Here is a 283912-nt window from a genome sequence, read left to right on the forward strand (position 1 = left end):
TTCTTGTTTTTCTTCTTCTTTTTTAGGATTAAAAAAAAAACCAAAGTGTTTTTTCTCCCCCTTCTGGCTTAATTCCTCAAGAATGCGGAGGAACGCATTGAACATGGCTGTCCTCAGGCACCTAACTTTAATCACATTGTAAATCTTTTGTGAAGGTACTGTAGAAAGGATAGGCCATATAGGGTGCTAATTAGCTCTGAGTTAAGCTTCTGAGAAATCCAATTGAAATTAATACTGAGGGGGAGAGGGGGACACATCCAGGAATGCAGGTAGCAGAATGAGAATGGAGGTGAATGAATAGCCTTTGCTGCTTGTATATCCTCACCACTGTGCTAGCCAGACAGGTACCGGGATAAGGAAAATTTAATCTGAGACCATAGAAAATTGCATTGTGGCCTGTCTTTAGGGCCCCAGCCTGGGTTTTAGCTGCTGCTGTCAGCAGGACTATCTTTCCTTTCGGGAACAGAAGGAGAGACAGAGAAACACCATGCTGGGATATAGAGTCCATCCTGGTAGGGGACTGGATTAGGATCATTCTCCTGGCTTTGCTACTCTCTACACGCCAGAGCAAAAAAACAAAAAACAAAAAACCTGGGGACGGGGAAAAAAAGGTTAAAGCCAGACAGGAAGAACATGCCAGCCTCATCTATTTGATTTCTTATGATTTCCAGTTTGTTATTTCCAGGGAGTTCTCTTTGTAGCTGTTTTGGTTGCAGAGATTTTTGATACAATGTTTATTTTACACCCCTCCCAGCTCTGTTCTGACCTGGGAAATATGCCATCTGTTATATTTTTTTTTAAATAATGGCTGCTTTGGGGATCTGACAATTAACACGATGTTTTACAATTCACCAGAGCTGTTTCCGGCCACTTAGCAAGAGGGTTTCTTTTTAGCTGTGTCACAGAGTTGGCTAGTAGCAATAAGCAGATAACACCCAGCAAATATCTAGATTTTTATCAGAAAAACATAACAGCAAAAAAAGAAAACAAAAGGAATTTTCAAACACGAGGTTCTAGCTCTGAAAACCTCACACTGACTTCTCCACAGGCCCTAGGTCCAGATCCTCAAAGGCATATAGGCATCAGAACTTAGGGGTCTAAATATCATTGAGGATCTGGCCCTAGGCCCTCAAACTGCTTGGAAGTCAACCTCTTCTCTAGAAGAGACTTCTTCCTGATGACCATTTGAACTTTCTATTGTGGTTTTATAACACAATGAATCCTCCTGCCTCTAACCGAAATATTAGGCCAAAATCTGAGCTGCCTCTGGCCCAGTCTGTGACTGTCAGATAGCCTGGTAATGTTTTTATTATTGATATGTTATGTCTTGGGTTTTTTCCTTAATGATGCTTTAAGTTTTCCCAAATAAAACAGATTTTCAATCATGGAAATTGCTAGTAGTTGACTAGGATAGACATTACCCTGCTCCCAAGTCTCTGTCTCTTATTATAAATTAGAATAGATTTGCTTGCTTGGAAAAGGGTGCACCTCATAAAGTATGAGACAGGGACTTTTTGTTCTGTGTTTGTCCAGCACCTAGCACTTCTTGGTCCCACGTGCTACAAAAATACAATAATAAACAATTGTACTGATTCCTGTGACACCTCCTTCAGTGCATCTGAACACAAAAAATTCTGGGCAACATCTGAAGCAAACAAGTTGCTAGTGTTTGAATGGAATATAGAGCCATGGAAGGAATAAAGGTTGAGAACCCCTGAAACTGAAAATGACATAGATACCAATTTATTATGAAAAGCAGTTTTCTGTTGACTAGCAACATAAAGGACCGCAATCTCAGGCCTGGTCTTCACTGGGGGGTAAGGGCGGGGGAGATCGATCTAAGATCCGCAACTTCAGCTACGAGAATAGATCGAATTAAAATTACTTACTTTGCGTCCTCGCAGCGCTGGATCGATGGCTGCCTCCCGTCGACTTTGCTTCCACCTCTCGCACTGCTGGAGTTCAGCAGTCGACAGGAGAGTGATCGGGGATCGATTTATCGCGTCTACACTACACGTGATAAATCGATCCCCGATAGATCAATCGCTACCCGCCGATCCGGCGGGTAGTGTAGACGTACCCTCAGAGATGCTACAGTCCTGGTTTGGTATGGTGCCGGTATGTTCTCTCTCCTTTTTATTTTGTTCAGAAACATGCTAGGACATTTTTTTTATCCTCCCACTACTGTAGTGGCTGCATATTTATAGAGACTGCTGAACTGGAGAATTGTCCATAAAGTGCTTAAGAATCTTCCCTTGCTGTCAGTAGCATGTAAACAGGTGCTAACCATAATCTTTATGCTTCCTTAAAGAAATAGGTAACTCCACCAGAGAGGTCCTTTGGGGCCATCTGCCTGTCCCAAGTCAGGGGTAGGGGGGGGGGGGGCGGCGGGGGGCAACTCCCCCCCAAAAAAAATCTCTTGCTACAGAAACGCACAAATAGAGTTAACAGAGACTTTTTTTGGGAAAGAAAAGAAGGGTCTTCAAAGACGCATGACGCTGGGGTGGTGGGTGAAAAGAGCGCCACTACCCGATCCCCCTTCTACCAACCAGGAGGATTACCATATACCACATGGAGGGTGAGCGGAAAAGAAAAGGCCAAGAAAAGACTGGCGACCGCGACCTTCAGGTTGATAAAAAAAAAACTATACCTGGAACCTGGAACCAGCTAGAACCCAGAGAAGAGGATGGAGATCTCTGGTGGTTGGCCCATACCCCGGTTGGGGTGACGGGCATGAATGAATGAATGATGAAAGAAATAGGTCAAAATACAGTTAACATAATGACTCAAGCCAAGAAAACAAACAGCTTGTCAGGAGAGATCATCCTTTGATTGTTACCCTTGAGGACTGATGTCTGAGTCAGCATCCTACATTCTTGGATCAATTGGTTAGCATGCAACACATTATTGGAGTGATGTAGAATGCAGGCATTTATTTCCCCAAGTCTAGGCACGCACAGTTTGGCTAAGAATTGGACCTGCTGTCAGTACAAAGGTTATCTGCCCATTGATCGCAGATGGGTGCTAAGTTCCAGCTGCCTCACTGATTTGTATCTGAATAGAGGTGTTTCTTTAAAAAATAGGAGGATGGTAGGTTAAGCCTGGCGTACACTAAAAATTAGATCAGTTTAATTACATTGGTCAGGGGTGTGAAAAATCTACACCCTTCAGCGGCATAGATGACCTAAATCCCTGTGTAGACAACAGTAAGTCGATAGAAGAATGCTACCACCTCTCGGGGAGGTAGATTACCTATGCAGTTGGGAGAATCCCTCTCTTTGGTGTAAATAGTGTCTCTACACTGAAAAAGCAGCAAAGAATCCTGTGGCACCTTATAGACTAAGCACTACAGTGGTGTAGCTCTGCTATTGTAGCTTTTTAAATATAGACAAGCCCTCAACTCATGTTATTTCCATTTGTATTTTATGTGTTACAACCCAAGCTCTCAAAGTTTAGCTTGTTTCATTAAGGGTTGGGCTACTTAAAATGCTACAGTGGCACAGCTGCTCTGCTGCAGTGCTTCAGTGAAGATGCTACTAATGCCAATGGGAGGGGTTCTCCTGTTGGCATAGGTAACCCGCCTCCTGGACAGGCAGTAGCTGGTTGACGGGAGACTTCTTCCACTGACCTAGCACTGTCTAAGCAGGGACTTCGGTTGGCTTACCTACGCCACTCAAGGGTTTTCACACCCCTGAGCACCACAGTTATGCTAACCTAATTTTCTGCTGTAGGTCAACATAACTATGTTGCCTAAGAGTGTGAAAAATCCTGAGCAACAAAGTTAAACGGACCAAACCCCTGGTGCAGACACAGCTCGGTCAACAGGAGAATTCTCCTGTTGACCTAGCTACTGCCTCTCAGGGAGGTGGATTACCCATGCTAACAGGAGAACCTCTCCCATTGATGTAGGTACTGTCTTCACTGAAGTGCCACAGCAGTACAGCTGCAGCATTTTAAAACCCTTAGACTTTCGCTTGTGGGTCTTTGTAAATCATGATGATAGGACATCATTCTGGACAGCCCTGGAGACTCAAGTCTTCTGTTTATCCATGGGAATAGAGGAAGAAGCCCACCCTATCCTCAGCCAATTCACCCTGACCTGGAGGGATCACCTCCAGCAAGAAGAGAGGACCCCAGCCTCCAAGTTCTATTCAATCTTTGGCTCCTCTGCTGACTCTAACAAGGGTGGCAATTGTGGTGATGTGTTTATGATCTGGCCATCTGCTACTGGAAGCTTGTTTCACATAAGGCACCAAACCTGCTGTAGCCCAATCTACAGATTGTATATTAATTATATTGATTACTTAAGAATTCCCAGTTATCACTTGAAGGGTTGACAGGTTCTTGTCTCAAGATCAGGCCCAATATTATTAAAATTACTGTTCAGTGGGAAACCCTGTTGTGCACAGTTGCAACACTCACACTTCAGGAATCCTTCTACATTTGTAATAGTTTATTAGTATGTTGGCAAAGTCACAAACACTCTAACCCATCAAGGTAGAAAGAGAGAATACAGAATGTCCATCTTCACATCTATATGCTCACACCATCCCTTGCAGACCTGAAATGTTAGTTATCTTCCTCATCACCATCACCTTCCTCGTTATCACCACTGGCCATCATCCTGGCATTTCCCAAGGGCTACATCTCTCTCTCCTCCTGCACACCGGCTGGGATACAATTTTGTAATATGTTATGCTGATGCCACTATGCCTATTCAGTAGGGGTTTCTCCCCTCTTCATTTGTATTTTCTCCCTCTACTAATGTTGTGGTGCCCTTCTCCTATAGGTTAGTATATTAATTATCTCAATTTATCAATTCGTTGCCATGGCACTCTTATGGTGAGACACCTGCAGATATTCCTACTCTAAAATATCCAAAAGCTGGTGTTAGCTCATGTTCCTGTGGCTGGCTGGTGTCTTCATGGACAAACTTCCTCCTAAAGCCCTCTATTCCCAGTTCCCCAAAATTTAGGGGTGACCATTAGGCCACTTATCTGTGCTAGAATTCATAGGCCTCAAGCCTTATGCTAACTGCTGAAGCCAATGTTGTACAGGATTCAGGCCTGTAGGTTCTTTGGGTTACTGCTAAATAAACTAAATGGTAAAGCTAGCTCAATGGGGTACACTGCACTGGAGTCAAATTGGTGATTTGGAATGAAGGACACTGTAAATCATTGATGATCCCATGACCCATCCAGTCCCACTCTCTTTTCGTTTAGGCCAGGCCTTAATTGAAGTGCACTGTGGTGCTATAACATCTGAGGAACTATGAGAGTAATATGAATATAAACAACTCTTCTGTTGAAAATGTGACTGGGTAAAACTTCGGTGGGATGGGTTTCCATTTTCACTGGAAATCCTCAGTGAGGTCCCTTCCAACCCTGGTATTCTATGATCATGCTAAGTCTATTCTCAAGGAAACCTCTTCCATCCTGGTTACCAGACAATTTGTGCAATGTTTGTGTGTCAAAGGAGACATCTGAAATAATCAATAAAGAAACTTGTAGACTGAGTGTGCTCCCCTACAATCTGCTTAGCTCCTGTGGCCCAGAGACAGTAGTTTAGGCAGTGGATTAGGACTCTGACCTGGGTTCTATTCCAGCAGTGTCGTGGAGCTGCTATATAACCTTGGGCAAGTCTTTTTAGCTCTCTGTGTCTCTGATTTCACTCCCACTCTTTGTCTTGTCTGTTTAGTAGGGTCTGACTCTTATCCTGTGTGTGTACAGTGTCCTGTCCGATAAAGCCCTGATCTTGGTCAGAGCCTCTAGGTGCGACTTTAATACAAATAATAAAGGTAGCCTGTTACAATAACATTAGATTGCCAAACTATCTGGTACTGTGGAACCTCAGTTACTTGAAGGTCTCAGGGAACACTAAACCTCCAGAGGTTTAGATACCTGGGGAAGTCACCTTTATGTACGTAAATCTATGCATCTAAGAAGACATTTGCAGCTTCAGATGACAGTTTGAGCTGGGTGGTGATTAGACTAGCAAGATTCTGCTGTATATGCTGCTTTATTAAAGTCAAACTTCCTTGTTTAGATGAAAAAAAGTATCCCAAAAGCACAGCCTTCATTCTGATCTCACACCAGTGAGATGCAACCCAGTTGACATCAGTGGAGTTACTCCTGATTTACACTGGTGTGAGATCTGAATAAGGCTCACTGTATTCATTTCAAGGCTTTGGGACTCCCTGGGGGCAGGAAGGCTAGTTATATAACTCCTCTTTATTTACAAGAGTACAGTTTTTACATTGAAATTTATCATGTACTCCATCACCATGGCCTCTGGGAACATCACACTTGAAACCAAGCTGCAGACGACATACCACATAGTTGTTGGTACCTATATTAACTACAATTGTATTATTAACGTATTTCTATTACAAGTTTACTTCTTCCAGTCATACTTGATTAACCTGCCTTAATAAAAAAAAAGACTTTAGAATCTGCACCTTTAAAGTTGACAACCTTTATAAGATATTTTTGCCTTTCTTTCCCTGAAGTATCTTCCTTTTCTTTTCCCACTAGTTAGTGAAACTAACTAACTTTATATTTGTGCTGTTTTGCCAGAGCACAAAAGCCATCTTCTTACTAATCACAAGATTGGTCTCCTCTTCCCATGAAGCCGTATCACATTTTCCATCATGCAAATGAAATGTGTAAAATAGTTTTCTTTTAATCTGTTCTACTGGTAAATTAATCCAGCATTACAAACTCAGCAATAGAGTTAGATGATCTGTATATAATAGGTTTAGTCAATTGAATCAGTAAAGCCTAGCCTGTTCACCATATAAAAGGCTATAGAAATCTATGAAATCCACTCGCATATGTTTCCATAAAGTAGACCATACTGCAACTTCTTGTTGTTCCTTTTTGAAAACCAAAAATTATTATACGAGGCAAATGACATTTAATTTCATTACCTTGATGATTTTGCTGCATGATTGTCAAGGCTATGAAGAATAATAAGAGTTTGGGGACAAAGCAGGAGATAGTTAAGTGTTGTAATGCAATCATTCAACGTGTAATTCCAAAGATTATGTCTAATGCTCTGCAATTTAACAAGTTGTCGATATTGAATGTCATTGCATATGATCAGAATTTCACAAATATTTAGTGTGATCTTTTGTGGTTAAATCTGGACACAATCCAAGTTCCACCCAACCCATTTTTGTTGTTTAGTACCGTCTTTCCAACTTTGGTTTGTTTTAAATGGTATCTGGTAAATTTCCATAAAATGGTCAAAGGGCATGTATAAAGCAGAACTCATCTTCTCAGCATGGGGGTTGTGACCAGGTGTAAGAGGGTTGTGACCACCCTGCTTTTGCCACATTGCTACATGGAGGGGGGTGCCAGCGAGGCGGAAGGGGAATTTGGGGGATGGGTTGAGACCCACAGAGGCAAAATATGAGACACACCATTGCAATTGGCCTAGTCCACTCATGGTTGGGGTTAGATCAACTACTCCAGATGCCAAGCTGGAAGCCCCCCCACAACCCTGTGAAACACCTTGGGAGCCATAAAACTCCCTCCCTTCCTGGCATCAGTGCCTTGACTGGCTCCACCCTTCTATGGCCCTTGATGCTGCCTCCCTCCAGACTACTCTGGGGTGTGGCCAGGGTGTCCTGTGAGTCCAGGTTATTGCCTGCACTGCCACTGAGCCAGGGGAGCCCTGTGGAGGGGGAAATGGGCCTGCAAGCTAAGGGCCTCCAAACACCTCCTGGTCACAGGCCCCCCCAGGCAAAGGGGCATCCCCTGTGGAGAGTCATGTGAGGTGGGGGGCACAGGGACTATGTCAGGCAGGGCTCTAGCAGTGGCAGTGGCACTGGAACAATTTTTATAGTGGGGATGCTGAAAACCATCGAACAAAACTGTAAACCACTTCAAGCCAGGAGGTGCTGCCAAACCTCCAGCACCTTTGGGAGACCAGAAGGGTGCCCTGTGGAGAGCCCTGTGCAGGCATGGGCTGTGCCAGGCAGGACTCTGGGAGGGCAGGGGGGCCTGTGCAGGGGCTGCAGGGCCCTGTGCAAGGGGGCGGGCTGTGCCAGGCAGGCTCTGGGAGGGCAGGGAGCCCTGTGTGTGTGTGTGGGGGTTGTGTGCCAGGCAAGGTCTGGGAAGGCAGGGGCCCCGTGTGTGTGGGGTGGTGCCAGGCAGGCTCTGGGAGGGGGAGGCTGTGCCAGGCAAGCTCAGGGGCTGTGCGGGGGCTGTGCCAGGCAGGCTCTGGGTGGGCGGGGCTGTGCGGGGGCACTGTGCCAGGCAGGCTCTGGGAGGCGGGGAGGGGCTGTGCGGGGGCTGTGCCAGGCAGGCTCTGGGTGGGGCGGCTGTGCGCGGGGGCTGTGCCAGGCAGGCTCTGGGCACGGGGGCCGTGCGGGGCTGTGCCAGGCAGGCTCTGGGTGGGCGGGGCTGTGCTGGGGGCTGTGCCAGGCAGGCTCTGGGCGGGTGGGACTGTGCGGGGGCTGTGCCAGGCAGGCTCTGGGCGGGCGGGGCTGTGCGGGGGCTGTGCCAGGCAGGCTCTGGGCGAGGGGCTGTGCAGGGGGCTGTGCCAGGCAGGCTCTGGGCGGGCGGGGCTGTGTGGGGGCTGTGCCAGGCAGGCTCTGTGCGGGGGCTGTGCGGGCGGGCTGTGCCAGGCAGGCTCTGTGCGCGGGGCTGTGCCAGGCAGGCTCTGTGCGGGGCTGTGCCGGGCAGGCTCTGTGCGGGGCGGGCTGTGCGGGGCGGGGCTGTGCCAGGCAGGCTCTGGGCGGGCGGGGCTGTGCGGCGGGGCTGTGCCAGGCAGGCTCTGGGCGGGGCTGTGCGGGGCTGTGCCAGGCAGGCTCTGGGCGGGCAGGGCTGTGCGGGGGCTGTGCCAGGCAGGCTCTGGGCGGGCGGGGCTGTGCGGGGGCTGTGCCAGGCAGGCTCTGGGCGGGGCTGTGCGGGGCTGTGCCAGGCAGGCTCTGGGCGGGGGCTGTGCCAGGCAGGCTCTGGGCGAGCGGCGCTGTGCGGGGGCTGTGCCAGGCAGGCTCTGGGCGGGGGCTGTGCGGGGGCTGTGCCAGGCAGGCTCTGGGCGGGGCTGTGCCAGGCAGGCTCTGGGCGGGGCGGGGCTGTGCGGGGGCTGTGCCAGGCAGGCTCTGGGCGGGGGCTGTGCCAGGCAGGCTCTGGGCGGGGCGGGGCTGTGCGGGGGCTGTGCCAGGCAGGCTCTGGGCGGGGCTGTGCCAGGCAGGCTCTGGGCGGGGCGGGGCTGTGCGGGGGGGGGGCTGTGCCAGGCAGGCTCTGGGCGGGCGGCGCTGTGCGGGGGGGGCTGTGCCAGGCAGGCTCTGGGCGGGCGGCGCTGTGCGGGGGCTGTGCGGGGGCTGTGCCAGGCAGACCCTGGGAGCGCGGGGGGGCGATGCCGATCTGGGTAGCCCGTGCGGGGCGGGGTGACGGTGCCGCAGCCGCCCATAGGCGGCGAGGGACGGGAGCCCCCGGGCAGGCCGGGGTGGAGGCACCGCTCGCAGGGCAGGGCCCTGGGGCCGCACCTGTGGGCACCGCGCACGTGCGCCGCGAACCAGCCGCTTCTCCGGCCCGCCGGCCCTTTAAAGGGCCAGTAGCCCCGCGTCCCGTCCGGCGGGTTCTCCCACGCGCGCCGGCCCAGCCCCCGAGCGGGGCGCTCCCCACCCCCATCTGCAGCGTTGGTACGTTCCGAGCGGAGCGGGAGGGGACGAGCGGCAGTTGGCTGAGAGCGGGCGGAGGGAGGGGGCTCGGGGGCGTGGCCTGCGCGCGCCCTCCGGCGCTGGGCGGCGGGGGCGGGGTCCGGGCGCGCGCGGGGGAGGGGCCGCCCGGGGCCCCGCCGCCGAGTGCGGTCAGTGTGCGCGAGGCAGCGGTCGGGGCGGGCGGTGTTGGATGGAGGGTCCGGTCCGGATCGGCCGCGCGCTCTGGAATGTCCTGGGGGCGGCTGCCGAGCGGGAGCGGGGTCTCTCTGGGCACGGCCAGCCCGGCTGCTGAGAGGTACCGGGGCGGGGCTGCGGGGCGCCGGCGGGCCGGGCCGGGACAGGACAGGACAGGACAGGATAGGGGGGCAGGTTACCTGGAGGGGGCGCTGGGTGCCAGGCGGCGGCATTGGGGTTGCGGGGTGCTGGGTGCCAGGCAGATCAGTGTTGGGGTGCTGGGTGCCAGGCGGGGGGTGCTGGGTGCCAGGCGGGGGGTGCTGGGTGCCAGACGGAAGGGATCGATTTTGGGAGGTGCTGGGTGCCAGGCGCGGGTCTGGGGGGTGCCGGGAGTGGGGTCGGGGATGCTGGTTGCTAGGCGGGGCGTGCTGGGTGCTAGGCGGGGGGATTGGCGTGGCTGGGTGCTAGGCGAGGGGGTGGGGGGTGTTGGGTGCCACGTGGATCAGTGTTGGGGGTGTTGGGTGCCAGGTGGGGGGATTGAGGGGTGTTGGGTGCTAGGCAGATCAGTGTTGGGGGTGCTGGGTGCCAGGCGGGGGGGTTGGGGTGCTGGGTGCCAGGCGGGGGGGTTGGGGGTGCTGTGGGCTAGGCAGATCAGTGTTGGGGGTGTTGGGTGCCAGGTGGGGGGATTGATGCCAGGCAGATCAGTGTCGGGGGTGCTGGGTACCAAGTGGTGGATCAGGGTTGGAGAGTGGATGGCAAGCGAAGCTCTCACCTTCCCCAGTGCTCCCAACTAATGAGTGAGTGGCAGCAGGGGGTAAGCCCTGGGTGCTGCGGGGCCAGGGCTCCAGGGCAGTCTCCCTCAGGGACCGTGCATAGGGTTGTGATAGATAGGACCAGCCAGTGTGATGCCCCCTGTGTAGGCTCCAGGAAAGGTGCTACGCTATCCCTGGATGGTGTTAGCATTGAAGGGTGTTATACTGGGCTATTTACCTTCCTGTGATGCTTAAAAAGATCTTGGTGTGACTTCCCACCCTGTAGGTACTATAGAATTTCCTGGGAGTATAGGCAGGTGTGTGTGTGTGGGTGGGGGTGCGAGGAAGGGTCATTTCTGGAGACAGCGATCTCCAGATACCAGCTGCTCCACCTTGGGACTATTGTGGGCTTCTTTTTGATAAACAACGCCTCACATCCTCCAGTTGAAGGCTAGGAAGAGACATAGGAGTGATTGCCTTCCTGAGTTGCCTGGATTAGGTATGAGAGGAGAGGGCTACTCTGGAAGCTACTCTGACACTGCCTCTTTAAGCTCTGATGTTGATAACTTAATCCCGCAAATGTTCCCAGAGCAAAACCAAGGGCAGCAGAACCCAGGCTACCTGGTCTTCGGTCATTCTGCTGCTAAATACAATAATAATACTCTGGTACCTCATAGACAGAAACACAATGCCTGGCATATGGTTGGTAAATGTGATTGAGAGAGACAGCTGTCAACTTCCGATTGTCAAATTAACGTTCAGTACAGCTCCTTTTTAACATTAAATTGTAAGTTGTATCTTGTTTTTCTTAAGACTATTTATAGCAGCAGCTGTTGGGAAGTTCTCTTCATTTGGGACAGGATGAAAGATCAGATTTTGTTTGGAAATCTTAAATTAGTTGTTTGTTTTTCTAGCTGAGCAGCAGTTAGTCATTCTTACTGTCAAGGAGCAGCGCAGACTGCCACTATATGTTAAGCACGTGTTGAAATTGTACAGTGCACAAATGAGCAGCTTGGAAAAGTAGACAAACACTGGCAAATGGGGAAACCTTTGCACTTCCTTGAAGTTGAGTTCAACCAGTGTTTTGACTATTTAACATCCAAAATGTGCTTCGTTGTTCTTAATGTTGTTTAACTGCATTCAAAATCTTGGTTAATTGATAATCTTGAGAGGATGATATAATTTCATGAGCAAAGATTCCCAAGATCATTATTTATATGAGGTAACGATTCATGTGCAACTCATTTTTGTCTAATAAAACCCTTCTTGGGTTGTTCAAACTCTTTATCTTTGGTATGAAATGCTTTTGAGCACATCTCAAGCTTCAAGATCAAAAAGTACATTGGACCTCACTGATCCAGCCAGTGTAGGTTTGCATCAGTCCTTGCCTGCTGTTGCAGGTGGTTTGACTTTGAAGTGAGCTAATTAAATTGAAGTTGTTTAGATGGACAGCTTTATGCAGGTCAGCAAGGCAGAGTTGAATGAGATTTGTATACTGGAGTGGGGATTCTTGTCACTAAAAGTGAAAGGTAAACCTAATTTAATTGTTCTTGTTCTCTTGTTTCATCAGACAGGGTTTGTTTGCAGTTTGACAAAACATTTTCATGACTTTCTCTTTGCTCATATTAAATTAGGTAGTCTGGGCTCTTTAAGATAAAGTATAAATGGGGGAAAATCTTATTCACTAGAAATGTTTTCCCTCAAACTGTATATATAAACTGAAAAATAAATATATATGTTTGGGTTCCATTTGTTTGTTTTTAGACAAACTTTGAGAGGAAAACCCCAGAGTTATTTACTATATTGACTATAATAGGAATATACTGGGATATATTTATTTTCTCTGAATTCCCCAGTGCATCCTATCATCAGTCTCTTTATTGGAATCTCTTTGAGGTAGGGATGTTTTGGTATCTTTCTGTCTTGTAACAGACATTGTACTTTGGAACGTAAACAAAAATGACTGAAATTAAAGGAGAAAGTATAGTTTGTAATTGTGGTACTGTAAAATATCTGGAGGATGTAGAAGACTCATAAAATTATAATAAATAATGGCTCTTTTTGTGGCACTTATTCTAAAATAAGGAGATGAGTTGGTACCAGTTTCAATATAAATGCTAATTTGTATTAAAGCGCACTTAGTAAAGGAGATAACTTTGTTTTTTGGTTAAAAGTAAGGAATCCTGCCATATGGAATGTCACTTTCAAAATCTTAGCTTACAGGAAAATAAACCGCTTTTCCATGATTTTTTTTTCCATTTCCTACAGTATCACTGGTGTGATCTGAATAATAGTACTGAGGTGATATTATTAATGTGGCTTTTTAAAATCAAACTAATTATATTTGCCTGAAAGAGCCACATTAGTGTGATTCTAGCTCCCTGGTGCCTTTTTGGAGCTCTGGAGACAGTCTAGTGAATAGGGCTGAAAATTCATTCTGTATTTGATTAAATGGAACAGACTCGTTGCTCCTTACCCCAGCAGGGGCTATGAGATCTCTTGATCCTCGAAGCGGCTCAGAGACCCTGGGAATTCCATTAGCGAGCACCTGAGGAATTTCTGCCCTGCAGTGCCTTTTTTTTGGTGGTAGTGGGGGGAGAGAGTGAGTAGTATAGCAGTGTTGATGGTGGGCGGAGGAGGCTGCATTAGAAGAATTCATATGTTGGCAGATCTAAAATCAAGGCATGACTTAACAGCTTATCTTGTAAGAGAAAAGCCCAACCCAAAGGCACACTATTAGCCAAGACTTCTTATATTTAAAGTGGAACTGTGGTGTGTATTGGGCACTGAGATGAACTGGTCCACACAATTTATTGAACCCGTCTGACTCGTTAATTCTCAAACTGTAGAGACAAATTGGAGGAAAACAAATATAAAAACATATACCTGCAAGCCTGGTGAGTTTCTAAAAACAATTTACAGGATGTCAGCTGTTTTGACTTGACTAATTGTTCATGATTTGGGGTTTTATTGCAGTCTTCCAAAGAAAGTAAATCTATATGATTGTTTTCTTTTAACTTGTCACTGCAAAAGTCAATTTAAAATAATTATATATTTTGCTTCTTTTTTGTCCCAGGTCATTGTAGATATAAAATTATAATGCTAGACGAACCTGAACTCATTTTTCATATCCTCTGTATTGTCTTAAAACTTTAAAATTGATACCTCAATATTATTTTTGCCTAATATATTGCTTTCTCTGAAGTTAGTCTAGAGCAAAAAAGTGTAATTCTTAAAGAATCTTCTGTACATTTTAAAACGTCTTGAGATTTCAAATAACTTGTATTTTTTATTTTTAAGATTTCCTTGATTCAATTATGTGTATTTTTATTAAAATAAAATCTTAGTAACTGGTCTTGAATTTGAAATTAATGTTGGTTAGTTGGTTGTTTTAGTTTTCTCATGAGTGAGTGGGATTATATGGCTGGTGACTTAATGGAAGAACTTTCAGCCAGCCTTGAGCTAATACAGGCTGTTGTGGTACATTTGAGAGTTTATTTTTTATCATTTTGACTAAAAGTAGAAATCTGAATTTAAGTGCAAACTTACAGCACTTCCTGTAATTATCTCAGTAAGTAAATCTACATTATCACTAAAGAAATTTGTAAAGTGTTGTTTTAACTTAACAAAAAATGTATTAACATAAATTAAAATAAATACTTTTTTCCATATTCTGTCACATTGTCTTAACTTGAAAGGATTGGGAAGCTAATAAATCTGACCACATGTAGGACACCTTGTATTTCAGTTACCTACTTGAATTGTTCTGTGCCAGCAATAATATAGCTACTTTATTACATTTTACATAATGAAGTTCCTAGAAACTAGTTGTACAAGAGTAACATATTGAATGCATAGTCTTAAGATGTCAGTTTGGTTAGAATTTTGACTAGGTGTCTAATTTTGTAAATGCACAATTCTGATATGTATACAGGTTAAAGACTGCAAAACTCACTATTATATGTAAAGATTTTATTCACTTTACAGCCATCTGTAATTAGGATTACACTTTTTTTTCTCATTTGGTGGTTTATTGACAGATGTTTTCATTTCATGATCTTGAACAAAATAGGTCATTCTGTGACATCTATACCTCTTAAAATAAAGTTGCACTTTGGAGAGCTTAGCTGACAGTTTGACAGAGTCATTTTGTGTGAAGTAAACTGAACAACAAAGTGGTGCCATGCTGTCTATTAAAAAAAAATAGAAGTCTTTAGGAAGAGGGTGTGCTTTTGTATTAGACAACTTAGTTGCTGATGGCAACAATCCTTTTCTTAACATTGCTGTAGTATTCTAAAGATGTTCAGATCTTGAATATCATTATTTAAACATTCCATGGCACGAATTTTACTTCAGGTAACTAAACTTCATAGTACACGTCATAACTGTAAAAAGAGTGTTTTTGTTGTGCCAAGCTAAAACTGTGCTACTATTTGACTGCCTATGTACTCTTCAGTAATCTAATTACTTAAAATCCAGTGGGAGGATGTTAGTGGGTTTTTTGTTATAAGAATTAGCTGTAGTTACCACCTGGACAGGTTCACAACAGGACACACCCACAAACTTCCACATCACTGAAGTCTGCTTTTCCACCTTAGAGGGGCAATAAAAAAGGAGACTGCCACCTGGTTGAGTCCGTAGCATTTCAGTAAAAACCCTTCCTTAACATTGTGAAGTAACATAACTGACGGAAGTTTGTCTCATTGTTAATGTTTAAAATTGTTTGTTTAATGATTTAAAGCTGGTGTTGGAAGTGGCGATACCAAGATAGGGCTCATTAGCTTAAATAGCAGAAGAATAAAAATAAGAAATGATAGAGTAAAATTTAAGAAAAGGGGAACAGTCTCAGAAAATGAAGAACTGTAGGTCTTTCTAAGGTAAATGCTGTTTTTTGATACTTGGATTACCATATGAGCTGAATTTTTATAAGCACATATTTAACCACTTATTCACTATTAAATGTGCCTGCATTAGAGGCAAAGTACACGTTGTGCATTGTCGCTGAACCAGGTACATCATATTGAAATGCTGATGCTGGAATGTCCCATGTTAGTGAGGGGGGACAACAGCAGAACTCAGTTGTTTAACATCTTACGGATGGTGAAAAGTAACTAATAGTTTGCAGTTCTTACTTTTACTCGTGCATCTGACGAAGCGGGTATTCACCCATGAAAGCTTATGCTCCAATACATTTGTTAGTCTATAAAGTGCCACAGGACTCGCTGTCACTTTTTACAGATCCAGACTAACACGGCTACCCCTCTGTTACTTTTGTTTGGTGTTCCCCCTGAAAAGCAGGAAAATGAAACTTTTCTCATATTTTTGTTCTCATTTTGCAGACATTGGCTTTTCTGTGTCTTGTAGAAGCGAAGATGCCTCTGTTTTGTTTACTACTTTGTTTGTGTGCCAGCATTTTTGATGCTTACCATGCAGTTCTGGGAACAGTGTAATAGCTGCTGTGCACTCCCTCTGCTGGCCGGCTGTCAAGCTCTGCACAGTGCTGAGTGAAATCTGATGTAGGACACTATAGAAACAGTGGCAGCTGATTGATATTTCTTTATACATTTTTGTCTAAGTTTGGATATAAAAAAACCCACCTGATTTTCTGGAATGAAAATATGATTCTAAAAGATGATTCTCATCTTCGGCCTAAATTGTTTGTCATTATCTCAAGATTTGTTTTAAATGCATAAAATCAGTTTAACTCCTACTTTGATTCACCTTGTTGCACCAGGGTACAACAAGACATAATTGTAATACAAGTTCAAGTAATGTCATCATCCAAAGATTTTAGCTGTTAAGCCTCAAAACACCTCTACATGTTATGATCTCCATTTCACAGACAAGGAAAAAGGCAGGGCACAAAGATTCTGATTCACCTGCATTAATGCAGCAACGGTAGCCGGACTGGGAATAGAACTCGCATAGCCTGGCTCTTAAATCCTGTTCTGTCTAGATATCTCTAACTATTAGACTAGAGCTCCCTTGTCTAATAAGATCATTTGTTATACTGAGACCCATGAAATGACTCTAACAGCCACTTGAGAGTTTCTGAATTTTCTTCTGTATTTTTTCTGACCTTTAATATTGTTTCAGCAGTCCGCTTTTTAATGGTAGCATCTGAAAACAAAGGAAGAAAGTGTAGAGAATTAGTGTAATCAGTGAACAGACCTGTCCTCTCCTAAGATAACACCTGATGCAAGTAAGGTCTATGAGCACAGGAAAAGTCATGTGATCCTGGTTAAAGTAATTGAAAATCAATTGTTAAAATGTCTTCTCTCTCATTGCTCAGTTATATTTTTAGAGCCTCTAAACAAGAGCTAGTTAATCTGTAGATATATTCAGTCATATCAGCCCTAGTTGCTTTTATGCTTTCCAATGTTCCATTCATTTGACTGGAAAACTACTGTAAATGGCCAGTATGGAGAGCAATGAATCAAAACGGGCACTGAATGATGAGCTTCTGAATACGATTTATAAGTGTGTGTGTGTGTGTATATGTGTGTGTGTGTGTATATGTATATGTAAAATTTTCTTTCAGGCAAGTCCACTGGTTCTGACAGTGGTTTTCTGGCCTGCACTGCTGCAAGACACATTTATTGGTTCCAGTTGCAAGCTCAGCATTTCCCACTGAAGAGCCCATCAGTTCTGTCTGCCTCCAAGTCAGCAAGGAGCTACAGAGACTGGTTCTGAGGCGCACAGGACTTAATTTAAAAATAAAAATTGGGAAAAGGTCTTTCAATTGATCAGTTTACATGATTGGAGGATGCACTCCAAAAAAAATCCTATTTGGGACAAGGCAGGTTTTCTGAGGTGGGCTCCCTATCATGCATGGTTAGACCCCACTTTGTTGTTATGGACCTAATGCCCAAGAAGCCCAGGAGAAAAAATGTTCCTATGCTATAACCAGCAGAGGGGGAACTATGCCTGTCCCGTTACTAACAGCTGGGTTCCATAGTGGAGAATAAAACATCTTTTCAAGTGCGCACCCTTCCCCTGGTCCATCAGTCAACAAAGGACAGGTGAGCAGCAGCCTCTCTCTCTTGAAAAGTGAAAACGTGCAGCCAGCTGTCTGTGGGCAAGCTGAATGTAGTCCTTCTGAATTAGCCCAGACAAGTAGAGCCTTGTCTGCAAGATCTCCTATGGAGAGAGCCAGCAAAGTCCCAGATAGCCTCCAGCCTCCTCAGTCCCAGTTTAAGAAGGAGTAAGTCCCAAATTAAGGACCCATTCCTGTAATTGTAATGTGCTTCACAGAGTAACCGGGAGCCATCTAGATGTTGGTGGATGGGTTTATTCATCCTATGTCACAAATTTATGCGCATAGTCTTTAATTGGGGGGAGGGATAGCTCAGTGGTTTGAGCATTGGCCTGCTAAACCCAGGGTTGTGAGTTCAATCCTTAAGGGGGCCATTTAGGGATCTGGGGCAAAAATCTGTCTGGGGATTGGTCCTGCTTTGAGCAGGGGATTGGACTAGATGACCTCCTGAGATCCCTTCCAACACTGATATTGTGTGATTCTAACCAGATCGTTGTCTGTTCCACCATATGCATATCTGGGCTGAAAGGATGTTACCAGGGGCTCTCCTTGCAAGATTTCACCCAGTAAAACAAGAGAGGGACAATGAGGTACAGGCAGCCCAAGCTTAGGGAATCCATTACACTGTTTAATTGTGGCGTAGACGCGTGGGCTGGAGCATGGGCTGTAGGACCCAGTGAGGTAGGAGGGTCCCCAAGCATGAAAGTCTACACCATAGTTAAACAGCCCCTTAGGAGGAACCCAGGTCAACTGGCATGAGCCAGCCATGGGTGTCTAATTGCTGTGTCGAAATACTCCAACTTTGTTGTGATATGCTAGCTGGCAAGAGCACGTACAAGAGTTCTGACATCTCAATCCCCCTTGAAGAGCAGGGAGTTTTTCACAGTTTGAATTTCTCCAGGCTTTTAAGAATCTGCATTTTTAATTGAGCCACTCAGGTGGGCAGCTAGAATGTTAAGTGTTAATTACAAGTTTTGTTTTGGATGCTATTACCCTCTTTCCCTCAAGTGACAAATCGGAGACCTTCTGAACACACACTGCTCATTTCTGGGTGAGGTGGTCATATTTTGGTCCTATAGAGACAAAGTAGGTGAGGCAATATCTTTGATTGGACCATCTTCTGTTGGTGAGAGAGAGAAGCTTTTGAGCTTTCTTCAGACCTGAGACACAGCTCTGTGTACAATCAAAAGCTTGTGTCTCTCACCAACAGAAGTTGGTCCAATCAAAGATATTAACTCACTCACCTTGTCTCTTTAATGTCCTGGGACCAACATGGCTACAGCAACACTGTGTACAGCAGGGGTCCCCAACATGATGCCCGTGGGCGCCATGGCGCCCGCAGGGGCATCTAAATGTGCCCACGTCCTGGCCCCCGGTGGAGCACCCACCAAAATGCCGCCGAGCAAGCGGCGTCATCGAGAGGTGTTGCCGCTGAAATGCCGCAGAAATTCGGGGGCAACGCCTCTCGATGATGTCACTTGGCGACGGCAAGCAGCATCATTGAGAGACGTCGCCACCGAAATGCCACATTCGGGGGCGACGCCTGTTGATGATGTCACTTGGCGGCAAGCGGTGTCAAGAGGTGTTGCCGCAGAAATTCGGCGGCATTTCGGCAGCTGCTCCACCGCCGCCACGGTCCTTCGTCTGGCGGGTGCCAGATGAAAAGGTTGGGGACCACTGGTGTACAGTATTTTGGTTCTTTCAAATGTGTATAATCCCTCAGTTGTCAAAAAAGTTCCATAAGTAGTACACAGCACTGCAGATTAAGTTTAGTTACCTAATCGCACTATTATAGACAAACTAAGATGAATTTTTTTTCCCCCTCTCCTGGAGAAGATGCACCTTTCAAAGGCTTCCTATACTCTTTCATTTTGCGTAGGATAATACTGCTTTATATTTACAAGGTAAAATATGAGCCCAACTTCTCATAAGGTTTGTTAGAGGCTATTACAGCTATATGACTATTTTTACTATTGCTGTAGCTTCAGGGAACCTATTGTTTCTCAATAACCTCTTCAAAATATGCATATATTATAGCACTTTAGATATTTGCTGCCTAAAAGTTCTAAAATGATAATGTATCACAGCTTGCCTGAGGTCTGAGTTGCTTCTAATAAAATGCAAGCTAAGAGGGGGGAAAAAAAACTTGGAACAAAAGATGTTTTCTGCTCTTGCCACTAATCTGTGTTGCAAAATAAAATAGGAATATATACTTTAAATCTTTGTAATGATGTATAAGGAGCCTGGTAATGAATGGAGTGAAACTCTAAAACTCCCTAAAAATATATTCAATTTTTATGCTTAATTAAATCTTTCTAAATTTGGATTTACAAAGTGATGCAGTCTGAGGCTAACACTGTGTTGCACTTTCTATTTGTGGTGCATTCAAAATTAACAAGAGAGAAGATTTTTGGGACCATCTGATGGTAGAGTTTAGTTGACTCAGCTGTGTCTAATGCCCAGTTAAGTGTCTTGAACTTCTTTAGCATTATAAACCAGTGAGATTTGGATCTCAGTGGTTCAGGAGCAAATTAGGGAGCAGGATTACCCAAAAGAGCCACAGCAGTGTGAATTCATTCTCTCTCTCACTCTGTCTTGTCACAGCAAAATGATTGACCAAGTATTCTGCAATTGGTTAATAACGTAGTAAAAGCATCCTGATTGGTTAATAACTTAGATTGGTTAATAATTAAATCACACTGTTTTAATATCATGCTTCAAAGAGCTGCAGGAGATGCATTAAAGAGCCACTTTTGGCTCCCAAGCCACAGTCTGAGTATCACTGTTATAAAGACAGACTAGGGTTAAAGGAGCTGAATTTTGCAAGTACTAGAAGGTTTTGATATTTACTTTGTAAATTCGGGACATCTGATTTGTGTTTTTAAAAAAAAAAAAAAGTGAGCAAGTTTTGGATTTAATTTCTGTTCTTTGGAGTTACCTTGTATCCTATCTCATACATTTATCATTACAATTTAAGCTGGATGTGTCAGGAGGAAATAGTGTGAAATACATTGTTTATGTTTATAAAATGTGTGCATAATGTATCTGCATTTGAAATTCCAAACTAAAACGAATTTGTTATTGTTTATATTCGAAGCCTACACTACAGTACAAAATCCTCAAATTGCTATGGAAACTAATCTAATAAGCGAAATAAATTCAGTTGAAGTTTGAAAGTTTTCAGGTTTATAACCTGTTTACTTCCAAAGTCTGAGATGGGGAACTATTGTGTAAATGTACAATTTAAGGCCCCTCCTACTCAACAAGATGGGTTGCAGAAAACTAGAACGGGCAGTGTTCTTCTCCCAGCCAGAGGTGTTTTTTACTTATTTGTTTTTACTCTAGAGATGTGTACGTTGCAGGAGGCAAATGTTGCTTATCTGGGTTTGGGGAAGTGTTCAATTAGGGTGGATGACGTTAATATCAGGTCAGGCACCTCTGTGTGACAGTCTTGTCTATAAGCTTTCTTTAAAAGTGAAAATAAACGCTAAGAAAAGTGAACGTTCACTGTCTTTGATTGGCACGTTTAAACACAGACCAGAATAGTGATGCTACTTAATCTTGTTATTCAGAGTAGCTGATTAATATGCATGTAGGATGGAATTCACCCCAGTAGAGGGCCGGTGTAAGGCTCTATGTGCCACTTGAGCCCTGTATTAAATGATTAAGAGGAGCTTAAATAATGTGAAGGTTTTTGAACCCTTTACCCTATTTTGTGATCATGTTCTGACAATATTTAAATAGCTCTGTGGCAACAAAATGTAACATTCAACTGAGGACTCTTTTAGCAAATGTCAGTGATTTCTGTAAGCATTTCTAAAGCACATAGCATTGTAGGGTAAGACCTGTGCATAAATCATAGAACCGGTGAGAAGTGTGTGGAGGGACAATTAATATACCTTGCTCTTGATTTCATTCTGTCTTTAGTATGTTACTACATTTTCTTCTGCTCTGGTGCTTCAGGCAATGCAGTGGCAAATAAATAAGTTTGTTGTGCAACTTTGAAGATGGCGCAGATGAGATTTATCCCCGTCTGCTTTGGGAAAGGGTCTTCCAGCCCCAGGGGCCTGCTGTTCTTGTTTTGGTTCCCTCAAGTTCTATATTGTCCATGTCTGTATGGATAAAAGAGGTGCACTTTTCAATCAGGTAGCTTGGTCATGTTGTGATTGTGTTTTGAACTTGTGTTCATGACAAGTTTCATGGCTCATGTGAGTCATGCAAGGGAATTTAGTCTGTGCGCTAGTGGATCTGTTCTATCGAGGGATTTACGGATCAGTTCTGCACTCTTGGCTGGGTGGCTATGTTATGAATTACCTTTAATTTCCTTATGACTCTAATCTAGGCCCTAGTAGAGTGAGTTTAATATTATTTCTGTCACAGTCAGGATTGGGGCCCATTGAATTAGGTGTTGTATAAGGAAATAGTCCCTTCCCCAAAATGCTTAGAATCTGATTTTGAAACCAGGCAAAGCATTTGAGTATAGGAGGGAAGGGGAAGAATGAGAGTAACGAGAGCAAAATCACAGTTAGCTGTTGTACAACTTGATGATAATCGTGGGAACAGCAGATTTTCTTTACTGACTTTGATAGCGTTCCAAACTGCCACCCCTCCTTGCCATCATTGGTTAGCTGAGTTCTTGTAAATATCATAGCAAAAGTAGGTCTTGCAGAAGGACAGTATATTGGCCTTACAGATTACAATAGTTGAGCAAGGAGACCAGCGTATGGACTGCTGTGACCAGGTGATTGTCTGAGAGGGCAGACACTGGAAGATGGCACTTTTGGTGACTAGTGCTATTAAGTTGTCTAGGGCCAGAAAGAGCCCAGCAAAATCTCTGACTACATGCTATCTTAACTGCTTTTGGGATTTAATCTTAGTTTTCTAAGTCTTCGTATTTAATAATTTTCTAGTTAATGCATTACAAAGAGAACATGCGCTTTTGTACAAAGGTATGGCTCCATCTGGAACACCGTGTTCAGTTGCCTCATCTAGAATTGGTGTGCCTTTAACATTTTCAACCTAAGACTCAGTGCATGTGCCAAGAAATTGAAAAAAGGAAGATTGTTTAGCTCAGTAAGGAGAGTTGATGGAGGTATTCAGAATTATGAAGGGAGTAGTCAAAACTGATCAGATGTTCCCTTTTCTGATGTAGCCTTTAGTCAACTTGTGGAATCCACTGCCATTATATGTAAACCGAAATCCTATAGAGACTACAGCGCACAAGCTTTGCTCTCTGGTTCAAGGGAGCCTCCCATTCCCTGCAGCCATGAGTTTATATGTTCCTAATTGCCTAAGATGTAAGACAGCAATAGATTGGGTTGCTGTAAATTCTGGCTGCAGGTATGGATTTAATAGACTAGTTGTACTTCCCTTTAAGGGATCACAGGTAGAATGGATCACTACAAGTTGCAACAGAATGAATCAGACTTGATAGTAAACTGGTTTAAAACACCTTTTGCCTACATTTGACAGAACTGCAGGGGTTGTTGGAGGATGCCAGTGGAAGTGTGGGATTACTTTCTAAAGTTTTTGCAAATTAACTAAGTTTCTTTCTTTAATAGCTCTTTTGTAGCAGGGTTCAGCCACAGAGGGGTGTATTTTTTTTTTCATTAAATTCAAACTTGAGGTAGATGGCTTCCAAGTGCAGGAAGTAAAACTGGTGGAGCCAGATCCTCAGCTAATATAAATTAGCATAGTTCCATTGTCTGAGGGTCTGTTCTTAATATTTTTTCTGGTGCTTTCAGCAAACTGACCATTGCAGTCTTATTCCCATTTTTTTCTTACTTCATTAGTCCAGGTAAGTGATCTGCCAAGGTATAAACAACCGTGAACCATCTTGGTGCGTTACATATGTACTCTGCATTAAAAACACTATACTTGTAGGTAGGTTTGAAAAGTTTGCCATACAGTGTGTGTATTTAGTCTGCATAGTTAAGTTTGTGGGTGTTAGCTACTTTGGAGTATCCAGCTGAGCTGTGAAAATATGTAGTATTGCTCTTGTCTGGATCTTCTTGTGTCAATTGAGAACTTTGTGTGTTACTAGCATGAAATTAAAGTAAGTCCACCTCGAAATTGCAATAGTTTGGGGAGCTTGGGAGACTATGTATTATTAAATACACCATCATAAATGTACATGATGCTTTACAGGCTAAGATCTGACCCCAGCTCCAAAGAGGTGCCAATGTAAGGACCTGATCAGTAGTTCAAGAATGGGAAGGAGCGAGGATTACTGATGAGGAAACGGAAGCATTCCTAGAAATAATATTTTAAGGGGTGATTAAGAGAAGGGATGGCAGGCAAGAAGTATATCCCATTATAGGCACAAAAGCAAGAATGGAGAACCATTAAGATTTTATTAATAGACAGGTATGTGAGATCAATATTATGTAAAGCTCTGAAGAGGGGAAAGCAAAGAGCTAGAACCTTGAATTTACTCACTCTACAATTATTCTGATGGAGCCATTAGTCTGTAGTCTGCTTAGTCTGACGGCTTCATCAGAACCATTGTGGTCTGAATAAGTCTTTTTTTTTTTTTTGCACATTTCTGTTTTATAAACCACATTTAAATAAATAGGCTTAGTTCAGGGATTTAAAAAATACTTGCAACCCAGAAATACTGTATGTTAATACTAGTGGTTAATCCCTAACTTTCTCTTGAGGCTGGAAAGTTGGGAAATCTGAGATCAGTTCATGATGCTGTGAACCACATATGCTGCTTTAGCAAGGCACAAGGGGACTTGGTGTCACAGTTGCAAACAAAACTAGCCTAAATTGTGCATATTGTATGTTACTTATGAAAAATCCTGTGGTGCTCCTGTAATTTCCTGGATTTTATACTTTCCATCTATAATGCTGATGTTCTAGAGTAGCTACTTGAATGTAGAAATCTAGTGTGACTACTTCTAGGCAGGAGGGCATATGCACGGGCCAGTAGAGGAATATATTCTTTCAGTTACAGGCTCAGAGATATCTTATCTAACTTTGGATAATGTAGAATTCCTCAAAGCACTAAGATTAATATGTTAGTAAGAGTCCAGAGGAAATTTCAGTGGCGTAGGTCTCACAAATTAATTCTGCCCATGTGCATGAGTGGCAGTTGGGTCTTTGATTACCCAACATGTAATGCTGCACAGATGCATCTGAAGTACAAAAATCTGTGGACTCCTTAATGTGTTACATGACAGTGTTCTGCTCTGTGGTGTTTACTGTGTGATAGAAAGGCCTCTTTGGGTGTAAACTCAGACCTTGCCCCATTGTAACGTCATTCCGTTGGACTGAACTATGAGCTCGTATTGGTGTGTGTTCACATCAGGAAGAAAGAAAGCAATATACTGCACTTGCACAGTACACAAACTGTTAAATGCTCATAACTCTGTTTCAGAACCAGTTTCTTCAGACAAGGCCCAGCATGCATTTTTCAATCAAGACCATATGTGTGCCAAATTTGAAGTTTTGAAACAAAGATGTTTTTGAGTTATCAGAGTGCAAACTAAGCATCTGAATAACTTTAACAGCCGAAAATATCCTGCTGCCCACTTACTGTATCTCTCAGACAGATGAATGGATTTGATTCAGACTTTATAACAGAACTCACCTATGAGCTGACACTAAGCGTGAGAAACTTCAGGCCTAAATGTAAAATTTAAGGGATGTCTGATAAGCAATTGAAAATAAGTGTCCTGGGGAAAGATACAGTCTCAGGGAACCAGGCCCCAAAATATTAATTTCATTTCTTCAAACAAAAGAGCACCTATTTGTAACTCTGTTTCTTGACATTGATTAAATGCTCATACAACATTGTACAGTATAAGAAAAGGTTTAGGTTGGATATTAGGAAAAACTTTTTCATTAGGAGGGTGGTGAAGCACTGGAATGGGTTACCTAGGGAGGTGGTGGAATCTCCTTCCTTAGAGGTTTTTAAGGTCAGGCTTGACAAAGCCCTGGCTGGGATGATTTAGTTGGGGATTGGTCCTGCTTTGAGCAGGGGGTTGGACTAAATGACCTCCTGAGGTCCCTTCCAACCCTGAGATTCTATGATTGTATGATTCTATTCTATGAAAATAGCCCAGTCAGTTTTAGCCTCATAACAAATTCTGTCCATAATCATTAATACAATAAACAGATGAATCTTGCAGTTTGCTCTGAAGGCCGAGTGATTCGGCTCTATTAGACTAAGTTGAGGAGCGAATTCTGAAGTTGAGCAGCCCTTTGGAAGCTCCCTCCAGTTTAAACCAAGTAAGCTCAAGTACGGCCATAGTCAGCAATAGTATGGGGTGTCTCATGTTATGTAGCACTTCTTTGGTCAAAAACACCACCTTAAGTTCTACTCAAGCCAACTGGTAGCCAATGCTGTCAGTATACAGCTTCACTTAATAAGTGCACAGCCACATTTTGTGCTAACTTCAGTTTCTAGTGGTTTCACATCGAGCCCCATGTAGAGTTTAAGTAATCCGAGGCTAATGTGACAAGTGGTGAGTCAGTGTGGCACAGTCTGAATTGGATAAAAAGGTAATAAGGCGGTAATTGGAGATATACCAATCTCCTAGAACTGGAAGGGACCTCGAAAGGTCATTGAGTCCAGCCCCCTGCCTTCACTAGCAGGACCAATTTTTGCCCCAGATCACTAAGCCCTGGTCTACACACAGCCCCTAATTCGAACTAGGGTACGCGAATTCAGCTACGTGAATAACGTAGCTGAATTCGAACTACCCTAGTTCGAATAAGTTACCGATCAGACGCGGAAGCGAACTCCGCGGCTCCAAGGTCGACTCCGGCAACTCCTCCTGCCGCGGTGGAGTACCGGAGTTCGAACTAGCGCTTCCGGGGTTCGAACTATCGCGTCTAGATCAGACGCGATAGTTCGAATTCCGAGAAGTCGAACTCGCCGCGTCGACCCGGACGGTAAGTATAGACGTGGCCTAAGTGGCCTCCTCAAGGATTGAACTCACAACCCTGGGTTTAGCAGGCCAGTGCTCAAACCACTGAGCTATCCCTCCCCCGCTTCACTTTCTAGGAAATGCATTAATTTGGTTTCTCATTTGTTCCCACAAAAATTATCAGAGTCTCATAGATTCAACATTATAATTTCAGTGCAGGACCAAATGGGAGTAGTTGTTTTTTCAAAAGAAATGTTCTAGTTCAAAAGGAGTTATTTAGGGGAAATTCTCTGGCCTGTTTTACACAGGAAGTTAGACTAAATGATCGCTATGGTCTCTTCTGGTCTTGGAATCTGAGTCTGGGAGTTGCATAATTAGGGTTACAGCTTTAGTAATAAATATGATAAGCTTTATTGACAAATACGACAAGCAAAAGATGATCTATTTCAGTGGTTCCCAAACTTTAACAGCCTGTGAACCCCTTTCACTAGCACGTCAAGACTCGTGAACCCCCTCCTAAAAATGAATATTTCCAGGGATTTTCTCCTGTACCTGAGTATAAATTATAAAAGCAGTGATCTTGGAAATGTCAAATTTGTTTTTGACATGCTTATTGCACACTATTTATTATTAATTATTTATCATTACAGTATTTTTATTACACTATGAAAACGGCAACACTCTTCCAAGATCTCCCTTTTCCAAGATCTCACTCAAAAGAGTTCCTCCTACACAAGCATTCTGGTCTTGAGCGGTCCAGGCAAACAGCACATGTTACAAAAAAAGCGTAAACTTGTTCTTCATAATCATTTAAAAAACTATACTAGCTGCCTATTTAATTTTAAAAACAGCAAAAAATATTCACCTCCCTTTCCGTTTCTTATAAGGAGTCTTGAAGTTTAAATCTCCGCAGTGTGATAGATGTGCTTGCTTTGATCTGCTTAGCTCTTGGAAGTCGAGGGGCTCTAGGCTACTGGGCCCCATGCTGCCCGGGATTGCTAGGGACAGCTCTGTCTGTCATTAGGAACCCCCAGGGGTTCACAAACCCCAGTTTGGGAACCACTGATCTATTTGAAGGTGTGTCCAAAGAAGAGCCACAACAGAGATCAGGGCACCATTGAGCTAGTGACTGTACAAGCATAGTGGGAGGTAGTCCTGTCTCAAAGGTGAGGGGAAAGTAACATGCAAATATAGCAAACAATTTGCTGGTTTGCAAATATCCTGTTCCATAATGTTTTTTTTTTGGGGGGGTGGATATTTAAGGGAAGAAGGTAAAGGTTATAGGGGAGGGGGAAGAGATGTAGGGAAGAAGCCCAAAATCGTGACCTGAAGTGTTCTTGAAGAAATAAAAATTGTTCTCAAAGTTCATTGCAGACACTTTACTGTTTAATCTGAAATAGAGTGTAAACATCAGCCCATAGCATGCATGTGGATTCAGTGGAAGAGGGGAGAGAGAACTGAATTGGCATTTATGCTATGACTTTTTTGAAGCTGCCATCAGTAGACATTCTAGCTTAATGTTCACAGTTTAAATTCCGAAACGCAGTCCTTAATACTGATGTTCTGATTACAGGATGGAAATGATAGCATTATCAATGATACAAAAAAGGCAGAAGTGTTCAATAAATATTTCTGTTATATGTTTGGGGGGAAGAAACAGATGATGTAGTAATATATAACACTCATTCCATTCCACGAACATCTCTAGAGGATGTTCAACAGCAGCTATTAAAGTAAGTTAATTTTAAATCAGCAGGCCCCGGTAACTTGCATCCAAGAGTTTTAAAAGAGCTGGCGGAGGAGGTTGCTGGACCAATAATGTTGATTTTTCAGTAAGAATTAGAACATTGGGAAGCTCTAGAAAAGTGGAAGAAAGCTGATGATGTGACAATATTTAAAAAGGGTAAATGCGGTGTGTGACCAGGGCCCCAAGGGAGTCAACTGAGGTCACTCAATTAGGGTGAGCTGCATAGAATGAGACAGACAATCCCCAGAGCTGTAGATATTCCGATACTTAGATTTACCAAAACAGCTTCTATAATACCTTACTGGTTACCCAGAAGCCAACAACACAGTTCCCTTAAAGCAACCCAGCTGTGGATTACTGAAAATCTTATTCATCATCTAAAAAAGTTCTACCAATCCAAAAGGATTGGACACATTACCTCCCAGGTTAATGAATACTCCAGATCTTACCCAAGTACACGCTTAGAACCAATCTTTATTAACTAAACTAAAATTTATTAAAAAAGAAAAGAGTATTGGTTAAGTTCAATATACATACAGACATGAGTACGGTTCTTGAGATTCAGATTCATAGCAGAGATGGTGAGCTTTGTAGTTGCAAAGAGTTATTTCAGAATTAGTTTATAGGTTCTAGTCCAATGTTTATATTCAGGGTGATTCCAGGTTAGGACTGGAGATCTCAACCTTTTGGCTTAAGCTTCCCCTGCATGAAGCATCAAGCAGATCTGAGATAAAAAGGATCAGAACCCAAGGGTCTTTTATACAGCACCAGGCCTTCTTTGACAGGTCGGAGTCCTTAGACGAACAATAGGCTATCTGGATGACTTTGAAGTAGGTCTGTTTCCTAAGCATCGCCGGCAATTAGCTACACAAATTAACATAAGGCAATTTATCCATTAGGCAGTATATCACAAACTTTAAAGAGACATATAGGCAATGACATTATTTCACCCAAGATTCATCTAAATGTTAATATTCCCTTTTGATCTTTGAATTAACAGCTATAGTGACAGACAGGAACTGTCTGTTTACATGGTTAACATTTAACAAGATATGAGTGTACACATACAATTAGTATCACCTCTAATTTCTAACAATATAGGTTTGCATTTCCAAGTTCTAGCCTATCTACCATGGAATGGTCCTAATTACCTTTTATATACTTTTCTATGTCTCTAATGGTTGACTCTGGTCATTTATCCTGCAGGATGCTTAATCCCTTTTGGCCATGCTTCACATTTTGTATAAGATTTGTTAGAATTATATAACAGTGGTAGCAACAATGATTTTGCATGGTCATACTCTAATCAGATAACATCACAAGGTGACCTGGGTAATTATTAGGCCTCTCACTCTGACATCAATTTCAGGTAAGATAATGGAGCAGTTGATATGGGATTGCTCAATAAAGAATTAAAGGAGGGTAATATAATTAATGCAAATAAAATGTGGTTTTGGAAAACAGATGTCAAACTAACCTGATATTTTTTTTTTTTAAATGAGGTTAAACTTGGTTGATAAAGGTAATAGTGTTGATGTAATATACTTAAATTTCTGTAAGGCATTTGACTTGGTACTCGCATGACATTTTGATTAGAAAGCTAAAGCAATATAAACTTAACATGGCACACATTAAATGCAGTCATTAAAAGCTGCCTCACAGATAGGTTTCAAAATGTAACTGTACACGAGGAATTGCCATCAAGCAGGTGTGTTGCCAATGGGGTTCCTCAGGGATCAGTTCTTGGCCATAAGCTATTTAAAATTTCTAGTAATGACCCGGAAGAAAACCTAAAATCCTCACTGATAAAGTTTGCAGATGACACTCAAATTGCAAGAAAATTAATGTTGTATATTCTTTAACAGACAAACTAATGTCCTCTGTAGAGAGAGTGGCCACAGAATAGAGGCTGTTTGATTCCTTTTCTGATTATTTTTTTTTGAAAGCTTTATTTCATTTATTTGCGTTTGCAGCTGAGTTCGTTACAGCTTTTTTTCCTTTGGTTCCTGTAAGCTCTTTTGATTTAACACATGGTCCTATTCCTGAAACTTTGTAGGGTTGGGCCACCTGTTGTCTCCCCCTTTTCCCCCATCCCATGTGATCTGTTTCTGAGTTATTCATTATGTTTCAAATGAAATGTCAGGGTCAATAAACCAATATAAACACTTGCAGAGTTTTGTTCTACACAAAAATTGCTACCAAATTTGGAACAGTCATGCGCAGCATGTTAGCCATTCACAAGAATCTTCCTAAACTTTCCGGAAAAATGTATCTGGCTGCCACCATTTGCAAACTGACCTTATCCCTCGCTTATACACACCAATACGAAACCATGTGCAGACCTGCATACCATGTTTTATGAAAGTCAGATCAGCCCTTTATTAATAATTAAAACACAAACCTAATAAAAAACATGGTTTGAGTTATGGCTCAGTATTTTCTTGGATAAGGGAATAGTTGGGGGGGGGGGGAAGGGAATTAGTTAAGGTCAGGAAGGAGAACTTGGGATGTCATAGGATATTTAATGCCTTAACTGCTTGCTTCATTTATTCCCTCCTCTCCTCCCCACTTTATTTTGTTTAGAAAAGTGTTTTTGTTAGGAATATCTATTAGTTTCAGATATGAACTCATTCTGAAAGAATGTCATGACTTCTAAATTGAAATAATTTTCCACTCGATCTGTTTTATAGTTAGTTTTTTCAGTAATCTTGCCTGGTAGACAACCTATTTTCATTTGATTCTCAGGTCTGTTTACGGCTTTCATTCTTGGTTTGGAGTTACATGTGATCTTTCATAAAGCCACCCTTGAAAATCTAACTAGAACAAGTGTTGGATCTGCAAGACTGTTGGGCTGAGTTTGAAAACACACACACACGTACACACATTTGACTTCCAAAACACACACTCTCACACCCCAGACCCCTGATGTGGTTTTATTAGGCATAATCTCAAAAGCCTGCCTTTCATAATTGCATAATTCTAATACAAATATTTAATTGTTTTTTTAAAAACACATACACAGAGCCCTCCGTCCACATTTATATAGATGCATGATTTCTTACCTACTTTGTTTGGTTTCTTGTGGTGCCTGCTTCGAAGGGAGTAGAATAGGCGCCCTTTAATTTTTTTATGCAAGTTGTGACTACAGCAAAACTTTTCCTTTGCGCTCAAGCCCTCTTCTGAGTGTAATTAGGAACACATTGATTCTTATTGCAGCTGGCAGCCACACTATTGCCTTTTTCTGCTTGTGACCCCCATGGTCCTGATGACCTTTCCTGGGGTTAGTCGTGGGCCCTTTTCATTGTGATGGCCTAGAAGTGGCTCATGTGGAGTTGATTATTTCCTTGCTCGTCTGGCCTTTTTGGTGCCATAACTCCAAGTCACTTCCATTTTCTTCCTCTGCTTTTGGCTGACCACAGTGAAAGGAAATGCTTTTGCTGGCGACAGGATCAGTTTGCATGCATGGCTGACTCGATTGAGACCCTGAAGGACGAAGGCGGCGGCGGGGGGGGGGGGGGTTATGAACACTGTAGGTGCTGCATTTTCTTGTTCAAAGTTGGTGTGAATTTTTGAGTGATTAAGCATTCATAAATATGATGCTTAAATAAGTACATTTCCCTTTAAACAATCAGAGACCTCCCTATCAGCACTATACCTATCAACTGTGTTCTTAATGCACAGCAGCGCTGTTTTTACAGACGTATACTATATGTTTCTGTAGTGAACGTATGAGTTATGTGGTATGTGTGAGACTGCATCGGTGTCAATTGCACATGACTGCTTCAAGAGATTTCATAACTACCATAAGAACGAAGAATAAACACCAGGGGCCAGTAGTTAAAACTGATGGGCAGTATGCCAGTTGCTACTGGGCTTTTCACTGCCCCCTCCCAACAAACAAATGAAAACTAGCAAAGTATGTGTGCCAGCTGTGATGTGCATTTTTGCCGGATCCCAGGAGGACAGCATGAAGACAGTCAGTGATCAAAGGCTTTGGTGATCACTGAGGAGTCGAAAGTTAAGGGAATGTTTCATTACTTTCTCTTGGAAAACTATAGGCTTCAGTACCTTTTTTTTTTTTTAAAGGTGTCTTGGTGTGAACTTTAATGATCCAACTCTGCTTGTGTGCACTATAACCATAGTATGTTAGTTAATTCTGGAGATATTATTTGCCTTATTTGAAGATCTTAAATTCAGTTTCTCTTTGAAATCGTCAGTCTGCTGCATTGCTGCAGTGAAGACTGTAGAGAACAAATTAAAATTAAAAAGACTTTTAAAAAAATACTGAAACTTGTGTGGTCTAGGAAAAACAGTACTTGATATGCTTTGGTGTCAGAGCATATAAAATGTTTATGATACGGTAACATACTGAACTAAACATTTTTCAGAATGTGAAATGCCTTTGTTGGCAAAGATCTGAAATCCCTGGAATCTCAAAGCCAATGTATTCACAGGGAAAGTCGTTTCTGCTGTCATTTTTGCTACCTTTAGCACAGCTGAGTAATGTCGCCAAAGATGGAGGCTTTCCTTTGGCCAGAAGACAACACAGGGCACTGTTGTCTTTACAGAGAAGGCTATTTGTCAATTTTTAGAGCTCGGGTGGGTAACCAGAGAGCTTTAACTTCTTAACTCTCAGAAGGGGAGGTGAAGTAATGTAACCCTATACTGCGGGTGTCCCTAAATGTCTGACCATGAGAAGATGGGTCTGGATGACAAGGGATGGATCTCTTGATAAACTGCCCTATTCTGTTCACTCTCTCTGAAGCATCTGGCACCGGCCACTGTCGGAAGAGAGTATACTGGACAAGATGGACCCTTGATAACTTTAGAGAAGCAAATAGGAACTTCTTCATAGTGAATATACTTTCTGTTTTCCTGCTCTCTCAGCACAGCTGAAAGGGCAGGTACAAAGCAGCACTTAAATGAGGAAGTACTTGTGTATACAATGGCTAAGCAGCGGAAGCTTTCTATTATTTAATGTTTATATTCATTTAGAGCTTCAATTTGTTTGGGACTTTGTTGTGCTAGTTACAGTACAAATGACAGTCCCTGCCCCAAAGAGCTTTCCAGTCCGAAAGAGAAGACGTAAGAGGTGGATGAGGCCAGGGAGGAGGGGATTAAAAAAAAAAGATGTTTTAGAATAGTAGGCAGTTACCATCGGGTACATTGTTATGCTGTTTAAAAGTTAGGCCTGCTACCTTATGGTGGAAAAGATGTTTAATCTTATCTAAAAGAATGTTTGTTACCCTCGGAAAGCTTGAAAGCTTCCCAAGGGACGCATGAAATACCTCATACCTACTTTTATTCATTTAAAAGAGCCTAAATCCTGTTTTGTGAGGCCACGCACCAGTGTTGAGAAGTCATCACTGTTGGTGGGTTAAACTTTGCTCGCTGGGCAAGACTGGAAAATTACTTCTGCTTCCGTTTCCAAGTTAAATTACAATCTGAAATAATTCATGTCTGTCTGTCTTGTTCCTCTACAGCAGGCCAGTCAGCAGAATTTAGAACAAAAGTTTGCCCCAAATTACTTGGCATGTCATCTGGGCAGCAAAAGTGACTATTTTATCATCTTGGCAGAAAGAAATTCCCTATTAGCCCCATACCCATTCAAATCCTATTATGAGATACTTCTTTGCGCTGAAGAGGAATATTTACTCTCTCTTAGTTCACTTCTGGTGTTCCTTAGATACTCTTTAAATTCAGGCGAAATAGTAAAATACTCGTAAGCTTGACGTTTGTGGCAAAGTAGGTGAATTACAGCAGCTGCCGGCACTACCTTGGTGTTATGCAGCTAATATCAATGGTGGTGCTTCATTTAGTGTGTGTTCTTTGGATACCATGAATAGCAGTATTGTACCATGAGAAGTGGTACAGCAGCTGTTAGGGCAGTCCAAATAAGCTACTCAGGCGTTTCACCCTTGTATTCGAATCTGCATTTGTTCCGATTCTCGTCTCAATCCCACTTCTTGAGCCTGTGGCAGTCGTTCTGCATTGCACTCTACCCGTCTCAGGAATTCCATTCCTTTGCCAGCAGATGGCATCACATAGATAACGCTTCCAAAACTCTGATCTGATTGGCATTGAGTCTCCTGGAAGTCTCCTTGGCATGGAGTCTCTTTAGAACTGAGGGAGCTCATCAGGATGTTCAGACCTTCATCTCATGGCAAGTGAGGCTCTGTAACTGGAATGATCTTTGTTCAATATTTGATTAAATATCAGAGTGATTTTCATTAGTATATCTCAAAGCTTTATGCTGTATCTTACTCAGATGCAAGACTTTAAGCACAGTTCAGTAAACTCCTGTTTGTTCAGAACAATACTAGTGTTTCAACACTGAACAGAATTAACAATTCTTTCTGACACTACTTCACTACAAAGAAACTCTCTTCTTTTTCCTGGTTTTCATAGCAATTGATGTACCAGTAGTACAGCTACTTTAGAGCTGGCAAGGTCAGGTGCTGGACTAAAATCATTGGAAAATAAACTTCCCTCCAGAGAAGAGGTGCTTCATTGACACTAGAAATCTAGGCCTCCCACACACCACCTCTTTCTAGGACTGTACACCTCACCCCTGACCTGGAGGGAGCACCGCTAAGGGTGAAAAAGTTCATTCTCTCTGTTCATTAAATCCTTGACCACCTCTTCTTAGACTCTCAACAGACCTGCCGGTTGTAAAGTGGACACCTGTCTGCCAGGAACTTAGCTGGTGGTCTGTCTGTGACAGACTGACAATATCCACTAATTAGAGAGACACGGTTGGGGGAGGTAATACCTTTTATAGGACCAACTTCTGTTGGTGAAAGACAAGCTTTTGAGCTACACAGAGTTCATCTTCAGGGCTGGGAAATGTACTCAGAATGTTACAGCTAAATACAGAGTGGAAGAGATCGTTCAGCATAAGCAGTTAACACACATTCTAAGGGACCATTCAAGGTGCAGTGGCCTGTTAACGCCCCTGCAGTCGTAAGACATAAAAGGGCAGTTAGGGGGTTACAGATTGTTGTAGTCAGCCATAAATCCGGCGTCTTTAATAAGACCCTGGTTTTCAGTGTCTTGCACAGTTATGAATCTAAGCTCCGGGCTCGTCTTTGGAAGCTGTTGTGCAGGTGTCCTTTGAGGGCGAGGACTGGGAGGTCAGATGTGGCACGATCGTTTTGTGAAAAGTCTTTGCTCACGGGCGATATAGTATTTTTGTGTATTATCATTTTTCTGGGTGAGTTTGTTTGTGACCGTCTGGGACCAACACGGGCTACACCAACACTGCAGATATCCTGAGCAGACCTCATGGAATTAAGATCAACTTTACTGAATTAAGTTATACCTTATAATTATGGTTAATACCTTTGGGGTGCATTGCATTAAAAATGCAGCTGTGTACCTGTTGTGGCATTGTTTGTACCTTCTGAAGTAGTACTTCGTCTGTTATCAGACCCCTAGAAAGGTCCGCGTACTGGATTCTCCAGGAGCCCACATACAAAGGGAGGATTTGGGGGTAAATAGCCTGGTTTTCAACTGGCTCAGGGCCACCTTCTTGATCCAGCATGCAGACAGGATCCCTGGTCCACAGAGAGCCCCAGTCTTTAGAGCAGGGTTGGAAGGACTGGACTTTTTCTGAGGCTTCATGGTGCTTGTTCAGGGCTGAAGCTGTGGTGAGCTTAATCCCTTTGGGTGGGGGGTTGAAGGACTGCTTCTGCCACAGCCCATGTTAGGATTGGGGTGAACCCTGATAAGCTTATTAGCATATCCTCTCCATTGATCACCATCTTGTAGTGGCAGAGAGGCTTGCATATCTCAGTGACCCCAAGAGTGATGCTGCCTGGAGTCGTGTACTCCCTATGGTCACCCATGGCAGAATGGTCAAGGGCGAGGTTCCAGACCAAATGTGGTCCAAAAAGTCCCTAACGGCAGAGCAGACAGAGGATAACTGCACAATGGAGGTGAAACTGTTGTGTAATGTTACAACGGCTGTGAAGGCGGATGAAGGCTGCAGTCGTCATGGTGTCTTGTCAAGGATAGTGTGGTGACTGTTATGCACCAGTCTCCCCACTTTAAAAGAAGTCCTGCACAGGCATATTCGAGTTTTGGAGGAAAATAACATTTGCGCAAGTCAGAAGTCTGGTGGTGAGTGGCGATGGGAGCAGGACAGTGAAATCCGGAAGTTCCTAGTCACAGACCAACACACAGGCAGTGGGTGTGTGATACAGTCGCCTTGCTCGAGGATTGAGGTGGGTCAAGCATCTCTGCAGCTGCACCCACGACTGAGCAGTCCTTTTTAGGATCCACTCTGCTCGCCCTACATGGGGAAGGGGTTAGAAAAGGTACCCTAAAAATAGTTTTGCCTCTGTTTTCCTGGCTGGATAGCCACATCCAGCAGGATCACCACCTCAACGGTCAAAAATGTAAGAAACTTTTCAACTTTGGAACTTGGAACATACCTACCCTGATGGACAACTCAAATAGTGACCGACCAGAGCGTTGTACAGCCGTTATTGCTCTTGAATTGAGTCGATTTAACATCAGTATTGCTGCTTTGTCCGAAACTAGAAGAGCTGATGAAGGACAGGTGAGGGAGGAGAAAGGAGGATACACCTACATCTGGAAGGGAAAATCTATAGATGAACCCCAAGTGCATGGAGTGGACTTTGCTATAAAGAACAAGCTTGTAAGGTGCTTCTCTTAAGTACCAGTTGGCATCAGTGAGTGGTTTATGACACTCCGATTGAGGCTCACCAAAAATCAACAGGCAACTATTGTGAGCGCCTAGGCACCAACACTGTATGCCGATGAGAATATAAAGGAAGAGTTTTATTCTCAGTTGGAAGTCATTTTATCAGCGACCCCTACAGAAGATAAGATCATCCTTCTGGGGGATTTCAATGCACATGTTGGACGAGACTCAGACCTGTGGAAAGGAACAATCGGGAAAGAAGGAGTTGGCAAAAGCAATTCAAATGGAATTCTGCTCCTGACCAAGTGTGCTGAACATGAACTTATTACGAACACTCTTCTTCCAACAAAAGGAAAAGTTCAAAACATTTTGGAGACACGCACGGTCAAAGCACTGGCATCTCCTCAACTACGTCATAGTTAGTGCCCGAGATGGTAGTGACGTACTTCTCACAAGAGCAGTGACAAGTGCTGATGACTGTTGGACTGATCATCACCTTATTTGATCCACAATGAAAATTAAGATCACTCCCAAATGGAGGCTGCAAAAGAAGCAGGTCAGGCACAAGTTGAAGGTTCAAGATTTGAAGGACCCTATTAAGCGTGACCACTTCCAAGCAGTCTTAGAAGAACAGCTCCCATCAGAGTTTCCGGAGAAACTGAGAAACATTGGAGCCAGTTGAAAGCAGTAATCATCAATGCCTGTGAGGAAACCATAGGCTACCAAACCAGATGAAGAACAACAAGGCAGCAGGTCTAGATGGGATCCCCATGGAAATCTTTAAAAACGGTGGACCAGAACTAATTTGGCAGCTTTACTTGCTTATCCTTGATATCTGGATAAAGGAGGAGATACCCAGTGAAATGAGGGATGCCCTGAGTGTCACCCTCTTCAAGAAAGGGGCTAAAATGGATTGTGGAAACTATCGTGGTATCTCCCTCCTAGCCATTGCAGGCAAATTTCTGGTGTGGATCTTTGCAACCTGCCTTCTGCCCCTGTCAGAAGAAATTTTACCGAAGTCTCTCAGTGGTTTCCAACCATGTTGCAGAGCTGTGGATATGATCTTCACAACAGAGCAGTTGCAAGAAAAGTGTCGGGCACAAAACCGATCACTCTACGTGGCTTTTATTGATCTAACTAAAGCCTTTGATTCAGTGAATCACTGTGCCCTCTGGACTGTACTTTCTAAGATTGATGTATTTATCAGGACATCCAATGTCCTAAAATTGCTTCATGATAACAGGAAAGCAACTGTTTTGAGCAGCACTGGCTCCCAGAGTGAACCTTTCAAAGTACAAACAGGAGTCAAACAGGGCTGTATCATTGCTCCAACGATGTTTGCGGTTTTATTGCCATCATTCTTCACCTAATTGCTCGGACGTTTACAGCTGGTGTAGAAATAATTTACAGAATGGATGGAAAGCTGTTCAGGCTTAGCAGGCTGAAAGCAAAAAGTAAGATTTCCATAACGTCTATTGTGGAACTTCAGTATGCTGAGGACAATGCAATCTTTGCCTACTCTGAGAGAGATCTTCAAACTATCCTGAACATGTTTGCTGATGCTTATATATGTCCTGGTTTCACTCTTAATATCAAGAAGACTAAAGTGCTCTATCAGCCCTCTCCAAATGAGGTATTACATGCTCCATCTATCAAAATCAATGGAGTGGCACTGGAGAATGTCGATCATTTCCTCTACCTTGGAAGTCATCTTTCATCCAAGGCAGATATTGATGCAGAAATTCAGCATTGCCTGAGCTGTGCCAGTGTAGCCTTCTCATTTATGGCACAGGATTTTTGAAGATCATGACATTTGAACAGACACCAAGCTTCTTGTTTATCAAGCCGTTATTCTCCCAACACTGTTGTATGGGTCCGAAACTTGGACAGCCTATAGACACCATTTGAAAGTCCTTGAGAAGCACCATCAATGTTGCCTTCATAAGATTCTGAAGATCAAATGGGAAGGCAGGTGCACCAATATTAGTGTTCTGGAAGAGGCAAAGACCACCAGTATCGAGGCAATGATCATCTGTCAGTAATTCCACTGGACTGATCACGTTGTCCGGATGCCAGACCATCACCTCCCAAAACAGGTCCTGTTCTCTCAGCTGAAAAAAGGGTACCGTAATGTGGGTGGACCACAGAAGTGTTATAAGGACTTTGCTGAAGAACAACCTAAAAAAGTGTAATATTGACATTGACACTTGGGAGACACTTGCCCAGGATCGCTTAAAATTGAGTGAAGTCCTATGTGATGGTCCCCTGCAGTTTGTACTTGCTCACTGACAAGCCGAAGAGGACAAGAGGCATGGGAGGAAGGAGAGACTGGCTCCCAGTCATGGTCATCAGCGACTGGCTGAGCCTGAAAACATCTTCCCTCATTGCAATAGAACTTGTGGTTCAAGGATTGGCCTTATTAGCCACCTGAGGACCCATAACTCCCATGAAAGATGGTCATACTCCGTAATGAGTGATCGCCCATCATCATTAGCATGTGTGTACGTTCCTTTCTTGTTTTTAATGTTTCTAGTGCTATTCCTTAAGGATAAGAGGCTTGCCTAGAAAGAGCTTTGTGGTATCTATAACTGGGGGCAATCACACGGTAACCACCCCTGTTGAGAAAGCAAGCAGGTGTGTTTGGGCACTCTGACTCTGGGCATAACATAGAAGGCAGGGAACTGTACAACCTGGGAACAGCCTGGTCAGAAGGCAGTGGAGCGTGGGTCTCCACCTAAGAGAGGTAACAGTCTGGGGAGTGGGAAGTCGGAAAGTGGGTGTGCTTGCGTGGCCACTGTGGGCAAATACATGTGCCGTTGCCCTGAATTATGACACTGACCATTTCATGTAGGCCAGGGGTTCTCAACCTTTTTCTTTCTGAACTCTCCCCCCCGCTATGAAAACTCTATGGCCCACTTGTGCCACAACAACTAGTTTTCTGCCTATAAAAGCCAGGGCCGGTGTTAGAGGGTAGCAAGCAGGGAAAATATGTGGGGCCGCATGCCACAGGGGGCCCTGGGAAACTAAGCTGCTCAGGCTCCGCCTTTAGCCCCAGGTGGAAAGGCTCAGGGCCCTGGGCTTCAGCCCCATGCAATGGGGCTTTGGCTTTCTACCCTGGGCTCCAGCAAGTCTAACACTGGCCCTGCTTGGTGGCCCCCCTGAAACCTGCTCGCAGACCCCCAGGAGGCCCCAGAGCCCTGGTTGAGAACCACTGATGTAGGCCATCGATCAGTCATCAGCTAGAAAGTAATTAACTGAATACGTTATAAAATCATTTTTCTTTGTTGATATTTACGAGACATAAGTACAGTAAAAGGAAAGCTTTAATACATGGCACTGCGGCCTTTATTCTCTAGACTTTATTCTCTTTTTTTTCTGTTCAGCTTAAATGTTCCGCTTACTTAGGTGCTGTTTGGGTAACCAAGTATAAAAATGACAAAAGAGCTGAGCGGCTGCCAATATTTAGATACCAATTTTTGCAACATCAATGTCTTTGCTTAAAAATTGAATTTGAAACAAGTGCCTAAACACTAATATTGCTTTTACAACTGATTACTTTCGATTCATTAAAGCTTTTTCTATCACACTTGTGGTGGTTTTCCAGTCAGAGGCTACTTAGGCACATGCATGAATTCTTGTGCCGTTTTTTCTGTGTACATAATACACTGTAATTGGCCGCACTGTCATTCAAGCCTACTAAGAGATCAAAAGAGCAGAATAGCTGTTGACACTGGCAATAAGGAACATGTAAAAAAGATAAACAGAAGGAAATCAGAGACTGGATAAAAGAGAGATTTCATAAGATAAGGTTTAGTTGAAGATAATGAGCTTTTGCCTTGGTTAAAGACAGCTGCAGTGTAACCCAGTAGCGTCATGCACTGGGGTTAAAGTTGACCTAGAATTTACGTTTCATTGCTTTTTATAAATAAATAGTTGAGGAAAGATTTGGCAAAAAGAAACACCACCCCCCACCCTTTTCGGAAAAGTGGTTCATGTTAACAAGTTCTCTGAATGTTTACTTTGTCCTGTGTGCTCGCTAGTGGGGTAGCTCTCCTGCCCTTGAACCAAGTGACTATTCAAATAAACCAAGCACTTTCTACACAGCTAGTTTTTTCTGCCATCTGTGTTACCAAAAATATCCTTGAGTGCTCGCTAAAGGAATTAGCAATTGTTGGACTCTTTAAGAGTGAGGCACGTAGAACTACTGAATGGTCTTGCAGGCCTATCAAACCTTAATTTGGTGCATTGTCTAACCTAATTCAGTAGGATCCCCTTGAACCAATTTTTTAAATTTAAATGTGATATGCATGGAAAAACAGCAATAAGTAAGTAGCCTCTAGGGGTAGGTCTATACTTACCCGCCGGGTCGACACGTAGAGTTCGACTTCTCGGAGTTCGAACTATCGCGTCTAATCTAGACGTGATAGTTCGAACTCCGAACGTGCTCCCGTCGACTCCGGAACTCCTCCACCGCGAACGGCGGTGGCGGAGTCGACGGGGGAGCCACGGACTTTGATCCCACGGCGTCTGGACGGGTGAGTAGCTCGAACTAAGGTACTTCGACTTCAGCTACGCTGTTCGCGTAGCTGAAGTTGCGTACCTTAGTTCGACCCCCCCACCCCTTAGTGTAGACCGAGCCTAGGAAACATGAAGTGTTTCTACTCCTATTAAGATCGAATACCTTTTTTGTCTTTTCATCATGCTACATTGACCTTCAAGCTTTGAGAATGTGAAAGTTACCGTACTGCTTTCCATTTTTCAAACTGAAACATTTGTATCCTGTACCACATTTTGGCCCTCATCGTTTTGCCACTAGTTCTTAGAGGTTTGAATTCTGAGCAGTGTACGTTAGACTAGCAGAGCCCAGGATCCAACCTGTACATCAGATGTACATTTTCATAGAAATTGCTGACACATGAAGCACTTAAAGAATGCAGTGAATGTTGTTATCAACAGCTACTTGTATAGCCTACATTAATAAATGAGGTAACTGTGCAGTAGTGTATTTAAATATCACGGGAGGCATTTAGATGAATGTCTACAGATGTATTTCTGCTTTTTTTGAATTTATGTAAATGCCATATGCAGATATTAAGGATTTTGGAGAGGAACATGATCTTATCTCCACTAATTTGGAGGGACACAAATGTCGGAAATTTAAGAGCTGGGATTTCGGTGTATGTAACAGCTGACAGCAGGATAGGTTGATTGTTTCATGGTGTGGTGGATATTATGAAATGCAAAATTGAGATCTGGTATGGACTGTTTTATGGATAAATCATTTGGCTTTCTGTACAACTTTTCTGGTTATGGTTCTGTTGTGAGCTTCTTCAATATTTAGTGACAGTATTTAAAGTCCTTCTGTGGAATTAAATTGCATTTGTGTGTGTGTGTGTATTTTAAAATTATTGGAAAAGAGGTGCTGAGGTTTTTTAATCTGGTTCCGCATGCATAGTGTAACTGAATGCACAATTATCGGTCTGGAGAAATACAGAAGATGTAGCTTGTAAGCCTGTAATCTATGATTTGAGGGATGAGAGGATAGAAGAGGACCATGTCTGATGAAGAAAATAATTTGAGGTAGAGATTGGTCATTTTTGACAATTAAATATTTAAATTGACTTTTATAAAAGCCAGCCTATGCATACTCTGCATGATGATCCAGTGCAGCAATAAAAAAAGAATGAAAACCGCTTGTGTATTTCAGTAGGTTGGCTAAGTTTATTTCTCTGTTATGAACAATGGCTGAGTTACATAATAAGACCTACTATGCCAAACATAGCCAACTTTGGGTCACATTCCCGGCGATTCTTGATCAGGTTTTTTACAAACAATATTTTGCTGACCAGATTTCAGTCTTTTGGGGCATGCACTCTGAAGATCATTGCCAAGTAACCTGATTAGCAAGCTTACGTTGGGAAATGTAAAGTATTTTAGCTAACTTGTCAAGACACTCTGTAAATGGTACATGTCATATACTTCCTTGTCATGGAAAGTTTTATATTGAAAATAGTCAAAACCAGCAATCCCCAAACTTTTGAGGGTCTTTGCCTCTCCCGCCCCCCCCTCCAAGGCCAAGAGCGGGACTGCAGCTTGTGGGTGGGGGAGGACATGGACAGCGGTGAGTGGGGCCGCAGGCAGCCAGGATCACGGCCATGCACGGCTCCACTCCTGGCCTTGCCAGTGGCCAAGGCTGGGGACAGAAGCCAGGGATGCGGCTGGGGTGGGAGCAGAGCAGAGCTGGGTGCTCCCTCCCCGTCCCCAAGTGTGGGATGGACTGGGCCCTGCTGCGTTCCCCAGATGGTCCTCCATGCCACGCCCCACACTTTGGGGACCTCTGGCCTAAACTCTAGTCAAAAATATATAGGGAGACACAGGAGTGGAATCTTAAATTTATTTTGGAATGAGGGATTTCTGGAGAAGGTTTCTGCTTTGTGAAGGATATTGGTTGCTTTGAGAGTACCTCTTCTTTCCAAGGTGAAGGCTTCAATAATGAGCTTTGGTTTTGACATTCTGGGTTGGAAGGAAAAATTTAAGATGGTCAATTCTGATTTTTAATAAAATTCTGCTAAAAGCACTTTGAGGTAAGAGCTAACCATTAGTTTTTTTAAATCCCTTCAGTGTCAGTCTGAAATATTAAACAACCCCCCCCCCCCACTGTTTATTTGAAATGGAGTTTTACAGAGCACAAAGGGACACACAATATTTGGTAAATTAGGACTCTCCTTGATAAATTTTGGAAAATCTGAAATTCCAGAATCTGAGTACTTTGAAGTTTAAATCAGTGAATGTAAAATTGAGGTTAGTGGGTAAATAATGACTGGTGCTAGATAAACAGGCCCATAATCTGCAAGTTGCTCCACCCAGGGGAGACCTTTTTATGCCTGTGCAGAATCCCATTAAAGTCAAATCCAGATTGTATTTCTAGCATAATACATATTTTGTATCTGTATCGAGTATCCTAGTATGTCAGAATTCATATGTTCTCTCACAGATCTGTGATAAAATAACAATGCTGGCTGATGGATATATCAATACAAGGACCATGATTTTTTTCCCCCTCTGTATCTATAATTTCTCAATCCTTGACAGATACAATTTTTAAAACCTCTACAAACTTCTGATTTGTCTCTGCTTCATCTGGAAGTATGTCATATGCTTATGTAACCCACAGACCACAGCTACATAGCCTTGGCCAATTAGCAACTCATGTTTTTAGCTCTGAAGGTCTATGGTTCAGTCTCTGGTGTGTTGGCCAAGAGAGCAGTGTCACTTTTAGATATGGAGAATCTCTAGTTCTTAAAGGTTTGAATTTCCTTGAATCAAATGTCAGACTGTGTTTCTGTCAACAGTATGCAAAGCAGGAAAGAGTATCTGAAATTTACTGTAGATTTTTTTTTTTCTTGTTTATAGTTTTCTCAGTACCTTATCTTAGCGTGGAACTCTGCTTTCAATTTCTGTAATCTGGCGCTATGCATCCGGATCCCAGACCCTTACAGGCACTGCTCTTCATCACTGCTACAGTTCTCTTCTCTGCTACAAGTTCAGGTAAGGCTTCATCTTGACCTAGGTAATTTGCTTGGGTATTAGAAGCCTGTATTTTCAAAATGACTAAGGATTGCAGGTGCCCAAAAATTGAACTAAACTGTCATGGCACTGTGTGTACAGTTCAGGTCTTACCTCTTGCTCGTGGAAAGTGCTGTTTTAGGGATGGTTTAAAGTATGCAAAAAGACATAGGTAGAAGTTGAATCTCTAGCAAATTGAAGCCTGGCTGTAGTCTGAAAAGCTCTTATGTAAAAATGGCATGGTTTTAATAACCGAACTGCTCCTTCTGTGCTGTCAGCTTGTCTTAATTTAGCCACAAGCTTTTGCTAGTGTTAGCCCTCCGTAGGCAATGCAGGAGAGTGAGATGAATCTTGTTCTTCAACCATTTTAAAACTCGTTAAGTAAATTCCAGGTTAAGGGTCACTTTCTGCCCCAGGAATACCCTGTGCATCCACACTGAAAACATGCATCCGACGAAGTGGGTATTCGCCCACGAAAGCTCATGCTCCAAAACGTCTATTAGTCTATAAGGTGCCACAAGACTCTTTGCTGCTTTTACAGATCCAGACTAACACGGCTACCCGTCTGATACTTGACTGAAAACAATGTAGTTTCACAATTATAGCCGAGGGCATAATTTGAAGACAGTGGAGTGACAAAGATGTAACGAATGCCACTAGTTTTACTGATGCTGATCTACAAACTAGGCAGACCACTGCTTTTCTCTGAGGTCTCAGTTCATGTTTGTAGTGCCAGCATCCAGAAAAAGTATCAAAGCTGAAAAAAATAGTTCTGGCATCTTTATGTAACCCCAGGATTCCATATTTATGGAGTTGATTTTTCTGAGTAGAACCACACTTGAATTTCCAGGGTTTTTTTTCTGTTTGTGCATGGTTTTTTTATGGCTCAGTTAAAAATCATTAAACAATCTTTCATCTGAAATTGATCTGTGGAACGAGTGGAAGAGTGAATTGATTTTTAGAAGAAAGTATTAATTGAGCAGAACCATTCACAGGAAACTTCACAGGTCACTGTGAAACACACACTATCTAGTTGTGTTTTTTATATTTCGGTGTTTACAACATATTCACAAACTAGAAACTGCTTTTCCACTACTGTTTTTTTCTGTTTGGGAAACTGATTTTTTTCCCCCTCCCTTCTGTTTCTAACATAACAGAAGTCGCCAGGATTGCCTTTTGTTTGCTGCCTCTGTGCACCAGTTTCTGTTGTTAGCAGGAACGGGCACAAATTTGGAAATTGTTTCCAACTGCTTTCCGCAATGTTTCAGTGGGTAGGGCTGGAAAAACCCTGATGTCTGAGGAGCATGAAATTTGCCCTGGCGGAGGACTTGCGTAACCCAAGTTGTGCAGAACTCAAGTTGTCATTTACCAAATAAAGTTTTTAGCCCTTACAACAGTGAAGATATTTTTTCAAATGTGAATGATGAGCTGATGCAGACAGCTTCACGATGCAGTTCCATCCTCACAGCCTTACAAATGTGGTGATGCAGTTCCATCTTCATCAGGCTCTACCTGGTGAAGTCCAACTATATGACGCACATGAAAATCTCAGGTAAACTTTAGAAAGACAAGGTGACCTGAAGGAGAGTTCTCTGTGGCTCGAAAGCGTGTCTTTCACCAGCAGAAGTTGGTCTAATACCTCACCCACCATGTCTCTCTTATATCTTGGGACTGACACTGCATATAACTTAGGTAGACGTTAACATTTTATTTCATCCTAATGTAATAAATTCTGCAGTCTCGTAGATAAACATGCCTAAATTGCAGGCTGATTGAAGCTACTTTGACAGCATAGTAGGTCTAGAAGTTTGAAACTCATGTCAAAGTACATTTTACATAGGGCAAGTTAGCTACATCTTCAAATTACCATTCTGTGTCCCGTCAGAAGATTTGCAAAGAAGCCATGTGGTCTTCTGTGCATATGCTTACCAGGTGAGGGTGTCCTCATAAGACCACTAAGTTTAGATTTAGTCTCATTGTGACAAAATCTTCCTGGTCTTTGGACACCCAAACTCTTCTGTGCCTGGTAATCTTATTTTGGAGAAGACTCTTTTCTCACTTACATAATTTTGGATAAAAGCAGCAAAGAATCCTGTGGCACCTTATAGACTAACAGACGTTTTGCAGCATGAGCTTTCGTGGGTGAATACCCACTTCTTCGGATGCAAGTAGTGGAAATTTTCAGGGGCAGGTATATATAAGCAAGCAAGAAGCAAGCTAGAGATAACGAGGTTAGATCAATCAGGGAGGATGAGGCCCTGTTCTAGCAGCTGAGGTGTGAAAACCAAGGGAGGAGAAACTGGTTCTGTAATTGGCAAGCCATTCAGTCTTTGTTTGTTTAATCCTGAGCTGATGGTGTCAAATTTGCAGATGAACTGGAGCTCAGCAGTTTCTCTTTGAAGTCTGGTCCTAAAGTTTTTTTGCTGCAGGATGGCTGCCTTAAGATCTGCTATTGTGTGGCCAGGGAGGTTGAAGTGTTCTCCTACAGGTTTTTGTATATTGCCATTCCTAATGTCTGATTTGTGTCCATTTATCCTTTTCCTTAGAGACTGTCCAGTTTGGCCGATGTACATAGCAGAGGGGCATTGCTGGCATATGATGGCATATATTGCATATAATTTTGGATGTATCTTATTCCTTCATGAATATTAAGATGGGTTCAATTAGTTCATTGTTGCAGGCTATTTGCTTTTGTCATAATGACCTCCCAGTGGTATGTTAGTCTCTAGTGTTGGGAATCTGTCAAGATGAATATATTTTGAAAAGAGACAATTGCCTGTTCTCCAAAGATCTCCGTTTTGACAGATTACCACTGACACACTGTCTCCTCAAAGAATTGGGAGGTTCTGTAAATGGTTTAATGTTGCATTGTCCTGCCTTTTATTATTTTGCCAGTACTTGTACTCCTGTGAAAGAAACTGTCCACCCTCTGCTAGGACCTATCACCCAGGACTTTGATGTAGGAGAATTTTTGCCACATCTGTGTACAGTGGCCCAAGACTCTAGAGGTGATAATTTGCCAAGCTACGTTTTTGGAGAACAATTGCAGGGAAATACTTTTTATATTTGCACAGTAATAAATAAATCTGGTCCATTCTTCCATACAAGTCAAAATATAACTGATCTAGACAGAAAGATTTCAGAGAGTATTCAAATGTCGTACTGCTAAGTGTTGTTCAGCCATTTAATGTTTTTCTTTCCTTTTAGATTTGATTCCTCGTTTTATTTCTGAGCCCCTGTCTACTATCCAGAAGCCTGGTGTGCCTGTAAAGCTTCATTGCTCTGCTGAACCCGCCACAGCTCGCATTTCTTGGATGTTTAACAGACAGCGGTTGGACAGCAGGGTGGAGCAAGTGGAGGTGCAGCCAGGATCTTTGACAATCTTCTCTCTCAGCCCCTTAAATTCTGGTCACTATCAGTGCATTGCCAATTACAGTGCTGGTGCAATTGTGAGCAGGCCTGCTGTAGTATCCATAGGCTGTAAGTTATTTTCTACTTTTATTCCTAACTCCATGGCAAAACTTAGTAGCCATCAACTAGTTGCATGAAATGTTGTTTCTTCCATTGTAGAGATGGAAAAAAACCTGACACATGTAGACTTTCAGAAAATTTATAGTACAACTTTTTTGAAAATATTTTACATTTTTAAAGAAAAGCACGCTAGAACTTTATTGAGAAAATAGTGCTTTTTAAAACCACTCCATATATATTTAACATAACACCCATTCGTGCTTAAGAGATGTAGAAAGATGGCCTCTGCCCCAAAGATCTTGTGTATAATTTAAAATTGATGATGTAATAAGATTACAGGGATGTCACTCTTTGTGTCACTCTAAAACCTAAAATGTCTGAGTCGGTCTGAAGCCGTGGATGCAGCTACAAGCGTGGTTGAGGGCTCTTTTTGTTCAGAGTATCACAAGATTGAAGCATCGCTGGGTTTTCTCATCTGTTGTCCAATTTTAAGTTCTCAGCCATTTTGACTTTACAAATTGCATCTGTGCGGTGTACAGCTACAGTACGGCATGTATGTATGCCAGGAGACGAATCTTAGACTACTATGATATTCATTGCCACCCTTGCTCTACAGCTAATTGGCATGCAACAGTTTCATTGGTTGTATGTGGGTGACTGCATAGATGGGGGAATAACTTGTGCCAACTGCCGGCCACTCCAATCCACACAGCAACGCTACTGGCATAAACAATACCCCCTCCCCACACACACACACACACAACCCCTCATGGCAGCACACAGCCCTCATTCGTTACCTGCAGAAATCTCCCAGCCCACCCAGACACAAATCAACACAACCACCTACACAACACCACAGTCAGCATACACAATAACTTTTAAATGTCACTCTGAAGTCTAGAATTTTGAGAGCTCTTTTTGTTTAGAAAATCACCAGCCTCAGTCATCACTGGGATACATGATCTGTTACCATCTGATTTGTAAGTTGGCAGCCATTTTCAGTTTTTTTTTTTACACACATGACTTTACGCATTACACCTATACGCCAGCACGAGCTTTCAGCTGCTAGTTCAAATTGTAATAAGTGAGGATAGCAAACAAAGTGGGGTGAGACAGGTTTTAGCGATAAAATCATGTGATTTCTCAGGTTGGGTATGAGCACGTTTTGGTGATCCAATGTGGTTTTTATTCCTATAAAAATAGGGGTGGTAGTGAATATGAATTACTCTTGTTTAAGGTATCACTGAGTTTTCAGAAGGAAATGAAATACTTTTTACTGTGGTGAAATACGTTACAAAAATTAGATTGAAACGAGGAGAGTGTAGTAGTTTGAAGACCATTCCGTGCATAGAAGGCTGCATATCCCAATGGCCTATGACTCTTCACATGGAATGAAAAAGGGACACACATGCTTGTGGGATGCAATTAATGGGTGGGCTAATAGTAGTATTACATATTTATATTATGGTCGTCCCAAAGGGATTGGGCCCCTGGGCACTGTACAGACAGTGTCTGCCTTTGAAGATCTTACGGGTTAAACACACATCAGCAGAGGATACAACTTAGAAGCAAAAAATATAGTGAAGAATTGACACTACTTTGTTGGTTTATGTGCAGTGTAGTTTGTGGATGTTTTTAATTGGGAGGGGATGAGACAGGGAGGCAAAGGAAAGAAGGGGAAGAGGACTAGTAGCATGTAACCATGATCAGCAGGCTGGGTTCTGTAGGCATCATGTCAGAGGGGAGTCTTAAGTGGGATCTGAAGGAAGATAAGGTTCATGGCTGTTCAGATTTTATCCAAGTGCTTTCCCTATGTGTGAGGAGCATCATGGGAGGACGCATGGAGTTGTTTATTGGAGAAGCTGACTGGTGTGGGTGGTAAAGGCTGGGAATGGTGGAGGTCAATGTGTTGGGTTACTAATCAGCCCCATGCTCGGTGGCTAACTTATGAATGGCCTTGTAAGCAAAGATGAAGCTTGTATTTGCTCCAGAGGTGAAGTGGAAATTAGCTGAGAGACTCCAAGGTGGGCTTGATGTGGTCAGAGTGATGTGCCAAGAAGATGATGTGCAAGTAAAGGGTTGCACAAAAGATAAAACTCCTTAACGATCCCATTTTTAAATTGGATTATTAAATACTGTTTCCTCTAGTGGCTCCCTCTCCTTTCTATCAAAGCCCTGAGGGTCTGTGTTTTACCAAATTTAGCAGCAGCATTCTGAAGAGGTAGAAATTAAAGATGGCGTTGTTAACAGAGCATTGAGGGTGTTGGGAATAATGCTATGGCTACATCAGATAGAGAGGGATCGAGTTATCTAAGGCCTTACTTTCTGGCCAAGAGACCATACCTTGCTTTGCAGGCTTTTCTAATGGGAAGCAGCAAAGGATACCATCTTTCCAGGAAGAGTGTGCTCTCCCTGTCTCCTCTTTGCCAGTAAAGCTTCCAGTGAGCAAACACAAACTCCCTGTGCCACAAGTCAGTGCCCACAGACACAGTAGTGTTGAAGAGAGAAAAGGCAAAAGAAGGTAATAGAGATGCCAACATGATATCAGTTAGGCTAATAACTTATGAAGTGCCTCTCACAACAATGAGGGTACTGTTTGTAACACTTTAAGAACAAAAATGACAGATAGTTAGCGGTAACAGAACTGTAGCTGCTAGCCAGATCCAGGGCCGGCTCCAGGCACCAGCTCAGCAAGCAGGTGCTTCGGGCGGCACGTCGGGCTCTTCTGCGACAAGTCCCTCGGTCCCTCTCGGAGGGAAGGACCTGCTGCTGAAGAAGAAAGCAGCATGGTGTAGCTGCCGCCAAAGTGCTGCCGATCATGATCGCGGCTTCTTTTTTTTTCGCTGCTTGGGGTGGCAAAAACCCTGGAGCCCGCTCTGGCCAGATCAGAACTAGATTGATAGCCAGAATGTTGGAGAAAAATACCCAAAATCCACATGCCCTGAGTGATTTCCTGAAAACAGTCACACTCTTGGCAGGGACATCAGTAACTCTCTGGCTCCCTCTTTTCCCTACTCTCAAAAAAGCCCCCATACCCTTCCTAATGTGACTAATGCCCCATATGTCCCTGGAACCATACAAGGGCTTTTGTCCACATGCTGACCATTTCCTTCCTCCCAAACTCTTTGATTTTATTAAATGCAAACCTTCCAGAGTTACGTTCTGAGGATGAATTTAAAACCACAGCGTTAATGGGAAATAAGTGTTCCATTTCTGAAAGTATTTGAAAACACACATACAAAATTTGACTGTGGGCTTAGAGGGAAAAGGAAACATTCTCATAGATTGCTTTCTGCAACTATAGTCTTAATTTCCAGAAGCAAAAATCCTTTTGCCTATTTTTCCTGTCACCCTCAGTAAAGCAGAGAGTCAATATCTTGTGAATCTTCTTTCCGTAAGCTGTGCACTGGATAAGGAATGAACAGATACTCTAACTCTCACTAATAGTGGTTCCTACTATATGTAGCCACACTGAGACCTAGAAATAATGTTTCTAGTTACAGCTTTTAAAATACAAGGATCCCACAAACTTCTCCTCCAGGCAAAAGAATTTTCTAGTGTAAACTCTCTTGTTGATCTGCTGTGTCGTTACAAAACCATACGCTCCTGGCTGCATTTCTTGCTTTCGAATTTTCTGCATTGAGGCCTGTGTTACATAAAGCGCTAACAAAAAGCCCTTTGCCATCTCTTTATTTTTAACAATTCACAGTAATATCTGCCTTACACACAGCAACTGCTAGTAGTAAATGCAAGTGAAGTTCCCAAATGTGGTTTGTGTCAGTTCTGGGAATTCCTTTTGCTGTATTAAATGGGATTTCTTTTCTCAAGTACTTGGACACTAGAACTGATTGGGAAACTAGGAGGGAGGGGAAGACAAAAGAATAATTCATGATTTTTTTTTTCCCCCAAAAAATGTCCTTTCCATTTTTATCAATTTAATTTGGTCAAAATCATCTGTCTTTAAATTCCTTTTTTCTTGGCTGTTTTCCCTCTCTTCTCTTATGTTCCGTCATCTAATCAATCTTTGCCTTGGTGGTTGATCTGTAAATTGCTTGATAATTAAAAAAAGAAACATGAAGCAGCAAAGGGCTCATGGGCCAAGTTCATAAGAAAAAGATTATGTACCATTGAAGACAGTTTCCTCGGAGTATGGTTATGTCTGAATTGGGCCTTTGTCAGCCAAGATTTGAGTAACTTCTTCTTAAGGATGCCCCATCTATGGAGCATGTCCAGAATCCCTGTGAGAGGAGAGTTTCTCATAATTGAGAAGACGAAGTGTTTTGGTAAAGTGCTGACCCATAGCAGAACCCCCTCAAGAGACCTCTAAGGGTAATCAGCGTAGACAAACTTTCCAGGCTATAAGCTTTGAACATGGAAGGCAGCAGGAAAAGAGCAACTTGCATACCGGACTGGACTACATGAGGGACTTAGGGTATGGCTACATTACAAGCCATACAGCTGCCACTGTGGTGTAGACACTTGCTACAGCAACAGAAGGGATTTTCCCATTGCTATAGTAAATCCACACCCTCAAGAGGTGGTAGGGAGGTCAAGAGAAGAATTCTTCTGTCAACCTAGAGGTGCCTACACAGGTACTTAAGAGACTTAGTTAAGACTACTTAGGGATGTGAATTTTTCACGCCCCATAAGCAATAGCTAGTTTGACCTACTCTTTAGGTGTAGGTCAGGCCTAAGACAAGCTGTTTCTGGGTTTTTAGCAGCATTAAAAACAAAGTTGGGAGATGCTATAACTTGTAGGTTGAGGTTTTATATTTGACTCATATTGTACAGGCAGTGAATGGCAGATGCTACATTCCTCAGTGATGTATTCATTGTCTGGTTATGTTTCTCCCAGAGTAATTAACTCCTTTTTGCATGCATAGAGCTTAAAGTACCTGTGGTCCATGTACTATAAATTTCCTCCTGCATTAAGTTCAGAACTAGTAATTGACACACTTAGTTCCTGGGTTGAGAGCCTCTTTGTTCCCTTATTTTTCATGAAGTAGGTCTGTGGAACTTACAAGAGGGCTACATTTTCAGTTTTTTTCATCCTTGAAGTGAAAACCCTTGTCTCTTCATGCAACAGAAGTTCAGATATCTATATCCTAGGTCTGGCATCGAGAACGACATTGTTAGGGCTGTCGATTAATCGCAATTAATTCACATGATTAACTCAAAAAAAATTAATCACGATTAATTGCACTGTTAAACAATGGAATACCAACTGAAATTAAATATATTTCAATGCTTTTCTACATTTTCAAAGATATTGATTTCAATTACAAGTGTACAGTGCTCACTTTATACTATTATTATTATTGATTACAAATATTTGCATTGTAAAAATGATAAAGAAAAGAAATAGTATTTTTCAATTCAACTCATGCAAGTATTGAAGTGCAATCTCTTTATTGTGAAGGTGTAATTTACAAATGTAGATTATTTTGTTTTGTTGCATAACTGCACTCAAAAAACAAAACATTTCGAGCCTATAAGTCTCCTCAGTCCTACTTCTTGTTCAGCCAATCGCTAAGACAAGCAAGTTTGTTTACATTTATAGGACATAATGCTGCCCGCTTCTTATTTACAGTGTCATCTGACAGTGAGAACAGGCGTTCACATGGCACTTTTGTAGCTGGCATTGCAAGGTATTTATGTGCCAGATATGCTAAACATTCGTATGCCCCTTCGTGCTTCGGCCACGATTCCAGAGGACATGCTTCCATGCTGATGACACTCGTTTTAAAAAAAAAAAAATGTTAATTAAATTTGTGATTGAACTCCTTGGGAGAGAATTGTATGTCTCCTGCTCTGTGTTTTACCTGCATTCTGCCATATATTTCACGTTAGAACAATCTTGGAGGATGACCCAGCACATGTTAGTTTTAAGAACACTTTCTCTGCAGATTTGACAAAATGCAAAGAATATACAAATGTGAGATTTCTAAAGATAGCTACAGCACTCAACCCAAGGTTTAAGAATCTGAAGTGCCTTCCAAAATCTGAGAGGGATGAAATGTGGAGCTTGCTTTCAGAAGTCTTAAAAGAGCAACACTCTGATGTGGAAACTACAGAACCGAACCACCAAAAAAGAAAATCAACCTTCTGCTGGTGGCATCTGACTCAGATGATGAAAATGAATATGCATTGGTCTGCACTGCTTTGGATTGTTATCGAGCAGAACCTGTCATCAGCATGGGTGCATGTCCTCTGGAATGGGGCTTGAAGCATGAAGGGACATATTTATGTGCCAGATGCACTAAAGAGTCATATCTTGTGACACCGGCTACGACAGTGCCTGTTCTCACTTTCAGGTGACATTGTAAATGAGATGCAGGCAGCATTATCTCCTGCAAATGTAAACAAACTTGTTTGTGTGAGCGATTGGCTGAACAAGCAGTAGGACTGAGTGGCCTTGTAGGCGCTAAAGTTTTACATTGTTTTATTTTTGAGTGCAGTAATTTTTTTGTACATAATTCTACATTGGTAAGTTTGACTTTCAGGATAAAGAGAGTGTGCTACATCAGCGGTTCTCAAACTTCATTGCACTGTAACTCCCTTCTGACAACAAAAATAACTACATGACACCGGGGAGGGGGACCGAAGACTGAGCCCGCCCGAGTTCTGTCACCCTGGGTGAGGGGGCCAAACCCAAAGCCTTTGTGTAATGGCCCATCCACTATTTCCCCATGCTTATCCCCCCACCTCCCCTACAGTTCCTTACATCTCCTTGTCGGTTGCTGGAAATGGGCCATTCTCGTTACCACTACAAACAGTTCTTTTTCTCTCCTGCTGATAATAGCTCACCTTAACTGATCACTCTCCTTATAGTGTGTATGGTAACACACATTGTTTCATGTTCTGTGTGTGTGTGTGTGTGTATATATATGTATAAATAAAATCTTCCTACTGTATTTTGCACTGCATGCATCGGATGAAGTGGGCTGTAGCCCACGAAAGCTTATGCTCAAATACATTTGTTAGTCTCTAAGGTGCCACAAGTACTCCTGTTCTTTTTACTCTTTCTTTTGTTTTTTACTGTGCAAATATTTGCAATAAAAATAATATAGAGTGAGCATTATACATGTATTCTGTGTGGTAATTGAAATCAATATATTTGAAAATGTAGAAAACATCCAAAAACATTTAAATAAATGGTATTCTGTTATTCTTTTACAGTGTGATTAATCGTGATTAATTTTTTTAATCGCTTGACAGCCCTACGTGAAATGTCACACTTCTTTACAGAGGAGTTCAGAGAAGCTGTCAAAAACAATATTCATTTGGCTCAAAACCTGCTGTATTTGTAATCAGTAATTACTCTTTAACCCCACCTCCTCCGAAATCTACAATCCCACTTGCCTTTGTAAACTATCTTCCAGATCTTGATGATTTTGATACTTCAGTGAAACACATAGTTACAGCAGAAGAAGGACGTGCTGCCTTCATTGGCTGTAAGGTACCAGAAAGTCACCCTAAAGCACAAGTTCGCTTTCGAGTACGGGGAAAATGGCTGGAACAATCAACAGGTGAGAGATTTAGTGACACTAATAACTAATATAAAGAACCTGCCGCAAAAATACTGGTTGGAATCAGAACTGAGTGATATCCTAAAAAGTTGAAAACTCATTATGCAATTCATTTTAGATACATCTATCTTAGTAAAGACATCCATTACAGGAATGAATTTTTGTCGGCAGAGTTATTAGTTCACAGCAATGTATTTAATAAAACAGGGTGCTAAAGAAATTGACTAAAGAAATTTTTTAAACGGTTTCTTTGAAACTCATTTTAAACGAGCCTTTTTCCCTTCCTCAGATAACTACCTAATTCTTCCATCTGGAAATCTGCAGATTTTGAATGTCTCTTTGGAGGATAAAGGCTCCTATAAATGTGCAGCATACAACCCAGTCACTCATGATCTCAAATTAGAACCCACTGGACATAAGCTCATAATCAGCCGTGAGTATTTAGTATATCTACGAGGGTGGCTTTAAAGGATAAAAGCTTCAAACTAAATTTGATCCACCTTAAATTAGTATTTTTAATAAACTCTGCTAGATCTTAATGTCTTGCTATTCTGATGGGTGAAACTCTGATCCTCTACTATATGTAATCTAGCTAGCAAACGTCTGCAGCATATTTTTCATCTGATGTAACTGACTACGATTTTGTGACTTTAGGAAAAAATCAACCTAAAAAGATTCCTAGCATGAATATTTAGTAGTCTAAAAATCTCTGGGTCTGCAAAGTCTTTCCTGTCTGCATGTGTTTAATGTATTTCATCAGTACGGTATATGATAACTCCATTGTATAGAAATAGTCACCTATATTATCAATTTCATGCTCCCTTCTAACATGAGTTATCAAGTACATGATCTGTGGTAAAATGCTCCCTTTCTGTCCTTTTTGCAAAAGGAGTAATTTATTGCTACTTATGGTTCGTTCTCTTATTAGCATAAACGGGAGTGATGAGAACGAGGGGGGAGGGATAGCTCAGTGGTTTGAGCATTGGCCTGCTAAACCCAGGGTTGTGAGTTCAATCCTTGAGGAGGCCACTTAGGGATCTGGGGCAAAAAATTGGTCCTGCTAGTGAAGGCAGGGGGCTGGACTCAATGACCTTTCAGGGTCCCTTCCAGTTCTATGAGAGAGGTATATCTCCAGATATTATATTATATTTTATTTAGATGTAGGCTCAAATGCCAAAAAGACTCTGCACTTAGCTGCTGGAAGGGGAATGCCCCATGTCCAATAACCACCACTCCAATTGATTTTGAGGGGGTGCCAGTGCAAGAGAGCCCCATCACGCTGTACTCAGCCATAAGGAAAATTTGTCCGCAATGTGAGTGAGTAAATTTGGTAAAACACAGAACCTCAGGGCTTTGATAGAAAGGAGAGGGAGCCACTAGAGGAAACAGTATTTAATAATCCAATTTAAAAATTGGATCGTTAAGGAGTTTTATCTTTTGTGCAACCCTTTACTCTACTTCCAGGCACTTCTGCAGAAGGCTTTCGCATTCTTCACCCCACCGTTTCTCAGGCTTTGGCAGTACCTCAGCACAGTCCCCTAACTCTAGAGTGCGTTGTTAGTGGGTTGCCTGCATCTCATGTCCACTGGTTTAAGGATGGTCAGGATGCGCTGACTGGAAGCAGGTGGAGACTACTGCACTCGCATCTTGTGACTGACAGACTTGATACATTGGATGCTGGAAACTACTCCTGTGTGGTGGCAAATGAGTCTGGAGTAGTGAAATATATCAATTACACAGTAACTATACTTGGTAAGAAATAGAGGAAGGAACTGAATTGTTTTTTATTTGCAAGTTTTATGTTGAAGACCATTTCTGTTTTTGTTGTATAGTAGCTCTTGACCCTAGGTTCCCTCATGCTCTTTCAACCTAAACCAGGGCTGATGTATTTTAAAATTAATTTTACATCATCAAAGAATTAAGAGATGCACTTAATAATTACATCACGATCTCTCCCTGCCTGTATCCCTTATGACTCATTATCCTCTCGCCAAATCCTTTGTCCTCCTTTATTGTGTTAATCTATTTTGGATTGTAAACTCCTCGCGACAAAACTAGTAATCTTGTTTGTCTGCAAAAATGCCATGCACACCCTAGTACTGGATGAATCGCGTGCCGCGGTAGGATGCATCTCCTTTCCTCGTTCATGGTAGTAACTAAACAAAAAGTTAGCTGGAAGGGGTGAGCATACTAAAATGTCCTCCCTCACCCTCCCATCAATATGTAGCTGGCTACTGCTGTGCCTCTGTATTTCATCGCATTCCACTTTTTCTTTTGTAGCAATTCTTTCTGGGCACTGCATAACTTAAGATAGAATCAGTCTTGCAGCATCCTTAAATCATATTGAAGGAATCACCCTTTCATCTTTCTCACCCCCCAACGTTCTTCTTATTACCTAAAATAGGAAGTAGCTAAGGATGATCCTAGCGCTCATCTCCTGGAGATTAGCACGCTTTTCTATACCTCTTGAGAGTGAAATAGAATTCTAGCAAAAGGCTACAGTCTGGGCTTGCTTGTGTGTGGTTAATGAACAGTGTACCTCTGGCTGCAAGTCTTCTGGATGTTTGTCATAGCCATTAATTTGTAAATAAAAAATATGAACGTTTCTGTTTCTTCATGCTAGTTCTGTGTGGGATTTTCAAAACCACGCAGTGATTGATCGGGGTAAATATGTTAGGGCTTAGATATGTGCATATTCTGGCCAAACAGTCTGAATGGTTTTTAAAAAAAAAGTTTGTTTCATAAAGTTTGTACTGAGCCAGAAAATAGTTTTGTCAAAACAAAAAAAAAAAAGTTTTCCATTAAAGGAATCCTTTACTTTTGTAGTGTAAGCGTGACTTTTCTGCACTGAAGGAAGAAACCAGTAAAATAAGGAGTGTTGAGCAAATGCCTTAGAAGCAAGTATTCATGTTTCACTGAGCTTAAGACATGACTAAGATTGGTCTCCATATGTGTGATAAGTTTGCGTGATTTCATATGGTTGATAAATGTGTGGTCTAGTAATTAGTTTCTGCGTGATTCCTGAAAGAGCAGCCTGCAGCGTTTCATATTCTGTTTGTTTTATAGAATCTGCCTCCATTTCTAAAGGACTGCAGGATCAAACAGTGGCTGTGGGTGCAACTATACATTTCTCATGTGACATTCATGGAAACCCTGCTCCTAATCTTACCTGGTTCCATAATGCAGCTCCCATCCATCTCTCTCCCCGACATCTGGTCACAGGAAACAGGTTGAAAATCAGTGGCATCACCAAGGAGGATTCTGGGTTGTACCAGTGTGTGGCAAACAATGGGATTGGTTTTATGCAATCCACTGGGAGACTTCAAATCCAGACAGGTATAGGAACACTTTTAACTATCCAAGAACTTAAACTAAAACCTTTGCTTTTTCTGTTACATATTTAGTTTTCTTGCCAAAAGATTTGGTTTATGTATTGACTGCGTCCATTTCTGACCACAGTAATCAGCAAATTATACGATTTATCCATCACTTGTTGAAGTATTTCATGGAGGAGTGGGAGCTATAACCCAGCTTCTTTCTTCCAAGATCCAGAATTTAAAAGAAGGCCAAAAAAAACCCAAAAAACCTTGCCTCAGAGATAGTTTTACATGTTTCTCTTCTAGACAGTATTGGCTTTTATGAAATTTTAGCCACGTTTTGACAGGAGGAATATTTGGAGAGCTGGAGGTATTTGGTGACTCAGTTGTATTGATTCTCAGACTTTTAAACCTAAATTTCAGGGTTAAATCCAAGTGTAACAAAACCTATTTTGAGACTGATCATTGACTCCATTGTCCTAAATCATCTGAGGTGAATGGTTTCAGATTCTATTGGAATTTGTCTGACAAATTCCAGACTTAAGGTTTGAGATTTTTGTTCTTGTACACCCCAAGTGCAGATTGAAGGTTAATATTGCATCTGCCTTCTCCAAACAAGAGTTTCAATACTGTTAACGGTTTTCAGTCCCTTCTTCAGTAAGGCAGTGAATTGGGGAATTACTAGCAACCAGAAAACTAAAGAACTGTATAAATGACAAATATTTGAATGTGTTCATTTTTGTACCATATTAACAGCTCATCTGTGCATTAGACAATAGATTCCATAGTAGAGTGAATTAATTTTATGTATGAATTGTGTTTTTTTTGTTTTGTTTTTGTTTTGTTTTTTTTAAACAGGCAAAGGTTCCAAGCCGGTTATAGTTTCTTCACCAGCTAGTGCCAATGTGGTAGATGGTGGTGATGTTACATTGTCATGCAATGCCACTGGACTACCTATTCCTGTAATCCGTTGGTACAACAGCCATGGACTTATTACCAGCCACCCCTCTCAGGTCCTACATTCAAAACCACGAAAATCTCCACAAACAAGAAGAGGCAGCACGATTTTAGAACCTGTCTACTTCACCATGTCTCGAGCTGGATCAAGCTCCCTGTACATTCAGGCAGTTACTCCAGAGCATGCTGGGAAATACTCTTGTGAAGCAACAAATAAACACGGCTCAGCGCTGTCCGAAGCATTTCTTACCGTTGGTAAGCTAACATCAGTGTTGCCATGAGCCTTGTTGATGTTTAGCCTTTTCAATAATCTGGCATGTGCCTTATGTGGTGAAACATCTTTTTAGTGTCAAACGGGTCAGTTTATCAAAATCTGAATTGGAAATTAAGTGGCTATTTCATGACGTAGTGAAATGAGTTGGCCAGGTTCATAGTTTTCACCCATCTCACCTAAGGCTTGTACCAGTGTGTCTCAGTATTGTGGCACGTCTTTGGGAAGGGAGCTGGCCATGTGGGGAAGCCCCATTTTGGAATTAGAGGATTTAGTTCTCCAGTCTGATCCAATAAGGGACTTTTGGGCAAGCACTAAATTCACTTTACAATCTCTACAGGCTTTTTTTTTAAAAAAAAAGTATATTTAGAATCACCTGCTAAAGTGTTGTGTAGTTGCAGCCCAGCATTCAGCCATAAAGACTATGGTTCAGGAGTGCTTCCAAAGTCACTAAGAAATTGGTGCACAGCAAAAACAGTGTTTGAAGAGTCAAGTAAATCTTCAGCTGTTCTCAGTAGCGCGCGCGCGCACACACCCTACCACCACCACCATGACCTTAACTGTGGGTAGATGAGAAATCTAAAAATAGATCATATAAAAGGCTTGATCTTGCAAAGGAAATACTGAGTGTTCATTATTCTTAGAGGTTGCTACTAGAAAGAGATTTGTTTTTAAACTGAAGGCACAATATAAAAAGAAATCTTTCTTTTTGTTATAATCCCCAAACTCTGCAGCATTCCTAAATAAACCAATGCTTGCTGAGAACATGGGCTTCAGTTTAAAAAAAAAAAAAAAAAAAACCTTTCCCTTCCCTTTCAGCTTCCAAGAAGTGGCCAAAAATAGCAGCCACACTTGTTGTTGGTATTTTAATGGAGGTTTGACGGAAGCTGAGGTGGCCAGGCCAACACAGCTTACGCTTTACATTACCGAGGAATTTCTGTTTATTTTGTAAACTAAGTTCCCCTTATTCCCCTCCGCTTTCTGGACCCCCAACACATAACAGAAACCTACACAGATCTATGAAAGAATGGGCAGAACTAAGAACATCTGGCAGTCTAGCATTTCAGTGTGCAACCTCAGGAGCTGTGTCATTTCCCTCAGTGTTCTCACTTCAATATTTAAAGTTTTGATGCTTGTCTTGATGCTAACCTCAGATGTCCAACCTGCCAGCCCATTGCTGCCTGGAATGTTGACAAGCTGTGTATCAATTCCAGGATTCCCTAAGAGTATTTTTGTCTGTTATGCTTTCCAGTACTACTGACCTCATTTCAGTTAAAGCTGCGGGATGGCAGGAGAAGGCACGTAGAGGGCTTTCAGAAATACATTAATATCACAAATAGCATTTTAGATCTGACTTGAAGCTTATCTTATTCTTAACAATATATTTTCGAATGAGTTGGCTGGGTTTCAGCTCTGTAACGTTCAGTGTTAGTAGAAATTACTCTCAACTAAAACGTCACAAAGTGAGCTAAGAAAATGCCCTTAATGTAATTTTGTACATACTGTACAGTAAACTGTAATTGTACAGATCTGGTTTAATGCCTTTGAGTCGCTTCAAATTACTCTGTTTATGCTGGTAGAAGTGTAGTTATTTACTCTTCCATGTAAGTACATTGCTGCTACCTAATGTACCTGGTACATCAACTATAATACATCCACTGCTGCCGATCTGCCAGGTAGTACACCTTTAGAATGCTTATGTTCAATGAAATGTTGCCCTGCTCTGTTACTGCATAGAAGATGCAGTAGAATCTAGGAGTTAAGGGCAGTAGTTCATTATTTTTTTTCCAGTGCATGGAGCAAATAGGCTTTGTCTTGTAGATATAACCAGAATTTTTCTTCTGCAGTTCCTTTTGAATCTAGTACAAAAGCTGAAGAAGTCACTCCTATGGAGGTTGCCCAAAGTGATGAAGGTGATGGAGATTATGATACAGAAGTGGGGTTCTCAAATTTGTCTCCGACAAAGTTGCATCTTGATGCAGTTGCTACAGAAAAGACACCCAATGGGGCTTTGCCTCCCGAAGCCCCAATCATCCTCAGCCCTCCACAGACACTCAAGCCAGACATGTACAACCTGGTGTGGCGCTCTGGAAAGGATGGCGGCTTGCCCATCAATGCTTACTTCGTGAAATATCGCAAGGTACCGCTTCTTTGCAGGAGATAGGCATAACTCCCAAGCAGATAAGTTCTTTGAGAAGCCTAGAACTATCATTGTTGCAGCAACATGGGTTGTTAACAAGAGCTATGGTATCAGTCCAGATTGAAAATAAAATACAGCTGAACCACAGTTTTGCTGTGGAGACACAGGCAGTCTGTTTAGGGATGATTTGAAATTAGGTGCTGCTTTTTCTGGGTTTAACTGGGCCTTGTTCAACAGAACTCGAGTTTTTATTTTCATTGTAGTACCATTATTGTATGTGTGGACTTGGACTCTGGTTGAGCATTATTCATACAACGTTAGTAATTTAAAAAAATGCATTTCAAGTCAGTATGTCTGGTTCTGATCTCACTTGCACTGTGTAGTTTGAATAGAACTTTGGCAAGCAGTGAACTTCTTTGATTAGAATTAGAACCAAGCATCACATAGGACTAAATCTTAAATCAGACATTTTTTTCTGAAGGGCTAAGTTACTCAGTTCATAGTTTTATAAGTGTAAATCCTTGTTCTGAAGCAGAAATACCGCAAGATATTTTTGACCAGCCAAATCCAGGAAATCTCATGACAGAGCCGATTTAATTTATGAACCAAAGATAGTTGGTTCTGATAAGTATTCAAAACTTTTGGTGCTTATGTGACCCTTTCAAATTTGTCCATCACTAGCAATTATATTTTCTATATTAAATGCTTTTATTTATGTATTTTTAGTAGACAGGTGATCGTGGTTTTAAAAGCATCTGTCTCTTCTATCATAAAAATTATTTAATGGATCTCCTCCTCTTCCGAGATTTCTTTTTATAAAGCATTAGAAAGAAATGTCTCTTTTGAAGAAAGAATTTGAATCAAGGCCGTCCGTATAAACTTTAGTAATCCGTAGCATTTAGAGCTCCCTTCCATGTTTTTATTAAAGTCTTATGCTGTTTAGCAGTTTATTTTTGATAGAATCTCTGCCTTTTTTTGGGGGATTTGGGGTAATGCTTTTCTCAGAAGGTCAAACATTAAGAAAAATCTTTCCTTTGCCTAATGGAACTGGTGAATTCACTGTAAAACAGAAAAGAAAAAAAAAGGGGGGGGAGGAGGAGTATGTACACTAATAAAAACAAATCTCCAATCTTTCTGCTGATGTTTTCCAGCCTCTGGAGGTAACCAAGCAGATAAAACACCCCCCTCCCCTCTTTTGTGTTACTCATAACCAATAAACATGGAAAGATGCTTAAATTAATGGAAGGCTGGGATAGGATAGGGTAGTTGACTGTCACCTTTCTCATCTTGGGCTCTGCTTTAATCCAGAGAGGCACACCACCATCTAATGGCTGCTAGGTATTCTGCTTGAAATCATTTGTCCTCATTCTGTTTCCTCAGGCACAGACACTCGCAGTAAATATCTATTGCAATATGTACTAATTAGCATTGTTAGCTGTCTCAGCTGAGTGGCAATGGGCCAAATTGATGTGGAGACTGAATTCTCTCAAACCTTGATATGGGGGATCCTGTAGGTCAGGGTTTAGATTTGTTGCAGGAACATGGTTTAGAAGCTCGCAGAGCTGCCGCTTGTGCTTTACCTGCTGTGTGGGTAAAAGACTTGGATTTCCAGGGCTGTCACTGACAACTAAGTAAAGCCCATTGAACATAAATAGACATTTTTGGCATTTTTATATAATAAAATGTCCCGAAAACCAGCTCAGCTGGAGAAGTATTGATATTTTCCCACATCTAAATTTGAAGTCATGGTTTGTCTTGCTCTTAGCATCTTGTGATTCCCTCTTGTACAGCTGGAGGATGGTGTCAGTGTCATGGGAAGCTGGCATACAGTTCGTGTTCCTGGAAGTGAGAATGAGCTGCTTCTCTCAGAACTGGAGCCCTCCAGCCTCTATGAAGTTCTGATGGTCGCGAGGAGTGCTGCTGGTGAGGGCCAGCCTGCCATGCTTACATTTCGCACCAGCAAAGGTAGGTGCAGTGTTTCCTATTTGCCAAGTTATCGCCAAAACATTCCTGTAATTTAAGCTGGATGTGGCTTGTCTATAACACTATTTGTGGAAACAGTGTTTTAATATAATATCAAAGGAAGCGCCTATCACAACTACGGCGGTTGGTAAATGGAGTCTAGCTGTAAGGCAAATTCTGATGGTGTAGTACCATAGCGGCATGCTGAGAGGATTCTTGTTAGTAAAAGACAGCAGACTCTCAATTGTCATGCTGTTTGTGGTGATTATTTGCATCTCAATTCATGAAACAAACTACAAAGGCAACTGCGCTATATATGGACTCTTAGGACTAATCTACACTAGAAGCGCTACAGCGGTGCCGCTGTGCCAGTGTAGTTGCGTCGCTGTAGCGCATCTGGTGAAGACACTCTGTGCCGCTGGGAAGGAGCTCTAAATAAAGCCACCTCTGTGAGCGGCAGTAGCTATGTTGGCAAGAGACGCTCTCCTGGCGACATAACGCTGTCCACACGGGTGTTTAGGTCAGTGTAATTTATGTTGCTCTGGGGGTGGCTTATTCACACCCCTGAGCAACATAACTTATACCGACATAAGTGGTAGTGTGTACAAGCCCTTACTGAAAGTAGCCTCGCTGAAGTCAGAAGGCAGCCAGGCCCTGGTCAGCCTTTTCCACATAACGCTTAGAGAAGTCGAATCCTGACTGGTCCTTCCATTCTGAGTGTCCTCACCCAAATGAATAAAGCTGCTTCAGTCCTGACCTGCTAAACCCCTGTGTAAAAAAGCCTTGGCCTTTCCTGTGCAGAAACTTCCAGTGCACATTGGTGTGCTAGTTTTTGTAGTGCACTCTGTATTGAGAACACTAACCCAGTTCTCATTTCCAACCTCAGTGGGTTTTGAATTCAGGTTTAAACTGACCATTAAATGTTTGAATGACCATGTATTATCCACTCTGCTTAATATGTTACTAATGCAAAGAATTAAACAATTGGTCATATATAATACAAGAACTGGCTGTATTAAAAATTATTAGACATTCTAGTGGTTTATTTCCAGGAGCAGGCAGCCATATGCTATGAACACTAGTATTAGTTTTTAATTGCCAGTTTTGGGGCTTCATTAGGCCTATTGCCACGTTGTTGCTAGAGTACTTTCAACATGACTCCTTTACCAATGTTGGTGGTTCCAGTGTGCTGAGGGGCATGATTTGCGGGAAGCCAATGTAACAGGTGTTGAACTCTCAGCAGAAATCTAGGGTGGGGCTAGTGCATATCATGCTTTATAGATGTGCAGTTATTATGGAGGTTACTCCAGCCTGAGACTTGTGCAGTGATTCTGCAGATTGACATGGAGAATTCTCTTCTCCTTCAGCCCCTGAGGAACTCCCTAGTGCGCAGCTAGCCTGACTGGGAATTGGAGCTAGGTTTAGTGCCAGCTGCACCACAGTTCAAGTTGCTGTCTTGTGTAAAAGCAATGGGAGGGGGCATAGTGTAAGGATGCAGTGAACAGATCTTTTTTCCGGCAACGTCTTCTGCAGTCGCTGAGTTATTTGTCATATCTCAAACTTGTTTTAGAAAGAACATCCTCCTCAAAAAACACTCAGGCCCCATCTCCCCCACTTGGCGTTCCTAAACATCCTGTCATTCAGGAAGGGACAAATAACTTTGGAGTGGTCCTTCCAGACCTGTCTCGACACAGTGGAGGTAGGTGAATGGACCGTCTCCAATTCACATGTTAGATGTTACAATATAAAACGAGATGCATTGAAGCTAATTTCTCAAGTGCTTATAATTGTTTGTACTTCTGTGTTGTGTGTCCATTTTTATTCCCTGTTTATTCCTTAGGTCGGTCTGTCTGTTGCAGGTCTTCCTCTTGTGAATGATCCGTTAGCAAGGCTCAGATATAAGTGACTTCAAACTACCAGATTTTCTATGCTTGCATGCATTTTTAGGGGAAAGGATCAGATTGTTCATGCTTTTAAGAGTGTTAACTAAAAGGTTCATCCCAGTCAGTGAAGCAGTGTATTAAGTAGCTACCTTGATTCATCCAGTCATTTGTTGTGACTTGCAATAATTATTTATGAATCCTCAAAATGCAGTGCCTGTCTTACATAAGAGTGTAATTTATACACTGAGATGTCCTCAAATGGATTTCCCATCCAGTGAATTTGATATTTAAAGGGACGCGTCCCTTGAAATTTAGTCAATTTCTAAAAATGAGTTGAGTAGTTTGCCCTGCTTGACCTCTAATCTCGCTGCCAATTTTGATAATTTACAGGGACTTTTTTCTTATGTTTGTGGTCTTCTCTCCTCTCTGACTTTTTGTGAAAGGCCAGCAAGAACAGGAGAAACAAATTATACAGAGGAAACTGAAGGTGACAATACACAAAGTGCTATCAGATGCACAAAGTCAGTGTCTTTTCTGTAGTTTATCAGTGATACACAAACTGGATATTGTAAGAATAAGTCATTCATTTTCAAACAGGTGTGATTTTTAAGTTGAAAATGTCCCTTTAAATATCTTACTGCTAAATATGTGTCAGTCTTCCTGCAGTACACTAAGGCTTGTTTGCAGAGATCATTGTCAAAGCGAGGGTAAATAACATGAGCACAAAAGGTAAAATTTTCAAAGGCACCCACGTCCAATTTTCAAAAGTCACTAAGGCTCCTAAATGCATATGTCAATTTTGTAAATGAGATTTAGCCTCCTAACTCCCTTCAGCACTTTTGAAAATGTTACCCAAATAGACTGAAAACGAGTTTAAGAATTTAAAATCCAGTTAGTGCCAGATAACCTATTGCCTTTCTGTTCCTTATTAAATACCTTCCTCCCTCTGTGGCACTTGTGGTTTAACAATGTGTATAAACCAGTGCAGTGAAGACTTAACTATTCTGACTGAGACATCTTATAACCAGATTGCTAACACCACCTCTTTCCATTTTCTCTGTTCCCACTGCTGTCTGTAACTTCAAGTGAGTTCAGTAAGTATTGATATCCTTTGTTACATGCTTGGTTTGCTCTTGTTTGTTCTAAATTATGCTTAAGTAATTCAGTGCTTAGTAGTATTTATGGATCAAGTGTTTTTTTGTTTTGTTTTTTCATGGTTCTGGGAATTTCAGTTCAAATTTTTTATTCTCACCAAACCAACCTGCTGCTGTTGTATATGCTCCTTTTGTTGTAGTACCAAGGAAGAGGTAGGGTTTAGTGTATTAGCATGTCTTTCAATTCTGTTGAGTAAAGAATATAGCTCCCCTATTTTCTGGTTATTTAAGAACACTTTTTTGCGCACCCACAGTTTAGTTGCATTGGTCTGATGCAGCGTAATCACTGATGTTAGAAATGGCAGTGTTCACATCCGTAACTAAGTTTTCATACACAGTTTAAGGCTTTTTAGTACTAGGGCTCTTCCCAACTCTGAAGGATAAAAGGAAAACTTATAAAAGTACCTCTCATTTTATATACTGGAGGGCCTGTGGGAGGAGGGTTTAAAAATCTCCATGTTTGAAACATTTGGTCTAACTTAATTGATTAAACTAATCATAAACGTGCTCTGTAGAGAATAGAGTTCCATGTTTCTCATCTAACTCCTATGTACATCTTCCTTGATTTTCCATTTCAGTTCCAGAAGCTCCAGATCGCCCTGCTATCTCAACAGCTTCAGAGACCTCTGTCTATGTCACATGGATCCCACGTGCAAATGGTGGCTCCCCCATCACTGCCTTTAAAGTCGAGTACAAGCGCATGAGCCGTAACAGTGATTGGCTAATTGCAGCCGATAGCATCTCTCCTTCTAAACTGTCAGTGGAAGTTCGCAACTTAGAGCCAGGTATTAAAACTCCTTTCACTGCCTTTAGGATTTTTAGTTCCAAATCCTTTTTCTTGTAGATGACCATTTTCTCATGAGAAGTATTTCTTATTTCTGGTCATGCACTTCAGCAGCTAAAATAACAACAGACTCATTAAGGATACTAAACACAATTAAAAACACAGATTTTATCTGTAGTTTGTCTCAGGTTAGGAATTTTGTTTCTTTAATTGAAGTTGGCTTTTAGCTCTCTAAGAAGGAAACAGTCCTCCCACCCCCCGTTCAATTTTTATTGGTGTTTGTTAGTTGTTTGTGTACATTTTCTTTCAACCTCTCCCTGCTTAATTGTCATTTCTGGTAAATACTAAATCTAGGTTATGATTGCCATGTGCTTCTCTGCAGCCATTCCATTTGTTTTTCATTGGTTAGTATTATTGGGCTGGGAAACGAGAGAACAAATATACTAACATCAGCCAACTATTTTGATGAGACAGAAGTTCAGGGGCACTTCAGAAATAGACAAAGAAGGACCGTTGTCCATGCGTGCATTTCTGGATGTCAATTAGTCTTGTGGGATATACTCCCATAATCTTAATTGGACATCCCTGCTTTAGGAGGGGGAAAATAGCATTTCCTTGCCTTTCTCATGGGTGAAAATTTCTTTCCAGCCCAATTATCTGACTAGCTTTTCACCACTGCATGAGAGCAGATTCTGTCCCAGTTGAGCATCTAAAACCACTAGAGAGACATCATTGATGGCGAGTAATTTTCTTTTTGAATCCCAAGAAATCAATTTGGAACTAATGACAGGGGCTTATCTCAGATTTATTTTAAATCATTTGAGCCCTTTTTCTAGTGCTTGGGTATTTTTATCTTGCCTCCTAATTTTATCTTTTGCCTTTGAAAGGAGCGACATACAAATTCCGTGTGATTGCCATTAACAATTACGGGGATAGTCCGCGAAGCTCGCCATCTCGGCCATATCAAGTTGCTGGCTTTACCAACCGTTTTTCCAACCGCCCAATCACAGGGCCTCACATTGCCTACACCGAGGCAGTCAGCGACACTCAGATCATGTTAAAATGGACTGTGAGTACACTTTATTTCTGTTCTTTTCTCCTTCTATAGACTAATTCTTACTGATTTGGCCGTTAGAAATCTTTTAAAAGTGAAGGATCAAGAACAACACACTCAAGCTAGCAATGTAGTTGTTTTCCTCAGTACTGAGTGGTATTCTTAAGAGATTCATGGTTGGCTCCATCCCATGAACCATATCAATCTACTCATTTTTTCCTATATTGTAAGATTTAAAATCTAGAAACCTGAGTTGTTGCTGTACTTCTGATACTGTCTTGTAGTGGATGTTGATTAACAGCAGCTTTGACTCCTCCAGCAGCTCAGAAGTGTTATTTGATAATAGATCCTGTTTTAGTTTGAGTCCTTGAAAAGAATCCACCATTGTATTATGCACACTCTAAAACGTCTTAACCAAGCCTCAAAATCATATTCTCTGAGAATTTTCAGTAGGCTACATCTGAAGAGGAAGTGTATCCAATAAACATTCCATATTGCAGAAACATTCCCCTCCTTTCCTCTGTAACTTCGTCTTTCATAAACAAATATTTTGAAGTCCTTAATGAAATCCACCATACCATTAGTTTTCTGCTTTCTAGTACACTAAATTAACCAGTGAGAAAGCGATGCATGCTGCATATTAGTCTCAAAACCCAACGTTCTGTTCGTCTGAGTTTTTTCTGCTTTTGTACACTGATGTTTGCAACCATGAGGGTAATTTTCTAAACGCCACAGAATTCCCAGTTCTACAGTTTGCCTGAACAATTCAACCTTGAAAGAGGAAAATAATCATCAGTAATAAACTGAAGAACCTTGAGTCTAAAATGTCTGAGGACTACATAAGAGTGTTTTTACAGAATTCTCTATTAGCAGAATGTTAAGTTTGAACTCAAAGGTTAGGAAATACCGACTGTGTCTGCACTACAGGGTCAGCGCCAGCATACGCACGTCAGCATAGCCAAGCTGGCATAGCCTCCTAGTGTAGATGCGACCTACACGACAGAAGGAGTTTTTTTCTTCTGGTATAGGAATAACATTAGCTATGTTGACAGAAGCATTCTTTTTGTTGCCATAGCTGCATCTGCACTGGGGATTTTGTCACCACAGCCATGCTGGTTGGACGTGGGGTTTTTTTCACACCTCTGATTGACATAGCTATGCTGATACCAGTTTTAAGTGTAGCCTAAGCCAGTCAATTTAACCCAAGTTAAAGTTGCATGGACAACCTTAACTCTGCTCCCTGTGCCTCACAGCAGTCTTCAGCTGCATGACTACATACTATGTCTGAAATTATATAGTTCTTGTAATTGCTTTTCTTTTCTTTTTTTTTTTTTGGTCATAATGGTCCAGTATATCTTTGACTTAAAATAAAATCTTCAAATGAGAGTAAGTCCCATTTTAAAAAAGGGATATAGGAAGGTGTCCTGAGTTCCCTTCTGTGGACCCCTTCTGGGCTCTTAAGAACTGCAGGAGTCCATCCTCAGCCCTTCAGCAGGGCTTTCCCCAGTCACATGTCTGCATTCACCGCAGTATGTTTGACTAGATTTTTCACAGTGCAGTTAATTTAGCTCCATGTACATGCAAAGTAGATCCTTCAGTTCACACCATGAAACCTGATAAAAAGAAATCTGTGCACACTCAGTTTGATTTTTTTGAAAGGCTTATTGCTCTGTCAAATCAAATACAATCTTCTTAAGCATAGATGCCGACTCCATGGGTGTTCTGGGGCTGGAGCACCCACAGGAAAAAAAATAAAGGGTGCTCAGCACCCACTGGTGGGCCCCACTGATCACCTACCCCTCCCCCAGTGCCTCCTGCCCTCCGGCGGTCTCTGCCGATCAGCTCCTGCCCCCCAGCACCTCCCACCTGCCGAGGATCAGCTGTTCAGTAGCGAGCAGGAGGCACTGTCGTCTTAAGCACTGAAAGGCGCTAACTTACACTGAGGCCTGTTTTCAACTTTCAAACCACAGTTGTTTCAGCTGTTCAGAAAAAGATTGCAAGATTTTTTTCTTCAGTGGGAAGGATGTGTATTTTTCATTCTCCTTGTGAACTGCTAGGTCAAAGACACTAAGAAATTGACCTTTGTGCAGAAATTCTCAGCCAAAATGGAAGTTTCAGACAGCAACTGGTGACTGACAGGGGGTTAGAATGGAAACTGTTACATCATCTGAACTACAGTGGTTTCTTCTACTACTTCTATCTAACTTAAGATCTCTCTTTCTTGAAAATATTTCTGGTCTCTTCCTGAATGAAGTACATTTATTTCTGTCATGATGTTGTTGAAACATAATCAGATTTTAATTTTAAATAGATTTATCCTTTAATGTACTATTTTATTCTCTTTTCCAGTATATTACTTCAAGCAACAACAATACCCCCATCCAAGGATTTTATATCTATTACCGGCCAACTGACAGTGACAATGATAGTGATTACAAGAGAGATATTGTAGAAGGTATGATGTGGCGTATGCATTATCAGAGGCAGTATGCCAGATATTTGTTGGGGAAGACAGTCATGTAACCATAATGGCTGAGTTTACATAAAATCTGAACTACTTTACCCAAACAAATTCAGTCTAAATAATATATTCACTAGCAGTAGAGATCTTAACTTTTTAGCACCAAATTCTGCCCCACATGAATTTTTCTTCCATCCATAGTTCAAACTTAATAGATTTTAAATTCCACTTTTAAATTGTTCCAGTTGCATCATTGCAAGACCTAAATGAAGATGCGCTTAAACCAGTTTAGCCTAATCCACTAATTTACTAAAATAAAACTGGCATAAATGAGATTTAAACCAGTTTACCTACATCTAACAATTAGGGGTTTCCACTGGTGTAATTAAATGGCTTTTAGATTTAGTTTCACTGGTGTGAGTTTTCTAAGATAGATAAACCCGTAGTTCTTCTTCAAGTGATGGTTCCGATGTGTATTCCACATGTGGGTACATATGCACACCATGCACCCAAGTCTGGAATTTCTTCCAAGCAGCGTCCGTTGACCCACACATGCACAGTAACTCTTGTGCTCCTGACCGAGGGTATAAGAGGCAAAGCAGGTCAGTTCCTCTCCAGTTCCTTCTTACCACTGCATAGCCTGAGTCAGAATCGCATCCTCCTTTACTGTTGCAGAACCTGTAAAAATTTATACATTTATAAATAGTTTATCTCTCAGCCTAGAAACTCTAGTTAGTGTATAGTTTAGTTTAGTATAGAATAGAATACTCCCCCGCCACCCCTCCCTGGTTACGGGACTAGGTCCAGGGTCCATGGATTCAAGAACTGCGTCTCCTGCCCTCGCTCCTTCTCCATCAGCGACGAGTATCACTGGTGCCTGCACTGTCTGGGTGATGCACGTTTCTGCAAAGTGCAGTATCTGTAAATCCTTCCTACTCGGAACTAGAGACCCATGAGCTCTGACTGAATGTTCTTGATGGAAGAGGTTATGAGGCCCCACTCCAAACTGGGCCCGGGAGCCCCCGCTATACATCAGCCTCCACCAACCAGCAAAGCCCCTCCAAACATGACCCTTGGAGCAGAGCCCTTAACATCGAAGCCCAAGGACTCATCACACAAGGCTCCCCATGTGAGTAAGAGACACTTGCATGGGCATAAGAACGGATCCCTGCAGCAGACTGTCCAGAAAAAATGTGTTTCCTCCCCAAACTGGTCCAGGTAGGGTAAGGTGTTGCATATGGAACCCACGGAACCAGCTCAACCCGCAAGTTGGAGAGTAAGGTGCAGAAAAAGAGCAATCTGGCAGTGACAGCGATATTGGGGGTGGAAAGATAGTCACTTGCCAGTCCCATCAATGAATGCAAGTCCAGATTCATCGTTGCTACCACCTTGTCTATCCAAAGGCCACCTGGCTGCATCAGATGTAATGGGTCCTTCAGGTGTCAGCACTGGAACTTCTCGGACTCTGGGCTGTACGGAGACTTTTTTTTAACACTAGAGGATATCTTCTCCCCTGCTCACAATCTCCACTCCTTTCGGGCCCTGCCCACCTGACAGATATCCTTACTCCAGAGGAGGAGCTGTTACCATTGTCTCAAGAGAGGTCCCATCTCCATCCATCAGGCAGGAGCACTTCGGTACTGATAGTACCACTGCTACCAACAGAACCATCCTTGGAATCAGAGGATATAGCTGCACCGGTATCTCTGAGGTTACAGGAGCCCTGATGCATTATTATCCCTCCAGTTATGACCCACCCCCACCCCCCAGGGACCCTTGATATTGATTCCCATAGGGGCCTATGCATTTGGGGCCCTTGGGACCGCTATGGCAGGCGCCCTGGACACCTCTCAGGAGTCATTCCACTTCTCCTCCTCCCATCAGCTGCTGCCCTCAGTGTATGAGAAGGAAGAACCAGAACCGGTTCCAATGAGGGCCTCCTCATTTTCCCTGGAAGAGGCCATCACCCCTTCGTTGCCCTCTCCGCCGGATGACCATCAGCAACATCAGGAGTTGTGGCAAAGGATCACTAATGATCTCCAAATCCTGCTAGATGAGGTCCAGGGACCCTTAACATCGGCTCCTCGACATTTTTGCAACCACAGGAACCAACCAGGGTGGCCCTTCCAATCAATGAGGCCATATTAGAACTGGCCAGAGCAGTCTGGCACACACCAGCAATTTGTGCCCCTACGCTAAAAAGAGCCAAAAGATGTTTTTTGCTGACCAAAGGGGGCTGATTTCATGTTTTCCTATACCTGCTCCTAATTCATTGGTGGTACAGGTGGCTACAGAGAGAGAGAGCTCAGCCACACTAACAAAAAATCTATTCCGTCAGATAAAGGGTCAAAGACATTGGACCTCCTGGGTAGGAAGGTTTTCTCCTCTGCAGGCCTCCAATTTTGTTGAGATAATTACCAAGCTTTGTTAGCAAAATATGATTTTAACACCCGGACCAGGCTCATAGAATTTAAAGATAAAGTCCGCATGGAACACCAAACCCAGTCCCAGTCTTCTCTGGGTAAGGGGAGGTTGGTAGCAAAGGTGGCTTCCCAGGCTGCGGTAAATGCTGCAGGTATAGCATCCAGATCTTTGGCTACAAGACTGGTCATGTGAAAGGTTTCGTGGCTCCATTCTTCGGGCTTCCCAAGGGAGGGCCAACATACTATCCAAGACTTCCCTGTTCAGGAAATCCTGACCCAAAGCAGGAAGGATTCTACTAGGATTCTGCTACCTGGCTAAATGGCAGCGATTTTTGGCCTGGACACATCACCACCAGCATCCACTTGATACTGTAGGCATTCCAGTTATCCTAGACTGTCTTCTCTTCTTAAAGCCCTCAGTTCACTGCGAGTACACCTACCAGCAGTTAATGCCTTCCTCCTCCTGGTGCAAGGATGGTCTGTCTTCACACACTTGACCACAGTTGAATTTTTGAAGGTCTTGATCAGGACCTTCTCACCAGACATTAAACCTACGCCTCAATGGTACCGTAACCCTATCTTTTCAATACTCACAGGTCCACTCTTCAAACCTCTGGTGACATGTGCCATGACTTATCTGTCCACGAAGCCATCTTAGTAGCCATTACTTTGACAAGAAGGGTCAGTAAGCTGGGAGCCATGATGGCAGGCCCCTCCTTATACAGTATTGCACAAGGAGGTTTCCCTTTGGTTACATTCCAAATTCTTCCCAAGGTTGTCTCTGAGCTGCACATCAGTCAAGCAATACTTATCTGTTTCCTGCCCAAAACCCCACGCTTCTTCCAAGGAGAAGAGACTTCACTCCCTTGACATCAGGTACACCCTGGCATTCCACATGCTGAAAACCGAACCTGTTAGAAAATCTGAGACTCTCTGTTGCCTTGGCAGAAAGATCACGGGGACAAGTCATATCCTCACAGGTTTTGGGATGCATCTTAGAATGCTACAAAATAGCAAAGCTTCCCTCTCCTGGGCCTATCCCAGCTCGCTCCATACAGCACAACCTGCCTGCACAGCATCCTTATCGGGCAGTCCGCTGCAGCGCATCTGTGGAGTGGCAGCTTGGAGTTCCAGCCGTACTTTCACATCACACTATGCTCTAACTCAAGCAGCAATTGGCAGATGCAACCGCAGGAACAGCAGTACTACAAACATCTCTCCTACCAGTTTCCTTGCACCTTCCTCCAGTCAACATTGTCTGACAGTCACCCGTGTGTGGAATACATGTTGGGGCTATCACTCGAAGAAGAAATGGAGGTTACTTACTGTAACTGGAGGCTCTTTGAGATGTGTGGTCCCTATCTGTATTCCACTACTTGCCTTCATCCCCTCTGCTTTGGATCCAGTTGGATTGCAATAAGAGGAGGAACTGGAGAGGTGTTAACTCACACTGCCTTTTACCAGCTTGGTTAGGAGCACGAGGAGAGTTACTGTGCATGTTTGGGTCAACGGACACTGCTTCAAAGAAATTCTGGACTCTGGTGCATACCCATGTGTGCAATACAGATAGTGACCATGCATCTCGAAGAACCTCCAGTTACAGTAAGTAACATCCATTTGCTGTTGCAAATTGGAAAGCCCTCTCCAGTTACTTGTTAGTAGGTGCATAATTTTTTACTCTGTCTTATAAGGGAGCTTCTCTGAGTCCAAGATACTGCAACATTCAGTAAATGTTAGCTAATTTGACAGTTTAGCGTAATTCACGCTTTGCTGTTCGAACACATTGATAACAGATACTGTAAGCCAGTGGGTTATTTTGCTGGGAACTTTAGATCATCATTTTCATGGAAGAAGTAGTCACATTTTACATTTTTTAACACCCTCTTAATCATCTGGCCTAAATAAATGTAGCAGCCTCGTTCTGCCCCATTGAAGCTAATGGGTTTTTTGCCATTGACTTCAGTTGAGGCAGGACCAGGCCCTTATTTTTCAAATTCTTCCTCCTTTGGCTGTAGCCTGCACAATACTCGAAGGTGTGACATAAGCTTTTTCAGATTGTAGGACTGTTAGGGCTGGTCTACACTGGGGTGGGGGTGGGGGGGAATCGAGCTAAGATACGCAACTTCAGCTACGTGAATAGCATAGCTGAAGTCGAAGTATCTTAGATCGATTTACCTCTCATCCTCATGGCGCAGGATTGATGGCCATGGCTCCCCGTGTTGACTCCGCTACCGCCGTTTGCGCTGGTGGAGTTCCAGAGTCGACAGGAGCGCTTTCGGGGATCGATATATCGCGTCTAGATGAGACGCGATTTATCGATCTCGGAGAAATCGATCGCTACCCGCCAATACAGCGGGTAGTCTAGACTTACCCTTAAATATCTACTGTTGGTGCTCAGAGGGTCGCTTCAAAGCTTATGCAGTCAGTATCTTTTTCTGTAAACATATTTTTAGCCTTCTGTGACACAGAACTTGTGTGTATATGAATGTTGCGCACAGGGCAATTGTTTAAATGTGCCTCCACTGTGCTGTGAAATTTGCTTATTCCTGATTTTCAGGTTTATGCAAACTGAAATCTTTGTGGCAGTCTGCTCAGCTCAGCTGTCCCAGAGCCTGCAATTGAAATTCACATGGTAGCAACTTGAAACATTAAAGTTTTTTTTTTACCATGTTTCTGTAACATAGTGAAAGCTATTTTCAATTCAAATGTAACTCGATTCTTTTTTACATTAAAAAGTATAAAGAAGCATGTGATCCTTAACTTAAGTGCCAGGCCTTTTGGTTAACCCTTACACATGGCTACCGTTGGCCTTCACAGTCTTCCCTCTGTTGCTCTTGAATCAGTGTTTTGACAGAAGATTTTATCTTGCAAAGACTCTTTTACTGGTGGAAAAGCTGTTGTGATGGTTGTGTTAGTTAATGAGTTGCCTTAAGCTTTCATTAACATTTCCTGCTAAGTCTTGTCTTCTGAGACAGAGTCAAAGGCTTACAGAAGGTTTTTCCTCTGTAAAAGTTGCCGCAAGCTATTTTATAAAAATGTTTGTGTGTTTGCATCATATGGTTCTCCGGTATTTGTACCTTTCAGCAAAAGCAAAATTAAACCTGCCCTTTCCTGCTTAGATGGGCTGAATTTTTCCCTGTTGCCTCGATCTTGGAGATTGAATTTTAACCCTAAATGTAGTCTGATGTCAGTTGTTTAAATGTTTTCCCTTCCTAATGGTGCAGGGAGAGCACAGTTAAAGCGCCTGTACTGATTCCAGTTCCTCTAATGGTTTGAAGCAGAAACCTAAAACCTGGTATAGTAATTACTGAAAGGAATGTTTGGGGGTGGAGGAAGAGAGGAGACAGAAGTGAAAAGCCTTGGAAAAATGTGCTTTAGGAATAAGCCAATTCCAGCATCAACCAATATTTAAATACAAGTTGTTATTTGGGGCATCTATTCATTTTAGTGTGTGTGAACTGAGATCTGTGTTTCATAGGAGTTCACCACTTGGAGCACTGAAAGAAAGCAGTTTAAAAGAGCCTTCTTCATGTCATAGAGTGAAAAACACCCTCCCTTTTAGGGTATTTTTAGTGACACTGCAGTGGGAATTGTACTGCAGCTTTAATTCTGTTGCGTTAGAATGGAATCTTGATGGCACAGCCCTTCCAGCCAAGTGGGCTTTATTTTTTTAATTAATACTTAAATCAGTAGGTGGTATGACAGTTTCTTAGAAACAGTGGAAACAGTTCAAGGTGGTATTTTCCAAGAGGGATTAGAAGTGCTCAAACAGTTAATTAAACTCTCAAAAAAAGGGTCCCTGTTTATTAAAATTTGTCACAAGTCTGTGAAAGTAAAAACTGAGTGTGATTTATACTGAAGTGCTCTGGACTTCAGGAGGGTGTCTAAATGAAAGATTGGCTAGCAGCCAGAGTTAACAAAATCATTCTATTCGAAAAGCTTGCTTGGATTGGAGTCCATGCCACAAGAGACTGGGAGAGTGAGAAAGACAGGCCTGTTATCTCAGAGTGTTCCTTAGTATGTTTCACAAAGTATAAGTTAAATTATTTGTGGCTTCTATTAACTGAGATAGGAGAGGTCAGAACATCGACTTTAGCTGAATCCTTCCTGTGAAAATATTGGGTGACTTGAATTTTAACTGAGATCTCGCATTTATAGTCACTGAAGATCTCCCCGTACTCATGAAAGAGTCAAGGTATATCACAGCACTCTGGCCAAATTCTAATGTGAGAATAATTAAATTCTGTCTCCCTAAACTTCTCCTGTTTCAGTTTGATACAGTAGTCTGCCTCGCTACTGGCCATGAACATTGTATGTTGTTAATCAGCTGGCACATTCCGCCCTAGAGGCGTGCATGTGAATGATGGATGAAGAGATTCCTGCGTGTATATGTATGGTAGCTTGTAAAGTGCTTAAGAATCTTTCAGGATGGAAAGTGTCATTCCAAATGTAAGAAATCAAGATTAGTTTCTTTTAAATTAGAATTGTGTGTGTCAACCAGAATTTCCGTTTCATAGGAAATTCCATGATTTTTAAATTGATTTCATTCAGAACAGAACCAAAGAATTCTGATATTTCTGACAGAAAAACATTGCCTGAAGAGTTTCCATCAGCTCTGTTTAAAAGTACAAGATGTAATATTTTAAAGATACCGCTTTCTGTGCTCAGCAAGCAAAGCTGTGACAACCCAGCATCATACTTTTGCCCAATGAAAAGGGCATGACCCTATATTTTCTTCCATGACTTAGACATGTTCTCTCCCCCACACTCTCTCACCTGTCTCATATCAAACAAGAAAACAAATCTTATTTCATTTTTCTTTCTAGGAACAAAGCAGTGGCACTTGATAAGCCACCTGCAGCCAGAAACATCTTACGATATTAAAATGCAGTGCTATAATGAGGGAGGAGAAAGTGAGTACAGCAACGTAATGATGTGCGAGACGAAAGGTGAGTGGGGGCACTTTTGTTTATCCGAGGGCTGGTCTACACTGAGGGGAGGGGGGATTGATCTAAGATACGCAACTTCAGCTACGTGAATAGCATAGCTGAAGTCAAAGTATCTTAGCTCGATTTACCTCGGGTCCTCACGGCGCGGGATCGCCTCCCTGTGTTGACTCTGCTACCGCCGCTCACTCTGGTAGAGTTCTGGAGTCAACAGGAGCGAGTACGGGGATCGATATATTGCATCTAGATGAGATGTGATATATCGATCGATCGCTACCCGCCGATACGGCAGGTAGTCTGGACATACCCTGTGAGGTAATGTCAAATGTAAACCCTGATGAGAAAATTACCCCTTGATCCTCTAATCGCTGACCCTCTCATTTATTTTAAAAAGTTGATGGAGGATTGTTTTTATTTACTGTTGCTGAGGTTTTCTGACTGTATAGAGACCGATGCGTTTGTCTCCAGGAAAGACGGTTTGCAAAGATGTTTAGACCTATCGGATCTATTGACAGTCCCAGTTCATCCGATGTTGGTGGTCTTTCCTTAGGCAGACACCATCTTGCTGTGGCTTAGTTGGTTACTGGAGATAATATACTTCTGCCTACACTGTCTCTTTGGGACTTGTTCAAATTCTTAATTCATGAGTAAGTTGGCTGTCACTCACATCAGTTCTACCTGCCTCTGGCAAGAAGATAGGAATACTGTTCTCTGAAAATGTCAGCGTAATTATTTGCAAAAGAAATTAACGATCACAGTCACTTTGGTTTCTTAAGCAAATTAATCTTTAAAATCAAGTGGTGTTGCAGGGGGAATATGCTGACACTAAAAGCACAATATGTCTTCAAATGACTACATCTGAGAGGAGTCTACAAACGTGCACGTCACACTTACAGTGCAGTACCTATTACCTGACAGAGCACGGCTGAGAGCTGCAGTCTCTCAGACCACCTACATCTGGTGGAATATATCTACCCAGAGTCTGGCTTAGTTACTAACAGCTCAGTAATTCTTCAAGATTTTAAGACTATACCAGGGGGACAACCTGCTGTCAAACATTCATACTGACGTTTCCTTTAAGCGCTTGCAAAACCGTGCTCTGAAGTATCCCGAGCCTCTTTTTGCTAGAAGCTGGGAATGGGTGACAGAGGATGGATCACTTGATGATTACCTGTTCTGTTTGTTCCCTCTGGGGCACCTGGCATTGGCCGCTGTTGGAAGACAGGATGCTGGGCGAGAGGGACCATTGGTCTAACCTAGTATGGTCGTTCTTATGACCTCTTTCAGGACCAAATCAAGGCAATCTGTTGACACTGCACCAGCAGAGCTGTGATGAGATGGCAGGAGTGATCACCCTGTACACACAGGGTCTGTCCAGACTAGGAGGAAAAAAATATTTAAAAATCCTGTTAGCTATACACATTATAAAATCCTAATGTAGACCAGGCAGTCTGTATTGAAAATGTTTTAGCAGATCAAGGTGAATGTTGATGAGACTCTAGATGCTGAATGGGGCTTGTTTGGTCACAGAGGTAATTGGCATTCAAAAGCTAACTTGGTCTTACAGTTCTCTGTTAGATTCCCTAAGCATGAGCTAACCTTTAGCAAAACAAATTCCAATGCTATAAATACAATATTAAAAATGTTCAGTACAAACCCTCATTTAAAATCTTGGTTGTAATATTCACTGATGGAAAAATTTAGTCCTGCAAAATTAATTACCAGTAACTAATTCTTTACATTGTTTTTGGGGAACACAGAGTGGCTACAATTCAGTATGTATTTACTTAGTAGCCAGCAAATATATAGCTGGTGAAATGGTGCCTTTCACTTTAGTGCAGGTGTCATATTGATGTCGTCTTGAATTTTGTAAAATTTCTACCTGGTTGTTAATTCCTTGAAGAATGCAGTTTTGAAAACAGTAAAGGTTAGCAGGATTCACGTCAGATAGAAGCAGGGCATCTGGCGATGGTTAGTTGACAGAAATGCATATTGTGGTTTTTCCTGACCTCAGAAGTGGAAAGATTTGTATTCTTTCGGGTTGGAAGCTAGTGCAATTTCTAGCAATGCTTACGGTCAATTACTTGTTGAAGTATAACTTGACTTGGGCTAGGTCTACATGGAGGGGGTGTCGACCTAAGACGCACCTTCATCTACGCAACTAGCGTAGCTGAAGTCGGCATATCTTAGGGTCGATTTACCTGGCCGTGAGGACAGCGGCGAGTCGACCGCTGCCGCTCCCCTGTCGACGCCGCCTCCGCATCTCACCACGGTGGAGTTCTGGAGTCAACGGCAGAGCGATCGGGGATCAATTTTATCACGTCTACGCTAGACATGATAAATCAATCCCTGATAGATCGATCACTACCTGCCAATCCAGCGGGTAGTGTAGACATACCCCTAGATACATGGGATTATAGGTAGGTAGATAATAGGCATTTTCTAAGACAAATAGTTACCATCCAATGTTAGTTGACCTCATCAGCTAATGTAAAAATCTTGAGCTTAAAATTTTCTATCTACAAATCATTGGGATACTAAATTTAATGGTAGATATTTCCACTTCATAACTGTATAGTTGAATAACAGATAAACAAACGTGTAGAATAACATTTCTGCAGACTTCTCTTTCCAAGTTGGGTTCACAAGGCCATGTTTGTCTTCTGTATTTTAACCAGTGAAACGCACACCTGGAGCGTCAGAATATCCAGTGAAGGATCTGAGTACACCACCTAATTCTCCTGATCGTGCCGGTGGAGGCAATGCTGGCCCATCAAATGGCCCTGTTCGGAGCAGCGACATGCTATATCTGATAGTGGGCTGTGTCCTTGGAGTGATGGTCCTTATTCTGATAGTTTTCATTGCCATGTGTCTGTGGAAGAATCGCCAGCAAAACGCCATGCAGAGTAAGTTGTTATTGGTTTCCTCTCCTCCCAGCCCTAGTTTAATATGAAAAAATATGAGGGTAATGAAAATTAGATAATAAATATATAGCTTTTATATTGAATGCTCCGTACGGGAACAGTGTTATGATCAAACTGGTATTTGGTTAGTGATAGAAACTCTTCACGTATGTGGTGTTACTAAGGCACATGGAGTGAGGAAGGAATCTGTGAAAGTAGGAATATGTCTGTTTCTCTGCACTGAGTCCCATTCGAGGATTGAGGCATGTGTAGATTGCTGCAATGTGCTGCTGCACTGGTAAAGATGCCATTCTTTGGATAAGTTACTGAGGCCCTGATCTGGCAACATGCTTAGACATGTGCTTAACTTTAAGCATATTACTAGTCCCTTTGACTTCAATAGCAGTACTCCCATGCTTAGACTTAAGCATGTGCGTAAGTGTTTTTCTAGAAAGCGGTATAAAGCCTCTCTCTCTAATTTTTCCAGATCAAGTGAAAGATCCTGTGGCACTTTCTTTGAGGCTCATTGTAGTGCTGGCAAAAGGCTGTGGAGCAGCTGTTAATAAGCAGAAACCTGCCAGTTCCTGACTAGAAACACACAGTGAAGTACTATGGAATACTTAGCTTTTGTACGCTGCTCTAAACGATCCGCTTCTATTCCCAGCAAATACTCTGAGCGATCGGAGTCTTACATGACATTTTAAATAGCTCCCTCTGTTTCTGGTGCTTTAATTAGCTTTATTTGCACAGTCTGTGGTTGTTTAAATATGATCCATACTCCCCACCAGCAAACCCAAATTATGCAAAACTTCCTTTGAAACTGAGCAGGACCAGAATAAGCTAAATTGTCTCTGCCAGAGTTTTAAAGCCTGTTGATCATGCAAATGGGCCTGTTTTTACTGAGCAACATCTTTTGCTAAATTCTTTCCAGACCAAGAGGATTAGTATGTGGACATAGCTATTGTAGAGATGGAAAACATTTGCATATTAAGCACTTAGATGTTACAATTTATGGCTACTATAAAAACCCTGAAAAGGGGTAGATGAGTCACTTCTGTATCTCTGAAACACTCATCTGCCTTTGGTTTTAGGAGTATGATGAGAAATAAAATATTCTTTAATCATGCATTGAATACTTAGCAAAATTATGCTAACAAAGTGTTCTAACTTCCCCCCGTGGGTCTCCCTTTGCAGAGTATGACCCTCCTGGTTACCTCTACCAAGGTGCAGATATCAATGGGCAAATGGTCGAATACGCTGCTTTACCAGGCACAAGCCGCATCAATGGCAGCATACATGGGAACTTCATCAGCAATGGTACTCTCAGTAATGGCTGTCCACACCTCCATCACAAGGTTCCCAATGGAGTTAATGGGATCATGAATGGTGGCTTGAATGGAGGGACTGGCCTTTACTCGGGGCACACCAACTCTCTATCCAGGACACACGTGGATTACGAACATCCCCACCATTTAGTGAACGTAAGAGTGCTTTGATGCGTGTATGATGTAAGGGTCCTGATCTTGACCTTGGAATTTTATTCAAGGTGTAAAAGGAAGCTCCAGCTAGTCAAGTCAGTTGTGGAAATACTCAAGTTGTGCTGGAGCTAATAACTACTGGTTACCCTATCTTTGTGCCAGTGGAAGTAGCTGGGCTTGGTGTTTCTCATATTTTCATCTTCAGGGCTTTCCTGCGGCGATTAGGATTAGAGGCACCAATAACTCTATTTATTCTGGGGAGTCTCCTCTTACCCCTGTTTTTAGTCTGAGAGTTTTGAGACTCATGCAATGCTGGATTGAGATACTGTACTGTGTGTATATATAACGCTTCTCGGCCTTATGGCTAGGATCATGGGTATTTCTCTCTCTTTCTATCAAATAGATTTAATGATGGTTGCTGATTTTGCAGCTTCACGAATTGACTGTTCGCCCCCCCACACACACACCTACCTGTTTCAGATCTGTGATTTGTAAGCTGCGCTATTAATTTTACCACAGCGTGCACATAGCTGGGGTCTCATAAAAGAAAAGCCGCCCCTCCCCCCCAGTCTTGAAATACAACAACATAATAAGTCTGCCTTACTGAGTCCCTTATTTGCGACTTTTGAGACTAATTTCTTGAAGTAACAAAAACTGGTCTCAATCTGTGATCCAGCCTTCGTGTGCTGTGGAAAAATATTTAATTTTCTGAAACGTGTCCCATTTCCAAGAGCGAATAATGATTTCATTATTGTCTATGGAAACAGATGGGTTACATTCAAACCTACTCCACTTTTGTCGCTGGTCCTACTCAAAACTGTAAATGTTGCCCAGGAAAACTAAAGGAAACGTTCAAAAAGTCTATGTAATGAATGGGGAAAAAATGGAACAATTGTTTGCTTTAGTAATTGAACACAAGCACTTCATTTTATTCAACAGCAAATTGCCACTTACACAGTAGTTGCTACTTCAGATAACTCCAGGTTGAATGTAGACCATTCATCTCATCGCATGGTTTCCTTTTTGCGCCGCGGTTAAGTACCAAAGGTGCAGTTTTTCCTTTGCCTAAAACCAACCGTGGCCTAAAGATTTCTTATGTTGTAAAGCTATCTAACCACCATTAGCGATGAGGAGCCTCAAAAGCGTTGGTATTTTGGCTTAGATAAGCACACAGATGTTTCTCCAGATATCTGGGGGCTGCACGGACTGTAGATACTCTACGGACAGGCTTTCTTATGAACTCTGTGGCTGGGATTCCTCCTTCCAGGATAAGAAATGGAAATCACAGAGCAAGGCTTGCCCTAAGCTTATGTACGTGGTGTACAACCACGTAGGACCCTGTGTTCCAGGTGCACATAGGTGGGGCTGATCTTTAGATCCCTGCGCTGTTCTGTGTGGAGCAGGCCCATGAGATCTCCACGGGACGTACTGTTTCTAGAGGACTGCCCCTTGTAAATACCTGCCTTTCTTTTCATCTCCCCATTTGGAATGCCGTGGAAGATTGTTGAGCAAGGATGTCAGCAGCTGACTCCATTCCTGCACAGAACAAGTGAGACTTGCATGATCGCAATACAGATCCCCACTCTTACTGGCATCCCTCTTAATGCTCCAGTGTTTGGGAAGATGAAGAAAAGAGGCCTGGGGGAGAGACATGGTGTGAGAGGCCCCACAGGTCCCACACGTATGAGTGCACAGGTCTGCAAAATGTAGGACCTGACCTGGCGCAGAGGCATACGAAAATAAGAAATACTGGAGAAGAAGCAGTTATCCAACCTAACTCAAACTCAGAGTTTGAATTAGTTTTCCCACACTCGCTCCCCTTAAGAAAATGCAGAATTGTAACCCAACAGTACAGTACCATTTTCAAATGACTCACATCAGTGTCCGCCTAGTATTTAACAATGAGGTATGTGTTAATCTGGCCATTTTACTTGCTTGCAATGGGCCTGTTCGGCCAAAACCAACAACACAAAATCCCTCGCACCCCAGAGTCATTGCTGGCGAAGGAATGACCCCATCTGTAAAAATACAAAATGTTTCAAAAGTCTGTTTGGTGAAGTAAACTGATCTAATCGGAGTAATTACAGGAAAGTGGGATGGGTTTATGTTGTGACATCAGCCCTGAATATTTAACACCCTGTCACTCCAAACGGGGCACAGTTCTCTAATGAATAGGAATTTGCTTTCATGTCTGTCATCAGCGTTAAAAATAAACATATTTACAGTGTGCTTATTAAATTAAACCTGGACATATTGGACTGAAAATAAGCCAGGGAAATTACTACATACTTGTCTAAGCTACAGTTATTTACTTTTCTCTGACACAAATGCTGGCAGAAAACTCAACTAGACTTTGTATAATAGAAGCTCAGTATTCCCATGCCACATTACAAAACACAGATCTGAAGATTGATAAGGTGATTAAGATTCCTAATTAAATGAGAGGTCCTGGGGGTTAACGTACATTGTGCCCATTTATCATAGACTACATCTTGTATGCCTGTGTTGCAATTGATTTTTTGGGTTGCTTTTTTCCCCTTCTTCCTCCAGGGTGGTGGAGTGTACACAGCAGTGCCTCAGACCGACCCATCGGAGTGTATCAATTGCCGGAACTGTCGGAACAATAACAGGTAAGTTGGTTACACCTCTAATTCTTGGCATCCTCTTCAATGAGCTTTACAAACCACAATCTCTGCAGCACTGTTATGAGTGTAAATGCAGATGATCCCGTTTTACATATGGGAAGCAGAAGCTAAGAGGTGGTGCCGATAGCTGGCGAAAATTTTCCAACACAACTTAGATTCGTCAGTAAATGTCGCTTTGGTGAGTGAAATGTTTCACCATACCCGCTACATATTTAGCTAAACTTCCATTGAAACAGCAGTGTGCCCTGACACTCAGCCTCCTCCTCGCCTTCCCTTAGCTCCAGGGTGTGGAAAAGCAGATCAGCAAGCACACTGCCTCTACCTATTTCTTGTGCACAGAGAGACAAAGTCCCAGGGCACCCTTAGCTCTGGGGGACTAGCAGTGCCTTTCTGGCTCCCAGAGCTGCGGACTTGGTGAGGAGGCAGAGCTGCTGGGCTCAGCCCACTGGAAGGTTATTGTCAGTAAATGGCTGGAGCCAGGTCTCTGTGGCTGGCAGGCTCCCTGCAGTGGAACAACTTATTGAAATTCATGTTCTTGTCAGTTTCACAGCTGCCAGTTTCACATTTTGTTTCAGGAGCAGGGTATTTCAGTGTTTCTGAAAGGAACGTTTTGGGCATCTCTGGTTTGTCAGGAAAATTTTAGTAAATTTGTTTTTGTTCTGAATTTGGATGAAAACAATCGAAAACCCCAAACTTTCCAATTTCAGCCAACTCTGGTTGTGATTTAGCCAAGGACCTAGAGGAAGTCTGTGTGAATATATGTTTGACAGATGAGTCTCAAAGGTCATCAGCTGATGAACGAAGTATCAGAACCTAGATAGGATTGAATAAAGCCAGTATTAGACCCCTGGAGTTGCTGTTGCTCAAATCATTAACTAACCCTTGCTGGGTTTTATTGGGTTTGGGGTTAATGGGGAGGGTTGACCTTTGGTCTCAGATGTACATCTCTTTCGTTCAGTTTCATGCGACAGACCATTCTAAATTGAGCATAAAAAGGTTAGTTTGTCAGCTACCATTCACATTCTTACTGTCTGTTCTGTATTATGAATTTTCTGCCATCTTCTGAAATCCCCTGAGACCATTTATAAAACCAAAGCAAGTGCGTTGGGGTCACAGCATTCGGTCTTTATGGAATGCAGATTTGAAGCTCTTGAGGCATTTGGTAGAGGTTTGGCCAGCCTCACACTCTGGGCACGTCACAGCAGGAGAAAGGAGATTCCTTTAGAATTTGAGGTCCAGTTAGTGCCTCCTGTATTAAGGTTAGGTTGCGTTTTTCGCTTAAAGCAGAGATTTTATCCTTTTTTTCTGTGAAGAATGTGTCTTCCCCAAACTAACCTCACATCAGTGAGTAAAGAGTATTTGTTTTCAGGATTTTCAACTAAATCTTGATTTAGTTCGCTAAAATTAATTGAAAAAATGGGACCTTAGAATTCAGTATCTCACTTTTTTTTGGACCCTGTTCTGCTAGGAAATGGCTGACTTGTCGTTCAAACTCCCCATATTCTTAAAACTCATTGCCATCTACCTTCAAACATAGATTTGAAGAATTCAGGTGGTAATTATGCAAAGTTGATTTGTTTTTCCTAGAATTCCCGGTATAGTCGCTATTTTCCTTACTCAAAATGACAGTTTCCCATTACTTACCATGGGATTGAAGTTGTTCATACCCTCAGTAAAGAGAGCTACTAATTTACTCTCAGTGGGGAAGGGTTCCCCTAGTAAAGATGGCCACTGTTGGCCATTGTTAACTGGACTGAAGCCATAAATCCTCCTCTGGGAGGATGCGACCATCTCACTAAGGCTATATCTGCACTGCAGTTGTGAGGTGTAATTCCCGGTTAGGGTAGACAGACACACATTAGCTCTGCCTGAGCTACAATGCTAAAAACATAAGCATATCTGTGGTGGCCCAGGTGGCAGCTCAGACTAGCCACCTGAATACAGCCCCATTCAAGATCCTAGCTTCACCTCACATGTTATCAGCAACATTGGGCCTTCAGATGTCCAGCCGATACATGACTGTGTGAGATACATGAGTAACTGTTATCCTCTGTGTGGACCTTCTGCTAGAGAGGACAGTGACCTACATTTGGCCAGCAGGTGACACAACTATTTGCTAGACAGCAGTAAAATGCTGGGAATTGGGATTGCTTCATTTCTAATGATTAGAAGTTAGGAGTTGTATTCCTGGCTCTGGGATGGAAGAATGGCCTAGTAGTTACAGACAGCATCGTCAAGTACATCAGACTGGGCAGGTGCACTTGTATTCCCTCTCCATGGTCCCAGAAGGGCACCCCCTCTAGTGTCCCAGCCCCTCAGCAGTCACCTCTCTTGGGTAGAGACACGTCTCTCTCCCTCCTGACTGAAGTTTTTTCCAGTCTGCACAGATCTCTGCCTACACTGTGATACCCACAGCAAGCCAGACTGCCTAAACAGGCCAGAGTCTGTGCTTTGCTTTAAATGCAAAAGCTTACAAACAGCATGATTGCCATAACACTTCCTGGGTTCACATCATTTTCCCGCCCCCGAGAGGTGTTACATAAAATCCTGGCCCACAATACTGTGTAGATTCATAGACTTTAAGGCCAGAAGGGACCCTCATGATCACCTAATCTGACCTCCTGCTCATCGCAGGCCACATAACCTCACCTACCCACTCCTGTAATAGACCCATCACTTCTGGCTGAGATACTGACATTCACCTCCTGGCCTGTGGGCTGGCAAGAGAGCTGGGCAGCAAGGGGCACGTGACCGGAACTAGTCAAAGTCCCACAACACACCAAGGAAGACCAGATCAGGTGATGAGGGAGACTGGTGTCGCCATGACATCTCCTGGTCACAAGATAGGTTCTCCCTGCTGCTATAACCCTCCCGGATCACATGATGGTCTCTTCCCTCTCTCCGCTCCCCATCTCCTGTTGCCATGACAATGCGCAGGAGAGGGTGCTGATGGGGCTAGGGATGTAAAATATTAAACGGTTACCTGATATTTTAATAGTTTAAATGGGTATTTTTAAAACGATATTTGCATCCCTGTATCTTATGAGTTTAAATTCTGCATTTAAATTCAAACCAAATATAAATGACTGTTTTTTCATTATTTAGCACAGTGGTTTTCCACCTTTTTTCATTTGCGGGCCCCTAAAAAATTTCAAATGGAGGTGTGGACCCCTTTGGAAATCTTAGACCATCTATGGTCCCCCACAGGTCCATGAACCACAGGTCGAAAGCCATTAATTTAGCATATTTAATGGCAAGCACATAATATGGAACGGTTCTTAACCACACTAAAAGCGAGATTTGAAATTTGTGTCTTGGATCAGATTTGACCTCTGTTCTGCACTGTTCACCTGTAGATAAGCATAATTCTTCATGCTATAGTAAGGATTATAGTCAATTTGCTTTTCTCCTGCACTAAAGAACCTGGTGCACGCTTCTTTATTGAGTACGCCTATCTGGTGGGTTTCTGTGTACTTAACCAAATGGCTGTTCAGTCTCTGCTTGCTTTTTTGACCAGTGCCAAAGTGTGCTGCTTGTGGTACATCTATATTAGCTAAACAGGTACCAGTATTTTCAGTAATTGCCATCTCCAAGCAGGCTTTCATGATACAGTGGTGAAAACACCTGCATTTCTGTCTACACTAATGCAGTCACACCATTGCTGATAGTTTCTGAACTATGAATACTCATTTTTCTAGTGTTGACAAGGCCAGTGAGACTGCAATTTGTGTCAGTTTTGCCAGCGAAAGGTTCTCAGGTACTTTTTAAATGGGCACCCAATTTTTTTTAATGTTCTATACTTGGTACTTGGTCCTGCTAGTGAAGGCAGGGGGCTAGACTCGATCTTTCAAGGTCCCTTCCAGTTCTAGGAGATGGGTATATCTCCAATTATATATATATTGTATACAGCAAGCGCATGTAGGCAAGATATTTTGTCTGCAGGTTCAACCCAGGTAGGGCTGTTTCTGTCTAATGCTTCTTTGTGTCCCAGACCAGGGCAATATTTGTATTTTGTGGTCAGATTCAATAGCAGCACATAAACTTTAAATGGACCAGCAAAGCAGTATTCAGCCAATTTGTAATGTAAGTTACTCAGAAGTAAGGTATATAAATCAGGTCATGGGTTGATTTTGGCTTTTTAGCATTGAGATTTGATTTGAAATGCATTTTCCACTGGACAGATTTTATACTAACATTCATACATGCGCTGTGTTGGAGATGTAATTAGTTTTAATCAGAGTTTTAGTATGCGCCATTGGATTTAAATTTAATGAGCCAAATTAATTTACTGAAACTCCACTCCAACCAGTGCAGTTGTACCTGGAATGATATTGAACTCATGTCTTTCAAAAGAAGAGCCCCCAAATAAGCAAAAACAAAGCATTTAAAATGGGTTTCACTAAAGGAATTGTCTATTTTTAAAAAAAGGGATTCTAGTCAAAACCTCTGTGGAAAGAAATGTCAGCTAATGAATGGCTTTGTTTGAAGACCAGATGTGTTGCATGTGGGTTCTGCAGTGGCTTTTGTGGTATTTCAGTTCTTGGAATAAGAAGTACTTGGAGACTGTTTTAATGTGAGGTGATGGACAGAAAATGGAAGCTGCTGTGCACTGGCACTTTGTGTTGCTATTGTCTTAGGAATGTTTGGGGAGGGGAGTTCCATCCCATGGGGGCTGCTTCACCCCACTTCCAGGGATACCTACAAGGACAGACACATTCTTACTACAAAGTCCATATTTTGACCTTGTCCATTTCATCTCCCTGTCAGGGATGGTCTAGATGATGATTAGTCCTGCCACGAGCGCAGGGCACTTGACTTGATGACCTCTTGGGGTCCCTTCCAGTCCTACGAGTCTATGATTCTAAGGTTTTGTACATAAGATGACCAGGTTTAAAACCAGAATTACAGTCCCCTGGAACCTCAGGCTCAATCTCTAAATTATTTTAGATCAAATCCCCTTTGTACTAATCAGAATGACCTGATGGGAAATACTTTGGGGGGAATCTAAATAGGAGCAACTTTTTATTATTAAATTTAGCAGTTACCTTGCATAGAAACTCTTCACATAGAAACTATGAATTTGAATATATTTACTTCCCTTTAAATAGAGGGTGAATTCTGTAAATACTTTTGTGCTAAAGGATTAGTTACCTTTCAGCGGGGGGCTTCTGAATGCAGATATGCTGTCATTGTCCGTGTCTCCCAAAATAGCTTATGTAATAGTCTTCCATCTTCCCTTGCAGTCTAATGATCAAATGCCGGAGTGACCGACCCATTTAACTCTTCTGAATTGCATGCTCTTGAAAAACTAGAACAGCATGGGTTCTGTTAACTAGATGCAGATGTCTCAAAATAGACATTGAACTTCCTAATGCACACGATCAGCTCTGAATACTGAAAGTTCAGCAGTTTATGGAATGCCAAACAACACACAAACCTGTAGCCAGTTCTCACAGGCAAGCTGTCCAGGCTGACAGGGGCATTTAAGAAAAAAGGGTGAGAACATCTTGCATTTCCCAGTGCCAAAAGAAACTTGGTAATAAGACAGTTCTGACTTCAAATAACATACTGGCTTCTCACAAGGTCACTATCCTATACAATGCAATACAAGATAGTGACTCTGCATAGCCAGAAAGGCTTGTCCTCCTAGAGGCACATGAAGAAGACTTCATAAAATCATAGACTATCAGGGTTGGAAGGGACCACCAGAGGTCATCTAGTGCAATGCCCTGCTCAAAGCAGGACCAATCCCCAGACAGGTTTTTACCCAGTTCCCTAAGTGGCCCCCTCAAGGTTTGAACTGACAACCCTGAGTTTAGCAGGCCAATGCTCAAACCACTGAGCCATCCCTCCCCCCAACTTCATTACTTAGAATGCGGCCTGAATAAACCTTGAGTAACTTTCCTCCTTTGCAGGTGGTAAAATGGGCCTCTTCTGTTTACTGCATGTTATTTTGAGCATAGTGACGTATGCGGGAAGTTCTCACACAAACAGTTGAGATTTGTGTGTGGCAGAATACACTAAGCCCTTAGTTTATTTATATTTTTTATTTAAAACAAATGGAAATAAATGATTTGGCCCTGAGCCACTCAAACTAAGCTTTTTTCTTTTTCTTTTCTTTTTTTTTTTCACTACCAAACAAGTAACACGGCAACTGAATGAGCACGGTTTCATGCAGCGCAGCCTAGTGGTTCTGCAAGTGGTATTTCGTACGCTCATTTGTAAAACGTTGCAAAACTCACTCTTCCAATTGCCTATGTGCTTGGTCTTTCAAGTGTGTATGAGTGGTTTATTTTGGTGGCATAAATATGCTCTCGTGTTTAGAACTAAGTCCTCATTTAACTTGTTTCTGGGTTGATTTCTTTCCATCAGCAAAAGGATATTTTATCGTGTTAGATACATTGTGCTATAAATCTGTTAAACATGTTTCAGATCCTCATGGAATTGTGTTTAGCGACTGGTGCCAGCTCAGAATGGCGCTGTGTGATGCTATATAAGTATCAGGGGGTAGCCATGTTAGTCTGTATCAACAAAAACAACAAGGAGTCCGGTGGCACCTTAAAGACTATCAGATTTATTTGGGCATAAGCTTTCGTGGGGTAAAAAAAAAACACCTCACTTCTTCAGATGCATGGAGTGAAAGTTACAGATATAATGAGATGGGATAGTTCTGTGCCTGGTGCATATAGCAGGAAGGGTTGCACGTTTAGATTTGGCAGTAGAAATTGTTCTGAGCTGTATCCATTTGGCATATCACTGGATAATCTACGTGTAATATTTGAGAACCCTGTCTGACTCTCATGAGCACTTCCAAACGTTGCTATGGCCAAGGTAATTGTGTGTAAACAGATACGCTTTTCTTTGTAAGCAGCCAGCTCCTGCTGCTATCACTCTTGTTTCCATGTTGATGAGTTGTGGTGTCGCAATCCAGGGTTTGTGTCCTTAATAACTGAATCCTGCAGAATAAGTCAGTTTCTGTTGACTTCCAGAGCGTGTGTTTAAATTGAATGTCGGGTAGTGAGGTGTTGGTGAAATAATCGTAATTTTTCTGCAATGTGATAAAGATTTCCTGTATATTTTCTGCTTTATCACTCTCCACGCTAGATTTCGGAACAAAGGATGCACTCTTCTTACAGCTCAGACGGTTTGTTTCAGAGTGCTCCAGTTCATGTGACGGTTCTAAATATGAAAGTTTGAGCTGTGTAACAATTACTGGTACATGTGCAGTCATACTGGAGTGGTCTGTCCCGGGCTTTCACGTTTAACGTGGCTGTTACAAATGAAGCTGCTAGCACTGCTGTGCCCAGAACTTGAGAAACTAAAACATTCTTGGCATTTTCCCTACTTAGGATGAGATAATGCTAGGCATATATCTACAGCAAAGGCCCTTCATAAACGTCTTTCTGTTTAAAAATTAAGTAGCTCGGCTGTAGAGATTGACTTCCCAGCTTGCCTTCAGTTTCAGAGTCCAGAATGAGTGTCTTCAAGATTATTTTTTGTATAAATTGAAAAGTTACTATTAAGTTTTTTACACTGAAAATGCTGCAGTTGGTTGTATGTAGTTCCTCTGTTTGCACTAACTAGCTTAGCAATGCCTATTTTTAACATAAGCTGCTCTGTTTGCTCGCTGGATTCGTAACTTAAGCCCTGTGTCATGGCATTTAAAATCTGTATTACAGAGCTGACCCAATGAAGGAATGTGTTTGCAATTGACAATAGATGGTGGGGGGAAAATGCTAAACAAATGATTCTCTGAATGTTTTTCAGCCATCTGGCGAGCAGGACAAACAATATTGAATTGTGGATATATTTTCCCCCAAAAAGTCTGAATTTATTGGACAGAATAATTGTAATTTTTTCCACCAGCTCTACTGTATTTACTGGGTTAAATAATTGAGATTTACATGATGAAGTTTTCAAAAGCTTCTTAAATCACTTTTAGTTCCTAGAACAGGGGCAGGCAAACATTTTGGCCTGAGGGCCACATCAGGTTTCTGAAATAGTATGGAGGGCCGGTTAGGGGAGGCTGTGCCTGGCCTGGTCCCCACCCCCTATCTGCCCCACTCTGCTTCTCGCCCCCTGATGTGCCCCCCCCCCCAGGACTCCTGCCCCATCCAACCTCCCCGTTCCCTCATGGCCCCCCACGGACCTCTGCCCCATCCACCCCTCCCTGTCCCCTGACCACCCCCAGATCCCCCGACCCCTGACTGCCCTCCACCAACCCCTCCTCTCCTTCCTGGCTGCTCCCCCGGACCCCTGCCCTAGCCAACCACCGCTTCTCCCTGACCGCCCCCGGAACCCTTGCCCCTGACTGCCCCCGACCCCTGCCCCATTCAACCCCATTCCCGCCCTCTGACTGCCCCAACGCCCCTATCCACACCCCCCCCCCCGATCACCACCCCAAACTTCCCTGCCCTCTATCTAACCCCCCCTGCTCCCTGACCCCTTACCACACTGCCTGGAGCACCGGTGGCTGGCGGCGCTACAGCCGCACCACCCAGAGCACCGGGTCAGGCCGGCTCTGCAGCTGCGCTGCTGGGCAAGAGCTCGCAGCCCCACCGCCCAGAGCATTGCGCCGGCAGCACAGTGAGCTGAAGCTGCTGGGGAGGGGCTGGGGGCCAGCCTCCCGGGACAGGAGCTCAGGGGCCAGGCAGGAGGGTCCTGCGCGCCGGACGTGGCCTGCGGGCTGTAGTTTGCCCACCTCTGTGCTAGAACAAAGAATCTGGCGAGATCAGGACTCTGAGTGATTCTTTATTTTGGTTTAAATTCACAGGTGTTTCACCAAAACCAATGGCACTTTTAGCAGCAACACGCTACCTGTGGTGCCCATAGTAGCACCTTATCAGCAGGACAGTTTAGAGATGAAACCGATGAATCATGTGATGGTAGCCATGTGTTTAGCCTCCACGGTCCCAGAACGCAGCGTCGAGCTGGAGGAAGACAGCAAGGAGAAAGTGGAGCAGCCATCTACTCAGCATTCTTGCTGTCAGGAAAATATGAATCAGATTAACATAGATTACCCAGAAGGTATGCCAAATTGAAGGAGAATAAATCTTGGCTTCCAAGCTGCATGCTTATTGTACAACAGCTGTAGGGTGCTTAATCTGACTACGCCGAAACTAGCAATTAGTCTCGGAAAAGGAAGGCCAGAGTCTGCAAGGTGTTGATCAGCTTGCAGCTCCCCCTGAAGACCATGGAAGTGAAGATATTAAAATGCCTTCCAGGTGCATGCCCTAAATGATGAGTGTTCTAAATGGAACCCGTCCAGTACACTTACTCCAGATAATGTGATGACTGATTTATTTTGAATGCTGTTTTTTTAATGATCTTTGCCAGTACCCCCTTAGGCATTGCTCTTATCAGATGATCTATTCTAAGAAGAATCAGGCTGGGTAATTATGTATATGAGACCTCTAGGGAAAGCCTAGGTACCTGCAGGAAGTGGAGTATTAAATCAGAGCTAGCTAGGGGAAGCACCAAACGGGGAAACTGGTATTCAGGAATAAACGGTATTGTTCTTTGGGGCGGCAAGAGCCGAAAGCATCACGCATTCCTTTATAGCTCCTGGCTGGCCCCAAAAAGAGAGATTTTGAGCTTTCCAGCTGAAAAGACAGGTTGGACCGACATGGTGTTCCCCATGGGAACAGTGTATGCTCCAGCTTGTATGATTCAAGTCACAGCACTGAGATCTATTTATAGTGAAAACAATCATAAATTTATTATCAAAGATTAAGATGTAAGAGACAGTGCATAAGGCTAATGCTAATAGAAGAGTTATATATAAAACAAAAGCATAACATGCATAGACGCAGGAACTAGAGAGGGTGGGGGTGCTGCAGCACCCCCAGGCTCGGGCGGGGGGCGGACAGCGGTATGGGGGCTGGCTTTCAGCACCCCACTATTCAAAGTGTTCCTGTGCCACTGATAACATGCTTTCTAGAGATTAAATTTAACAGTCTAACCTTCTGTCTAAGGACGTTTCTCACCCCAGATGTCTTTCGCAGCGTTTCGGCCAAGCCTGGTTGAGATCCTACTTGCATGAATGTAACCATACTGTCCCTTTACTTCCTCAGGTGCAGGGTAAAGGGATGTCTCCTTGCCTTCTGCTTACATCCCTATAGATCATTGACCTTGGAAACAGCAGAATCTCCCCCTCCCCACCCCCATTTGCTTGTTTTTTCCCTCTGTTCTTTTCCTGTTGATCCTGTATGTAAATAGGTCTTCCATTGTGTTGGCTTACAATACTTAATTTACATTTGACAGAGAGATACTCATCTCACTCCCTGTCTGGAAGAAATTTTTTTCTCTTCGGTTGGTGACAGACTTTAAAACCTATATTTTCAGTACATATACACAGCTCCTTAAATATCTATGCATACGTCAGGCAATGATTATGAGGATCCGTATGACATAATCGTTTTCTTAGAAACCTCACAACCTCATAAATATCATAAAAATGGTGTGCTAGGAGTGATGAGTTTGTCAGGCCTGTTACGAGTTCCTGGTTCACAACAGTGAACCACTTGGCACTGAGAGGTTCTTAGGGTCATAATGTATTTGTATGTTTTATTTAGATCAGAGAGGCAGCTTGCCATTTGAAATGAGGGCTTTGCCCATAATCTCTCAAGGTAACACAGGCACTATCCACAATCTGATCACTAAATCTAGTGATAACTGGAAGTACATTATTAAAAGGCCTAGAGAACAGGGGAACGTATCGTGAGAAATGCCTTAGGAAATTAGCAATTCCTGCCAGGGTTTAACACTTTACAGTGTCCAAACTAATTTTCACTTTTAGTGGAAAGCAAAGGTTTTACCCAGTTCACTAATCTGCGTTTGGAGACTAGTGGGGCAAGTATGCTGAAATAGCGAAGGGGCAAGGAGCGATTTTCGTGCTAATATAAACTGCTCGTGATTTGCAGGTGACATCTGTGCGCATTCGGAGACATCAAATCATATTTTGAGCTGGAGCCCTCTTATTCTGCAGCCTGTTTCAAAGGACTGTAATGAAAAATCAGGATGGAATTCACCTGGTGTCACTTTAAACAGCTCCGGGGACCTTCGACAGCTCCACACGCAGGAAACCTGAAGAAGCAGCAACCCGTTTTTCCCACTGAAAGCCAGTAACTGCACAGCAGAGTCACTGACAAGGACTGATGGGCGGGGTGTTAATTATAACAGAGAGAGTCACTATTTATTTTTTGTAGTAGTGTCATGAATGTATCTTGTTTCAAATGTTTGCCTTTTTATATTATTTATGCCTGGAGAAATTCCTTTGTTTTTTCCACCCCCTGTGGAATTAGCCTGGTTTTGTATAAAGTTTTGTAATAATATAAAGAACAACAATGGGGAATATGTGGTGTGTTTTCCATGGCTATTACCAGCATGAGAAGCACTTCTGCAAAGGAGCATTGATGTTGAGCGTGCAGATTTTAGAGTGGATCCAACCCGAGTGGTTCTGAAGTTCATAGCAGATTATAGCCACCCTATAGAGCTGCCGTGTCACTGGCATTTGTTGCAATATTTTTACGGCTGATTTGCCTGACTACATTCGAATGCTGTTGTTTCAGGCTCTCCTGATGGAAAGAGATTTGATAATGGAACCTCAACATAATGAACCCCAGCCGATCAGTTTATACGAATGGTACAGCTGGTCGAGTAGTAATACTACTAATCATATTTTTAGTTATCTCCAAGTATTGGAAGACCTCTAATGTTCAGAGAAAATTTCATCATTCCCCAAACTTTCATGCCTTTTAACAGGAATGATTTATCTGAACATTCTTACTGGAAGGTCACTATTTGTTGATTTTAAAAGTATTCGTCATCTAATCGGGGAACAGAAAGTATTCCATATGACTTGTGGGACCAGCTATATAATATACATAACGAATAATCTACATGAATAATTTGTGAACAGCCTGGAGTCTGAGCATTGTTTATTCCCGCTCGTCAGCACATCGTGATTTATCTGAACGTATTCGTTTTTCTTGTTAAAGGCTCTCAACCAAAAAAGGCTGCTAAATTCAGAAGAGTTATTGGCAGCGAGTATATAACTGTCTCTTATTAGCCAGTTGTTTTGCATTCTTGTGCATGTTTTAAATTTCGCTGCAGGTAAATCGGGCTGAATTTTCTAAATTTACATCTTAAACCTGCTCATGCATGCGCACCTTGGGAGTGATAAACCAAGAATAAATGCCAGCAGGGCAAAGTGAACTCACTCTGAAATAAGCGACAGAGTCCTTTGACACCTTTGTAGACCAACAGACGTATTGGAGCATAAGCTTTCGTGGGTGACATGCATCTGACGAAGTGGGTATTCACCCACGAAAGCTTTTGCTCCAATACGTCTGTTAGTCTATAAGATGCCACAGGCCTCTTAGTCTGGATCTGTAAAAAGCGACAAACATGGCTACCCCTCCCATACTTGTCACTCTGAAATGTCCAACTGCTTCAGTTTCTATGGCATATTAGTACTTAGTTGCCACTAATTCCACTAGCTTAATTTCCGGTTGCCTCAGAATGGACCTGTTCAATTTACAGTAGAATCTCCAGTGGTTGGTACTTTTCTAATCCCCTCACGAGATACACCGCTTACCTCAATATAATGCCACCCGATATAACACAAATTTGGCTATAACGAGGTAAAGCAGCGCTCCGGGGGGGGCGGGTCTGCGCACTCTGATGGATCAAAGCAAGTTCAATATAACACGGTTTCACCTATAACGCAGTAAGATTTTTTTTTGGCTCCCAGGGACAGCGTTATATCGAGGTAGAGGTATAATATTCAGTAGTGCTGGTAGTTGCATATCTCTAAACATAACCCTGGTTAGCAGAGGCAGATCTGTGGTAAGGCTCACATTCCTAAAATATGATGCACTGTTAGCACAAATGATTTAAACTAAAGTATAATTAACGTTTTGTGATGCGTTCGCCTTGCCTGTTTGTTCGCTTACAAAGGTAACGTTCAATCCTTTGCAACGGATCTCCCAGGGACTGAATGGTATTTTAACTCCATGGTTTGAGAAAAAGGGAAAAACGTATTGTTTGTGTAATAACACTCTCCTCGCCTATTAAATAAGAGCCTGGAGGTGTTGCTTTAGAAAATTGAGCCCGGTGCTGTCGCAAACGGTGTCCGACAAACCACAGCTCAGACAATGGCTGTGTATGAAGAAATCTGCCTGTATCTCAGACATAGCAGCTGGAGCGTGATGTAGGTGTTGCAATGTTAACTGCACATTTTTTTTTTCAAATTTAATCAGAGTAAATAAAACAAACTTTCACTTGTAAAACACTCTATCCAAAAATCAGAGCCTATAACCCAAGGAATGAGGCACATAAATCACAATTACTGCCGCCCTGAGGCGACACATGTGCAGTCTCCTTTTAATGGAATGAATATTTTCCTAGCGAGAAACGCCCCGAGGGGAGGGTGGGACGCAAAGCTGCCCTATTTGAATCACAAACCACTTACAGAAGAAATGAGGTGGTGGCTACAGGTGCACTGAACAGTAGAACCTCAGTTACAAACACCAGAGTTACGAACTGACCCGTCAACCACACACCTCGTTTGTGTACTTCTGGTTCCAATCAGGCAGCAGCAGAGACCCCCAAAAAAGCAAATACCGCACTGTACTGCATTAAACATAATCTATTAAAGGGAAAGCAGTGTTTTTCTTCTGCATACTAAAACTCCAAAGTCAATGTTCAGTTGTAAACTTTTGAAAGAACAATCATAACATTTTGTTCAGAGTTACGAACATTTCACAGTTACGAACAACTTCCATTCCCAAGGTGTTTGTAACTCTGAGGTCCTATTGTACCACACGGAGTAAGATGTGTATATCATAAAGACTGGCTCTGTACTTTTCTAACTATTGCAACAAATGTCAAATGCGGCATGCGTATATCCCGTATGTGAAAATATTATATATAATATAGGATATATATTATATATTTTATAAATACAGCCCTTAAATGAGAACTTACTGGGTTTGATCTGGGTCACTATGCAAGAGTTTGTTGCAGTAGGAAACTAGTTGATGCTGTATTTGCTTGATGGCTGGGAGAGGGCTGCACCAGATGTGTACACGAGTTCTCTATTCCTGCTGTCCAGGTGTATAGTATGTGATAATGGATTAGTCTGCATGTTTGTGAGACCTAATTAGCATCCGAGGAAGGCAGACTCCCGTCGTCTAGTGTGATCTATTGAGTGCAATGGCCGATCTCGTTAGGTTACGAAAGTTGCCTGTTAAGAGAACTAGGATATTAAATGCTTTGACAGAGAGATTCAGGAAACTCTGCTGTAAGAGTTTGGTAGTTTGGAGCAGGAAACCAAGGCAGGTTCGTATGAGCCCTTGGGACATAAACTGCTTTGAAAGAGTCAGATTTTGGGGGTGGGGCTTCTACTCAAGGAAGAGTGTTGTAATCTGCCATGTTAGCAGGGTCTCATCGTGGACTGCTTTATTTATAATGAATAACACTGTTTTAAGTGTTTTTCTTTTATTGTATTTTATTTATAAATATATATATATATGTGTGTGTGTGTGTTTGCCTTTCTTTTTAGGGGACATGTGTTCTCCCAACTACAAGTGCGTAATTACAAAACTCTACACAAATCCTGCCTAGATGCTGTGATTCCCAGGTCATGCAAATCAGTCCAATCCCACCCTTAGCCTTCAGCTAGCAGCAAATGCTGAAAGACCTTGCCCCTCTGAAAACCCGCCCTGTTCTTTAAAGCTGGCTTGGTTTTGTGCTTTGAATGCTAGTTTCCTTGGAAATCTAGAGGGCACAAACTCTAGAATCCTGGGTTCATTGGCAAGGGTTTTGGCACCAGGAGGATGAGGTGCATTGCTAGAGCTGTGAGGAGGAAACTTATATTAACTGCCTATGTTATGCTTGACTCTAACCAGTGTTACGTTCTTTGCTTCTATGGGCACTACATACATAACCCAGAGTTTGTTGGTTTTTGTTTTTAAAAGATTCACTGACATCAGACCTATGTGCATTTCCTTTTTTATCCTGTTTTTTTTTTTTTTTTTTTTTTTTTTTTAAACAGAGGCCCTCTGAAGCTTCCTGGTTGTTACTGGCCAAATCTTGATCTCTCAGAAACAATCAACTTAAAAATCCCGTTTCAAACCTTTCCTCTTGGTACGTGCTCTAGTTATGTGATGGTCTGTCTTGATATGGGTCTTGGTATAAAACAGACCGAGCGACCCTCTCTGATCCGCCCAGTATCTGAGACAGTCATTCAGCTGTCGTACTGCCCAAGGAAAATGTTTCTTTCTGTATTTCACCTGTGTGGTCTTTGAAAGCAATGACTTAAAGATGCATGGTTTTTGTATCATATAGAAAAATATGCTATATTTTCCTAAAAAAAAAAAGTTGTAATATTCTTTTGAAATTGTATATATATTTGTAATGTAGTTTTTGACAGAATTTGTTGGTGGTTTGATTAATATTAAAGAGAATGCTGCTGCTTTACGAGTGATGCTTATTGGATTGTCTGCTCTTGAATCTAGAAGTGGTGTGAATTCTCATTAGCTGAAAGCTGCTATATCACTACTTCATACAGGTGAAATTATTTACTAGTTTCATATTTAATTACTCTTCACCAAATTTACCCTACCCTAAAGAACAGTGAATTGCCAACAATATTTTAAGTCGTAGGCAAAGACTAGAAGAAGCCAATGGACTTATAAATAGAGAGAGAGAGTGGATAGTTTATATGGCTTAGACATAAATGATCTGGGAAAAGGGGTAAACAGGTGGCAAAATTTGCAGATGATACAAAACTACTCAAGATGGTTAAGTCCCAGGCAGACTGTGAAGAGCTACAAAAGGATCTCACAAAACTTGGGTGACTGGGCAACAACATGGCAGATGAAATTCAGTGTTGATAAATGCAAAGTAATGCACATTGGAAAACATAATCCCAACTATACGTATAAAATGATAGGGTCTAAATTAGCTGTTACCACTCAAGAAAGAGATCTTGGAGTCATGGATAGTTCTCTGAAAACATCCACCCAATGTGCAGCGGCAGTCAAAAAAGCTAGCAATGTTGGGCATCATTAAGAAAGGGATAGATAATTAGACAGAAAATATATTGCCTCTATATAAATCCATGGCACGCCCGCACCTTGAATACTGGTGCAGATGTGGTCACCTCATCTCAAAAAGATATATTGGAAAACGTTCAGAAAACGGCAACAAAAATGATTAGGGGTATGGAACAGCTTCCATATGAGAAGAGGTTAATAAGACTGGGACTTTCAGCTTGGAAAAGAGACGATGGGGGATATGATCGAGGTCTATAAAATCATGCCTGGCGTGGAGAAAGTAAATAAGTGTTATTTAGCCCTTCTCATAACACAAGAACTAGTGGTCGCTCAATGAAATTAATAGGCAGCAGGTTTAAAACAAAAAAAAAGGAAGTATTTCTTCACACAACACATTGGCAAAGAGTTCCACAGGTTGACTGAGGATGTTATAGACTCAAAGACTTTAAGGTCAGAAGGGACCATTATGATCATCTAGTCTGACCTGCACAATGCAGGCCACAGAATCTCACCCACCCACTCCTGTAACAAACCCCGAACCTATGTCTGAGTTATTGAAGTCCTCAAATTGTGGTTTGAAGACCTCAAGCTGCAGAGAATCCTCCAGCAAGTGACCCATGCCCCATGCTGCAGAGGAAGGCGAAAAACCTCCAGGGCCTCTGCCAATCTGCCCTGGAGGAAAATTCCTTCCCGACCCCAAATATGACGATCAGTTAAACCCTGAGCATGTGGGCAAGGCTCACCAGCCAGCACCCAGGAAAGGCCAAGACTATAATAGGGTTAAAAGAAGAACTAGATAAATTCATTCCTGTTCTGTTCATTCCCTCTGGGGCACCTGGCATTGGCCAGTGCACCAGGCTAGATGGACCTTCCAGTATGGCCGTTCTTATGTTCTTTCATGCAGCATAAGAAAGCCGCAGAGCTTTGACTGCATATGGTTGTGGTGTTCCACAGCGGGGGAAGATTTCAACCCTTTCTTGTCAGTAATCTGGGAGTGGGACCTTTGTTTAATTCATAGACAGAGTTCTTTAAACTGAAGTTAATGTTACTAATGTCTCTGTCTGAAGGGTAAGAAAACTAGGTGAACACAGAAGCTTTAAAAACCAGACTTTCAAATATTAGACATTGGGGTTTTTTTATTCAGTACAATAACACCAAAAGTGAACCTTAAAGTGCGTCTCTCTTCCTCCAGGTTTGGATAGAGTCTTTAAGGTGCTGCTTCTGGCCTACACAGTTGCAGTTTTGGTGAATTTTGCATAAAAGATGTTTATTTACCAGTACTCAAGATTTGCTGGTGCTTTATAAACATACAAAGCACAATCTCTAAACTGAATAATATGCAGCTTAGTTGTGCCATATCTACAGCTTTAATGTGGCATTAGCTCCTTAAAGGCGATTGGCAAAGGGGGCTCAGAATGTGGGTTTCTGTCTGTCTGATGGGTAAAGAGGGCATAAAGGGCAGGGGTTAATCTGGGTGGGTGGTTTTTGTCTCTAGAAATAACAAGAACCTGGCTTTGCTTGGAGAAGCTTTGTGCAAAAGTCCCAGCTCGGATTGCCAACTTTCTAATCGCACAAAACCGAACACCCTTGCCCTTTCCCCTGCCCTGCCCTTCCCCCGAGGCCCTGAGCCTTCTCTGAGGCTCCGTCCTCGCTCTCTCTCACCCTCACTCACTTTCACTGGGCTGGGTCATGGGGTGGAGGTGTGGGCTCTGGGGCAGGGCCGGAAATGAGGGGTTCAAGGTGTGGGAGGGGGCTCCGGGCTGGAGAAGGGGGTGGTTGGGGCATGGGAGGTGGTGATGGCTCCAGCTGGGGGTGCAGGCTCTGGAATGGGGCAGGGGATGAGGAGCTTGGGGTGCACGAGGGGGCTCCAGGTGGGGGCAGGGGTTGGAGTGAGGGAGTGGACTGAGGGCAGGGGCAGGGGGTTGGGGTGTGGGAGGGGATGTGGGTTCAGGGTAAATAATCCTCATCTTTTATGCAAAGTCCACCAAAACTGCAACTCTGGGAGGGGGGGTCAGGGCTGCGGCAGGGGGTTGGGGTGCAGCTGTCAGCAGCGCAGTGGGGCTAAGGCAGGCTCCTGGAAGCAGCCAGCACGTCCGGTTCCTATGTGGAGGTGTGACCGGGTGGCTCTACACGCTGCCCATGCCCGCAGGCACTGCCACTGCAGCTCCCATTGGCTGCGGAGCTTCCCTGATCACACCTGCGCCTAGGGGCTGCAGAGCTGCTTGGAGTCAGGCCAGGCAGGGAGCCTGTCTTAGCCTCACTGCGCTGCTGACCAGACTTTTAATGGCCCAGTCAGCAGTGCATTCCGGTCAGAAACCGGACGCCTGGCAACCCTAGTCCCAGCAGCTGCGTATTGTGAGCTAGCATGCCTGTCTTCACTGACGGGGTGGACTTGCTGAATTTGTAGCAGAGGTCCTTTCTCCCAAGTGTTCTTTAGGTATTGACCTTAAATAGGTTTTAACAAAACCAGAGTTCTAAAGTGTTTGACTGCACATTCCTTCCCTCCCAGTTACTCAAAATTCACTTTCTTGTACCGTCGTATCATCATTTCACTAGTCCAGCAGCCACCATAGTCTTCCAGTGTGCACTAGACCTGAATTTCTGTTGTAGATCAAGTAGAAAGCCCTCCCCCGCCCACCCCATTTTTACATAAATCTTTCAAACCATCTTTATCAGTCATAAAGACGCAAAACCAGGCACAAACCCGCTTGGTTGTAAATGTTCAAGTCATGTTTAAGCATATTAACGCAGCCCAAGGAATGTCCTCCTTGGCTACTTGCCAACAATCCGCTCCCCTTACAACTAATCTGTCAACTGTGGCCAGAGTTGGCATTATGACAAGCCAGGATATTTGTGATGAGGCAACATGTATATCCTTTAAGGCATCATAAAATACTTACATGAACCAAAGTCATGCCTCATTCAGACACTTACAAATAAGGAATGGGAGGCAAAGAGCTCAAAATTGTAACGACTCTGCGTTCAGTCCCCTAGAATATCAACTTTTCCTTATGAATTAAAGAGTGTCCAGGTTATATCACGTCATTCTTAAGCATATCTCCAGGGGGGAAGGATGAGCTAAGATCAAGTGGGAAATGGACTGGACCAGAGACTCTCATGAGTGGATCATAGAATGTCAGGGTTGGAAGGGACCTCAGGAGGTCATCTAGTCCAACCCCCTGCTCAAAGCAGGACCAATTCCCAACTAAATCATCCCAGCCAGGGCTTTGTCAAGCTGGGCCTTAAAAACCTCTAAGGAAGGAGATTCCACCACTTCCCTAGGTAACCCATTCCAGTGCTTCACCACCCTCCTAGTGAAATAGTGTTTCCTAATATCCAACCTACACCTCCCCCACTGCAACTTGAGACCATTGCTCCTTGTTCTGTCATCTGCCACCACTGAGAACAGCCGAGCTCCATCCTCTTTGGAACCCCACATCAGGTAGTTGAAAGCAGCTATCAAATCCCCCCTCACTCTTCTCGACTGCAAACTAAAAAACCCCAGTTCCCTCAGCCTCTCCTCGTAAGTCAGGCTCATGGATCATCAAGTTATAAAATGGAGGAACGGATATAGATTGGGAAACAAATGCCGGATAATCTTCATCCTAGAATATTAAGGGAATTGGCGAGGGATATTGCTAGCCCGTTATAATAATCTTAAAATAAAAAAAATTTTTTGGGGTACTGACTGACTGAGATTAGCTGTAATGTAGTCTATATTCAAAGAAAAAAAAAAAAGGTGGAATTAATTATAGGTTAGTCTAACATCTGTAGTATATGCAAAAAGTCATGGAAAATGGGGATCGAAATGAAAATCCAGAGTGGGATAAGAGCTTAGGCGAGGTATTTCTAGTAGGGTGCTAGGTGAGACCTCATTTGGAGTATTGTGTGCAGTTTTGGTCTCCCATTTTTTAAGGAGGATGAATTCAAAACTAGAGTAAAAAGAAGGGCCACTAGAATGATGATCCGAGAGAATGGAGAAGGCCTGAAAGGAAGACTTGAGAGAGGAGTTTGTTTTTTTTTAACCAAAAGAAGGAGAAGAGGAGATATGATTACACTCTCTTTAAATATATCAGAGGATAAATACCAGGAAGGAGAAGAATTATCAGCTCAGTGCTAATGTGGGACAGAGACAGACGGATATAAACTGTCATCAATTCAGGATCAGCAGGAAATTAGAGAGGAAGGTACCATCAGGGGTGCCCCATGACTTTAAGATTAAGCTAGATAAGTATATGAGAGGATGGTATATAGGAACACTGGTAAACAGTACAATGGGTCAATGGTATGATATAACCTTTTCCAGAGGTTTGGCTGGAGATGGCCTGCATCTTGCAGGAGGTCAGACTAGATGATCATAATGGTCCCTTCTGATCTTGGATTCTATGATTCTATGATTCTATGATTCTATGTCAGTTTCCATTGATGTAAGATACTAAATGTGCACATCTATTTTTTTTCCTAGGACATTTGGCTCTGGAACGTATGAACAAAATAAAAAGGGTGATAATGACAACAAATGTAAAATCTAACGGGGCACCTCCCACCGGCTTGCCAGAAGTAAATGATTCTGGGCCAGGCCTGCAGAATTTCTGAAGATAGTTTAGGAACTTATCATTCCTCGGGATTCTCTACTTGGTAACTTTATAATGCATTCTAGCTCCATGCACCCCTGCCTCATATATCACAAGTCATTTCTCTTTCAGGTTTATACCCTGTAGGTATTTGTAGGATCATCACATGCCTCCTTGGCCATTAGATGGCCCAGCTAGGCCCATCTCACGCTTCTGAGCTCTCCTCATGAATTAACCCAGCGGAGACTGATTCTTTTTTCCCCCTTCCGCCAAGTTCCTCTATGTCAATATCTTCCTGGTTGTTGACTGGAACTGTGCAATACCCCATGTGTGGTCACACTAGCATTGCACAGAGGGGCTGCAGCCTCCCTGCTCACTGATGTGGTGCCTGAAATTGCATTCCCTTTTTTTCTCCAAAGGCATCTGATCTTATGAACTTGCTGCATCACTGTCTGCCCATGATAACCCCCGGGTCTCTTCAGCCTCTGCCGAAGCTCTGCCCTGCCACACTGAGCAGCTCTTTGCCCTTTTCTCATGCCTCCGCGTGCCAGCCCCTCCCAAATTAGTAGCTTCAAACTTCAGTCAAGTGTTTCCTCCCTCATCCAAACCGTGAAGGAAGGTATGAAAGAGGCTGATCCTGATGCCAGACTAGTGGGGGACTTCAGAGCCATCTCTCCTCCGCTCATGTCATTCAGCCAGTTTCCAACCCCTATGGCTACTCCAGAGCCTGAGTCTGGTTAAGAGTTTGTGCGAGGAAGACTGTAGGTGCGATTCAGGCTGGGGCGGGGAGAGATGGAGAGTCGAAGGGACCGATTAGCTGAAGGACTCAGCTCCAAACCTCTCTGCCAAACGTGGGACCCAAATGTACTCATGCAGGAAATTTCAAATGCCATTGGATTGGTTTCCTTCAGGGGCTGTCTTCACTGCAGAGTTAACCCAGACTCACACCCCAATCACGCACCACTGGCCACCCAGAGCCCAGTGCCTTTGGGGTGAGGCATGAATAAATGGCAACAAAAGTGAGACACCAAGTCGGAGTGACGCTGCAGGTAACGCTGCGACCGAAACCAGGGGCACTGGGCCGGCGTTTCAACCTGCTCAACTGTCAGCAACTCCTTTTTGCCCCTCAGCTTCTTTACACACTTTGTGGTTCTGCCTTATTTGGGCTCTCGACCGACGGCTGCTGCCAGTATGGGACGTTGGTGACTGGCACGCCCCAGGCGCTCGGCCGACAGTTCTGCCAACTAGGAGGGTGTCTCATTAGCCGAAAGCTGCTATATCACTACTTAATACAGGCGAAATTATTTACTAGTTTCATATTTAATTACTCTTCAGGGCGTAAAGTCTCCATGAGGGTTGGTCTCCTCCCGGCAGGGCTGGTGACTCCCCAAGGCCAGTGCCATGAACGTTGGCAGCTCACTGGCTTCTTGTGGAGCCCTGGAGTGGGACGCCAGGAAAGAGCATCCCTGAGAGCCAGGCTCCCCAGTAGAAGCCGGTGGGCTACCAATGCATGGAAGCCTTGATGTCTGACTCTTTAGTGTGGCCCAATTGCCTGGTTCCTCCAGAGGCGAGGAGCAGCCCTCTCCCCGCAGCAGACAGCCTCGTGGCAGGCCAACCCCTTGCCGCAGCTTCCAAGCCTGGGAAAGGGAGGTTACAGCTTGGTTCTGGACTGGATTGGAAGCACCGTCACTGAGCTGCCAAGTGTCCTGGCTGTGCCCTCTGTTAGGGATCCAGCCCTCAGCCTAGGAGCTAGACCAGTGCTTTTTAATGGGTTCGATTTTCACTGAGAGAGCACCCAGACCCCTCTGCCGGGGCCGCCAGCCAAACCGGGGAGCCCAGCGTCACCAGTCCTGATTCCAAACGTGCAAACTAAGCGTGTGTGTGTCTGACCCAGGGCTCGGCCGAATGTGTCCATCACAAAGGAGCGAAGGGGAAAAGGCACAGCCCCCTTTGCCGCCTCTCTGGGGTTCCCCTCGCTTTTGTGTAAGTATCCCCGAGGCCGCCCGTCTCCCTGCAGGGGGATGTAGCAAGGCTCCCAGCTGAAAGCCCTGGGAAACGCATCACTGCTGAGCTGGGCTGGCAAACAGAGGCCTCGCTCCTGGGGGAGGACTCTGCCTCCCCCATCCAATCCCCCCAGCTGGTGGACAATAGCGATCCAGGCTTTGGCAAGGGTCTTGTTTGCTAAGGGGGCTCTTTGTTCCACTTCCTTATTGCCAGTGTTTTATCAGGTTGGCCTGTGTGGTGTTAACAAGGGCTGCAGAGGCCTGAGATTCCAGGCACATGAGACAGGACCAGGATGAGTGCGGCTGGGGCAGTCGGTTCCCACAGCGCAGCTGTTTGTGTGCACCAGAGACAATGGCAGGAATGTCTCCTAGGGCAAGGTAGCTGCTGAAATCCTGTGTTCAGCGGCCAGTGGATTAGCAACGCTGGAGTCGACACTTCTGTTTGCATCTCTCTCCCCCCCCCACCACCTGTTCAAACAATGGGCTGAGCAAACAACTCTTCAACCAGCCTCCTCTTGTCACTCACTCCAGCCCCGGCCTGCCCCCCGGCTTTCATTAACCTGGGAACTGCTGCACCCCTTCTAAGTGCTGGGTTTGCGTGGCTCCTGCAGAAGACGTGCAATCAGGAGGGTGCTTAACACGGGGCAGGGCTGGAACCCCCCCTGGGTTGCGGGGTGTGATGGCCAGCGGTGCAGCATTGTGGGAGTGGCGCGCTGCCTCTGGCTGCCTCACGCACAGTGCCGGGGCCCGGGGGTGGCGTGTCTGGTCGAGCGTCAGTGGCCGTCGTGGGCTGAGTTGGCTTCTCCTAGTGGGCGAACAGGCTTGACTCCTCGCTTGGAATGGAAACGCGCCCAGCCGCTGCCCGAGCCCTTTTTCCGGTACCAACAACCCTCCTTTGCCCTGGGCTAGTTCCTGTTTACACCTGGGCTTGCAGACATGAGTGACAAGTCCCGGCTGCAAACCCTAGTGCAGACCTGACTCACCCCCTGCCCCCATCCCGGCCCAGGAACCAGAATAAACTGCCCCCGTGCGAACCACAGCGTCGTCCGTCTGTGCTAGGGCCTTAGCCGGGTTTTACTGGTAGAACTATGTGGGGCAGGGATGTGACTATTTAACTGCTTCAGTGATGCCAGTAGAAATGTGCGTTAAGCGGCTATAGGTTATGCCCCCTCCTGTAGAGGAATCGCCATCCCGCCGTTAACACTGTTAGCCCAATAGACCTGCCTCCCCAGGAGGGAGTTTGAACACTGGAACCAGCCCAGGCTAGCGAAAGCAGCAAAGCTTCCTCACCTAGCCAGGCCGCTGGACGGGTGTGGCCGAATGCACAGGGCGGTTGCCAGGGCACCGTGCTGTGGGCTCCAGCGTGGCCGGGGGCAGGCCGGGGGTGTGTTACGGTGCCCTGGGCTCCAGCGTGGCGAGGGTGGGGGGCGGGGCTTCTGTCTGGAAAGGGAGCTGTTGATTAGCCGGGCTGCTTTTAGGATTGGGGGAAATTGCTGAGGAATTCACAGAAAACCATCTCGCCCCATATATTTTCCTTATGGCCCGGTGAATTATTTAGCCCCGAGGGGTCGTGGGACAAACGGCTTCTTTCTCTGCAGGCAGTACAGCCCAGAGCCGAACCCTGTTACACCTCGGGATTTGCTGGGTAAACGTATTGGACCTTTTTGCATGTTTTTAAAAAAACCTCTCTGCTTTGCTCTTGGTGTGTATTGGCGATTCACGCTGCCGATGAGCCGTGACTGGGCACGGAGGCTGGGGCCTGATTGGTGGCGCACACAAGCGTCTCCGGCACAAATGCTCATTGGATAACATGTAAGCTTCATTGTCTGAGACTAGTCGTACAATTTGACTGGAAGTCGCTGTCCTGGCTCGGATGCAGCATCAGCGTGTGAGCCTGGCCCAGTCGCTGCTTCGCTGGGCCTCAGTTTCCCCACCTGTTCGATGGGCTAATGATCCCCACTTTGGTAAAGTGCTTGGAGCCCCTTGACTGGGCCAGGTCGCCAGCACCACAAGGCTCTTGGGAGAAGTGGAGGTGGGAGCGTCCCTGGGGACAGCAGGGAAAGGCTGGTGCGCCTCCTACTGGAATGGCATTGCAAAGCCGTTGTAGCGCCATCTTGGGCCGCTGCGACCAACGGCTTTCTGAGGGCTGGGGGCTAGTTTGCAGCTGTAAGGTGTGGGCAGACCCACCTCGCAGGGACACGTCTGTAGGTCATGTCTGGTGCAGGCGATGCCCACCAAGGGGCCTGCAGCTGGCAGCCACCACCAGAGGGCAGCATCCTGCCCCCCACGTTCCCCCCAGCGAGGGGAGCTCCCTGATCCGCTCCCTGCAGACCAGGGCCGAGCATGAGCGGGTGGGGCTGTTGGCTCCCCCTAGTCTGGGCCAGGGCCTCAGCGAGCCCAGGTGTCTCCACGCTTGCTTTTACACACATTTCCTTGACCAAACAGAGCAGCCGCTCCCCCGAGAGCTCCCACCTGCAGCCCTGGGGCCCTTTGGTTTTCTCCTCAGGCTGGGTCATCCTTGAACCCTGGCCACAGCACTCATGCAGGAGGGGCCAGGAGCCCTGTGTGTGGCATGCCAGCCTCCAGCTGGCGAATGGGCAGGGTTTTACCTGCCAGGGCATCCCCCAGGGCCAGTGGACAGACTCCTTCCACTGGGCCCAGTGATACCAGCATGAAGGGACCTGGGGAGGCCGCACTGGAGGCAGCCCAGCTGGTCTATGTGTTAATAAGCATCTGGAGCAGCTGCTGCTGGGCCTCTTGGGCTACCTTCTGGGCCTGTGCCATCAGCCATTCCAGCCCAGCTTCCATGCCACGGTCCCTCCCCCCAACTTTGTGCCTCTTTGGCAGAGATGGTTAAATCGCACTGCACGCACCACATGGGAGCAGGTGTCAGAGCCGCCCAATCTGCTCTCAGATGCTGGCCTCACACGGCAGAGTCCAGACTCACCCCTCTGGGGGTTTGGCTTTATTAACACAAACAAATTAACAATACAATCCCAAAGCTCAGCTCAACCCTTCTCCCTAGGCTGGGCTTCTCATTGGGCTCCTCCCACAGGCCTGCTCAGCCCACACCCCAGATCCTCTCCCCCCAGCAAGCAACTCCCACCTCCCTGATACCCTGGGTAGGTAACTAGTCACTGATGGGGGTGAGGCAGTAGAACTCACTTATCCCTCTCCCAGCAGGGTCAGCACCTGTTAACAGCATGGGATTTCAAGCTAACAGGTTAGCGGGTGTGGAGGAAAGAAGGCAGCATGGCCTACCAAAAATGGGGGGGGGGGGTGATCAAGGACTTGTGGTTTCAAGTCATAGAATATCAGGGTTGGAAGGGTCATCTAGTCCCAACCCCCTATTCAAGGCAGGCCCAATCCCCAGACAGATTTTTTTGCCCCTCAAGGATTGAATTTGCAATGCTGTTTAGCAGGCCAATACTCAAATCACTGAGCTAGCACCCCGAGTTCCACCTCTCATACTGATGCCTGGTGTGGCCTTGGGGAAGTCAATATGCCACTCTGTGACTCAGTTTCCCCATATGTCAACAGGGCTAATGCTCCTGTCCTTCCTCTGAGAAACCCTCTGAGGGTCTGGCTGGAAGGTGCTGACTAACCAGCGAGTCTAAGGCTTGGACTGAGGATGCGGAAACGTGCGATTGATGAGCTACCACTTTATTACTGAACGCATGGCCTGACTGCAGCGGGTGAATGGGAAAGACACGGGGGTGGGGGGCTTTTCTGCAGCTTTCTGCTGGCCAAAGGAGGCTGGGAGGGTGGGCTGTTAAAAGACTGGGAAAGCCAAGAAATACCCGAGGGCTTGCTACCTAAGGGCTGGCTCCACTAGACGGTTTGGCCACGTTAGCTACACCAGGAGAGTTAAGGTGTAGAAGCCAGTGCTTATACTGGGCCAGCGTATGCCAGTGGGCAAGCGAGATAAGCTACCCCAGGCTCAGCCCCCTCCCTGCTGCCCATCGAGCCCAAGCTGTGGGCCGAGCCGGGGAGGAGTTGCTCGCAGGGGACTGTGCCTTGCTGCAGGGGCCCGAATCCAGCCTGGTGCCCCCACATCCCCTTGTTCGCAGCGTGTGTCCCCCGCCTTGCTCTAGACAAGGCTGCTGCTCTTGTTCACTCCAGCCGAACCCGCTCCCTTGTGTCAGAGAGGGGAGCAGCAACTGCAAGTCACCGGCCGGCTCCCTGAGCTCTGGCCCGCCTGCAGAGCTCAGCGCTGGGCACAGAGGAGCGAGTTAAGCCGCACAGGAAAGTGCCACCCTGCTAATCGCTATGGGGTGGGGGATGGGGAGAAAGGGCCCAAATCCCAGCGGATTCCAAGCCCCACGGCAAAGCCTCCTTCCAGGCTCCTGGAGCGTTGGTACGTTGGCTCCTGCCCTCTGGGGCATCGTACCCAGGGGCCGTTTTCTTCTCAGCCGCACCCTGACAGTCTGGCAATGCCAGTCCCTGAAGGGGCCCTGTAAATGCCAGATCCACTTCCCCTCCCCTGACTGCAGCCCTTCTTGCAGGGCAGGGGTGCTGAATGGATCTGATGGGAGCCGGCTGGGATTCACGGTGTCGCAGTCACTGTGATTGTGACATTGACCGGAGGGTCGTCAGCGGCGAGATCTGGAGCTGGGGGAACCTCCTGGGTGGATGCAGATGGCTCTGGGTGCCACTCTGCAAAAGGGAGAGACACACAGCAAATCACTGAGAGCTGGGAGCTCCAGACAGCAAATGGCCCTGGGTGAGCACTGTAAGCCCACCAGGGTCCTCCAGGAACACCCCTAGCCCGCCCTAACTGCCCCCACCCCGCCCTGCCCCGCCCAGTAGGCCTGCACACTACTGCCATAAACAGGGAGATAAACCCTCATGCTCCAGGGCACAAGCCAGTCAGTCGTTTGCAGGGTCAGGAAGAAAGGTCAGGGCCCCTCACTGTCGTATCAGCTGCACTTGTGCCCCAGTTACCTGCTGATGCCTCCCCGACCGGAGGGGATGTGCCCCCAAGCTCCATGCCCGTCTCAGCCTCTGCCACACCAGCGGCCGTCTCAGCGTCTTCTGGAGTGCTGATGTGCTCGTGAGCCTCAGGGCCAGCCCTGGGGACAAGGGGGGGAACGTGCCTAAAACCGTTCCTCACAGACCGCCCAGTAGGCGCCAGGGGTCATGGCGGGCACTGCGCACAGAGCTAGGGAGCCATGGAAACAAGCCCCCGGATGTGCATGAAGGGAGCGTCTGGTCAGCAGGGGGAGGAAAGGCAAATTGAGCCGTGGGGAAGGAGGTGGCGGGGGGGTGCCAAGGGAACACTGGGGCTGCCTTCATGACACGCTGTTTGTCTGGCCTGGCTTTTGGCTCTTGGGAGCAGGTCCATTGATTTCAGTGCAAGTCTGAAGCCTAAGCACCTTTGAGGATCTGGCCTGGAGCGCCCCGTCTCGAGCCCCTGGGGGGACAGCATCGGGCACCACAGGGCCCTGAGCTCTCAGAGCTCCCCCTGAGGCAGCTCGGGGATAAGAGCGTGATCAGCGGGGTAGTCCCGGGAGGGGAGGTTGGCCAGGGGTGGAGCGGCTGTGGGGGGCGAGGGTGTCTGCTCACAGCTGAGGGAGGGGATGGCTGTGCCAGGACACTTACATGCCGAAGAGCAGGTCGTGCAGCCCTGGGGAACAACACAAGGAGATAACAGGGTAAGAGCCGCTCCTAGCGCTAGATCGCAAAGCACCATCCCCCTGCCCAGCCTGACCTGGGGCTCCAACATGAATGTGCTTAACCCAGGCCAGGCCCGGGGCAGTGGCAGGCCCTCTCTGCTGAGCAGCACCAGAGGAAATGTTCACGCACAGCCCTGTGCTAACAACCCAGCCGTCCCTGCCAGCAGCAGCAAAACCTTTGCGCTGGGCACTCTGGCCACAGGATAAGGAGGTTAATTCACTTTCATACTCATTGACATCGGCTCCTGCACCCGACACCAAACTGCAGAGAGGGTTGAGCCATTGGCTCAGGACTGCCAGCTCGCTGCCCTTCTGAGCAGCTCTCCGCCTGACACACTGTCCTTCCTAACTCACCTCCGCCTGGCACGCTGTCCTTCCTAACCCACCTCTGCCTGGCACACTGTCCGTCCTAACCCTCCTCCTCCGCCTGGCACACTGTCCTTCCTAACCCACCTCCGCCTGGCACACTGTCCGTCCTAACCCACCTCCGCCTGACACGCTGTCTGTCCTAACTCACCTCTGCCTGACACGCTGTCCTTCCTAACCGACCTCTGCCTGGCACGCTGTCCGTCCTATCCCACCTCTGCCTGGCACGCTGTCCTTCCTAACCCACCTCCGCCTGGCACGCTGTCCGTCCTAACCCACCTCCGCCTGACACGCTGTCCTTCCTAACCCACCTCCGCCTGGCACGCTGTCCTTCCTAACCCACCTCCGCCTGGCACGCTGTCTGTCCTATCCCACCTCCGCCTGACACGCTGTCCGTCCTAACCCACCTCTGCCTGACACGCTGTCCTTCCTAACCCACCTCCGCCTGACACGCTGTCCTTCCTAACCCACCTCCGCCTGGCATGCTGTCTGTCCTAACCCACCTCCGCCTGGCACGCTGTCCTTCCTAACCCACCTCCGCCTGACACGCTGTCCTTCCTAACCCACCTCCGCCTGGCACGCTGTCCTTCCTATCCCACCTCCGCCTGGCACGCTGTCCTTCCTAACCCACCTCCGCCTGACACTCTGTCCATCCTATCCCACCTCCGCCTGGCACGCTGTCCTTCCTAACCCACCTCCGCCTGACACTCTGTCCTTCCTAACCCACCTCCGCCTGGCACGCTGTCCGTCCTAACCCACCTCCGCCTGGCACGCTGTCCTTCCTAACCCACCTCCGCCTGGCACGCTGTCCTTCCTAACCCACCTCCGCCTGGCACGCTGTCTGTCCTATCCCACCTCCGCCTGACACTCTGTCCGTCCTATCCCACCTCCGCCTGGCACACTGTCCTTCCTAACCCACCTCCGCCTGACACTCTGTCCTTCCTAACCCACCTCCGCCTGACACGCTGTCTGTCCTAACTCACCTCTGCCTGACACGCTGTCCTTCCTAACCCACCTCTGCCTGGCACGCTGTCCGTCCTATCCCACCTCTGCCTGGCACGCTGTCCTTCCTAACCCACCTCCGCCTGGCACGCTGTCTGTCCTAACTCACCTCTGCCTGACACGCTGTCCTTCCTAACCCACCTCCGCCTGACATGCTGTCTGTCCTAACTCAGCTCTGCCTGACACGCTGTCCTTCCTAACCCACCTCTGCCTGGCACGCTGTCCGTCCTATCCCACCTCTGCCTGGCACGCTGTCCGTCCTATCCCACCTCCGCCTGGCACGCTGTCCTTCTTAACCCGCCTCCGCCTGGCACGCTATCCTTCCTAACCCACCTCCGCCTGGCACGCTGTCCTTCTTAACCCGCCTCCGCCTGGCACGCTGTCCTTCCTAACCCACCTCCGCCTGGCACGCTGTCCAACGTCCACCTGACACGCTGTCTGTCCTATCCCACCTCCGCCTGACACTCTGTCCTTCTTAACCCACCTCCGCCTGGCACTCTGTCCTTCCTAACCCACCTCTGCCTGGCACGCTGTCCATCCTAACCCACCTCCACCTGACATGCTGTCCTTCCTAACCCACCTCCACCTGGCACACTGTCCGTCCTATCCCACCTCCGCCTGACACTCTGTCCTTCCTAACCCACCTCCGCCTGACATGCTGTCCTTCCTAACCCACCTCCACCTGACACGCTGTCCTTCCTAACCCACCTCCGCCTGGCACGCTGTCCATCCTAACCCACCTCCGCCTGGCACGCTGTCCTTCCTAACCCACCTCTGCCTGACACGCTGTCCATCCTAATCCACCTCTGCCTCCCAGTCTAAAGCGTTCAGGGTGTATCCGTCACTGCAGCACCAGGCACCATCGGCTGGGTCCCAGTCTAGCTGTGCTGTGTGGGCACTCCCCATGTTCTAGCCCTGTGCTCTCTGCTGTGCCTTCTTCCCCTGATTGGAACGGCCCCAGGGGCAGCGAGAAGGGGCCCCGGCCTCCCCCGCACTCACGTGGGTTGTTGTCCCGGTTCCGGACAATGTACTGAAACGCCAGCAGAGAGGCAACCGCCGCCACGACCATCCCTGCCACTGCAGCACCTATCACGGCAGGGTAGGCGTTGAAAGGGGGGTCGGCTGGAAGAGAGAGCAGGCCAGGGTTCAGTACCACGCAGCTCGAGCTGGGGATCCCTGCACGAGGAGCCTGCTAGAGACAGGGACCTGCTCTCCAGGCGAGGGCCACACAGCCCCCTGTGCAGACCCCCTGGCTCCCCAGATCACACTCCTCGTGTATCTCAGAGCAGCTCACAAGGGGTTGTTAACACAGACGTCCTCCGGCTCGGCCAGCAGCAGTGCCCAGAGCTTGCTGTGTGACACAAAGCCAAAGGGGGGCGATTACTGCCCCTGCCCCGGTCGCACTGTGCGCGGGAGATGCTGTTCCCCTCATTGGACAGGGGGAGACTAAACACACAGTGGCAAAGGGAGCTGACCAAGGCCATGTAGTGAGTCAGCTGCAGAGCAGGGACTAGAACCCAGGCGTCCTGGACCCCAGGCCTGTGCTGTAACCACTGGAGCAAGTTCTAATGGCCCTCCTGGAGTCAGGGCAGCCCCACTCCAAATTGGGGCATCTAAACCCAAAGATTTCCTCCTCTTGGAGCTCTGATCCACCCCCGCCTCACTCGTGGCCTTTGGCTCCGACAGTTGGGGCTGGGGGGCACTGCAAGCTGCTGCCCAGTTTCGGCAACAATTTTCACCACCGAGAACAGCTCCGATCCGGGGCAGGCCCAGGGACAGCGTTGACGTGGCTAAGTGGCCACAAGCCCAGCCCAGGTGGCCACCTCTCTCCTAGCTGGTTGAGGAGCTCAGCCCTGGTTGGGAGGACGCTCCACCGTGGAGCAGGGAGGGGAAGGGCTGCAGTGCTGAAGATGGGTCTCTCCATGGGTCAGATTCCACCTGGCGTAAGGTCAGGCCAGTGGCAGATTCCCGGGGTGAACCAGGCCCACCAGCCGTCGGTAGGGGCCGAAGCCACATGCTGAGGAAGGGGCTGCCCTGGCTTGGGGCCACGGCAGGCACAGCCACGGAAAGGCCTCGGCCAGTGGTGCCCAGCACAGCCCGATCTGCAGCAGGGGGAACGTGAGCGCAGCAAAGGGAGCCGTCAGCAGAACAGCCACCGGCCCTGGCGCCTGCCACAGGAGGAAGATTTTGATTTTGGCTGCAGTTTGGAAGCTCTGCCGACATGGGCGGTGCGTGAAACCCCCTCCCACCCTTTGGGGAAGCTAGGCACCCCCCGGGACCCACCCCTTCTGCTAGAAGCCCGGCTGCTACCCCACCCCATCCGCCCCCCTCACCCGCCAGAGCCCCGAGTCCCCCTCCCTCCCGTGGCTGGAAGAGTCCCAGCCAAATTGCCCTGAGCCCCGGGCCACTGGCCCAAACTGAGCCCTCGCTGGCTTTGGGGGAGAGAGGGAGCGAGGGCGGGGTCTTGGGGGGAAGTGTGGGTGGGGCCACAGCCAGGGTTAGGGGAGGCTTCGCCTCCCCTGGCGTATGATACCCGCCACCCACGTCCTCTGGGCGGGGCCGATCTTTCTGCGCGTGGCAAGGCCAGCGCTGAGCATTAAACAACCGCAACAGAAAACTTTCCACCGCTTGTACACTCCCTTCTGAGCAGAGAGATTGGCCCCGATTTAACTGACCCACTGGATCAAATCTGAACACACACAGATGGGCAAGAAAATCCACCCATTTCTTCCTCGGTTTTTGTAGAGGAGTCACGTCCAGCGCTGGGAAGAAAGGAGGACGTGTGGTTCAGGCACGGTCCGGAGCCTCATGGGAACCTGAGTTCAGCTCTCAACTCAGATGCCCCCTGGTTAACCTGGGGCAAATTTCTTTTTCATTCTACGTCTTACCATCAACGCCATCTAAGCCGGGCAGGGCTTGTTTTAACAGCAGCCATGGCTGTGCAGCGATCCCCCAGGGATTTGAGAATGGGCTAGCCAGTGTTCACAGTGCTGAGCTGGTCAGGACCCCTGGGTTTTATCCCCAGCTCTGCTACTGAATAGTTTGTGCCTCAGTTTCCCCATCTAGACAATGACACTTACCTGCCTGGCAGGGGTGTTGGGTGCTTTAATGTTCAGAAAGTGTTTTGAGTCCCTCCCGTGAAAGGCAGTGGAGAAGGCCCAAACACCCTGGATTTTCCATGTCCATGGATCACTGCCGCCAGTGATTTCGGTGAAGATCGGTGCTCACCTAGTGTCCACTAGCGGCACCCCTTGGGCAGCTGTTCAGAGAAACGCCCTTGAAGCAGGTTTTAAAATGCGTCTCTGTCTGAAAAGGGCATCACGGGGCTCCCTAAAGGTGCTCAGTGCCCGGGGGAAAAGGGGGTTTGCTGACATCCCTGCCGACTCAGCCTGGGATCTGAGGATCACACTGAGTTCGCCCCTTCTCATGCGTCAGTCTCTGTATTGGAGATTCTGCAGGCCACCTTGTGACCTCAGCAAGGCCCAGGCCCACTGACTGGCTCCACAACTCAATCAATCGGGACATAACGAAGGGTCCTGTCCAGACCTCTCCCGGTGCTGGGCTGGTGCTGCATGGCAGGGCCTTCAGGCCAAGCCAGCTCAGCAGAGCTATACTCAAGGAGACAGGGGCTGTCTTTTTGCTCTATGGGTTGTACAGCACCTAGGACAATGGGGTGCGGTCCATGCCTGGGGCGCCTAGGTGCTATGGCACTACAAGTAATCAGCTGTTTTGGTCCCTAAAGTCAGCAGATCCAACTCTTGTGCACACAGGGGGCAGACCTGGTTGAAAAGTTTTCGCTGAGACTTTTTAATTGACGAAAAATGGCTTCTCAGTGAAGATGGAAATCGTTTGGTGGACATCCCCGTTTCCATCAGAAATTGTAGGGCTTTAACTGAAAATGTCAATGCCAAAAACGGAGACTTTTTTGGTTTTTTGATGACCCCACCCCACCCCCCAAAAAACCAACCAAATGTTAAGGAAAAGTTCAGTGAAAACAAACACTTTTTTTGTTGAAAATTTTTGCAGGGGAAAACGAATCTTTTCCCAGCCAGCAAAGAGAAGGGACCATTTTAGTCATTTTTCAGGAGTGAATCGCACTTTAAAGAGAAGTCATTTTCCAGGAATTTCAAGCCAGTCGTATAAATAATGAAGCCAAATTGGAGTAGCTTCCTCTGTGAAAATGTGACTCAGAGCATCCTCCCGTTGTATTAGAGTGACCAGATGTTCCGATATTATAGGGACAGTCCCGATTTTGGGTCTTTTTCTTATATAGGCTCCTATTACCCCCCACCCCCTGTCCCGATTTTTCAGATTTGTTTTCTGGTCACCCTACGTTGTATCCCCTATCGGAACGAATGCAGCGTGGATTCTGGTGTGTCGCAGAGACAGCAGCAGTGAGTGAAACCAACCCGAATCGCAGCCAGGGCTAACAGTGACAAGTAAACAAGTGAGCAGAGTGACTGCTTGGGGCTGTGCAGTGACATCTGGAGCGAGAGGGTGGGGAGTGCTTCCCCGGGAAGGATAATCCTCTGCAGGAAACGGTGCAATTAGGATAATGAGATGATGGGGAACAGAAGTGACAATCACACTGAAGTCATCAGAAACGGGGTCCCCTCCAGATCACATGGCACAGCACCGCTAGGAATCGACACCCACTCCTGGCGACTCATGCATCAGGGTCAGCTGGGGGGATACAGCAGACAGGGCCATGCAGGAGGCAAACGGAGAGGCAGGGACAGCAAAAGGAGGCACAGAGGGACCCCGGAAGAGGCATGGGAAGAGGAAGGAGCAGCGGGGGTTCGTTCTGGTCATGCTGACACCATTTCAGACCTAGCACCCTCTTGCCCTGGGCCTCTTGTTATCCTAGAAAGGAGCTAGGCAGACAGCCACTGAGTTTCACAAGAGCTGAACCATGCCGAGATTTTCCCGCACCAGCACTCCAGCAGGTCATCAGCACTTGGTCAATGAAATCCCACGCCAGCAGCATTGCATCATCAGGCCTAACTCTCGCTGGGCGATCACGCGCACAGGGCAGATCCTGTTGCTAGAGCTGCTCCTTTCCATGGTAACCTTTTCATGGAGGTCACTGTCAGGCCCCGGACAGCCCTTTCTAACTGAGCCCATCCAAGCAGCAGGGCAGTTCGGTGACTCCCGGCAGCTGTTGCTCCTGCCCCGCAGAGCAGAGCCATGCTCAAGAGACACCCCCTCAGTCTCCATCCAGGACCAGCCAGGGACGTTCACGCTTCCAATCCCTCTTGATGCTGTCCTGAGGACGCGGGGTGTCCGGGAGGGACGGGCACTGGATTGCAGCAAAATGTGCCAGATAAGAGGCGGGGTGGGCTGATAATGTCCCACTGGTCCCACCTGCCACTCCAGGGAAATCTTTTGCTGCCACAGAAGTGCCCCATACGCCAAATGGCACCAACAGACCCAGGGGGTGTTCCTTGGGCCTCTGCTCATGAGCCAGCCAGATGACAGCAGTTATCGGAGTCCCTCTCTGGTGGCTGGACTTGGGGTATCTGCACCCCGTACGTTTCCCAGTGGATAAGTCCTGTGGACCTAATAGGGAGGAAATCTCTATTTTCCCATAGAAATTCCCCTCCAGAATGCACGAGAAGGTGAAGCCTAGAGCAGTGATAGTCTTCCTCAAACCCCACAGGGAGGCTCAATAAACCTATGGACAGGGTGGCATTTACCACTAAATTCCATATGACTTTTCCATAAGTGGAGACCCGAACCAGGCCCCTCTCGCTCCATAACAGCAATTCCAGCAGGAGCCAGGAGAGTCATTTTGGTGGAAGCTGCTCAGCTCTTTGGCTGTTGGCAGCCAGCTGGCGGTCTCTCGTGAGCACAGAGGTGGGTGATCTCCTCTATCTCTCAGAAGGGGCCATGGTGGATTCAGACCTGGTTGGTGATCAGTCTATGCCTGACTGAAACTGCCGAGGCCAGAGCTCCCCACTAACGCACAGGAAGTGAGGGTGGGAAAGGACCATGGCCCAGTGCAAGCACCCTGCCTGCAGTCACAGGAAATGGGCCATGGGGGTACCCAGCTGACTCCCTGCTCCACAGGAAGCAGCAGGGGAGAGATCCACAAAGCTATTTAGACTCCTAACTTCCACTGACAATTTAGGAGCCTAAATACCTTTGCTGATCTGGGCCAAGGTGCCCAAGCTCCCAGGCAGCCTGCCCTGAAAGGGGAATGTCTTCCCTACCATCTCTTCGACACCGCATATGAGCACAAATCCCCACAGTTAAGCATCTAATCCATTCTATAATCCAAGATCCCTTTGGTACCCAAGGAACGGTCCATAGGTTGCCCTTGACTCTGGTATTGTGCCTCCTGCCTGCCTCTCTCAGGGCAGAGAATTCCTGTTCTGTAAATTCGGGGTGGGCACTTAGCAGGACTGGCACAAGCCAGGTCTGGCCACTGCACCTCACCAGCGTCTCACCAATGGCTCTAACAGTGCTGCAGAATTTAACCTTCAATTTGGGGACAAATCTGGTTCTGGCTCCCCCTGTCTGCAAAGAAAACTTCAAAGTGTGAACGTGCTGTAGCATGGTCTGAATGAGTCTGCAGACAGAAAACCCTCGGGTCCCACTCTGATCTCACACACTGCAGGAAGTTAGGTGGAATACTTCTGATCAACCGTGAGTGGGAATAGAGTCAGGCCCATAGCTGTAAAGGAGGTGTGACCTGCTCCTATTGCCTCAGCGTGTTAACTCTGAAACCTAATGCTTACAGGCCACTGCTCATCAGTTGATGAAAATGCACTCAGCTTCTCAGATTCTGGGATTGTGATGCTGGGTGGAATTTGAGTACAATGCTGCACTTCTCTCCAAGCTCATAGCTGAATAAACAGACAAAGTGACTGCCAATGCTCCTCAATCCTGAACTACAGCACCCACAGCCCTTCCACTCCTGGAATCCTCCGCACTGCACTGCCAATACCCTGCACTCCCAACTCACAACACCCTTGTCCCAGCCGTCTTCCACTGCACCAGCAGGGCCCAGTGTTCAGGTTCTGTGAGCAGTTTTGTTCAGCTCCACTACGAACACTTGAAAACATTCCCTGCATGATGTGGCAATGCTAGTTGGTCTTCCAGCACACCATCCCCTGCACCCCGATACAATGACACCATCCCCTACAGCCCAATACAACGCTATCCCCTACACCAGTACAATGACTCCATTCCCTACATCATAATACATTATCCCCTACCCCCCAATACAACACTCCAATGCAATCACACCATCCCCTACACCCTGATACAACACTGTCCCCTACACCCCAGTGCAATCACAACATCTCCTATACCCCAACACAATGACACCATCCCCTACACCCTGATACAATGACACCATCCTCTGCACCCCAATACCACGCTATCCCCTACATCCCAGTACGATGACACCATTCCCTACATCATAATGCATCATCCCCTACACCCCAGTACAACACCCCAATGCAATCACACCACATCCCCTACACCCTGATACAACACCGTCCCCTACACTCCAGTGCAATCACAACATTCCCTACACCCCAACACAATGACACCATCCCCTACACCCCGATACAATGACACCACCCACTACACCCCAATGCAGTCACACCAATCTATACCCCCACAATCCAACTGTGCTAAAGACCTACTCACCTCTGGACCAGTCTTGCTTGTGGGGCTCTGTCCAGCCTTGCCAGGTCCTGTTTGCTGTGATTCACACCCAGGGAGGGACATGGCCCTGGGAGCCGGCTGCTTTCCAGGCCCTTCATTCTAATGTGACAAGAATCCTAAAGGGACTGGGTGAATAAATGGGGCTTGGTCCTACCTGTCTAGCTGGAACAGGACAGAGATACACCTGCCATTCGCTACAGCCCAGCATCCTCGCTCCACCTCACTCACACCCCAACAGACACCCCCGCCTCCTCCGTCGCCCCACACAGGCCCAGTCCTGGGAGAGGGAGTGGGGTTCTGGACACGTGGACGGTGGACAGCCGCTGCAGTAGGGGATCCCCCACTCCTGCCCCCAGAGTGGAGCCCAGCCGGAGTCTGGGGCCTAGTCACTTCACCTGGGGTCTTCCCCTCGGACGGGTGCCCGGTGGTGCGGTGGTTGACAGCCAGGATGCGGAAGGCGTACACCACCGCCGGGTCCAGGCCGCCCACCCTGTGGTCCCGGATGTCAGGTTCTATGTCACTGGCCACCGTCTCCCAGGCCCGGGCTGCCGACCGGGACGGGCCCAGGGAGGATTTCTTTGCTTCTTGCCTTTGGACGACGAAGCCGGTCAGGTTCCCCGAGCCCTGCGTCACCCACTCCAGCTGCACCTCGGTGCGCTGCCGGGTGTACATCAGCTTGCTGATCGTCACGTTGGGGGGCGTCGGGTACTCTGCAGGGGGTAGGGAGCGTGTCAGTGGTGCACCCAGAGAGACAACCTCACCCCTCTGATCCCATGCTGCTCACACACACACACACACACACGCACGCGCACCCAGAGAGACAACCTCACCCCTCTGACCCCATGCTGCTCACACACACACACGCACGCACCCAGAGAGACAACCTCACCCCTCTGATCCCATGCTGCTCACACACACACACACACACGCACGCACGCACGCGCACCGAGAGAGACAACCTCACCCCTCTGATCCTATGCTGCTCACACACACACACACACACACACACGCACGCACCCAGAGAGACAACCTCACCCCTCTGACCCCATGCTGCTCACACACACACACGCACCTAGAGAGAAAACCTCATCTCCCTGACCCCATGCTCCTCACACACACACACACACGCACCTAGAGAGAAAACCTCACCTCCCTGACCCCATGCTCCTCTCACACACACACACACGCACGCACACGCACCCAGAGAGACAACCTCACTGACCCCATGCTGCTCTCTCTCACACACACATACACACGCATCCAGAGAGACAACCTCACACACACCTGACCCCATGCTGCTCACACACACACACACATACACGCACCAAGAGAGACAACCTCACCCCCCGACCCTATGCTGCTCACACACACACACACAGGCACCCAGAGAGACAATCTCACCCCCAACCCCATTCTGCTCACACACACACGCACCCAAAGAAACAACCTCACACACACACACACACGACCCCATGCTGCTCACACACACACACATCCCCTGTACACCTCAAACAGATACCGGACATCTGCACATCACCACACACATACATAAAGACCCCTCATCTTTCACACCTGTTCTCAGGCACATGCTCCTTCCCTTCCTCTCTCACTGTATTCAGGGTACAACTGGCCAGTCAGGTAATAAAGGGCTGCACCTGCCTCCCCCACCTGGAGTGAAAGCAGCCTCAGCCCAGTCCCCAGAGCCTGGGGTTTGCCAGAGTCCCACATGACCTCACTCAGTGTCATAGAAACCAAGGGGGTGAATGAAACAGGAACCCCTAGGAGTTCACCCCATGGTCTCTGCAGAGCCCAGGGCTGCATAACATGTTTGTCCAACCTTCTGAAGTAAATAGGATGACATTCAATAAGGACAAATGCAAAGTACTCCACTCAGGAAGGAACAATCAGTTGCACACATACAAAATGGGAAATGACTGCCTAGGAAAGGGATCTGGGGGTCAGAGTGGACCACAACCTACATATGAGTCAACAGTGTAATGCAGTTGCAAAAAAAGCACTCATCATTCTGGGATGTATTAGCCGGAGTGTTGTAAGCAAGGCATGAGAAGTCATTCTTCCGCTGTACTCCACGCTGATTAGGCCTCAGCTGGAGTATTGTGTCCAGTTCTGGGCACCACATTTCAGGAAAGATGTGGCCACATTGGAGAAAGTCCAGAGAAGAGCAACAAAAATGATGAAAGGTCTAGACAACATGACGTGTGAGGAAAGATTGAAAGAAGTGGGTTTGTTTAGTCTGGAGAAGAGTTTTCGAGTATGTAAAAGGTTGTTACAAGGAAGAGGGAGAAAAATTGTTCTCCTTAACCTCTGAGGACAGGACAGGAAGCAATGGGCTTAAATTGCAGCAAGGGCGGTTTGAGACATTAGGAAAAATTTCCTGTCAGGGTAGCTAAGCACCGGAATAAATTGCCCAGGGAGGTTGTGGAATCTCCATCGTCGGGGGTTTTTAAGAGCAGGTTGGAAAAACTCCTGTCAGGGATGGTCTAAATAATACTTAGTCCTGCCTCAGTGCAGGGGCTGTTCTGGACGATCTCTCGAGCTCCCTCCCATCCCCCCATTGATAGGCTTCTACCAATCCGCATTCAGAACATGCCCATGACTAAACCTCCTGCCCACACGTTCCCCAGCACACCCTTAACCCTCATCTCCACCCCTGACCATTCCACCACTTCCCTTCCCTCCACACCCCATGTGGGCCCCACCAAACTCCCTACCCACCTCCCCTCCTCCCCACTCCCGGTGGACCCCATCAGACCCCCTCCATCCATTTCCTCTGCCCCCAGCCCTTGCTATGGGGCCCCCAGACCTCCTCATTCACTTCTCCTTCCACCTTCCTACCCCATGGCCCCCCAGACCCTCCCAGCCACTTCTCCTTCCCAGCACACCCCTACCTGCTTCCTTCTAAACTCTGCCAAGCCCCCGTTTGTCCCCCCCGCCCCGGGTGGTTCCCATGAGCACCCGCCCTGCCCCGCCGTACTCTTCACGCGGAGCCTGATGGGGACGGTGGCGTTTCCCACGGCGTTCACGGCCGCGCAGTGGTAGGTGCCGCTGTCCCTCATCCACTCGGTGTCCCGGATGGTCAGGTTGAACCAGGCGTCGCCCTGCTGCAGCCTGTACCTCGCAGCGTCCGGCCGGATCACCTGGTGCTTGTTGTTGAACCAGAACACTTCGGAGCCCAGGTGGGGGCCCTGCAGCACGCAGGCCAGCTGGACCTCGCCGCCCTCGAACAGCGACACCTCGGTGCGCTCGGCCGCCAGCTTGGGAACATCTGTCCAGAGAGAGAGAGAGACGGGGGGGCATTGCAGTGAGAGCAGTGCTCAGTCAGGGCACCTCACCCTCAACAGAGCCGGGGTCTGTCCCATGAACCCCGCAGGGCGCCCGGGGAGGGGAGCCGGGGTCTGTCCCGCGAGCCCCACAGGGCGCCCGGGGAGGGGGGCCGGGGTCTGTCCCGTGAGCCCCGCAGGGCGCCCGGATTGGGGAGCCGGGGTCTGTCCCGTGAGCCCTGCAGGGAGCCCGGGGAGGGGAGCCGGGGTCTGTCCCGTGAGCCCTGCCGGGCGGCCCAGCTCAGGGAGGGGAGCCAGGGTCTATTCCAGCTCATGCATCATCACCAGGTTTGGTAACTAATTTGCAGTTCCAGTGCAAGGCCAAATTCTGCCTGCCACAACCCCTGGGCACCCCTGGTGATGACAGGGGGACTGTACAAGGGTTACCAAATTTCTGATTGCAGAAAACCAAACACCCTTGCCCGGCCCCTTCCCCCAGGCCCTGCCCCTTTCCCCGAGGCCCTGCCCCCACTCACTCCATTCCCCCTTGCTCTCCCCCGCCCTCGCTCACTTGCTCATTTTCACTGGGCTGGGGCAGGGGTGTGGGATGCAGGAGGGGGCTCTGGGCTTGGGGGGGTGGGGGCAAGGGGTTCAGAGTGTGAGAGGCTGGGGGCTTTGAACTGTGGCAGGGGGTTGGGGTGCAGGAGGGGGTGAGGGCTCCGGCTGGCGGTGTGAGCTCGGGGGTGGGGCCAGAAATGAGGGGTTCAGAGTGTGGAAGGGGGCTCTGGACTGGGGCAAAGGGTTGGGGTGCAGGGGGGTGATGGCTCCGGCTGGGGGTACAGCATGTCCCTGCGGACCCTCGGCGAAGGCATGGCCAGGTGGCTCTGTGCACTGCCCCCACCTGCAGGCCCTGCCCCCGCAGCTCCCATTGGCCATGGTTCCTGGCCAATGGGATCTGCAGAGCCAGCACTCGGGATGGAGGCAGTGCGCAGATCCCCCATGACCACGCCCTTGCCTAGGAGCTGGAGCGAAATGCCAGCCGCTTCTGGGAGCTGCGCAGAGCTACAGCAGACAGGGAGCCTGCCTTAGCCCCGCTGTGCCACCGGCCACACTTTTACTGACCCGGTCAGCCGTGCTGACAGGAGCCACCCGGGTCCCGTTGAACACCGGATGCCTGGCAACCCTAATGGGCACAGGTGTCACTGAAGGCAGAGTGAGGACTACTGGCCCCTTGTGAGGACCGCTGTGGGCTGCAAACCAAGTGCTCTGAGTCAGGAATCACCAAGACGACGGCCATGGGAGCCCACGAGGCCATTCCTACATGCACACAGACCACCTGCCAGGGCCGCCTCCCCTAGCATTTGCGCTGAGTGCGCCTGGCATCGGGGCACGGTTCCCCCATCTGCCAGCTCAAGAAGCCTTGTCCCGGAACCCGCCTCAGCCCCCTGCCCTGCCTCTTGGGGTGGAGCAGTTGTAGGGGGCAGCCAGAGCTTTGCCCCCTCCCTCAGGAGCAGACCCCATTTTCCCAGGAGGGGTGAGGGGGAGCAGAGAGGGCCCAGCAGCTCAGGGCAGCTCTGTTCCTTCATCCCCCTTCCCTCCCTGTGAGCAGTGGGAGAACTTCTCCGCCCTCCCGCCTTCCCCTCCAGCATCTGGGAGGGGGCACAGGGGACGCTGCAGCTTCCTCCAGGCCTGGGGAGGGGGGTAAAGAGCCCCCGGAACTGCAGGAGGAGCCGAGCTGTGGCTGGGGCGGAAGGTGGGGCGAGAGGGAGGCAGATGTAATGTCACTTTCAGAGCCCCCCCCCACTTTTTTCTGGCCACTTTGAGCACTGAGGCTCGGGAGCCGGTGAGGTTTGTCGCTCACACAACATTCGCCATGAGTCAGTGAAGGGCGGACGTGGCGCCTGGTCCCTGCCTGGGGCTCCGACACATGCCTGGGTACGCTCTTCAGCCAGCTGTTCTCAAGAGCGTTCGTGAGCCAGACCCTGCCTGGATTTTCCCTGTTGCTGGCCTGCACGGGGGTCATTCCAGATAAGCCGTGAAGCTGTGGAATCTGCCTCTCGGTCAGGGCCCCAGGAACTGCAGAACTAGTGCCACGTCCCACCCGCACTCCCCACACTTGCTTTGCCAGCAGTTACATGGCCCACGAGTCCCTGCAGCCCTAGCGGGTGGCAGCCGGCCTGCTTACCCAGCCGGACAAGGCACTCCGTGGCTCTGGCCTGCAGAGGGTGGGCTGCCATGCACGTGAACTCCTTGCCCCCGAGGGTGCTGTTGGACTGCATGACGTAGATGTTGCTGGATGGTTTCAAGCCGCCCAGCACGCGGTTCCGCCAGTCTCTCCACCAGAGTGTGACACGGGGCAGGCCTCCCGCCCAGTCGCAGGACAGCATGAGGAACTCGTTCTGCTTCGTAGCCATGGCAGAACAGGTGGGGTTCCCCACGGGGACCCCTGGGGGACAGAGACAGCAGCATCTTAGAGACAAGCATCCCTGCCCACATCTCACCTGGTGGAGACGCTGCACGTCCCATCATGCGTGTCCCCAGGTCTCTGCTCTCCCCACATAAACTGGGAAGAGTTGGGTGTTTCCAAATGCCCCAAAGGGCACTTTCTGCCCCAGAACCTCTGACATACAAACTTGGGGCCTCATGTGGTAAATACCCCCAGAGAACCAGCACTCGCTGGCCCTGGGGGGAGCTCCATGGACTTACATCCGTGTGAGTGAGAGGAGAATCAGGCCTAAAGCTGGGACAGTTGCCAAGACACCAAAGTCTCAGCCACACGCATGTGGGAAAGGGTTCTTAAAAACCCATGCCCAAGTGGGCACGCTAAGGTACAGTCCCACAGGCTCTCCAGCCCGATAGAGAGACCAGGCCATGAAGGAACCAGGAGAAAACATGCCAACATCCCTAACTTTCCTCCACACCCCTGGAGACCTCCCTGCACCTCCCATGGGAGTCCTGAGCCCCCGGGTGCTGGGCTAGCCTGCTGACCACAGCACTCTCTGGGGTTTGCACCGCCTGTGTCTGCTTCCACGGGACCAGCACGGCCTGCCAGGCCCGTCTTCTTAGTCAGGCACAAGCGCCCCTTGGACATTTATGTCATGATGCTGGGTTGGTTCATCGTGACGGGATGGGATGGGCGACATCATCCCATTGAGCAAAGCCGTCACCGGGACATGATGTGACTTGGCACCACGATGGGGTTTTGCAGGCCCTGGAAGTGATTTCATGGCCTACAGGCACCTCACAAACAAAACCCCTCCAGAGCGAGGTGGTTCTTGAATACAGGTGAGCCTGGAGAGATAGTCTCATGGCTGCACGGGTTCCTGACGCTGTAGCCGTCTCGCCTGTAGGACCAGTGTTTGCACTGGGGGCATCAGCACCTTATTCCTCTTTCCGCTCTGGGAATGAGAGCCAGAGCAAGGCGAGCTCCTACACAAATCACCTTCACTAGCCATGTCACAGCGCTGCAGCCATGCAGTACCCATGTAGTTCCCTGTTGCCAGACGAATGGTGCCATCTACCCAGGCCCCTGGAGCCCTGAATGTCCACTTGAGACCTTACAGTAAGCAGGGAGGAACTGCGCCCTTGTTAGGAGAGGTGCTTTCCACAGCGTCGGCCTTGTTTCTACCCGCCAGCTGGAGACTCCATCTCCACAAGCTGGCGTGGGTTCTCAGGGGGCAGAGCACAGGACCTGGTGTTTCGCTTCCTGGGCGGCTCTGAGGGGGCAGTGTGAGGGTACTTACACACAGTGGTGGTGCAGACAGCATCCTCTCTGAGCGCTGGGTGGGAGGCCAGGCAGGTGTACGAGCTGCCGTTCCGGACGTCCACCCCTCGCTGGATTCTGGTAGCATTGGAGTAGGACGCCGCAGCGTCTGCTTCCCGGCCAGCTCTCACCCACCGCAGCCGCGCTGGGGGGAACCCGCCAGGCCACGAACACTGCAGAGCAATGTCCCGGAAATTGGCAGCAGGGACTGGTGTGCAGCTGGGCTTCCCCTCGGGCAGATCTGTGCGTGGGGCAAAGATTGTATCAACAGCAAGAGGAGTTAGCAACACCGGGAAGAACACCCGGCCTGCTGCCTGGGGCTGCCATGCGCAGGAGATGCACTGGGGCCAGGGAGCCAGGGACCATGGGGCAGCTCTGCCCGTGTGGCTCTGTGTGCTGTTCCCAATGGGGTCAGCTCCCCGGCGAAGCGCGTAGGAGCAATGGAGAGGAGCAGGGAGAACACAGGGTACTCGGCGGCCTGCGACGTGGGTTTGGATCGCTGAGCCCAAGACGTGCTGGGCGGGCCCTGGCCGCCGTCAATGCTAAGGTGGGAATGTGAGGAGCAAGAGCAGCCAATGGACAGCAGAGGTCGAGCTCCCTTGTGCACGTTGCTGTCCCTCTGGTACTACAAGACTGCTCCCCAGCAAGGCGCCTGAGCCAGCGCCAGTGTGAGGGAGGGGCAGGGCAGGCGTGTGGCCCCTCTTCTGTAAAGGCTGCCCCCTCACTGGAATGGTGGTTTGTACCCTTGGCGGGGTAGCTGTGGCCTCAACCCAGTGACACCCAGGATCTTTGGAGCTTGCAGAGGGCAGAAAGCAGCAAGCTGGGGATGGGCAGCGACCCAGCGGCTCTGAGACGCTCTGGTGTGCCGGGGACGGGACAGCGACCCAGTGGCTCTGAGACACTCTGGTGTGCCGGGGACGGGATACCGACCCAGTGGCTCTGAGACGCTCTGGTGTGCCGGGGACGGGACAGCAACCCAGTGGCTCTGAGACGCTCTGGCGCGCCAGGACAATCTGCAAGATGTCTCCCCCACTGTACGGAGCCAGAGACATTTGGACACAGAGTGACCTGACACCGATTTTTCAGGCAGGTGCCAGCTTTGCAAGTGTCCCAGTTTCAGTGCCAGTTGTTGACTAGAGTCAACCCCTCCCCCAGCTGCCACAACCCTCCAGCACCCTCGCCCCCTCGAATGACACTTTCCAGCTGCTGGAATCCACCCAGTCCCCCTGACCAGTCCTTCCAGCTCGCTGATCTGCCCAAATCCCCCTGATCACCTTGTGACAACCCCCCAACCCACCTGCCAAGATCCCCTCCAGCCCCCCATGACAGTTCCTCCATCCCAACCTCCCCAGCTGCCAGCGATCCACCTCATCAATATCTTGGAACGTGTCCAGTGGCCTCTCCCAGAAATCTGGCCCCTCGAATGGCTGGCTCTGCTTGGAAAGGGTTTGGAGGGCTTGACACCTGGTCTAAATGAAGGGGGAGCAGGCGGATGTTGCGAGGAACAAAGCTACCGGCTCAGGGGCCTCGGGATTTAGCAGGGAATTCAGCTCTCGTATGCATTTCCGCTCCCCGGTCGCCGTCATCACTAGGCCCAGTGTCTCTCCCAGCAGCTCACTCTCCAGGCCCTCGTGCACCACCGCACAGCAGCCTAAGCTGGAGATCCAATCCAAGTGGAACCATGCGCACAGGTGTTTACTGCTGTGCTCGCCACGGCTGTGAGCAAACACTCTCTCTTCGTGATCATCTGCTAGACGACCTGCCTCTGGATCACTTACACACCCCGTCTCTGCTCCCCCACAGCCCCGCCGGCCCAGCTGGAGGAGCCCAACCAGAAAGAACACAACAGCTGCCTTAGGCCACACACACCATCGATCTCACAACACTGCCCCGCTTCCATCCCGAGGTGCTAAGCCCTGAGTGATACTGGTCCTGTGGAAGAGGCTATTCTGCTCTCACAAAGGCTGGGTCCCTGCTTGGTCTGGATCACTCGGGACCAACAGAGGTGGAAACCTCTCCGTTCTTCTCATGAGCCTTAAACTGCCTACTCTCAAGCTTGAAGAGCTCTTCCGTAGCTTCCTGGTACCTCTTTAGCTAACGGGTGACCATGAGAATCAAAGAAGGGAAGTAAGGGAGGGAAATGCAGAGGACAGAGAAGATGGTACCAGACGGGGGATGCTGCTGCACATGCCAGAGAAAGCGCATACCCAGATGGCCGCGTGCCCAGCCATGGGGAGGGACGCACTTACAGTAGACGGTGAGGATGATGGTGGTCTGCGTGCGCGTATTGAGGAGTGCGTTTTGGGCCAGGCAGGTGTAGGTGCCCGTCTGAGTCCGGGAGATCTTGGCTATCACATACTTCTGGCCGGAGTAGATCTGGGAGCTGTTGTAAAACCAGATGTAGTGGCTGGGCGGGTTGGAAGGGGCCAGGCAGGTCAGGATCACCTCCTCCTGCTCGTTAGCTGAGAAGCCGTTCTGGTTAATAGCAAACGGCTCAACGTTGATCACGGGTTCATCAGGGCCATCTGCAGAATGAAGTAGGAGGTGGTTAGCACCTGGCTGATGGCAGGAAGGGGAGGGGCTCTGTTCAGATGACCGTCTGGCAGCTGGATCGTTTATCTGAATCTTTTTGGTCCAGGAATAGGACGTGGGGCTCTGTAGCCCAGGAATGGCAGGGGGGTCCGCTCTGACCCCCTAATGCTGGGGGCAGGGATGGGGTTATGACCCCCAAAGTGGTTGCCAGCAGTTGTTTTCTGGGGGGATCATAATCTTATTTCCATTCGAAATCCTCGGTCCTTGTCAGACACTGGGGCAGTTGGGCTGCTGCTTGGGCCATGTGCCCAGGGGTGCCTGGGAAGGCAGCACAAAGGATTCTGGGCCGGGAGGAAAAGAGTCCGGAAGCCCTGGTTATGTTCTCTGGAGATGCTTTTTAGGAGCCTAGCGCTGGGAGGTGCTGAGAACCCCAGTTCCCACTGGCCTTGGTAGGGGTTACAGGCACTCGGCAGCTGGCAGGATCGGGCCTGGAGGGGGGGCGTGTGACAGCAAAGCAGAGGGGCAGGACGTTTGCTCCTGCCTGCAGGTCACCTACAAATGACGTCGAGATACATCCTGTCGCTGGTCTGGCTGTTGACCTCGTTGTGGGCAGTGCAGGCGTACCAGCCCATGTGAGTCCGGTTAGCCGCCGTCAGGTTCAGCAGCCCGCCGGCGGCTTCCGCGACAGCCACCGCACCCTCCCTGTTGGTGTGGCGGTGCCAGGAGTACTCGATGGGGGGCGTCCCCTCCTTCACCGCACACATCATCGTCACCACCGTGCCTTCCACCGGCGTAGAGTCGGTCATCTGCAGGAAGGGCTTCGGAACGGGAACTAGGGGAGACCAAACACACAGCTCGCATGTGAGCTCACCCGCTGCAGCCTCTTCGGATGCACTCTGCCCCGTTCCCCGTCCAATCCGCTCCAAACCGCCCCATTCCAGCCCTCGTCACCATGCCCCCACCCCCATGCTCTCCATCCAGCTGGCTCCAGTCCCATCTCAGCCAAGCCATTCCTTTCATACTAATCCCTTCCATTACGACCTGCTCCGTTCTTTTCCAAGCCAGCCCTTGCTATTAGAAGCTCGCCCATTACACTCCCAAGGGTGTGATTTTTCTGCCGTGCCCTTCAGACCCACTAACGAATTGCTAGAGACAGAGGGAAGGTTCTAGGGATCCGTAAAGCGGCGGGGTCGGTCAGCCCCCCACGATGGAAGCTGCTCCCAATGCAGCGTTGTCTGGGATGATCATTCAGCATAGACGGCAGATCAGAGGGAGGTGGGGCAGCAGGATGGGACAGGACAGTCCTGCAGAGAAAGGCTCTGTGGGGGTACAGAGACAGCTGAGGCAGGACGGGGTGGGGAGGAGGTCAGAGGGGCCAGGGAGCCATGAGTTGCTGGGGGAAGGAGGCAGTGGGAGGTTGGACAGGTGATGGGGAGAGGGAAGAAGATTAAGGCTTCCCAGCCGCCCACTGTTTTCGAAGGATTGAACTGGATGGCAGCGAGTGTCCAGGCCCTGGTGCTGATGAGCTGGGGTGCAGGGCCAGGCAGGCCAGCTGCAGCACTCGCCCTCCGAAGCCTGCTGGAGCCCAGAGTCTACGGGGGAGCTGCCCAGATGGTTTCATCACGGAGCCAGGAGAGGGGCAGGCCAGCTCCCAGCCCCAAAGCCAGCTGGCTGCCCTCCACAGAGATGGAGCTAGCAGGGCACTGGGACCTGACCAGGCATGCTGGGGATGGGGGAGTACACGGGGAAGGCATTTCCAGGATCAGACCACGGCTTCCTTCCCTGGCCTGAGGGGGCAGCAGGGGCAGGAGGGCAGCTCTCCCCTGGCCCGTCTCTGGGAAATGGGGAGAGCAATCCCTCTCATCCTGCCCTGCCAAGACGTGTGCTGGGCACTGGAGCACTGTACCACCGATGGTGCCCTCTCGGGATCTCGCTCTGACCCCTTGACTCAGGGGGAGAACTGTACAGGGTCCGGCAAACCCCCGTGACCTGGCTGCCGGGCTCTGCGCGGTGCCAGGTACCAGAGCCCTCCGCTGACTGACTGGTGCATCACGGGGGAGAGCCAATGCCCACTGACGTCAATGAGAGCTCTGGGTCAGGGGAGCGGCGAGCTGGGTTTGGCGATAAATGCCCTGAGTTCTTCTAACAAGCACCCGGTGCCCGCCAGTAGTGGCCCTGGGACCAGCAGTAACTCTCCTGTCAATAGGGATGTCTGGATCCGGGTGTTAGTCTAGGCCTCTCCAGGGCCCGGATTCTCCACTGCTTTGCACTTGGTGGAGCCATTTACAGTGGTGCCGAGCAAGAGCGAAGTGGGTACAAAAGGCTCCCTGATCAGAATTCTCCACTTACTCCAGGGGCAGCGGCCTGTCCCCACAGTGCACACGTGTATCTGTGCTGGGGACATGCCTGCCCTAGGTGGGTCTGTTGGTGACTAACTCTGGTGGCCCTGCCAGGTACCACAGGAATCCAGTGGCTGGATGCTGTGATACCATTTCTCATGATTTTATTATAAGCCTGATGATATTTGGTGTTTTTTCTTAAAGCCCCAGCTCCTGGAGTCAGGTGATGACACGAGCTGCTCAGCTGGCATGAAAAAAAGTAAGTGGCTGTGAAGAAAAGTGCATAAACGTGACCCAAGGCAGCCAAAAAGTTCCCCCAAAAGCATCAAAATGGCATATTTTGTATAAATCTCATGATTTTAAAGCCACTCTCATGAATTTGGGGGGCACCTGCCTCGTGACTTTTGACCTCATAGAGTTGGTGATGCCAAGGCTGATTTGTGCCTGGCCAGTGGACTCTCAGCCCCTTGGTTTTACAGAGCAGCCCAGAGGACCAGTGTCCACCCCAGAGCCGTCGGTGCTGCAGGCTGGGAACCATTCGAGCGAGAGCACTTGCTGTGTCACTACGAGTGACTGTCTTGCTGGAGCCAGCCTCTGTCACTTGGCACGGCTGCCTCAGCGACAGCTGCACATGTGCTTCTGTTCTTGGCTGCTGGAGGCACTCTGTGATGCTGCACTCGATTGATTCTGTGCCCAGGGCAGATTGAAAACCTCTGCACGGTTCGGATCAGAGGGGACCCGGGGCGAGGGAGCACCCCGCCCCCACCATTAAAATGTGCTGCTTCAGCCGACAGAGCCGTGTGTGGCCTCTGCTTTTGGGTGCCCAACTCGACACACCCATGGCCTGGTTCTCAGAGCTGCTCGGCCTCCACAATCCCAAATGGAGTGGTAGGAGCTGCGGGGCTCTCCTCTGCTGTAATGCCTGTAAGAACTTGGCAACCAGCTGAGCCCACGGTCGGTTGTGCTAGCCAATATTGCCTCCTTTCTCTCCCCATCCATCTGTCTGTGGCCCCCCAATTCTTGTCTTAGACTTAGACAGGGTGGGGACTGTCTTCCTGTTCTGTGTTTGTACAGCACCTAGCACCATGGGGCCCTGGGCCATGAGGGGGGCTCCTTGGTGCCACCACAGCAATAAATAACTGAAGCACCCCAAATCAAAGGCTAATATTAAAAATGTTGGCGCTAACCTCCCCCCTGCCTCAGTTTCCCCATCTGTAAATGAGAATAGTTATCCTCACCCTCCTTACCAGGGCAAGCTCAGTTCACTGACACTTAAAGTGCTCTAGGGTACTCCCAGGGCAGGCATCAGACAAATGCCAGGTGTTAGAATTCCTAGAAGAGGTTGCTATTCCCAGGAAGTTTATTCAGAGACTTTTCCCACCAACCGATGAGTAAATAATCCCCCTCTACGGAGCAGGCAATGAATCGTTCGCAAACGTGTCCCATCCATCAGTCAATGAATGATTAGTGAGTCATTTTCCCAGCTCTGCCTTGTTGCCATGTTTGTTTTCGCTCTGGAATTACAGACTCAGAAGCCCCAAATCTCTCCCTTTTTATATCTCCAGTGATTGTGGTAAGGATGCCTAACAGCACCTGGCTCACATGGCTTTGATGTGAGCTGGAATAAACACCTGATGGGACTGAAATTCTTTGGCTTTTGATATACAGGAGGTCCAACTAGGGGATCTAATCAGTCCCTTCTGGCCTCAAACTCTGAATGAATCTATGAAATGTTCTGCCTTTATGAGAGTATGCAGCTAATACAGAAGAGAAAGCCAAGGGGCTTTGATCCCTGGACAGATGACAGCTCTTCCATCGGCAGCGAGCCCCTGAGCTCTGGAGTTCATGGACATACCAGCGGGAAGTGGCTGCCCGGCCCTGAGCGACATTCTTCAGGAAGATAATCTCCCAGCAACCAAGAAGTATTTACCAGTGGAGTTTATCCATCCCCAGCCAGCAGAGTGCCTGTGAACAGACACACTGCACGGGGAGGAGCTGAGAACTGCTGGGTGTCCCAGGAAAGGTGGGATATACACCCCCTCGCGGGACTGGCAGAAAATCCCCAACAGTAACCCCGCTGGCAGGAATACTGGGATTCGGCCAGAATGCTGCAGCTCCACCCACAACTCCAGCTGGATTTCAAGAGGTCTAAGTGCGCCTGCTTAGATTGCTGAGCAGAACATCTGCTTTGCTTTGCACCAGCTGGCGTGATGATGCAGAATGTGACTGCGGCGTGGCCGCGTAGGACAGCACTCTGCTCAGCAGGGTGCCTGGGGATGTCCCTCTCTCCCTGGCAGTCTCTAGCCAGGTGAGATCCAGGCACAGAGGGCACGCAGAAGGCCAGGGCCCAGAGCCGAGAATGCCATTGTGCCCGCAGATTTGTGCTGTTGTGGTTAAGGTCAGTAAGGCTGAGCAGGCAGCCCTGCCATCTCACTCACTCCCATCACACAACCCTGTGCCAAAGGGCTCTCTTCAGGTTGCTCCTGACTGAGGGGAATGTTGGCCATGCTACACAAGGCCTTGTAGCATAGGGTCCCCAGGAGAGGAGCCTCCAGAAGGAAGCAGAGGAAGTCCTATTTTTGGAGGCATTGAGAACTTTGGGGCAAGGACTGCCTGTTTGTTCGGTGTTTGTACAGCACCTAGCACAGAAGTGCCTGGCCCTAGGCACTACCGCAATATAATAAGGAAAGGCTGGGTTAGGCGGTGGGGAACATATTGCAGGGGACATCTTGGGAGGGTGGAACAGCTGGGACCAAATGGGTCTCTTCCATCTCCCATCATCTTTGCAGGCAGCACCATTTCAAGGGCAGCTTCACCTGCAGGGATACGAGGCACAGACGCGTGGGGGTGCGTGTGCAGTGATTGGAGGTGATTGTTGGGCATCGGGGCCCCTGGATTCTAGTCCCACCCTGGGTGCGCCCCACTTCCCCTCCCTCTGCCTCAGTTTGCCTGCTGCGGTTGCACCCCACCTCGGTGGGGTGGGTCTGCGAGGGTTGTAACAGGGCACTGCAGAAGGGAGCACAGTAGGACTGTGGCTTAGGGTTGGGGGACCCTGACTGGCGCCTCTGTATACTTGTTCAGAGAGTCCCAGAGGTGACGCGGCCTCCACGCTACCTACCCAGCACGACCAGCTCTATGTAGAAGTAGCCAACTTTGATCTCGCCGTCCTCCTCGAACATCGCCTGGCACATGAAGCGCCCTTGGGCAGCCGTCTGCAGGTCGCTCACTTCCAGGGTGCCGTTCCTCAGGCTCACCTGCCCCAGGGCCGCAGAAGCCTTCTCCACCTTGGACTCTATCCCGTTGCTGATGGCAACGGCCCTGGGCACCAGCGAGCCCAGCTTGGTGAAGCTCCAGAAAACCACCATGGGCGCGACCACGTCGCCGCACGCCAGCTGCACGGACCGGTGCCGCACCCCCCGCACGGCCTGCTCCTCGTACTTCGCATCGCCCGGGTGGAGGAGCTGAGCTGGGGTGAACGAGAGAGGAAGGGTGGGCCCGGGGTTAGAGCGGCAGCCTGCGACTCGGGCGACCGGCGATCAGTTCCCTACTCCGGCACAGGCTCTTGGTGCATCACTTCCCCTCTGCTCAATGGGGATACAGCACTGTCTGTGTTGTGGGGACGGCTGGGAGGTGCTGGTAATAGGCGCTGAAGACAGCATAAGAGCAGTGTTCTCTGGAGCTCTAGGGAGCTGCCCCCAGAGTCACCCCCTTTTCCCAAGGGATAGAAGTTAAAACTTTGCCCTTAACACTCGTTTTGTGTTCTCCTAGCCGGCGAGAGCCTGGAAACACACAGCTAGGGAAGAGGAAGGACTAAGGGCCAGATCCACAAAGGGAATTGGGGCCACTGGTGTCCCAGAAAGAGCCTATTTGACACAGGGCGGTCACAGAGCGGCAGTCCGTGCTCCAGGCCCAACCCTTCCATGTTTACACTTGGAGGCATTCAGGGCTGGCCCTGTAGGGTGTCATCCCCACCCACAAGCTGCATCCTGCCAGGGTGAGAGGGGAGCTCATGCTGCACGGCCCGTTCGGCTCGTGAGGCGGCCAAGCGGGGGGCTGGTTCTGCGCTGTGGGGTCCTGTCCCCTAGGAACTCCCCCGAGCTCAGCCTTTCAAAGGGAATCTGTTCCAGGGAGTTGGCAGCCCCTCCAGCCAAGGACAGAGAGGAATCGATTTAACCGAGAGTGACGCGTCCCCCGAGAGGAGGGATGGGCGGCAGCAGAGAAATGGAGCCTGCTGAAATCTGTGCTGCGTATGCCTTTGCTCCCGGGAGAGGCGGATAATGGGGAGGCGCTACTGAGCCAGGAGGAGTTTTCCAGCACAGTGCCCCAAGTCTGGTACACCTAACTACCTCTAACTACTGGGCGCACTGGTTATTTGGAATTAACCCTTTGCTTCCTCCCATGGATCCGTCAGACCAGGCCTTGTGTCATTATGTACGCCAGCTTGAAGTGCCGCCGGCTCAGCACGGGGCCGCTCATGTTGGCTTCACACAAGTGCAGGGCACCGGGCCACTGTGCCCATAGCAATGTACCTAGCCCATTCTCTCTGCAAGGGAGCCGTCGCCCAGGGATCTGGCTGAGCCAGAGCACGGTACTCACCGTAAGCCACTGTTGGGAGAAGGCAAAATATTTTCAGCAGGTTTCGGAATGGTGAGTTCCTTGCTGATCCATAATCCATGTCTCCATGTCACTCTGAGAGACAATCAGCCCTTAGCTGCCTCCACGCTGGCGCATCTCACTCTGCCCCCAGCCCTGCTGCCACTTTTTCCACCTCCTGGTGAGTCCGAAGCCCCGGATAATCTCTGTGGTGCGGGAGCAGGACGTGTCTGTCTCCTCTTTCAATCTCCCATCTGCCTAAATGCAGCCCAGTTCGGTCTCAGGTTACTCTGGATAGTCCCTGATTAGTCCTCAATTATTCATATCCCTTCTCTTCCTTAATCACTTTTCCTTGATCTATTATGCAGGCACCTCTTTACGGAGTCACCTGTCGCATTCCCTTGGCCTGGTGTCTCACGTTCGTGGAAATCTGACTTGAAACTACTGAAGAGTCCCCAAGGGCGGATCTGGGGTCTGATGGTCAGGGACTGGGGTGCTGCCCAGAGCTGTGCGGGTCAGGGCCCTCTCCCTGCACCAAAGCCTTAGCTGTGCTTGAAGCTTCAGGTTACCACAGACTCCAGAGCAAACTGCCTCACCAACAGAGCCAGGGCCCCATTACTGGGGGTAGCTTGGGTGGAGGGCAGCATCCCTCTCCTCCCAGCACCTCCAGGCGACAGCCTAGAAATCCCTGCCGGGGCTGCCAAGCACCGGGCGGGGCTTGATGCAGAGTACGAGGGAGGGCATCATCTTCCCCCTTTGAAGACATGGGCCCCCAAGAAGGCCCAGCCAGCGTCTCTGGTCATTTCATGGACTGAGCTAAGGAGGGTGCAAATCTGAGACCTGCCTGGGACCTTCCCGAGAGAGGCTATATAATGTAAGCTGGGCAGTGGGGCTGCGTCTGGCTGCATCTGAGGATGCTCCCATCCTAGCCTTGGCATCTCTGCCCAGCTGGCCTTGCAGAAACGACCCTGTATTGTGGGGCCCGTTCAGAGCAGACACCCAGGGGAGAAAGGCAGCGTTTGCCATATCAGAAAAGTCCACCAGTCCATCTGGACCTGCCCCAGTGCTTCCTGGGAAACCAGTGCCTCCAACCCATAATGGTCCTGGCTATTTGTGCAGAGCTAAGCATAAGAGGCACATTTCCTTCCTGACTCTTGCTGAGGGGTCGGCTGAAGCACGAAACCCAATCACCTTTATCCCAGAGCGTAAAACTAGCAATGGTCCTACCCAGCCCCTTCACAAAGCCAGCTACCATGTGGCCTCTTCCAGCCAGGAGCCCATTTCCCTGGCACCTTCCCACGGGCAGGGGGGAGCTTGCAGAGCTGAGACTGTGGGGGAGCCTGCTCTCATTTACAACGGTTTCCAGAGACGGAAGGAAGCAGCACCCTGAGTCTCAGCAGGTGAAACAAGATTTCGATGGGCTGCTGCTTCGTATTTGCAGTCCACCTCCCGGAGGAGCCAGGTTAGGTATCCGCCGTGTCATTTATTGATGACTGGGGTCGACGGTGGGTTTAACTTTCATCCAGGCTTTAAAAGCAAACCCATCAGCTGAGCAGCACCCATCAAGCTCAGGGAGCCACTGGGACTGCCCAGGGGCCAGGTCTCAACAGGACTGTGTTTTCCTCTACAGCGCAGACACTGGCAGTTAGGGGAACATCTGCTTTCCAGGCCTACCCGCCATGTAAACCCCACTGGGCCAGATTCGTTACCATCACGTCCTGGAAACTTGATCCCTTCGCTCTGCCTGGCCCTGCCCCGTCAGCCTCAGCCGGTCTCAGCCACCCCCCACTCAGCCTCGCAGGCCTGCTCTTCTGTAGCCCACAACATCACTCACTCTCTGCAGCTTGCCACAGCTTGTGGGCATGGTAGCCAGATGCCAGATGTGCTGTATGCATCCTCTCGGTCAGCTAGTTTGGACCAGGCCTGGGTGATGATGGACTCAGTTGAGGAATGTGCAGCCCCTGACACAACTGGAACCTCCAAACATTTTCCTTAGTGATGTTCTGCTGCCTCCTGGCTGGCAGGAGAAGTCTTGATGCATGAAGACTCTGGCCACCCCTGCTCACTGCCTTTGCCTTTCACCTGGGCTTTGCTTAGGACGGAAAATGCTGCAGATGGACAGTCTGCTCATTGACTGTGATAATTCTCCAGAGGAGGACGATTGCTGAGGCTTGGACTTGTCCATTCTGGATGTACACAGGACAGCAAACCTAGTGCTGCTGGCCGGTGCTAGCTTGACATCTCCGGAGACTGAAATCTGCCTGTCCACATCTGTCCGTCCCTCGCCCTGGATCTGGGTAACCTGTGTCTAGGGTCAGAGATGGGGAGAGGGCAAGAGGCCCATATAACCCTTAGTGTCAGTCAAGGTAAGGATTAGTGCTAAGTATCAGCAAGGAAGGATGGTCGTGTGGTTAAGCTGGGGAACATCTGGGGTCAGTTCCTGCTGGTGGGACCTAGGCAACTGAGTCAAGGCTTGTCTAGACAGAGAGTTAGTGTGTGACAAGCTGGGGTGTAGCTCTGCCATGCACCAACGGAGCTTTACCATTGACTTCAACAGGCATGGGATCAAGCCTATCGGTTGTGCTCCCTTCCAGGGGTGTGGGGGACTGTCTTTTACACTGTGTAGTTAATAGTACACAGGGCTTTGCTCGTAGCTGAATCAGGCCCCCGGATCCCATCGCCCATTCCTCTGCTTTGCAATGGCTGAGCAGTGCAAGAGCGTGCAGCCAGCACCTCCCCGTAGTCCTGTGCATGGGAAGTGACCGGCAGTGCCTCGCCCTGGAGAATAGCTCACCAGTGTCCCCAGCATTCGAGCTGCCCAGTTGCTCGCCGCAACGTTTGGTAGAAAAAGTCATTGTGACCGACGAGTTGGGCTGTAGCTCGAAGGCGAGGCCAATCGCACAGCCCGCTCGCTGCTGCAGACAGAGGCAGGAGTGTTGGACTAGAAGTTTCCATCAGAGCTTTTCTGGGCGAGGGTGAGGGCTGTTTATCTTGGAGACGTCCCTGAAGTCACAGCCACGCCGAGCTCATTTACACTCCTCTGGCTTGAGGCTGGGGTGACTTCACCTGTTTGGATTCGCCTGGTGTTTAATAAACTGGCCCTTTTTCTCCTACGTTCCTCTTTCCCTCTGCACTTCCCTTCATGTATTTTTTTCCATTCCTTGCCTGCAAAAGGGGTCGCAGGGTTCTTGCTCTCGGTCTCTCCTTCGATCGCAGCATCTCAGACGAGCATTGCCAGCTTTGACAGCTCTCAGCTAGATGCCCTCATGAGAATTCAGGGCAGGGTGAGGTGAGGTGGTTACTGCCCCATTTTGATCTGTACAAGAGCAAAGCGCTCTCAGCCTGCGAGCAAGTGTTCATTTTCACTGGGGCAAAAGGGCACTGATTGCACAGCAAAGTGGCAGTTTTTCACTTTTCAGTTCTGGGGCAAGCAGCAAAAACATCAAGTCAAAAGTGGACCCTGTCTGCTTTGCTTTCTACAGGGCTGGCGAAGGTGCGATCCCTTAGCTGGAGGGCGGCAGGCCAGATCCCTGGTGGCAAAGACCCGTCTGTTCATTCCTGGGGTGGGGAAGTCCTGGGAACACATCATCGAAATGTTTCACGAGTTCCCACCCTTGCAAACACAGTGAAATAAACTAAAGCTCATAGCAGGACAAAAGACCCCCGGGTGTCATTCCCAGACAATTATTCAGAGCAATATGAGCTCTAGCTGCAGCCAGGGAGACTCAAGGATCCTCTTCCCAGAGATCCCTCCTCCTCAAATTTCCCAATCAAGAGTCAGCTGCTACGTATGATTCTTGGCTTTTGTAAGAACGGCCCATGGTCCATCTAGCCCAGTATCCTGTCTCTGACAGTGGCCAGTGCCAGAGGGAATGGACAGAACACGGCAATTTCGAGTGATCCATCCCCTGCTGTCCAGACCCAGCTTCTAGCAGTTGGAGGTTTAGGGACACACGGAGCTTGAAGTTGTGTCCCTGACCATCGATGGACCTATCTTCCATGAACGTACCTAATTCTTATTTGAACCCAGTGATACTTTTGGCCTTCACAACATCCCCTGGCAACGAGTTCCAGGGGTGGCCCCAGAATTACAGGCCTTAAAGAAACCCTCTGTCCTTAACTAACAATGCACTTACAATTCCCACAACTATGAAAATAGTCTTCTACACAGCAGCCACCAAATAGTGGACAGTCAACTGGACGAGACCCTAGCAACAGAAATCCATTCCCTTGGGGAAGGTACCATCTTTTTGTTCTGCATTTGGACAGCGCCTAGAGCAGTGGGGGCCCGGTACGTGACTAGGGTTCAGAGATACGACAATACAAATAAATAAAGATGAGACCAAATCAAAATCGCAGTTCCAAGCAGCCAGCCCAACTTCGATCTGAATGTGAAATGTCTGCCCGGCTCCTCTCTCTAGAATGGGCCATACTCCAGAACTGTACCCCTGTGTAGAGCTCGGACCCAGCTCTGCATATAACTCATTTCATGTGAGGGTGGGTGAGGTCTGGGATGCTGCCATGGCAGCACAGATCTCTGACCCCCTCATAGCTTCATAGATTGCAAAGCCAGAAGGGACCATTATGATCATCTAGTCCAACCTCCTCGCCCATGTTTTGTGGGCGAGTTTGGCTATAGTTCTAGGAAAACCTCCAGTCTTGATGTAAAGACTGCAGTGATGGAGAATCCGCCATGTCCCTTGGTAAAAGTCCTTCCAGCAATTTCTCCAGGCTCTTTATATCACCTTTTATAGATGTGTTTTTTTCACCCCCACCTTGTCATCAGCAGGGTTTGAAGGCAGGCCCAGGGACACCCCACGTTCAGAGGAAGTACCAGCAGGCCTATCACCTTATGCCAAACCTGCTAAAGGCATGTCGGGGAAGGCCTGGGCTTGGATGGGAGACCCCCAGAGAGCTGTGCACCCTTCTGCCCGCTGCATTAGCCCTGCACAAGCACCCCAGCCTGGTAACAAAGGCACTGTGCTGCTGGGGGAACCCCTTCCAGGTGAGTCACCAAGCTGGACGTGGTGTGTGTACCTCCTGGGGCCTGGGTCTCTCTGTACTGCACCATTATAGTCCTAGGGCTCTGCTGTCGGACAGAAGCCGCCGCCACCTTGTCTTTGGGTCAGCTGCAGCGTGTGGCAGGGGAAACATACACCTTGCACTGCCTCCAGGGGATTGGCCTTCTGGTCTTTCTTCTGCTGCTGTTTTCCTTTAAGCGAAAACGAAAGGCACATGGGCTGGAGGCGTGTTCATTATAAACTGAACCCTGCTTGTGCCGCCCACTGGTGAAGGAGCTGAGCTCCTGATGCTTTGTAACATATTTACCCCACAAGGGAGGGCAGCCAGGGAGCTAGAGCACCCAGAGGCTAAGTGACTTGCTTGGGGCCGCACACCGAAGCCCGGTCTCCTGGGTTCTAGGCTAGGACCTTGCACAGAAAGAGCCCTGGCAATAAGAATATTCCGGCATCACTACAGCTACCTACAACTCGGGGGTGACGAGAGCTTTAAACCATTAGGTGTTTCAGGATGCTCAGCCACACATGCAAAGTGTTGCTGTTCATTAGCGAGGCCACGGACACGGCAAGGAGCCAGGAGACCTGGATCTGCACCTGTCCAACCATGGCAAAGTCATTGAACCTCCCCCGCCTCGGCTTGCCCATGTATGAAACTGGGGGACTGATCCGCTTGGAAAGTGCTTTGAGATCTGGGGCTGACCCATGCTATGGCACAGAGATGCGACGCATTACTGCCTGTCATGGATTCACTCCCCTCGTCCTTGGCCTGCTGGCATGGGGATGTTCACAGCACTGGGCCTGTGCGGTTTCCTAGCACCTTTCACCAGCACTAAACTCACTACCAAAACCATGTCATGACATGTTTGAAGCCCTGAGGTGGACTGAGCAGGCCAGTGCTCTGCCACTCCGGGGTGAGGAGGTCATGGCCAAAGACAGGAGGGTGAAGCATCAAAACGGAACTTTTTCTTTAGCTCCAAAGGAAAGCTCCTGAACTGCACCGGGCAGGTATAATCCTGCTGGCTTGTGTCCCCACTAGTGGCCTTTGGAACCACCCTGAATGCCAGCTGCCAAGGGCCTCCCTAGACCGAGCTCCTGGGGACGATCGCCAGCCATACAAAGTAGTTCTTATCATTCTGGTAGCTCCCCCAAGCTCCAGTCAGGATCTGGGCCCTGGACAAACAGGCCAACCCTGTGCTAGCAGGCTACCGTCCGAGTAACTGCCCCACCCATGCCAGGAACCTGGTGCCCCCGGGATGTGACCCAAGAGGACAGTGACTCTTAGCAAAGCTGCGGGGACGCAGGGCTGAACTCTCCAGCCAACTCCAGCGGTATTCTGCAGTCAGAGAGAGTCAAACACCCTCTCACCCGTCCTGCTTTCATTCAACTCTCTGCCCTGCGTAGCTGGAGGGAGCCGTTAGCCAGCAGAAGGGTCTCCCCAGGGAGTGACCCCGGGGAACCCTCAGCGAGGGATGACGCAGCATGCTCCTAGAGCTCATATGCCGACTGGGCCTCATTACGGGGGGCCCCGTTCACACATGGGAGCCAGTTTTCCCTCCAGCCCACACACGCTCCACGCTGAGCTGCTTTTCATTACTGCAGTTTACTCACATCACACGTGCGGGGCTATAAAACGCCAGCGAGGGAGAGCTCCCGGGTGCTCCTGGGCATGGTTCCACAGCCCATTCGGAGCTAGGCTGGGAAACTTCTCCTGGCAGACTTGACTTCTCAGGTGGCTTCGGGGGGGGGGGGTTCTAGCTATCTTAGGTGCTTACATAGCCCCTGTTCCCATAGTATCCGAGCGCCTCACTGTAGCCACCCTCAGCAGCCCTTGGGAGGGCTCTTCTCCCCAGCTGCCACTGATCCTCAAAACCCCTACTCGGCTGCTGCAGAATCCTGGAGGTGCCCAGGGTAAGCCAGGCCCTGGCCTGAAGAGCTTGCAGTGTAAGGGCTAGACTGTGATTCAGACTTGGGGGGAGCCCTGGGGCTGGGTGTGCCGGGGAAGGGAGGGGGGCGTTGTGCCTGATTGCTCCCTGCGGGGGTGGGGATGGGCAGCCTCTATGTGCTGGAGACAGCAGCTGAGCTGGCACAGGGGCAGCAGTTGCTGTTGGTACCGGCCGGCGGAAGCAGAGGAACTGTGGCTCGGGGGGTGTCTCTGAGTCACAGGGCAGGCAGCCTACAGGCGCTCCAGGCTCCGGGCTGGGCCTGCAGTCACAGTCTGACTCTAAATAGATGACAGAGGCAGCGTGAGTCATCCCGGCCCACGGGCTTCCTCTGGGACACACCTGCCACCTGTAGCCAGCATGGGGGGGCCCCCCAGCGGCAGGTGGCACCTGGCTCCATTAGTGCCCACTGCCGCTGTAATGCCCTGTGCGTTGTCTCTCTGTAGGGCAGGGGGGCTGGAACAATTTGTATAGCAGGGGTGCTGAGAACCATTGACCCAACCTGCAAACCCTGTACATAATGGGATCCACTTCGAGCCGGGGGTGCGGCAGCACCCCTAGTTCCAGCGCCTATGCCTGCAGACCTGGGGTAGGCTTCTTGGCTTCCCATTGATCAGGAGCTGATTGGTGTTCTTCCTCCTGGGAGTGCCTGGAGCAGGCCCCTCCTTGCAGAGGCGCCAGCTGTCAAAGGGAGGGGGGCAGTCATCTGGGTGCCCCACGTGACTGTCGCACACAGGGCTGGCTACATCTTACGCACTGTGTTCTGCGGTCCCAGTGCACTAGGTGCTCGTTGGAAGGACCCGGCCTGGAGCCTGAGCTGTCGCTCTGTCGGACAGGTCCTGCAGGGGCAGCTGCACTGCAAACTCCCCCAAGCCAGCCTCCGCCTGGAGAGCCCGTCTCTCTAGCAGAGAGGGGAGCATGGCCATTTCCCAGCTGTGGGCCTTTCGGCAGTGACCGCAAACAGCGGGGGCCTGTTGTTCCCAGCTAGGAACCAGCAGCCAGCAGCAGGGCTGGCCCACAACATTTTGGCACCTGAGGCGGGGAACTCAAATGACGCCCCCATGCCCCCTCGCTTGGGCCAAAATTTTCAAAGGTCTCAATTCTGCCTTCTTCCTGTTCTACTCCGCTCCTGGTACTGCTCTGCTACCTACTCCAGTAAAGGAGAACTAACAACGTAAAATGCCTTGTTCCAAAATTGTAAGTAACACTGAACTTTCAAATGCCTGAACAGCAAATGTAACTTTTCTTGTCTGCATAGTAAACACTGGCATTTTTATCTGTTTGAATAATCAAAGTGCTGCTTTCCGTGCCTTCTTGGTTGCAAAGATTTGAACTGCTTCCTGAAGGTCCACAGTCTGGGCCAGCTCATGCTCTATTGAGATGGTTGCAAGGCCGACCAGCCTCCCCCGTGTCATTGTGGAGCGTAGATGTGTTTTTATTAACTTCATTTTGGAGAAGCTGCGTTCTCCACTGGTAACTATTACAGGAAGTGTTAGAAGTATGCGCAGAGCAACAAAAGCATTTGGAAAGAGGGTGGTCATCCTATTTGTGCACATATATTTCAGGACAGCCTCTGGAGTTGATCCTGCTGAAATGTATCTTGAAAGGGCTTTCAGTTCATCACCTAAATCACTCGCATCAATATCACTCATGTCATCATGTGTCAACACTGTCTCTAGTGCCCTGCATGGCTGGTGTAGGTCTTCTTTGGGTATAGTGAGGAGTATTGGAATATCATACAACATCCCAAATATACTGCTGGGTTCCTTGAGCTGCATGAAATGTTCTTCAACTGACTGTAGTGCACAATCTAGCACCTGGTTAAAGAATTCAACTTTGAATTGTTGTCTGGTGTCTCCTGTGAGATTATCCCAGGCCTCGTAATCAAAGTGTTGTCTTCTTCGGTGACTCTTGTATTCTTGAATGGGTGGGAAAATAGCTCCAGTGTGAAGTTCCTCTGCCAACTTCTGAGCACTCTTCAGAACGTTTTGAAATCCCTCATCTGACCGGCAAGACTGTAGATGTGACTTTGCTTTGTCCAGTTGATCCATTGCTCCAGATATATCAAGGTCAACACCTTGGAGTCTCTTGCTTACAACATTTATTTCAAACAGTATGTCATGCTACAACACTAAGCCACACAGAAATGTGAAGTTATGTATGTTTCTGGTGATTCCATTTCCCTCTGCCACTGTTCTCCCACAGTTCCTGTCATAGCATTATCCTCCATAATGGCAACTATGGCATCATCTATCTTCCCAATTTGGTGTTTGATAGGCTTTATCGCCTCCACTCGACTTTCCCATCGTGTGGCACTCAGTGGTTTCAGTGTCAGAGAGGATGTTCCCAGCTGTTGCTTCAAAATTTGCCATCGATGAGTTGATGCAGAGAAAAATACATAGATGCTTTGAATTACATTAAAAAAATCAGCAGCCTCGCTAGAAGCTGATGCTGCATCACTGACCACCAAGTTCAATGAATGAGAACTGGATGGGACAAAAAAAGCTTAAGGGTTTAACTCTCGGATCCGTGTCTGCACTCCTCTGTTCTTTCCTCTCACGTTGGCACCGTTATTGTAGCCCTGACCTCTCATGTCAGCTATCACAATTCCCGTATCTTCCAGATTTTTAAGAAGCACATTTGTCATACCAGCTCCTGTATTATCATCAATGTCAATACATTCTAGAAAATGCTCTCTGACAGTTACCATTGCAGGGACATTTTCACTAGGTTCTGTTGTTGTTACAAAATGCACCACTGAAGTCATTTGTTCTATATGGCTGATGTCAGGTGTGCAGTCCAGAATAACAGAGTAATATCTTGCTGACTTCAGATCTGCCACAGTCTTCTGTTTGACTTTTGTTGCCAGTAACTATATGATCTCATTTTGAATTCTTTTCCCAAGGTCGTGGGGTAAGTCCATTTCTTGGGTGGTGACTCTTCTTAGATGCTCCTGGAGTACAGCATCAAACTCAGCCGTCAGCTCCACAATGTTAAGGAAGTTTCCATTGTTTGGCACATACAGCTGATCTGAAGTGCCACGCAGTGCCAGGTTTTGGGCAGCAAGCATTCTCACAATGGCAATGGGCCTTTTCAGAACATTTTGCCAGTAAAGAGACTCTGATGCAATTTTCTCTTGATGCTGATCATCTATGGTGGCCTTTAACCTTAGTTCTCATCTCAAGCTCTTTCCACCTATGGAATGCTGTCTGGTGATTTGCTGCCTTCTCATGGCATGCCAGATTCTTAGCCAGATTTTTCCAGTCCTTTGTTCCTGTAGAACCCAATGTGGCTGGAACATTAGACTGGAAGAGTTTGCAACAAAAACAGTATGCAGCATTCTGGGGTTTTGAGTACATAAGCCACGGCCTCTCCAATTTGTCACCATTGGGGATTTCACACCAGGAATGTGTTGGATGGAAACTTCTATTTTCATTGTCTTTGGGGAACGTGAAGTTTGTCACTTGCTGTGGCCCATGCAGTACAAGGAAGACCCCCAGGCTACTGCTCAAGTGGGTCCACAATCCTGGATCATCTAGACTTAAGGAACTAAACTCAGCAGCAGCTGTTTCTTGCGTTTCCACCTCACTCTTCTCTGATCTACACTTTTCTTCAGGAATGTGCATGGTTACATCCATTTGAGATGGAGATATGGATGCTGCAGTAGCTGCCAGATCACCTGCACTCTGACTAACTGGAAGATCAGGCATCTCCTCACCACTCACATCCTCACTGGGGCCAGAAGGCTCACCGTGAACATTTGTGTCCATGTATCTCAGGAGACCTCCTTCCTGCTTAGATAGAAAAGCTTCCTTTGCTTTCTCTCTTCTTCTGAATGCGTTTCTTATTTCACTCGTGACTGCTGTTCTGTACCAGCTATAGTGGCTCTCAACACTCAGTTGAAGGGGACAGATAAGCCGGCTTGTAGCTGGGCTTGAGTGAGGGAAGATATCAGCATCTTAACTATCTCCTACTACTTCAGTTGACTGCCTGTTCTCCTCAAGTGGGTTCAGGGAAGCAGCAGGAAACAGGAAGCTCCCTGAGAAGCTGGTGTTAATCAGTCCAGGCTCCTGGGGTGCTAGAGAGGTACACAAGAGGCTCCTCCTCCTCTCTCTCCTTGCAGCTCCTGCTGCTTTCTGTTATTCCCTCTCACCTTTTCTTCTGCCTGCCTGCTATGTCTCTTGTGCCCTCCTTCCTCCAGCACAGCACTCCACCATCTCTGTGCATCTAGAGCAGAGAGAATACATATGCACCAGCAGCAGACACAATTTTCTACACTCTGGGTCCTAGTGGCGCCTCCCCACAGTCTGGCATCTGAGCTGGCCACCTCAGTTCACCTCATGGTAAGGCCAGCCCTGGCCAGCAGTGATTCCAAGTGAAATGCATTTCAGTCACTGCTGCCCTGAGCTATCTGGACCTGGCAAAAGCCCCTATCTCCCATGAGCAACCCTCTGCCAGCATCTTCTGTGCTGATTGGGTCCCTGGAGAGGCGTGTGCTCGTGCCCTCATGTGTTTGATGACAGATGCGGGTCTGAGTCAGGGATGGTCTGTTCCTGAGTTGCCCCTGCTAGGGGGCTATTCCACTGCATTAGGGAGATGTGCGAGTGAGTATGAGGTTGGAATCTTAGCTGCTCCACTAAGCAGCTTCTCCCAACCCTGAAATGCAACCCAGGGTTTGCAAAAAGTTGCTGAAAACCCCTGAAAGAACGTTACACAAGGGGCAAGGGGAGCGGCACGGGCGGCAAAGGTTCTTCCCTGAGTGATCCGTGTCACTCCGGCGCCACCGGAGCATTGAGATACCCACCCGGAGGCTGAGTTCATCCGACTGACAACATCTGTGGCAGCGGGCAGCCCCGAGCCGCTCCCACAACACAAACACCAGCCAGCCATCCGACCTGGCACCTTCTCCAGCAAAAAGTGCCAGGCTTTCATTCCCTTCCCAGACTGCCTTTGCTGGGCTGCCCCAGCCAGCCTCCTGCCCCGCCAAGGGATCTAAGCACCATCCAGCGGGGAAGGGCCAATGATATGGATGTAGTCCCAGTGTTTCAGGGAAGTTTGTTTGGGCCAATCAGGGTCAAGATGGAGACTCTGGCGTATGTAGCTGCTATTGTCTGTTCTCTACGCCTTGACATTTCTAAGAACTCTGCAGAGTTCAGCTGCCATTTTCTCTGCAGAGTTGCTGCAGTATGTTAGTGTGCATGCGCACACGCACACACACACACACACACACTGTGCTCTCTCCTGGAGATGCTACTTATTCACCTTAACCGCAGTAAGTCCCTGCAGGCTGAAAGTATGTGATTGCTTTCTACATATGGCAATACAGCACAGGGAATCTCTTCCGTTGTTCCCAGTGGCTGCTGCCTTGGGGGTCTGCGCTTCCAGCTACATGCCCTGCAGAGGACCAGGTGCATTTCACCGTCAGTCGCTGAGAGGCAAGGGGGTGAGGTGATATATTTTATTGGACCCACTGCTGTTGGCGAGAGAGACAAGTTTTCGAGCGACACCAAGCTTGACCTGAAGAAGAGCTCTGTGTCCCCTCGAAAACGTATTTCTCTCACCACCAGAAGTGGGTCCAGTAAGAGATGTTACCTACCCACCTTGTCTCTCTAAGATCCTGGGACTGACACGCCTGCATTTCCAATCACTAGCCCCTGAGTACGAGCCCAGAGGAGAAGAAAAAGGTGAGTGCGGGGAGCTGGGGACAGGAGCCGTTTGAGAAGGTGAGTGCATTTCCAACACAGCTGAGGTGCAAATATTGTTTCTCAATGCCACGGACGGGCTGGGCTGGGTTCTAAAGTACCAGGGCGCTTGGGCGCACACAGGCATGTCTCAGGTTTTGGCTGCAGATTTTGCACGTCAGCTGCCCGCTGGGAAAGGGTCGCTCTCTGCTCCCGTCGAACAAGACTTAGCTCCCCTCCCCTGGCACAGAGGAGTGCCTGGATGGGACACAAAAAGCCAGGTTTATCCAGGGATGGAGGAGAGACAATTTGCACTTCCGCTGTTAAGTGGCTGTTGGCACTGATTCAGACCCTGGCACATACCACCTGTGCCCCAGTTTCATTAGCCCCTGGGGGCTTTGCATGCACACAGAGGGTGAAGGTCCACCCCAGCTATGTCCTATCTCCACTGGCGTGGCCATGCCCTCTCTCTGCCCCATGCCTGGCCAAGACCATTCCCGGTCCTTGTGGAAGTAGTGCAGGACTGGAGGAGCCTGTGCCGGGGGTATTCCCGAGGGCCCTCAGGCCTGCTCAGCATCCCCGTTGCACCAGCCTCGCTGGCATAAAGGGGCCACAGCGCAAGGGTGACCGTAGCCCAGTGCAGAAGAAGGCCTTGGGAAAGTAGGGCCGACAGTATAGCTAAACCCCAGGCAATGGGGCCTGCCTCTTTATGGACTGCTTATGGTTTTCATTTGCTTCCTTGTTAGGAACAGGGTCCCATTCCTGGAGGAAAAACCCTGCAGTATTTGTTCTGTATTCCGGCGCCGTGCTCTGAAAATCTAGCCGTTCCTGGCCGAGACGTTCCACCTGGTGCGGTTGGACTCACTGATGCACACGAGAAGGTCCAGGACTCGCGATGGGCCTGGAACAAACCCCCGGAACCTGGCACCCTCTGGAGTTGGGGAAAGTTTGGCTCCAGGTCAGAACTTTGCAGCCCAGCGCGTTTTCTAGGTAACTGCTCTGTGCAGGTTCTTCAGCCTCCGGCAGTGAAGCGCTCGCTGTGTCCCGGGCTATTTCTGCCCCGCGGTTTGCAGCCTGGCAAATGCCTCAATTTACTCTCAGGTTTGCTTCCTCCCAGGCAGCCTCTTCGGGCAGAAAATAGACTTGTTTGCAAAGTGTGGGTTTTCTTAGTGGGGTGGAACTCAGCAAAAAATAGAAACCCCCCAAACCACCCCCGCCTCTCAAATCAGGGGAAGAAAATGCAACATACAAAAAAGGAAGGAAAAAAACACCCCTCTGGGCAACATGCATATTCCTGTGTACCAGCAGCAGCAACCAAATCCCAGCCGCTCGGCCAGGCCTTCGTTCCATCCAGGCTGCGCGTCAGTCCCTGAGGGACTGATACTGTTACCACGCAGGGTCCGGACCACACACAGCGCCTTCGGCATAACACACGCAGAACGATCAGGCTTTCTCCAGTTACACACGCAGCTTGCTGCAGATGCTCCCTCCGCCCCCGGGCTCCCCAGATCGGGGCGCCTGATGGGGCGCGGGGGAAGGAGGGCTGCGCTGGGGCCGAGCAGGATTATTTGAAACGGCTTGGTTTGCTTTCTTGAAACGAAAGCGACCAGTGACGGGCTAAAGCTGCCTGCGTTCCCAGCTCCAGCGCTGCAGCCAAACCTCCCAACCCGGGGAATCTCATCAGCCTGTCCCCCTGGCTGTGGGTCATTCAGATGTTCACCCGGGAGTTCCCTGTCCTGTGGAACTGCCTGTCACTGTCTCAGAGCAGCAGACAGGCCCATCTGCGGGAGGGAGGGGCCATTGAGGGCCAGCTTTGCAGCATAGGCAGGCGAAAGCAGAGACCCCCCCGATCAATCTGGCTCCGTGGACTGATTTTATTTCCAGCTGACTTCAGTGCAGTGCTGTCGCCAAAGCAGCCAAGGGCACGGCCAAGCAGAGGAGCTGCTATGCTGAGAATGGAGCCCCTCCTGTGCCCTGTTAGAAACGGAGGCAAAGGCCTCCAGTGTTTGTGCGCAGTGCAGTGCAGTGCAGTGCGGTGCAGTGCGTGGCTTAGGGTGACCAGACAGCAACTGTGAAAAATTGGGATGGGGGTGGGGGGTAATAGGAGCCTATATGAGAAAAAGACCCCAAAATCAGGACTGTCCCTATAAAATCAGGATATCTGGTCACCCTAGCATGGCTGGCTGGGCGTGGGGGGGGGGGGTGTTGTGTGCTGGCTGGGGGGAGGGGTGTTGGCTGAGGGGCCATTGTGTGTTGGCTATTTGCAGTGGGGTGCATGGCTGGCTGTACAGGGTGGGGTTGTGTGCTGGGGGGGTTGTGTGTTGGCTGTGTGCAGTGGGATGCGTGACTGGCTGTGGGGGGGCGTTGTGTGGGGGGGGTTGTGTGCTGGCTGTGGGGGTGGGGGTTGTGTGTTAGCTGTGCACAGTGGGATGCATGGCTGGCTGTGCGGGGGGGATTGTGTGCTGGGGGATTGTGTGCTGGCTGTGGGGGAGCTGCGTGCTCCCCACACACTTGGCAGCTGCACGCCCATCCGTCCCGCCTCAGAGAGCCAGGGCACACACGACGCATGAGCGTCACGGGTCATGTGTTGGCTGTGCACAGTGGGGTGCATTGCTGGCTGTGTGGGGGGGTTGTGTGCTGGTGGGCTGTGTGCTGACTGTGTGCTGACTGTGTGTGAGGGGTTGTGTGTTGGCTGTGCACAGTGGGGTGCATGGCTGGTTGTGCGGGGGGAGTTGTGTGCTGGCTTTGTGTGAGGGGTTGTGTGCTGGCTGTGTGTGGTGGGGTTGTGTGCTGGGGGGCTGTGTTGGGTGTGCGCAGTGGGGTGCCTGGCTAGCTGTGTGGGGGGTTGTGTGCTGGGGGGCTGTGTGTTGGCTGAGTGCAGTGGGGTGCGTGGCTGGCTATGCAGTGGGGGGGTTGTGTGGCTGGCTGCATGGGGGATGTGCGTGTGTGCATGCTGGGGGAGGAAGTGCATCAGCTGCTGTGTGTTACTTTTCGTTTTTCCAACCCCAGTAAATAGACGGGCTGGTTTCTAAGGAGACATTGCCTCATGGGCTTGGAACTGGGCCTTACAAACAAATGGGGGACGCCTGGTTCCAGAGCCCTGCTGTGCTGCTGCCTGGCGCAAGGATCCCCCCCGCCCCCGCAGTCCCAGCAACCCTGGGTGCCCTGTGGAGGGAGGCACCGGGCCCCACCCCTCCCAGAGGCTCGGGCAGAGGTGAGGCTCACTGACCCCCCCCTTCGGGCTCCGGGAGCAGAGGGAGAAGCAGACTCGGGAAGTGAGGGGAAGAGGAGGGACTGGTATGACTATAGGTGGTCAATATTTCCCCAGCAGCCAAGCCCCTACACCGCTATGGCTCAGCCCCCTTCCCAGACGGTTCAGCTACACCAGCACCACGATACCAGCCGGAGTGTGTCCACCCCAGGGGTTTGTGCTGCTATCACCACGCCTAGTGGAGACAAGGCCTAACGTCCATTTGGGCGGGGTCGGGGGAACCAGGTTTAAATGCCATCAGCTTAGACGCCCTTAGGACTTAACTCAGGCCTGGTCGACATACAGCTTTGGTAGTAGCTTCATTATTTTGGCTACGGGGGTGATTTTTTTGCCCCAAATAATTCAATTGGTACAACCCGCTAGTGAGGCTACTGTTTTACCCGCATAAACGGGCCTTGTACCGGTAGAGTGTATTCTCCCAAATGTAGCTACCCCAGTGACAACCGATTTAACGGGCTCAAACATCCGGAGCTAACGCAGTTCCAAACCAGGTGCTGCCCACCTCTTGTCCGTTACTCAGGTCAGAGCAAATTCGTCCGTTGCTTTAACACCCCCCAAGGACACGTACTCGCTGCTGAAGCTAACAGGAACCCGGCGGTGTTGCCAGAGGATCCGGTGTCCTGTCCCCATTCAAAGGCATTGCTGTCCGGACGGTGTCCTCACATGCTTCATTTCCCGTTTATTGGTTTGGGGGGAAAAGCACTGCAGCCTTTTCCTTGTTTAAAATAAACTATTTTTAGTGGGAATAAAATCCCTCTGTAATTATGTAAATGTCAACCTGAGAAAATGTTTCCCTGTTTTATTCTATCTGGAAGGAACATCTTGTTCCAAAGCAGCAAAGAGCCGTGAGGGCTCCTCACTGGACGAGGCTCCGGCCCAGCCCTGTGGGTTTGGAGAGACGCAGAGCGTTTCCTGCGTGCTCCCCACACACTTGGCAGCTGCACGCCCACCCGTCCCGCCTCAGAGAGCCAGGGCACACACGGCGCATGAGCGTCACGGTTCAGCTCAAGGATCGTCTCCCTCGGCGGGGCCGAACGAGACGCAGTTTAAGGCCGCGCTCTTCTGAGAAAACCATCCGGCTGCCACGCTGGTAGGGAGCAGAATCGTTGGTCTTTGAGACTTTACTCATTGACAGGACTCAAGCAAGCAGCAGGAAATGCATCCCTACAGCAAATACATCCCTATGTCCAGACAGACAGAGCTGCGTCCCAGTGTGCCTGCCTTCTCCACCATGTTGTGGCAAGGTGAGTTTTGGAGAGCCCCATTGCGGCCTGCCGTGGCACTATCCATCCTGCTGGGAGCTCTCCCAGGCAAGTCTCCGTCAACTCCACCCAAACTTAGACAAAAGTCCCATGTGCCCCTCCTGGGCTCAGCTCTCAGTTCTTCCCTGCCCTCCTACAGAGCACTGGATCTGAGAGTTTTTCTCCCCTGGGAGTCTCCCTTCTTCCAGGGCCAGTCCCAGAAACCACCCTGCCTCCTGCAACCCTTCTCATTGGGAGTTACCCTCTCCAGCGCCTACCAGAGGACCCCCAGGACCTACCAGGACCCCCATGACTCCTTCCCAGCTGGCCCATCTGCTCCCTAGCCAGTCAGGACCAGCTGGGATGTAGGGTGGCTGATGCCTCAATGCTGAGACAGAGCCTGACTCCCCTTAAGGGGCCAGCCAGCATATGACACGGTCCCAACAGCAAATATAGCCTTAGCCGCAGCCCAGCTGTTTCGATCCAGTGGAGGAGGGGGTGTTTCTAGTGGGGTTCCACAGGGTTTGATTCTGGGCTATTCAACATTTTCATCAATGATCTGGAAGGAAATGCAATATCACCGCTGATAAAATTTGCATCTCCCAAAGATTGGCAGAGTGGTAAATTATGATGCAGCCAGAGCAGTCACCCAGCGTGATCTGGATCGCTTGGCAAGCTGGGCCCATTCATACAGAATGTGTTTTAATACAGCCAAATGCAAAGTTACACATCTAGGAACGAGGAATTCTGGCCACACCTGCAGAATGGGGGTCTGTATCCTGGGAAGCAACGTCTCTGAAAAGGATTTAAGGATCACGGTGCAGAAACAACGCAACATTGTCAGCGACCGGGGTATAGGCAATCAGGCCTAGTGGTTAGAAGACCCAGGAGTCAAGCCATGGGTCAGCGCTGAATAGGGGTGGAGGGTAATAGTAGCCTATATAAGAAAAAGACCCAAAAATTGGGACTGTCCCTATAAAATTGGGACATCTGGTCACCCTAGCTACCATGTTGGCCCAGCCCCTCTTTACCACTCTCCCACTCATGGACCACCCTCTTTGTAGGAGCTGGATTATTTTACAATGACTCACACTGGCTGCTTTTTACATTTGTCATCCTGATTTACCAGCGGGTTTTGTTTGCAAAGGAGTAACTGCAGCAGACACCTAGGGCTTTAGCTAGGGATAAGCGTCGGTATCCCGCCAATCAGTTCTTCAATTTAGGGATAACAATACTTTAAACGCCCCTGCCTTTTATCAGAGAACCTGTTAATTCTCCAGACTCTCCAGCATTAGTGTATGCTTCCAGCTCTGCTACATCCTGGCCTCAACCTTGCCTCCACTAGCACATTTCTTGGCACGTGCCTCCCACTGCCCAGGCGGTCGTGCCAGTATAGACCATTCCCTGGGTCCGTGCAGACTGCTGGAGTTGTCTCTGTTGTGCTCTCTGGGTGCACAGGCCGCACCCTGGTTCAAAGGCTGCTCTTTGGGAGCGCTACCCTCTGTGGGGCTGCCCCAGTAGGAAATGTTGAAACAACTGTTAGTACAGGCAGCACCTTGCTGTTTAACTAGCTATTGGACACAAGTGAGAATTGATGCATTCACACGTCAGTACAAATGGGCATGATTCACACTGAATGCAGGACACACAGGCACAATGGGTTAGGTCTAAGCTCTCCCCCTTGCCTTACAGACTGTGGCAAAGTTCCTCCTCTACCTTGGTGGGTCCTGCGCTTATCGGCAGATTTGCTCACTTCAGTGATCTTCCCCTCTGGTGGAACCCACAGTCTGGGTCAACTCCTCCTGTGTCTGATCAGGAGTTGGGAGGTTTGGGGGGAACCCGGGCCTGCCCTCTACTCTGGGTTCCAGCCCAGGGCCCTGTGGATCGCAGCTGTCTATAGTGCCTCCTGTAACAGCTGCATGACAGCTACAACTCCCTGGGCTACTTCCCCATGGCCTCCTCCAAACACCTTCTTTATCCTCACCACAGGACCTTCCTCCTGGTGTCTGATAACGCTTGTACTCCTCAGTCCTCCAGCAGCTACACCCTCTCACTCTCAGCTCCTTGCGCCTCTTGCTCCCAGCTCCTCACACGCGCTTCCTCTCCTCTGGCTCCCTCTCGCCTGACTGGAGTGAGCTCCTTTTTAAACCCAGGTGCCCTGATTAGCCTGCCATGATTGGCTGCAGGTGATCTAATCAGCCTGGCTGCCTTAATTGGTTCTAGCAGGTTCCTGATTACTCTAGTGCAGCCCCTGCTCTGGTCACTCAGGGAACAGAAAACTACTCAGCCAGTGACCAGTATATTTGCCCTCTACCAGACTCCTGTACCCCACTGGTCTGGGTCTGTCACATGACGTAACACTTGGCCGGAGCTGGCTGTTCCTGAGGTTTCTCCTTGCAAGACCTTTGTCCTTCTCTAAAGCTCTGTCTTGCCCTAGGGACTTGCGTAGCCAGATATTCAGAACAGCTCAGCATAGCAGTGCACCCAGGAAGCTGAGCTCTTCTGAATACCTGGACCTTAGTCTTTCATGCTCCTGAGTTGGAGCTAATGAGACCCATGTACTCTGTCTGTCCGGGTGAGTCAGCAGAATAACTCTGCTCTGCCACCAAACCCAGTTACAGTGATATTCTCTCTCGAGGCAGAGTCAGACTCCTGTAAACATCTCGATTATTCCCATGAAATTCACCTGAATGATGTGGGCCTAGATTCAGTTTGAAGCATTGACATCCCGTGAGAAAATGGTTTCTCACTGGTGGGAGGTGACGCTTTCGGTTTCAAACTCTTTGGAAAGGTAATGGGTTTGTTTTCTGCCTGGGGGAAAACACTTGGGCACTGGCAATGGGGACGTGTGATCCCAGATTCCTACCGAAACCCTTCCTACCTCAGATCCCGATGTCTTGGGCAAGTTTGGTCAGGTGCAGCCCACACGGTCGGCCTTTTTATCCTGCCCCCACCAGCCTGGTTGCATTCGAGACCGACATCCAGCGCCTCTGACGTCTCTTTCCCAAAAGTGAGGGGGATAGAGTGGGGCTGGAGCCAGCGCCCCTCGATGTGTCCGCCCCATCCCCCCTCCCCACTTTGATGTGGTTCCTTGGACTGCTGGGGGAAAGTGTGAAGCCCAACCTACCCGCTGGCTTGTAAAAACAACCTGTGGTTGTAGCTGAGCCTTTAGTAATGGGAATACTAGCTCTGACCTGGCTCTAATGACACACAGTGGGGCCTCCTGGGTTTTCTTCATACTTGGAGATGCTCCGTTACCCCGCAGCTAGCTGCAAAAAGAGAGAAGGCCAAGCCGGCTCTGGATCGGTTAGCAGCTTATAAGGAAAGCTATTTAATTCCGACTGGAAGATCCTTCCTTTGATCAGCCGGGCTGTGCTGTGAGATTAACGCTCTCTTTGCAACCTGCTGGGAGCGGAGCGAGTGCACAGTGCAACCACGTGGGATGGGAACTGGCAACCTAAGGACTGAACCACGCTGCATCAGTGGCTTCCCCAGCTGGTAGAGGAGGGCAGAGGCTGTATTAACTAGAGCAGTGACCGAGACGTCTGTTCTCTTCCCTGGGGTACCTGTCTGATGAGAATGGCACTGCTGACCCGAGGAAGACACCTTGTTTCTCCAGTTAGAAAAATCCACTGTGAGTCGACAGCTCTGGGAAATTACCTCTCTCCCACCCATAAAAGGCTTGTAAATATCATAGCAGACGCAGGCATCCAAATTTAGCAGCGCTTCTAGCTGACAGGCAGTACACAGGGATCATATCTCCCCCCCCGCTGACATGCAGCCACTTCTAGGGTGAAGCACAGCAGCTCTTCGACAACTCACGGCAACCCTACACTGCCGGTTAAGAGGGCAAGAGTTATGGTATGTTATGGCCAATTGAAACAAGCAGAGGGATTTAAGGGGAAAATGTAATTCCCAGCCAAGATGTTGTGGTGAATGTGCCTCTTATGAAAATTGCTGTGGGATAATTAATATTAGGGCCTTGGTTTTACAGCTCATCCACAGAGACGAAAGCAGCATTCTCTGCCTTTGTGCTTCACGGTTACTGGATTAGCAAGCAGCAGCATTTGGAGAGGGCAAAGATACACAATGGGATTTACCATGTGTAGTAAAATTCTAGGCAGTAGCAACGTGGTTCTCTCTAGCTTGGGGCTTCTCGAACTGTAACTAATCTGCCTCCTGGACGCCGAACCAGCAAGCGGCCTCCCCCTCCTTCCCGAGAGCCCCTTTCCTAGTGCCAAAACCAGCCTCACCTGACAAGCCCAAGGATAAAAATCTGAGGCAGGGAAAAGTCACTGGAATTCGATCCAATCCAAAAGGTTCGTGTAAGGATTCCATCTTCCCAGGGCTGGGAGGGGTGGAAGGTTCTTGCCAGTGGAGCTGGATGAAATTTTCAGCATCGACACGGAATATTTCATTTCACCCGGAACAACTTTTGTTCCAATTTTTTTCTGGCTGGCAAAAAAAAAAAAAATTCACCCCAGGTGACAAGAATGAGTTCATTGTGAAGGGCCACAGCTTGTAGATTGACGTCAAGGGGACTCCCAATATGAGGCAGGAGAACAAGGAGTGACATCGCTACACTCACCTGGTGGTGAATTCCGTGCCTGAGGCAAACGTGCCCTACACATCTGCCCTTCCGGACGGGTCAGCACCTGTCCCACTGCAGCTCTGCCCTGGCCACCTGGTGATGATCTCAGATGCTTTGCTAGTGGCGTGGACTCTGGGTGGCAGGTTCCCATGCCAGCAGGGGCAGGGATGGGGAGGGCATTATGGTCTCCCCCAAAGAGCAGAGCTCTGATTTGAAGCAGCTGGAACAATTTCCCTGAGGGGTGGATGGCAGACAGGGTTCCTCGCTGATTGCTCCGAATGCCCCATGGAGCAGGTTCATCTGTGCAGAGGCGCCTGCAAGGGATTGTCACGTGTAAGTAACTGGCGTCATTAGCCCCACCTGATGGGGTCGCTGTGGGACTCCAGCCTGTCTCACATCCGAGTGCAGAGGCCAGGGCTGCAGGCCCTTCCGACACCACCCCCAAGTGCCCCGTGCACGCAGCAGGCTCTGTAAGCATGCATGGTGCAAATGAAAGGATCCTGGACTGGGGCTGGCTGGATGCAAAGGTGCAAATTCCCTCAGGCCGGCAGGTCCCAACACAGCCCCTCAGGGATAGGCCAGCAGAGGGGTTACTAGGGTATCCAGCTGCCCTCCAGCCTCGCCTCGCGCCCCTGCTGCTCAGACACAATTTCCTTGGCACTGTTAAGAAACAAGCAGAAAAACCCAAATGCTTGTAAATCCCTCTGCTGGGAAGTGCTCCCTGCAATGCCAAACTCCGCTCATTGCACTACAGTGTATTTAGCGGGTGGGATTAGCACTGTAGTTCCTTCCTGTCCCGTTATGCCCTGAAGCATGAGTTTTGGTGGCCCTTGGAGCGCCATCACCCAGCAACCAGAGCCCAAGAGCTGCTCTCCCCTGGCTGAGTCCCCAGAGGCCTTTGGAGGAGTTGGCAACCACACAGCCAAGCTGAGAGCAGATGAGAGGCACCCTGTAAAAAACATGGCACTGATCAGTTTGTGAGTGGCAAAGGCTGCGCCTGGAGAGGGATTTCAGTGGGATGCAGGCACCCAACTCCCTTGGGCTCCTTTGAAAACCCCAGCTGAAAGCATCAGCTCCCGCCGCCAACCGGGGGGGAATCACACAGCGTCTCTGGGTGAGGAAAGGTGTAGCTTTCTCATTCTCCACCTTGCTGGCTGTTGCTTTGCATTCAGGGAGGGCCTTTGTGCACTGCTGGGTTTGATATTTCATCCCTCAGTCTCCATTTAGCCCAGGGCCATTAAATATACATGGGTGTTTGTAACGGAACCGCAGTGCCATTGCACAGGAGCTGGAAAGTTAGAGGGGCCGGCTGAGCCTCAGTGTTGCCCCTCGGTATCTTTGACATGTGGGGCGACGGGCACAGAGCGCACCCTGCGGTGGGGTGGGGGGGGGAGCTGCTGGCTCAGACAAAATAAACAGGGTGAACAATGAACAGTGAAATGGGAGCCAGTGGCTGGAACTGAGAATTTCCCTGCCCGCTCCACGTCAGGGCTGGCTCTGCTTCTGGCATGCAGCTTCTCTTGCTTGGCATGGCTGCCCCAGACGCCCGGGAGGGCTGGGCCACCTCTTCTCGGGCACTCTGCTGTCCCTCAATACACAGGTACGATAGGTCGTATTTTACCAGCACGATTGCTCCGCATCAGGGCTCTGTGACGGCCAGGGAGATGGCTCTCAGCGTCCATAAGTGACCCCGGGACGCAGGAGGAAAGCAGGCTCCTGCAGATCCAGGGGCTGCACACGCATTTCCTCTGGGGGACCTGGGACTAGCACCCTGGACTGTCAGCACCAAAACCACCCGAGCCTGGAGCCAAAGGAGCCCGCCAGTAGCAGAGGGTAGTAACAAGTCCTTTAGTCTCACCTTCAGCTCACACAAAGCCAGTTCTTCCCGCACCCCCAGAAACCCCCAGCTTCCCAGAACACCTCCTGAGAGACCGGCTAGCAGCCCCAGGCTGAGCCCAAGCCCAGGCTTCTAGGCACATGCCAGCACCCCACACCCACGGCATAAATGCCAGGAAGCCCTGGAGTTTGCAAGGGGCAAAGCGCCCACAGCCGCTTTCAGGGGGGGAAACCAGAACGAACAAAAGGGGAGTCTCCAGGAGAGAGCACGGGATGTGCACATCGGGTCTGCAACATGCGGCGCCAATGCTGTCCCACGGCACAGCGGCTCCCTCTGCAGGCAGGGTACAGAGCAAAACCAGCTGCCTCCGCCACAGCCCCCCGGTCAGGGCTTTGTGAAAGACCTCGGGGAAGAGGCCTGCCCTAAGAGAGGGAAAGGACCTTCGCAGCTATGGGGGATGCTCCAACCCCCTGGGAGGAGCCAGAGGAAGAGCTGGTTCCCACCGTCTGGGGCGCGCTTGTCCCGATCGCCGCTGGAACCCCCTGAGTGGGCCTGGGAGTGGCTTAGTGCTCCAGGGTGGCAGCACTGCATTATATTTATGTTGGTCATGAGCAACTTCTGGGCCCCTGGTTTTCTACAGCCTCGCTTGCGAGCAGCGAGCCGTTGGTACTGATTACAAGCTAGCTCTGCAGATGGGTGCCGTGCTCCAAAACCTCTCCCCTTGACTTTAAGTTCCGGGTTCAAATCCAGCCCCAGCGGCCAATGACTGAAATATACCAGTCCTCTTAGCTGGCTAGCGGGTGACTGAGTGCACGTGGTGTATGAACACCCGTCTCACCTGGCTGAGGCGCTGGTGCTGCCTGCTCTGGGATAACCCATCTGCAAACTGGTGCCTGGCACCAGCCCCTAATTCACTTAATATATTGAAATGACGGGGAGGGGGTGAGGCAATCACACACCTAAGTGTTAGCTGGTCTTTGCAAATTGTTCTGCTGGGGGGAGGGGAGTAGGTCAAGATTTTGGGCCGCAGCTTCTTTGTTATAAAAGCAATACTTCCAAGCACAACCAACGGCCTCCTGAGCAATGTGCTGGCCCTGCAATATGACTCTATGCAGGCGACGTACAATTTTGCAAGATCGGTTGCAGGGTTCATCTCAAAGCCGTCACCGTCAGTCTGAATATGTACAGGCTGGGTGCCTGTTTCGCTCTGTCATGTCTCATGTTACCTTAGAATTTGCTCTGCTGATAAGGGCTGAATCACTAGCCACAGGGACAGGGCAGCATGGGAACAGGACAAGGCCCCTTGCACTGGTTTCTAAGCAATCCGCGAGAGCAGAGGCCTTATTGGACATGCTGCAATCTTAAGAAGGTGTCTTAAAAGAGGCAAACATCTTGGGGCTGGTCAACATAATCTCCCCGCTCTGAATCACCCCAGAGAGGCTACATCAAATGGAATGACTCAGAAGAAAGGGATTGAAACAACAGACAAAGCAGCTGATTTAGAAGGTAGAAATGAAGTGGGAGGATTATACAGTCCACAAGGAGCAGTGAGGGCCAGGAACAGTTACAGAAAGTAAAATACCGTAGGTCCAATGTTACATTCTCACAGAGAAGTTAGATGAAGACATAAATACTCTTGCTGGAAGGCTGCAGCATAATACGGCTTTATTTGTCGGAATCGGAATGATCACACCCAAGAACCCAAAACCAGAGAGAGACAGAGCAGGCTGCTCCCTACAGCAGCGAGGCACAAGTCACCCCATCTTACTCTAGACCAGCTCGCCGCAGACTCCTGCATGTTTCCCTACAGAGTCCACTAACCAGCAAGCAGGGCTAGGAAACCCTGCCCTGAAATTTACAGTTTTCAGTGGACCCCTCCACCCACCTCAATACTGCCCCTCAGCAACTTTACAGTCAAAGACCTGGCCGAGATGTGAGTGAGAGCAGAGTTTATTCCTGTGTGTCTCACTGGCTCCCCTCTCTACCATGGTGGGGAGCAGATGTGGGAGAGGGGTTTTCCAAAGGGAATGGGAGAAGAGACACAGGCTAGGGAGTTGTGGGTGCTCAGCTGTTCCAGAATCAGGCCCTACAGGATACAATTCCCCTTTAAGTACAAGGGAACTGTGGTTGGGAAGAACCGGGCTCCCAGGAAAATGGGAGAGGGGTCAAGATAGAGAGGGGGTGTTAGTAACGGGACAGTTCCAGTCACTGGCTGGAGTCTGGCCCATCTCATCTCTGTCTGCTGTCGCTGCAGCGACTATGTGAAGCCAGCGCGGGTCACAAGGAACTGGCACCTTGCAGTGTCCCCACCAAATCGGAAGGGGTCGTGCAGAATCTCACCCCAGAGGTGGGGCCCTCCAGCTCAAGACTAATGCGTGTTGGCTGGCGGAGCCTTGGCTGCTGCCCACGCTGTCCCTGTCCGCAGGTAAGTGAGGGTGCTGGGCGGCGCGGCTCGCGATGGCCATTTGCAGCTGAAAGGAGAGAAGGAATGAGAAGCAAACCCAGCCCTAGCCAACGGGAGCCCTGCGCTGACTGAGCAGCCGTTTGACAGCATGGAACGGTCTTGCCACGCCCAAGCGTCTGGGCTAGAGAGTCTGAACCAGTGACCGAAAGCTCAGGTCATTTCCTTCCCTCTGGTGATGTTCTAGCCCCATTCGTTCTCTGGTTGCCCCGACTCTCCCAGGAAAAAGAAGGGAAGTGAAAGCTGAATTCCTCAGGAAAAAAGCTGAAATAAACGATCTTTCCCGGTCTTCTTTCTCTGTCAGATAGAGGCCAAAAAAAAAAGGAGCCACCCTCTTTATTTTTCCTTGGCAGGCCACCTCTCAATTGGAACGAGGCAGCCAGCAAGTGGGCCGAGGACAATGCTCGTAGAAGGAGTGTTTGACTGCAGATGAGTGCAGAGAATGGCTTTTGCATGTGCCTTTCCGGCAACCATTTGTCCAAATCAGGGATCAGGTTTCTGGAGACAGCAGATGAGGAATTAGGAAATGTGCAGATAACACAGGAAACAGTGATTCAAAGGTCAGAGGCTCTTAAAACTGACATGGCACCAGGGCCAGGAACATATATTTGATTGCACACAAGAAGAATAGGGTGGAAACTGGAGAGGTTTGCCAAGGTCTGGATTCATTACGGAGCGATCCCTGAGGATGGAGGAGTAGTGAACTCAACTCCGTTACTGTATAAAACGACATCTGGGGACGTGGGAGGAAATTGCTAACCAGTTGGTTTGACAGGGGCTGTGGAAAGACCGTAGGAGTTATTTTAATGCACAGAGTGGAGAAACACTTGGGAAAGCCCAACAGGATTTCAGGAAGGGGAGACTGCATTTAAAGAGTGGATTAGATACTTAGTGTTTCTAATTGCCCTAAGTCCTCACGTGCAAGGCATTCTGATGCTCCACAGTCTAGCTGGGCACGTTCGAGCTTTAATCCAGTTTGTGGAGAAGCTCTGCAGTCGGTGTATGCATGAGTTAGGCTGGATGGTCTTGGTGATCCTTCGACTCTTAGACTCCCCCATTCATCTTCCTTCATGGGCCTTGGGGAGTTCCAGCTAGCCCAACATGTTCATAACAGTTGGAACTCTATATTTGATAGCGATTATAATCTACTCTCATGCTTCAGGGCTTCAGTCAGTCACCTGCAGGGTCAGGAAGGACATTTTCTGCCCATGCCCAGTTGTAATCTGGGTTTGCCTTGAAGCATCAAAGTTCTGCCACAGCTAGAGACAGAAGGATACCATTTGGCTGGACCAGTGCTCTGAGCTGGTACAGAAAATCCTGCCAGATGCCTGGCTCGTGTCTTGTTCACATGCTCAGGGCATTGTTCTCAGCCTGAGGCATACAACTGCATAGTGTCCGAAGGACAGCAATGCTTTGGTTTAACTGAAGTTGTTGGGCTTGGTGTAGGGGTGTTCGGAGGAAAGGTGATGGCCTGTGATGTGCAGGAGGAGGCCAGAGCCCACTGATCCACTCTGCCTGCTGCCACCCCAGAGCTTCATCATTGTCTGTATGTACCTGACATGCTCACCAGGACAGAGAGCACAAGTGTGGGGTGACATCATCTCAGTCCACACTCCAGCTGCTGAGACCCACAGGCCAGCAATAACAGCCCTGAGGCCTTAGGAGCTCACCTGAGTTGAAGGGTGGATCCCATTGAAGAACACCAAGTTTCTGCTGGTCTGGAGGGATTCCAAGAGCCTAGGACGGGAGAGCAGCTTTCCATTAGCAAGTTAGTGCCCAGCACATTGTGGGTGCTCCATCAGCAAATCAATAACCATTTGTGGGGCATGGCTGGCCACCGCACGGTTCTATTTCTGTTCTCTGACCTGAGGAGTGACACTTTGTAAACAGGAGGATGGGAAATTCCTGATTCTGGCACCAGTTCTCATTCGAGCGAAACTTCATTGGCTAGATGAATGGCCGTGACTACTGGCCAATATCCAAACCCTTGTGAAGGTCTGACAGTTATAGCCCGGGAACACGGTGCTTATATACAAACATTCCCAGTGAGCTCCTGTCAACATACAACCCCAACTGTGCTCAAAATGTTTCTTCACTTGTGTTTCCAATAAGAACTCTACATCCCTCCTCCCCAGTGTCATTTCTTGTGTAAACACTATTCATTTACTTTTTGCCTTTCACTCACCTTAGACTGTGTGTCATGGGGTGGACACACCCCATCAAGGGGTGTCCAGTCCCATGCTGTCAGTGGGAAGCTTACACACCTTAGGGAGAGTCCACATCTCCTAGCTAGGATACTTATCCTCTTCCCTCTTACTTTCACAGGGCTCTGGCATTCGAGCCCCTGGCTTAACTAGGTCCTTTTAGCTGAGGGTGACCCTCTCATTTGGGACAGGCTAAGCACAGTTCTGCTCCCCTTTACTCATACAATAAAGACAACAATACTGATAACAACATATCACTACCCCTGCATTCAGTACTAAAGTGATTTGTAACCCAACACCAGCCAAAGTTGATCACTTTGAGCAACACTGCTTTATCCGCTGGATATATAGGCAGACTAGGTGTGTTCATGTAAATACAGTTTGTTCTTGAAGTCTCTCCCCCTCCCAGCTAGCTGTCAGGGAAGAACTCATTCAGACCCTGCTTACACTGCCCCTGCCAGAGACCTCACTGCCTTGGCTCTCCCACCCTGCTGGAAGGGAAGACCGGCAAATTCAGACCTTCAGGGGTTGCCAAGAGAGGCCTCCCTTATCAGTTTCAGGCTGAACCAGCAAGAGTTGGTCCTCCAGCACCTAGAAGAGCTGGGAGCAGGCGGAGGCCAATCGGATCCCAGCAGACCACATAAAAAGGGCTGGTTGCTTACTAGGGGCCACGGCCAGTTCTGGGTGGAGGCAGGACAGGGAGGCAGGTTCTCCCTGCTGTAATCAGCGTAACCTGAGCCAGTCAGGGGGTCTCACCTTGACAACACTGGTCTCTGTGAAGGACCAGTCTTTATATCATGGACTTTAATGCCCAGGTAGCTATTCTGAGTTAAGATTTAATTTGTTTTCTGTTAACCCTGGAACGATCTAGTCCTGGACCTGTTCAGAGGGGACGGGGTAGAGAGCTGGCCTGGAAGGCGGGCAAGGTCATGGAGGCAGCAGACCATTGCGGAACCAGGATGCAAAAGGGGGCACCGCGTCAGCAGAAGCTCTGCAGCATCACGTCCTGACAGCAGGGGATGCTCTGGGGGGAGCGCAAAGCGAAACAATAACCGATAAAGTGGAAGCAAAGAACTTGGACATCAGTGAAACAAAACAACTGGAATGTTTTGATATTTTTTCATTGAAAACACCAACAAATCGGTACGTTCCTGCAAAATGTTCCCATCTTGTTGAATCAGCATTTTCCAATGGGAAAACCTTCCATCCGATTTGCCACCCCGCTCCGCTTGTCGGGGCGGATGCCGAGCACTCTTTGTGCTCAGGGCTCTGTACAATCAGAGGCAGGCCCAGCACGCAGGCCACCCGGTGGGAGCTCCAGCAGGTCGCAGGCTTACAGGATCGGGCCCTATAGGCCAGAATCTCCCGTATTGCCCTGTGTCGCCATTTACAGCAGTGCACAGTAGCTGTGACACAGCTAGATCGGACACCCCATATCTGGGAGCAAGAAGCCCCAGGTCAGTTCCTTGCCCCCACAGCTCCTGCACATGAAAGAACCTGCTGGATCAGGGCCCAGCCCTACTGACTGAGCTGGGATCCAAGGGAGAGCAGGAAAAGATCCCTACACTGAGATCTATGCAGTTGTGGAATAGTCTCCCAAGGGATCAGTGGAAACCCTGTTGCTTGTGCCATTTACAGTTGGGTTGGACGAAGCCCTGAAGCATGTTCTACCCTGGCCCGATGAGCTGGGGGAGGAGATGACCTAATCCGTGGGTCTCTTTTCCAGCTCTCTACTCCATGGACCTAGCAATGGTTTATTCCAAGCAAGCTGCTGTCTTGGGCATCAGTAGTTCTGCTTCCCTGCTCCTGCGGCGGGCTGGCTGGCACGTTTCCCTTGCTTTTCCGATGTACGTTAAAAGGTGTCCTGGGAATGGCAATCCTGCAGCGTGCTGCCCTCCCCGACAGTCCTTCCCGCACACTCTGCCTGGGGCTTGCTTGGTTTCCCTTTCTCCAAGCCCCATGTTTTCAGAAGTGGCCCCTGGGGCCGCGGTCCTGCAGTGAGTGTGCGTGGACAGATCCCTGCAGCTGCACAGAGCGCTGGTGAAATCAGTGCCCACGTACAGCCTCATGGCAGGATTGGGGCCTGATGTTGAGTGGCCAAACTGAGCCAGTCAGGACTGATTCCCAGAGGTGCTGCATGCTCCCAGATCCCTTTGGCTCCAAGTGTGGGTGCTCAGCTCTCCTGTATCAGTGGCCCCGCGGTCGGCAGCACTTTCAAAGCTATGATTGTTTTTTTTCTTGGCTCGTAACGTTTCCATGGACTCTCTCAGAGAAGCTCGGCCCAGGGGGCTTTAAACCCACACGCTCGGTGTGTGCTTTCAGGGGTTTGCTCGCAGAGTCACTAGCGGGTTTTGTAGTGGGGTTCTGGAGTCTCCTAGGAGGAAAGTCCGAGGAAGCAGCACGGACTCAGAGTCCTGGATGCCCCTGGGCTAGTCACTTAGCTCCTGGGGATAATGACCCTCATTGCACTGATACTCACTGAATGCTTTGGAGCTGCAAGGACCATCCTATACCAGTGTCAAGTTTCAGTGTTACTGAGCCAAACCCTGAGTTCCACCCTCAGGCAAAACGCCATTCAGCCCGGCTAAAACCGCTGTCCAGCTCTGGGTCATTCCTAGAGTGTCATTGACTCAGGGCACAAATGCAGCCGGGGAGCAGGATCTGAGCCATGGCAGCCAGTGGCGAGGACATCTCTCCGCATGTTCACGAAGGTCCCTTCTGACCTCAAAGTGAATGAGTCTATCAGACCAGCCATGGGCTAGTACCAGGCTTTGTATTACTTTTCTCCTGCCTATTGTTCTAGCAGACTCCCAGACAGGCGAATTCGAGAGTCAAGAGGGAGATTGAAGCCCTTGATGGATGCGAGGCTGCTGTCTGGTTTCGTTGCGGAGGCTTTGTATTGCTTGGCAGGACTGCACCTTACAGACGGGGGAAGGATGCCTTGCTTACAGTTCAGACGCAAGTCAGCCGTGGTTCCCTGTATCTCACTGGACAGCAAGGCTGATCTATGTGCATGCTCCACTCTGATTGCCTTCCTTGATTACTGGTTGAGGAAACACAGGGATGGCCCGGAGCACTCCAGCCTGTATTTCCTGGAATATTTTCTCAGAGCCTTGCCTGTGACCTTGTCTTGCTGTATGTATTTGACTTGGCGCAATTGGAATAATAACGTTCTCCAGCCCTGAAACTCTCCATGTGTTACATTCCACGCTAGGTATTTCTTCTGCCTCTCTTGCTTGTCTCCCTAATGTCCTATTTGCACTCGAGATGGGCCTGAGATGTAACATTCGGCTCTGCTTTCAACCCCACCAGAGTTCAGGGTTGTTTGAGTCCAAGGGTAGGAGTGTTTTTAGCTGGTTACGCAGTGTCTGGATTCACTGCGATCCCCAGCTCCATGGTTCTCATTTATTTCTTGTCAGGATGTTAATCTCATGGGGCCACGGAATACACACCCCCTTCTGGATCCTCTCCTGGCCCACTGCTGCCCTCCAGGCTGTCTGGAAGGAGATATTCAGTCTGAATCGCCCTCTCCCTTACCTCAGAGTGAACTAGGGGCAGGCTCACTGCAGGTAATGGAGTGATGCTGGTGCAAAGCCTGGGCTGGTTAGAGGGGAATGGGGCCCATCGCTTTCCTGCATTGCCCACAGCGATGGATGTTCGTTAGTGCAGCGTCTGCTGGCGTGGTGGGCTCCCATGAAGCACATGGCGTTCAAACTCATGGGGAGTCATCTCCAAAGCCTGTCTGATCTCCTCCACCCACTCTGCCAAGCCATTGTCCAGGCCCTGCTTGTACAACCCTCGGTTGCTGTAACCTCCTGTTCTCTGGCATCCGTGACTCATCTCACCCAACTCCAGTGTGCCCAGGTCACATCTGCCTTACTGGGCCCTGAGATCACACCTATCTCTGCTCCAAACCTTCCCACCAGAGCCAAAGTCCTTGTTGCTGCTCAGCTCAGCTCCATTTTTCCTCTCCGAGCTGGTCTCTTCTCACTCCCCATCATGCCCCGTTCATCCCCTTCCCCCACTCTCCCTCTATCCTCTTCCCCAATGCTCACCCCATGCCCAGTGAGCCTCACCCACTACCCTTCCAATCTCCCCACCTCCAACCTCGCCTGAAAACACACTTCTTCCAGGAGGTGACCGCAGGCAACTCTCTAGAGGTGTATCGCTAACCGAAGCACCCACCTGCTTGTATTCTGTCACCTGTGCCCCCTTCCTCTCTTCCACAGGCTCCCAGCTCAGGTTCAAGGACATTCCTTCCTTATTCAGACTGGTTGTGACAAATTACCTGGGGTTATTGTAACTCTCCAGAATGCTCGGGAAGAGTCACCAGTCGAGCGGGACAGTTTGTTGCAATGGGTCACAGGCCTCACCTGGCATTCTTTCTGTCCTCTGATTGGCTAAGTACACCACTATTTATGATTATTACTTGTACTCCAGTAGCATCCAGTCCCCCACTGCAGCGATCGCGCTCCCATGGTGCTCGAAGGTGCTGTGCAGACACAGCAGAAGACAGCCCCTGCCCTGGAGAGCTTGCAGTCTAAACAGACATCAAAACGGCTAAAGAAAGGAAGCGTTATCATAGTCGTCTCCATTTCTACAGCATCCCGGAGAGATAAAGTGACATGCCTGGAGTCATACAGTGGGTCTGGGGCAGAGCTGGGAATTGAATCCCAATCTCCCGAGTCCCCACACAGTGTGAACACGCCTGTGTGAACACAGCCAAAGGGGATCCCTGCAGCGAGTCGCATGGATGCTTGTGGGAAACGCTTGGTGGGATCCCACCAGTTCCTGGACCCAAAGATTATCACAGGCACCTGAGCCATCAGAACACATGGCCCCATCACATGGGACAGAGTGTTTTGAGCACATGTGAAGTCACTTGGTTAAAGTAATCCAGGCGCCCCTGACATGCTAAGCACCAGAACAAGGGGGCTGAAGATATGGAAGAAAGTTCTTAGCTAGCCCCGTTGATGAGTACGTGCATGCCTCACAAACATGAATCAGGTTAACCGCAGACCACTTCGGGGCAGCACGGAAATATTATCCCTATTTTACAGACAGACGGAGGGACTGTAGGAGTCTGTGTCCGAGCCGGGAACTGAATGCAAAATAATTAAGCCCCAGCCTGTTTCATGGGGCTGCAAGATTTAGGCTACAGGCCCCAAGCCTTATACACATATCATCCCCGCTGATTGCAATGGGGGATTTACATGAGCGAGGGCTGCAGGAAGGGGCCCGACCCTGGAGCCCCCGAGGTGTGTTGGCTGGAAATCCAGCACCAGGCAGGCGTGCATGGAAGGTAGGTGCGGGGACTAGGAAATACAGACAACGTTACAACCCAGATGTTTTTTAATATACATTGAATAAAAAAATCTTAATTGGTACTAAATGAGCAGGCTCCAATTATAACCCTCCAGGGCTCTTTTCCATGTCTAGTGGCATTTTAACGAATGCCGTCACTTTTTCCTTTGGCTCTTTGGTGAGTCGCTTTCAAGGTCCGCGTGCAGCCTTTGTGAGTTCTTTGGGGTGCAGGGTGCTTATCCCCGGTGACACCATTCGGCCAGGGCTGAGGCTCAGAGGCAGTCGATTACGTCCGTTTTCGGTTTCAATTCCTGGTTGTTCTTTACAAGCTGAATGTTTCCCCCTCGCAGGGAGGTCCTCACAGCCTCCAGCATTCAATTTCCTTTCATAACATGCTCCCCAATCCTGAGCGCAACGTGCAATGGCAGCGTCATGGCAGCAGCGGAGGAGTTTGGGTTAGAAACGGGCTTGAGGCGCAGCAAGATCTGGATCCAGGTTCGGGTGCCTGGGTAACGATCATCATGCTGAGCGCTTCTGTAGCGTTGTCCTCTGTGTATCTCAAAGGCCTCACTCGGGTCAGTCTCCGAGCCCCGTGTTACAGAGGTGGAGCCTAAAGCACTGTGAGGTTCAGGCCAACACTTTCCAGTGATGTAGGGTGCCTGACTTGAGCTACCTAATGAGTCACTTTGGCTTAAGAGGTTTATCCAAGGTCCCAGAGAAGGCCCAGAACCTACAGCTCTGCTACCACCTTTGAATCCCACCCACTGCTCCAGCCATGCTCCTACGGCCCCTTTCTTTTGGCTGACACTAGTTCTGGTGCATTCATTCATGCACACGAGGGGGAGGAACAAATAGCCCATGGAACACCTCCCCCACCTGCGCCCATCTCTTATGCAGGGGCCAGCAAGGCAGCTCGAGAGAAGAGCCGTGGTTCTATGCTCGGGCCACTACCCAGCCACACCTGCTAAAAGGGTGCTGGAAATGCCGCTGCGGTGCATGCCCAGGTGCAATTCCTCTCGCAGCTCAGCCACGTGAGCCCCGACCCTTATTTCCTGCCCTTTTCACTGTCTCCAGCAACGCCCCTCCAGCCAGAACCTCCCCAGCCCAAGGGGAATTTCCAGAGGGTTTGTTCTTTTTTTAAAAAAATTGTTGCATGGGGCTTTGTGACAGCCAGAGACAGGTGGTTTCTTTCCACCTCTTTAAGCTCCACCATGTCACACCCACTGGGTTTATAATGGGCATCATTCAACGACAGAGACAGTCAGCTGACATCCAGCCTTCAGCGCCATGTGGGAATGTTCTGCAGTCGTTGCATTGAATGCAGAGGTGAAAGTAACCTGGTCCGGTCCGGACTGGACTGGCTTCTCCGATGGTGCTTTAAAGGGCCCGGGGCTCCCTGCAGCGGCCGGAGCCTCTGGCCCTTTAAATCGCTGCTGGAGCCCCACCGCCACTACCCCAGTGGCAGCTGGGCTCCGGCGGCAATTTAAAGGGCCCAGGGCTCCCCGCAGTGGCAGAAGCACCAAGACCTTTAAATCCCCGCCTGAGCCCAGCTGCCGGAGCCCCGGGAGCGGAGATTTAAAGGGCCCAGGGCTCCCTGCAGGCCCCGCCTCTTCTGATTGAGGCCACGCCCACTCAGGACTGTAAGTCCTTTACGTTACTTTTCCCCCTGATTTAATGGTACATTAAGGTCTCCTTTCTATGCAGGGAGCCAAATGCAGCCCTGGCGTGGGCAGGTGCAGCACCTTTGAGTGCAACCTACACCTGCTTACACCAGGGCTGGCTTTCGCCCCTAGGTCCAGGTTCCAGCTCCAGGCCCATATTCCCATAGGGGGAGCATTTGCATAGCAACCTCATGACCCCTCCCCTCCAGTTGTATAGACTGGACCCAGATGTAGGGCCTTGTCCTCAGTTACACAAAGACCTTTGGCAGCAAACATGGGGCCTCCAAGTGAGCAGAAGCCGTCCCCCATGAATTCCCCATGCTTAGGGGGTCCTCCCTGGCTAGTTCAGGGCTGGCCGGAGGGTGCTGTGCTGGCCCTGCTCCCAGCCCCTGGCACGCGTCCGGGGTGTGGCTGGCGTGCACTACACTACAGTTATTCCTGCCTGCCACAGGGGGCGACGGGAAGCAAAGTGTAAGTCAGAGCAGCCCCAAGGCATTGACTGGAGCAAGCCCAGGCTACGGGAGTGCAGCCTGCCCCAATGCAGGCCCACGGAGACAGTCCTGCCCACACTGGTGCAAGTGATGAGACTCCCATTGGCATGCGGCCAGGGTTTCTGAATGAGAATGTAGCTATCATTGGACCCCAAGAGGGATGCTGGCCTCCTAGTGGACGGGGGTCTCAGCAGGCTGCGCCCGCCCCATGGCTCTGGCTGCTCGGGACATGGGGGATAGCAGTGGAAGACGTTCTGCTCATGGGAGCGTATCAGAGGTAGATGCAGCGCTGCTGGGGAAAGCTGGGGAAATGGTTCCATGGCTGAAGACAGATCTCCCCCATACACAGCCAGGGGGTTGTGTCCATGGGCTCGGCTGGGCTGGATGGGGAGCCCCAGAGTTGCTGTTGGAGGCCACCCATCCCCCTAAGGCTGGTGGGAGCCTTGGCAGGTTTGCGTTTATGATGGGAGCAGCAGCTCAGAGGATGAAAATGGCCTGGAAAAGAGACTTTGAGCCAGCTGCAGAACTCACGTGAGCCAGGGCCACTCTGCGGACATCGGCATCACTTACACACGCAGCAGATTTGCCTCCAGATGTACCGAAATCCACGTCTAACACCTCACTCTCATGTGGGATGGACTCCCAGCCACGCCAAGGGCTTGTCTTGCCATGGCAGACAAAAGCTGGCAGGGCAGAACAGCCCCTTGATGCAACGTGCATGGGCCTGGATGGTGAGAATCAGGTCAGCCCCCTGGTCCAATATATAGTATATAGGCCTAGGCAGTGAGAACCAGGTCAGCCCCCAGTCCAATATACAATGTATAGGCCTGGGCAGTGAGAACCAGGTCAGCCTCCTGGTCCAATATACAGTGTATAGGCTTGGGCAGTGAGAACCAGGTCAGCCCCTGGTCCAATATACAGTGTATAGGCTTGGGCAGTGAGAACCAGGTCAGCCCCCAGTCCAATATACAATGTATAGGCCTGGCAGTGAGAACCAGGTCAGCCCCTGGTCCAATATACAGTGTATAGGCTTGGGCAGTGAGAACCAGGTCAGCCCCTGGTCCAATATACAGTGTATAGGCTTGGGCAGCCTAGCCCCTTGGTGCAGTATAGAGTGTATCAGTGTGGACAGTAAAACCCGGACCAATGCATTAGTGCAGGGTACATGTACAGGTTTCATAGAATAGAATGTCAGGGTTGGAAGGGACCTCAGGAGGTCATCTAGTCCAACCCCCTGCTGGACAGCTGGAGGCTTTCAAGAGATCACAGTTCTCCAGCAAGCTGACGAACCCAGCTCTATTGGTGACAGGTTATCGGCATGCCAGGAGACATACTCCATGAGCCCCATTCCCAGGGAAGTGGGGAACCGCGGATTCCCTCGGCAGGGCGAGGGGGAAGGAGACAGGCTTTTTACAAAGTGCCTTGTCTGAGCTTGTACTGGGAGACTTGGCAACGGGAAAAGGATCTGCAATAACCATGGCAACAAACGACTAAATAATGACAATTAGTTGGAACAGCACTGGGAGCCGGGCCAAGGCAAACAGCATAAAATTACCTGCAATTTCTCATCGCCAGCATCAGCTCTCTCCAAACAGCCCATTTTTTAATTAGAATTAATTGCTCATTACCAAAAAAATTACACCATTAATATTAAACATGAGACTACCTGCGAGGAACCCCTTCCAGAGGGAGCCAGCGCCAAGCTAAACAGCCCTCTCTCCTGTGTCTTCAGACTCGGCCCAATTTGCCTCATAACCTGCAGGCCCCGAGGGGCTTGCATGTGCTGAGAGCTGCTGTCATCACTCCCTGGGGGCCTTGCAGCAGGTGGGAGTGTGGGGAGAGCTGCTTCCTGGCATGAAATGAAGCCCCTATGGGGCGGGGTTTGCTCAGCAGAGCGCTCTCGGCTGACGGAGACAGCTCCTACCCCCGCCGCTCACGGGGTCTCCTGGGGGCAGAATGGTTGCAGACAGGGGGGATTGTAGGGGGGCAGACTGGGGGGGGGTGTCTGAGGCCAAAGAATGCTTGCTCCATGGTGGGGTGGAGAATTCCTCCGCCCTGTGCAAGATGGGCGCTGGCATGAGGACTGGCTGTTGTTTCACTGTAACTGAAACAACAGTTTCAGACTGTCCAACTGGGACGGTCTGGTCCCAGGTCCACTCCTCTCCGCAGGGAGTGCTAGCAGCTGCGGATTTCCCAGTGGGATCCCAGGCCTTTTAACCAACATGTCAGCCAGGCCAGCCCTGAGCAGACTTAGGTGATGCCGCGGGTACAGCACTGGTACTTTGTCTGGTAATAGGGCTCCCACCGCTGCCACCAGGGCTGGTGCAGGGATAGGCCAGTGGGAAATGGTCCTGAGCAAAAGGCTAGGTTAGACAGAGCCTGAAAGAAGAATGAGGGAGTCACTTTCCCTTACCCCGCCCTCCGCAGAGGGGTGGAACTTCCCCCATCCTTCTCCACGCAGCAAGATCAGAAGAGGAGGGTGTGATGATAGCTGAGCATGGCCGCAGTGCCAGGGGATTAGCGCAGCAGAACCCAACTGCAGTAATTAGGGAAAATAACGTCCTTGTGGGATCTGAGTTCCTTACTTGTCCAGGCAGTTTCCTGGGCAGAGCTGACCCTGTTGGTCACAGTGTGTCCATAGGACGGGGTGCAGTGGGAAGGGTGCCGTGTTCTCCAGCAGCGATGGATTGTGACACCGCTGAATGGAATCGGCTTGAGCCCCCAGCCAGTAACCTGGGGAGACTAAACCCAACTCAGGGCGCCTCTAAGAGTCAATGCTTCTCCTCTCACAAGCACTGAGTTTGTGTGCAACAGAATAAACCGCTTATTAAACAGGACAGAGAACCCAGCATTAATCTGGGAAACACAATCACGTGCCCTTTGCCTCAGTTTCCCAGCTTGTGGTGTGAAAGTTCAATGGACAAATGTCCCTTTCAAACACCACTCCCCTCTCCCCCAGCTGCTCTTAGCGAGGCACCAGCAGAGGCATTGCCTGATACCCTCCTTCAGGGGTGGGAGGTGACCCCCTGTGAATGCCCCTCAGAACGCTGGGTCTTTGCTGACCAAGGACAGCAGCTGTGAGGGGGGTGCAGTGGGTGAGGGGTGGTTGCCTATGGTCACATGAATCGTGGTTGCAGTGTTTCCCCAAATTAACACTGGGTTCCCTCTCCCTTCTAATGACAGTTCTCTTTTGTTATCCACAGACGCAGTGCTTGTGAGATGGGCAGGGTTGCCTCTTAGAGGTCCCCAAAGATGGTGGTTCTTTTTCCCAGGTTCCTGGGTGGGGGCTCGAGCCCGTTCTGGGGCATATTGTTAAGAGGAACCCCTGGTTACTGAACCCGGCCCTGCTTGTTGTCAATGCCACCTGGCAGAAGGGCTATCCCCCTGCTGCACCCCATTCACAGCCCGTTGTCCTTTGTTCAGAGGTGTGTTCACATGGGTCCACCTCCCACCCCAGCTCTACAGGTAACAGAACTTTCCACGTACAGGGAGCCTGTAGCGCACCAGTGAAATGCAGCCACATCTGGAGTGGAGAGCGACAGAAAACTGACACTCACAACAGTGGGGGAGGGCAAACTCTGGTGCTCATGGAGTGTTGCAGGTTTTTTAATCCTCAAACAGAGTAGGCAGCACCTTGGTTTATAAGGTCTCCCTGAAAGACCAGCACCCAGCAAGCTGATCTGACCTGGATGGATCTACCTCCGAATGACAAAGGCCAGTTGAGTTACTAGTGTAAATGAGGGGAAACACCTGACTGCGGATAATTCAGGGCTTCCTGCTATGTACACAGACAGGGCAAAGCCTAGAGCAGTAACATTAATTCCCTGCTTCCTTCCCTGTGCGGCAGACACATGCTTGGGGAAGATGACTAACTAGTCTATTGTGTGGAAAGATTTTGGCTTCTGGTGAGACAGCTGGAAAAAAAAATACTTTAGCTGCTCCCCTCCCAATTCTGGGGTCCCTCAAAAGAGCAGGGGAGTACCAGCAGCAAGGTGCCAGCAGTCCCTTGAAACCCGCAAGCAGGACAGCCCAGATCCTCAAATTGTTGTTTGCAGGGTTGTTGTAACCGTGCTGGTCCCAGGATACGAGCCAGACAAGGTGGGAGAGCTAAGATCTTTTGTTGGACCGGCTTCTGTTGGTGGAAGGAACAAGCTTCTGAGCTTTCGAGCAGACCTGAGGAAGAGCTCTGGGAAGCGTGTCCTGTTCAACAACAGAAGTTGGTCCAGTATAAGGTAGAGAGGTCTATAAAATCATGAGTGAGGTGGAGAAAGTGGATAAGGAAAAGTTATTTACTTATTCCCATAATACAAGAACTAGAGGTCACCAAATGAAATTAATAGGCAGCAGGTTTAAAACAAATAAAAGGAAGTTCTTCTTCACGCAGCGCACAGTCAACTTGTGGAACTCCTTACCTGAGGAGGCTGTGAAGGCTAGGACTATAACAACGTTTAAAAGAGAACTGGATACATTCATGGTGGCTAAGTCCATAAATGGCTATTAGCCAGGATGGGTAAGAATGGTGTCCCTAGCCTCTGTTTGTCAGAGGATGGAGCTGGATGGCAGGAGAGAGATCACTTGATCATTGCCTGTTAGATTCACTCTCTCTGGAGCACCTGGCATTGGCCACTGTCGGTAGACAGATACTGGGCTAGATGGACCTTTGGTCTGACCTGGTACGGCCGTTCTTAAGTTCTTACCTCACCCACCTTGTCTCTCAGCTCCCCACAGGTATTAAGGCACCCCTTGATCTGGGCCTAAGTAACCAGCGGCAGGATGGTTCTTTGTATCCTTCCAGTGCATTTATCCGAATTCCGCCTCAACAAACACGGCGCCCTTGCAGACGGACTCCCCTTGCCCCGACAGGTTGTGCGGCCAGGCTGTGAAGGGCAATTTGCAGCTCACACTGTGCTGTGACTGGCTGAATTGGAACAAGCGAGTACCTCGCCCACATTCAGACTTGGCTCCCCAGGCTGCAGGGTGCTGGGTTATTAACGTTGTTGTTGTTATTCGTTACGCAATGAAAAACGGCACAAGCTTGTGCAAGATCTAGTGAAGAAAGCCGCTGACCCGGGTTAATAAGGCGCAAATATTCGACAGTGAGGGTGATTCAGCATGAGAACACCTTGCCTAGGGTTAGCGTGGAATCTTCCTCGCTGGCAAGAGCGAGATAGGATTTTTTTCCCCTAGAAGCTCTGCTTTAGTTCAAACAGGAATTAACGGAGACGTTCTCTGACCTGTGTTATGCAAGTCAGACCAGAGGATCCCAGCAGTCCCTTCTGGCCTTGGAAGCTAGCTAGGAAGGTTTGCAGGATAAAATGGTCCTGGCCACTTTAAAGCGATGACATTCTGCATCCAAGGTTGTGGTTCTGACGCATCTCTACCCATTGCACTGAATAGTTATGTCAATGGCACGGGGGTTAGACCATGCACAGAGAGGCCTGGCGGGACTAGCTGCTTTATCAGAACTGGAAAGATCGTACACTGTATCTTTCTGTCTCCAGACACGACTCAGATTTGTCCAGACACAATCGTGGTCTCGTTGACATTTCGAAATTCAATCTGGGTAGATCAACACCCGTGGAATTAATTAAGCGGTGCAGAAACAAGCTGTCTGTTTGCCCTGCTGAGGTGTGTCTGCTTCCCTAAAGGCGCCTCTGTCAGTGTCTGGAGACGGCTCTCTATTTTGTCTGCAATCAATATGGGAGTGAGATTGCACAGATAGGCTCATGCCATAAAGGCCAGTGCCAAGGCAATTTGATAATTATGAAAATTCTTTCTGTCCTCACTGTTGGCTTTGCTGACACCTAGGAACTGCTCCCTCGCGCTTCTCTTTTCCTGTTCAAACTGGTTTGCTGTTCTTGGTCTGCTCACGAGGCTGGGCACTGGTTTGTTATTGTAGGGTCACTGACGAGTGCTGGACTGTGCCGGACCCCTATAATTACAACACTGCAAAATTTCAGATTTAAATAGCCGGAATCACGAAATTTACTATTTAAAAAATCCTATGACCATGAAATTGACCAAAATGGACCCTACTCATATTCATTCTGTGATCACTATAACCCCCCAATCCTTTCTGGCAGTACTACCACCTAACCAGTTATTCCCCATTATGTACCTGTGCAATTGACTTTTCCATCCTAAGTGAAGTACTTTGCACTTCTCTTTACTGAATTTCATCCTATTCAATTCAGACCAATTCTCCAATTGGTCAAGGTCATTTTGAATTCTAATCCTGTCCTCCAAGTGCTTGTAACTCCTCCCAGCCTGGTGTCATCTGCAAATTTTACAAGCACACTCTCCACTCCATGATCCAAGTCATTAGTGAAAATATTGACTAGTCCTGGACCCAGGACAGACCCCTGTGGGACCCCACTAGATCCACCCTCCCAGTTTGACAGCAAACCATTGATTGCTACACTTCGAGTACAGACTTTCACCCAGTTGTGCACCCACCTTAACGTAATTTTATCTACGCATCAGTGTGTCTTACTAGATACAGGGCCTGACACTGCTCTCGTTTATAGTGGGTTAAGTCTGGGTTGAGTAACTCATTTATGTCAACGGAACAAGAGACAAGGTAATCAGGGCCATGACATGTAACAGTTTATATGTGACACAGACACTACAAAATGTCCCTATGATCTCAAGGGAGCCGGGGGTGATAAGGTTCTTAAAGCACTTCGCCAGTGGTGCAGAGGAGAGGGCTCAAGAGCCTTTTACATGTTATTAGGGTGACCAGATAGCAAGTGTGAAAAATCAGGACAGGGGGTTGGGGGTAATAGAAGCCTATATAGGAGAAAGCCCCAAATATCGGGACAGTCCCTATAAAATCAGGACATCTGGTCACCCTATATGTTATTAACCTGCACGTTATTTTGGGCAGCCTCTGTCTATGGCCTGGGACTATTTGATACCTTAGTTATTAATCAGTTTGAGCAGGCTCAGGTCTGCCCTAACATGCCAGCCCTAACTACACTGCACTGGCTGCAGAGGGATACAAGCTGAGAGACCACCATGGCCTACCACTGTTTTCAAGAAGCCTCTGGAGCATTTGGCAGCAGTGAGGCCTAGAGGTTTGTGCTAGCACTAGAGAGAAATGCCTAGGCTGCGACAGCCAAAGAAGAAAAGAACCCTCGTCCTTCCCGTTTGGACCTGGCCAGGTTACTAGTGAGCGTTAGGTTGCTACTCTCTAACCTGGGCAAGGCAGCAAGGAAGCTGATGGGCCTAGCTCCAACCGTCTAGAACAGGTTTGGGGTGGTCACTGAGGTTGTGGAGATTGGAGGTGACCTGCCGTCACCACCCCTCTTGCTGGGGTAAGAACCACTGACATCAGAGAGGAACCACTGACATCTCTTGTCTAGTCCATCACCGCCAAACGAGCCCAGATCGCTCCTTCCCATCCACGTCCTAGTGTTTTACCCAATCTAGCTTGAATTGTCTCAAGCAATGGAACTTCCAGCACTTCCTGGGGGCAGATTATCCCATGGTTCTGCAGCTCTCACTGTCAGGAAATGGATCCATATGGTTAGTTTATGCCCTCAGGTCAGCCCATGGGCAGAGGACTGTTCCTGCCAGAGATGGACAACTCCCAAGGAAAGAGCAAGATACGGGTGCCAATCACACCGGTTTTACTTCCATCTGCCCACCCAGCCGCAAGCCTGAGCAGAGCTGCACTGAGTCACTCTACGCAGACGCCTGTTGTGGTTCCAGAACTAATATGATCAAATAAACTGCCACGGACACCCCCTGCAGAGAGGCTTTCCAAGGTCCCTGCCGCTCGGAGGGGTCTCCTTGGGGTGTAACTAGCTATCCTGGGGCTGACAGCAATTCATGAATACAATTGACCAGAACTATATCAAGTGTACTCTTTATGGCGGTGGGTTTATTAAGCCAAGCCACTGAGGCTTCGACTTACTCAAGTGGCTTGTGGCTTAGTAGTTTTGACACTGCTATAGTACAAGGCTACTGTTCAGTGCACTTGTTCACTGCCTCGTTGGAAGGGCCGATTCTACATTATTTTAATAGAGTCGACCACAGTAGCTGGAGCAGTGCTCAAACAGCGGGTCATTAGCAGGGCTGTTATTGTTCAAGTCAATTATCTGTGGTGAGCTGCAGCTTTGCTACATTATCCCCAGGTTTGTTTTATAGACCCATGGCCAAATTCTCATTGCCGCTCTACTGCTGGTGTTAATCTGGAGCGACTCCACCAGGCTTTTGGGGGTGCTCTGGCTTTGCATTGCTATGAATTGATTTACAGTTTCACCTACAGACCCACTGCGCTGGACCCTGGCCAGACAGTGAGAAACAGCCTCTGCCCCAAATAGATAAGACAGAGACACAGACAGGGACGGTAACTGGCCTAGGTCACCCAGCAGCACAGCTGAGAACAGAACCATGGCCTCCTGCCGCCTAGCCCTATACTGTATCCACTAGCCCACACTGCCTGCTGATGTACACTAGCACAGAGACCTCCTCACTCTTTCCATAGGGAAGTCCCTCTTGATGGCCCAGTTCTGCTGTGACGCCTGTTGGCTCTTAGAACACGTAAGAAATGCAGATCAGCTTGTAGATGTTAAATGGATCAAGGGGGCAGATCCTCCGCTAGCATAAATTTGTAATGCTCCGTTGACTTCCACGGGCTCTACTGATTCAGACCAGCTCTAGGTGTTTAAGATCAGGGCCCACACCAGCCACCAACGAGGCTGGTGTTCAAGCTATTCCATAACTGCAGGCTCTCATGCATATTCGTCTTGAACCACTGGCACTGGCCACTGTCAGAGACAAGGTTAGAGGGCCCTCAGTTTGCTGCAATCTTAAGGGACTGTTGTAACAAGTGCCAGAAAAATTGCTTGAAGGAGCCATCTCAAGCAGTACAGAACATGCCCTCTGCAAAGGCATAAATGACATGAAGGCTTTGTGTGCACGCACGCCTGCATACACCCACTCACCGCCAACTGCTTAAACTAAAGGGCTGTTTTAAGACAGATTTAGGCCATGTCTACACTAGCACTTATGTCAGCCAAACTTTTGTCGCTCGGGGGTGTGAAAAAACACCTTCCTGAGCAACATACGTTTTGCTAGCATAAGCGCTCTTGTGCACAGCGCTGTGTCGGCAGGAGACGCTCTCCCACCAACACAGCTATCACCGCTTGTTGAGCTGGGTTTATGATGTCAATGGCAGAGCTCCCTCCCGTCGGGATAACGTGCCTACCCAAGTGCTCTTACAGCGGCATGGCTGTATCGGTACAGCTTTGCCATGGTGAGCTTGTAAGTGTAGACATGGCCTTCGTTAAAATGCTGCAAGCCCAGTGTAGACGCTCTTCTTTGGGATTAAAAGCAGTTTATATTGTATTGGTTTCTTCCTGGCTTAAGCTAAACTGACGCAAACCATTCTGAAACCTGAATAACAGTGCTTACACAGGGGTTTGCACCAGTTTAACCAGATTGATTTTTAAACAGGTTTAATCTTCCCACGTAGACAAGCCCTAATAAGTCAATATTGAAACCTCAGGGAAAACCTTACAGAACTGGCTACCCCAACTAGCCCTTCTCATGCACCCAGCCCAGAGGAGATGATGAGGACACTCAAACAGTCTGTTAACTCTCCACCGCCACCAAACTCTTGGCCCTTCTCCCCAGCCGAGCAAAGCTGCTCCTGCCTTCCCAGTCCTCCTGCAGAGCTCCAGCTGGGCAGCCCCTCCCGCCAGAACACTTCTTCCCATGATCTCATCCAGCCTGCAGCGGTTACAGTTCGCAAGGGAAGGGGTCTATGGCAAATGCATGCAGGGAAGTAGTGACAGCTGCTGGGAGCTCCTGCAACCAGGTCTCATTCTACAGCTGAGTCTACTAGGAGCACATGAGCTGTAGCACGGAGCAGGTACAGGGTTAGATGACATAGGGCTGGTGCTCAGCTTACGCCACAGTTCTCAGGTTGCACTAGCCCTTACACATTCGTCTACCGTATCCAGTATTTTGCAGGTCCCAGTGGAGCTGGGCAGGGGTAGAGTAATGGGAAAATTCCAGAAGGCCACATTGCAGACAAGATGCCACTGAGGGCAGAGTTCCAGCTTTCACTGCAGCTTCTTTGTGCCTGGGGTTCAGATTAAGTTATATTATGGAAATGGGGCATATGGATATGGGGAAGCAGAGCGGCAGATCCAGGGCCAGGCAAGCCAGGGGATGCTGGTTTTATTCCTGGTTCTGGCTCCCCGCTCTAGCCAGTTCTGGGCCTCAGTTTCCCCCACTCAAAGGAGGGTAATGGAGACCCACCTCACACAGGGGCTGTGGTGGCCAGTGAATAGCACACACGGACTGAAAAGCAATGGGCTTAACCCAAGGCTCTGTGACCCTGGACAAGTCACTTCATCTATCCTCCCTACCTCACAGGGATGTTGTGAGGATAAAATACATTAATAATCATGAGCTCAGACCTGATGGTGAGCAAGGTCACATAAATACCTAGGCCATCATTTGTACAGCAACAGGAGAGGCTCTGGCTGAAAGGGTAAGTTTGTTACCATGGAATGAAATTATATTGATTGCTCACTTAGCTCGCCAAGGGGCGGCAAACAGGACAGCTACTCTGACATGAAGGAGCCAACCTACCTCGAGTGGTTAGGGCCGTCACTTGTTTAAATAGGTTTCACTCAGCGCCGAGCCCGAGGCACCTCATTTTATTAGCTTTTCTTTTTCATTTGAGCACGGCATCTGGAGCCGTTTAGTGCCAATTTTCAGTGGAATTCTTGCAGAAACGTTCACTACCACTGTTCCTGGACAGATCAAGTAGTGGAACAATTTACCGCTGCAGCTTATCCATGAGGAACTCCAGGCCATTCGGATTATGCTGTCCAAAGCACTGGGCTCTGTCAAGAGGAGCTCGGAGATGCATCAGCCATCCCGGCCTTGCTCAGAAAACAGCTCTTGTGCTCACGGCGCGGCCCCACAGCTGTTTCCAATGTTCTGCACGAACTTTATTGAAATAAAAACCAGTTTATCATCCCCGCCTCACCGCCCTCCTGCGGATTAGCTATATGTGCCATGGGCTATCACCGCAATGTAGGGAGAATGGGGTGAAGGCAGGGTTGGGCCTGGCAGAGAGAACTGGGGTGCTACACTGTGCTGGCCCAGGGCATTAGCTGGAGCAGAGGAGAGGATGTGACAGCAAGCTGCCCTTGCCCCTCATAGCAAGGTTTAGGGTCTGTATCTGCTAGGTACCCTGGGAGCTGGGTTTAGGGTCTGTACCTGCTATGGTACCCTGGGAGCTAGGTTTAGGGTCTGTACCTGGGACACAGGAACAGCCTTTCTTAACCAAGGTTTATTGGCCAGGAGCCGGTTCTCAGCTGTCGTAAGGAAGCCAGTTGACACCATCTATTTATTTTTGGCTGCGACCTACTGGACCAAATGCCTCACTGTTCTGGGCCTGCCAGAGGCTAACACTGCCTGTGCTGTTCAGTCCTCCCGGCAGCGTTCACACCCTCAGGCCTGTCCACATCAGCTCTCAGAACCTCAGCCAAAAATCTCTCTTAAACACAGCACAGCACGGCTCACATCCTCACCACGCCCAGCCTTAATTCTGGTACAAAACTGGAGTTAGAGCCCCTCCACACCGTAACTCTGAACTGTGGCATAACCGACGGGTACGAGGATGATTTCAGCAGGCCCTTGGACTGAATCCGACTGGCCTTTATCATCAGAAGAGCAGAGCTTTCTACATGTCTTCTGAAGAAACCAAGACTTAGGCCCATCCACGCTACAGGAATAATCAGATCTAGAAATCATAGAATCATAGAATCTCAGGGTTGGAAGGGACCTCAGGAGGTCATCTAGTCCAACCCCCTGCTCAAAGCAGGACCAAACCCAACTAAATCATCCCAGCCAGGGCTTTTGTGTCCTGCCTGAAAAAAAAAAAAGGAAGAGGGAATTCCACCACACACCCTACCACCCATTCCATTTCACCACACCCTACTAGTAAAGTTTTTTTTTTTTTCCCAAACCTCCCCTCTCCTCCTCAACCTGAGACCATTACTTTCTGTTCTGTTCTCTTCCACTGAGACTGAGAACAGTCTAGATCCATCCTCTTTGATGGATGAGAGCTGGTCCCCCATTTTCGAACCAGGTTGGCTGTACCACTGTCCCCTACAGCATTTTAGTGTGTGGTCCACCATGGCTTTTCCATCCTGCAGCAGCGTGGAGACCCGTGTGCCCAAACCACGCTGGTCTGCACAATTAGAGAATGTGCTTTGGTGCCTTCTGCACTGAAGACAGACTGCGCTTTTCCAGGGCCAGGGAACTACTGTGTTCCAATAGTTGGGCACCAGGTCAGCTGACGGACACCTAGAGTATCTACAACCTCCCTTGGGAAAGCCTAGAGTATTGCTTGGGATGGAATGGACCTTGAGCGGTCACAGAGTTCAACCTCACGCACCCGCAACTAGGGCAGAACCAACTAACCCCAGACCATCCAATGGGTGTTTGTCCAACCTGTTCTCAGAAACCTCCAGCGACGGGATTCCACCACCACCTTTGGAAGCTTGTTCCAGCACTTAAGTACTCTTACAGCTGGAGTCCAGGCTCTAGGACCCTGCAGGGTGGGAGGTTCCCAGGGCCCGAGGCTCCAAACAGAGCCTGGAATCTACACAACAATGAAACAGCCCTGGAAGTCTGAGGTCCACAAGCCCAAGTCGGCTGGCGTGGACCAGCCCCGGGTTTTCCTTTGTGTGTAGATGAACCCTCAGGCACTGAACGTGTATGAAACTCTGTCCCGCCGGACACAAGAGGTCTTGCCATGTTCAGAACCAAATGCAACCCTCAGCTCTACCTCAGCAATTTATTCACACGAACAGTGAAACTGTTGAGGGTCAGGCGTATGTAGCAGAGATCACAGAAGGGAATGGGATCTCTCAGTAGCTAGGGTCAGCTGCATGGAGAGCTTTAACTATCAGGCCAGTGACCCTGGAGTCTGTACTCAATGAGAGAAACTGAGTGCAGAGCAGAGCATCAGATGCACACAGCTTACTGCCTTTTGCACCAGTCTGAGCAGCAAACAGTCTATAAACTAATCAAGCAATTCCTCCGACAGGCTGGGCAGGATTATTGCTATTTATTTTCAGATCAGCAGAGGCCCTCATATTACTGTGATGAGCATCAAAGAAATGACTACAGTTACTATATTTGCCTTAAAAAATATCCATTTAAAGGTGCGAGACAGCAGGCCCTATTTACCTGGGCTATTGCCACTGTTTTACCTCCCTCCTCTTATATGAAATATACACAACAGGGAAGGACTGCATGTTATTTCTCTGCTTTCCCCTCTTTTCACATGAGTATGTGCAAGCAGCAGTAACTTGCAAACGACGACTTCTTGCTCCACCAAGCAATAAGGCAAGGAGTTCTGGTGAGAACCTGAAATTAGCAATGGCATGTTTGGGTTATGAGACACTCCATAAGCTTCATTTTCAAATTAACATTTTTATCCCAAGCTTGGGGAGCAAACACAAAAGCCTATTTGACATGGGTTAGAGACTTACTTGTTCTGCTCATTAGCTCCCTTTTTTACTTAAAACTATGTCTCAGCTGAAAGCGATAAAGTAAGTCGACCTTCTCAACGTAAGTGATGGAGACGTGAAAACTGCAGCCTGTTCTTTGGGGATCTGAGCACAGTGGTGCAACGCCAGTTTCATTTTGACAACAGAGTGAGATCATTTACACCGTTGTTTTAGTGAGCTCAGCCAGCACAGAGCTTCCCTGGGCTTTGGAAACATGAACATAAATCTCCCCAGATTCATTCCGTGTTGATACAGTGCCAGACACCTCCAGTCTAGTTGTCTGCCTGTACAGGTCAGATTTTGGGGGAAAAAAGCCAAAGTAGGGGGTGTTGGCAGATCCAGCGAATGACAACATTGTCAACACTTTGACCTAATAAAAATACTTCAGCCTGAAAGTAAAATAGTAGATTATACATTTTAAGGAACTATTTGGCAGCAGGGTAGCAGCGGCACAACTCCCTGGTAATTATTTTTAATTCTACTTTATTACAGCTTTTGTCTGAAGATAGTGGAAGGATGAAACACGTCAAATGGGATGAAACCAAGGCTGGCATGCACTTCCTACAGTGGGCTGTAGAAAAGGGATAGCCTGTCTGGTCATTTCAATAAAGGTAACATCTGTACTTCTCCTTAGCAGGTGTTTGATACTTTCCATAGGAAATTTAGCTTCTAAGTACCAGCAAATTCCTGAAAGTGGAAGACAAGACATGCAAACACCGACGTTTTCAGGCAACCCATAAACACCAACACTGATATATCAAATGATCCCAATAGCTATGGGATATGTATTCAATATCTCCTCCCTACACCCTCTGTTTTTCCTCCATACACTTTTGCATAGAGGCTTTTCAAAGAAGCATTCACCAGAGACCTAAGAGGCTAATTACAGGCTGCTCCCTGCAGATTTGCTCTGCACCCCTGCGATCAGCAGCTGTTCACTACCATGGCTGGCAGTCATCACACACAGTCACTGGTCAACCTAATATTGGACAAGGCACCTGACCTTCCCTGCTGTCACTGAGACTGCTCTAGATGACTTCAGCAGTACACCCACAGGCTCCCTAATACAACAGAAGGGAAAAGGAAGTACATAAAGTATTTGCACTCCAACCTGTGAAGCCAAGACCTGCTTTGAAACCGATCAGCAGCCACCATAGCAGCGTATGCAAGAAGGCATAGACCAGAGCCTGTAAAGAACCTTACTTGTTTAACTCCCCAAAATCGCAATCAGCCAGAGTACTCTACAAAAACGTGAACCAGTCAATCCATACTACCTTCACCTCTTCCCATCCCTGAGCACGCCAGCTGCAAAGAACCAACTTCCTACAGCACTGAAAAAATGACAAAATGCGCCATGTTCCAACTACACCCAAAGTCAGAGTAATAAGAAAACACTCACAGGCGTTTGCACTTTAACTTTGTGCACTGCTCAGAGATGCAGGCAATGAGCACTATTAAAAGCCTAACACAACAGCTGACGCTAGGAGATCAAGGCAAAGCAGGCTGTTCCATCTCGCTTGGCAGAATTCGGCCCAGTCTCACCAGCTAAGGCCATAAAAGTACTGAGAAACCTGGGCCACTTATGTGAGACAACCCCCCTTTGCCTCCTGGCTGGTGAAAGCTGGTGAAGAGCATGTGGAGATCCATGCTCTCTTTAAAAGGGCAAACTTTCAGCCGCTTCCAAGTATCCTATCAACCTTCTGTACAACAGGACTGTCACCTCACCCACTACCGTCCGCCTCCACGCTGCCATTCGTTGGCACTATCAGAGAAGGTAGTGACTAGTTCACAACAGCAATGCCGGGCCTCAGCCAACATCCTCACAAGCAAGACCTAGGCTACGAAATAGCGCAAAGAAAGCTTTGACAGTAGTAGTGGATGGCCTTGGAGAAATAGCCATGCTTAAATCTCACAGACGCTTTTACCACTGATCACAAAATGCTGCCTTCCCACACAGCCAGGAATGGAGAGAGTAGCACGCAGCTGGTTTTGCTACTTCATCTCAAACATGTCCCAGTAATTCAGTGGACAGTTGTGCTTCTCTCCCTATAGCTCTCATGTGTGAAGGACCACAACGTTCAAACCAAGCTCCTTTAGTTTAGCAGATACTCCAGTATTAGCAATACATCAACGACACTTAGTTGTACATTCCTTCAGCAGATGCTACACCAGGTCCCAATGCCAGAGATGAAAAGTGGCTGGCTCAAGGTAAGTAGAAGAAAGGCAGAGATGAGGAGGAAGAGAGGCTGGCTAGTACATTGACCTCTCTTCTACTGCCCTCATATCATATGTGATAGACCCAGGCCAGTTGGGAACAGCAGAGTAGTAGAGGGGAGATATACTGGCCACTGGAGAAGCAGGTGTCTGTTCCCTGAGTGACCAGAGCAGGGGCTGCTCCAGGCTAATGAGAACACCTGACCCCAATTAACCTGCTAAGAGTCAGGTGAGGCTGTTAAGCACCTGACTCTAATTAAGGCCCCTCTAATACTATAAAAGGGCTCACTCCAGTCAGGCCAAAGGGAGAGGAAGTGCGTGTGAGGAACTGGGAGCAAGAGGCGTGCAAGGAGCTGAGAGTGAGTAGGCATCCTGCTGGGGGACCGAGAAGTACAAGCGTTATCAGACATCAGGAGGAAGGTCCGGTGGTGAGGAGAAAGAAGGTGTTGGGAGGAGGCCATGGGGAAGTAGCCCAGGGAGTTGTAGCTGTCACACAACTTTACCAGGAGGCACTCTAGACAGCTGAAGTCCACAGGGCCCTGGGCTGGAACCCGGAGTAGAGGGCGGGCCTGGGTTCCCGCCAAACCTCCCAACTCCTGATCAAACACAGGAGGAATTGACCTGGACTGTGCCCCTACCAGAGGGGAAGGTCTCTGGGCTGTTTCCCGACTTACAGGGTGAATCTGTGAGGTGAGCAAATCTGCCATAAAGCGCAGGACCCACCAAGGTAGAGGAGGAACTTTGTCACATATAGTACACAGTCTTGGGGTCTTTTAGCCTAACGAAAGAATGGCTGAGGGGGGATCTGGTTGCTCTCTATAAAATACAACGGGGGAGGGTAAACAATGTTGGCACAAAACCCAATGGGCATGAACTGGCCATGAATAAATTTGGGCTAGAAATCAAAAGGGTTTTGGAGTGAGGATCGGGAACCACCTCCCAATAGGAGCAGTGGGGCAAGAAACCAATCTAGTTTTAAGATGGTGTCTGATGAATTTATGAAGGGGATTATATGACAGGGTTGCCTGAGATAGTAGGGGACTGGGCTCAGTAACCCAGTAGGACCCTTCCTGAGCTATATCCTATGTACTCCCATCAGAAATACTACACACATTGTTACAAGGGCAAGGAACACCTCCTTCTCTTGTCTATTCGCCTAGCGACTGCACTATTTCCTGTTGAGAAATGTGCAGCTTGCAGTGGGTAGGTCCCTGTTCATCTCCACGAAGGATGATAGCAACCCACTTTGCCTGAGAATGAAAGTAAAGGTGTTTTAGAAGCGAACTGATGCTGTGTGCTGCAGACAGAATGAAGAGAGACCAGAGCTCTGTGCTCACTATACAGCTCCCTATTTGATTCCAAATTCGCAAGGTTCTGATTGTTTCCCATGCCAGATACGCTGTACCGGGTAGCTGTGGATGACAAACCCAGAAGTTCTGCTGTCAGGGACAGGCCATTTTCAGCAGAGGGTCTGCGACTGTGGAACTCATTCAGATAAACCTGACATCCTTTTAGGCATTGCACTTTTTCACAATCGCCTCCTGCTGTGATGCAGCAGAGAAGAATGGGCAGGTGACCTCTCACGGAAATAGCTGCCACTAACAGACTCAACAGCAGCCAGACCACAGAAGAGCAGAGCTGGCATCTTTGTAGACAATTTAGGCCACGTATCACGGTGATGGGCACATTAGAAACACATACAAAGAGGTGCTGCACCTTCAATGCTCAAGATTCAGGTGCATTGAATAGAGCTGTGCAAGCTTTCGACACACAGCAACTGCTTGCGTTATGTCTGGCTCTAGATTAACTAGTTCCTCAACTCTCTCTGGGTGTAATTCTCTCAGGTACTTCTATAGAGCCCATTGCTGTATTATCTGAGCACATCACACCACCACAAAGTACAGAAGCACTATTGCTGTCACTTTAAAATGGAGAATCTGAGGCACGGAGCGGCTACGTGGGTTGCCCAAGGTCACACACATGTCTGTGGTGGAGCAGGGAATTGAACCCCCACCTTGAGTCCCAAGCTACTTCCCAACCACTGGATCATCCCTTGCACTGAGTCCTCTCCAGTATTACTGATGTGAGAAGAAATAAACTCAAAGTAAGATTTTGACTTTGAGGAACAAACGAACCATTTAATACACCTACTTTCCATTGTCCGTGTATCTAACAAGGAGCAGAACAGGTAAAAGCGGTGGATAAATATTTCAGTAACACAGTTGATAGAGAGAATAGTTCTAAAAACCTCCCGTATTGTTCAACTATCTTTGAAAGATACTGTTTAAGTGAAACATTCAAAAAATTCTAGAGGACTTGATTCCCTGTCCAGAGTCTTTAAGAGGTAGGTCAGAGCTGAGAGGTTTTGGTGGCTCAGGAAAGTTTGACTTCTCTCTGTCCTGAGGTAATCTTGGATCAGCTAAAAAGATTTTAACTTCAGGCTCAAAACAATATTTCTGAAATAAAAGAAAACTTAGTTCCCCGAGTTAAATGCAAAGCCTGTGATGCTCAGAGCAACAGGGCAGGTTATGTTTATGAAATAATGCTGCCATCTAGTGGAAAAGAAGTTAACAAGCACATGTATTATTTTAATTCTTGATATAACATAGGAGAGCAGAGGCGAGGCCTGATGATTAAAATGGGAAGTGTGGTTTCTTTATTATTCCTCTGTGGGAAAGCCAGTGTTGCCTCATCCATGACTGTGAAAGCAACCATTGCCATCCAGTGGCTAGTTATATTAATGATTGGTGTCAATTATCATACAGCTGTCAGTTTTGTGTTGGCAGTTTACTTCATCTGAACAACTTGCTTCACGACTTTTGATGGAGATGTGCCCTGGGAATGATGTGGGAAAGGGAAGCTTGGTCAGGTGAGAGAATCTCCTCCTGTGCTTTTTATTAAACCTGCCAATATCTTGGTAATGAGACACACTAGACAAAAAAAACAGGAGGCCATGAGAAGGCGAAAATAGGAACCATTCTGAAGTCATGAGAATAGGTTTTTTTTCTTTTCCTAAATTCTTTATGATAAATATAGCCTCCCAAAGGATACCGTATCATCATTTCCAAACATGGCAATACGTTTCGTTTAAACTATTTCAATTTTTTAAACAGAAAAAATATTGAGGTCTAAGGTTAAAGAAAAAAATCTTCCTTTGATTCCAAACACCCCGTGTTTATTTAATATTCAGTCTTCTCTATCTCATCCATGTCATCTGGGTCCAACTGCTTAATCTTGGTCTCTAAGAGAAAAAAAAAAAAAGACCAAGTAAAGAGTTACATTCTGGTCTGCAAACAGCACTCAGCTAGCACACCGTCTGCTTCAGCAGCAGAGCAACATATTTAGTAGGGCCACTCACAGCAGGGACATAGAAGTCGGTTAGATTTTTAAGCTGCTTTAGAGAGAGTGGTAGATTTAGAAAGATCTTTAGAACCTGAAGGATATTTCACACAAAAAGAGAGAGAAATATGGCACAACATAGTTGGTAGTGTCTGTCAAATGTTCTGCATTAGTCAATATTACAATTGAGACGCTGACGTTTGCTATTTGTAATAATTCCTGTAGAATCCACTTAACAGTGCCCCTGAAACAATACTTCGGCTTAGTTATAACAACTGCCATTGAACAGACTCTATGAAATGCCTGAATAATGGATGGTGGCCCAGATTCCAGGTAAGTGGCACGGCTGGGCCAGCTACAGCAGACTCAGTGGTTCATAGCTGTGAATCTGGTGTTTGCTGTGCAGCAACTTGGTCATTTTAGGTGCTTCCTGGTTCCTAGGGCTACTAAAAAAGTCACACACCTTAATGTGTGTTTGGTTTTTGCTCTGCTTATTTTAACTCAACTCATGTAATTAAATGGAGACCCTCAATATATTTCACTGAGGCACTGATAACTGAGGCTATAACTTGATTAGCATATTTCTAATCATATCAGGGGCTGTACCAACTATACATCCTTCTGTATTAGATTTATGCACGTGTATGCAAGTAACTAAGTCGATAACATTGATGCAAACACCAACATAACTATTGGAACTGCTGGCAGTCTAGGCAGAACTTCCTGTGAAGATCATTCCTCTAGGCTGGGGCATGGCACAGCGGCAGAAATGCATGAGGGAGCTGTGCTGTTGCTGTCCATGCTACGATTGTCTTGCGGACAGAAGATCTTGGTCTTTAGGGATGTTAGTCGCCACCATCTACCAAACTGAGGTACTGCTACGATTATTGGAATGAGTAATTATGTTTGTATTCTCAAAAGGGGTACTGACCAATTCTGGTTAGGAGCCATTCTGCAAAACGTTACAGTATATTTTGTTGCACACACGTACCCCTATTTTTGGACGGAAATATCCGACTAAGTGTTCAGTATCATATTTCCAATCAAAGTGCTTCAATTGATAGTCAAATAAACTTTGAGAAGCACAATGTAAACGGGATTAAGGCAGCTGCCAACATGAGGCTACTATACAAGCACGATGCACATTGGGAGCTTCTCATAAGTTAAAAACAGCAGATGCGGTTAAACTGATAGATCCAATCACATCCCTTGTTACCTTACTTCACCAACCCTACCTACTCTGATGGGATGTTGTGGAGATTAGGGAATGTTTGGAAACTCTTAGGCCTGGTCTACACTGAGGGGGGGATCGACCTAAGATATGCAACTTCAGCTACGAGAATAGCGTAGCTGAAGTCGACGTATCTTAGGTCGACTTCCCTCGCATCCTCACGACGCGGGGTCGACGGCCGCCGCTCCCCCATCGACTCTGCTTCCGCCTCTCGCCACGGTGGAGCACAGGAGTCGACGGCAGAGCGATCAGGGATCGATTTATCGCATCGACACTAGACGTGAGAAATCGATCCCAGATAGCTCCATCACTACCCGCCGATCCAGTGGGTAGTGTAGACGTACCCTTAGAAAACAAAGAGTTTCACCTACAAAGCATTATTCTTGTTAAATAATTGACTGTTTTCTCAATCTCAAAGTTACACTCAGGTTTACAGCATTAAAGCGGCTAAAAAGAAGAAAAGTCAGATTATCCTACATTAATTCCACTCAGCTTTTAATACCATAGGAATCAACAGCAAGGCTCATTTTGCGAACTCCACACATGACTAGACTTGGACATACAAGCACTTCCTGAAAACTCAATGCCTTTTTACAAGGCCGGGGTCATTTGGGCCATTTTCTTGCTTCCTGTCTGAGAAAAATATACATTTGGACTGAAACAATCCAAAACCAGTATGAAAATGTCCAACAGGTTAAATGGGCATTTGTTGAAATTGCCCTTTGCCATGTCACGAGTTCTAACCACAGTAACAGCTTCTAATCAGTCACACTGAGAAGCTGTGCTAAGCAAGCAGGTGAGCAACAAAGCACAGTGTGAGAACATTCCTAGCGGGCAGTACACAGGCAGGAGACAACTTCCCCTCTTACATCAAACAGTCTCTTGCCTTTAACATGGATAAGATTCGCGTGTCAAAGCTGGAAGTGGCCCTTGTAGATTGTGGTGGAGATGCTGGATGACCCATTCTTGGGCTGGTTCTGCATAAGCATCTCAAGCATTCAGTCCATTTTTCTTTGCGAACACAGTGGCAGCACCTCAGGTTGCCCAAGTAGAGGATTTCCCCCAACCAGCTGATTCTCTGGATATATTCTTCATATGCAGATTGGATTTCCTGAGACTTTTGTTCTGATTCTTGTCTCCTTTGAGCCCCTGGAATAACTTCCCCCTGTCCCTTTAGAATAAAACTCCATTATCTTCTCCCCTCTTCCAAACTGAACACACCTGGCTCCCTCAGGCATCCACAAGAACCCCCTCATGCTGCAGTTTGTGGCCCATCCCTGAATTTTCTGCAATTTATCAAACCCGTCTGGTCTGAGGAGTCCAAAAAAACTGAACACAGAACTTTAGCTGGAGTGTTACAAAGCAGCATACTGAATAGCAGATGGCATGGGATGGTGGAGCCCTGATCCCTCCATCTCTTCAATAGAGTCTCTTACCATTACCACTCCCATCACCCTGCACCTGCTGCCTCTCCCAGCTGTACTCTACTATTACTGAAGCAATAGCTCATGCTGATAACGTTCCATGTGGGTTCTGCTCTTTCTCCCCAATCCAACTTTACTCCCATCACTTCCTGAGTCATCCTTACTTTGGCTTGGCATTTCTAGACTCACTCTAGCTCCCCCCTTCCTTACTAGCATTTCCCCAAAGACATCTTCAGTGAAGAGCCTCTCTTTCACCTGGGGAAGGCTACACACCGTTGTATGTTTCCTCCCCCTTTCCATCCTCAGCACCACAGGATGACCCTCTGAGGTCCCTCATAATTCATTATACTTCCCGCCCTACCTCCTCAGCACTTGGCTTGCTTTCTACATCAGGTGAGGGAGCACTAGTGATTGAGATGTGTAAATCTAATATGGGAAAGTGCCCTCTAGAGCGGGGAAGTGAGGTGTGTTTAGTCCCTGTTTTTGTTCTAAACAATAAGTGTTCTCATTTACTATGGTATTGCTCCCACGTGCCTCATACAGTCTAAATGGTTAACAGAATTATAATAGGGGCTGGCAGTAACACCTATTAAGGTTGCACAACACTTCCCATTATAAGACCCTGTTTTCAGTTGCTTGTAACTTCGGCAGCCTAGCCACTTGGGATGAAGTTTTCCATGGCTGATGTCTGCCTCGGGCTGACTTTTTACTGTGATTGTTTTTGAAATGTCAGCCAAAGAAGTTCAGCTGTTTCCAGGAAAAGGTTAGGGAAAATACTTGTTGCTCATGTTAAAAAATTCTGGTGCTTTTATCTTTGAACTCCTTTACCACCACCAGGCTTTGGACCAGGGACTCGAATTCTGAAATGTGGTAGGGAATGTGCCTTTTGCCATCCCCATGAAAATCCACCCAAATCTGGCCAAGTTTTACATCTCTGAAAAATCACTTTGCAGAAGTCTACTGAGCATGTGCAATTTTAACAACAAAATTCACCAAAGAATCTGTCCACGCTGGGTATTCTCCAGCTGAGGCTGAGTAGGACTTTCCCTTCAACTGCAGCTCTGAGCTGGGCACCTAACAGGACGACGCCCTCCTAAAATCTCAATGACCCCCGTGCTGGGCCCAGGCAGCACAGAGGAGGAAGCTACTGGATTCCAACACAGAGGGGACAAGAGCCAGATCTGGGAGGCAAATAGATAGGGATAAGGGCAAGAAGGATGGCAACCAATGGGGAGGACACAAATCTGAAGAGAAGACCAGCGGGCAAAAACAGAACTGAGCCTGGCTGGACAAAGACTTGGGCAGGGAGTTTGGGGTTGGGGAGACGGATTGGACAAGGAGTTCAGGGAGTGTGATCAGGGCTGGGAACAAGCAAGGGTAGGGAATGGGGGAGCACTACTGGAAGGCGGGGGGTGGGGGAGAAAGATCACATGAAGATCTGGGAGGGACAGGCTGAGCAAGAGGATTGGGAATCGAGAGGGGTGAGACTAGGATTGCTATGCAAGGGACTGGTACGGAGATGAGAAACCCAAGGAATGAGACTAGGAGAAGAGACAGGACTTGGAAGGGAAAGGCTTGAAAGGATGGGGCAGATGGGGTCAAGCTTGGAGGAACAGGCAGAAGAGACTGTGCCCACACACACCAGAGCATAGGATGGACCCAAGATTCTGCATGATGGAATTTGTTTTTCAGTTTCCTTTTTCAAAAACCCAGGAAATTACACAAAAACCTACGTTAAAAAGGATATTAAAGCAGCAAAGTCAAACATTCAAAAGTTAGGAAATGCCAGAATTAAGGTTGCCTATGCAACCTTAATTCTGCCCACTTGCACAAATGCACTATGATACAGTCTTTAATTACATGATCACATACTCTTTTTCCAGGCCTCGTTCAGTGCACAGGAGGGTCCTGCTCTGGGGATGGATGAGGGTTGTGTAGTGAAGCAGACTTATCTGTGGGACCCCTGCTTCGTTTTCTGAACGTATGTAATATCTGAGGCAGTTGGACTGCAGGAAGATCAAGGATGGTCTCATGCAGATGAATGTTGCCCTAGAGCAATGGTTTTCAAACTGCGGGTCGCAACCCAGTACTGGGTTGCGGAATGTAAGGCACGGGGTTGTGGCGGCTCTGGTCAGCACCACCAACTGGGCCGTTACAAGTCCCACCGGCGGTGCTGCCCAGCTAAGTCAGGCTAGTTCCTACCTGTTCTGACACCATGCTGCGCCCCAGAAGCAGCCAGCAGCAGGTCCGGCTCCTAAGTGGGGTCACAGGTTCCTGGACAATGGAGGCTCGGGGGTGGAGGGAGTGCCTGCAGGTGAGAGCCACACGGAGCCACTTGCGTGCCTCCACCTAGGAGCTGGATCTGCTACTGGCCGCTTCTGGGGGAAGTGGGGTCCACGGTTCCAGGACAGGCAGGAAACCTGCCTTAGCACCCCCGCTGCGCCACTGACCGGAAGCCCCACAAGGTAAGCCTGTGCTTCAACTCCGTGCCCCAATCCCCTGCCCCAGCCTTGAGCCCCCCTCAAACCCGGAGCCCCTTCCTGCACCCCAAACCCCTCATCCCTGGCTCCACCCCAGAGCCTGCATCCCCAGCCCAGAGCCTCTCCTGCACCCTAACTGCACGCCCCAGCCCCCTCCAAACCCAAGCCCCCTCTTGCACCACAAACCCTTCATCCCCAACCCCACCCCAGAGCCTGCACCCCCAGCCCAGAACCCTGACCCTCTCCTGCACCCCAATCTCCTGCCCCAGCCCAGAGCCCCCTCCCACACCCTGAACTCATTCCCAGCCCCACCCCGCAGCCCTCACCCCCACACCCCTCATCCCTAGCTCCGTTGGGTCGCGGGCCTCAACTATTTTCTTCAACTGGGTCGCCAGAAAAAAAGTTTTAAAACCACTGCCTTAGAGAACTGGATTCTACCCCTGCCTCAGTTCCTCTGCAACACTGGGCAAGTCACTTAAATCAAACTTTTCACAGGTGATCACTAACTATGGGTACCTCTACAGAGCAAAAAAAACAACCTCCGAGCCTGGATCAACTGATTCGGGCTCATGGGGTTTGTGTTGCAAGGCTAAAAATTGCAATGTAGACATTCGGCCTCGGGCTGGAGCTTGGGCTCAGAGACCCAAGTCTGTTGGCCCAGGCTCCGAGGCTCACTTTGGCAGGGTAGTGTGTGTGTGTGTGTGTGTGTGTACGCGTACGCACATACCCTGTGTGTTCCTCACTTTCTGGGTGCCTGATCCGAGCCTCTAGGGCAGTGATACTCAGACTTCAGTGGTTCAGGAGCCAAATTAGCAATCAACATTATCCAAAAGAGCCACAGTAGTTTGAGTTAATTGCATCATTTACTACAGTGTTATTCCTATTTAAACGGTATGAAATACAGAGGAAATAGTTATCTATATTATCCTCACAGCAAATAAGTTAATAATTTAGTGCAAGCCGATAACATAATTGGTTAATAACCGAGTAAAAGCATCCTGACTGGTTAATAATTAAATCACAGTGTTTTAATGTTATGCGTTGCAAAGAGCTACTTGCAGCTTCCGAGCCGTAGTCTGAGTTTCACTGCTCTGGGGTCTGATTTACAGAAGGGTTAAACACGCACAGATGCAACTGAAGTCAACGGGAGCTGGGCTTCGAACATAGGAAGTGCTACATAATGTAAAGGAAAAAACTCTGAAAAAAATCAGGTCCTAAGCATCTCAAGTTGGTCACCCCAAATTAATAGATACTTTGACCTTAATCTCTCTACGCCTCAGTTCCCTACCTGTAAAATAGGGATAATACGCCATTCATCTCACAGGGCAGTCGTGAAATAAATAAAATAAATGTTTGTGCAGCACACAGGTGCTATAGTGAGGAGCACCACTGAAAAGGCTGTGAGGAAATTAATAATTCCATCTTCAGAGCAAGCACGGAGTAAAGCCTGGGGCCATACACTGAACGCTGAGAAAAAACTGAACAGATGCTCATGCAATGAGTACCATCTAACTCAGGGGTAGGCAACCTATGGCACGCGTGCCAAAGGCGGCACGCAAGCTGATTTTCAGTGGCACTCACACTGCCCGGGTCCTGGCCACCGGTCTGGGGGGCTCTTCATTTTAATTTTAAATGAAGCTTCTTAAACATTTTAAACATCTTATTTACTTTACATACAACAATAGTTTAGTTATATATTATAGACTTCTAGAAAGAGACCTTCTGAAAACGTTAAAATGTATTACTGGCATGCGAAACCTTAAATTAGAGTGAATAAATGAAGACTCGGGACACCACTTCTGAAAGGCTGCCGACCCCTGCTCTAACCCGTGCACTGAATGAGGAAGGGTCCTATGGTAAAAACGTATGTAATCCTGTAATTACAAACCATCATAATGCATATGCACATTTCTTCATTTTTGAGTGCTAGACTTTGCAACCTTCGCTAATGTACTTTTAACATAGTTATGTGCGTGTAATTCAATACACAGTGCACTGCGGCATCAGTGATTTGCACTTTGCTACTACGGCCAACTTCCGCATGCTTTATACGTGCAGTGCAGGTTTGATGGGGATACTGTACTCACTGAAGTGCTCTTCGATGCTGCGTAGCAGTGGTAAGTTGTGTCTTTCCACCATGTTGAAGGCTAGGCCCTTTTTCCCAAAACGACCTGTTCGCCCTATGCGGTGTAGGTAGGTCTCAAAGTCTGGACAACACAACTGGTTTGTCGGAAGCTTGAAATTCACAACAATTGTGACCTGTTTCACATCAATACCTAAGAAAGGATGAGAGAGAGAGAGAACTCATTGACGAACTCCAAAGGCACCTGCCATTGCACCTGAAATAGGCCATGGCCATTAAAACCCATTAACAATAGAACCACTATAATCAAGCATCTTTTTTTATGCATGTTTGCCATTCTGGCACTCACATAAAAGCCAAAGCTAAATACCTTCCCTGACCCCATCCATTCCATAAACACTGTTTGCAGACCCTATTGACCCTTACCGTTCCAGAGAGGACAGGGGCAGCTGACATACATACATGTTGCATTACTTTTTTCATTGGTCATTTTAAAATGTTAAACTACTTTAAAACAAAACCAGGAAAACTTCTCTGTATTGCTATGAAGATTATACACATCGTGATGGAGTATGAGACCAGAGTTAAGTTGTTTATGGAATTTCAACTCTGAACTCCCTGACTTTCAAATATTTATTTTTTTCTAACAACATTCTAATAAGGGCTTTTAGTTTAACGAGTGCATATTGTATAATTTTTATACACAACACTATCTCAATGGGTTTTTGTGGATGAAAATCTCTACCCAAAGGATCAATTTACTGAAGAAAATCTGCCTTTACCTCGGAATACTGTGTTTGTTGTGACTGACTTTTCAGACAGGGCAATTGTAAAACATGCAAATTTTGACTGTCTACATTAGCAATTTCACAACTGTAATTCACCATTTGTGGAAACTGTAGTGTAAAGAGGACTCAGGTGTTTATACCACTGTGGTACCAGCTGTGAATTATGGCTATAAAGTGTTTGCTAGTGTAGATAAGGCTTCAAAGTCACGACAAGCAACACCATCCTGAGAAGCAGGCACTGAGCTGTATACAAAGGGGTTATACACGGAATTACAATTCTTAACTTGATCTGTCTGGAATAAGAAATCAGCCTGGTGTTATTTTTGCAAGCTATAGGAATCAGCATTTGCTCTGCCAAACACTCGTTGAATTTATATCTAGAAATCCACAAAACCCCACAAATTGACCACTGGACTCCAACATTGTGTGTGACAACAGTGTGGCAGAAAAGCTTATGATGCGGTCTCTATATGCGAGAGATTACAGGATTCCAAGCAGCGGTCATCATCTTCTGTACGCCACAGTGGGTTTTCAGTGTGCGTGGTGGATTACGTAATGCAGGAACAATAATAAGCTTGCATGCCCGGTGTGTACCCCATCTGGAAAAACAAAGCTCTCAATACTGTAATGCTTTGAGAAACAAATGGATTAGCTAAAGACAATACCTCTAGCACAGACATTCGTTGTGACAAGAACCTTCTCTTTTCCATCACGAAACCTTTGGATTACAGCTGCCCGTTGCTCAACTGTCAGCTCCCCACTCAGGACAGACACTTTGTGCCCATCCTGAGACAGTTCCTGTGACAACCATCTGGCACTTCTACGAGTCTAAAAACAAATGCAGGAAGAAAGTACATGAGATAAAATCTCCTCGGGAGGAAACATATTCCCTCCTCTTTCAGTCACTTGCAACCATCATACTTATGTCTTCTGTAAAATACTTTATTCCTTTTTTCATGGCATTTCAGAGGAGTGTCTGTCTGGCACTTCACAGGCAGAACCTGCGGGCTCACAGTCCAAGTCCCACTAGCACACCATAACCATCACTCAGGCCCCACTCTTTGAGAAATACTGGATATAGGGAGCTGTCCATGGATTTTATTCTAAGGCTATTTCTGTTTCTAAAAAAAATCAAAAGTGATTATGCTGAAACCAGCTGGAAAACAAATAATTAGTTAAAGCTGTGGATCATGTCGATAGACCAAATGGAGACAAATTAAATTAGGATGGCTTCAGGAAAGATTTAGCTGAATACAAGGGAATGGTAATGGCCTACTGTTTAGCGAAGCCAGAACTAGCATGAATTCCACTTACACAGGATATACTCAGCTGGTGCTAAGTGGTTACTCCTGTGAAATTCTGAACCCTCGCCTTTAAATACAGTAGATTAAAGAACTAAAGTTCCAATAAAGAAATTGTGTCTTGGAAGCTTGGGTACATGCACACACACACATGCACACGTGTGTCAGTGCCTTACATTTAAACAACCTGAAGTGTTTGATTATCAAAATTGCCCTACACAGGGGTTGGGTTTTTTGTTTTTTTTTAATACTACAACATTAAGTAGTTGAATTTAGAAAACACAAAAAGATTAAAAGTCTCAGTTCTGTTTGTTTCCTTTAATTCTTTTATGCAGGTTTCCAGCTGGTTTTCTAGTCTCTTCCCCTTTCACCAAAACCAGGGAGGGAAAGATTTTTCTCTGGGATCTGCTGTGAGAGTTGGGCGCAGCCAGTCTCACACAGGAGCCTGGAGGAAGAAACCGGTGAGGAGCTGATGATATGTTTCCTGACAACACAATATAGGTCAGGACTCCAAAAGGACAACAAATTGGGCCAACAACAGCAGGTGAAATAGACAAAGAGCGGTTGGTGTAATGGAATCCTGCCAGGGGGCTCTGGCTTATCTGTAACCTCTCAGTATACGTAATATAATAATGGGTGTGCTGGCTGAGAGCCAGAGTGGGAAAAGTCAGTTGGCACCAAATGTAATAAGGGGCAGGCAATTAGACAGTTCATCTAGCCCTTTCAGAACAGAGGTTGGGACAGTGTAGTCTGACAGAGCGAGGGACTCAGCATTCCCGATGTTCATGAACACAAAGGGTGAAGCTCAGCTGATGGCTGGAAACCAGAGAACTTTCAGAGTAAGTGCACGTGGCCTGTTGGATCCTAAAGCAACGAACATGAGCAGGGCCCTACCAAATTCACGGCCCGTTTTGGGCAATTTCATGGTCATAGGATTTTAAAAGTCAAAAATGTCATGATTTCAGCTATTTAAATCTGAAATTTCATGGTGGTGTAATTGTAGGGGCCCTGACCCAAAAAGGAATTTGGGGGGGAGGGGGGGATTGCGGTATTGCTACCCTTACTTCTGCGCTGCTGCTGGCAGCGGCACTGCCTTCAGAGCTGGGCAGCTAGAGAACGGCGGCTGCTGGCGGGGAGCCTAGTTCTGAAGGCAGAGCTGCCACCAGTAGTAAGGATGGTGGTAATATGGAAGTATGGCATGGTCTGGTATTGCCAACCTTACTTCTCCACTGCTGTCTGCAGAGCTGGACCCTCAGTCAGCAGCTGCCACGCTCCAGCTGCCCAGCTCTGAAGGCAGCAGTGCAGAAATAAGGATGGCATGGTATGGTATTGCCACCCTTACTTCTGCACTGCTGCCGGCAGGGCGCTGCTTTCAGAGCTGGGCACCGGGCCAACAGCTGCCGCTCTCCAGCTGCTCAGCTCCGAAGGCAGCACAGAAGTAATGGTGGCAATACCGCGACCCCCTTAAATAACCGTGTGATTCCCCCGCAGCTCCCTTTTGGGTCAGGACCCCAATTTGAGAAACGCTGGTCTCCCCCGTGAAATCTGTATAGTTTAGGGTAAAAGCACACAAAAGGCCAGATTTCACACTCCGTGATGCTTTTTTCATGGCCGAGAATTTAGTAGGGCCCTAAACATGAAGTATAGTGAGAAACCATATTTAGGATATGTATACTCAGAATAAATAGCAGGGTACCAATAAAGAACAGCTCTGTAGTGTGGCTTATTGTAAGTGTCTTTGTAGAATCCAGGGTAATATGCTTCACCTACTGCTGGGAGAGATGGAAAATAATACTATTTTTGAAAGATTACTACAGTCAGGAGAGAAACTGAATAAACATTCTATAAAGGTGTGACCCGGGTCAGCCACCAAGCAAGCCCTGAAGAGCCTGTGGTGGGTCTGGGCTCTGTTACCTACCACCGCTTCCCTCTCTTCAAATATAGGCTTAGGAGCCCGGCTGCCTCTGTGGTGAGCCTATGCACGGCACCTCTCAATTGAATTGTTTCATGTGCTAGCATGCAATGGGATCTTGGGCACGGCAAATCCCAAATACTCAAGAGTGAGATATGTGGTGCCGAAGAGTCCACTGCATACCGAAGCATGCAGCGAACTGATGTAGAAGTCACACAAGAACCCAGCCAAGTAGGCAACTGGGACGCCTGATAACCTTTTAAGTACAGAACACAGAAAAGCATCAGGGTACAGCTACACTGCAGCTGGGCGATGTAAATCCCTGCTCGGGTAGGCAGATCTGTGCAAGCTTTGATTCAGCTAGTGTGCTAAAAATAGCAGTGTGGCCCCCGCAGCACAGATGGCAGCATGGGATAGCTACCTGAGCACGCACCCAAGATCTCAGATGGGATTGTACCTGGGCAGCTGCTGCGGCCTCAGTGCTATTTTTAGTGTGCTAGCTCAATCAAAGACAGAGCATTCTGCCTCCCTGAAGCTGGAGGAGTAATTCCCAGCTTGCTGTAGACATCTCTTAAAGGTAAGAGGAGTCATGGTGGGCAGAGCTGTAGGAGTCTGGAGGAAGGGTGTGTGTAGTGTGGAGGAACACGTGTTGAGCAGTCTTCCTCAAATTACACCGCACTGATAAAAGCCCTCTTGCACTGCCCATAAGAAAACTCCTTACTCTGTTGCGATCAGCATTGAAAGAAGCGTCATTTTTTACTGTAATTTCTATGAAAACAGTAATCTGGCTCTTCTACTGCATGAGTAACAGCGACAGGAGAGCTTTACCTGACAGAAGATGATAGCCTGGCCAACAGTGATGCTCCCATAGATATTGCACAGGGCCTTGTATTTATCGCGTTTAGTCTCACACAAAAAGTAGTACTGCCGGATATTGGTTAAGGTCATCTCCTCTCGGCGGAGTTTAATTATGTTGGGGTCAGGGATGATCTGCTCAGCAAACCGCAACACGGCATCCTCAAAGGTGGCTGAGAAGAGGAGCATCTGACAGTCCTGTGGTAATGTTCTAGAAGAGAAAGGCTAGTAAATTGTGTGGTGTTTTTATCGGATAACAGCCTCAAGCCACAATACCTTCACACTCCTGTGCCAACACTCCTTTCCTTATGATTAAGAATTTTTTCCATCCATTCCAGGGATCACCTAAAGTGACAGGCGGTTTCTCACAGTGCGATATTTCCATGCAATCAAGTTACATGGAAGCAGTAGAGATCCATCAACAGAACAGATCATAACAGCCCTGTTGTAATGTTAAACAAGCTCTTAGAGTATGTCTACACTGCATCTGGCAGCAAGCCTCCCAGCCTGGGTCCACTGACTTGTGTTAGCAGGGCTCATGTTAGCACACTAAAAATAACGGTGTGGACGTTGCTTTGAAACTGTGGCATGGGTTGTAGCTCACGCTCTCAAGCGTGAGGGAGATGGGGGGGGGGACTGATAATGCACATCAAGCCATGTTAATTTTAGATCGAGTTTGTAAGATCAGCAGATAAAACAGTGGTGCTCATGTAGGCTTCCAAGTCAAAAGTTCATGAAATAGGAAATTTCCAGCACTCTTTCCTTTAACATTCAAAGGAATTCATCATCTCAACTGTAAGAGAATTTGGAGGGTTCCAGGCTGATTTTAAACACAACTTTAAACAAGGGTGCTTGAGAAGCCCATTTTTTTTCAAATTTCCCTTTTGACCAAGTGCTCTGAAAGTACCAGATCTGAAGCCACATCCATAGGAAGCACATATAAATAAGGAAGGTAGACACAACCACTTTTTAAATCATGCTTTAAGGAGGTGTCTCTCTAGCTTCCCCTTCAATTACATCTGACTAGGACAGTATTATGTAGAGTTTTTTCAGCAGTGGTTTAGCGAAAACTATTACTCGGAGATATAAACTGATTTGCAAGTTAAAACCGAGAATTTTGAAAACTAAACCACTGTTTACTTTGAAAACTAAGCCACTATTTACTCTGCCTTCAGCATTCAGATGGCTAACTAAAGGATTACCTCTGAATGCGGACACTCTGGTCTAAGAAGCCCTGTGTGTCAATCATAACATCCGCTTCATCCAGCACAAACACAGAGATCATCTTCGCATCCAGCAGCTTCAATTTGAAACACCAGTCTAGGACAGTCCCGGGGGTTCCAATTATTATCTGTTCTTCAATCTTGGTACCTCTTGGAACTGAGAGATGGAGAAGTTACATTAGCCTTTATCTTGGGGGGGTTCTGCAGGGTGATCTCCAATCTACATGCAGTCAGTGGCCTGTGCTGCCCTCTGCTATGCTGGAACCTCCACATTTATTGACAAATTACATTTGCAGAATTTTAAAATATTGTATGCAGAATTTTTATTTTTTTGGCACAGAATTCCCTCAGGAGTAAAAATGGGGTCCTCTGTCTTGACTGGGGCCTCTAGAATATAAATGTTACATAATACCAACACTAACATTGATTATTCCCACATCTACTGAGAAAAGTGAATCAAACATACTTCTATTCCCTCGGACAGCATACGCAACTCTGATGTCGACACAAAGTTTTCCCATCTTTTCAACCACTTGTCCAGTCTGCACAGCCAGCTCATAGGTCGGAGCTAAACAGAGACACTTTCAGATAGAGAAGTGAGAAAGACATTATACAGCAGCAGATATGGAAGCAAGCTATAAACTGCATTGTTTAAAATCAGATTAAGCAAATGAAATGGAAGGTGCTGTGCAACTGATGCAGCACTTAGTAAAAGTCAGTGCAATAAATACATTAAACTACCATCCCATCCTATGGGAGTTTCACAGGTCACACAAGCATCAACCATTTTGGACTCAGCTCCCCTGAAGCTGCATTGATGGTAGCAGCGGCGAGAAATTTTAGGGGGAAAGGAGACTAGAAATAATGAACATAATAAAAACCTCTAGAAATCGCATCAGGAAAAGACAAACCAATGCAGCTCTCCTTGTGCAGAAAAAGATTACCAACCACACTGAAGCTAAACGTCAGGGCCTCCCCTCCCCACCACACACATACTAATATGTAGTGCACTAACGGATCCATTTGAGGTAGACAGAAGAACTGGAAGAAGAACACACAGTGGTGTTTTCTAATATCAAAGACAATAAATAGATGTTAAAAGGTTCAAGAGACTGAACAAAAGAGAAGTCTCATCGATATGACATAGGATTGTTCCAGCCTTAAGGCAAAGGAAAACTTTATGGGACATGGTCAAGAAAGTAGTTACATGACAAAGTATCTTGCAAAGCTGTGCTCGCTCCCAGGCTAAGATATACTGTGTTTTGTAACAAGATGGCAGCATCTCAACTACTTGCCATGATTCCAAAGCAAAAAAAGTGCGGAGGATGGGGAAGGAATGCTGAACATACTTAAAACAGCTAACGTATGTCACAGTTCAGGGCAACTGCTCCAGTATACCCCCTCTGTTGTCCAGCAAGGGCACCCACTCCAAGCTTCTTGGCTGTCACCTCTCTTGGGTGGAGACTCTGTCCCTCCTGACTGGGTTTTTTCCAGGCTACATTGTTTCCTGGCTACACAGAGTTCCCCAGCAAGTCAGACTGCCTAAGCAGGCCTACTCGGCTTTCTTCTCAGAGGCTATACACAGCATAACAAAGTAAAAAGTGATTTTATTAAATACAGAAAGTAGGATTTAAGTGGTTTTAAGTAGTAACAGACAGAACAAAGTAAGTTACTAAGCAAAATAAAACAAAATATGCAAATCTATGTCTAATCAAACTGAAGACAGATCATCTCATCCTTGGAGATGCTTTAGTAAGTTTTTTCCTCAGACTGGACACCTTTCAGGCCTGGGCACAATTCTTTCCCCTGGTACAGCTCTTGTTCCAGCTCAGGTGGTAGCTAGGGGATTCTTCATGAAGGCTCCCACTTTGTTCTGTTCCACCCATTTATATATCTTTTGCATAAGGCGGGAATCCTTTGTCCCTCTCTGGGTTCCCACCCCCTCCTTCTCAATGGACAGACACCAGGTTAAAGATGGATTCCGTTCAGGTGACATGATCACATGTCACTGTAAGACTTCAAGCCTTTATTCCTCCCAGCCTGACTCACAGGAAGGCTTGCCTGCAAACAGAGCCATCCACAGTCAATTGTCCTGGTTGATAGGAGCCATCAAGATTCCAAACCACCATTAATGGCCCACACTTTGCATAATTACAATAAGCCCTCAGAGTTACATTTCATATTTCTAGCTTTAGATACAAAAGTGATACATTTATACAAATAGAATAACCACACTCAGAAAATTATAAACTTTGTAATAATACCTTACAAAAGATCTTTTGCATAAAGCATATTCCAGTTACATTATATTCACTCATTAGCATATATTTATAAAATCATATAAAGTGCAACGTCACACTTATCTTCTGTATTACTCTGTTCAATAGAGGCATTGGGGGAATGCATACATGGAGTATAAAGGCGTCTCCCCGTGAGTGTTTCCCCAGGCCTGCTCTGGAGCAGAATGTCGGGCATTTTTTGTTCGTTGCTGTGGCAAATAGATCCAGTTGGGGATAACCCCAGGTCTGGAAAATGCCGGAAAGAATGCTGTTGTTGCTGGTGGCCGCCACCAACTCTTGCTGGTGGCCGCTCTAACAATTTTTCCTAAAATACTTAATTAACTTTAGGAAAAACAAATAAATATGCACATAGACATGTCCAAATCATTGTAATTTATCCATGTAGGTTTTTTGGTTTTGTTTTGTTTTTCGCAGACTCAATAAAAACAACGTACAATTGCCTATTCTTTACTGGACCTAAAGAGAATAGCTACACAAACAAGGTGCTCTGAACGGTCTCGTCTTTTTGTCTTGTTTCTTTTGCCCCCTTTTTTTTAAGGCTTGCTAGCTATAAGTAAGTCTGCTCTGAAAAGTGATATTTGTATGTTTGTTAATATCACTTTTCACAGCAGACTTACTCAGCCTCAGCAAGCCCAGGGATAAATTAAGCCCTGGATGGGAATGTGGCTACAGAGGCAGCGGGGGCCAGGGGCAATGGAGGAGGCAGCAGGGGCCAGAGGTAATGGGGAGGGAGGTGAGCTCGGGGCCAGAGCTTGCCACTGTGCAGCCAGGGAACGGAGCCCAAAGCCCCACATCCAGGGGATATGGAAATCCCTGCCGTCTGCCACCCCAGGGCTGAAGCCCAACTACACCACCCCCGGGAACGTGGAGAACTCACTGACTGCCTGCTCCTCCAGCTTGTCTTTCTCCAGAGAGGGGCAGGGCCCAACCACTGCTGGTGGCCCCTGGGGAGGGCCTGCTGCTTTGCCCATCCCTCTCTCCCAAATCACTGCCCAGGAGGCTGTGGCTGCAAGAAAAGCCCCTGGTGGCCACATTTGAGAAACGCTGGCCTAGACACCTTGAACAACCGAACATGTGGGTTGCTGATGGGCATAGGCTGCTTACAACGATCACATGGCTTAAAGCCTGGGGACCTGGGCATGCCCCGTCCCTAGGCTGAGTCCCGTCCAGGACCAACTAACCAGAACTAAACACTAAGAGAACTATTAACTATATACAACTATTTTACAGGAAAACGTTTGTGAAAAACATTGAACAAAGCAAAATGCAGAAGTTCCAGCACTGTCACTGGCAGCAAGAAGGAACTGAGGGTGGGGGGAGCCAGCGGCGCCCCTTATACCGCAGTATTTGCATGCCTCTCCAGGGGGCGCCAGAGACGGTCCCCTACAGATACCACGGAGGGGAAGTATCAGAGAAGTAGCCGTGTTAGTCTGGATCTGTAAAAGCAGCAAAGAGTCCTGTGGCACCTTATAGACTAACAGACGTTTTGGAGCATGAGCTTTCGTGGGTGAATACCCACTTCGTTGGATGGGGGAAAACGTCCAGCACTGGTGCATGTGGCGAGCACACACACCTAATATGGAATGGACGTGACAAGCACTCAAAGAAGAACTCAATAGTGAAACTTGAGCCGATAAGAATATTCATGTGAACAAGAATTTTAATTATAAAATAGAAAAGAGCTATCATGAACTCACAGTAACTGCTCTTCAAACATCTCTGTTTTCTCAAAACTTAAATGCAAAGTATTTCAAACCTGGTCTAAAGCCACAATTAGTAAATATGCATGCTATTTTTGTAAGTTATACTTTTAGATGGAGCTTTCAAAACTAATCTGAAACCATTCAACAGTTTTCTGCTCTATAATGCAAACAACTTAAGATGTAAACACATTTTTGTTACAAAGCGCATCCAGACCAACAGCCTAGAAATCAAGTTCCAAACTGACTGAACCACCAACATATTTTACAGAAAGGACAGAGGTTAGACTGGAAGTGCTGGTATATCGCCAATATAGCAGCATCACAAAACCCGAACAGAAAATAAAAACACTCAACATGAAACCTAATTCATTTTTTAAAAAATAGACTTAAAAGTAATTTCAAGTACCTATGTCTCCCTATAAAATCATATCTTCCTATTTAAAAAAAAAAAAAGTTTGTCCCCTGTAACTGCATGACAGGCCCAAACAAACAGGGGGAACCGACTACACGGATGAAGCAGTGAAAAATAATATATACAAAGTGCTGTCGCACAAAGAAAATGGAAAAGAAAAGTCATTTAACTTTCCCACTACAGTGATCACAGATGGTACAAGTAACAGTAGCAACACATTCAAACTGTGATTTTAAGCGGTTTCCCTTTAAGACAGACAATATATTGCTATTCCTCCCAGATCACCGTAACTTTCTCCCAATATTACCTGGGGGAATTTTCCAGCACCATTAACTCTGCTCAGCATGGCCAACACAAAAGCTGCCGTTTTTCCTGTCCCCGACTGGCTCTGTGCTATAAGATTTTGAGATCTGCAAAACAATAAGAATTTAGTCAGTTATGCATAGGTTTTATAATTGCAAAAACATTTGTAGTGTTGTTAGGTGTTCGTGTTGTTCTCCAAATAGAGAGGGTGTGTGCACATGGGGGGGATTATATACAAAAAGGGATTTCCTCGAGAGGTAGATTATAAAAACAGGAAGAAGATGACAGGAAATGTGTCCCAGGTACACGCAGCACAACACAAGGCACAAAACAGAACGTGGGAGACAGAGGAGTAGCCTTGTTAGTCTGGATCTGTAAAAGCAGCAAAGAATCCTGTGGCACCTTATAGACTAACAGACGTTTTGGAGCATGAGCTTTCGTGGGTGAATACCCACTTCGTCGGACAAAGTGGGTATTCACCCACGAAAGCTCATGATCCAAAACGTCTGTTAGTCTATAAGGTGCCACAGGAGACAGAGGAGTAAGGGAAGAGAATTGGGATAAGTACAGGAGGAAGTCAGAACAGAGATGCAGGTGGATGGGAGATTACTCAGGACCTGGAAGAAAGGATGAGTATCTCAAACTGGATATTATGAGAGACAGGAAGCCAGTGGAGGATTGATGACTACTCCTGGTGGAATTCTGTGCCACTGCGTGTGTGCCGAATTCATGTCCCCTGCAGATTTCTTTGCTTCCCCACAGAAAAATGACTGACAGGGAAGTCACAAGAGTCCCCTGCAGCGCGAGTACATTGTTTCAGGCACCTGGAGCAGCCAGCAGAGGGGTAAATCACTGGGAGGGAGGGGCTGGGGATGCTGTGGCAGGCACAGGGTGATCTACCTCTGTGCAGACAGTGGCTGTGCTTCCCACTGCATGCTGGAGCCACCATGTTTGTTTATTGACAAATTTATTGAAATAATTTTGTATACTTTTAAAATATTGTGTGCAGAATTTTAATTTTTTTGGCCCAGAATACTCTCAGGAGTAGATGACACAGTCAAAGCAGGATGAGAGGAAGATTACGTTGGCAGCAGCATTTTGGACAGGCTAGAGGATGGGAAAAGGTGATAGGCAGGAAGATCAAATAAGAGAGGGTTATAGTGGTAAAAGTGAGAAATGGGCAGATTTTGTAGATATCAAGAAGATAATGACAAGTGTTTAGGCTCCTGATGTGGAGAGAAGGAAAGAGTTAATGCCTAACTTAGATCATGGGCCTGGGAGGGTCAGCTGACTCAGGCTTGTAGGGCTCAGGTTCTGGCTCTGGGACTGAAAAACTGCTGTGTAAACATTCCAGCTCAGGTTGGAGCCCGAGCTCTGGGACGCCTGCATGGGTGGAGAGTCCCAGAGCTCAGGCTCCAACCCGAGGCTGAACATCCACCCAGTGATATTTATCTCCATAGCCTGAGCCCCACAAGCCCAAATCAGATGACCTGGGCCAGCCATGGCCGTGCTGCAGGGCTTTTATTCCCATGCAGACATACCTGGGACAGCCAGCAACTGGAGACTATGCAGGCAGGCAGGGGGTCCTGAACAACTCTGTGAGACTCTGGCCAGCTCCACACGGCAAGGCCCCGGGACAGAGCAGCACCTCCATCCCCTGACTCACCTCAGCAGGCCACCCAGCCTCTCTGGGTTGGGAGGGACATGCAACCAAAAATTGTAACTAAAAGGAGGGCCTCAGCTCAAAATGTTTGAAAACCCCTTAAGGTGTAGGGAGGGGGTAGCTAGAGGCTGTGTGCTGGCAGGGGTGTTGCTCCAGGTACAGGCAGCTATGTGCCAGGAGGACTGTGGCTCAGGCTGCAGGGAGGGGCTGTGTCTGAGGGGATATTGCTGCTGCGAGGCCAAGCTGTGCAGGCAGCCTGCATGGGGAAACTGACCTGGACACATAGAGCACCTGGTGTCACTGCTCCTCCATCCCCACCCAAACATTCCTCCACGCTCCCCTAGGGGGGCTTGGGCCTGCCCCACGCAGCAGGGCTTGCTTGGGGAGGGAGCAGGGCCAAATGGAAGGCAGAAATCTGTCCCCCCTCCCTCTGTCTGTCACCCAAGCCTTGCAATGCCCCCGCTACTCCTCCCCAAACTACTCCATGGGAAACACTGAATGGAATCTAGTGTGACACCAAGACAGAAGGAGTCAGGGAAGGAGATTAAGCATTGCAGGTATGATCAGCCAGGGAGGAGAACCAGAAGCATGGGAAGAGTCCGGGGGAGACATGGGGGGCTTTCCCCCCCAAACTGCAATGCCATAAGCAGAGCGGGGCAGCCCCGGGGACAGCTCCACACCCACTGATACCCCAACTCCAGGACAGAGGCAGGAAGCTGGAGCCAGGCAGTGCAGGGTGGCTGCTGCTCTAGCTGGTGCCACGGAGGCTCCCCCGCCATCCTCCTCCTGCTGGTGCTCTTCAGCTCTCGGCCCCCTTTGACTGCTCATACAGCTGGTAAGAGCTGCCTGGGCAGGGGAACCCAGCTGCAGGACTGGAAGAGCCCTCTGGGAACAGCGACCACAGGGGGGGCCCTCCCGGGACCCTCCCAGGACACAGCCCTGAGCTATTCTCTGCCTGCACCCTGAGCTACCCCCAGTTATCTGCTCCCTGCACCTTGAGCTGTTTTCAAACTTTTTGAGTTACCCCCCCCCCACGCAAACACACTTTGAGTTATAATTTTTTATTGCACCCTCCCCTTCCCTCAAACCCAGACGGGCTGGGTGGGCTGCTGAGGTCAGTTGGGGGTGGAGGTGGCGCTCCCTCTTCAGGCCCCTCCATGTGGAGCTGGCCCTGCTCTGCCAGGCCTTGCCCCCCCGCAAATACAGAAGTCAAACTATGCCTATGACCAGAATGGCAGAGATATGAAAATAATGAACAGATGCAAATAGCATGTTTTACACCTTGTTTTTCAAGTACTCACGGGTCAGCTAGCATCATAGGAAGCGCTGTCTCCTGTATCTTGGATGGTCTGTTGAAACCCATTTCATAAATCCCCTGTAATAACTCTTTCTTCCTGTCAAACCCGGAAAAAAAATCAAACTATGTACAAGCAAGTGATGAGATGCCCTAGGACAGTGCTTTTCAAAATGTTTTAGGATGCATACTCCTTTCCAAATCTACCGTGTACCCCCATCTGAGATATGGTCATAACATACCTGTGATGAGATTTCCAAACCCTACTAAATAAAATGTGTTACGGGATTTTTCTCATGTCTTTTTCTCCAGTCTGGGAACTGGAGTAGGACATTCAGGCATGTTAAATTACCGATACCAGAGTATTTGTAACAAAAACAAGGTTTATGAAAAGCCAAGAGAAAATGGAGTTAAAACAAAAGCAATCGTTAGCTTAACCTATCCAGCTGAACTGGACAGGACATTCTCGGTTGAGTCAGAGGAAAAAAGACCTTAATGTCTAAAAAGCAAGACCTCTTCTGTCTGACAGTCTCTTGTCAGAGTCAGCCCCTGCTGTCAAGTCCAGAGAGATAGATAGGGTACCCCAACCACAATCCTGGGTTGCCACCCTACCTTCCAAACCAGTTTTATCCAATTAGTCACACACTCAGTAGGGTTTGGGGGACTCTGCATTCTTTAAGAGATGGGCCACTGAGGATAAAAAGCTGCTTTACCAATGTTTAATATCTGTCTCTCACATGCTAAACATCTTAGCTCAGATACTGACCCACTCACTGTATTCAACCAATCCCCATTTCTGCTGGGGAAAGCAATTCGGTGTGACCTTTTACCATTTATTTTTTGTCCCTTACCATGAAACAAATTATTGCCCAATCCATCTTCTATTGGGGAATATAAAATATTGACCAAACCCAATGCTCTGTCACAGGTACCACACACACTCTTGGGAGAGGTATCACCATAAGATCTTTTGCAGCGTATTATCAGCATGTTTTGGTTTTAAAGCTTATGAAGACGTGTTCTAACTGTTTCTTGCTGTGGCTCTAGTCCAGCAGACAGAAGGAAGACTCATCTGTTGGCATAACACCATCATTTCCTATACACCTTCTGGTTTCCCTTGGAAATCTTGCATCTAATCCTAATCAGGGCCTGGGTATACCACAAAAATAACCATGATTAAACGTGGTTAGGAAACATCAGTGAAAATCCATGTTGTAATATGGTCGGATCATAGCTGTGTGGAAAGACTGACATGCTTAAGCCACGTTTAGGAACTATTTTAGCCTATATATTTACCAACATTAAAAACAGTTTTCTTTATAGCTATAGATTGTTTTTCCTTTTCATACTGGCAAGAAAAAAAACCTCTTTAATGTGTTTATAGCTATGACATCTAAAAATCAGTGTTAAAATATGGGTGGATTATAATCGTGTTTCAGTGTGTTTTTTGGATATGGTACCAGGACATGTTAGTCTCACAAGAAAAACTCATACAGATACAGGACAAGATCACACTACAGTGGAATGGATGGATCCTTCAATGTAGGTCTGCGTGTCTTCCCCATTTTCGCTGTATTTGATTTTTACTGTATTGTACTATCACTCCCAAATTCAAAGGAGACTGCGTGACAGAACATGACTAAAACCCCCACGTAGTTACTACTGGCCCGTTGATCTGAGACTGCCCTTTTTCAGTGTGTAGTTCTGTCCCAGGTACTCACAGATGTAGTTCTTCAAAGGTTTTTACTGAGAAGAGAGGGGAGCTGGGATCTCGCTGCAGGACTTCAACATGATGATTGGATTCTACCAGAGACTTCCGGATAAGCTTGTTTAAAAGGGAATTTTCTGCTAAATCCACTGTGTGAGCATGGAAGTAAAAAAAAAAAAAAAAAAAAGGAAAGAAAGAAAAGGAACAGTTCACCACACCTGGCAGGCTGTATAAAAGTCACAGCTTAATTCTCGTAAGTGCTAGAAATGGAGTGTTTTTAAAACAAAAAAGTAAATACAAGCCCCCATCTTGCTTTAAGAATGTCATTTTCACTTTCCCTACTGATCTCAATGTCAATTTCACTTTTATATAGCATCTTTCATCTAAATGAAACCCAAAACACTTGATTATACAAACTATACTTCGCTTCACCAGGAATCACTTCACTTCATGCAGCACTGAACAGCAGTCACTTCTGAGGTGAAACAGCGGCTGCTAGAAAGTGTACAGTGGCAATATAAAAAAAGTTTAAGACAGGGAGTTAATAAGACTCTCCTTGAATTTGAGAATACCTTTTGACAATGGGAGAGCAAAAGTAAGCAGAATCTATTTTTAACCAATGGTAATTTACCAGAATAAACCTTTAACTTTGGTTATAGACACTTAGCCTATTCCATAAATAAGGACTGTAACAAAAGTACAATTTAAGCAGTTTTGTCTCATTTGCATTCCACGTCTTGTCTGTTAGACTGTAAGCTCTTTGGAGCAGGGACTATGCTTTTTCTATGCCTTTTACAGTACTGTGTACATTTATGGAGTGATAAGTATATAATACCTTGTGAGAAGTATATAATACCTGGGGCTGTCAATTAGTTGCTGTTAACGCAAGCAATTAATGCAAAACAAACTAACTAGATAAAGTTGCCATTAATCACAGGTTTAATTGCACTGTTTAACAACAGAATACTAATTTAAATTTATTATAAATATTTTGGATATTTTTCTACGTTTTCAAATATACTGATTTCAATGACAACACAGAATACAAAAAGAACAGGAGTACTTGGAGTAGCAGCCGTGCTAGTCTGTATCCACAAAAAGAACAGGCGTACTCCTGTTCTTTTTGTGGATACAGACTAACGTGGCTGCTACTCTGAAACCTGACAGAATACAAAGTGCACAGTGCTCACTTTATATTATTATTTTTTATTACAAATATTTGCACTGTAAAAAAGATAAAATAGTATTTTTCTATTCACCTCATACAAGTACTGAAGTGCAATCTCTTTATCGTGACAGTGCAACTTACAAATGTAGATTTTTTTTTACATGACTGCACTTAAAAACAAAATGATGTAAAACTTGAGAGCCTACAAGTCCACTCAGTCCTAATTCTTGTTCAGCCAATCACTAAGACAAACAAGTTTGTTTACATTTACAGGAGAGAATGCTGCCGATTTCTTATTTACAATGTCACTTGAAAGTGAGAACAGAGGTTTGTATGGCACTGTTGTAGCCGGCATTGCAAGGTATTTATGTGCCAGATATGCTAACATTCGTATGCCCCTTCATACTTCGCCTACCAATCCAGAGGACATGCTTCCATGCTGAATTTAAATCGGTATCCTATTATTGTTTAACAGTCTGATCAAAATTGCGATTGTGATCATTTTTTAAATCTAGTGGTTAATTGTGATTTTTTGAATCGTTTGACAGCCCTACTTGTGACTAACATGGGTGTCTTTGTGAAGACATCCCACTATCCTCTCCACTCTTTCCATATGTGCCACTGACGTGAGCAAACAGTGAATCGAAAAGGCAAGAACCCTGTCCTCTGAAGGACTGAGAAAGCAAAGCTCTTGTATGTTTTATTGACAGTACCTGATCACTCAAAGGGAGCAGACAGGTGGAGTCATTGTACACACACCCACAAGATCAAAACGTAGCCAGTAGATCCTAATTATAAGCTGAATAGACTTGGCAGTGCTCCTTTAATCAAGCAAAGCTTGGACAAGTTTTGTGATCCCACCTTTATCATCTTCCTTATCTTCCTCTTCTCCATCACTTGCATATTTTTTCCCTTAAGGAAAGAAAGCCACAAAACTTACATTGAATGTACAAGCATACAATACAATACTTTTATTTTAAATAAACAGACAATATAAAAAAGGAAATAAGGACATCCCAGGGAATTACAGACCAGTCAGCTTAACTTCTGTATCCAGAAAAGATAATGGAGCAAATAATTAAGCAATCAATTTGCAAACACCTAGAAGATAATAAAGTGATAAGTAACATTCAGCATGGATTTGTCAAGAACAGATTGTGCCAAACCAACCTGATAGCTTTCTTTGACAGGGTAACAAGCCTTGTGGATAGAGGGGAAGCCACAGACGTGGTATATCTTGACTTTAGTAAAGCTTTTGATACTGTCTCGCATGACCTCCTCATAAACAAACTAGGGAAATGCAACCTAGATGGAGCTACTACAAGGTGGGTGTAAAACTGATTGGAAAACTGTTCCCAGAGAGTAGTTATCAGTGGTTCACAATCAAGCTGGAAAGACATAATGAGTGGGGTCCCGCAGGGATCAGTTCTGGGATTGAAAAAACTGGGTTTGTTTAGTCTGGAAAAGAGAAGACTAAGAGGGGATATCATAACAATTTTCAAGTACGTAAAAGGTTGTTACAAGGGGATGGGATAAAAATTGTTTTTCTTAACCTCTCAGGATAGGACAAGAAGCAGTGGTCTTAAACTGCAGCAAGGGAGGTTTAGGTTGGACATTAGGAAAAACTTCCTGTCAGGGCGGTTAAGCACTGGAATAAATTGCCTAGGGAGGTTGCAGAATCTCCATCATTGGAGATTTTTAAGAGCAGGTTAGACAAACACCTGTCAAGAATGGTCTAGATAATGCTTAGTCCTGCCATGAGTGCAGGAGACTAGACTAGATGACCTCTCAAGGTCCTTTCCAATCCTATGATTCTATGTGCCACGCTGATTATTGGATAGCCAACAATTATTCACAAGCCAAGATTTTAAAAGATACAGCTAGTCAGAAGCCAGCACATTTTATACAAGACAAAGTATACTGTACTTTTACAAATCAAAACTTTGAGGATCTTACAGATTTAGACCCTGCAAGTAGAGTGTCACTTCAAATTTAAAGTTTTTAAAAGTTTAGTATCTAAGAAGAATGGAAAGATTTCCATATGAGAGATTGAAATGATCAGGACTACTTCATTTAGAAAAGAGACAAAGAAGAGGGGACAAGAATGACTGGCATAGAGTAGGTAAAAGCACTTCTATTTACCCTTTCTTACAATACGAGACCAAAAGGACATCCCATGAAATTGAAAGAGACTAAATTTAAATTTGATAAAGGAGATAATTTTTATGCAGTACATAATGTGTTGGAACTCACTGCCACAAGAGTCATTGCTATAGTCCAAGATCTTACTGAGGTATCGGAGGGGTAGCCGCATTAGTCTCGATCTGTAAAAGCAGCAAAGAGTCCTGTGGCACCTTATAGACTAACAGCATGAGCTTTCGTGGGTGAATACCCACTTCGTCGGATGCATGTAGTGGAAATTTCCAGGGGCAGATATATATAGGCAAGCAAGAAGCAAGCTAGAGATATTGGGGACTTCAATAACTCAGACATAGGCTAGGGGTTTGTTATAGAAGTGGATGGGTGAGATTCTGTGGCCTGCGTTGTGCAGGAGGTCAGACTAGATGATCATAATGGTCCCTTCTGACCTTAAAGTCTATGACGAGGTTAGTTCAATCAGGGAGGATGAGGCCCTCTTCTAGCAGTTGAGATGTGAAAACCAAGGGAGGAGAAACTGCTTTTGTAGTTGGCAAGCCATTCAGTCAATTCCAAGAGTTTTGTGAGAGTCGTTAAAGGATTGCACAGTTATACAGATACTGAAAACACCTGCAGTTACATGACACAGCATACAAAAATAAATATGGGAAAAATCAAACCAAACTCTAGGGAAACTTCAGAGTGGCTTGTATATAATCAGAATCCAAAGGGCAGGGCTCTTAAGCCTGATTCACAGGATGAAGGGTGAGAGGAAGTAGATCCCACTGAGAGGAAGCCGACATTACCACTGTGTGGTGCAAATTACCGTGCCTCACAGGAAATAAGGAACTGAACAACAAAAACCAAGAGGTCACCAGGTGGCATGTCTGAAGAATGCACTGTACAAAGCACAAGGAGAACAGAGATGCTCCTAATGGCACAAGGAGAACAGAGATGCTCCTAATGGCACAAGGAGAACAGAGATGCTGTTACCACACAGCAGACTGAGCTTCTGAAGGGGCTGTCCCATACCTAAAGAAGAACAGAAGATTTGGAAATCAGCTGAATATTTGGAGACTGGGCCACCAATGACAGAGGAAATGTTATTTACACTGCCAAGAGGAAGCTAAAAGAAGTGGAAGGTGTACTGAGAGCCAAATCCAAGGGACAGCATCAGCTATTCCTGATTAAGTCTACATGTGGACGCTGGTGGGGCGGTCTACACAGGGAGTTATTCCAACTAGCTATTCCTTATTAACTCCATATGTGGACAGGAGTATTCAGGAATAAGTGTGCTTTACTCCAAATTAGCTTAATTCATTTGGAAGTTAATTCAATTAATTCAGAATAAGGCACTATTATTCTAGAATAAGACCATGTCCTCAGGAAGGTATTCAGAAACAGCTATTCTTTAAATTCACACCCTGCTTTACTCTTCATTAACTTTCATGGGGTTTGTCTACAAAAGCTGTCACTGTCCTGATGGGGAATGTAAAGGGGGCAACTAAGAAACGCCCTTTCCTTTTACTACCCGCTGTGGAACGGGTGGGGACCTGCTTTGGGTGCCATGGGACAGCACCCCACTCATATGGCCAATGCTCACTTAAGGGTGCGATCCTCAGCTGAGCCCTTACCTAGGGTGAGGAAGCTGGCATTCCTGATGCCCCTGAGGCTCTGGGAGGTGCAGAGTCCAGAAAACTGGAAGGGAGAAGGGACATGAGCAGGGCAGGGGCAATGGGGGTTGAGGGGGAAAAGAACAACAGCAGGTGGGGATAAGCAGAGGAGAGATTGGGGGTAACAAGCGTGGGGACTGGGGTGGTGGTGGGGTAACAGTAGCAGAGGGGTGGGGATAACAGGGAAGGGGGAACAGGATGTAACAGGAGAGGGGATGAGGGTAACGGTAGAGGGGACAGATGATGGGGTAACCGGGAGCAGGGTAACAAAGGAGGGGGAACAGGATTTAAGAGGAGGTCATTATGGGACAGGGATAACAAGGATTGAGGACAGGGGACAGCAGGGGAACAGGGGTAACAGATTGAGGGGGGGAACAGGCAATAGGGTAACAGGGATTGAGGTGGGGCAGGGAGTAACGAGGATTGAAGGGGTCAGGCGATGGGGTAATGGGGATTGAGGTGGGACAGTGGGTAACGGGGGTTTGAAGGGGACAAGCAATTGAGTAACAGGGGGATGGGATAACGGGGATTGAGGTGGGACAGTGGATTGAGGGTGACAGGTGATGGGGTAACGGAGATTGAGGTGGAACGGGGGTAACGAGGAATTGAGGGGGATAGACATTGGGGTAACAGGGATTGAGGTGGGACAGGGGTAAAGGAGGATTGAGGGAGAGAGGCAATGGGGTAACAGGGAGATGGGATAATGGGGGATTTAGGGGAACAGGCAATGGGGTAACGGGATTAAAGGGGACAGGTGATGGGGTAATAGGGATTGAGGTGGGACAGAAGGTAAAGGGGGACTGAAGGGGACAGGGAATGGGTAACAGGGGGATGGGGGACTGAGGGAGACAGGCGATGGGGTAATGGGGATTGAGGTGGGACGGGAGTAATTGAGGATTGAAGGGGACAGGCAATGGGGTAATGAGATGGGACAGGTGTTGGCGTAATAGGGGTTTGAGGGGGACAGGCGATGGGATAACAGGGATTGAATTGGGATGGGGGATTGAGGGGAACAGGGAATGGGGTAACAGGGATTGAGGTGGTTCAGGGGATTGATGGGGTAACAGGGGGATGGGGAAATGGGGATTGAGGTGCGACAGGAGGTAACGGGATTTAAGGGGACAGGTGATGGGGTAACAGGGCAAAGGGGTAACGGGGGATTGAGGGTGACAGGCGATGGGGTTAACTGGGGATTGAGGGAGACAGGCGATGGGGTAACGGGGGATTGAAAGGGACAGGCGATGGGGTAACAGGGGGATGGGGTAACGAGGACTGAAGGGGACAGGCGGTGGGTAACGGGGGATTGAGGGGACAGATGATGGGGTGACAGGCAATGGGGTAATGGGGGACTGAAGGGGACAGGCAATGGGGTAACGGGGGATTGAAGGGGACAGGCGATGGGGTAACAGGGCGATGGGGTAACAGGTGATTGAAGGGGACAGGCGGTGGGTAACAGGGCGATGGGGTAATGGGGATTGAAGAGAACAGGCGATGGGGTGATGGGGATAGGCAATGGGGTAACAGGGCGATGGGGTAATGGGGGATTGAAAGGGACAGGCGGTGGGGTCACAGGGCCATGGGGCGATGGGGTAACGGGGATAGGTGGTGAGTAACAGAGGGTTGGGGTGACGGGGACAGGAGATGGTGTAACGGGGGATTGAAGGGGACAGGTGATGGGGTAACAGGGCGATGGGGTAACGGGACAGGCGGTGGGGTAACAGGGCAATGGGGGGACTGGGGGTGGGGTAACAGGGCAATGGGGTAACGGGAATAGAGGGGGACAGGCGGTGGGGTCACAGGGCCTTGGGGCGATGGGGTAACGGGGATAGGTGGTGAGTAACAGAGGGTTGGGGTGACGGGGACAGGAGATGGTGTAACGGGGGATTGAAGGGGACAGGTGATGGGATAACGGGGCGATGGGGTAACAGGGATAGACGGGGACAGGCGGTGGGGTCACAGGGCGATGGGGCTATGGGGTAATGGGGACAGGTGGTGGGTAACAGGGGGTTGGGGTGACGGGACAGGAGATGGGGTAACGGGGATTGAAGGGGACAGGCGATGGGGTAACAGGGCAATGATTGAAGGGACAGGCGGTGGGGTCACAGGGCGATGGGGTAACGGGGACAGGTGGTGGGTAACAGGGGGTTGGGGTGACGGGGACAGGAGATGGGGTAACGGTGGATTGAAGGGGGCAGGCGATGGTGTAACGGGGCGATGGGGTAACCGGGACTGACGGGGGCAGGGCGGGGTACCGGTTAAGGGGGAGGGGGCCCCGGGGCTGAGGGGCCGGGCCTGCCCCACTCACACTGTGCGCCAAACCGGCGCTGTCCCGGTCCACCCCGCCGCGGCCCCGCGAGCTCATGGCCGCCCCGCCACGTGCCGCGCCCGCCCGTTAGCGGTGCCAAGGGCGGAACGCTCACCGTCGCCCCACGCGGCGGGGGCGGGGCAGCTCCTGAATATGCATGAGGGCGGGGCGATGGCGAGCACGGGAGAAGAAGGGGGCGGGGTTGCTGCCGCTGGCCCCGCCCCCAGCGCAAAGGGGGTTCTGTGTCCTGCCCCACCGTGACCTGTCCCAAGGGGGAGTCCCAGCCCCGCCCCCGGCACAAAGGGGGTTCTGTGTCCTGCCCCACCGTGACCTGTCCCAAGGGGGAGTCCCAGCCCCGCCCCCGGCACAAAGGGGGTTCTGTGTCCTGCCCCACCGTGACCTGTCCCAAGGGGGAGTCCCAGCCCCGCCCCCAGCACAAAGGGGGTTCTCTGTCCTGCCCCACCGCGACCTGTCCCCAGGGGGAGTCCCAGCGCCACCCCAGAGCACAAAGGGGGTTCTCTGTCCCACCCCAGGGCTCCAAGGGGGTCTCTGCTCTCAAATGGCTTCTTAGACCGCTGGCCTCCCAAGACCGCTGCCATGCAGGTTCGTGGTCCTGCTGTGCTCCATCATGGGAACCACCACTTGCCTGCCCTTTTTCAAAGGGGTGTGTCATTTTCTGACAATATACAACCAATGATTTTTTTAAAATCCTCCAGTATCTTACTGTGGGGTCTGGAGTTATTAATGTAAGACCACAATCATCCTCCAGTTTGGGTTCATTACTGTTTAATAAGGGATATGCTGGACTTGGTGGCTAAAATTTGAAAGGAAAAGGCAGCAGAGTGAAGAGCGGAGAATGAGTTCCTGTAGCTTGAAGCCGAAGTGACACACACCTGCTCCTCTATCTAGAGCAAAGAGAATCACTTGGTTGGGGTAGGGCTTGAAGTGAGCCAGATTATGCTGAGCTGGTAACTTATAAGGTTTTTTTGAGGATGCTATCTTGTTCTTCAGAAACATTTTAAAAAAGTGTAAGGTCTAGCACTTACAATTATGGAGAAAGCTGGAAAATCATGCAAACTGATGCAGCAGCATCTGTCTGAATCTTCAGAGAGCCTGAAACAATAATAGTTACAAATATTCAAAAGATATTTTGAACTCAGATGTCTAAGGATAATGATAAATGTAAAAAGAAAGAAGAGTCCTGTGGCACCTTATAGACTAACAGATGTATTGGAGCATAAGCTTTCGTGGGTGAATACCCACTTCATCAGATTTAAATGTAAAAATTGTTGTGTTTTGCTGATATCCAAGCATACAACAAAGGAGAGGAAGGATTACAAATTTGCGCTTTCGAGTGTGACCAGCATCTCATGTGAGTGAGGCTTGGGAGAGTGCCATTACCCCCCCCCCCCCGCTGCCCAATTTGGGGTCTCCAAGCTGTGATCATATCAGCAATGAAAATATTAAATAGCATTGGGCTATTTTATGAATAGGTGACCTCGTGGGAGCAGCAAGGCACTCAAGAAATGGGGGTAGTAAAGCAGTATCTAGTGTTTTTTCCTCTTCCCTAGCTTGGCTTATAGGAATTGGAATCTTTTGGCTAAGGCCTGAAACCAAGACTTGACCACTTGGGGCCATTAAAAATTCCATAGCCACTTATAAATTAAAAACACTTTTTTGTATATTTAATACTATTATAAATGCTGGAGGCAAAGTGAGGTTTAGGGTGGAGGCTGACAGCTCGTGACCCCCTGAGGGGTCCCAACCCCCAGTTTGAGAACCCCTGGCTTAAGCCATGGGAGGCAGTGTGGTCTAGTGGTTACTGCACAGAACTGGGAGTCACCATAGCTAGTTTCTAATCCCAGCTCTGTCACTGACTGGCTATGGCCTTCCTTGGACAAGTCACTAGGACAGGGGCAGGCAAACTTTTCGGCCTGAGGGTTTTAGAAATTGTATGGAGAGCGGGTTAGGGGAGGCTGTGCCTCTTCAAACAGCCAAGCGTGGCCCAGCCCCTGCCCCCTATCCCCACCCCCCCCCGCTTCTCACTCCCTAACACCCCCCCGGGACCCCTGCCCCATCCAACCCCTCCTTGTTACCTGACTCCCCGCCCCCCAGGATCCCTGCCCCATCCAACCACCCCTTCTCCCTGTCCATTGACCAACTACAGGACCCCTGCCCCTGACTGTACCCCACTGCCCCATACAACCCCCCCTCCTTCCTGACTGCTCCCCAGGACCCCTGCCCCATCCAACCACCCCTTCTCCCTGACTGCCCCTTGCTGTTCCATCCAATCCCCCCTCCTTCCTGACTGCCCTCATTCAACTCATTCCCCGCCCTGACCCCATCCATACTCCTGCCCACCACCCCGAACTCCCCTGCCCTCTATCCAACCCCCCCTGCTCCCTGCCCCCTTACCATGCTGCCTGGAGCACCAGTGGCTGGTGGCGCTACAGCCACGCCATAGGCCAGACTCTGCTGCTGCATTGCCCCAGGAGCTCGCTGCCCCGGGGCCCAGAGCTCTCAGTGAACTGAGGCTGCTGGGGAGGGGCCGGGGACTAGCTTCCCAGGCCAGGAGCTCAAAGGCTGGGCAGGAGGGGCCCGCAGGCAGTAGTTTGCCCACCTCTGCACTATGGCCTGGTTTTCAGATGTGCTGACTACCTGCAGCTCCCTCTGGAGTCATGGGTATGGTGGCCTGTACCTCTGAAAATCAGGCCTGAAAGCTCCACACTTGCTTGGGAACAACATGACTTTGCCTGCCTTTGTACGATGCTTTTTGGTCTATGGCTGAAAAGCACAGTTGATGCCAAGTGTGATGAATCATTAAAAATCCCTCTCTCCTTTACATCAGAGGCTGACTCCAGAGGCCTCTCTGGAGGAGGATTTCACACTGACATGATGGTGATTATTAAAGGTAATAACTGGAGATTACCAATCTCCTAGAAGTGGAAGGGATCTTGAAAGTTCATTGAATCCAGCCCCCTACCTTCACTAGCATTACTAATTTTTGCCCCAGATCCCTAAGTGGCCCCCTCAAGGATTGAACTCACAACCCTGGGTTTAGCAGGCCAATGTTCAAACCACTGAGCTATCCCTCATCCCCCACCACAAAAAAACAAACCAAAAAAAAAAAAAAGCACATAGCTACATTTCAGGCCATGAGGTACAGCATAACCCTGGTCAGTATGTAAGGGGTGGAATGATAACCACATGGTTAGGGTGCTAACTCAGGAAACCAGTGCTCAGCTCCCTGCTCTATCAAACACTTCCTGTATGACTTTGAGCAGATCTCCTTGTCCCACTGTGCCTCAGTTTCCCCTCTATAAAATGGGGCTAATAGTACTTCGCTGCACAAGAGGGGTGATATGAGGATAAATGCCATAGTACCTCATGGTATTTAGTGTCACAGAGGCCATATACACACTATATAGAGATTCAGATTATTTGTAAAGTCCCCCTGAGAAGGGCAAAGACGCCTCCAACGCTTCCTGGAAGCAGCACAGAATTGCGGCGGGCTCCCTGCGGAGGAGGGAGAGTCTGCCTGTGCAGCGTGCACATTGCAAACTGCCCCCAATAGCCCCTCGCTGGAAATGGGGGGACTGTGGGCCACGTGGTGCCGGAACTACATTTCCCATGATCCTCCTGCAGAGCATGGGGGAGCGGAAAGGTCACTTCCTGCAGGGAACGCGGAAAGCAGCGCGCACGTGACCCGCCGCCCCGGCCCTTCCCAGGAGCGGGCCGATCTCCGGCCGGGCTGCTGTCGAGGTAGGCGCCGCGCTGCCGGGCTAACTCGCCTGTCGGGGAGGTTGGTTTGCCCGGCCCGGGGTCACTTGGCAATGCAGGATTCGCTCTCTCCGATCCCGCCAGGGAGAGAAATGGGGCAGGCTTGCAACCCTCGCTCTCTCTATTGGGCCTCCCTGGAGCTCGGTCCCAGGCAGCATGAGACCGGGAACAATCGCTCCTCGGGAAGGGCAGTGGCAGCAGTAGTGAGCTAACAGCCTCCAGGTTTAAAGGAGGGGTGGTGGGGTGCGGAGGAGAGGGTATTCTTAGCGAGCGATCTTGCTTTGCAAGGATCCCTTTCTTGGCTGGAAAAAGTCAGGGGGTGGGAGGGCTAGAGGCCTTCTCTTTCACAGTAGGTGGCCGAGGGAATTGATATTTCTGCTGGGGTGGGGCGGGCTTTCTTGACTTTAGTGCATTGGATGTGTGAGTTTGTGAGGAATAACACACAGTGCTGTGGCACTCTCTGATCTGTGGTTGCTAAGCATTTTACAATGCAGTGTAAGACTCAGTATCCCTGTCTTACAGATGGAGAAACTGAGGCCCAAAGTCATACAGCAAGTCAGTGGCAGAGCCAGGCACAGAACCTAGATTTCCTCACTTCGTTGTTCTAGCCTGTGAACCATGTGGCACCCCAGAACACTGGATAGATAATATATTATTTCATTGTATAAAATGTAAGTTCTAACCCCTTCCATCCCAGTGGATCCTAAAGACCTTTCTAGACTGAGACAAATTATTCTGGTACTGGGCTGGCTAAGGACACTATGGCAATGCTTCCTTTTATAGAAAGGTGCCATGGCAACTTAAAGTGGCAGACAGCTGCCTCTTAAAAATATAAAAGCCTCGTGGAGGCACTGCAGTGCCACTCTTGGTGACAACACTCTGCAGTGTAGAAAAGGCCTACGAATGTAAAGGCACAGACAAATGCATGGAATAATTACTTGCCCTAGACCTGTTAAGAAAGTTGCATCTTAAGCTAATCAGAAGTGTTTCCAATTAATCCACAGAACTACAGCAGATCCTTTCACACACTTTATTAAAATAAATGCATCACCCACAAGCCATAAATAAAACATCAATAGCATCACAGCAAGTCATCCACAGGAGCAAGAGCAAAAAAAAAAAAAGAAAAAAGGAGGGGAGGGGAATAGAACTAGTGATATTGGTTATTCCCATGAGCATAGAAGATTCCTGTAGGTTATTTTCATTATATCCACTTTGAGCAGCTTCTGAAACAATAGTCTCCTCAAGGAGAAGCTCTGCAGGTCTTGCTAATAGGCAGGCAACTGGCGTGCAACTGATGCATTTCAATGCAAATATTCAGGAAGCTGGCAGGTAACGCTGTTTTCTACCACAATCAGCCTCCTTTGTCTAGAAGTACAAATGAAATTTTAGAGTCAACTTGACTTATTCAGGATCTCTAGAAGGAACAAACAGTTAAGAATGATGCAATGTGCCTGCGCAGAGCAGGTAGATCTTTGATTGGCACTAAGGGATGGATAGTCCTGTGGATGGGGGGCTGAAGAGACTCCAGATAACTATGAAGGAAAGGAGCTCTTCCTGGGAATGAGGCCATTTGCCAGGTCACAGCGCACCCCCCAGCGCAGGGCAGATCTCTTCTTTTCTGTAGGCACCAGGTAGTTGTTGGGGACATAGATGTGTTGAGACCTGGTTGGGAGGTCGGGCTTGTAGAGCATCTGTTCCCGAATGCCCCAGCGTAATTCCTTCCTGTGATCCTCCCCTGGTATCCGGAATGACTCCCAGTCCCGCTTATACTCAAAGTACCGGGCTACCCGGTCAATCTTCCCACGATTACGGCCTTGCTGCTCTAATCTTGGTGGAATGAAGGATTTTGGTTGTCCAGCCATAATCAAGTCTTGTTCATAAACTGGAGAGCCCTGACCATGGCAATCCCTAGGAAGAAATGGGGGGTCTCCATGAGAGCCACTGCGACGAGGAAGATCCAAGTAAAACTTTCCATGGGAACTGTGGTTCGGCTCGCTTTCCACCTCTGATGCAGTGTCTTCCTGGTAGGGGTGTAGATGGAGCAGTCTCTGTCTCAGGTCTGAGATCTCAGGTTCACTTTCAGCACTGGTTTCTGGTTCACTGGTGACGGATTCATCAGACACATGTACCTCTCCATCAGGCATCCGCCTCAGAACTTTCCTCTTCATCACTGGCTTCCTGGGTTCCCTAGGTCTCTCTGAGAGGGTCTCTGGTTGCATGCTGTGTTCTGCCTGGTGGTGCCGCATCAGCAGATGAAGAGATGGCCTGATCCCAGAAGTCACAGATGCTTTACTATAGGGGTCATACTGGGTTGGAGCATAGGTTCCTCTCAGGCTATCTCCATCTCCTTGCTCTACACAAAGTTGGGTGAGGGCCATAGCGGCTGCTGCCATCCGCTCTTTATGGTTCATAGTGGCCCATCTGTACCGATCTGGTCCTATCGGTGCCTCCATGATTTCATCTAGGCTGGATTGATTGTCACTTATTCTGCAAGAATAAATTGTAATTAAGTTCTTAGTACATCTGAACTGACTGAGATACAAAAGATACTTAGCACAAAAAAAAAAATATGGAGTCCTTGTGGTGCCTTAAAGACTAACAAGTTTATTTGGGCATAAGCTTTCCCAAATAAATTTTTTAGTCTCTAAGGTGCCACAAGGACTCTCTTTTTTTTGGCTGATACAGACGAACATGACTACCACTGAAACGATACTTAGTGAACATTAAAATCAGACTCTAGACCACTTACCAGTGACCATCTGAATGCTAAAAAGGGATTTAAACAAATGAGTAAGCGCTAGTGAAACTGAAAAGAGTAGTGCAATCAGAATCCTTTATGGATCCCCAAATTTACCCCTCACTTTGAATAATACTTCCCTACAGATGCTTTTATATGTCAGATGCAAATAGCTACCTATTGTGTAGTCATGCCCTAATGTCCCTTTTGAAGCAAATATTAGAATTGTGCCATATAAGAATTTGCAGTGGTATTCAAACAGCAAAGGGGTAATATCTTAGTCATCCTAGCACAAGGGACAGTTACTAAGGTAATAGCTAAGTATGAGGCAGAATACTTTGGTTTTGTCTAAAGCATTAGTAACATTTTCTAGCGTGATTCTGCCTTGTGTGAGCAAGAACAGTTATTAAACAACTATTTACTAGCTGTGCTGACTCCAAGGGGGCACCCTAGAAATGTTTTACTAGCACAGATAATGGAAAGGCCTACCCCAGGAGGTCATCTTGATACCAGAGTCTTACCTAAGGCAAAGCTGGAGACTGCAGTTGAATTGCATACTACAAGACTTCAGTCCACAGTAGAAGCCAAGCTGGGGAACATTTAGGCTGAGATTTTCAAAGTCACCTTGCGGATCTGGATACCTAATTTCACATTAATTCTAAGAGCAAGTGGGTTCTGAATCCATTAGACAGCTTTGAAAACTTGAGCTTTAATAGTTAATGTCATCTTTCCTTCAAAATAGCTTCTTTTGACACAACAGATGGTTCCGTAAGATTAACAACAGACATTAACAAGTTGTCTCACATGCTGATGCTAGTAGATATGGGGGCTTTTGAAAATGAGGAGTGTTGCTTGGCAGCTCTGTACAGATCCCCAAAAGACTACATGAAAGCTTGGTATAGATGTGACTGGGCCTATGCAGTAGATCTGATGTTATAACAGTAAATGGAATGAGGGACATAAGATTAGAAGCATTGAAAGGATTAATTGCACTGAATAAGGAAAAGCTGTCACAGCTAAGCCCTGCCGGCCATATGCTAGGTCAGAACATGGGAAATGTAGGGCACTGAGGCATGTTAGAAAGCCAAAGCCAGTATGTGAAGTAAATTCTCAGATGGGTAAACACCAGAGGCAGATTTATACTAAATCTAACAGGAAGTAAAGAGACACTCAGATTTGCTTATCTCCTTACTCTCCTTCTGCAGACACCTAGGAGCTACCAACGTCTCCCAACTGGGATAATTCACAGAAATTCTCAGTATGGCAGAAATGGGTGTGGAGAAAGATAAAGGAGAGGGACTACTGAAGAGGGTGCAGGAACTGGAGGAAGAAGTGAAGAGACTGCAAGAGAAACTCTTGGAGGGCAAGGAGGGCGCAGACATAAAAAGCAACCTTTCCGCACTGGGGAAAACTAAGAAACGCCAGCAGCGGCCATTTGATTTTAGTGCCTATGGCCGGAGACATGTGGCACTGAAGATCGCCTACCTGGGCTGGGGTTACCAGGGCTTTGCCAGCCAGGAGAACACCAGCAACACCATTGAAGAAAAACTGTTTGAGGCGCTAAGCAAGACCCGGCTGGTAGACAATAGGCAGACATCCAATTATCATCGCTGTGGACGGACAGACAAGGGAGTCAGTGCATTTGGACAGGTCAGTGCCTGAGGCTGCAGGTTCTCCCAGCTCTTGCAGATATGAGAGATTCTGCCTTAAGTATGCTGTGAAATCTAGGTGGAGGGTGTACTGTCCTTTAGGAGAATTCAACAGGCTTCATGACAAAGCCAGTGTCAAGCACAGGGGATAAAAACATTGGACCAATCTAAAAAGATACTAATTTTTCCCTCTGATCTGAAAACGAACATGGTAAGAAGCAGTCCTAGTATGTAAAAGGACACTCTGCAGAGAAAGCCCATAGTTAACTTTGTGCTCAGCAATGCATTTAGTCAACAATTCACAATGGACATGAATGATGGAAGACACATAAGGCTTATCTACCTGGAGAAGCTATTGTGAAATAAGGGAGGGTGTGACTTTAAAGTGCAGTGCTCTTCTGTACTAACTCCCTGCATGGACACTCACTCAGCACAAAGGCACTCTTATTGTGGAATAAGTGTCCACACAAGAAGCAACGGCAGAATAGCTGTTCTCGGCTATTTCCCCATGTAGACAAGCCATTAGCGTGAAACTTAGAACAACCAATGCTAAGCAAAATTACAACTGCACCAAGTATCTCAAACAGTCATTAACACATGTTGACTTGGTTACATTTCTATTCCTTTAAAAAAAACAAAAAACCCTCTTGAAACTAATCAGAATGGTGTCCAGTTGACTTACGTCTTGTCTACATGCTGCCTTTGTACTGGTTAACTACTATGGTTAGGAGTGTGGGATTTTTACCTAACTAGTAAACTCAGCATAACCCCTAGTGTGGAGGCAATTTTACCAGTATAGCTATTCCACTAGAGAAGGCGAGTAAGCACCTTTAAACTGATATGATTACCTGAACGCTGGGAGGACTGTGCCACTTTAACAATATTGGTATAGCTAACAGTGCAACTGTATTTAGACAAGGCTTTAGCCCCACTGTACGCTTCAGTCAGAACAGGACAGGATACTGTCATGTCAATGGGTAAAAGCCCCACTTCTGCCAGTGGTTTGAACCCAGACCTTCTCGATAAGGGCCAAAAGTAGTTGTTGTTTGCATGTAGACTAGCCACAATCTACCAATAAGTTGATCTGATGCCAATGCCTAGTGCAGGGGCAGGCAAAGTTTTTGGCCTGAGGGCCGCATGGGGTTTTGTAAATTGTATGGAGGGCCAGTTAGGGGAGGGGATTGTGGCCCGCCCCCCCCCCGGCGGGACTCCTGCCTCATCCAACCCCCCCTCCCCCCATTCCCTGACAGCACCTCTGGGACCCCTGCCCCATCCACCCCCCCCCACTCCCTGTCTCCTGACTGCCCCCGGACCCCCGCTGCCCCATCCAACCCCTCCTCTCATTCCTGAAAGCCCCCCTCCCCCGGGACTCCTGCCCCATCCAACCATCCCTGTCCCCTGACTACCCCCTGCTGCCATCCAACCCCTCTCCTTCCTGACTGCCCCCGGGACCCCTGCCCCCATTCAACCCTGTCTCCTCCCCCCGCCCTCCAACCTTCCCTGCCCTCTATCCAACCCCCTCTGCTCCCTGCCCCCTTACCACGCTGCCTGGAGCACCAGTGACTGGCAGCGCTACAGCCGCACCGCCTGGCTGGAGCTGGGCCATGCTGCCGCCACCACACAGTACAGAGCACCAGGTCATGCCGGGCTCTGCAGCTGCTCTGCCCCAGGAGCTCACAGCCCTGCCGCCCAGAGCATTGCGCTGGCAGCGGATCGAGCGAGCTGAGGCTGTGTGGGAGGGGGGACAGCAGGGGAGGGGCCAGGGGCTAGCCTCCTAGGCCAGGAGCTCAGGGGCCGGGCAGGACGGTCCTGCGGGCCGTAGCGTGCCCACTCCTGGCCCAGTGGCACCACAAATATAAAACAGCACAAATTGGCACCCTTGTTGAGGTTAAGGAGTGAGTTAACCATGAACTGAGCTAAGTTGCCATCTGAGAGTGTGTTTCCTCCAAGTCAAGGTGGAAAGCACTCCAAGATACTGATATATTCCATGGATTACTAGGACTTTGAGGGCTGTTAGTCTATCACCAAATCAATAACTGTGCAGCAAACTGTTAGCTCACGCCAACCACCTCCAGCAGCTGCAGCTATACACTTCAATAGGGACCACTGCTAGGTCTGGTTATTAAAGCACACCAGAGGATCAGTGTCTCTTCCAGAGATCTTGAATTTGTTTATTTTAAAAGTGAGTAATTGGAAGCTTGCTTTGCCTATCTTGAGGGAGTCAGAGTGTAATCCTCTTTTTCCAATCCTACAGGTGATTTCCCTGGACCTTCGCTCAAACCTTTCAGAGGGAAAGAAAGTGAATGGTCATGAGGGTGGCTTGGAAGACAAAACCAGTAGCCCTGCCAATGAAATCCGCTACACCCATATCCTAAATCGGGTGCTCCCGCCTGACATACGCGTGTTGGCCTGGGCCCCTGTAGAACCCAGCTTCAGTGCTAGATTCAGCTGCCTCAAGAGGACCTATCGCTATTTTTTCCCTCGTGCAGATTTAGATGTGGCCCTCATGAATGCGGCGGCACAGAAATACGTGGGGACCCATGACTTCCGGAACTTGTGCAAGATGGATGTAGCCAATGGCGTGACAAACTTCCAAAGGACTATTCTCACAGCACAGGTGCAGCTGGTGGATAGAAGAGGGGAAACTGGCCTACAGGACCCTTTCCAACTGTACCAGTTTGAAGTCACAGGCCAGGCATTCCTCTATCATCAAGTCCGTTGCATGATGGCAATCCTCTTGCTCATTGGACAGAGGATGGAGAATCCAGAGATTATTGATGAGCTATTGAATGTAGAGAAGAACCCTCGAAAACCACAGTACAGGCAAGAATTACCAAGACACATCCTCAGAATTTTACCTCATTATGCATCTTAGTCCCTGTTTCTGAATCTAGTGCCCCTGCCACGCTTCCTATCAACATCCAAGCAGCCTGTCACTATCAAGCCTAGAGTGATATGGAAGACAGTGCTTCCAGTGGCAGCCTGCTACTTAACATACCCTCTTAATCTTCAAAACATGCACTTGAGAAACTACTTTTCCTGTTGCCTCAGTGTTTAAGCTTTGGCTCTTCAGGCAAGGAACATTAAATTCTTGATGGGTCTTATTCCTTAGGACCTAGTAAAAATGTAAGCATTGCTCATAGGTTCAAGGAGCTGCTGACTTGACAGCTCTTATACAAGATAGCAGTGAGCTAGGCATTGTCTTTTCCACTGAAATCAGTGCCCTCACATTGGATCTGCCGTCTTGTGTTCTAGGTTTTTCCCAAGTCACTGCATCATTTTGTTTTAACTTCCTGCTGCCTGTGCACGGGTAGGTAATGTCTCCTCCTTTCCTCTCTGCAGCATGGCAGTGGAATTTCCTCTGGTTCTGTATGACTGCGAGTTTGAAAATATCCAGTGGCTCTACGACCAAGAAGTTCAGGAGTTTAATGTTACTCATCTACAGCAACTCTGGGCCAATCATGCAGTCAAAACTCACATGTTATATAACATGTTACAGGGGCTGGACTCCGCTGTCATACCCACAGGGGCAGGTAGGAAAATTGTTCTGAGAGTATGCCTAACAAATCAAAGTCATGTAGGGATAAAGGCTAATTCCTGAAATGAGTAGCCTGGGTTGTTTGAGATATTCTAGCATCTGACTTTTTTGTATGTTACAGGCCCAGAGAAGAACAGAATGGTCCTCTGGAGAGAGTTGGAGCCCCCAGTCCACAACCAGGTCAGCAGTTTCATCGAGGGGGTGAAGGCCCGCACTTACAAACCTTTGCTGGCTCGTCCCAAGTGCGAAGGTTTGGAGTCCCGGATCAATCACTTTGTTCGCAGGGGACGTATTGAGCTGCCACACTGCAGGGAGAAAGAGACCGGGGCAGACAAAGAGGAGCACCTGGAAACAAAGAGAGGCCACAGTGACGCTGCAGAAAAAGATAGTGAGGTTCCAGGACAAGCTGCCAAGCGAGTCTGCGTGGACACAGAGTCCAAGAGCTCTAAATGAGACCTTGCCACCTGATAGCAGAAGCAGGACTATCTTTCGGTGATGGGGTGGAAGTGGTCCCCTAGGATTTTAGGAAAGGAAACATTTTGGGGGTGGGAGGAAGGGCACAGAGGAGAGGAATCCCTTTAACGGTGCAATTCTGCACCTACTTTTTTTAAATATTTGGACAGCCCCCTGGAAATGAATAACTGTTGTACGATAATATAGTGCAGTGGTTCTCAAAACAGGTCCATGAAACATGCTGGGCATATGGTACTTGTTTTGCCTCCTTTTTACCAGCTGCTAAAATGCATTAAAAGTAGCTAATATTACTTTTCCATGCAAGCAATTGCTGTATTTGCCACAGGAATATCATGTGATTAAATGGAAGAGGTGATGCCCCACGTAACTGAGGACAAGTGGTTGAGACAGTATTAGTGTGATCCAGACTAGGAAAGTGAGAACTCCTACTCTAAGGGGGGGTAAGCTGCTACCTTACCTCCAGACTACACTGTTTAAGTGTGCAGGGCACTAGCGCGAGAACCACCATTATTTCCTTTCATGCTGCACTTTCTGCTTAAGCACTTTGCACATGGAAGAGTTGCAGAGAGAACCAGCTAGCACCCTGGCCAGGGTCCCTTTTCAGCCAGCTCCCTGAGTAAAGTGCTGTCTCAGCAACTGCTGCCAGGCTCCTGTTGGCCACCCAGAGTGCATTCTGGTGGATAGTACCCAAAAGGTGGAAAGTATGGCAGGTTTCAGGATGCGTAAGTGCTTTGGAGGAACCCATGAATTTTTGTAGGTTCCTTCCCCTTCATTCCTGCAGGCTTTATTTAGTTGAAGGTGAGATACTTGGAGGCTACTATGGCCACAGCTCTGTGGAAGTGTAAATGCTGTGGGTAACAGTGCTGGTTATGGAGACTACCTCCAGGCACCTTAAAAGTGTCAGCATGAAACTAGGGAGCAAGGGAGTTTGAAAGAAAGTTAACTAAAATAATCATGTCAGAAATAATCCGCTTTTTCTGGAAACAAGGAGGATACAATTTCAGATGAAACACTTGTCCCAATTACAAATACGGTGTGGGCTGGTGGCAGGAAAGGCAGAGAAGGCTGGAGAAATTATTTTGGAAGGGAAGAGCCTGTACTGCAGGAGAATTGAAAGGCAATAGTAGAACGGCCATGTCAGGATGTGGCAATGTCTTAATTTCTGAACCAGATCATTAAACACTTTTCAGTTTTAAACTAGAGATTGACTAATTTGGCAATCAGATGAATTTTACTAGTTGTTTCAAATGCTTTATTTTTTTCCCTATGAAGGAAACAAGCACCTTCATGACATTGTAATTAAACTACAATTTTAGATGAGATGCACTGGAAGGAAATTGATGCGACTTTAAAGAAAGTTCTGCCCACAATCCCAAAGGAGTGAGCCACACTAATAACGAGTGAAAAGTATAATACCTGGTATTGGGGAAAGTACCTACCACAGGCCCTCAACCCTGTCTTTAAAGGAATTTAGGCACCAATCCTCTAAGCAGTCTTGCAACTGCTTCCCTTCTTACACACACACACACACAAACTAGCATTGACATCAATAGGACTATGTTCATTTGAACTATGGCTTCTTCCTCAACTACCTCAATCCTGCCCTAGGAATACCAGCATCCTAGTATAGAGAGAGACTTGATTTCTCTGCATTGGACTTCTTTACATAAGTCCACTTGTGAAGCAGTCCTACCCAGGAATGTGACTATGCCTTGAAACTACTCCAGCACTATGGGGGTTTGTTGAAAAGCTATGTTTCATAACTCCTATGATTCTAGGGCTACAGCCTGCTAGATTCAATCACAGCATGTGAGACCATTTTAAGGAGTGGAATGTCACGTATACAGGAAAGTATAACTAAATATTTGAAAGTTTGAGGATGCAGCAGTGGTTGAGTCTGAAACTACATGTTCAGCAGTGCAAATCGGTCAGGGAGAACAGTGCATGTTTTACCCCAAACCCCACCCTTTCAGATGGTTTATTTCAGTACTGTCAATGCATAAAGTGAGCTATAAAAGACAAAACAGCTTATGCACTCTAAACTTATATGGCAAAAAATGTCCAGCAAATAAATGGCAGAAGCCACACATTTGGCTCCATTCACACCCCTCTAAAAACTGCCCTGGATTTATGGGGACAAGTGGTTCTAACCTTCCTGAGCTAGTTTAATTACCCTAAGAAGCCAAGACCTTTGTTTTAGGTTTCATAAGAAGGCAGTAGGACAGTCAGCACCCTGCTGGAGCGATGGTTCAGAATCATCTGAGGTCCCGTCTACACTACGATGTCAGCGGTGCCGGGGGAGTTAGAACATCGCTTGCCAGGGTCCAGACTGGTGCTATACCTGAGAGAGTGCAGTGAAACAAAGAGGCTCAGTCTCACCTGTATCAAAAGACCCTCCTACGTTTTAACCTTGTCAGGGGAGGAGGTTCTACCACTTCCCCTGCTGTAAAGGATCTGACACGGCAGGTAAGAGCTGAGACTCTGACGGGACTAGAATCACCAGCACCACGCAGGAGTGACCCCCCCTCAGCCCCGGGCTGAAATCTGGGGAGCGGTGGGCGGGGGCCACCTCGCGCGCCGCCGCCCAGGGGAGCAGCAGCGTCGCCCCACGAGCCTTGTTCTAGCAGCCGGCGCGCAGCCAAGGGGGGAGCGGGGCAGACGCGTTCCAGTCCCGCCTCCCCCAGGGCCCTGCCCGTAGGCGAGTCGCCGTCCCGGGCCCTGCGCAGCGGGCGGGGCGCGTAGTTCCGATCCCCCTCCCCCACCCGTACCTGGCCCGTGCCCGAGAAACTCCGGTCCCGTCCGCACCCAGCGACCGTTACCGGCTCCTGCCCACTCCCAACGGCCGTCTCCGCCGCCGTTTAAATCGCGGGGCGGGACTTCCCCAGAGGCCGCAAAATCCACCGTTCCTATTGGACCGTCCTCTGCTACAGTCCGCCTACCGCCGCCGCATGCTTGGCTTTCATTGGGCGTTTAGCCTCAAAATTCCACCCCCGGCTTTTCTCCGGCCATTGGGTGCCGTGCTGGTGGCCCCGCCTCCTCCGCACTGCATCGCAATCTCATTGGGGGCTATCGAGATCACCTCGCCCTGTCGCTACCGATTGGGTGAGTTCTCTGTAACCCCGCCCATCGACTAATCCCATTGGGCCTTCCCCCTGAAGCCTTACGCCATACGCTCCGGATTCGGCGCCGTATCCGCGCGCTGGAAGCGCGGGGAGGCGGGGCGCTCGGAGGCTCCCTCGGCCCCTCCCCCTTCTGACAACTCCGGAAAGATGGCGGTGCTGGGGAGCGTCGGGCTGCGCCTCTGGGGCCCTGCGCCCGCCCTGAGTCGGAGCCTCCGGGCCTTCTCCACCACCCCCGGGGCAGCCGCCGCGGTGAGCGCGGAGCAGCTGGCGGAGAAGCTGAGGGCCCAAAAGCGTGAGGACCAGAAACAGGAGGCGAGTGTTCCCGGCATGCGCTGCGGTGTCCTGGGGACTACAGCCCCCGGCATGCACTGCGGAGCCTCAGGGTGCTAGTCTCTGACTACAGCTCCCGGCATGCGCTGCGGTGTCCTGGGGACTACAACCCCCGGCATGCACTGCGGAGCCTCAGGGTGCTAGTCTCTGACTACAGCTCCCGGCATGCGCTGCGGTGTCCTGGGGACTACAGCTCCCGGCATGCACTGCGGAGCCTCAGGGTGCTAGTCTCTGACTACAGCTCCCGGCATGCGCTGCGGTGTCCTGGGGACTACAGCTCCCGGCATGCACTGTGGAGTCTCAGGGCCTCCAGCGCTAAGGCAGGCTAGTCCCTACTTGTCCTGGCTGGCACCGCGCTGCATCCTGGGAGCTGGGTCCTGGGGGGAGGGGGTGGTGCAGTATGGCTCTGCACGCTGCCCCTGCCCTGAACACTGACTCCGGCCAATGGGAGCTGGGGGGTGGGCAGTGACTGTAGGCGAGAGCAGCATGTGCATGGAGCCTCTCCAAACTCCTTATCCTCGGTCCCACCCCAGAGCCAGCAGCCGCAGCCCTTACCCCCTTCCTGCACCCCAACTCCCTGCTCCAGCCTGGAGCCTCCTCCCGCACCCTCTATATGTGCTGGAACTAGGGATGTGGGGGGTGCTGCAGCACCCCCTGGCTTGAAGTGGTTTCCATTATATGCAGGGTTTTGTGGTCTTAGCACCCCTAGTATAAAAAATGTTCTAGCACCCCTGCCTGAACTCATTTCTGGCCCCACCCTGGAGCCTGCACCCCCAGTTAGAGCCCTCACCCCATCCCACACCCCAACCCCCTGCCCTAGCCCAGTGAAAGTGAGTGAGGGTGGGGGAGAGCGAGCCACGGAGGGAGGGGGAATGTAGTGAGTGGGGGTGGGGTGTTGGGGAAGGGGCAAGGCAGGGGCCAGGGGGTATTTGAATCACACATTCCATCTCCCACGTTCAAACTGTTGCAGCTCCTGGCCTTCTGCTGCTGCCTGCTTGGGCCTTGCAGTGAAAATGAGCAAGGGTGGAGGAGAGTGAGTGATGGGGGCGGGGGGGGGGGAACGAGGAGTGGGTGGGTCCTCATGGCAGGGTGGGGCAAGGGTGTTCAGTTTTCTGCAGTTAGAAAGTTGGCAACCATGCTCTCAGGATCAGACCCTGTTCTCTTTGCTGCCTTTACCAGGTGCTTGTAAATCGGCATCAAATGGCCCAGCAGTAAACATTACAATCAAATGAAGAAACTACCCAAGTAGTGTGCAACCACCCTGATGCCAAGTCCAAATCCCGTCCCTCCAACTGAACCAAGCAAGAGGGATCTAGTAAAGAAAGAACAGGGATATAAAGGGAGAGTAACAACAAAACGGAAGGGGAGGGGAACCCAATATTGGCAGAGGATAAGCTTGCCAGCAGGGCAGTACATATTAAGAAAGTATTTATTGTATGTTTAGCTGTTTGTTTGTTTTTTTAAATGTGATTTAGTAGTTGGAAATTATGAGAGCAGTTATGCTCCAAGCACCAACAGCTTGCAAACCTTTGTGTTAAAGGAAAATGCTTCTTAATTATTATTTGTATTTAACATGCAAGCATAATGCTGCTATCTTGAATCTGGTGCAATGTGACACAAGAAATGCCAGTTCCCTTTGAATGCACAGGGAACTGGAGAGCTTCAAAAGCTGTTTTCCTTGCCTGCACGCTCAGGGCTTGTCTACATGTACAGCACTGCAGCGGAGCTTCTCCCGTTGGTGGAGATAATCCACCTCGGTGAGAGACGGTAGCTGTGTTCACAGAAGAAGCTCTCCCATCACCACAGGGCTGTCTGCACCTGGGCTAGGTTGGTTTAACTACATTGCTCAAGGAGTGTGGACTTTTCACACCCTGAGCAACATAATTATACTGATGTAAGTTTGTAGTGTTGACCTGGCTTCAGTCAGACAGGCATTGTGTAGGCTAGACAGTAAAGGTGTGGGGTTACAGGATGTTAGTTGACGTGTTCTAACGAAAACATTCTAAAACTCTAGTGTAGACAAGGCAGTGTAGACTTAAAAGGTGCAGTAAATGGATCAAGTTAAGGCCTAGGGGTTAGCCTAGCTTTGTATGAGTTAAAGTTTACACTCCCTGTCTGCATTGGACCCCTAGAACGTGTTAGCTAACAAAACACCTTTAAATCCTGGTTCGGATGAAGCCCCAGTGTGATCTCAGTTTTCATTCTGAGGGGTTTGTTCTCACAGCTCAAAAAGCCTTGCGTGGCTCAGCCAGCATTGGGGTCCATCTGACCCTTCGCATTACCTAACGTACTCGAATTAACCAGTGCCCTTCTTCAGAACCAGCGAGTACCATTTTTACAGTCATTCGTCTGCTCATACCCTTACTTTGAAATCTTGGCCTTACTTCCTTGGATGCTGTTGGCCGGGGTCAAATGTCAGCCTGACATCGGAGCTCCTAGGCCTGCATCCAGTGGGTGATGAAACCTACATAAAGTGGCAAGGCACTGAGAGCGCACTGGAGTTGAAACATTTGGGGATAAATCTTTCCCATCCAGGTGAGATTCCAGTGGGGTGGCTTCTGTGATAGGACCATTGGGCAGTGTCTGCGACCCTGTCACTGTAGTAACTGTGCCTCACACAGTTTTGAGATTCCTCAAAACACCATTGTGAGGTGAGGAGATACCGAGGCAGAGACATTCCATGAACTGCCCAGTGTCTCACAGGAAGTTTGCAGCAGAGTCAGGAATTGCATGCTGGTCTCCTAAATCACTGTTACTTAACCTGAGACCATCCTTTCTCCACTTACAGCATTTTCTTTCTTCACAGGAGCCTAAAAACCCAGTATCGAGGCGGGTCCGAGAACTGTCCGAGCTCAGCAAGCAGCTGCAGCGGGTTCACCCCAACGTGCTGGCCAAGGCACTGAAGCACAAGATCCTATACCAGAATGAAGAGCTTGTGGTGATTGACAAACCCTATGGCCTCCCTGTGCATGGTGAGAGAGGGCCATGGGAGGCCGCTCTGTGCTGGGCAATGCGTAGGCTAATGCTAGGAGTGTGTGTCAGTCAATTCTAGTTACTGTGAGAGCAGCTTCACCAACCCCTGAAGGCGCCTTCTCTTGGTTAGCAGTGTCTGGGCTCATGTTATATTAAACAACGCTAATTGATTTCAGCTCCAAAGGCATCTAAATGCCACTCGGATCTCTGCCGCCACGCCAACACGCTCATCGCTGTACAGATCTGAACTGAGCCTGGGTCATGCTGTGCTCATGAATAGAGACCTGAAGTGGAGCTGTACCCCAGACAGCCTCCTGCGGGAGCTGCACAGGGGAATGGGGTAAAGTGAGCCTGGTATTCTGTCTCTAACGTCCCTGATTAGCCTGGGGATTTTCTTCCTACCTCTGGTCCCAAGGACAGAGCAGCATGTATCTTCTTAGGGTCACATCTCAGTTTGAGGAAAGGAGAATGTTTCACCCACAATGCTGATTGTCAGACAATTCAGCCTCTCCCAGCAGGCTGTGCTAAGGGGAATGATGCAGGAGACCTGGCATTAGAGAGCGCTCGGCTGCTCCAGCCTCTCCTAGCAGGAGGTGCACTTATGGGCACTACAGGAAATGGAAAAGTGGAAGTTTGTTGTTTTGTTGTGGTAGTGCCTGAAGGTCCCTAATCAGGACCATGGCACGAGGTTCCATACTCACAGATAGGCACAATCCCTGCCCCAAAGAACTTACTGTCTAACCTGGAATGTGCTTATGAAACTCTTCTGATGGTGGGTAGAGGAGCCAGTCATTGAGTGAACTTGCCTGGCATTGCTCTGCTTCAAGTGGGCATCTGGAGTAAATCCAGGGTTCCTCTGGGAACTCTCGAGTGCCTGGCCCCAAGGGTTAAAGTTCTGAAGGTTCCCAGTGGTACCTGGCAGCGTGAGAACTGGGGGCATCTCCCAGGGAATACGTGCAGGCTCACAAGTGTCTTTGTGGCGACTGAGTCTCCAACAGGAACATTGGACCATCAAGCTCTTTCCATGGGGCCTGATAGAGCCCATCCTTGCTGGCTCTGCACTCAGGGGAAACCGCTTCTGAGGGGAGTTCTCTTGGGTCACTAATCTGGTTCTTTGGTCTTGTTTCTCTTCCAATCACCCAGGTGGCCCTGGGATCCAGAATTGCATCACCGATGTGCTGCCAATTTTGGCCAAGATGCTGGATGGCATGAAAGCTGAACCCCTGCACCTGTGTCACCGGCTGGACAAGGAGACGACGGGCGTGATGGTGCTAGCACGGGACAAGGACACAGCGCATCGGATTCAGTGCCTCTTCAAAACGCGACAGGTGGAGAAGAAATACTGGTACGAGAGGTTTGCTGGGAGCAGGAGCGCAGGCTCTTATGTGGTTTGGAGCGAGGTGTAGAGGGGCATCTGTCCTCTTAAAGGTGAACTGAGCTCTGTCCTGACCCTCTGTTAATCACATGCTTATATGCTCTCACCTGGGCGTGATAGAAGCACCATCTGCTCTGGATTGGTTGTGCCATGCTTGGGAATCAGATTATGAGCAATTAGTTGTTAGGCCCGGGCCTAATGCTGCTTGCTGTGCTCCAGCCCGGAGAGCGATCTTCCATCTCCTCAGGACTAGGTGGGCCGTGTCTCCTCTCCCCTCCTGTGCACAGTAAGGAGAAGGGTTGAGTGGGAAGGGCATCGTACTCCATGCAGCCAGCGGTGAGTCTGGGGCTCAGAGCCTGGGAAAGGGCAATGGGGGCGCTCCGAATCTGGTGCTCAGACCTCCACGGGTAATTGCTGGCACCCCAAAGCCTTGTTACCTCTTTCTGGACCTTGGAGCTAGCTGCACTTTACAGCTTTTTGGAAGGGCTGATCATGTTTGTCCCACTGAAGAGCCTCCCATTGCAGGGTCAAAACCTCTGCAGTATTGCTAATGGAATAAAGGAGACTGACCTCTCCCTGCCCTGTAGAGAGCTGACAGCTGTGTGCAGAGAGCTGGGGTGGAGCCCTGTTGAGCTGTGTGTTCTCTTCCCAGGACGATCAGCGTGGGGCTCCCAGTCCCCTCGGAGGGGCTGGTGGATATTCCCATTGTGGAGAAGGAAGTGCAGAGCCACCAGTCGCACTATAAGGTGAGTGAGCTGCCTCCCAGCCGAGCTCCGGAACTGCCGGCCAGGGCTTAGCACTGTGAATCTCTAGCCAGGCCATCCGCACTGTTACCCTGGCCTCACAGCGCTCAAGGTGTATTTCTTGTGACCCTCTCTTCCTTGTGCGGGCTTCTCTGTGCTTCAGATGACGCTGGCACCGAACTACCGCATATCTCCCGAGAATGGGAAGATGGTGAAAGTGCGCCGGAACCGAGATGCCCACAGTGCTGTGACCCGGTACCGCGTTCTGGCTAGCTCTCCCTCTTGTTCCCTCCTGGAGCTCCAGCCAATCACAGGTAAGGCTCGTTTGGACCCCAGTTCGTTAGGATATGCTAGCGACCAGAGCCCCTGACGTGCTTCCTGTGCTGCCTCTGTAGAGGTCCCTGTAGTGACAGCGGGTGCCTGAGCCTGATGGGAAATGGTTCAGGCTCAGCCTGAACGTCTCTGGGAGTTCAGCACTTTGCATTTGAGTCTGGCTTTTGGATAAGATTGCAATTCAGCCAATCAGGAGCATTCCTAGTGCGGTGGGGACCAATTAGTTTGCTCCAGCAGTCAGTCGGAGTGCTTGTGTGCATCCAGGCCTCTCTGGCTGCTGGGGCTAATGACAGGCTGCAATCTCCATGCCCACTCTTCCTTTGGCAGTCAGTCTGGGCAAGCAGCAGGCCCATGATCAGGCAGGTGGCACCAGGCTGTGTTCTAACGCCTGGTTCTTCTCTCTCCTATTGCGTGCTCAGGAGTGAAGCACCAGCTCCGAGTCCACCTGGCCTATGGATTGGGGTGTCCAATCCTCGGAGACCACAAATACGCACATTGGAGCAAATTGGCACCCCAGGTAAGAGGTGATACGGCAAGGGGAGGGAGTGGGAGCTGCTGGCCCTCAGAAGGGGAACAATGGCAGAGTGATGGGCCCGTGTCCCTGCTGCACCCCACGCCCTGGGGAAGGTTCCACTGCCTGGTGTGAGGCCTGTTGCTAACCCTTCCCTGGCAGCACTTCCTTACACATCCACAACCTCCTGAGACTGGCTTCTCCAGGCCAGGGAGTTCAGAGCAGTTTGGTGGGATCTTCAGCACCCCTTTCAGGCAGGTGATGCCTGTTCTTCTCAGAGCCTCAAACCCAGGGGAGAATCCAGGAACCAGGCCCCAAGATTGCCAGCTGGAAACTCTGGAGGTGTCCTCATGGCATATCTCAGGGGCAGGGAGAAGCCCCAGCATGATGGGTTACTCTCCCACAACAAGAGAGATCCTGGGGCATGTCCCTGTGGGGGCATCACCTCGGCCACCACAAAGATCCCAAGGCACCTCTCCCCAGGGAAGAGGTGGGGAAATGTGCAGTAGGCAGGTCCCATCATCTCTAGGGGAGGAGGGAATGGCTGCCGTTGCAATGCCCAGCTCCTGGGGCCTCTCTCTCTTTGGGAGCTTGGGGGTGTCACCATAAAGATCCCAAGGCATCTTTTCCCTGGGCAAGAAGAGGTGGAGGGGATGTTATGCTGCAGGCAGGTCCCGTGGCCTCTCTGCACCAGTCAGATCCTGCAGCACCTCATCCTAGGTGAGATGGGAGGGAGCAATCTTCCCCCTAAAGCAGATCCCAGGTCCTGTTTCCTCTCGGATAGTGTCTGGTCAGCTTAATTCTTAAGCCCAGTGCTCTTTAACTGTATTGGGGGTAACCCCAAAGGCTCCTGTGATGCTCCCTCCCCCAGGCATGTACCTGGTACACTGTGTTGGTGTCTGGCAGCGGCTGGCTATGGGTGTTTCTAATGCTCCTGCTGTACCCGCAGAAGCCTTGTTCTCACCCCACTCTGGCAGTAGGGGCTGGGGCATTGCCTTGTGTTTGCAGGTGGTGTGCTGGTTTTGGGCACCGGCTCTTACCTATCTTGCGCTCTCTCTCTCTGTGTCTCTCTGTCCTTGGAGCAGAAGCTTCCTGAGAACACTCTGATGAGACTGGGGTTGGAACAGGCCAAAGTGCGTCACCTCCCCCTCCACCTGCATGCCCACCAGCTCACCCTGCCCACAGGGACCAGCGGGGACAAACAGCTGCGCCTGGTCTGCAGGCCGCCCCGTTTCTTCAGAAACACTTTAAAGCGGCTGAAGCTGGAGATCCCAGAGTCGCTAGAGAAGTGAGAGGAGAGCGGAGCTGCCTGTCTCCGCAGCCACCATTGCTCCGATGACGTCTGACTCTGGTCCTAGCCGCTGTGCGGTGCTGTCTACCTCATGGGAGAGTGGGATGATGAGTTCAGGGGTCTCAGCCACTCCAGGAAAACCCCAGCCATTGGGGGACGCAGTCTGTGCATTGACCTGCTTGACTGATCTTGGGCCGTTCAGCTGCTTGAGGGAGGTTCTGACTCAGATCCAAGGTCTGGTTCTGTGCAGAACCAGGACTGGATTCAGGGAAGAGCCAGCAGGTTCATCCCGTTAAGGTTTGGCAGAGGCAGAGCAGGGCCTTGCCTGGAATCCAAACCCAAACTGTGAACGTCTCTAAACAATAAATGATCTGATCTCCTTCTATGTGGTAACGCTCTGTTAGGAGTTGTGTAATCTGGGAGAAAGCCAGGTTATCTCTGCCGTGGGGCTTCCCACCACTGAGATGTCAGCTGCCACCAGCAAGAGGCACCAGAATGACCCGTTTCGCTGTGCTGCGAAACCCTGCTCGGGGGGTGACTGACTGACTGCTGGGCTGAGCTGGTGGGCTGAGCATCCCCTCTAAGACCCTGGGCTGGAGGTATTGACGGGCTGGGTGTGTGACCCAGGGAGAGGAGGGAAGTGCGAGGCTGGGATCCTGCTCACAAATGAGGTGGGTTTCCCCAAGCTCACCGTGTGTTGAAGGGATCCTACACGGCCAGGGATGCACTCGATGACCCTGGTGTTTGAGGGGTGGGGAGGGTGGCTCTGGGGCAGCTGTGCCCTCCTTCCATGGCCCTGGCCGGAGATGCACACTGCTGGGGACGGGGAAGTCACCAGATTTTGGAGCTAATCTCTGATTTCATGAGAGGTGGAGTCACAAGTCTCGCAGCCTCTCCCCTCATTTAATTCCATCAGGGGCTGCATTCTGCTGCTAGCCCCATTCACACTCTGTACTGCTGGCAGCATGGCCAGGGCCCAGGGTGCATGGAGTGGGGCAGCACAGCCCTTCCCTACGGGCAGGAGCTTTGTGAATTGCTCTGTCTGAGCTGCCATTCTGGTGGGAATGTGTATTAAGACAGTTGGCCATGGGGCAGGCCCCTGTCTGGGATCCGAGCTCTTCACCGCCACAGACCTTGGTAATGTTCATTTGCAAACCACACAGTGTAAATACAGCCGTGGCTTTGCCTTGGCCAAGAGCCTGCACAGAATGCATGCAGTTTTGTGCTGGAGCCTTCCCGCCCCCCTGCCCACAGCACCCGTGGCAACGTAACTTGCCTTCCTGCTGGGATTCCCTCAGCTCTGCAGCTTGTCTCCAGCCCTGTAGAAGCAGGTTTTCCCTAGCGGCCCGGCAGGAACCCTGGGTGCTGTGCTGTGAGACCCAGTTCTTCGATCGCACAACAGCAGAGTCATTCTAAGGCAAACTGTCAAATGCAAGATCAACATGAAACCCCCTCAGCTGAGCTCAGCAAGGAGCAGGGGACGGTGATTCTAGCCAGCCAGCCCCACACAGCCTTGCGTGTGTATGTCACAACAGTTCTAGGGCTTGCTCCCCGTAGAAAGGGGTTAACAGTCCTGTGGCTTGTGTTATACAGCCCGACTATGATCTCTGACTGAGTCAGTTAATCCTCCCCTCCAGCCCAGAGCCCCGACCCTGGCTACAGCACAGGCCCATTGTAGGACAGAGACAGCTGAGCCCATGTAAAGTGACCATTGCCATGTCTGAGATGTCAGTGTGCGGGCCAGATGGGAGAGTTCATTAGCTCACGCTGGCCTAGGGCTTTCCTCTGCAGAGGTGTTTGAGTGGGGGCATGGCGTCCTCACTAGAGGGCTCTTATCTCTACAGTTTATCCTGTTCCCACACGCACTCCTTTGATCCAGTGGGGCACAGGTTTGCTGACCGTGAGGACATAGGGCAAAGCCCCAGGTCCTTGTTGAGCAGTGGCTGGGAGGGGAGAGGTTAAGTGGTGGTACACTAGGGTTTGAAGGGTCTCTGGTTTTGCAGGGTGGGGAGGGGTTATGTTAAATACTGGATTGTCCATGTGGCTGGAATCTTAAGGGGATCTCCAGGTGTGTCCCATTTGGCTTACGACTGGAAGGAGAGCACCTCACTGACCGCTCCATTCTTGCGCTTGTCCATGGCCGTAGAGTGAAGCGTGCTGATGTGCAGTAAGTAAATCAAAGTGGGGTCTAAACTTCTGTCCAGAGGGGCTCTAACAGGGTCCTGCCCCCTGCTAATTCAGTGGGGACCCCTGGCAAAGAGATGATGGACAGCCAGCTGCAGAACAAGGGGATAGTCTTGGGACTCATCCAGGCTACACCCCCCTCTCTGTTTCAGGGTTAGTCTGGCCTGAAAGGTGGTATGGACCCATCAGGAGAGCCAGGAGAAGGTCTGCACCTGGCCTCGGGCTCTGGATGGGGAGGGGTGAGGATGGCTGGGCAAGAAGCCGCTGCAGCCAAAGCAAGGGGCTAGAGTGGCCAAGCAACCAGAGAGGCCTACGAAGAGCCCAGGCGCACAAGCTTGGGCGCCTTTTACACTCAAGTGCCGCTGACAAGCCTGCGTGGGGGAGGCTCAGCAGGGTTTGGCCATGGGGTAGGGGAAAAATCCTGAGCAAGCTGGTCAACTTATAAAGGGACCTGCCACTGAGCTGAACTAGGCAGAGTGCTGCACCAAGTTGGGTCCGGCATGGGCCACCTGAGCAGGGGGAGGGGGCAGGGGGATTGCTACCGGGGCTCTTGTCCCTGAAAGACTACAACTGCCCATGCAACCAGCAGGAGGAAATGGTGTGGAAGAGACTCCACTGGGACCTCTAGAGGCAGAGTCACGGGTCAAAGGCTGCTGGCTCTGGAGAAGAGGGTGGACCAGTGAGGTACCTCAGATCTTTGAAAATCTGCCCTATGCACTAGATCTGCAGATCCCTAGTAAGGTTTCCTTGCCCGCTCCTCTCTGCCTCCCCTGAGGGGCCGTCAGCTCTTGTGCTCAGCGGTGTCCCTTCCCTCAGGTAGGTGCACACGTGAGTGTCTACTAGAGGCTGGGGCTTGGCCTGGTAAACGCCTACCATCCTCGCCTTGCAGCCCTGCTGTGCCTGGGGGGGTGTCAGGCTGTAGAAAGGCCCCGCTGTATCGTGCCACTAATGGCTGCCCGCAGGGCTGGGGATCCGCCTGGCTGAGAATCACTCACCTCGCAGTGAGTGTCGGAGGTCATTACAGCTGACACGTGCGTGCATCGCCTACCCCCCAGGCATGGGAGCTGGGGCTGGGATTGTGCCTCCCTGCCAACCCTCCTGCTCATTACTGGATGTGAAAATAGCCCAGCAGCCCCACACCCCTTAAAATCGCTGCTAGAAATAAATCTGTTTATGAAAGAGGGCTGTAAAACCACAAGGACGCAAGCTTTCGTGGGGTTGCCTGTGGCTGGGTGAGGCACGCCAGGGCCCAGCCATCAGTGAGGCCCTCCTGCTGCTCTATTTGAGGAAAGGCTATTTGTAACTTTCCTAGAGAAAAGGCTTCCCTTGTAATTAGCAATGCACATGGTGCACTGCCTGGGCTGTCGTTTACCACTGCCTGGTACATAATACTGGGCAAATACAGCTTTCAACTCCACAAGTGCTCGAGCCCTGCTAGCTACCGCTCGGCCGGGATCAAGCCATAAACAACAGCAGCAGCTGCGTCTTCTCTGCTCCTGGAGTCATGTCTCTCGCACACACGGCGGCCGAGTTCATGCTCTCTGATGCTTTGCTCCCGGAACCCAGCGGCTCCCGAGCCAAAGGCCTTCGCCTGGAGTTACCGAGCGACCGCGTTGTGAAGTTTGTCGCGGTGGGCCTGCCTCTGTTCCTGGTGTCCCTGGCGTTCGCGCGGGAGTTTTCCACGGGTAAGTTGCAGGGTGGTGTGTTATCGGGACTGGGTTTAGAGCAGCGTTAAGGGTAGAAAGATCTAGGGCAGGAGCAGGGTATGCAGCACGGACCCCACTGGCTCTAGTTCTGCTGGTGCGTCACAGGTACACGGAAGGTTCAAGGAGTGAGGGGGTGTTTATGGGGAACTAGTCCGAGTTCTGGGGGTGTGGAAGAGTTTCAGAAGGATGATAAAACCTTGTGCTATTTCAGTACTTGCTCCACCCTCTAACTACTAGGGGTTAGGGTGAGACCTTAATGGGGTGTTGACTGTCCCACATCTGCCACTGCAAGGTTCTTCCATCTGAAGAATGTGGTTCTGGTCGCTGTCCGAGCCAGGCCACTGAGCTAGATAGATCCTCGGTCTGATCCAGGCTGCCAGTTCCTATGTTCCTGTGAACACTCTGTGCTCCACTGGAGAGTCTGTGGTGGTTATCATCTGTGTTGCAATAGTGCCTTGGAACCCGTGTCATGGCCCAGGGCCCCATGGTTCAAGGCACTGTGCAAAGAGAACAGGAAGCCCCCAAAGAGCTTCTGATCTAAGTAGGGGGGTGCTGCTGCTGCTGGTGGGACCGTTCCTTAGCCAGCAGCATATAACCTTGGACATAACTTGCCACAATTCTGACAAAAACAACGGCTGCTGCCCTCTCACGGGGGTTCCCAGTTCTTGGGCTGACGTGGTTGGCATTGCACTTCACTGGCTGGTTGCCTGCGTTACGGGTGGTCTCGCTCAATCCACTCTCTCTCTCCTGCCCCTGGATGTTCTCGGAGGCTGTGGTTTTTTCTGTCTTTGCAGCCCCTTGGGGAACCAGCCCAGCCAGCACTGGGATGCTGACAGTGCTTGAATTGACACTTCTTTCCCCAGTTATAGGACTTGGCCTGGGGTCCTATTACACAAAGTTTCATTGATAACACAATTGGATGCATCTTAACCTCAAGCTAAACATGGACTTGGAGGATGATCTGTTTCTGCCTTCAGAGGCTTTGGTCTGGCTTCCTTGCTTTCTACCTCTTTCTGTCCATCCCACTGCTACATGCCCTGTGTTCTTGCTGAGAGAGAGGGGTGTGTGGGGGTAGATAAGGGGGTTATGTCACAATCTTTCTTAAGTCCCCTTTGTTGGTTCAGTTGCTGCTCCTGAAAGAGAGAGAGCATCTAGTACAATCAAAAGGGAGATGCCTATTTGCACAATGTGTGTTTAGCCTGTGGAACTCCCCACCACATGATGTTAGAGAGGGAACCTGCTAAGTGTCTTCCAAAACAGGGTTAGACTTTCCCTGAATATTAAGAATATCCTTGACAATTAGACCAGCTGTGAGAGACATTGATGAGGGATACTCACCTCATGACAGAAGCCAACCACTGCTTAGCTGGGACGATGAAGAAATATTCCCAAATGCATATTGCTATGAAATTAACTATCAGGATGATTTTTTCACTAACTTCTACAAGTTATGGTTCTGGTCAGAGAATGAATACAAGGCAGGCTGGACCGGGGGAGCAACCCCTGGATCAACCTTACTGTAATGTGTGAACAGAAAAGTTGTGGTCTTATGAGAGACTTCAGTCTGGGAGACATCTGCTGGAGGTCTCATGGAGCCAGTAGTAAAATATCATTAGCTTCTTTTATGGGTGACGATGTTCTAACACAAAGGGTGTTGCATCTAACACCAGGTAAGTGTATTTGGACTCATTCTAATGACTAAAGATGAATTACCACTGGACTGAAGGTGGTGGTTGTCTAGGGGGTGGTGATCAGGAGCTGATTACATTTGATATGGGCAAGTCGAGGCCAGTCCCAACCAGTAATAGAAGCACTTGGTGTTTCAAAAAGGGCTCATTTCCCTAAACTGAGGAAAATTATCAGTGGCATTGGAAAGAAAAACTTAGAAAACTGTGAGTGAAAACTGGGAGTTCTTTTAAAAAGAATGTATTAGTTGGCCAAAAAGCCGTGATTCCACAATTGAGAAAGAGAGCAGCTTTGGCTAACAATCATCCTGGTTCAGTGGCAAAATGAACGCAGCAATTAGCAATAAGAAAGCAATATATAAGAAATGGAAAAAATCTACAGTAATTGATAGAAATTAGAAGTTATGAAGTGTGGAAAATCTAGGGATACATTTTTAAAATCAGCAGGCCTGGAAAACTTGTAACCAAGAGTCCTAAAAGAGCTGGCTGAGGAGATCTCTGGCCAGCTGATATTAATTTTTTTTATAAATCTCAGAATCTGTGGGGGCTTCAAGACGACTGGAAGAGTGCTAGTGTTGCAATAATATTAAAAAAGAGCAAGCAGGATGGCCCAACCAAGTATGTCAGTTATAATAAACTTTTGTAAGGTATTTGATTTAGCACCACACTACATTCTAATTTAAAAAATTTAGTGCTCCACAATAGCAATAGACCACACATTAAATGGATTAGAAACGAACTGACAGATCTCAAAAAGTAGCTGTCAGTGGGGAACCTTCACTGAATGTGGGTGTTATGCTGGAGTTCTGTAGGAATCGGTATGAGGCCTGATGCTATTCAGCCACTGGAACAAACTACCAAGGGAAGTGGTGGACTCTCTAGTCTTCAAATCGAGACTGGATAGCTTTCTGGAAGATGCTTTAGCCAAACCCAAGTCATTGGGCTCAATACAGGGGTAAAAGGCCTGTGTTATTCAGGAGAGATCCCTTCTGGCCTTAAAATCTGTGAATCTAAGCTCCTGTGTTGCCAGTGATTTAACATTTCTGCCAGGAAAGCTTTGGTCTCTAGTCACGGGAGCAGAGGATACTTGTGTTTGTGGGGCTATTTGTGTATGTCTGACCGGAGAATGTGAGGTTTGTGGATGTAATTTCCATCCTGCCTCAGAAATTTGTTCTTGGACTTAATGTTCAGGAGGCCGGGTGGAGTCAGCGAGAATAAAATAGATGTGTGTTTGCTGGCTTGTTCCTTGATTATAACATAGATTGAGGTGCCACCAGGTTATTAGTCTCCTGAATGGACATTGAAATAGTCTAGTTGATGGGCTCTTTACTGTTCTGTAAGCTATTCACGGTGTTAGAGCTGTGGCTAACTCTGTGTATATGTAAAGCATCAGAACAGGGTGTTACAGGAATGAAATCATCTTCAGGGACAGGATCATCTCAAATGCCTTTATTAGCAAAGCTGGTTCCTTGGTAGCCCCGTCCAAACCTAAATCATGATTTGGGCAAGATGGCAGCTAAATGCACCCTAGCTGGCCTGGCCTGAGCCGACAACTGCACTTGCGTTTACCAGCCGCGAAGTCTAGCCTGGCGAGCTGCCTGGGGTTTGGCAGAACAGGCATCTCAACTAGTGACCCCCCTGTAGCCCATCGGCTGGGGCTGCTGCATTAGGAACATAGCACTGCCTCAGCCCCTCAGCTGCCAGTTCCTCTGGCCTCCTCCAAAACTAACAGGCCTGGAGCAGAGATGGGTAGCTGCATTCCTGCTGCATCAACCCCACCAGCAAGCTTGCAGCTCCGTCTGAGCACATAGTGTGACATGACAGCTGGAGTCAGAAGAGTTAGTGGAGTCCCGGACCCTGGAGGCATGGCCTGCGCGGGGGGGAGCAGAGAGGGATCCCTCAGCCAGAGCTCACCAGACCACCCCTGCCCTGCCACCCCTGCAGTGGCCAGTGGTTTGTGGGGTAAGTACCCAGAGTGCCTTGCAACTGAACAGGTGTAGGGAGGCATTGGTGTGGCTGCAGGCAGGACGGCAGTATACGAGCTCAGCGAGGCTGTGCTGAACCGCTCATATCGTACTGCTCGGTGCTGGCTGGCGCCAGACTTTCCTGCCAAGCCTGGCTTTGCCAGTGAGGCCGTTCCTGGTCTGGCAGGAGCCTTTGCCACAGGGACTCTCTCACCTTTCTGGGCCAGGACAAGACGAGTTGTGCCCAGCCGACTGTGTTCATGGGCTGCTGGGGAGACAGGGAGGGAGGGGATACCCCAGGGGCGCCAACTTTCTCCAGCACTGGTGGGTGCTTGTGTCCCCCCGCCCCTGGCCCTGCCCCCATTCCAACCCCTTCCCCAAATCCCTGCCCCGGCCCTGCCTCTTCCCCCAGCACGCCGTGTTTCCCTCCTCCCTCCCTGCCCCACGAAACAGCTGTTTTGCCGTGCAAAGGGGAGAAGCAGGACGCGGCAACGTGCTCGTGGAGGAGGTGAGCTGGAGCAAGGGGGTGGGGTGGGGCGGGGCCACGGGGAGCTGCCGGTGGGTGCAGAGCCCTGGAGCACCCATGGAGTTGGCGCCTATGTGTAGTCCCGAGGCAGCTGCGAGGAGTGTGGACAACACACAGCTCCAGCCTGCAGGGAATCAGGCAGCCTGGCCTCGGTCAGCGTGACCTCAACCAGCAGAGATGTTGCTGTGTTGTCACTGAGTTTAAAAATGGGGCCCATGCAATCCCAGGCGGCGCTGACAGCACGGCATTGCTGGCTGCTCTGTGCCCACAAGGGGGTGCTATTCGCACTGCATCGCAGAAGGGGCAGTGTAGACAGGGTGGCTGCAGGCTGGGAGGGGAGTGGGCTGGAATGGGGCTGCTGGACACACATTCACTGCAGAGATTCCAGAGCAGCAGGGTTCCACATTAGTGGGGATGGTGGTGGGTGGAATCCCCTCCTGTGGGTCCAGCAGCTCTTCCCTCTTCCTGTAACCACTCGTGCTCTGTTCCAGGGACCCAGATCAGCTGTTTCTCGCCCGCCAACTTCACAGGGAAGCAGTCTGCATACGTTGATACGTCTTGCTGGGATTCCTTGATCCACTATGAATTTGATGCTGCTGGAAACACTACAGCCAAATCCCTCTGGACTCTCAAGGTAGTGGGGCTGATGGGTTAGGGGAGCTTTGTAGTTCAAGGGGTCGAAAATCAGCCCCCGATGCAGCATCTCCAGGGCCAGTGGCATTCGGGTGGGCAAGGGACCCAGGTAAAGAACACAGCTCATCAGGATACAGTGCTCCCCACCCCCCTGTCGGCCAAAGGCAAGAGGGACAGGCTGGCCTTTGCACTGCACCCGAAGGGACTCTGCCAGACCAAGCTGCCCCACAGCAGGAAGCCCTGCCCTCAGCCCCAGCTGGTGGAATCCCTGCTGATCTCCATCATGGCCCTGGCATGCGGCAGGGAGATTTATACCTGGCTCCAGCCACCGAGGGCTTGTGTGATCGAGGCCAAATGGCTTCAGAAGTGACTAGGGGGTCAGTGTGGTTATGTTCTACTGTAGCGGGCTCCTTGTGGCCAGCTCTGCCCATCAGCCGGGTAGCTCCATTCTGCACCAGCTGAAACTGCCCAATGGTCTCCAGAGGCAGCCCCATGCAGAGTCCATGGCAGGAACCCAGCCTGGGTGTCACAAGGCAGCGACTCTTGGCGCAAGGTCCAGATCTCAAAGAAATGGTCATGGTCACTTCACTGGGCAGAGAGGCCTCAATGCCACTTCTGTGTGTTTGGGAGCAGCCCCCGCAGAGCTTCTGAACAAACCACCTCTGTGTAGAAGCAAGAACCACCTCTGCCGTTCCCAAGAATCCCCCACCCTCCTCGATTTACCCTGCATCAGCTCCCAGGGGCCAAATGGATTGTCCTGATCTGTGAGGCTGATTTGGAGAACCATCTTGTTTGGGGTTCGAGTTCCCCTGGGTCTGTCCAGCTCCCCCACCCTGGAGGCCTCATGGATAGGGCACTGGGCTGGAACTAAGGATAACTGGATTCAATCCCTAGCTCTGCCACTGACTCCCTGTGGGACCTAGACCAAGTCCCTACCCTGCTCCATGCCTCAGTTTTCCCCATATGTAAGATGGGGAGGATGAGCCATTGCAAAGCTCTTGGAGATGGTCAGGTGGGAAGAGCTGTGTAATTGCTCGGTATCATTATATCTGGGGTTAGGTCTCAGGGCTGCAGCTCCTAATCCGCTGTTCAGCCTTAGCCTGGCCATCCCTGCCTCCTGAATGTTACTCCTGTGGGAAATCTGTGTCACTGCCCAGGTGTAGAATTTATGTCCCCCACAGATTGCTTTGCTTCCCCGTAGAGCAGTCACGCGACCCTCCCCAGCAGTATGTTTCAGGTGCCCAGGGCAGTAAATCACTATGGGGCAGGGGGCGGGACTGAGGAAGACCTGGCTAGTGGCTCCTACCTTGCACTGGGCTCAGCTGCTAGTCCCAGCTGGGGTAGGGAGGACGGGACTTTCTCTTCCTCTTCACGGCATCTGGGGCTGGGTCAGACCCACTCCCAGATTTCTCCCCCAGTTGCAGGAAGCTCTGCAAACTCCCCTCAACCCACGCTTCCTGCACCCATTGCTTCTCAGCTGCAGGGGGAGGGGGTCTCTGTACAGCTGCTCCCCCATCTACCCAGAAGCTCCCAACAAGCCCCTGTGCATCCAGATTCCCCCTGCACCCGGATCCCTCACTGAGCCGCTCGCAGCCAGATTACCCCACACAGAATGGTCTCAACCCACACCTGGATCCCCCCCACACTAAACCCCTCCACACTTGGATCCTGCCTTGCTGAGCCTGCCTGCCCACACCTGGTGCACCTGGCATGGAGGGGCAGGGCCCTGGGGTGTTTCTGGGGCAGGCCCGGTCCTTGCACTGTGTCAGGGTCGGGTGCAGCCTCACCGCCGAGTCCGTGTCTCGGTGCGGGGAGCTGCACAGTGATCTCCCACCTTTGGGCAGCCAGTGATCAGTGCTCCCCAACGCCATGATGGAGCCTGCAAATGTATTTGACAAATAAAATTTGCAAAAGTTTGCAGAATTTTAAAATATTGTGTGCAGAATTTTTAATTTTTTGGTGCAGAATGCCCTCAGGAGTAGAATGTGCAGCCCTGAACGGCCTTGATTTGCTGCCTGGCTTGTCCTTTATGCTCCTGTTATAGTCTGTTCTGACCGCTGTTCTGCTCTCACTCTCGCCGGTCGAGCTGGCCTCAGCCATTGCATTGTCCTTTACCCAGGCCTTCCCCTACTCCCTGCTGCTCATCGCGGTGGCCATGTACCTGCCCTCCCTGCTGTGGCGATACACAGCTGCGCCCGCGCTGAACAGCGACCTGCTCTTCATCATCGACGAGCTGGACAAGTCCTACAACCGCTCCATCCGCCTGGTGCAGCACATGGTGAAGGTCCGCCAGGCCAGCACGGATGCCCGGCTCTTCTGGGAGGAGTTTGAGAAGTGAGTCAGTGGCTTGAGGACTGACCCTTTGGGTTCCTCCTCCCGCTCCCAGCGTGCGCAGTCCCGCAGCCACCATCTCGCTGGAGGGGGTCCTTTTTCTTGGAGACCCAGGGCAAGAGAGCTCTATAGTGGGGCAAGGTGGAGGGGTCTCCTTGGAGAATGTCCTTAGGACTGGTCCCAGGACAGGTTTCTGCCCCCCGAACCTGTCGGCACTGGGGTTCCCGCCCAGCCCCAGCTCCCCCAAGGCCATGCTACCAGGACCTTCCCTCACCGAGGCAGCCCTCAGGCCCACCCTGTTGTGGGGAGGGGGTACCTCAGCATGCAGGGACTCTGAGGGGAAGGTGACACAGCCTGGAGCTGGGTGGTGGATCCCTACAACCTGGGCCCCCACTCCCTCCCCTGTGGAGAGCTCTCTATGGTGGCCTGGGATGGGCTGAAGGATTTGCCCTCCACAGGGCATCAGACTTTTTTAATCTGAGGATCCAGGTTCAAGTCCCTGGTCAGGCAGAGGGACTGTTCCCCCTGTGGTATTCCCCTGCAACTTCAGATGGCATCTCCTCAGGACCCTCCTTGACCTTTCCTTTCAGTGCGGGAGGTCTAGGCTGGATATTAGGAAAAACTTTTTCACTAGTAGGTGGTGAAGCACTGGAATGGGTTACCTAGGGAGGTGGTGGAATCTCCTTCCTTAGAGGTTTTTAAGGCCCAGCTTGACAAAGCCCTGGCTGGGATGGTTTAGTTGGGTTTGGTCCTGCTTTGAGCAGGGGGTTGGACTAGATACCTCCTGAGGTCCCTTCCAACCCTGAGATTCTATGATTCCATGAGATCTGTGCCTGGAAGCCCCCACCCCACTTGGGGCTGTGGTCCAATCTGGTCTGGCATGTGTGTGTCTGATCCCACCCACAGCACATGCCACCCTCCACCTGGGGCTGAGCCTGAGTTTCCCAGGGCTGGAGGTGGGCCTGTGAATGGGTACAGAGCACTCAGGGCTGGGCCTAGGGTCAGCAGATCCCCGGGGAGGTAACAGTGCAGGGCCCCAACTGATGGCCACTGCCCTTTCCCCCCACATGTGATTCCTCCCATCCCTCGCTGCCTCCTGCCCCCTTCTCTCCCCCGCAGCCAGGACTCTAGCTTCTTCTCCAGGAAGCAGCTGTGGATAAACTGCATGCACAGTGTGGATCCTGCTGATAGTGGAGGGCCAGGGGGCTGCAGATACCATGGTGGGAGGGGGCTCCTGTCATGAACAACCCTTTGCTGGGTCCACTTCAAAGCTCATCTCTATGGTTTCCTTAGGGTCCCACCGCCTGTATGCAGGCAAAACTCCCATTGACCGGGTGGGGGGCGGGGGGGGGGGGTTGGCTTGTGGGCAGGATTAGGTCCTTTATGTAACTCTTCTGCATTTAATCTATTGGAAGAGGGGAGGGGAGAGGGGGGTTGATTTAAATCATGATGGAAATTAGCAGGCAGGAAACCTTGATTTAAAGCCTCAATTTTAATCCTGTTTTGCTTTTGTACTTCTGAGTTATTTTCCTAAAGGAAGGTTGATGCTCGTTGGAGGGTTGCCATTCACATGTGGATTGAAATAACAGCCTTTGCCCTAAATCCTATGTTACTTTTTGCTAACCACGAGGTTACGTTTTATCCAGGCACGTTTTTTCAGCTTCTTAATTTCTGCATTTTGATTATGCTAGAAAAGGGTGAACGCTGCAATTTTTAGTGACTAGAGGAGGATTTAATTTTTTCCTTGTGATTTGCGTCATGCTCCATTTGGGTGGAAATTAAAATTCAATTACATGCACAAAACCAGCATTTAAAAGCTGATCTTTTTATTAAACAAAATTACTTAAAATGTGTTTGGCTACAAACGAGAAAAAAGTTGATCAAAACATGTTCTGAGTATAAACAAACTGATTCGCACATGCGCACACTCACACACACACACACCCCCATCAGAGTCACATTGAGGACTAGACTAGATGAACCTTGACGTCCCTTCTAACCTTCTGGTTCTATGATTCTGGTTAATGCACTGGTCAGTGTTCTGATCCACACAGCATTACATCCCTTTGGCATCAGGGGCCCAAGGATTTAACCCTAGAGGTGGCATTTACAGGCCAGGTCCTCAGCTGGTGTAATCTGCCTTCAGTGAAGTGATTTACCCTCGCTGAGGAACTGGCCCCAGCTACCCCGCTGTCTCTCCCTCAGGGCTCGCAGGGAGCGGTACTTTGAGTTCCCGCTGCTGGAGCGGTACCTGGCCTGCAAGCAGCGCTCGCACTCCCTGGTGGGCGCCTACCTTCTGCGGAACCTGCTGCTGCTGCTCCTCATCACTGCTACCTGTCTCTACCTGGGATTCCTCCACCTCCGCGTCTTTTTCCAAGATGAATTCAGCTGCTCCATCAAGACAGGGCTCCTGCGAGATGAGCCCCAGGTTCCCGATGTGATTCCCTGCAAGCTGGTCTTCTTCTCTGTCTTCCAGCTGATCAGCATCTCCAACGGGGGTGTCTATGTCCTCCTGGCACCTGTGGTCATCTACAACATGCTGCAGCTCCTCCAGTGGGACAAGCGCCTCCTGTCCATCTACGAGATGCTGCCTGCCTTCGACCTCCTCAGCAGGAAGATGCTGACCTGCCCCTTGAACGACCTGAACATCATCCTCCTGTTCCTGCAGGCCAATATCTCGGAGCTCAAGTCTTTCAGCAGGCTGAACGCGGTGTGCGCGCTGAGGGAGGTCACCTCCAGCCCACAGCACATCGACACCGTGGTGGATTTCATGACCCTCCTCGCCGGCCTGGAGACGTCCAAACCGAAACACTCGGCTTGCGCTGCAGGGGCTGAAGGAAACCCTCCTCCTCCAAGCAGCGAGATCCTGGGTAAGAGACGAATGGAACCTTCCTCCCTCCCTCTGGGTTGCTTTGAATCAAAGCATGGAAATCTCAGTGGGACTGGGAAGTCGATGAAAAATCGACATAGTGCTGTCCAAGTGCCTCCATTTCTCCTGCTAGAAGTCAGAGATGGACAAATCTTACCTGCTCACCTAGCCTGTAGCCAGCCTGCCATGGCAGGAGAGCTTCCTACTGGAAGATCCTCCATGCCTTGAGCAAGTATCTTGGGCAAGGAGGCTCCCGTCGCTTCCTTTGGGGGAATATTCCAGAGCTTACAGGTGCTGATCTTTTCTTGACTGTCATCTTCAATTCTCTTTACTTCCATCTCATTACTTCTGCACTCCCCCTGCACCACCCCAATTATCCGTCTGCTGCTTGTAGCCTTGCTGGCAGAGCCAGGTGAGTGGTGAATACCCTGTCTGCTGGAAACCTGCAAAGCTCTCGAGCGTAGTTGGTAATATCCCAAATTTCTTTATTCGCTCGAGCGAGCTGGCGGGGCAGGGTTTTGTGTGGGGCACACGTTCTGCCCCCAAGAACCATGTTTCTTACTTGATTGCAGGGCGTTCCTCAGCAGCTCATTAAGAATGCAAAATTCAAACTGCATGTTAGTTACATAAGTCATGTGATCTTCTTTCTGTTCCCCGATTGGATGACTTCTGTGACTAGCCATGTCGGAGCGTGGGCTACTCTTCCAGTTGTGGAACTTGCTCCTGGTGGGTAAAAGCCGCTTGGGATTTTTGTGGAACACAAATGCGCCAGGGGCACAAGGGTAGGCTCAGAAAACTCCCTGGGAATATCCTCAGGATCTGCCCAGCTCTGTGCAGAGGGAGGAACCTGTCTGCACCACCCCCCAACCTTCTCATGTTCCCCAATTTTTCTTTTGCAATAGTAATGAACCTAGAAGATCACTGTGTGCCACAGACCAACCCTGAACCACAAGAGGGCAGCCAGCCACTGCAGGGCATAACGGGACCCCTCTTGGGTTGGTGCGGAAAGTCCAAACCGGACCTTTCTAGGTCGTGGATGCTTCATGGTATCCGGGATTTTGCGGCTGTCTGGATTTTGCATGTGGGTGGGTGGCTGCCATAGTAACAGATGAAGCAGCTTCACTGGAGAGCTGGCAGCTTGAAAGCCAGGCTGCCTGCGAGGCTCAGAGGGAGCCGAAGCTCCGCCCATTGGGGGTCACTGCTGGGGGTCAGACCCCGCAGGCCATGGGGCAGCAGCTTGGAGCCCTGTGCCCCTGCTTCTCCATGGTCACCGAAGGGTCTCGGGTGTGGCACTAAGTGATGCATCCTGGTGGTTAGCTGTTTGGCTGTAAACTCAGGGTTCCTGCCTGGGCTCCCCTGTGCCTTTCTCCAGTGCCCTGAGCAAACGGTGCCGAGGCGGGACGGTGGGAGCAGAGGCACCTGCGAAGGGAACACTGCATAGTTCAGCCATGTCTCCCAGGCGCATCAGTGTCTCTCTGCTGGGCCAGCGAAAGGCACCAGCAGCCTGACTCACCTCTTGTCTTGTTCCCACTGCACCCCTCTGGGGCAGCTGCTGTCTGGTCTGAGCGCTTTGATTTCCAGGCCTGCTTCACTCCCAGTTCTCTCCCTAGCCCCCATTCTGCTCGCTGGCTCCCGCACCACGTGGGGTGCGCTACTGGGCAATGCCTGGCTGGCTGCTCACGCTCTGGGGGAGGGAACGGAGCGTGGCCGTAAACCTACCTCCTGCTCTAGCACAGCTTGAACTGACGTCCTTTGGCCTGTCTGGGCCCCCGGCCAGGTACAGCGCGGGCAGCTGGTCCCCACCGACAGGAGCTGTCCGGTGTGCCTCAGGGCTGCTGCCTCGATCGAAGGTGCATCCCCCTCTGCCAATGCAGTCCTGGGTTAGAACACGGGCCTAGGAGCCAGGACTCCTGGGTTCTCTTCCTTGTTCTGCCATTATTGGCTGTAGGATTTCTCCCCCCGCCCATCTGCGCCTCAGTCTCCCCTTCTGTAAAATGGGGAGCATGATCCTTATCCCCCTTTAGGCAGTGCCCTGAGCTCTCTGGCTGAAAAACACCACGGCCATGCTGAGTATGATCAGCCCACTCACCACGGTAACAGCTGCTTCGGCTCCTGGATGGCCAGCAAGCAACAACCCTGGCTCCCTTCCTTTCAAGAGGGGAGTGCAGCAGAGCGCGGCAGGCAGGGGGAGCTTGGGGGCGTCACCTGGACATGGTGCAGCTCTCAGCCGTGCTCAGGGCTAGAAACATCCTGGAGGGGCAGCCCAACCCTTACCAGCAGCCATGCCTCCCTTATAGGCCACTCCCCTGGGAGTGGGGGCCCTAGGTTCAAATCCTATCCCCGCCTGATACCTTGTTGTTGCTCTTTCCTTGGCTCAATGATGATCCACAGGCAGCAGGAATGACTATGAGTTAGGCCTAAGGGAGCTTCCCGATGTCCTTACAGCCGTGCCATAGTACGGAGCGACCCCTGCAGGCCACGTAACAGCTGTGAGGGGGGGCTAGAGAGAACAGTCACTCTTCAAACTGTGACCCAGGGGCTGGATCCCATCAGCGGGGAGAGCCAGGCTGTAGAGAAGGGAGCTGGAGCTGAGTGGAAGGGAACAGGAGCAGTAAAAACCTGGGGCTGCTTTACTGGAAAGAGAATAGAAGGAGATCCCGACACCTCTGGCTGAATGAACTAATGAAGGGGGGAGAGGGTGCCCCATCTCAGCAGCCTGTAAGAGAACAAAGGGCACACAGTGGCGAAAAGCAAGAAATGTAGACTGGATAAAAGGAGACTGGGTACAATGTATAATTAAACAGTGGAACTCACTGCCACTGGATATGATACAAGTGTAGTAAATCCCTGTTGCTGGCTATGATCAGATGCCAAGAGCCAGCTGTCTTTGTGCTTTAGTATGGGTGCTCATTAGTGTCAGCTGGAGCTGGGGAAAATTCCCTCCTTTGTTACACAAAGAACAGACTCCATGGGGGATAGGAAATGAGGGAAGCGGGGGGGGGGGCTCTTTCTGGAGCCCGCCAAAGTGGCCACGCTTGCACAAAGAGTACCAACCTAGCTGGACCCTTCTGCTACAGCAATCCCTGCAGCAAAGAGTGTATCCCGAGTGTCTGAGACCAGGGGATGGGAGGGCTAGGCTGGCGGGGAGCAGGTGCCATAGCTGTTGGTCACATCCCTTAGGGCTCTCCCTTTCCCCTTTATTTCTATCACCCACATACACTGGTGACTTTCTCTTCTCTCCCCTTATCTAGAAATGGAACCCACAGAAGCTAAAAGAAATGCTGGCCCTAAGCCCAGCCTGCCTGGCTCTGCCTGAGTGGAGGACCCTGACAGATTGCTGAGCAGGGATGGGAAGATCACAGCTCCCCTGCAGAGCCATGACAAGATGTTAGAGGACGACTAAGAAATATAACAGTCAAATCCATGGGATGAATTCAGGCCACTGGCCTACACCCAGCTACTGCTCCTGGATCGGCTCTGCGCTCATCCCACCCATGTAATCATGGCTGAAACTGTTCATGACTCTAGTTATTTGTCAGATCCATTGATCAACACCCATGAAACTGTTTTTTATCTGGACCAGTGTAATCCTCACCCTGCCATTCTCTTGGGTCCAGCCGCTCCAGTGTAGCCATTCTGGTTTTATAGCAATTATACCCCAGTGTAACGATGGATGCCAGAGGAGATGCTCCTGATTTGATCTAGCATAAATGATCTCAGTGGAGTTACTTTTCCCCCAGGAAGTGAGAGTACCAGTGGGCCCAGGAAGGCATATTCAAAATGAAGCAGAGGAAATGGAATGGTTCATAATTAAAAAGTAAACGCCGTGTATTGCTCTTGCTTTAAAGGTGGGGGGATTCTGCAGGCTGCTCTGAAGGACAGGGCGGTGCTAGGCTAGAACCCACGAGCCCTAAGCTGGGGACTACAACCCAGCTGGCTGAGCACATGGTCCTGGCTCTCTCCCTTGGCAGCTGTAGGTGTCAGGCTTTAAAAGCAGCTGGAAACAAAAAGCAGGAGTCAGCACAACTGCCTCCATGAAGAGCTACTGCCAGGTCATAGAACTGGAAGGGACCCCGAGAGGTCATCTAGTCCAGTCCCCTGCACTCATGGCAGGACTAAGTTATTATCTAGACCATCCCTGGTAGGTGTTTGTCTAACCTGCTCTTAAACATCTCCAATGATGGAGATTCCACAACCTCCTTGGGCAATTTAGTCCAGTGCTTAACCACCCTGACAAGAAGTTTTTCCTAATGTCCAATCTAAACAGCCCTGGCTGCAATTTAAGCCCATTGCTACTTGTCATAGCCTCAAAGTTTAAGAAGAACTCTTCTTCTCCCTCTTCCTTATAACAACCTTTTATGGTCTTGAAAACTGTTATCATGTCCCCTCTGTCTTTCTTCTCCAGACTAAACAAACCCACTTCTTTCAATCTTCCCTCACAGGTCCTGTTTTCTAGACCTTTCATCATTTTTGTTGCTCGTCTCTCCAATTTGTCCACATCTTTCCTGAAATGTGGAACCCAGAACTGGACACAATACTCCAGTTAAGGCCGTATCAGCAGAGAGTAGAGCAGAAGAATTACTTCTCGTGTCTTGCTCCTGAAGTCCCTTCCAACCCTGATATTCTATGACACATACTCCTGCTAATACATCCCAGAGTGATGTCAGGGAAGGCGGAGAGGAAACAGGGCAGGTGCTGCTAGTGAGGGAAGATGGGCCAGTGATGTGCAGGTCCCTGCTCTGCCATTGTCTGTGCAGCTTACAATGGAGTTAACAGCACTGCCCTGCCGTGCAGAGGTGGTGGGAGGATAACTCCATTAAAAGGTCACGGTGCTCAAGTACTCAGGTAACAGGGGCCATGTAAGTACCATAGGTAGCTAGTTACCAGCAGGAGAGGGCTGAGGAAAAGGGGGAAAGACAAGTCCATAGGGGTAGCACGATGCCACTAAGAGCAGGCCGCTCTGCACAATGGAGTGGGAGCCCTTGCATGTAGCCTGGTGGACAGTGCTCTTAAAGTCATAGGATCCAGCAGGGGGAAGGTCTGGTGGGTAAGGCACTAGACTAGGACTCAGGAGAGCTGGGTCCAAGGCCTGGCCCAGACCCCCTGAGGGACCATGGGCACCACATGGGGCCAGATTTCCAGAAGTGTTCAGCTCCCATTGATGCACCTAAGTAAGTGGGCAGTTTCCAAAGAGCTGGATGTGCTGGGCGCTGACCAGTGGAGAATGTGGCCCTTAATCTCTGTGCCCCAGTTGTCCAGCTATAAAATAAGGGTGAGATGGTCTTCCCCTCATTGGTCTGCTTCTCTGCTTAGATTGGAAGCTTGGTGGACCGGGGCTGTCTCTCTGTGCATGTGTATAGTGTCCAACAGCAGGGGGCGCTGCACTCAGCTGGGGCCTCTCCTTCTCACTGCAATGCGAACAACTAATACTCACTTCCACCCAAGTCAATGGAAATGCTGTCCCCAAAAGACCTGCATGTACAAGCTCTGGATATAACCGGTTCAAAAAAAACCGCGAGAGAAGGAATCGTCTATAAGGAAATAAATGAGATCAACTGTTACAAGAGCACAATCAAATCCAACCCTTTTCTTAGTTGTAGTTTCAATAGTTTACAAGAAGAGAAACATCACACTAGATAAAGGCACAGAATTTATTTTATAATAGAGTTAACTTTAATTGTTACACAGGAATTCCCAGTTAAAGAGGAGGGAAAATATACATCTTTAATCAAACCTCCCGGTCCAGAACCCCTCCAGCTAGAGGGGCTGTTAATTACATCACAGATTGACAACTCAGAAGAATACTGAAGTGGAGTAAATAAGGCTTTACACATCATCCTCCATGACACGAACACGTGGTTCTGCTCTGTAAAGTCCCTGCATCTTAGCCCCTTCAAACCCAGCTGACATCATGGCAGAAATAAGCCGAGCAACCCAGCGCTGAGCACGAGATGCTGCCTGTCCTTGTGAAAGGAGAGACGCTAAGCACCACTCGCTTACCAACACGTGAGGCAGTGGCAGAGGGGGCGTGAGGGGTAGATCTAGTCTGGGGAAGCTATTTTACTGGTGCTGAAGGACAGAGCCCAGCATGAGCTCCCCGGAGGAGTTTACGGTGCTTTGTTTTACTCCTCAGCAGAGCACATCTGAGGGGGTGGCAGAAACACGAACAGAGCCTCGCAGTACCACTGTGCAAAGCAGAACCGCTTTTAGGTCCAACAGAATCTAGACCTGGCTTGAGCACAAGCAACAGAATATTGCGTCCGTCCCAGCCAATGCAACCCATAGTGTGCATGGAACAAAGCCATCACCTTTGCAACTGTACACCGGAACCACTGGGGCAGGTTGCACCATGCCTCAGTGAGTCACACTTCAGAATACCAAATTCAGGACAAACTGCTAAGAAATGGGGCAGACACCCCCGCAACACTAGGGTTGCCAAGTGTGCAGTTTTTGACTGGAATGCCGGGTTGAAAAGGGATCTTGGCGGCTCCAGTCAGCACTGTTGATCGGGCCACTAAAAGTCTGGTCAGAGGTGCAGCGGGGCTAAGGCAGACTCTCTGCCTGCCCTGGCTCCACGTGGCTCCTGGAGGCAGCCAGCACCTCCGGTTCCTAGGCACAGGGGCCACAGGGCTCTGCCCGCTACCCCGAGCACCGGCTCTGCAGCTCCCTTTGGCCAGGAACCATGGCCAATGGGAAGTACAGGGGCGGTACCTGCAGGTGCAGGTAGCGTGCGGAGACGCCAGGTCGCCCCTGCGCCTAGTAGCCAGATATGCCAGCCTCTTCCCGGGACCCACCTGAGGTAAGCGCTGCCAGGATGGAGCCCACACCCTGAACCCCCTCCAACACCTCAACCCTCTACCCCAGGTTGGAACCCCTTCCCACACTCCAAACCCCTCAGCCCCAGCCCCCTTCTGCCCCCCACACCCCTACCCCAGAGCCCGCACCCCCAGCCAGAACCCTCACCCCCTTCCTCGACCCCAACTCCCAGCCTATCATAATGAAATTTACCAAAACGGAGCGTGAATGTGATGAGGCCTTAGCTATGAGTCTATATCCTCTCTGCATCACCCCGCCTCCTGGCAGGGCTGGCTCCAGGGTTTTTGCCACCCCAAGCGGCGAAGGGGAAAATAAATAAATAAATAAAAAGCCGTGATCGCGATCGGCGCCTGCTCCACCGCGCCGCTTTCTTCTTCGGTGGCAATTTGGTGGCTGGCCCTTCCCTCCAAGAGGGACCAAGGGACCTGCCAGCAAAGAGCCCGACGTGCCGCCTCTTCCCATTGGCCGCCCCAAGCACCTGCTTGCTCAGCTGGTGCCTGGAGCTGGCCCAGCCTCCTAGCAGTTGGCCCAGCCTGTTTTTAATGCAGCGTCGATAACAAACGGAGGTGCTGGCAGCAGGTGCTTGTTGTAGAGGGGGCACTGTCTGTACTCACACGGCCACTCCGCCCACGCGTAGCGCAGGCGGGTGCCAGTGTCCCTGCAGCCAGGGCTGGACAGCGTCACTGTGTGGGAAGATGCAGACACCATGGGTGCTGGAACCCACTGGCACGGCTCCGGCGCCGAGAGCTGGGGCCGGTGAGAGCAGCACACCTGCCGGAAGAAGCACAGACCAGTCACATGACCTTGCTGTGCCGCACTGGGCTGTAGCTCTGTTATTTTCTGGCTCAGGTGGCTGCATCTCTGCGCTCTGGGGTGGAGATTGCAGAGCTGCCCTGCATCCCCCATCTCAGGCTCCTCTCCCCCTCGGACAGCAGGGGACCGCAGCTCCTCCCACCTCAACAGCACCAGAGGCAGCATTTGCTAGATCGCCCCCTCTAGCCCTGGGCTCCTGCATATCTGGGATTTGTCCACTGCAAACTTTTATTTAGACAACTAGCCAGCGTGCGGCAAGAGCTGCCTGCCCTGCTGACATCTGGCCAGCTATCCCAGCAGGGATGGTGCTAGAGGGGTCACGTGCCCCCCGCAGAGCACTCAGGCGAGCCCCGTAACAGTGCAGCCCCTCTGCCCTTGGCGCTTGCCTTGAGACGGGCAGGGACCCCCCCCCCCCACGCACATGGCTCCTCACCTCAAAGATGTGGTCGTGCTTTAGAAGCAGCAGGAGTTCCTGGCCATACGTGACGTTAATGAGGCCCCTGGCTCCATCCACCACCACTTTTGTAGGATATGGGCCTTGGAAGACCAGGCCTCTCTCTCCATATGCCACAGCTCGGGCTCCCAGGTGCAGCCGATACGCCACGTTCTGTTTATCCCGGGGGTGAATGCTGCAAAGAGGAAAGCAGAGGGGAAATGATGGGGAGAGGGCAGGGAGCCACTTCCCAGCAGTGCAGCCAAAGGCAGTGGCTCCTGAAACTCCACCTCTGCCAGCAGAGGGCACCGTGTAGCTCCAGGGTGCCCTCACCCCACCCCAGCAGCAAAGAGCTTTGCCTAACTGCAGGATGAGTCAACGGGACCCTGCAGAGAGCAGCAGCTGCCTGGAGAGGTTGGGTGGGAGCGCAGGTGCTGGAGGGAGCCCGTCTGCCAGGGCGGGGGACTGACCGAGACAGCGGCCACCCCTGGAGGTAAAGAAGTCAGCCGTGGGAGGGGAGGGCTAGGGGCTCCCTCCAGAGCAGCGTCTCCTGGACTGCAGACCGGCTGCAGGGCCCCAATCAAAGGGCCGATGACCAGGCCAGCTGCTGGGGTGCGGAGCAGCAGGGAGCGGTGGTAGGTCTGGCCCGACAAATGATGTGGAAGGGAAGCGGGGAGCAGCTGCGACTGCCGGTTGGGCTAGAGGGATATAGCACAACGGGACCAGGAGAGGTTAGAGAGGCCACCGGCCAAACCTGAGCCAAGGCCAGTTACCAGTCTCCGTGCAGCAATGAAGCCGCAGTGCATGAAGAGAATGGCAGGCAGTCTAGTTCCGGGGCAGGGAAAAGACTCCTGTGCAGATCCCTCCAGCCCCCTCCAGCCCCCCCGCACCGAGTGGAGAGGGGGCACCCATCTCAAGCCACCGCCGAGAGCACAAGCTCAAAGAGCCCAGCCTCCGCGGGAGGGTCTCCCAGAGACCAGGCTACCAAACAGATCCCAGCTCAGCTCCCCAGGCTGCTCTGGGGGGCAACGGGCCCCGAGGATCTGGTGCCAGGCGCTGTCAGTCGCCCCTCCCACGTACGCTGAGTACACCGACGCTGCGTGCGCCTGTGCGCCAACCACGCCTGCCCCGGCCTCTCCACAAAGCCCTCTGCCCACTAGCGGGGAGCTGGTTGCTGGCTCCGAGCGCCTGCCCCCAGTACCGGTGTCCTTTCCTGGCTATCACAGCAGTGCACCCAAGCCCGCTGTGCCGCCCGGTACTTGACAGGGCTAGCGACCTGTACATCTCACACACCCAGCTGGGGAAAGCACAGCGAACAGATCTGGGAGGCCAGTGACACAGGGGTGGGGAGTGACCCCGGAGCACTGTGCGTTAGGGGATTTCTTCTCCTTCCCTTTCGGCACTCCCTGTCCTCCTCCTCTTTCTCGGCTCCCACACTGCAGCATGGCCCGACAGACGCCTGCTTCAGCCTCACCCCTCCTGTGTGGGGAAAGGCCCTGGCACCTCCAGGCCAGGTGCTCTGGAACGTCCCCTGGGTGCACTGCAGGCTGCTGTGCTGCAGGGAGTGGGCAGTTACCTGCCGTAGGGCGAGTGCTCGTCGCACAGATCCACCGCCACGGCCATGAAGGTGTTGGGCATTCTCTTGTTGGGTGCGTAGCCGCAGTCAGCTGTCTGGTGCCACCGAATGCGGGGGAAACAGTCATCCTGGGCCTGCCGGCGGAACGTGGATAACTGCAAAGACAGGGCGAGTTGGGAAAGAGCTGATCCCCCCCCGCCAGCCCTGCTTCCCAGTGTCCCACACATCAACCCACCCCAGCAGGGGGTGACCCAGGAGTCCCGGACTTGCGCCAGCTGCCCCGTACGAACTCCCCATGCGGAGAGTGGAACTTCTGCTCCACCCCAGCCTGGGGCCAGGGGACGCCCCCGCCAGGCAGTGTGGGGTCACCATGGCATAGAGCAGCAGTTCTCAACCAGGGGTCCAAGGCCCCCTGGGGAGCCCCCTGAGCAGGTTTCAGGGGATCCGCCAGGCAGGGCTGGCGTTAGACTCACTACAGCCCGGGGCAGAAAGCAGAAGCCCCACCGCCCCGAGCCCTGCCACCTGGGGCTCAAGCCGAAGCCTGAGTAGCTTAGCTTTGCAGAGCCCCGGGCAACTGCCCCGCTTGCTACCCCCAGTGCCGGCCTGGCTTTTATACAGTGGTGCTGGAACGATGGGTACCGTGGGGAGTGCTGAGAGCCACTGAACCAAACCGTAACCCCTGGATATGATGGAAACCACTTCAAATCAGGGGCTGCTGCCAGCCCCCCAGCTCCCCTGGTTCCAGCACCTATGGTTTTATATGCAGAAAACCAGTTACTGTGGCACAGGTGGGCCGTGGAGTTTTTATAGCATGTTGGGAACCCCCGGCACAGAGGCAGGCAGGCAGAGGAGATGTGGTGGGGTGGGACGGAGGGCAGGTGACCGGTGGGAAGGGAGCTGGGCGAGGCCCATCGGCAGGACTGAGGGCAGGGCATTAACTCTGAGGTCAGCTGGACTCTCTCAGCTCGTCCCCTCCTGCCCTTTCCCGCCACATCCCTGCTGGGCTCAGTCCTTCTCCATCAGCTTCTCCTCAGAGTGCGCCTCTGACGCTCCTCCGTCCCAGCACTCTCCTCCTTCCTCCCAGGCCTCTCCCTCCACCCATACGCTCCCTCTTTCCTCCGCCTCCCCCGCTCACCTGAAGCCAGGAGAGCCTGGGGGTGAGGCAGACAAGGGGACAGAGGAGGGGTGGCTTCTCTTCCCCCTTTCCTCTCCCAGTGTGTCAGGAGGGGAAGTGAGGGTCTAAGATGTGGGGGGCCCTGTCTTCCCCCCTCCCCGTTCTGCTGTGAGATAGAGACAGGAGCAGAATGAAAAGGGGACAGGCAGCAGTGCCTGACTGCCCCCCAAGGGAAAGAGGGGTATATTATCCCTCCAGCACAACTCACAGCTCACTCTCCCCTTACAAGGCTCTGTGCCGGGACTTGGAGCCTATGGCAAGACCACTCCTGGGTCCATTAGTGTCAAGGAGTCAGCACAAAAACTCTGATCAAACTGACTCCGCCTGGCCCACCCCTCGGTCCTGCGCAGCATCAGGGATGGCTCTGCGGTGAAGTGAAAGAAACAAGCAGCAAGCAGGAGCTGGCTCCGAGCAGCGATTACTGTCCCCACGGTCAGCACCCTGGCTGCCAGTCACCTGGACAAACCCAAAGGGGAAGAGCGGCTGCGTTTGCCCGTCAGACCCGGCATGGAAGGCGCTGCGCCAGTCCGCGATGAGAGCTGGGAACGTGCAGTTGTACAGATCTGTGTTCAGGAAGGCGTTGGCTTCACCTGCAACGAGCACACGGGACAAGTAAGAGCTGAGCCCAGCACCCAAAGCGGCGTGGCCGGTGCCGTGATACGCTGCCAGACTTACCCTGGTACCAGATAACGCCCGTGAGGGACATGTTGAGGAGCGGGTGGATCATCGCATTCCAGAGAACAGAGGGAACCTTAGGGCCAGAAAGCAGCGGGGGAAGAAGAAACCTACGACACAAGACAAGCACCAATTGGTGGAGGGGCAGCACCTCAGGAGGTCATCTAGTCCAACCCCCTGCTCAAAGCAGGACCAACCCCAAACTAAATCATCCCAGCCAGGGCTTTGTCAAGCTGGGCCTTAAAAACCTCTAAGGATGGAGATTCCACCACCTCCCTAGGTAACCCATTCCAGTGCTTCACCACCCTCCTAGTGAAATAGTTTTTCCTAATATCCAACCTACACCTCCCACACTGCAACTTGAGACCATTGCTCCTTGTTCTGACATCTGCCTCCACTGAGAGCAGCCTAACTCCATCCTCTTTGGAACTCTGCTCCAGATAGTTGAAGGCTGCTATCAAATCCCCCCGACTCTTCTCTTCTGCAGACTAAATAACCCCAGTTCCCTCAGCCTCTCCTCGCAAGGAATGTGCCCCAGCCCCCTAATCATTTTTGTTGCCCTCTGCTTGACATTCTCCAATTCGTCCACATCCTTTCTGTAGTGGGGCCCAGAACTGGACACAATACTCCAGATGTGGCCTCACCAGTGCCGAATATCAGGGAATAATCACTTCCCTTGATCTGCTGGCAATGCTCCTACTAATGTAGCCCAATATGCCGTTAGCCTTCTTGGCAACAAGGGCACCCTGCTGACTCATATCCAGCTTCTCGTCCACTGTAATCCCCAGATCTGTTTCTGTCCAGTTTCCACCTCCCCGCATGGGGGAGGTGACAGCTGGAGTCACAGAGCTTCTTGCAGCTGGGGGAAGTTCCTGGAGATGGGTCTGACCTGCCCTGGGAGTGTCCCCTGCAAGGGAGGAGGAAGTCTGGTCCCTCCCCATCCCCTGCCAGGACTAGCAGCTGGAGCCTGTGCAGGATGGGAGCCCCCAGCTGGGTGCCAGATTGCATGGGGGAGATCAGATTTCACGGTCCACAGCGTGTTTTTCACAGCCGTGAATTTGCTCTCAATGTCCTCACCGTCCGGCGTCGCCTGTGAGCCCGCACTCCTGCAGCACCCTTCCTGAGGACCAGGCTTCAATGGAGGTCCCTCCCCAGGAGGACTCCACTAATCCTATGGGATACCGGAGCGTCTCATACAAGTGACGGCCAAACAGCCAACACACAGCTGAGAAGTAGCTGAAGTTCCCGTGACCCAAGTTTTCTGTTCAGGAAAAAGAGAATTGAGAGGCAAACATCAGAAAACTGCAGGCGATGCAAACGTCAGGGGGAGGTACCAGAGGAAAAGCTGCAAGTGCTGGGAGGGACACCCCCACCAGGGAAATCCATCCTGTGAGAGGGCCAGTGCAAGGACAGAGTCTACCTGGCCAGTGTCCTGTCTGATCCAGAGGAGCAATTCCAAAGGGAGGGGAATTGTTGGGCTGAATATCAGGGAAGACTTCCAGAAATGGGCATCACCTCTCAAGGGATGGGAGAAATTCCGGTTAGAACTAGACTGAACACCACATTGTAAAACATGCTGGAGGAAACAACCTGCACTGATCCCAAGGGCTGCCTGGAGAGGACATCACTTCTCCCTACAGAGGCTTCTCACCCATTTCAAAGGTCTCGGTCCCTATCTTCAAGGCGCTTGATGGCCTAGGCCCAGCGTATCTAAGAGACTCGAAGTCCAGAATGAAGATGTGGTTGACAGTTCCATTCCTCAGGCACAATGGAACTTTCCAGCACCACGGTAAAGCTGGTCCGTCCAGGAGACAGAACTTTCTCGGGGGCTGGGTCCAAACTCTGGACTAAACTCCCTCAGGACCATCACAAACCTCCCCACCTTCCACTCCAAGGGCCAAGTACATTCTCCAACCAGTCACTGCTAAGACACAGAGCCATGTAAAAACAACAAAACCACTCCCAAAGCAAACGGCTTCACACTGCATGCATAATCCCGCCCCCGGGAGAAGATGAGAGGAAGAATAAACTGCTCGTGACTGATGCTAAATGCACAAATGGAAGCTCAGATATTTTTGAGGGTGAGGTGGGAGAAGAACCTATACTATGGTGACCAGATAGCAAGTGTGAAAAATCAGGAAGGGGGCGTTGGGGGTAATAGGTGCCTATATAAGACAATGCCCCAAATATCAAGACTGTCCCTATAAAATCTGGACATCCCTAACCTATACAGACTAGAACAAGTATTCTAGAAATCAGAGCTGGAAGGGAACACCTACAGGATATTAAATTTATACATAGGGTTTGCTCTCTTTTGCTTCTTTATGATGGATGAAGAAGGCCTGAAAGGTTCTTTCTGCTTGTTTTTTTACCTTAGCTAAACCTGGAAGGTGGCATCTGGTCTCACCTGGTTAAACAACAGGGTTCTTGAAAGTCTCAGGGAATGTGTGTTGACATTCTTGCCCCCATGTGTCAGTTAGGCTTTGGAGATAAACAGGCTCTTTTAAAGGGGGATTTGTACTAACCCGCTTTGTACTCACCAGCTGTCGGTATAGACCACTCCAAGTCAATCTTAGCCAGGTCCTGCAGTTCCACTTCAGACTGAATAAGAGAGGCCGTGAACACACGGACATATGGATAGAGATGTGCCTCAGAGAGCTCCTTACTGGCATTGATTATCTAGGAAACCGGCAGGGTGGTGAATCATCATGGCCTTTCCTATAGCAGGAACTGTGTGGCTGCTAACTGTGTGGTTAACATACAGTCTGCAGGGCTGAACCCCTGCAGGTCCCAGTGACAAATACTCCGGAAGGTGAGGTCACTTAGGACTTGGAGTGCAAGAGGCTGGGAAGCTGTGGAAGCTCCACAGCATGGGAGAGATTTAAAACTCGACTGGACAAAACCCTAGGAAAACGAAACTGGATTTCTATGATTCCTTGTAACTCACTTAGCAAGCTTAAAGTCTGACGCTGACAGATCAAAAGGGAACAACTTTCTTTTCCTTTGGACATAGTTACCAGCCCTGTCCCAACCCCTACCAAGGCTAATGCCTCATTGCATACTGGAGCTTACCTGGGAAACTGTCATCTCCATGTTACTTTGCCCACTGCAAAGCCAGACGTCTCCAAAGTAGATATCCCACAGCGTCAGATTCTTTGGTTCTTCCCTGGAGTGCTGCTCTGCTATCACACTATAAGGGCCACCATGCTCCATAGGAGCCAGTACAACTTTCCAGGTCCCAGAGTACTCTGAAACATGAAGCAAAGGACCCTGACTTGATAGAAGCAAGCACAGATCCCTGACTGGTATCAATCCAGCGATACAAGCAGGAGGTTTTTATTAAATGACAAGGGACATTTCATATCATGGTGCTTTAATAGGGCTAATTTTACAAAGCTGAAAACAATTATGAGCCAAAGCAGAGGAAAGGAAGAATTGAATTAGAAAAATATGTGCAATAATTAGAAATCGTTTAAGAACATCTTACTAGATGCCCAAAAAACCACAATCCCACAAATGAGGAAGAAGGTCGTGTCCATTAAAAAAAAACCAAACGGGTTTAGAGGGGAAGTGAAGACAACTATAAAAAATAATATATAACAAACAGAAGAAAGGTGAAGTTGAGAATAATGAGTATAAATCAGAAGTTAGGAATCGTAGAAAATTGATAGGGGAAGCAAATGGACACAAGGAGACATCTATGGCCAGCAGAGTCAAGAAGAAATAGAAGGAGTTTTTAAAATGTATTAGGAACAAAAAAAAATCCTGACAATGGTATTGGTCCATTACTAGATGGAAATGGCAGAATTATCAATAACAATGCTGGAAAGGCAGAAGTGGTCAATAAACATTTTCTTTCTGTATTTGGGGGAAAAACAGATGATATAATCTAGGGCTGTCAATTAATCACAGTTAACTCATGTGATTAACTCAAGAAATTAATTGTGATTAAAAAAATTAATCGCAATAAATCAGAGTTTTAATTACACTGTTAAACAATAGAATACCAATTGAAATTTATTAAATGTTTTGGATGTTTTTCTACATTTCAAATATATTGATTTCAATTACAACACAGAATACAAAGAGTTCAGTGCTCACTTTATATTATTATTTTTATTACAAATATTTGCACTTTAAAAATGATAAACAAATAAATAGTATTTTTCAATTCACTTCATACAAGTACCATAATGCAATCTCTTTATCGTGGAAGTGCAACTTACAAATGTATAATTTTTTTTTTACATAACTGCACTCAAAAACAAAACAATGTAAAACTTTAGAGCCTACAAGTCCACTCAGTCCTACTTCTTGTTCAGCCAATCGCTAAGACAAACAAGTTTGTTTACATTTACAGGAGATAATGCTGCCCTCTTCTTATTTACAATTTCACCTGAAAATGAGACCAGGCATTTGCATGGCACTTTTATAACCAGCACTGCAAGGTTTTTATGTGCCAGATATGCTAAATATTCGTATGTCCCTTCATGCTTTGGCCACCATTCCAGAGGACATGCTTCCATGCTGATAACGCTCGTTAGAAAAAACATTTTAAGCTATAAGAAGAAAGTGATTGGAAAGCCCCAACTACTGGCAAAGGTTGTCTTTCTAGTACCGCATCCATCATCCTAGCGTCTCCAGTAACAGGAGATGGGAGAAGAGAAGGGGGTGCCATGATTTCCACTAGAAGCCTCACAATGCAGGCCGGATTTACTGGGAAGGACATAGGCCCCAATCCCACATGCTGTTGCAAGTGATCAAATCCCTGCACCTGATCAGAGCTCCAGTGCCTTCAAAGGAGCTCTGTAGGGGGGCATCCACAGGAGTGTGACATCCCAGGGTACAGTCCAGACCAGTGAGGGGCTGCATCACCCCTGCTCTGCAAGCTTGGATGCCTTACAATGCCTTGCTGAAGTACATCGGACCCTCGCTAGAATGCGGGATTTGGGATCCACGTGCGGTACCACGTTAACACGGGTTTGGTGCCACATTCCCCACTGCCTGGGAGCTCGTCTGTAGGACAGCCACTTGGCTGGGGAAGTGGATAGGTGCTGCTTTTTAGGGGATGTTTCCTGGCCCTCATCAAAGGCAGGGAGTCGGGGCAGAGAGGCCCTGGAAGCTGTGTGGTCATGGGGACATGCAAAGCGGTAGGAATCTGAGATTTATTTTATTACCTTCAACTTGTGCCATTTTCTTCATTATTACTTTGCAGTCTTTGGAAAGAGAGACGGTAACATTGGCGCCAGCTTCCCCGTAGCCCCATACCACTGCACCAGCTGGTTTCTTCTGTAATACCATGTGGTCACCATAATAGGATGCAAAGCGAAACGTCACACCTAGGATCCACAAAAATGTCATGATCATCCTGTCAATATTTTACTCCTCACAGAAATGCCAAACTCCTTATCCTCTACGGGGTATGCACTGGGCGGGAGGTAGCTGTTAGGAATTTCTGCCTATAGCTGTCATTTTGTGAGACAGAGTTAATGAAGCATGTTATGGGGAGACAAACACACAGTGCTCTCCCATGACAACTTCCCTTTGGTTCTTTCTTATTTTGTTGTTTCCCTTTATCTAAAGTAAGTCTTGAGATGGCAGCACGCAGTAGCTACTGATTTTGTTGTGACACCTACAATATTGATGTTGAGATAATACAGCACGTTTGAGCCCAAAATCCTTCTAATAAAGCAAACAAGCCAACAAAAATTGATCATTTTCTGACAGCATAAACTGCTAATAAATATATATTATTATATACTGCTTTGCAAGTGGCTCAGATATCAGCATGATACAAATACTGAGACAGATAAGGAGGAAAAAGCCACGTGTCAATTGTAAACACTGCTTCTAGCACAGTGGTTCTCAAACTATAGTACTGGTGACCCCTTTCACATAGCAAGCCTCTGAGTGCGACCCCCCACCCCATAAATTAAAAACACTTGTTTATATATTCAACACCATTATAAATGCTGGAGGCAAAGTGGGGATTGGGGTGGAGGCTGACAGCTCATGACCCCCTATATAATAACCTCGCGACCCCCCCTGAGGGGTCCCAACCCCCAGTTTGAGAACCCCTGTTCTAGCATGTAACGATTAAATATGCAAGATTTTGAAGAGGATAAATAGGTCCATGAGTTGGGAACTGAAGAACTTTAATTGCTGGAATCATCAAAAGTTAATTCCACACAATTGAAAAGCAAATTATTTCTCCACTGATCCCATGCTCGAAGAAACCACAATATTGTACCAACGCTGTAAATATGATGATGGTCGGACTCTAATAAATAATTGGGACCAACTTGTAACAATAGTCATAGTAGTTCAGATGTGTATTACCAGGGCCCTGTTTATTCAGCTCCCGCTGAATTTACCACGGAATTCACACTCTGCCCATCTGTCACGGAATTTGCCATTTCTAGACTCTGAACTTCCATATAAAAATAATTGTGTTTCTCTCTTTCTCACGATTTTGAAGATAACCCTGAAAACATGAACTGCATGTAACCAACGCAATGCTGTCTTCCAGAATCTGCAGCTGGGACTCTGAGACGTGTAACCAGCCCCATCTCTCAATGGAACGTTAACTCTAGAATCCTCAAGATGACCATCTAAAATTTCAATATCTAGATAATGTTCTACATGACGATCCCAATCCACCTCCCTTACCACCCCAGGGATCCAAAGCCCCAGATGGCCACACCCCCTTACTTCCATGATGTGGCTATTGGCCAACACAAGAATCTGTTCATACTGCCAACTGAAAAGGCAGAAACAGCAACAAACAAATGGAATTTAATAGCTTGGACGAGATGGCGTTAATGGGATTAGTCACTTTCATAATTAGTTCAATAACAACCCTTCATTTTTCATTTAAATGAAACTACCAGAATTTCCAGTTTGCTGCACCAAAGCCCTGCATAATTCAGAGGAACAGAAGTAAACAGGCTCTTAAAAGGACACGTTACAGAAAAACAAGACTGAAGGAAAAAGAGTTACCGAAGGAGCAACACATGAGGGTATAATAGGATGAAGGGAGACTGGGAAGATGGGGAAAATCCACAGGAACAGACAGGGGCTTTTATAGAAATTTTGCCTCCTACAAAATTGTGTGTCTCATTTAATGAGGAAAGCAAACCCAAAACAAAAAAAAAGCTGAAAATGGTGATGAAGGAAGGGGCAGAGGGGTCCCCAAATCTGACCTCTCAGGGGTATTCTACACCCTAACTTTTTTCTTTTTAGATTGAGAGGTAAGTCCCCCTCCACAAGACTTTCAAAGGGGCAGAATGTCTCAGTGAGATTTTTATTGCAACCACAGAAGCCTAACCAACTTGCCTCTCTCAGGTGTTTCCTGGAAGGAAGAAAGTCTGGACAGAGAGAAGGAAAATTCTCGCTGCTGGGCCCCTCTGATTTGTCACTAGAAAATCAGTTTTGCTTCTCATGTTCTCTCACTTTCCAGGCAACACTTTTCATGCACATGATATGACTTGTGGGAAGGGAAGCCCCATCTCCTCCCATTAACCCCTCACCTTCTGCAGAAGCCAGCATAAGCACAAGTAGCAGCAAGCAAGCAGCCATTTCCTCTCCAAGATAACGGGACAGCTGACAGGAAGTCAAATCACATGGTTAGGCCAGCAATCTAGAGTGAGTTTTAAAGAGACAAGCTATAAGTAGGGGCATTTCCAGCAGATCGAGGGATGTGATCATTCCCCTCTATTCAGCACTGGTGAGGCCTCATTTGGAGTACTGTGTCCAGTTTTGGGCCCCACACTACAAGAAGGATGTGGAGAAATTGGAGAGAGTCCAGTGGAGGGCAACAAAAATGATTAGGGGGCTGGAGCACATGACTTATGAGGAGAGGCTGAGGGAACTGAGATTGTTTAGCCTGCAGAAGAGAAGAATGAGGGGGGATTTGATAGCTGCTTTCAACTACCTGAAAGGGGGTTCCAAAGAGGATGGATCTAGACTGTTCTCAGTGGTAGAAGATGACAGAACAAGGAGTAATGGTCTCAAGTTGCAGAGGGGGAGGTTTAGGTTGGATATTAGGAAAAACTTTTTCACTAGTAGGGTGGTGAAGAACTGGAATGGGTTACCTAGGGAGGTGGTGGAATCTCCTTCCTTAGAGGTTTTTAAGGCCAGGCTTGACAAAGCCCTGGCTGGGATGATGTAGTTGGGGATGGGTCCTGCTTTGAGCAGGGGGTTGGGCTAGATGACCTCCTGAGGTCCCTTCCAACCCTGAGATTCTATGATTCTATGATAAGCTTCCACCTCCAGTCGTTGAGTAAAAAGGAGGCCAGAGTCGGGGAAAGTTAGCAGGATGGGGGGGGGGGGCGGGATGGACACCAGTGGACATAAGCTGGTAACAGCAATAGTGGGAAATCAGTTGGAGGGGGAAGTGTCTAGCACAGACACAGCCCTTTCTTACCAAAGCCCCCAGATGAACAGGGACAGGTCACACCACTCACAGAACCAAAGCCAATGGGTACAAGTGAGTTTAGGGGAAAAATCTCATGTGCCTCAAAGCCAGGGGCACAGAGCAACTACGGAGCCACTAATGAGCTTGACCAGCAGCCACCACACATTAGACTCCTCCACATGGGCTTTCCCCAGCAGCCGCCCCTGTGTTTGGGGCCTTCCTGCCCCCCAGGAGACCCAGGTGGCCCTCAGCCCTATCACTACAGTCAGGCTCAGCCTGGTGTCAGCCCCGTGGGTGACAAGCCCCTCCAAGCAACCGGGCCAGATGTTCCGTAGTTCTGATGCCAGCAAAGGGCCCACAGAGCCAGGCGAGGCTTAGGGTTGCCAACCCTCCAGGACTGACAGGGCGTCTCCAGGAATTAAAGATTCATCTTTAATTAAAAGATTGTCACGTGACGAAATAGCCAGAAACACATCCAGCCCAAACTGGCAACCCTGGCGCAGCTGCAGGCAGCCCACGGAGAGCTCAGCCCGGTGGGCGTTGCTTGGGCACGCAATGGTCAGACGTCCGCCTCCCAGGGCTCCTGTATAGGGGCCGGGCAGCCAGGGCAGGTGGGAGGGAGCTGAGCCCGGGGCGTGGGCGCGATGCCGCAGGCCGGCCTTGGGCAGAGGCTGGAAACCAGGTTCGGGCCCCACCGGGCTGGTTCTGGGCCGGGGCCTCACGTTCCAGGCGGGAGGCAAACCTGCCCCCCTGCTCTGGGGCCGGCACGGTGCACGCTGCAGCCAGGCGCCCCCGGGCTCTCCAGTGCCAATGGCCCGGGCCTCCCAGCTGGGGCCGGGGGCGGGGCCTACGGGGAGATGGGCGGGGCCGGGTTCTGCTTCGCGTTTGGCCCTTCCCGGGCACCAGCCCAAGCCGGGGGGAGGGGCGGGGCCTTGTTGCCGGGCAACAGAAGCGTCCAAGGAGCGGCCGGGCGGAGCGGTAAGAGCCCGCCCGGGGGCCGAGGCCGTTAGTGCCCCGGGCCGGGACTCGCGCCGTGGGGGCGCGGGCCTGGAGCGAGCTGCGTGTGAGCGGGGGGGGCTCGCAGTGACCTTGCCCCTCCCCGGGACTCCCCCCCCCGGAACTCCCCTCCCCCCGGGCGCAGGGTGCAGCTAGGGACCCCCCGGGACTCCGTGCCCCCCCCCCGGCCGGGCATAGGGTGCCGCTAGGGGCCCCCATCGGGCCTCCCCCCTCACACACACACCGGGCCGGGCACAGCTAGGGACTGCCCACCAGGTGCAGAGTCGTACTAGGGACCCCCCTGGGCTCGGGGTGTGTGTGGGGGGGGTTCCCTAGGTGCACCCTGTGCCCGGCCCGGGGTGTATTGGGGGGGAGTCCCAGGGGGTCTCTAGCTGCAGCCTGCACCTGGCCCAATGTGTGTGTGTGGAGGCGGGGAGTCCCAGGGGGTCCCTAGCTGCACCCTGTGCCCGGCCCGGGGTGTGTAGGGGGGTCGCTGCGAGCCTCACCCCGTTCACACATGGCTCACTCCAGGCCAGCGCCCCCCCCCCCACACCCTGGGCTGGGCGCAGCTAGGGACACCCCCCCCCGGGACCACACACACACCCCGGGTGCAGGGTGCAGCTAGGGACCCCCCTGGGACTCCCCCCCACACACACTGGGCCGGGTGCAGCTAGGGACCCCCCCCCCCGGGACTCCCCACACACACACACCGGGCTGAGCACAGCTAGGGACTGCCCACCAGGTGCAGAGTCGTACTAGGGACCCCCCTGGGCTCGGTGTGTGTGTGTGGGGGGAGAGTCCCAGTGGGGTTTCCTAGCTGCACCCTGTGCCCGGCCCGGGGTGTATTGGGGGGGAGTCCCAGAGGGTCTCTAGCTGCAGCCTGCACCTGGCCCAGTGTGTGTGTGTGTGGAGGGGGGGAGGTCTCTGCGAGCCTCACCCCGTTCACACACAGCTCACTCCAGACCAGCGCCCCCCCACACACACTGGGCCAGGTGTGGGGTGCAGCTGGGGATCCCAGGATACCCCACATACACACTCGGGGCAAGGTGCAGCCAGCACTTTCATGGCAGGAACTTTCTCCCCAGGGGCTCCGTGCCAGCCACAGCGTCACTGCTAAAAGGGCCCCACTGTGGCTGCCTGAAGCTGGCTGGAAATCTGGGCGCCATGTGCCAGCAGGCAGCTACCCCAGGGGCACTCAGCTGCGAAGAGCGGCTCCATGACCTGCTCAGAACCAGCTTCTCCTGCTAGCCCTGTCGGGAGACCTGATCCAGCTGCCTGAACTGAAACCCCTCTCCCTCAAGAGAGAGAGCGGGAGGTGCTGGCACTGACCCACTTCTGCCTTCCAGCTAGTCTGGGTGCACTTTCGGAAGGGTGGCCTCACTCATAGAATCCTAGAGCCATAGGATTAGAAGGGACTCAAGGGTCACCTAGTCTAACCCCCTGTCAAGATGCAGGATTTGTTGTGCAGCCACAAGTTGCATCCATAGAATTTGCACCGTTAAATGCAACGCTGACTACTTAAACATCCAGCTGCCTGACTGTGCTAATCCGGAAACTGGAGGTTAAAAATCAGCTTTGCTCCCACAATCCCACTGCAAATACAAGTTGTGCCTGTGAAAAGGGAAAGCAGAATCTAGCATGTCTGAAAATATGTATGTGCAGTGAGATTGAATTGAAACCTTAGCTCCTTCATTCCTTGACTTGCCTTGTAATTAAAGTTATGACCATAATGTTGAGTTCTACAAATTTAAACCCAAAAAA

The 283912-nt window shown here is 48.7% G+C and overlaps 9 protein-coding genes and 1 long non-coding RNA gene across 20 annotated transcripts in view; 5 read left to right on the top strand and 5 right to left on the bottom strand.

Moving 5' to 3' along the window:
• Positions 1–9837: 9837 nt before the first annotated feature.
• CDON (cell adhesion associated, oncogene regulated) lies at positions 9838–101334 on the top strand. Of its 2 annotated transcripts, none has more exons than XM_039496599.1 (20): positions 9838–9965; positions 44337–44471; positions 47697–47969; positions 55343–55489; positions 55779–55922; positions 56954–57241; positions 58556–58825; positions 59665–60018; positions 61882–62174; positions 63965–64139; positions 65707–65835; positions 67752–67958; positions 68845–69026; positions 71361–71466; positions 78722–78844; positions 81520–81747; positions 82939–83225; positions 85773–85852; positions 94641–94894; positions 96790–101334. In XM_039496599.1, the coding sequence occupies exons 2-20, from the start codon at positions 44396–44398 to the stop codon at positions 96954–96956; spliced, it is 3783 nt and encodes a 1260-aa protein (XP_039352533.1). In that variant the 5' UTR covers positions 9838–9965; positions 44337–44395; the 3' UTR covers positions 96957–101334. The 2 variants fall into 2 exon arrangements, with proteins under 2 accessions (XP_039352533.1, XP_039352535.1); XM_039496601.1 differs by having other exon boundaries at positions 59671–60018.
• An 11717-nt stretch (positions 101335–113051) lies between these two features.
• Positions 113052–139815, bottom strand: VSIG10L2 (V-set and immunoglobulin domain containing 10 like 2). Its single transcript, XM_039496937.1, has 12 exons — positions 139737–139815; positions 138259–138606; positions 133358–133633; positions 132519–132794; positions 130250–130510; positions 128692–128952; positions 126221–126511; positions 123621–123935; positions 116548–116670; positions 114107–114131; positions 113450–113577; positions 113052–113161 (listed from the first exon to the last, which is right to left on the bottom strand). Exons 1-12 carry the CDS (start codon positions 139813–139815, stop codon positions 113052–113054), a joined length of 2493 nt encoding a protein of 830 aa, XP_039352871.1.
• LOC120375462 lies at positions 113450–116586 on the bottom strand. Its single transcript, XR_005586561.1, has 3 exons — positions 116548–116586; positions 114107–114131; positions 113450–113577 (listed from the first exon to the last, which is right to left on the bottom strand). It is a non-coding gene; the product is annotated as an uncharacterized LOC120375462 (long non-coding RNA).
• Positions 139816–194188: 54373 nt separating the features above from the next.
• On the bottom strand, positions 194189–224621 carry DDX25 (DEAD-box helicase 25). 2 transcript variants are annotated; one of them, XM_039496308.1, is made up of 12 exons: positions 224496–224621; positions 222152–222215; positions 219243–219293; positions 217227–217362; positions 215513–215605; positions 212553–212655; positions 208297–208411; positions 207810–207987; positions 206581–206818; positions 203205–203367; positions 201756–201944; positions 194189–194435 (listed from the first exon to the last, which is right to left on the bottom strand). In XM_039496308.1, the coding sequence occupies exons 1-12, from the start codon at positions 224550–224552 to the stop codon at positions 194374–194376; spliced, it is 1449 nt and encodes a 482-aa protein (XP_039352242.1). In that variant the 5' UTR covers positions 224553–224621; the 3' UTR covers positions 194189–194373. The 2 variants fall into 2 exon arrangements, with proteins under 2 accessions (XP_039352242.1, XP_039352243.1); XM_039496309.1 differs by lacking the exons at positions 219243–219293; positions 222152–222215; positions 224496–224621 and adding an exon at positions 219095–219215.
• A 3527-nt stretch (positions 224622–228148) lies between these two features.
• PUS3 (pseudouridine synthase 3) lies at positions 228149–237873 on the top strand. 2 transcript variants are annotated; one of them, XM_039496307.1, is made up of 6 exons: positions 228149–228257; positions 228798–228946; positions 232221–232665; positions 234919–235487; positions 236007–236197; positions 236324–237873. In XM_039496307.1, the coding sequence occupies exons 3-6, from the start codon at positions 232276–232278 to the stop codon at positions 236653–236655; spliced, it is 1482 nt and encodes a 493-aa protein (XP_039352241.1). In that variant the 5' UTR covers positions 228149–228257; positions 228798–228946; positions 232221–232275; the 3' UTR covers positions 236656–237873. The 2 variants fall into 2 exon arrangements, with proteins under 2 accessions (XP_039352241.1, XP_039352240.1); XM_039496306.1 differs by lacking the exon at positions 228798–228946 and having other exon boundaries at positions 228153–228257.
• HYLS1 (HYLS1 centriolar and ciliogenesis associated) lies at positions 229291–239626 on the bottom strand. 7 transcript variants are annotated; one of them, XM_039496314.1, is made up of 3 exons: positions 239445–239596; positions 238866–239017; positions 229291–230765 (listed from the first exon to the last, which is right to left on the bottom strand). In XM_039496314.1, exon 3 carries the CDS (start codon positions 230729–230731, stop codon positions 229811–229813), a length of 921 nt encoding a protein of 306 aa, XP_039352248.1. In that variant the 5' UTR covers positions 230732–230765; positions 238866–239017; positions 239445–239596; the 3' UTR covers positions 229291–229810. The 7 variants fall into 7 exon arrangements, with proteins under 7 accessions (XP_039352248.1, XP_039352250.1, XP_039352249.1 ...); XM_039496316.1 differs by having other exon boundaries at positions 238850–239017; XM_039496315.1 differs by having other exon boundaries at positions 238828–239017.
• A 221-nt stretch (positions 239627–239847) lies between these two features.
• On the top strand, positions 239848–247747 carry RPUSD4 (RNA pseudouridine synthase D4). The gene is made up of 7 exons (XM_039496311.1): positions 239848–240110; positions 242935–243100; positions 244245–244446; positions 245129–245222; positions 245383–245533; positions 245972–246069; positions 247149–247747. The coding sequence occupies exons 1-7, from the start codon at positions 239946–239948 to the stop codon at positions 247353–247355; spliced, it is 1083 nt and encodes a 360-aa protein (XP_039352245.1). The 5' UTR covers positions 239848–239945; the 3' UTR covers positions 247356–247747.
• Positions 247748–250991: 3244 nt separating this feature from the next.
• PANX3 (pannexin 3) lies at positions 250992–265046 on the top strand. Its single transcript, XM_039496621.1, has 5 exons — positions 250992–251223; positions 255911–256053; positions 258172–258386; positions 260589–261253; positions 264504–265046. The coding sequence occupies exons 1-5, from the start codon at positions 251043–251045 to the stop codon at positions 264566–264568; spliced, it is 1269 nt and encodes a 422-aa protein (XP_039352555.1). The 5' UTR covers positions 250992–251042; the 3' UTR covers positions 264569–265046.
• Positions 265047–268454: 3408 nt separating this feature from the next.
• On the bottom strand, positions 268455–281610 carry SIAE (sialic acid acetylesterase). Its single transcript, XM_039496137.1, has 11 exons — positions 281558–281610; positions 280269–280378; positions 277917–278078; positions 275812–275987; positions 275280–275418; positions 273817–274000; positions 272740–272849; positions 272521–272654; positions 270891–271045; positions 269315–269510; positions 268455–268839 (listed from the first exon to the last, which is right to left on the bottom strand). The coding sequence occupies exons 2-11, from the start codon at positions 280315–280317 to the stop codon at positions 268585–268587; spliced, it is 1560 nt and encodes a 519-aa protein (XP_039352071.1). The 5' UTR covers positions 280318–280378; positions 281558–281610; the 3' UTR covers positions 268455–268584.
• A 444-nt stretch (positions 281611–282054) lies between these two features.
• The window catches only part of SPA17 (sperm autoantigenic protein 17), a 6512-nt gene continuing 4654 nt past the window's right edge, over positions 282055–283912 (top strand). Inside the window, exon 1 of one of the 2 annotated variants that reach the window (XM_039496538.1) lies at positions 282055–282133. The gene's annotated coding sequence lies outside the window, so the exon portion shown is untranslated. Of the gene's footprint in view, positions 282219–283912 lie in introns of both variants that reach the window. The other variant, XM_039496539.1, reaches the window with a different exon arrangement.

The sequence above is a fragment of the Mauremys reevesii genome, linkage group 12 (genome assembly GCF_016161935.1).
Source record: "Mauremys reevesii isolate NIE-2019 linkage group 12, ASM1616193v1, whole genome shotgun sequence".
NCBI lineage: Eukaryota > Metazoa > Chordata > Testudines > Geoemydidae > Mauremys > Mauremys reevesii.

Bases quoted from the DNA above. Each gene is read 5' to 3' on its own strand.
- CDON (XM_039496599.1), top strand. From the start codon at position 44,396: ATGCATCCGGATCCCAGACCCTTACAGGCACTGCTCTTCATCACTGCT. The intron at 71,467-78,721 runs GTATGATGTGGC...TTTTCTTTCTAG, and splicing joins CAAGAGAGATATTGTAGAAG to GAACAAAGCAGTGGCACTTG. The intron at 78,845-81,519 runs GTGAGTGGGGGC...TATTTTAACCAG, and splicing joins AATGATGTGCGAGACGAAAG to TGAAACGCACACCTGGAGCG.
- VSIG10L2 (XM_039496937.1), bottom strand. From the start codon at position 139,815: ATGGATTATGGATCAGCAAGGAACTCACCATTCCGAAACCTGCTGAAA. The intron at 133,634-138,258 runs GTAGGTAGCGTG...GGTCTCCCCTAG, and splicing joins CATAGAGCTGGTCGTGCTGG to TTCCCGTTCCGAAGCCCTTC. The intron at 128,953-130,249 runs GTAAGTACCCTC...TCTGTCCCCCAG, and splicing joins TGTCTGCACCACCACTGTGT to GGGTCCCCGTGGGGAACCCC.
- DDX25 (XM_039496308.1), bottom strand. From the start codon at position 224,552: ATGAGCTCGCGGGGCCGCGGCGGGGTGGACCGGGACAGCGCCGGTTTG. The intron at 222,216-224,495 runs GTGAGTGGGGCA...TCTCCCTTCCAG, and splicing joins GCGCCGGTTTGGCGCACAGT to TTTTCTGGACTCTGCACCTC. The intron at 201,945-203,204 runs GTATTGTCTTTA...ATCCTTTCTTAG, and splicing joins AACGAATGTCTGTGCTAGAG to GTATTGATGTGAAACAGGTC.
- HYLS1 (XM_039496317.1), bottom strand. From the start codon at position 230,731: ATGGAGGCACCGATAGGACCAGATCGGTACAGATGGGCCACTATGAAC.
- PUS3 (XM_039496307.1), top strand. From the start codon at position 232,276: ATGGCAGAAATGGGTGTGGAGAAAGATAAAGGAGAGGGACTACTGAAG. The intron at 232,666-234,918 runs GTCAGTGCCTGA...CCAATCCTACAG, and splicing joins GAGTCAGTGCATTTGGACAG to GTGATTTCCCTGGACCTTCG. The intron at 236,198-236,323 runs GTAGGAAAATTG...TGTATGTTACAG, and splicing joins TGTCATACCCACAGGGGCAG to GCCCAGAGAAGAACAGAATG.
- RPUSD4 (XM_039496311.1), top strand. From the start codon at position 239,946: ATGGCGGTGCTGGGGAGCGTCGGGCTGCGCCTCTGGGGCCCTGCGCCC. The intron at 245,534-245,971 runs GTAAGGCTCGTT...TTGCGTGCTCAG, and splicing joins GGAGCTCCAGCCAATCACAG to GAGTGAAGCACCAGCTCCGA. The intron at 246,070-247,148 runs GTAAGAGGTGAT...TCCTTGGAGCAG, and splicing joins GGAGCAAATTGGCACCCCAG to AAGCTTCCTGAGAACACTCT.
- PANX3 (XM_039496621.1), top strand. From the start codon at position 251,043: ATGTCTCTCGCACACACGGCGGCCGAGTTCATGCTCTCTGATGCTTTG. The intron at 251,224-255,910 runs GTAAGTTGCAGG...GCTCTGTTCCAG, and splicing joins CGCGCGGGAGTTTTCCACGG to GGACCCAGATCAGCTGTTTC. The intron at 261,254-264,503 runs GTAAGAGACGAA...CCCCTTATCTAG, and splicing joins TCCAAGCAGCGAGATCCTGG to AAATGGAACCCACAGAAGCT.
- SIAE (XM_039496137.1), bottom strand. From the start codon at position 280,317: ATGGCTGCTTGCTTGCTGCTACTTGTGCTTATGCTGGCTTCTGCAGAA. The intron at 275,419-275,811 runs GTAAGCTCCAGT...CCGGTTTCCTAG, and splicing joins TGGAGATGACAGTTTCCCAG to ATAATCAATGCCAGTAAGGA. The intron at 274,001-275,279 runs GTGAGTACAAAG...TTTCCTGAACAG, and splicing joins GTGGTCTATACCGACAGCTG to AAAACTTGGGTCACGGGAAC.